This window comes from Telopea speciosissima, chromosome 10 (assembly GCF_018873765.1).
Source record: "Telopea speciosissima isolate NSW1024214 ecotype Mountain lineage chromosome 10, Tspe_v1, whole genome shotgun sequence".
NCBI classification, from domain to species: Eukaryota; Viridiplantae; Streptophyta; class Magnoliopsida; order Proteales; family Proteaceae; genus Telopea; species Telopea speciosissima.
Window position 1 is genome coordinate 60,231,767 of NC_057925.1, and position 227,463 is coordinate 60,459,229.

Here is a 227,463-nt window from a genome sequence, read left to right on the forward strand (position 1 = left end):
TTACCACATCTAGTGTTATTGAGGATGAGGTGTTGATGGTGGGTTGTAACCCGGAATTTCATCAAAATTGGGTTCTTGACATCGGTGCTACTCATCATATGTGCCCACATATATCTTGGTTTAGCACATATGAGCCGTGTGAAGGAAATTCGGTGAAAATGGGAAATAAGTCAACTAGTAGAACATTTGGTGTTGGCTCGGTACGTTTGAGGATGTTTGATGGGATGATCCGAACACTTGAAAATGTTCGACATGTTACAGATATGTCAAAAAGTTTAATTTCTTTGCCTACTTTGGAGTTGGAAGGTTGTAAATTTTCAGGTGGAGATGGAGTCCTTAAATTTTCTAAAGGGGCTTTTGTGATTATGAAGGGAGTCCGGGTTGGGTTGTTGTATAAGTTATTGGGAAAAACCGTGGTTGATGATATTACAAACATGGCAATTGGCAAAGGTGATGTTGCTCATAGGTTGTGGCATCGGAGACTTGGTCATATGAGTGAGAAGGGCATGGAGATATTGATGAAGAAGAAACTTATCTCAATGCTAAATTTTTCGGAAAAGGAATTTTGTGAGCATTGTGTCTATGGTAAAAAACATAGACGAACTTTCAAGGCCGGAAAACATACAAGCAAAGATATACTTGAGTACATTCACTCGGATGTTTGGGGGCCATCACCGGTTACATCTTTTAGTGGTGCCAAGTACTTTGTTACGTTCATTGATGACTTCTCAAGGAAAGTATGGGTGATAATGCTTAAGTCGAAAGGTGATGTATTTATGGCATTCAAGAATTTTAAGGCCGAGGTGGAGAAGACAACCGGAAAATGCATCAAGGTATTAAGGACAGACAACGGAAGGGAATATACCTCTAATAATGAATTTGATAAATTTTGCAAGGATGAAGGAATTGTTCGACATTTCACCGTAGTATGTACTCCTCAACAAAATGGGGTGGTGGAATGCATGAATAGAACATTGATGGAAAGAGCTCGGGCTATGTTGAGCAATGCAAACTTAGAGCAAGAGTTGTGGGCGGAAGCCGTATCAACGGCATGCTATCTTGTAAATAGGTCTCCTTCAATGACTTTGGGTGGTAAGACACCAAATGAGGTATGGTTCGGAACTCCTTGTGATTATTCAGATTTGAAAGTATTTGATTGTGATGCTTATGCTTTGATTCCTAGTTGTCATAAAACTAAACTTGATCCAAAATCCAAAAAATGCATTTTTGTAGGATCTGGAAAAAATGTAAAGGGGTATCGGTTGTGGGATCCTAATGCCCACAAGATCATCATAAGTCGTGATGTGCATTTTGATGAATCCTCTATGTTGATGAAAGGATTGGAAAAGAAGATTGTCAATTAAAAGTCTCTTGTCGAAGATACCCAAGAAATTCATATTCAACCTTCAAACTCTTCTTCAAATGAGGGTGCTCATAATGAAGATGTTCTTATGGATTTTGGTGATCAAGGTGTACAATCGGGAGTTCAAGATAAAGCACCGGTTGATGTTGAAGAAGTTGTGCAACCTATTGTAAGAAGGTCTTCAAGAGAAATTCGCTTACTGGAACGGTTCAAGGATTATGTTGATCCAAATACTCTTAATGCATTGATTGCATTGGATGAAGAACCAAGCTCCTTTGTAGATGCCATTAATGGAGGTGATGCAAAGAATTGGAAAGATGCTATGGAAGAGGAAATGCAAGCTCTTAAAAAGAACAAGACATGGGATTTGGTAGAGTTACCAAAAGGTAGAAAGGCAATTGGTTGTAAATGGGTCTACAAGCTCAAGAAAGGGGTAGATGGCATTGCGAAAAGGTATAGGGCAAGGCTTGTTGCTCAAGGTTTTGCACAAAAGGAAGGGATTGATTTCTTTGAAATATTTGCTCCGGTTGTAAAGTTGGTAACTATCCGATTAGTGCTTGGACTTGTTGCCATGCATGATTTAGAGCTTGAGCAAATGAATGTGAAGACGGCCTTCTTACATGGTGATCTTCTTGAAGAAGTGTTTATGAGGCAGCCGGAGGGCTTTATAAAAAAAGACAAGGGAAAGCTTGTGTGCAAGTTGAAGAAGTCCTTATATGGACTAAAGCAAGCTTCAAGACAATGGTATAGGACAGTCGACTTTTTTATTTTGGGTCCTGGTTATCAAAGGAGTGAGTATGACCATTGCATGTACATGAAATTCTTAGATGATGGTGTTTTTTTAATTTTCGTTTTATATGTGGATGATATGCTTTTGGTATCCAAGGATAAAACTAAAATTGAAGAGCTCAAGGGATGTTTGAGCAAGAGGTTTGAAATGAAGGATTTTGGACCAGCCAAGCAAATTCTTGGACTTGAGATTCAAAGAGATAGAAGGAATGGAATTTTGTCACTTTCACAAAAGACATTTGTGGAAAGGGTTCTTGACAAGTTTGGTATGAGTAAAGCAAAGGCGGTTAGAACTCCATTGGCATTACATTTCAAGTTCTCTTCCGAAGATTGTCCAAAAATGGAAGAGGAGAAGGAGCGCATGGCTAAGTTTCCTTATGCAAGTGTTGTTGGAAGTTTGATGTTTTGGATGGTGTGTACTAGACCGGATATTGCTCATCCGGTTGGTGTGTTAAGTAGATTCATGGCTAATCCCGGAAAGGTGCATTGGGAGGCGGCAAAGTGGGTGCTTCAGTACTTGAGAGGCACAAGTGATTACTCTATTACTTTTAGTAAAGCATTGGTACCAATTCAAGGTTTTGTGGATGCAAGTTATGCCGATGATCGTGATAGAGGAAGATCTACTACAGGTTATGTTTTCAGATTTGGTAATGGACCAATAAGTTGGATGTCTAAGCTTCAAGCAACGGTAGCATTATCAACTACCGAGGCCGAATACATGGCTGCAACGGAAGCTTGCAAGGAAGCGGTTTGGCTTCAAGGTTTAATGGGTGAGATTGGTATTGAGTCAAAACCCATGGATTTATTTTGTGATAACATGAGTGCTATTCATTTAGCTAAAAATCCCGTTCATCACAAGAGGACAAAACATATACTTGTTCAATACCACTACATTCGAGATGTCATTGAAGATGGAAGGATCCAATTGTTGAAAGTAGGAACCAAGGAGAATGTAGCGGGTATGCTTACCAAAACAGTTCAAGGAGAGAAGTTGGATTGGAGTTTATCCTCTCTTGGGTTCAAGAAGGAAGGCTTGACAGGTCGGTGATTATGCATCAAGGTGGAGATTGTTGAGTCGGTGATGCATATCACCGTATTTTTTATTTTGTTTTTATTTTTTTGTTTGTTTTGTGTGGGCCTCATCTCTTTGTCTCACATGGCTTTTATGTGAGGAATTGAAAAGAGAAAAGAGAAGGCATGTGAAAGGTCTTGGATGGTTAAAAAGAAAAAAGGGGAGGAGAAATAGGTGGAAGTGGAAAGGTCTTTTGAGAAGGTTTTTTGTGGAAGACAGAAACAAGAACGTGCTTTGTATGGCTCTCTTCTTCTTCTACGGTGTTGTTTTTCTGTCCAAGTTTGGTGTTGGAAGGATTTTTCCAACGGTTCTCTTGTGGGAAGGTTTGCAATCAAGGTTGTGATTGTGGGAAGATTGGTGATTGGGTTTTGAAGGTGGGTTCTTCACAGTGTATTGAGGTAACCTTGTAACAACCCAAATCTTGTACTATTTTGATTCTAAATAGTGGATTCTTTCTGCCCTTCCCGTGGATGTAGCCCATAATGGTGAACCACGTAATTCCTTGTGTTTTTTATTTTGCCTTTGCATTTGTGCTTGTGATTCTTTATTTATTTTTCTATCTTATTTACACAAGATCTTGGTTTCTTTTTCGTGTATTTGAGGGTGGTTGATTTTATCAGTCGATCCTTGGAGGGTCTCTTAATCGCTAGAGTATTTGGTAACGACGAGATATTAGCATCCAATCTGTAATTAACTAGCAATATTCAGTTTAAGCCCTACTTTTTTTAATAATTCAATTAAAGGTCCGACAAATTATATTATTATTTTGTACATACAGCTTTGCCTCAGCGCCTCTGCCGTTGATCCCATAGATCTCCAATTAAAATATGTAATCATACCCCTCTTTATAATCTTATCATTTAGATTCTTAAATGGTTTCCCCAAAAACCCAAAAAAAAAAAGATTCTTACATGGTTTCCTCTATTATAAGAGATCCCCCATAAAATAAGAAAAGCGGCGGCCCTCTCCAAAATCCAAATAAAAACAAAAAAAAATGTATTATGAAATATTCTTCTTCTCTTTTCAAGTGTTTTATGAAATTTAGTTCATAAATTTTTCATATGATGGAGAGAATGGATCACCTACACGTAGATGAACATACACCTCTGAGCCAATGACATGTTTATTTTATTTTCATAAATGCCCATCTTCCCCTTATAAATGACAAAAATAAGACAAGTAATTACCTCTCACATGTACATGCACCTATACGTGCAGAGGAACCAATCTATATGATGGAACGGTTTTTATTAAAGATAAATCTGTTCAAAAATGAATTTTGTATTAAAATTAGATGGCAAAAGCATCTATTACAACCATGGTTCCTAATCCTGGGATCAATCTCAAGATCGATCAGGACTAATACCAATCTGGATCAATCAGAATTGGCTTGGATCGGTCAAAAAGACCAAAACTCGATTTTTACTGAATCGTTTCCTGCATCGGCCACTATCATTTAAAATAATATTAAAAAATTAACAAAATTGAAAAAAAATAGAAAAAAAGAAAATCTCAAAAATGACCATAAATATCGACCTATTCATATGAATGAGCACTAAGTCCAGCAATAACAACTTAGATCTATTCATATGAATGAGCACAAAGTCAAGCCATAACAACTGGTTCGATCGATTTCGTGACAAGCTCAGGCCACATCAAACCCATGGATGCAACACCAACACCACTCTTTGTTGGAGTATATTCATCAAACCCGGATCATTTTGGAATAAATAAATTTAATTTTATCATTGCATGAATTTCATTTACGGGCTTCGTATTCGAGAAAGCACTATCTATATTCATCTAAAAACTAAATGGACACGAATTCGGATATTACAATTTTCGATTAGATAATGTACACATTCTTTAAATTTGAATGTTGCAGATCCATTGCCGGAGAAAAGAAGCCTCAGCATATATGTACCAAGGGATGAGGAATTCTCTGATGTCAAGACACTAACATTCTATTGTGAGACAATAAGTGCTGCATTGGATGCTTTGCTCCCTCAGATCAGAGCTACTCTCACAGACAGCAATCTTGGATTCCCTTCCTTCCTCGCCATTGATTCCCTCTTCATTCAAGGGATGGAGTTACCCCAAGTTGAAAATCAAGGGTTCTTCAGGACTTGCCAAGGCTATAAAACATGGAGATACGATCCTGCGCTTTAAGATCCCTGAACTGTATGAAAGTAAGAACTAAGAACGAACCTCTCTCTCTCTCTCTAAGAGATCATTTACCTTTGCAGGAGACCACTTTTCTTGGTTAAGAGAGGAGGAATTTGCTCGTCAAACACTTGCTGGTGTCAACCCCTATAGCTTTCAGCTAGTCACAGTATGATAAATGAAAATCACCTACATAAGACATGAGAGTTTAAGAGATACATAAACATCAAAGATATCTTACGATTAATAACACAATTTTGCAGGAATGGCCATTGAAGAGTGAGCTCGATCCTAAGATCTATGGCCCACTGGAGTCGGCAATTACGACTGCAATTGTTGATCAAGGAATTGGACATCAAATGACCATCAATGAGGTAGCACAACTGCAATAGAATAGGAGATTGGGTTTAGCATCTACTAATTTCTAACTTATGTTTGCAGGCCATAAATGGGAAGAAATTGTTCATGTTAGATTATCATGATTTGCTATTACCTTACGTAAAGAAAGTAAGAGATATAGAAGGCACAACGCTATATGGGTCTCGCACACTATTCTTTCTCAACCCTGATGGCACACTAAAACCCCTTGCTATTGAGCTCACTCGACCACCCATAGATGACAAGCCACAGTGCAAACAAGTGTTCTTACCTAGTACTGATACCATTGATGTTTGATTATGGAGACTAGCAAAATCTCATGTGTGTGCCCATGAATCAGGTTATCATGAGCTTGTCAGCCACTGGTAAAACCTTCAATGCCCAACAAAGGTTTATCCTTTGGGACTTTAATTTGGCATTATGGAATTAATCTAGCAAACTTTGATGTTGCTCTGTTTCTTTTATGTAGGCTGAGGACTCATTGTTGTGCAGAGCCATACATAATTGCAGCTAATCTGCAACTAAGTGCAATGCATCCAATCTACAGATTGTTGCATCCTCATTTTCGATACACAATGAAGATCAATTCCCTTGCTCGGCTGGCCCTCATCAAAGGAAATGGGATAATTGAGAGTTCCTTCTCACTATGCAAGTATTCAATGGAGCTTAGTTCTGTTGCCTATGACAAATTCTGGCGTTTTGACATGGAGGGTCTACCAGCAGACCTCATCAGGAGGTAATGCATTTATGGTATAAAATGTTGACAAAGTAAATATAGTAATAGGTCACTACAGTGAAATTTTTAAGTATAACATCGTAGTGTCGTAACTAAGTCATGAATTCTATGGATCATTGATACAGATTCCAAACGCAAAATTAAGAGCTCTAATGGGAGATATCAGAAATACAAAAACTGTTTCAAGTAGAGCTACAATGGAATCCTTAAAGTCACTCAGCAACTTCTCAAGAAGGTTCTAAACAGTGTCATATTTCAATTGCTAACAGGGTAATGGCAGTCAAGGACCCAACAGCTGAGCATGGTGTGAAGCTGGCCATCAAGAACTACCCCTTTGCAGATGATGGTCTCCTCATTTGGACAGCCACAAAGCAATGGGTTAGTGACTATGTCAACCACTATTACCCAGATCCTTGCCTAGTTGAATCTGATCAAGAGCTGCAGGCGTGGTGGACTTAGGTTAGAACCCAAGGCCATGGAGACAAGAAGGATGAACCATGGTGGCCAGTCCTTAAAACACAAGAAAATCTTACTGAAATCTTGACAACCATTATCTGGGTTGCCTCATGCCAGCATTCTGCTGTAAACTTTGGTCAGTATGCATATGGTGGTTACTTTCCAAACCGACCCACAATTGCTAGAACCAACATGCCCACTGAAGACCCTTCAGAACAAGACCTCAAGAAATTCATAGAGAACCCTGGATTAGCACTCCTGCAATCCTTCCCTTCACAGATTCAGGCTACAACTGTTATGACTGTCTTGGATGTGTAGTCAACACACTCGATTGATGAAGAGTATCTTGGAAGAAAGATAGAGGCATCACGGGCTGATAGTCCAGCTACCAAGGATGCATTTGAGAAGTTCAATGAAAGAATGAAGGAGATTGAAGCAGTTATCGATGCCAGAAACACAGATTTGAAGCTGAAGAATAGAACTGGAGCTGGCATTGTCCATATCAGCTCCTGAAACCATTCTCTGATTCTGGATTGACCGGGATGGGAATACCTAACAGTATCTCTATTTAGAAGTGAAACATGATCGTTTTCAAATGCATCTTTATTACTTTATCTGAATAATGAAATTCAGATGGCTGCAAACGTTAGTGATGATTGTTAAATCATGCTACACCATAGCCAATGGAATACAATCCAAATATTTTCTACTGCCCATCTATCTTCCTTAAATTATCAGTTGCTATGATTAATAAAGCTGCAGCAATGGGAAATGAACAATCTCTTTTATTACTTTTGCTTAACTGTACATTTCAGCTTAAAATTATCCATACACCAAGCTATAATAAGCACAATCCACTAGAAAACTACCAAAAGAGACAAAAGGTCAAAATACCAGAATGGTCATCAACATATGTAGTTACTTGTACAACCTGAATGAGCATCAGTTACAAAATGTAGTAGAACAAGGTGCCTTTTCTTTACCCACCCAGTATACCAGAAAGTCCAGACTAATTTTCTGGGGAAATTCTAAATATCACCATGAAATGCCACCATGCCTTTTCTATTTCTTTTGGAGTGAGTTAGTTTGACAAAGCCAATTTCAAAACCAGTTTCCATCAACTTAATACATGATGAATAGTCTGACACCAATATCATATCAGATGAAATGCAAGGTGGTTCTGAAGATGGCACCGTATACAAATAACTACAATGTATGATCACATGAAATCAATCAAAGCCTCTTTTCCCCCTTTTCTTAACTCCCATGTGGGTTGGTTGCATAATTTCAAAACCTGATTTGATCAGAACTTCAGAAGAAAGAAACATAACCATGAAGAGGCCAACTTATACTATAACACCAATTCATGATCATTTATACATATATGTACAAGTAGCAATTCATGATACATGTATGCTTAAAAAGAATGAAACAGGAACAAATAAATCCCTGGCAAAACTATCCTGAAAAGAATAAAGAAATGATTTTTGCTCTTTCATGGTATTACTATCATATACAGGGCACCTATACCATGACTCATGCATGCCTACATAGACAGAGGTGGCAATGAGTATGCACGTATGGACACATACTTGCAGAAGATATACCTCCAAAATTGCCTCTCTAAAATGACTGCTCAGGAGCCATGGTGCCCTCAAGAATGAAGTTTTCAGGTCTCAAAAGGTACGACTCATTTAAGGGCGGCGTACCCAAGTTTTCCAATGGAGAAAACTGTTGCAATCCAATCCCGTGGGAATCCTTTCATAGTTGAATCATGTTGTGGATCTTGGATTAGAATCATTGCACATGCACTCTGTTACAGGATACTTTGTCACATCCCTCCCGGCCTTGCTTGTTCTGATCTCCGGCTGCCCCAGAGAATCATGGTGAAGATCCCTTATAATCCTATTAAACTCAGATTCCGGTAGAGAAGAATTTAAGAAGTAAGGAAGCATCTGTCTTTTGTTCGGGGTTATATACTTCTTGTGCCCTGCATAGGCCCTATGGCCCTGTTTCAACAACAGTTGTATAGTCGTTAGCAATGCAAAGTTGCAGAAAAAGGTGCCAATCTACGTAGCCTTTCAGTAGCATCTACCAGTCATTACAAAAAGCAAGCATTCAATATTATTTAGTAATACTTGCTCATATTCTAGTGGAAATTGAAACTTGGAAAACTAAGAAGTAAAAGAGAATGCATGTTAACTCAGACTCGATACCCAGGTCAATTAGGCAAATTGATTTTGGTCAAGAGTTGTTTGATTTCATTATGTACTAAGCTCCTCTACGCAGCAAGACTACAACTAGCAAAACTGGATCCAATGCCCAAACTAGTAACAGTGCTAGCAACATAATACCTGTATAGCATGCCCCATATTCCCACCATGAGATGGCATGAAGACATCACTGTTCTCAGAAACTATATAATCAATAGCAGCTAGAAGAGAGGCTCTGTTTGCAAATGGCTCCAATTCTCCAGGCAAAGCAAGGTCATTCTTGTTATAGAAATGAGGAAATTCTCTGATTAAAGGTAGTAAAGCTTCTCTTCCCCCCAATGGAAGGCCTCCTGCCCAATATATCGTTGCATTTCTTGGAGCTTCAAGTGCTTTAAGCAGCCTAAACATGAAACAAGAGGATCTTCAGGTTGAAAGAAACAATGCAAATATTATAACTTCAAAAGTAAAGGTTTTCAAACCCTACCTGGTAACTTCCAAGGCATTCAGAGGGCAAAGCCCTGCAAGCTTGCGATCATGGTAAGTCATGTTCGATCTTGCTGTAAGGAGCTCTGGCCTTAATTTTCTCTCATTGCGAATTATCTCATCATACTCACGGCTCAACCCAGGAAGACACCCAGTCCTCACCCAAACATCTTTCTCCATGCGTAGATGAAGAGCAAGGTATGGTCCCTCACTCCGCATTCTGTCTGCTAGCTTGTTACCAAGCTCTAGAATAGGAGGGGCAAACCTCAATGCATGAAATGCCACCTAAAACAATACAATAATCAAATAAGAGAATGCACAATAAACCAGAGAAAGAAACAACAACTCACGATAAAATGGTAAATACATCTAGTTGGGTGCTCAATTGATTCATATCAGACTTTAGTTACTTGACATCAAAATTTTGGGCAAAACCTCTTCCTTTCCATCATAAGAAATGGGAAGGGAAGGGGCAAAAAGATTGAAGAAATGAGTTGCATCAAACCTTACCTTGCACCGGAGCTTCTGAAGATCAGAGGGAAGATCCTTTGAGAGCCTAGAATCCAAACCCCGCAAGAGCAACACGTTGTCCCTGTTAAGCTGCAAAAGATGAGGGTTTTCAGATACTAAAAAGAGTTTTTCAGTTTATGGGAATTTTAAACTCCTCTCGGAATGGTTATTGTGAAAATTTGAAACTGCCAACAGTTACAGAATCAGGGAACTCGGAGGATATAATCACTAATGATCCAAATCAATTAGTCCCAAATATTAAAACTGATAACGGAAGCTTAAAAGGGAACTACAAATTAAAAAAAAAAAATTTTAAAATGTAGTTAGCTTAACGTTATCCCCTCCCCTCCTTTGTTTGAGAATTAGTAAAAATAAGAGGGTGTTCAAATGATTCTTCTTCTGAAACTAATTGTGTCTCTTACCCGCTTGAGGTAGCGTTGGCGAATCCAACGCGGGGAGACATGAAGAGGGGTCCGCTTCTCCTCCACTGGCCTCGACATCAGATGCGTCGATGGCAACGATGAAACTATCCGTACATCATGGGCAAGAACTCTTTTGAAGTGATCCAGATCGAAAATATCAGAAAATTCGCTGCACCCACCAAAAATTTCAAGAGAAAATTCAATTAATTTGTCCAGTTAGTGTGAAAAAGACTGAAATCAGCATCACCCACCGACATTAAAAGTATTGAACCAAAAATAGAAGCTTTAAAGTTCTAATTTTTCTTTTCCATTTTTGTTCTTGTTTCGTTCAATTAATCTTTTGCAGTGTATCACTGAGTCTTTTACCTTTCATCTCCCCAAATAACGTTCACTTGCAAGATAGGAACAACCAAAGCAGCTCCAAGAATACGAGAAATAACAACTGCATCAACGATCTGGTTCCTCTGCTGGTTCATCCCACCAGAAACCACAACCATTAGATATTTGGTTCGATCCTTCAGAATCTCAGAGGTGGACCGTCGATACTCTGTGCTGAAATACAAGCAGGGACGATAACCCAACCCGTCCGGTTGCTTCCAGAACTCCGCTTCCTCACCTTCCTCACTTTCCTCCCCATCTCTAGATTCAAAGGACAATGGCATAACAGAGTTTCCCTTCACAGTCGACGCCTGAGTTTGACCATCCAATGAACATGGCCTCGGCCAAAAAGGAAGTAAAGGATCGAAGTTGAATCCCACCTCCAACATTCCAAGCAAAGCAAAGAGAAAGAGCAAGAAAGCCCAGAACTTTGGGTTCCTTGAGTTGTTGCTGAAGAAATTGCTTGCATTCTTCTTTGAAGACTTCTTGGTCGGCGAAAGGAGTAGAGAGTGAAGAGAAGAAGCTGAAAGAGAGCTGACAATTTGAGATGGTACAGAAATGTAAGAGAGCTTGTGTGATTGGTTCTTCGACTTGGCCATGAGAGAAAGAGAGAGACCTCAACAAGGGAACTGAATCAGAGAGAACTTAAAAACTAAAAAGAGAGTGAGAACAGAGAACGTTGCAGGCGGCGGGAATGCGAAGGAGAAAGACTGATCAATGCGCAGGTTCCGCGTTATGGCGAGATAATGGATGCGATTACTATAGACGGTCTTCGAATTAAAATAAGGGAAAAAGGTTAAACGTTGCTGCTCTTATTGTTAAATATATTTTCTTCTCATAATCGAATCCCCTATTTAACTATATTTTCAACAAAGCCCCTGTTACACTTTTTCCCGTAATAAATGTAACTTTCACATGGTCACATATAATAGGAACTTGGGGGAACCACTCATCGAATGAATGGCCAGGGAATACCTCAAAAGAGTAAGGGTAGCTTCGTCATCTTACAGAGAAATGATGGGTGATTGATGGAACTTATTCCCATACCAAATTGGATACGTGTCGGGAATCGGGATACACGTTACAGCCCAGCTGTCACAGCGAATGGGCCAAAGCTGTGAGAGAGAGAAAAAGAAGAACTTGAAGCCAGAACCATGTGACCTCTGCCAGTCTGCCACCACTACACTTCTCTTTTCAGCTGACACGTGGATACATAGCCCCCATCTCCCAATAATCTTTACCTTGTTCCTTTCAGTTGCCAGTTGGCTTCCGCTTCGTATATGCCGGACCTAATGTGGCTCACCTTTCATCTTTCTCCACGTGTACTAAACCTTCCTGCCACGCATGATTTTAATGCACGGTATCGGATCGAATATCGGTCATTTTCAAAATCGATATGATATTGTATTAGTATCATCCAGGATCGGCCATATCAAACAATTTTACCCCTGGATTTCCTTAAAAAATGGGCTTTCTTGAGTTAGTTTACCATTTGTTCGTACTATTCCACTGATACGATATCTGTCAGGTATCGATATCAATTACCTTCAAAATCATACAATATCAGGTGATTCGATACTGATACCTCAAACCATGCTGTCATGTATACTCTGCCAGAGAAGAAATTACTTGAATCTTTTAATCCAGTAATTGAACCATTTTGAGGGTTGAGTAAGTAATGAACGAAATTTAAAATATTTTTTAACTAACTTTGTTTTGTGCAAGAAAGATCTATAAAATTGTTGTGGTCAAAGCTTTTGCTTTCTAAATTGTTCACACACCGTTGTAATTGTTTTCTTCTCTGTCATTATGCCTATTGAAGTATAACGTTTCGCTACTTAATCATCTACAATTATGTGATAATAGCAACCACTATTCTTATTACTTAGGAATTATTGTTTTTAATTGTTCATTTTTGTGTGTTTTCTATTAATTTAAATACGATCGTAATGTTAATTAAAAAAAAAATGTTATCACTCAAATAAGATCGAGTACTTATAACTTAATAATTAAGAATTAAGTTAGTGAAATTCAACCACACAGTTAAATTATGGTATGATAGGTGGCTTCACAATCATAGTATCGAGGATCTTCTTCATCCCCTACATATTCCTCGAAACCTTTTTGCTACAGTGGCTGATTTATGGGATCAAGGAAACTGGGAGTTGCCGGCGGTCCAAGACCCTCTCATCCAAAGCATCTTCAATGCCATTCTTGGAAGTGGAATCACCTGTCACAACGGGCATGATCTGAGATTTTGGGCGCATTCTACTACAGGAACATTCTCGGTCAAGTCAGCTTGGAATACTCTGCGCATCAAGGTGGTTGCTCCTACATGGGCATCGAGTGTATGGAACCAAGGACTACATCCACGCTCTGTAGTGTTTGGTTGGAGACTCGCACATGGAGCGCTACCTATAGACCACATGGTGTGCCGCAAATCAGTCCCGTTCGTTTCCAGATGTGAACTTTGCCATTCGAACTGCGAATCGATAAATCATTTATTCCTAGACTGTGCCTTCTCACGGCAAGTTTGGGTTGGGGTACTATATGCTTTTAATCATAACTGGAGGGGGTTCCCTTCTATTGAATTATTTTTTTCTTGGTGGCGTAGAAAGGCTAAAGTGCTAAAGTTGTACCTCTCTCGAAGGTATGGGGTCCCCTTCTAATTATCTGTTGCCAAAGTATTTGGGGGGAGCGCAATAATCGTAGATATGACAATCGAAGCAGAACCCCTGCCGCAGTGGTTAAATTATGTTTTAAGGATGTTGGGGACTACACAAGGGTGAAAGGGCTTCAGGTGAAATCTGTCTAGGATTTAACTCTTGCTCGATTGATGAAGGTTAGAATAGCAATACCACCGCCTAAAAGAATAATAGAAGTTAAGTGGAAACAACCATAGCAGGGCTGGTTGAAATTGAATATTGATGGCTCTTCTCTGGGTAATCCAAGAGCAACAGGTGATGGAGGGATTTTTCGAGATCATTTGGGAACAGTAATAAGATGCTTTTCAGAATACCAGGGAGTGGGTTCAAACCATGTGGCTAAGCTGGAGGCGTTCTTTGCTGGAATAAGGCATGCTAGGGAGATTGGAGTAGGAAAACTATGGATTGAGTGCGACTCGGAGGCGGTGGTCACAGCCATTCTCACTTGCAAGATTCCGTGGAATCTCATGCACAAGTGGAGGAACACCTCCAATTTTATGAGATCTATTCAGTGGCGTATCACACATTGCTTTAGAGAAGCAAATTCGACTGCAGATGCCCTAGCTAATCATGCGGTGAAAAGGAAGATTAATTTATGTTGGTCTACCCCTCCTAACTTCTTAAAGCGGACGATCTACTGGGAAGCGCTAGATCGGCCTTTCTATAGATCTACATAATTTGTTGTTATGGTCTAACGTTTTCTAAGGTCTGGACCGAAGGAAACAAGTTAGAATTGTTTGTTGTTTTTAAGGTTGTAATCATTTGACCATTGTAATTTTATTTTCCTTTAATTCTATCAATACAAATTACTGATCTTTAGCCCAAAAAAAAAATTTAGTGAAACTCAACCTATTAACAATGATTAAATCAAATTAGGTGCAACCCAATATATTTGATCATAGAGATCGAAACTAACACTATAAACAATGCTTGCTAAATCCTTTGCACAATATCGATTGGATGGACAATCCTTGAGGTATCCATTAGCATATATCTTCATGTTTCAACTTAGTAATAATTTACTATATAATCCTAATAAAAATACTTTCTTATGCTATTAATTGAACCAGGGGAGAGGGTTTTCATAGCAAGTGATGTAGAGGATTACATCAATGAAGTGTGAGGGAATGGTTTCCTACATAAGAAGGCAGCAAAGTCATTTTATATAAAGAAGAGAGATATAGAGAGAGGAGGTGATAACATATCCTCTTGGTTCAGACGTCAAACACATTTCCAGGTACTTATTAGTATCAAATCGCCTATTTTGATTGATCAGTTGTGTCTAAACAAGAGATGGCAAAATGGTCCCAAAAAAGAACCCTATCGATATTTTGAGTCGGCAAAATAACTCAATTCAGCTCAATATGATTGATTTTGTGTCGATATCGATTGCGATCGATACCAATTCCAATATCAATACCAATGCCATACACTAAAGGATTTGGATCTTCTCCAACTACTTGGGTGTCCAATTTCTTTCCAACAACCCATCCACCAACTGGGAGGCATTAAATACACATCCCAACACTTAATCAACATTGAAATTTTAGCAAACACTGTTTGAACCTGTCTTCAAGAAAATGTGTTTTAAGTTTAAGATTCTTCATGAGAAAAATTATTCAGGAATCGACCGATACGGATCCGTACAATTGGATCAGATCGATCTCAGCCCATACCGATTTCATCCGACCAAAATCAATCGATCCGATCCGATCCGATCCAATCTGATCGGATACCTCAAACCATGATTCAAAGATGAAAAGGTTACCAAGAATGAAAGTACCAATTGCCAGCCACTCATTTAGCAATTACAGCTTCTTCTCTTGGGATATATGTTAGAGCTTCAAGGGTGTAGTCTGGCCATGATGACTTGGTGGTATTCTAGTTGCTGTGGTCCACTGGTCCATTTCCCTATCCTATATACTTTACGATCCTAATTTAAGTGGGCTTAGTGGCTTAGCTTATTAGTTTAAGCAAATTGTCGGGCACTAAGATGTTATTACTGTCTCTTTTTCTTTTTTTTTTAAATCTGTGGGACCCACTTTATTTTGATGAAAAGAAAAGTCAACTTGATGTCTTCATCTTGCCGCTCAGGATTGGTATCTTCTCAGCCCCAAACATTTGATTAAAACATTGATTGGGCCCATAGGCCGGGAATTATCTGTGACCCAGGCCAACCGGGCAGCTATTAAATTTGTCCGAAGAAGTAGCGTCTACAATACGCCATTCTCCGCGTCGCACAGAGCTGGCAATGACCACGAAACTCGTAAATGTCCAGCTATTACTGACCTCTTTGACCAATCAGAAAGCTTCATAGTGGTTCGAAACTCGAAGTTCAAAAGTTACAAAAAGTTTTTTTTTCTCATATCCCCAAGAGTTTCGTAAATTTCAAGAAACCACCCTTTATTTAGTAAAACTACTACGCTTAAACTTGCCCAGTGACTTTGAATGACGGTAATAACGCGCCCTTGGGCTCGGAATGCGGTTCAATCTCGGGTTCGGGGCAGGTTTTGTTTGACCAAGTCTCATACAAGGCTTTCACTTCAATGAAAATTTATTACGAAAAAAAACATCCCTTTCCACCCCCCGCACGAGAAACATGCATGGAATCACTAAAAAGATTTCATAGAGTTTTGCTAACTTCGAATATATTATCACATCGATTTCAGGCATTAAACACATGGGTTAACATGGATTAACGCATCGGTATTGGGGATCGGCTGTATCGGTTGATTTGTATTAGTATTAGTCATGAGTCCATGACTAATACCGTCAGTCCGATACATAGAGGTAGTGACTGATATATGGGCATGCTATTCAAGGGGGACAGGATGGTCATTTCACCCATCTCCATGTTTCTGGGTGCAACTTGCGCCATCGGCACATAAAACATTCTACCTAATCTAATATGTGATAGGATTGTGATGTTTTTTTTTTTTTTGGGATAATGAATAAGATTGTGATGTCATAAAACCTTTTCAAGCCTTCTCATATAACGAGTCATGGGACTCATATTTACTTTCTCGATCTTTAGACAACATATGTGTTCTTTTTATTAAATGAATCCATCTCCCACCTTCTCATTGGTGTAGTTTCTTATTTAAGTGCCTTATAAATTTTACAAAGTTAATTAGGGCAAATTCCTCCAAAAAGAGGAAGGACATGGTTTCATTTTTCAAATATCAAACCCTAACTTGTTAAGGTCTTGACTATTAAATATTATGAAATGCGAGCTGTATATAGTACTATTTTAACCCATCTCATGTACTCATCTTTACTACTATGTCAAAGAGAGTTAAAACAAAACTAGGAATATTGTTTTGCTTTCACCACAAAGTTTGGAATGTGTACTGTTGCCGTTAGAATCTGATTTGCCACGTAAGTGGAGAGACCTACACGGCTACACACCACAGATAAATGTATTGCAATAGAGAAGATCTGAGCTAGCTCTAATGTGAATGCTCTGATGCTAAAGTGAGTAATCCAAATAACAAAACAGTAAAGAGAAGGAAATTGAGTGAGTAGTTAGGTGAAAGTGATAAATGGGAATAGGTGCCCTATTATATATCTTGTATAGTAGTACGCTTATATATATAGGATGTATGGCGGTAAGATTGGATATCATGTCAACGACATAAAGTAAATATCCCCAATGGAAGGTCATTTGTCACAACGGCAGTTATATGACCGAAAAACTTATGCTTAGATGGATGACAACAATATACAATTTAATCTTTCATTTTGTTCGGACCTCAAGCCACGTGTTGAACATCCATAGTTGAGTTGTTTTTATGCATAACAATTACAACTAATATGTGGCTAATTGCTCATCAAAAACATGTGGCTAATTAAAGTGGATTCTAAATTTCATTGAAAAGTAGGCATTGTTTCGCTATTGAATGTGTTAAATTTGAATTAAATTTCGAAGGGCCTAGTTTCTCTCCACCCAAGGTGAGAGAGAATCTCTTCGTTTACCTCATCTAACCGACTAATTGGATTGGGAAGTGATGTAGAAAAGTCACTTACAGGGCTTATTATAGTAGAAATAAACCTTGGGATGAGTTATGCATGTATTGGGCATTTGATTCTATGTGTTTATTTTGTAATTGGTCAATTTAATATCCTAAAATGTGGGTAGAAAGTACGAATACGAGATTTACTTCAATAATTTAGTTAGAGTCATATGCTGAGTTTTGTTTTCTTTATTATTTCACTTTTCTAGTCAATTTAGAATACCTTATTAGTTAAAGGTTAAATTAGATCTTTTATTTTTAGTGTTTAAGTCTATTTTTGAGTGTTTTTTTTTATAAATTTGTAAGGGAGGCCAACATTGTACACAAATTTGATTAATGAAATTTGTGAAAATCTTAAAACAAGATAGGGGAGAGGTCTAGGGCTAGACGCCCATTCCCTTCCCCCATCCTCTTCCATTGGCTCTCGACTCCAAACCTAATTATGTTCAATTCAACCTCAAGAGACTAACAAGATTGCTGTAATTTCTTTTATTAGATTCTTTCATCGATTCTTGAAGATTATCAATTGCTGCCAAGGTGTATTCTCATTAGTTGAACCATCAAGAGCATTCCTCACATCAATCCAGGAGACTAGGGTTTTCCAAACCCAAGTGCTGCTCGATCTCAGTTTCTCTCTCTTATTCTGATCGGTTTCTTCTATTGGGAAATTCAACTTCAATTACAGTTTCAACAAGTTATTAATTTATGAATTATATCTCTTGTGGTTATCAAATTGAGATCTCATCATTCTCCTTCAACAAAGTTGAGATCATTGTTCTCTTTCTTGTTCTCTGGAGGTGTTCTTTTAGATCCTGCATGAGGATATATTACACCTATTCTGGTTCTAGTCTTACATTAGAAAGGGTATTTTAGTTTGTAAACAATAGGATGTGGTAATTAATGATGAGCCTAAATTACAATCATAACATCACAGCATCATTGGTGAAGGGATCACCGATGCGAGAAGATTTAATCCAACTTGAAAAATAGACTATAATCCAAATTCGATTTGCATTTGTATCCATATCCGATCAAGGGATTTTACAATTTTTTTTTTTCTTTGGGGGGAGGGGGGGATAATGAAAGATTTTACATCTCAACTTGATTGTACATGGTATATTTTCATATCCTGCATTGAATTGAGATGTAGTGACAAAGCCATGCATTATATGGAGCAGGTAAGATCCTAGATCCGATTTGTACAGCTTGGTAACCGGGTAAAAGTATGAAGGTCCGTATCTTATTTGGAAGTGGATCTGGATCATTGAGATATGGAGCTTTGACATCCATCATTCCATCCAGTCAAATGTGGATGCTAGAGAAATTAAACTAACCCGAATACCCGGTCCGGCACTGCAATCCTGATTCCAGCATTCAATCAAACCCAGGAAAGAATGAAAGATCTCTTTATAAGGGACCCCGACGTGTGGTGGGTCCTACTTACATAATAAGTAGGTTTAATATGTGGATGGAACTTTAGAAGTACGAATTGCATTATTGGAACTTTAGAAGTACTTTATTTTTTTATAAAAGCTTAATAGTTCTTCAATTATAATGCTTATTATTATAGTTTTTTTTTTTTCATTTTAAACCGGATCTGGAAGCTATGAGATAACTATGATTTCAATATATGGGATGATTGATCATCTCCCACGATTTTAAATTGGATAACTCTTACATCGGCTTCAAGGACAAGAATCTTGAATAATGGTAGCTGTTTTGTGGGGATTACGATCGTCTCCAAAGAGTCTAGCGCTAAGGGTGCTGTCAGGGGGCATCCGATGGTTGAGCTGTGCCGCACACATCTTGGCGTATATCTAGGGATATGTGTGGCACAGCCCAATGACTGGCAGTATTCTGGGCGTGCTGGGTTCCTTGGAGACGAGCTAAATTTGTTTTGTGGGAGCATGGAGAATAAAAAAAGAAAGGGGCGTTGTTCTCTGTGCCGCAGTGCAGGCTACGCCCAGGCACATGGGGGTAGGCGTAATGGCCATGCCCCCCTGCACAGGCTGCCCATGTGCCTGGGCACAGCCTGCGCTGTGGTATAGAAAACATTCTCCCAAAAAGAAACTAAATAAAATGTAAGGAGAGAATTCCCATGATGCTAGTGTGGGGAAGAATAAAAGTAGGAATTATCAAAGGGTGCAAGTTTGACCTAGCAAACTTGGGCTGCCCAGAGCCCAATAGGGCCTAGGCTGGGAATTCAGCACGCGGGCTGGGCCAACGCTTAGATTATGACTTAAAAAGTAAAAACAGATTAAATCGATTTACATAACTAGAAAACATACATAGAATGTTAGAACTAATCGGATTTTTAATTGAATCAAAACCAACGGTTTATCAGTTCAAAATCGAACTGAATTATTTAATAAACAATTTTTAATCTTTTTAAATCAAAATTGAATTATTATTAAATGATTTATTGATTCCAATTTAAACGGTTTGATTCGATTTAGATAAACAGTTTTGGCTTTGCAATTGATAACCTTAATCAAAGCTGGGTCACCAGCCCACAGGCCCACAGTGCTGTTGTCACATTCCAAATTTCACAAAACGGGCCCAATGGCCACTGTTCGTTCACGAAATAATACGCGTCTTAAGCAGTTATTCTATACCCCTATGCGTATGTTAGACCTTTGGCCCGTTAAAACCGGAAAACGTGCGCCATTTCTTCTTCCTTCGTTTATGATGGTGGTTAAGTTCTCTGAACTCTGAACTGCACACACCTGGACTACCGTTTTCTGTAATCTGAAACATAGAGACGTCGGAATTCCGAAGAGAAAAAGAGCCGGAGAATGCAGAGCCAGGATGAAATACGAAATCTTCCAATAGATATTGCTTTTGCTCGTCTCGGAGGTATCATTCAACTCGAACCCTAGTTTTCTTTTTACACTTTTCAATTGAGGAATGGCATTTTTTAGATTTTATTGATTTTTATTTTTAATGTAATTTTATCGTATTGAAGAATGGTTGGCCGATCGAAAGAGAATTCCTGCCGATTGGCGAAAACGACTTGCTACGGTAAGAGCTCGGATTTCGTCGGCTTTTAAATCTTTACCGAAGGATATTGATCCCTATTTCCAGACTCTTGATCCAGAAGGTGAGTCTAGAATTGAATCTTTCTATGAGCTTCCTTTGGTTTGTTCATTTGTGGAAGTTTGATCAAGGAATGATGCATTTGTTATTTTTTGTCATCATTAGCTAGTGTAGTTTGTTTATCGAATATATGAAATTGATTTCGTTGAGATGAAAGGTGGGTGCAAAACAAAAGAGATCAGGATTCATTGAATTAGATTGGGAATGGTTGCTTATTTGTTTGTGATGCATTAATACTTATACAACATACCTGTGGCAATGTACATTTGGAGTTATCAATATATTAGATTAGAAACAAGCATTTACACTTAAAATTCCAATTAAGTCTATAATGCAGGACAATTCCCAATAAAACTCTTTGTAAACATTACACTATTACAGTATTAATTACTTGGTACGGATTTCATCCATATTTTTTTATTGGAATGCAGTTTCATTACCAGTAGATGCTATCTAGGATTAAAATTGCTACTTTCCCCATTCTCTTCAAACAGGTCTTGTTGCATTGTCACATGAAATACATAATGTAACATATGTATTGCTTGTTAGTAGTTCTGTTCGGCTGAAAATGAGGAGAATTCACTTTATGAATTTGTTTGATTCTGATTTCTAGAGAATATGGGCAAGGTTTTAAATAGCCTTCCGTATCCGCCCATATATATATAATCAATTGAATGAACATGTCTCGTCATACTTTGTTCTCCTTTTTATACATGATTTATTTTATATATTACTTATTTATAGTGTTTTATGCTTCAAAACTGTATTTTGCATATTGCCTAGCCATTTCCATATGTTTATTGATCATTTCCATACGTAACTTGCATCTCTCCAATATGATACGTCTCTTAAAATCACCCTTTCGATATGATACCCGATGCCAACACTTTAAACCTTGAATATAGGATATGTTTGTAATGAAATTTGCTTTGTTTTTCATTTTAGAGAGCCTACATGATGCTGGTGTTTGGACTCTAGAAACAATAAACCGTTTTGAATGATAATGGAGGCAAATATTTTCCCAAATACACAATCTGAAATATAAAGAGCATATATGTTTTTTTCAACAGACGTTAGATATCATCACCTTAAGTAAATAAACACCTTTCATTTAATTCAACTACGTGCAGTGCTGCACGTGCCTTCCATTCAGAAAGTGTTACAAAAGGGTTGATCAATATCTTTGCTACTTTCCATTGCCAAATTTACAGTTATTATTGACATGAATACCTCTATGGACTTCTACGGTGGGACTTTAATGACTTCGTTTTCCTTGTTTATATTCTCTGTGTTTGTTCATTGTCTGTAAAATCCTATATGATGTTTTGACTGTTATTACGACAAAACTATGCCAATAAACTTTCTGATGTATATAGAATTACACAACAGTTGCTCAAAACGTTTGGTAGAATTGCCTTCATGGAAGAAAAAAAAAATTTTGATTGTCAAATGGTTATGAGTATTGATCGATAGGTGATTCTTTTTTATCATTATTGTCATTCTCTGATGGCATGCTTACTGGTTTCAGTTATTGGGTATATGGAGGCAAAACAAATATGTGACACTCTGCTGAAGTCTACTCCAGAAAGCCGGAATTTTTTTGGCCGGCTATCAGGTTCTGCTGTAAGACCTATTAAGTTGATCATGCTGCACTCTACCGTCCCAATATTAGCTCCTTTCCCACATCCCCCCCCCCCCTTCCATCATCTCTTCCTTCTCCTTTTGAATTTGATTCCCTTGTTTATCAATCTTCTGATAGGGTGATTGGGAAGCCATCGTCCGAGCTTTTGAGAAGGATCACATTTATCTGGGTGAAGCTGCTCAGATTATGGTACAGAATATTAACTATGAAATGTAAGTCCATTTTTTGAAGAATTGCATGCATGGTTCCGGTGCATGATGTAGGGTATCGAGGATATATGTTATCACATTGATTATTGATCAGTACACTGGATATTTTGAAGTCCATATAAAAAAAAGCAAGTGCAGAAGATTCAGCAACAACTTGCAGAACTAGAGCGCAAGGAAGCCGATATAAAAAGGAGTGCTGCTTTATCAGCAGCTAAATATGCAGAAGCCTGTCAAGAGCTTGGATTGCAGGTTGTGATGTTTAGGCTTTACATGAGGGAAACTTTTAATCAGGAACCATCTTGAGCTATAAGTATCCTTGTCTCACTCTGCAGGGCAAAAATGTGAGGTTGGAACTTCTGGAGACTGCGAAATCACTTCCAATTACATTCAGTAAGTTTTTGGAAGTCATAAATGGTGATGCTGTCTCACAGGCCATGGAATATTACTCAAATTTTGTCAGAGATTCTCACACAGAAAAGGAGGTAAAGATTGACAGTGGCCTAAGTTTTGAGTTTGTAAGGGAGGTTACTTGATGACTATGGTAGCTATCACACTGCCAAATAATAGTTCATTTTTTTGGAAGGGTCCTCCTAGGCTTCACTATGCATAGTGATGTGTAATGCTTCACTAACTACCATGTGGCTTCACCCATGTACTACCATATGGTATATTGTGAAGTGTAGTTTTTCTGTTTTTGAAATGAAAATTAGGTTGATATGGACGTGAATAAATAAATTCTGTTTATCCCTGTGACTGCAGAGAACTCCAGGTGTTGTGCTACCAAATTTGAGGGACATTCATGAAAACCCCCTATCTCTGACAATATCTGTAGGGCCTGAGGTCGTTGATTCTGTGAAAGATAATTCAAACTTGAACCCATCTTCTCTTGCCAGTGAAGAGCATGTACCAGTAGTGGATCTTGGAACAGATAATATTGATTGGGACATTTCTGTTGACAGCTCTCAGATTGATTGGGACATTAAGATGGAAGAAGAAACGGATGAAACTAGCAACGGATTGGGTCCATATGAGATGATAAATGCCAGTGATGCCTTACAGGATTCATTATCAAGTAACAATGTGGGATCTGATCAGCCTTTGTTAAGTAAAGTGGAAGACGACCTTGTCCCAGAGATTTCTGTGTCAGAGATATCTTGGGATATTAGTGTTGAAAACCCTCAAGTTGATGTGCTTGAAGATTCTGTTTTTCCAGACTCAGGCCTGGTAACTCACACGTCAGTTCTGGATGCATCAGTGCAAACCCGAGAAAGTACAGAAGAAAGAAGCCAGCTTCTGGAGACTGAGTACAGAAATAAGATTCTTGATGATCTGTTTGAGGTATTTGATTGTTCTGTTGTAGTCCTTTCTTTTTCTATGTACTGGTGTCAGTCACTGCCTAAAAGGGACTAATATGCCTCTTATTTGAGAATAAGATTCCAGTGTGATACTAAGTAGTTGAAGACAATCATGATACTTTATGGAACAATTTGATGATTTACCATGCATTGCATCTCAAAGCTCTATATACTCTCATGTTCCTATGATCAGGTTCTTGGCCTAATTCTGTATTATTATCCATGGATGGGAACACATTTTGAATTGATGTTAGAATTTTGTTTACAGATTAAAGCATTTCTAAATCAACGAGTCATGGAGCTGAGTGATGAAGAGACTTCATCTTTACAGCATCAAGTTCAAGCAGTTGCACCTTTTGTACTGCAACAATACACTTCTGATACCATCAAGAAAATGCTTTCAGAGATTTCCTTGGCAATTGCGATGCTTACAGACAGAAAAACACGGGATTTGATCATGATTCTCAACTCCAAAAGGTATGGTTTAGACAGACTTAGCTTTTTACCTACTTATTCCTGTTTATATGGTTTCTAGAATGATCTGAAGTTCCTTTTGCTATTTTCTCATCAAACTTCAATGTTTTTAGTCTTTTAAACTGGGATTTGCTTAAATTTTACATAGTTTCTACTTTACATTATGATACAGTGAAGGTGGAGTATCCCTTGCTTGATTTGATGAGTTACTTTCTAATATGTCCAACTGTATTAGGATAAAAACTAATCCAACTTTATTAGACGATACAACTTAACCAGTAATCTTATGTCAAAGAACATCCTTAAATGACATTGTAAATGTTTTGTTACATCAACCTTCTTCACTATTCTTTTGTCAAGCCCCCCCCCCCCCTCCCTTTTTCTTCATGAAATTCGTTTTCCTTGATCTTATCTTGTTCCTCATCATCTATCTGTATCTTGTGGTTGTTGTATTCCTTGAATTGCTACACAGAAGCCTATTTTCTCTTTTGGCCAAGAGTTATACGAAAACTATGCTAGTGGTAGATAGGCTATTAAAAAATGTACAAATCAGTTCCACGAGCGAAAGTTAAAATCCTCCCCAATGATCTCTGTACCAACCCTTCCAAATTCCTTTTCAGGAGAGAAAACCCAATATACCAAAATCATTGTTTCAAAAATCAGAATCGATCAGTCGAATTGGCTCGACATGGCCAATTCTTGGTGCAAAACCCTGAATCACTGGGTTTGCAGATCTGAGGGTCGATTCTAGGGTTTTTAGGACCGATTCGATCCCCGATTCCGTGTTTTGAATCCTTGACCAAAATGGAATGAATATTGAGAAATTATGAGAGTCTCTTTTTCTTTGTCTGGAAATTCTGCTTTTTTAATTACTGTATTATTTTTTTGGGGTCTCTCTTGGTGTATCTATTTTGCTTTACAAAATATTGTTCACCTGTTTTGGTGCTGTTTCTAGCTCAAGTTTCCTACTTGAATTTCAGATTCCTAGACAGACTAGTGAGCACATTGGAGGATAAGAAGCACCATGAAGTGAAATTGAAAGAGAGCTTGAAGGATTTGTCAGCAAGACGCATGGAGCTGCACAATGCATTATCTTCTTCATGGCCAAAGCAAGTGAGTTTTATGTCTTTTATTATTGACTTCTTTATGAAATGCTCTTTCTGGAAACTACGACTTGAGGGCTAAAAGCTTAAAAAATGTTATCCCATTCTAAAAAGAAAAAGACAAAAGAACGATGAGAAACCTCAAGGGTTGAGCACTCAGATCATTCATAAGCACAATAGTATGCATAAATGTGGGCACATTTCAGGCATGTAATCAGGTCTGGACATTTAGTTTTTCACTCTTTTCTTTCTATGGCATAATTCCCATGAATCAGTCCTTGCCAGGTATATATAATATATAAGAAGTCTTGCTCATCATATTGGTGATGGGACCTGACCCATTGAATAAGCATATATGCATAAGCTAGAATCCAATAGGAAAAGTGAACAAGAATATTCATATGCAATTTTGGTACTTTGGACCAGTCATTTTTGTTGTTTAATGTTTTCTGGTTGATTCTTTTCCTGTCATTCTGTTCATTTTCCCTCACCTTGTTTATTTATTAATTTACTTGAAAACCCGCTCAATGTAGTGGGCAAGCATGATGACAACATTTCAAAATGCTCTCTCTCAGTAGAAATGTTGAGAATGTGATCCCATGTTGCAGGAAGCAGCACTTGCAAAAACCAGGGAGCTGAAGAAACTGTGTGAGAGTACAATCTCATCCATGTTTGATGGGAGGCCTGTCAATATTATTGGAGAGATTAATGCCTTGTTAAGTAGTGGTATTAGCACATGAATTTGCTGTTTCACCACAGCAACTGATTGGAATTGAAAAGTTTTGTGATCTAATATTTTCAGATTGTACTAGCAGACTGTAGACATTACCGACATTTTAAAAGGAAAACTTTTTACTTACAAGATTTATTTAAGTAGTAACTATAAGTTCTGTTGCTAGTTTCTGGAGTTCTCTTTGGCCCCAAAAGTTTTGTTCTGGGGGTTCAATTCAAGCTATTTACTTTTTCTTCCCAGACTTCATAAGTGTTCGGATCTCTCCCATTTTATTTTGTTTTTATCACACACAAGGTGGCCGTGAGCGGCAATATAATCCATTCCAACTCATGTACTATTTGATATCTCCTTCCCCCCCCCCCCCCTCTCCAATTCCTGCCTGTGGTTTTATCCATCAAGGGTTTATAATCCAAGTTTTTTTGGTAATGGAGAAAGAGTTGTGTTGAGGTCTTGGGTCCCAAGATCTAGATTTTGGACACATAAGTGAACTGTCCCAAATTACAGATTGCTTAAGCCAAAGCTCAGCCAGTATCAAACGAACGCGGGGGCAACTTTTGCAACTCATCTGAAGCTCATTTAACTAAAGCCCCAAAAATAGCTGTAAAGAAGAAGTGGATTCCATGTAAAATAAATAGATGTATACATTTATAGTGAACATTTACATTAAGAGTCTAATTTGGTATTACATAGGAGCCCTAATGTTCTCCCTTTCATCTTTGAAGGAAGTTCTTGAACCAAATGGCCGATTGTTTTGGGTATCTCTTCAGCCCATCTTTGTAGTCTACATAGTCAAGACCATATCGAGTTGTAAAGCCATCAGCCCATGAGAAGTTATCCAACAATGACCACACGAAGTACCCCCTCACTTCTACACCCTCTCTATCAAAACATCAAATTTTAAGATTTTAGAACTTGAATGAAACTTGAAGAATAAGGAAAATTATACAAAGTGAGAGCTTAAAGATAAACTCACTTGATAGCTCTTTGAAGGAAACAAAGATGGCGAAGATGGTAGTCTATTCTCATATCGTCCTTCAAGGCTTCTTTCAGAGATAGTGTACTGTTATTAAACTCAGATACTCCTATAAAAGAAAGAACATGGCATGGTTAGAACTTAGAAATAACGATGTCTAGGGTCCTCAATAATGCAAGGTTTCTTAGTAGCTCTGATTTTCATCACCATGGTATTCCATATCAGTGTATTCAGTTCCTTGGTGTCTTCATATACTAGAGGAACTCTCTCCACTTAATTCTTTAGGGTTTGGGTTGGACCCTCCAATATGGTATCACAGCCTTCGTTTTTTCTCGAGTATGTAGTTTTACCAAAAGAAAGGAAAAAAAATGACGCTTACCATTCTCTGTAATGTAAATAACTGGATTTTTGTATCTTCTCTTTGTGTAAAGCAACACATCTCGTATTCCTCTTGGGTATACATGGAGCCAAGCTGAAGCTGCCTATAAATTTACATATATCATTATCTCTATCCACATTTCATCATATCTTCAATTTAATCAAAATAAAATCATGTAACTATTTGATTTATAATTCACTACACTCACCCTTGGACCAATGGGAATTCCATTTCTTTGCGCTGTAATGACAAAATGTATGTTTCATTTAGAACAATTTAATCTTGATCATAATTAATATTGAACTTGAATAGGAAATTAGGGTTGCATCTAAACTACTTACTCGTTTGATTTACTCGAGAATCAGTTGTGTAGCTAACGTTAAGCGGAACGGAGAAGGGAATACCGGCTGCATAATTAGCAGTATAATAATTCAATCCAAGGAAATCCATTGATCCCTTCACCAGTAGGGTTTCTTCTATAGTGAATTTCGGGAGCCGATTTCCCACAAGTACCCTCATGCTTTCAGGATAGTCTCCATAGGTTAATGGATGGATAAACCTGTAACACAAAAAACACAGGGAACCATTATAAATCTTCATATCTTCCTTCCTCATGTCCTTCATTGTGGGGCTGAAGAGTGCCCCATGTTTGGACAGGTTTATATGGGCCCTGGGATTTTATAGTAGACCTGGCCCAACTTAGCCCATGAATATGGAGTTAGATCTGGGCCTGGGCTTGACATGAACAATGAATTTAATAAGAGGAGATAATGTAGATAAGCTGAGAAGACTCACCATCCATACATGAAATCAATTGCTCGTTGGGCTGCCTCTCTGTTGGGCTTGGATTTGGAGAATGGTACCATCCAATGTAACACTAGTGTTATTCCAATTTTACCCTTTTGGGATGCCTGCATTACCCAATCATATTTTTAATAACCAAGCTTCAACAAGACAATAAGTTATGGATATAGTTTCAGGGACCAATTAAGTTTCTCTTCACCCACGGTGAAGGGAGAATATATCAAGCCACGACATCTTGCCTTTGGATTGTACGCGAGAAGATAGTAAAGCTAGGGTTTAGGACTGTTTCATCCTCACCTGGTACTTCTCTCTGTATACTTTTACGGCAGCGGCGTGAGCAAGAAGTTGGTGGTGCGCCACCACGTATGGCTCCGTTGCAGAATTTCCAATGCTGCAATTTTTGTTAACCCATTTAGAACAGCGGCCTGGTGCATTGGTGCCCAAGGCATAACCAGCTCTGCTGAAGGTCCATGGCTCATTCAAGGTGATCCAATGCTTTACACGATCACCAAATTCTTTGTAGCAAAGCTCTGCATAATCTCGAAAATCGTTCCTGCAAAATCCAATCAAAACGAGAGTTTCAATTTGATCCACCCAACTCATACTACCCCATAATTCTGCAACTCCCAATATCTCACCACTCCCCCTCGCATGTAGCTTTGGAATACATGACTCTAGTCACTCCACAGATAGACAATTTAGGAAGGATAACTAGGGAACGGCAAGGTTGTTCTATTTTGACCAAGTGGTCACGGGTTTGGGTCTGGAAACATCCTCTTTGCGAAATTAGGGGTAAGGTTGCTTGCATTATGACCTTTCCAAGACTCTGCAGTAGCAGGAGCTTCATGCACTGGGTACGTACTTTTTTTTATTGGAAGAGGGTGGGCCTTAGGCAACTTGGTTGCGGGTTCGTATAAGGAAACAACCTCTCCACAAAATGTGGGGTAAGGCTGTGTACATATGCCCCTCCCCTGACCCTGACCCTGCAATAGCGGGAGACTCATGCATTGGGTACATTATTTTTTTAACTAGGGGGCTTGGTCTCTCTCATACCATGTTGGAGGATTCAATCCAAAACTTTAAAGGCATTAAGTGGAGATAACTCCTCAAGGGCACGAAGACACCAAAGACTTGAACAAGCCGACGTGGGACTATAACTCTATAACTCTATAACTCCCAACATCTCAACACGGTCTGATTAACCATCCAGCTCATCAGATTATTCTCTGGTTGAACCAAGTCAGCTCATTAAATACTAAGAAAATTATATAAAATCACTTACATGATTTGTGGACTTAAGAAACCACCATACTCGTCTTCGAGAGCTTGTGGAAGATCCCAGTGAAAGAGTGTTATAAAGGGTTGGATACCTTCAAATAAATAAATGAGAGAAGTTTGAGCTACAGATCTAGCAATTACAAATATGGATTGAGTTCTCTGTCTAAGAGCATAGCGTCTAAGAGCATAGCATACGTTAGTGCTCTCTGGGTCTACTTCTCTCTTTCTACCACAAGGAATAAAGATATCATTTCATAGGAGAGGAGAGAGATAGACACAGGGAGGCACTAGTGTATGCTATGCTCCCGAACAGAAAACATTATTCCTTATAAATAATATATGTGTTTCATTTTTTTTAGAGAGAGAGAGAGAAAGAGAAAAATTGAATAATTACCATTAGATAGAAGCTCATTGATGAGGTTATTGTAATAACTGATGCCTTCTTTGTTTACTCCCCCACTTAACCTTCCACCTGAGAATCCAAATATTATTTAAAAAACTAGAACTGTGAACAGAGAGTCAAAAATAAACCACTCTGTGCCAAACAAATGCCATCATTACTTACCGGGTAGTATTCTAGACCATGAGATGGAGAATCTGTAGGCATCCATTCCCATTTCCTTAATTTTTTGTACGTCTACCTGTGTCCAATTCATTCACTTAAATGATTTTGTAGAAAATATTTTGTGAGAATTGTTCAAAAAGCCCCACAAAAAAAAATTTGTATAGAATTACAAAACTGAAAATTATTTTATTGAAATTCAACACAAATTATTTAAATTAATTTAAATTTCTAGATATTCTCCATACACAGATACCTCAAAAAAAAAAAAAAAAAAAAATTATTCTCCTCTTATCCATATTTCAATATATGCTTTGAAAATAAAAAAGAAAAGTCACTCTAGGCGTCACTATGCCTAATGAATATAATTTTTCATTATTAGTCGTTCTAATAAAAGACCCCACAAAGATCTCAATAGTCAAAATTTAGTTCAAAATAAGTAAGGAAAGTTGCTCAAATTAACTCTGATTCAAATTTTTAGTAGAATTAAAGACACGTAGAGAAAAACTGAAATTAATGGTCTCCATCATTGTTAGAAAGAGAGAATATAGAGTAAAAGAAAACCACTCCATGCCAAACAAATGGTAGTATTGTAGACCATGAGAAGGAGAATCTATACGCATCAATCCCTATTTTCTTGATATTTTTTTTGGTACTTCTACCTGTGTCCATTCATTTTATTAAAATTCAACAAGAATAATTTTAAATTTATTTTATTATTTATTTTTAAAGATGTTTTCTAAATAACTAAAAAAAAAAAAAGTTGCTGTACCTTTCTCAATGATTTGTTTGGATTCTTATCGTCATTCAACCTTGTGCAAATATGTTTCATTATCATATACAATAAAAAATAAATAAAAAGGAAAAAAAATAAAATACTTCTATCACTCTTGTTTCTATGTCCTTTTCCGTTGTACCTAAAACTTTTTGGGGACGAATTGAATCTCCTAATATGAAAATTTTTTATTCTATTAAAAACAACCAAAGACATAGTAAAATAAAATTTAAAAAAAAAAAACATTTTTTTTTTAGGTGGGGTGGGTCTTGGATGGAGTTGGCGAGATCCTAGATTAGATGAGGAATAAGAGATAATTCAAACTTGAAACCTCCTAGGACCTAGGCTATATTGCATGGATGTGACTCCTTGCTTCCTCACAAACCCCTTCTTGAGTTTTTGTATGTTCGAAAATACTCTCCCGATACCCATTCCTGCCCTCTTCGGCTCCTCGATTCCCATTCACTGGGTGGAGGGAAAATAGGTCAAAAATCTAAGGTCTGTGCCTTAATATGGGGTACCTTTTCATTTTTAATTATGTGGGTAAGAATCCGGTCAAAAAGAAGAGAAAAGGTTCGAGAAGACAAAATCATTAAGAGCAGGGCCATACCTTGACAAGATGATAGGAATCAACAGCCACATCTCCATTGCTACGGTCCTTTATCTTTTCTGTCAAAAAACAGCAATGAGCTTCTTGTAACAGATAAGATTGCAAGAGAAGAAGGTAAGGTATAAATAATGTGAACCTAAAGGGAAAAAGTCCATGCATGCTGAACAAATAAAGAAATTTTTCTTGTTTTTTAAATCATTTTAAAAAAATTTAGGGAAATTTTCATTTATTTCAATGTAAATTATTTTTCAAAATTTATTAAAATCCATACAAAATTATGTAAGCATTAAAAAATATAATTTCTCTTTTTAAATTTCAGGATGTAGTTGTCCCGAAAAGGTAGTGGAGGACTGCAACTCCATCATATGGTTGGATTCTTTCTCTAAATCTAACAGTCATAAAAATAATTTTTTAGGCTTACCCAATTAAAATTTAAAATGAAAAATGATGGAAAAATATGAAATAACATTTCTAAATAATAGTTTGGTCAAAGATTTCATATAGGGCCGTTCAAGCATGTATGGTCATGTTCCCTCTCGCCCATGGAGTTAGAAACATCATATATTGGACCTGAATCAAGAAAATGACAATAGAGAGAACTCAAAAGTTTTTAGGGCTCCACTTGTGATTCCCCACAATCTCGTTTGTATTTTTTCCATCTCCCAACCCCATCTTCTTATAGTTGGTTTAGGAGACTATTGGATATAAGGCCCATACGGAAATCACGGAAGCGCCCATCTTTTCCATTATTATTGTGGGTCTTGTCATCCGTTAATTGCGGATATGGATGAAGCCACATGGTCAAATCACCAACATCATAAACCTTCCAACCCTATTTAAAGCCTCGTAACTCTCATCCTCTCACATGCATGGCATACATAGTCATATATAAAAACTGTCGCCTAATAATTTTCCTTGAAGATAATGACATTTTTCATGTCAAACTAATGGATGCATAGAGGGAATGACTCACGATTCATATATAGGGGATCCACGTTGTCAGAGAAAGAGAGAGAGAGAGAGAAACCAGTACCACATGATCACCAACCAAATCAAGATTCAAGCCTCACCTCTAGAATTGTAGTCTTTCAAATCTTCCATCTAAGCTAACATGGGCCATATATGAATTCTTACTTCAGACTCACTTATTTATGATTATTCTCTTGGATATGTATGGGGATTTTTCTTTTTGGCTTTTGAGTTGAGTAGAGAGGTATTTATTCCTAATATTATTATTATTGGTCTCCAACCTCACAAATGCTTAGGGAAACAGTTCCCATACACTTCATTCCGTGTCTGGACTCTATTCAGCTTTAAACGACGACCAAAGGCTGTGAGAGAGAGAGAGAACATGGTGAGTCTCTATCACACTCTCATCAAAGTACGTAAAATCCAAAAAGGCTTGGATTGGTCCAAACTGACACGTTGTGCACGAAAACCACCGCAAATATAGGAATTCAGATCGTCTACGGCCGATCTGCCTTCTCGTAGCAGCCATAGCAGTACCCTAATGAGGCGCGGTGCAATGACTACCTTTACCTTACCCTTACACAAGCAGGGGTAAGGCAGTCATTGCGCCACACCTCATTAGGGTGCTGCTATGGTTGCTACGGGCAACAGGCCATAGACGATCTTGATCCCAAATACAGGGGGAGGTGGTCATTTCACATGTGGGACCCAGGTGGGATTTACCTGTGAAATGACTATCTTACCCCTGTTTTAACTGTCGTGTAACGATATTGCACTTGTGCAACTCCTGCCACGGCTGCACAAGATCTTTTTTCAAGAAACTTTCTCCTAAAAGAGAAATAGTTTTGACAATATAGGTAAAAAATTTTGTCCACAGTCGTGCCTGCAATTGTTGGATGGGGATGAGAAGTCGTATATTCACTAACTCATTAATATTCTCTTGATATGTAAAGTACTCTATCACATGTGCCCATCTATTTATAGTGAGATAACAATATAAAAATATTGTTGGAAAACTATCTCCTCCAATTCCCTAGTTCCTATAATTGGGGGCGAAGGATCCCACCTGGACAAAGTGTTCGGGCAGGGATAGGGTGGTTATTCCAACCCTCCTTTGTTAGAGAAACTAGGAAACTGGGCCGGGCAGAGAACTCGGGGGAAGCATTATAGTTCACACCATGCAAAATGAAATGTACGTGGAATTTCAGTAAAGACATAAATTAAGGTACACGCAACGCGGCCTCTTATCGTGTATGGGCCCACGATGTCAATTGCCTGCCTACGTAGAAGGGTTCTTTCTTTCTAGGGCTCATTACTCCTCTCCTATCTCATACCCTACGAGATCGACTCGTAAAGAAGATTTAGATCAGAAAATTAATTTGCACTTACTTTACTTCACAGCTAAGTAAGTGCTTCTATCTCTCCATCACCATTTCCCTAATTTTTTATTACTTCTAAACAAGAAGAACACAAACTAACAGAGTTTCTCAAATCTCCAAATCAATCCCTTCAGAGTTTCTCTTCAAAAACAAAAACAAAAAAGCCAAAATCCAAAAGCCAGAGAGAGAGAGAGAGAGAGAGAGGAACCTGGATGTGTGTGAGTGAAAGTGTCCCAAACACTTGGGCCTCTACCTCCTTCTCTTGCTGCTCCTTCAAACTAATAACATAAGAAGACTTCAATGAGGAAAGAATTTGGGAATTTAGGAAGAGATGGATAAACAAAATCATATATATATATATAGAAGAGATGAAAATATACCTGGTAAGAGGCTGATCCTGTACCGAAGACGAAACCCGCCGGAAAACTACTCCGGTTGATCACAGAGTTGTGGTTATTGGTAATAAAAGTAGTCTTGGAAGTTAGAGGAGAAGAGTTAAACAGTAGGCTTAGGAAGCCCCATAACAAGAGAGTTCCCATTTTGATTTTGATTATTAAAAAAAAACAGAGTTTTTGGACTTATAAGCTTCTCTATTCTATATAAAAATAATTTTCATTGTGAACAGTTTGGATAGGTTCACATAGACACAACGTGTTTAATCAGTTAAGCAGGTGGAAGTGGAACCTTCTTCCCCTATGCCCTCCTTCTCAAGTCTTTTGTTTTTATGGTAAACCTCCTTCTCAAGTATTGCCTTTAAAATAGAAAGTAGTGTAAAAGGAGTTATCAAAAAGAAGAAATCTTAGATAATTAAGAATATATAAGGTACTCAAATTAGAAAATGACACACTTGATTAGTCTAAGAAGATAGCTAGCGAGATCATGAACTCCCCCCACCAACCCCACCCCCCCCACCCTTAAGCTTTATATAAAAGGAACAAAAGGAATATAAAAAAGGGAGCATTTTCTGACGTCAGATTGGAATCAAATTCAATCTAACACCCAGAAGTAGTTTCTATTGCACATAGATGATGAGCTGATGATAGGCTTATGGTTTTGAGGGGAAACTTGTTTGGAAGTTTTCTTTACAGGGTTTGGGTGATTTATGATTTTTTTGAATTCTACTGTACTACTGTTGTTTCCTTCCTCTTTTTAATGAATGATGTTTCCTCTTCCAAGAACAATTCTTAATTACAGGCTTTTTTTTCCTTTTCCTTCTTTTTCCATCTCTGCAAATAAATTCAATCCCTGCATAATTACCACTGTAAATGGAGCTAGGTAGGTCTTTTAAAAAATTATATAGCTAATCAATTATATTTGAATCACTCTTTTTGATTGATACTATAGGCTTTTGATTGTAACTATGTGGATAGGATTTCTACCAAAAAATTAAAGAACACAATGTGGATGGGATTTCTTTATTGTTTTGGAGTAAGTAAGCATGTTTTGGGTTGTGGTTAGGCAGGTTATATCCCCTCCTATGTACTTTTTTGATTGACTTTAATAAAATTCTAGGGGCTGTCCCAGGGACATCCCAGATATTATTCGGGTTAAAAGGAGACTTAGCCACCCAACCATACATTTTTGGTCCATACCCGTCCTGCCCCAGTGCTTCCTCACACAAGCAGCGCGCAATTACCGCCCTACCCACTGCCTGAGTGCCCTACCCGAATGAGGTATGGCGGTCATTGCGCGACTGCCTATGTGAGGAAACACGATGGCAGGATGGGCAGCACGCAATAGAGGATGATAGTTTCAATTACAAACTACACCATGCGATATTTATTGCCTTTGTGTAATAAAAATTGACTTCATAAATATTGGATATTTTCACCTGTATTTTCCCATTTCATATTTTTGTCCAATTTTTCTAACAGTGCATTTCAGTAACCAAAACTATCACATTGAAATGATTGAATAAGTAGATCATTCTCCCATTTATGTTTTTTTATAGAAATTAACTTATTTCCTCTAAAAATATAAATGAAATATAAATATAATTTATATTTTTAGAGGAAATAAGTTTTTTGGGAAGAAAAAAAAATTAAAATTTCACTTTTTAACCAAATGGGGCCTAACTGAATCCTTGAGTTGGGTTTCTTATGCTGAACAAACTCCTTAGATTTTGGAACATTTTTTTATCCACTACTTTAATCTTTTTTTATTTTGAGTATCAATTAAGGGTAAAGGGAATTCTTAGTGAGCATGCAAGAAGAAATTAAGTCAATATTTGATGGAGAAAACGGTGCCGACATAACCCTAAAAAGCATCTTTTTCAATGTTGACGACATGATTCATGTGGATCACCTAATTCCAACCTAATTAATAATTTTGAAAATTCAAATATTCAAACACTTTCAACAGTTATCCACCACTCTAGAAGTTACATAGATCTGCTTGGAATGAAGCAACCAGCTTAACTGTTAGTTCATAAAGATAAGTACTCTTATCCATTAAGAAAGAATCGATTAGGCTTTCAGCAACACCAACAACAAAAAAAACACACACTATTAGCTTACTTTTACGCTTTCAGCTAAACAGTATTAAGGAAAAAGTCATCTCTTTTCAATTTTTTAAAGGCAAACCTTTTTTCACGCAATTAGAGGGGTAGAGAGAGAGAGAGAGAGAGAGAGATGATCCAAATGAAGGGACAAATGCTCTGCTGATGTCTTCTTCGGATTCCTGCTGACAAAACTGTGAGAATTGGTACCAGTCATGTCCGGGCCCCTTTGCCCTTTAAAGTCCATCTCCCATGTGAGGCTCAGGGTGAGTGTGATGCCGGGTCAATATTGATTGCTATCGAGAAGCATTTATCTGGGTGGCATGATTACTGGCATCTCCGCCTTTCATGGGGATGGAGATGTCATCCCTCTCTGTTTGGGCGCAGGGTGCGGACTTCAAGAACATTAGGAACAAAATAGAATTATTCCAATCTAAAAGCTTAAACTAGTTGATAGAGAAACCAAGTGATACATAAAGTCACTCAAGCTCCTATAATCAGTCAATGTGGGTTTGTTCCCAATATTCCTTCTTATGTAAGGGTATCAATCGGTTCGATTTTGATTTGATTCAAGATACATCATGTGGAAAGCGAAACTGAATATGAAAAGTTAGTACACCATCACTCCAATAAAACTTTGAAACATGCATATGAAATATGAGAGAGCAAGCAACTTTCAGCAAATGCCGGTTTTTACTCTCAGTAGCATCATTCTACCAGGGAGTATATGTACAACTAGTTTGATGTATCATAGCATTATCATTGAACACTGTTCGATTGTTGGCTTATCCGGACCCATTATCATTGAACACTGTTCGATTTGTTCCTTTGATTCCTTGCAATCTTCCATTCTTGTTCTGTTCTTCGCAAGGAAACCAATGTCGTAGAGACTCAAGTGGAATATCCAGATTCTTGAACAACATCTACTGTGTGAGTTATATTCTCAGTTTCTAGATGATCTCATATGCAAACTTCTCTGATTCAATCAAATCAGATTCAACTTGCACGGATAGAAGACAAGAGAAATTATATAAAATCGAATTTTCCTTTCCCCACCCCCTTTTCCCTGAAGCACTGCAGTCTTAAGGATGAGAACTTTACAATACACACATTTAACCATATGTGGAAAAACAATTTGATGATTCTGTATTAGATTCAACTTCATAGGGGAGAAAAAGAGAAAATAATAAAGTGTCATCCAACGTCAAATTAGGGTTCAAATGAAAGCATGGCTTATAAAGGGAGAGCTTCCGAAGCGGGTGTCAGTAGACAGGAAAGATCTCTCTGAAGCTTCAACATGGCTTGTCAAGGGAGAGCTTCTAAAGCGGGTGTCAGTAGACCGGAAAGATCTCTCTGAAGCTTCAACCTCATTACCATCAGCTAAACTTATTTCCCCTGTGCTCATCGATTGATCCAAGGAGACCAAAGAATCCACAATTTCAGACATTGGTGGTCGGAATTCTGGGTCAGGCTGTTGTGTCAAGTCATATGCACAGACATACATATTTAAATGTTACAAATCCAAATAATTAACATCTAACATCTATCAGATTCAACCACACTATCTCAACTATGAATGTTCTTTTAAGAAATGACCTTACCCGAATACATAGGGAGATAATATCAGCAAGTCGAGAGAGATCCCTGGAAGAGAACGCTCTTTTAATTGTTGGATCAACCATCTCTTCCAAAGAATTGTTATCATGTAGGTGCAATGAAGCCCATTTGACTAGACATTGCTCCTCATTTGACCTGGAACTATAACAAAGATGGGGAAAGGCCCATTATCACAGGAAGTATATAAAATAAATAAGTACATAAACCACAAAAAAGATGAGCATGCATCACACCTGTTAAAAGGCTTCCTTCCTGTTAAAAGCTCCAAAAGCAAGACTCCAAAAGCATAGATGTCACTTTTCCTGTTATCCACTCTGGGTTGACCATGTTCTGGTGCAACATAAACAGTACAACTGATCGCCATTTCAGAAGCCTATTCAAAACATTGACAAAATTGTTAGGTTCACCCTCTGCCTGAAATCTAATCAACTTGATCACGAATGTATTTGTTGGATTGAAAAACTATCTACCTTAAGTTTAACAGTATTGCAAGTGAGAGGCCTCAGAATAGCCAGTCCACAGTCACAGAGATGAGGCATAAGGTCATCATCAAGCAAAATGTTGGCAGCCTTCAAATTGCAATGAGGACAAGGAGGGAAGCATGATGTATGTAAATAGCTGAACCCAAAAATAAAAATAAAACCATTACAATCTAGAAAATGGTAAGTTAAAGAATGCTACTTCCCCTCCTTCATGGCAAAGAGAATCGACATGACCACTGAAAATACTTTTTCCTGGCTGGCAAGTAAGATTTTGACAACCCACAAAACCAAAAAAATATTGTATACCTACATGTATAGATTTCAAAGGATAGAATTCTTACTCCAATGCCTGAGCTATACCAAGGGAAATCCTGACACGGAGGCTCCAAGAAAGAGGCATGTAGGTGTCAGAGTGTAGGACATTATCTAGTGACAAGTTTCTGACGTACTCATAGACAAGAAGGTGTTGTCCATGCTCCACACAATAGCCCAGAAGCCTTATAATGTTTGGGTGCCTTAGACGGGCCGCCTTCCAAATTACATCAAGGAATTGTTCTTCTTCATGGAGAGACAGTGGCACTGTCTTGATGCTCTTCACAGCCAAAATCTGTGGAAAAACCAGCAATCCGTAACACTCATTCATGGTTCAAGCTATGAATATTCTCCTAAATTTTAACAATAGAATTGTAAGTTCAGGCATCAAAATCATACTTGGCCATCAGGGAATTTAGCTTTATAAACAGAACCCAGTGAGCCTTCCCCAAGAATGTTCTCTTCATGGAAGCTATTAGTAGCGGATTGAATCTCTGCCATGGTGTAACGTTTTGCGATTGGCAGGTTTCTGGTATTTCCGGAGAAACTTATTCTACCCACACCTTCAGTTCTGTTATGGTGAACAGAGAGTATGCGCCATGAATTAATCATAGGAGGAGATCCACTACCCGAATTCTGTGAATTCACTTCCGGGGCATCAGAAGCACGATGTACTGCAAAAATGCCAAAATAAGGCAACTAATAAATCATTATAGTATAATGTAACAAATAAATAAATGATTGACTTGAATCATTTTTCTGGGCCTTTCAATTAGTTTAATGTTTAGAATCTATATGGCAAGAGTGTAACTATCTTATACCCTCTCATTGTGCCAAAAAGGTTCTGAATACTGATGTCCAGAAAATGAAACTTACACACCACTAAATAACATAAAATTGGAAGAAGAAAATTCAAAAGATAAGAACAAACAGAGAAAATAATAATAATTCAAATAATTGATTATTATTTTTGTTTTTATTTATGACAATCAGTCTGAAACCTCAAAATTTCTGTAATAACAGAGACTTTTGACACATTTGATCATCCACAAGAATAATTTCTTTCTGTAAATTTTAACAAGCATTATAAAACTAGTGCCGAATCGGTGGACTGCTCGCCTCCTGCTTCTTCTCTGTTTTCTGCACGCTAGGCTTGAACCCTATTATGGTTAAAGAGGAAGTCCCCGCCCATACTTCACTTTTCAACTCATAAATTGTTTCCATGAAGGTAGTCTATATGAGATATATAAAATGAGGGCTGATGTTCTCTGTGCCACAGCGCAGCCTGCACCCAGACACATGGGCCTGCCATTCAGGGGGGCAGGGCGGTCATTTCTCCCACCCCCATGTGCCAGGGCACAGCCTGCACCCCCGGCACAGAGAATATTTGGCCATAAAATGATTCACCAAGGACATTTACCTGCTGTTGTACTTAATGGAAGAGTGTGCAATGAGCTATCATCTCTCTTTAAGTTTTCAAGCTTGCACGAACGGGATCGGTTGATGTGAACGGCAACGATGAGAGCTGCACAAGTTGCCAGCAGAGTCCCTCCACCAACCATACAAGCAATTCCTCCAAGACCAAATCTTTTATGCTTATGTCTGTCTCCTCTAACATGAGGATAGTTCTCAGTGGCAGTTGATTGAGTTGTCGGGGGACCGTTGATATTCTGGTCAGTAGACAAATTGTCCCAAGGGAAAATCCATGGAGGATAGTTAGCTCCATTATGGAACATATTTTCCGCAATCCTGACAAGAAGTAAAGAAATAAGTAATAATTGGATGCTTTGGTCTTGTAGTAAATGAACATAAATACAACAAACCAGAATTTACAAAATCTTACCACAGGTTTGGTATAAGTTGAAATTCCTTTGGTATAACACCACTAAAGTGGTTATTTTGGATATTACTGAAATCCAATAGAGTCAAATCAGAACTGATATGATGATAATTTAATAGATGTTCTAAGATGCACTAAGAGTTATCGCAATTGAACCTACAGGTCAGAAAGTGGAAGATTGGCCAGGAAGATAACAGATCCTGAGAAATTGTTGTTCTGTAAGAACCTGTGAACCAGCCATGACGTTAATGCAATAAAACATTAAAGACATACATACAACACATCCTGAACAAAAGTAATGTATGCCTCTCCATGTATCACTTACAGCTTCGTAAGATTTGTCAAATCTCCAAATGAACTAGGGAGATCCCCAGTGAAATTATTGTATGATAGATCCCTGAAATGAAAAACTCAAAGAATCACTATTAAATCAATAAGCATCATTAAAATCATTGGTTTACTATGTTCAGCAACCCCGCACCCAAATTTATTTTTTTTAAATGCCATAGCAACGAAAAAGCCAGTGCATATAAATTAAATTCCCAAATAGTTCCAAATTTTTTACATTGAGATGCCAAATCACATGACCAATGCTACATAAATATTTTGGCCAAAGAAGTTTCTATATGTTAAATTTTATATCTTAATGTTCTCAGTCCATGTATTAGTAATTTTCTTACATCAAATCACCCACTTTACATTACAGAAAACCTAGAGTAAATATGGCAAGCAATGTAAAGATATTTTTTACCAACAAAACTCCAACAGCACCCAAATACAGTTTTGATAAGGATCACAGCCGGGCCAACATCAATTTCATCTACGAACCAAAGTTAAAGATATGATATACCGGCAAGGAAAATTGAGTAGCACATTGGTATATCAAAGTAGACACCGATCCAAATGCCTTAGTTCATTCCTACTTCATTTACAAGTCAAGTTAGTGCTATAATGGTTTGATAAAAAATAAAAAAAATAAACAGATCATCCCAGTGCACTATGCTCCTACTACTGCAAGATCTCGGAGGGGCAGATGTATGCAGCCTTACCCCCACTTCGTGAAGAGGCTGTTGCCATAATGGCTTGATGATACAGTTTTTTTTTTTTTTCTGATTTTTTTTTTTTTTTTTAATCTCCACATACTTATCAAAGTAGTAGTCCAAATGAAACCATACATTTGTCTGACACTCTGCAGATCAGTAAATACATTTCCTATTGGGCCACTTAAGGAATTATGGCTGAGATTCCTGCATTCACAGAGAGAGCATAAAAGAATTACAAAAAATTAAAATGAAAACAGACGACCAAACAGTCATTATAAAAATTAAAAAGAAAACCAGATGACATAACACTCAGAAACCAAAATCTGTAAATGGAGTCACTGGACAAGTGACTTACAGATGACGCAAACGTTTCATAGAATTTAGGGAGTAAGGTATAGACTGGCTGAAATTGTTGCACGCCAAATTGCTGCATTAACAAAAGCAGGAGAATTCATTTTGACTAAAATTAGTAAATGGATGAGTAATAATAGTTTTAATCAAATAAGGAATACAACCAATGAAAAAGGTATCTTACAAATATGTTGCATTGGGAGGTATGGAGGAGGGGATTTCTCCCTGAATATTGTTTCCACTGACATCCCTAAATAAGAAATCCCAGAGAATAAAGGCAACTGAATTAGTTTCAAGTAAACAATTTCTACTATTGACACTCGTCCACAAATGTAACAGGCAAATTTCGCCAACATATGAATAAGTTTGAAGTAAATGATTTTTATTATTAATACACTTCCACTAATACAATAGACAAATTTGGGCACGATGACTCGGAAAATACTTACAATTCCTGCAAACTTAGAAGATTGGAGAGCTGGTCCCCGAGATTCCCACCAAGCCGCAACCCATGAAGATGACTGCTTGTAAAGGACAGATAACAGCTTAGTTCTGAAAAACTCGCAAATCAACTGAATGGTAAACATAGTCGAGGTAAATTACATGAATATTACGGATGAACCAGAGCATGAGATTCCTATCCATGATTCTTCACAAGGGTCTCCACCATCCCGTTTCCAACCCTTCAGCTGTGCTGGGTAATTCAGGGCCCTGTACAAGTCCTTAAGAGCTGCAGCTGCAGAAGCAGGAAAGAAGAGTTAAGCTTCAGAATTTGATTATGCAGAACCCAATTCAATCACTAACCTCCGCTAGACTGCTTACTATCTATTTGTTTTTGCCAAACATGAGTGTTTGGAAAACGTTGAAAAGCCGAATGTCTGAACCCAACATAGTTGGTTAGGCCTCACCGCCTTAGGGTCTGTTTTCGAAATTGAAATGGTAGCCATTGCGGAGACTGAGAGAAATCAGAGTATCAGACTAAGCTCCCGAGTTTGGTTTTCTGTCAATAGCTTCAACATCTAGGTCGTCAAAGAGGGACCGGACCAACAGTCAACAATCCTTTTCTGTGATCACCATTCACAAGATAGACGAAGCACCTAGACCCGGCTAGGATTGTTAGCTTGCTTTCGTACGTTTAGAAAAGGAACCGGGTGGTTAAACATATCGGCCGACTCGTATCATATATCGGACATAACGATACGAAATCAAAAGATACAGAGAGGAGCTTTTCCCTCTAGAATTATCCAAAATTACGAATGCAAATCTGAAAACAGATCTCTGGAAGAGGAGTAGGATTAAGAACAGGCTAGTGAGAGGATGAAAAACACAATCTAATGGCGAGAAAATCAAATTCAGAAATTTGCAAGAAAGTAAAATAACGTCAAATAAAGAAGACGAGAAGATTAAAAAGAAACATATACCGTCCACTGGATCCGTTTTTGCAGAAATCGGTGAAAGCAGAAGCGTCGAGAGTAGATAGGCACTGAGAGTAAACCATAGATTCAGTCTTGCCATTTCTGCGAGAATTAGAAATCACGAATAGCAAATGTATGACTCGTTTACCTGCAAAAACATAGTATAGCAGATTGTTAGAACAGGATCCAATTACTGAAGGAATCAAAAAGAGATATGGAAAGCAAAAGAAGATCACGAGAAACAGTCCCCAAGAATTACATCAATTTCTGATTGTAACAACGTCATCTACAGATTAATTTGAAACTAATAGAAAGAAATTTCAAAGAATGCAGATTTCACAGACAAGTTAATGGAGAAACAGAATTGGAGAACTCCTAACTGCAATCATGGCTGAGCTAGAACATCAAGAAAGAGAAGAAAAAAATAACTCTAGAAAAAGAACATAAAAGCTTACTTGCAATTCCGGCAAAGATAGAGTGAAAAGATTCAAGAATTGCAAGAAATTGGAAGGTTTTGGAAATCACGGGCGGGAGAGAGAGAGAGAGAGAGAGCGAGCGAGAGATGGAATTGGTTTCAGCTTCAACAGGTCAGTTCGTACTTCATAGAGTGAGACTCGTAAGAAGGTTACAGCAGGGCGGGAAAGTGTAAGCCACGTCAGCTACGACCGTTTTAGTTTCCAAGTTTCTAACAACCTATTCTATTAAGCACGTGAGGTGAACGTGACTGTTCACAAGAATGCATCTTCCGTAGCCTCAAGGGTGTCAAATGGTCCGGTTCGATTCACCCGAATAATTTTTAGAACCTCAAACCAAAATTGTATCGGTTTGATTTGATTCGTATTCGGTTTCATATATTTGATCTAAGTCGGTTTTTGTACTGTTTAATTTGGTTCGGATTCAATTTAGTTTAATTCGGTTTCATTCGTTTGATTCAATTCAAATCGATGGTTTTAGCTCTAATTAAAAACCGAACTGAATTCCATTTTTCAAAATCAAAACCAAAACAATTTTTTGGTTCAGCGTTAAATAGTCATTTCCATATCCGGCTTTAATTTGACACCCATATCTAGGGATGTCAAAACTGAAAATCGGATCGACTGAACAAAACAAAATCAATCAGACCACATCAAAATTTTTTCGGTTCAGTGTTAATTTGGGTTTGTTTTTAGAAACTGCTGAAATATCACAATTGATTAAAAAAATAAACAAATAAAATTCCAATACTTTTTACACTTTCTTTTTATATATGAAAAATCAAGACCAGGTTGATAATCGAACGATTAAAAAACCATTAAAAGAAATCGATAACAAACCAAAACTGACCAGACCAATATCAGTTCGATTTGGCTTTTATAGACCAAACTCGTTTTCAACCCAATCAAACCGAACCAATGTATAAAAAAATCGATCAAACCGACTGTATGATTCCCCTTGCCAGCCATTTCAGAACATATTACTTTCCGATGTACTAAATGCCCTTACCTAAGCATTTGAATTGATCTACAATCTTTTTAACGAAAACTCCATTTTCAATTTTTCGCAAATTTTTAAAAACCGAACCTTTCGTTTTAAAATGAAAAAATTTTAAACCAAGCCAGACCAGACCGGCAGTCGAACTAGATAAATTGGAACCACCCATTTTTTTCAATTTAATCCACGTGTAGAACTATATTATTTGGAAACTAGGATATAAGAACTGTTCTATGGGAGATTTACCAAACGCTGCCTCAATGTCTTCACCATGCTCCGATAGTTCATTTTGTGAGGGAAAATGATGTACATCGACAACAGTCCCCTCCCCTTACAGAGGGTGAGACTCAGTGCAACAGTAAGGTTGCTCTATTGCAACCTGGTGATCACCAATTCAAACAAGGAAACAGCCTCTCCACAAAAAGTGGAGGTAAGGCTATGTATATATGCCCCTCCTCAGACCTTGTGGGAGCCATGTGCATTGGGTACCGACTTTACAAATTATCAAAATTACACTCTTTTCACACTCTCTCCTCCATGGCATTCTCTGACCTGACCATATGGGCCTCCTGTATATGAATTGTGATGCACTCCCTACCAATACACGCGAGCGCCCTGCTCTGCACATTACAAAACATATTCTGTTATTGAATCAACTCTTCTAAGCATAGCATCAGTTGTGTTTTGTCCAGTGCCACTGGCACATGAATTGGGTGGTCTCAACTATATGACAACACTTTTTTTTTAGGGGGGGGGGGGGGGGAACTGGGGAGGGGGAAGGTGACAGCTAGGAGACTCGAACTCAAGACCTCCTGGCGCTAGGCCGCAGCTGTTGTTAACTACATGACAACACTTGTTACCAAAAAAAATACTTATATGACAACACTGCAAGTTTGCTTCAATCATTCACTCTACTCAGGAGTCAAACATTAAGCAGCTGGTGTGGGAATAAACACCCTAGGGGCTCAATTACAACACAGATCAGCATTTGAGTACGTTCTACCAATGAATGAATATTTTTGCAAACCCACTGGATTTGGTTCATAAGAGCACCTTTTGATGGCTTTCTCCATCTCATGGTGGTGGATGATTTATCTGCTATGATCTACTAAGAGCAAGTTTTGACAGTGGGACATTCCAAAAAACCATAAAGGATGACCATGGTAGTAGTACTGTGAAAAGTTAAAACAGCAACCCACAAGATTTGAGTGTTCCACAATTTAAGTTAATACTGGGAATACCATCCAATATAAAGTCTAAATGATATTGTTTCAAACCACCATAGCCTCCGACATCATCGTTAGTTCAGTAATAAAAAGACAAGGGTCCTCTTTCCCGATACTACAAACACAGCCACTAGATTTAAACTCAGAATATTCACTAGTGAATTTTAAGAGTCAGTAGTAGCACAAAATAGAAATATCACATTCCATGCAAACCTGGAGAATGGTCAGAAGTAATCCAAAAATTCTAAGCATAGTGTCTGCTGCAGAATCTCTAGAGGGACCAGTGCATCTGGTTATTGGAAGAGCCACATCCTCTGGTGCTTCCTAGACCAAAGTATTGACGGTTCCCCTGTGGAGCTAACTCAGGCTCATCAGAGAACTGACTATTCACAGATTGTGAGAGTTGTCCCATGCCCAGATCACGTGGCATTTGTTGTGAACGACTATTACTGGCTGCATTGCCCTTGAAACTCCAAGTGTTTCTTGTTAAATTACTTGCTATAGCACCATGTGGTGCCATTGATTGAACCACTGGAGCTCCTTCCGCATCTTTAAAGTTGTCCACTTCAAGACCGGATGCTTGGTTTCTGGAGCCCCACGGCTGAGTTGACAGAAGAGAGAGAGCACAGCTGGAGTCAGAGACTCTTGCAAAGCATTCATCTGGAGGAATTCCAGCATTGGTGAAGGCTGTTCCACCTGCTGAAACTTGCATATACGTGTGGGACATATGAGAGAAGGCATTAGCTGGTCGACTTTCTGAGTTCCCTTGCCATTGATGGGGAAATAACTTCCCCATACCCATGGGCTGGTTGCCAGATACCCGATCACCATCTCTTGCCGTCGTCCATACTTCCCTCGTAGGTAGCCTTGAGTGCGTTGTAAAATCCATGAGAAAGCCTCCAACTCTACCGCTGGCTTCTGTCAATTAATTAACAAAAGTGTGAAAACCATCAAACAGAGATAAAGTTGTAACTGGAAATGACTGGGAAAAAATGATTATATTATGTGGCAGTGTTAGTATTGCCCTCCTAAAGAAGTATACTGATCTCGTCTGACCATGGAGAGACGACGACAACCGCCCACAGCGTGAAGCTAATAAAGAGCTAGGTGGTGGCTTTCTCCGACGCTCATTATGCCCTGCCAAACGTCTACGACAACTCCGCTTTACTTGGTCAAATTCAGGTAGCTGATGAAACCTGTACACGAATTAGCAGAGAGGTTAATCTTAGCAAGGCATATAACCTTTTATGAATGATGGGAGTAATCAAATGTGTTCTACAGTAAGAAAAATAAAATAACTGGCAACATGGAGTATAAACAAATGGGTCTTAAATGAAAATAGCAAGGTGCTATACCATATCAAGATTGCTAGTTGATCAGCTCATCACAGTGCAAATAAATGACAATTAAGATAACTCCAGATAACGCATCATACCAAGTATTACTAGTTGATCAGCTAATCAAATGGCACTTGAAGCAATGCTGACCAGAGTCCCTTAAATATGCAATCTAACAAGGTAGCATAGAAAGAATGTTTGAGTAGCCCTACTTCTATAATATTGAAAGAGATCCCTTAAAGCCATAAAAAGAAATACAAATCCACAATCCCAAATGCTGCAGGAAACCAAGTACTGAGAACTTTAACCAGGTTTATCATAGATATGTATAATATGACCTTATCCTGTCAATGTCATGTTAGCTTCACGTTTATTGTTGTGTTGGTCATGTTCAATTTGTTTTGTGTTCATGTCAGACTGGGTAGGCTGGTTGTGTTGGAAAGTACCGTTCCTTGTTACAGTTGGTTTCATTATGTCTCATTGAAAGAGTAGTATACTAGGCTATTGTTAAGCATTATACATACATAAACCAGCCAATCTTCAGGGAAAGACATTGAGTGAATTGAAATCTAACTTCAGAAGAATTGCTGGTACCCACCATGAATTTATCCTTGGTCCTGGTTGTAGCTAAGTGTTGCCATCTTTTTCCAACTATTCTCCTATAGTGCTATTGCATGTTCTACAGCATGTTTCACAGAACACAGACAAGGGGTCTAATTCTTTTCTTCTGTTATTAGGTTTTCTCAATTATACTACATAGTCTTCAAACAAATGATAGGGTTCTTGAATACGGCATTGGAACTTCACAGATTTAACTTTTTATACTTTACCCGGCGGCCTCCATATGTTGTCCTGAATCAGCCTAATTTTGATTTAATCTTTAAATCATGTTTTCCCCTACCTCTTGATAACAACAGAAGAAATGGTCCATTGAGCCTCATCAAACTTCCTTTCTAGAGTCGTGTGGTAATAAAAAATAAGTGCCTGCTAATTCACACAGAAAACAATTTGAAAATCCAAAACCCTTCCCAACTTGAAGTATTTTCCTCACATTAATGTAAACACAGGGATACAAGGAAGCAATGGGCCTTACCTCTTCATGTATGCATGATGCACTTACATCAAAATATGATCCTGCATGGAAGCTTAGATGTAATAGGTTGGGCTTTGGGTAGTTATGTTATAGGTTCTTGGGTTTCATTGTGACGGGCCTAATTTATAAGCCCATAAAGTGGGGGTAAAGTCATAACATGGAATTAATAGTTAAGCGATTGAGTTAAATTAGGATTTGATGAGGTTGGCTGAAATAAATCAACACCGACAGAAAACAGAATCGCAGTCATCCAAAACACAGCAGACAGTTTGACTAAATAGAACCTGATGATGGTGAAAATAAGATATCCTAAAGAACCTGTAGGGTTGTTGCTTAAGTGGTAAAAATATCAGAAGAAGTTAACGGTCAGATGATGAGAAACTGACATGAACAAAATTTAGTAAGTCACAACAGCAGCAAAACAGCAAGTAGAGAAAACTGATATATCTCACTAACCAACCATTTGATGAACACAAGGTTCATGTCGATGGTAGTAGGGATGGAGGAGAGTAACATAGTACACCATAACAGCGCTGGAGATTCTGACAGAATACGGAGGAACTCATAACAGTGTTAGGAAATTAAACAAGAAGAGGATTAGAAATCACCTAGGGATGCTCATGGTAAGAGAATGAGTTCTGGAATGCTTTCTGGAGAAGTGTCTGACAGTAAAGAAAACACAAAAAAAGAAGAAAAGGATATGACCAATAGGCTTAACCACCTATGGCCTGCGGGAAAGGCTTCACCACCAGTCCCAAACCAATGATTCGCCACCTTGGTTGCCACTTGCTTCACCATAAGGGCTGTAACTATTCACCACAGTGCACACATTCACATAGAGCATAGTTTTCTCAAACTCAAATCTGCGGGCCAGCTGCCCCTTCCTCCTTATTTATAATAATCAATGACCACAATACAAAATTAGTAACCCTTCTACTGTGTGGGGTTACTTCGCTGCCAAGATATTTAGGAACTTCTAGAAAGAAGATCCCTTGCTATTTCAAAATTAGAAACTTAATAAAATAAAAAGAGACTCTTGTGGCTACTAGTTTTAATGACTAAGAGCCTATTACAAGAATCGACTAAAGTAGCTAAGTAGCTACAACAGTAAAAAAGAAACTACGTAATTAGTAACTCCTAAAAGATCTTTGCAGCTCCAGAACGATCCCACGCAAGCTGGCTTCATGGGCCCGCACCAGGTCCACATGAACAGTACCACGTGAACAGTCTTCTTCCATGAACTGCATCAGGATACTTAATAGTTTTAGGAGTTCTGTTATGATCCTATTAAGTCAATTCAGTAAAAGTGATTAGGCATCCATTTATGGGTTGAAGAAATTTAAAAGGTTATATATAAATGTATAAACCCCCCCCCTGCTAATCAATTGGACATGATTTGAATAATAGAATTGAAGTTTTGAGGGCTCTTCTTCAGGCCTACTGCTTTCTTCTTCTTCTAGTTCTGGTTCTTTTATAGCTGGGTGATATCCCTCCATTAATCTTCTTCTATATTCCTCTTGATTCACTTGTTCTCTCTTTTATCCTCTCTTTTCATATTGATTTCATAATTTTGATCATCTCTTGCTGGTTATAGCAACTGATAACCTTACTTATCTGTTTCTGAGAGCTGATCATCAAAAATCGGCTATAAAATCTCAGTTCTTGTTTATAGCTTGAATATTAAGCAGGCTGGGCTTCAAATATTATCTGATCTCTGATTTGTAATATTCTCTCATTAGTTAATAGATCTGTTACAACTACATATTTGACACAAATTTCAACCAGATTTGGTCATGGATTTTGAGATAGTGATATTCTCTTATTTTCCTATCTATTCGTGTTGATATATGTTGTTGTTGCCCTTACTTAACAGCTCAAGCTTTTGGGATAAGAGGTTGTAACATACTATCAGAACAGGGAAGTCAAGTATTCGATCCCTAGTAAGTGCAATGGGGCTCCCTGACACATTCATCCTCAGTTGCACATGATGGTGTTTCTATATGGGTGTGTGTCACGTACAGGGTCATGTGTGTACAGGCTTGCACGTGCGGAGGGTTTTGATATATTGTTATTGCGCTTAACAGCTCAAGCTTTTGAGATAAGCCGTTGTAACAATTCTATCCACATACTGCTCTATCAATCTTGGACCGTTAGTATGGTTCAGCAGCCATGTTTTCTTCCAGATTTCATGTAGAACTCTGAACTACATTATTTGGTATCACAGCCAAACTTGAGCCAACCTAAAATCTTCATAATGGAGATTGAATCACATATCAATGACTTGGTACTTTGAATAAAGGATGACATTTACTCAATCGAAAAAAGGTATCCGAGACATGAGAGCTACTTTTGTGGGGTTTAAAGAGTATTATAGAAGGCCTCTGAAGAATTCAATCAAAAAGTTGAAGCTCTACAGCGATGAGCTGAAGATAAATTGACCAAGGAATCTCTTGAAAATGAAAATTTAAAGAGGAGAATACAATTGAAATTGAAGGTGAATTAAATGACAATCCGATCAAAGTTGAGGAGTCCCCCACATAGATCGAAAGCTTGGATTTCGTTCTCCCTCAACAATTCTTCAATAACAAGAATCCGACAGTCACTGATTATGTTCTTGAGAAGCAATGGAATGTTGAATCAAGGCAACCGATTATGGACGCCGATTGAGTCGTGGACATCCTCCCATACTTTAAAACTCAAGGATGAGTTTTTCCAACACTGTGCGAATTGAAAATGCAGTTGCATCAAACTATAATCTTGTATGAAGGCTTAAATATAAGTCTAGAAAGCCCACAAGTGGCAGGTGGCAGTCCAATGGGCTGAAATGAAGTTTTGGATTATTGGTTTACCCTTGTAATTTCTTGGATTTTATTATAACGGCCTAATTTATAAGCCCATAAATAGGGGGTAAAGTTAGTACACGGGATTTGTAGTTAAATTGAGTGCTTAAGTTAGATTACAATACTTTATAGGCTTAGGAGTTCTGTTTTGAGTCTATTAAGTACAGTCAGTATGAGTGATTTTTTTTTTTTTTGGCAAACCAGTATGAGTTATTAGAAGTCCTTTATGAGTATAAGTTTAAGAAGTTTAAAGGTTATCAATTGGGCATTATTTGAATAATAATAGAATTGGAATTTTTGAGCTGTTGAGCTCTGCAAACATGGACAAAGACTCTTCTTCGGGTCTATCGCGTTCTTCTGCTATTCTTCTTCTTCTAGCCCTAGTTCTTCTACTGCCAAGTGGTATCCCTCTATTACTCTTCTTTTATGTTCCTCTTGATTCTCTTATATTCTCTCTCTTATCTTCTGTTTTCATATTGATTCATAATTCCGCTTGTCTCTTACTGGTTATAGCAACTGAGATTCAAATCTGATATTCTGAACTCTATTTGATCTTACTTGATCTGTTCCAGAGAGCTGATCATCAAAATCTGCTATAAAATCTCAGTTCTTGTTTATAGCTTGAATATCAAGCAGGCTAGTTTCATCTATTATCTGATCTCTGACTTTTAAGATTTTTTCATTAGTGAATAGATCTGCAAAGAATTTCAACCAGATCTGCACGTTCGATTTTGAGGCATTGAATTTCTCTTACTTTTGTATCCATTCTATCCATGCACTGCTCTATCGATCCTAGACTCTAGTGTGGTTCAGCAGCTTGTGTTCTTCTAGATTTCATCTAGAACTCTGAACTGCATTAATGCACTACTTGGGAAGCAAGTGTGGGGTGAATATATCACTTTCTCATCCCTTTAGCTTTTGCTAAATTAGTTTCATATCATATCTTCCCTCTTTATAGTTTTGTTTTGGCTGTTATCTGGCCATTTTCACTTTTCAGGAGCTCATAAAGACCTGGATCTTCACCCCTTTTGCCAAAAAGCATTAAAGTTATTGTGAAGCATTCTTAAAATTATCATACAGTCAAACAGAGAGAAAAGGGGGGGGGGGGGAGTGGGGAGGGAACGCCAGGATTGTTAAAGACAGCACTAACTCTACACAGAACATGGCATTGTCCTATCAGTGTCAGTCATTAGGCATCAATGGGAGAGACATGCAAAGGGATAACAGATCCCGTCCTCAGGTTCAGTATTTCCAGCCCATCTAAGTTTTTTTACCTTACCAAAGTACCATCAAACTGAACTTCAATGGTTGCTTGTTAGAGATCCAACTAAAAGCCACAATGTACCACAGGGCATCCAATAGGCAACACTTATTACACTAAAGCTGAGCGTATTCCACAATCATTTGGGTTGCGATTTGCATCTGATCAGGGGCACATGACTTGTTACTGGAGGTATGCCCGGCCACCATCAACAGTTGGTGGAGTCATTTGGGTCCTTGCACTTGAAGATTATTTCATTCTGTAGAGAAGTTAATTTTTTAGTGCAATGCTGAGAGTGGCCAGCTAATGAGATAGCATACCAGCTAGCCAGGGAAGGGTTAATAAGGACCAGATGAAAATAAAGACAAAGATTCCAACCAAGTTTCTACACCCTCTCATTTAGTGCCTTATGCATCATGCTTCTATTATCCACCCTCCTGTAAGGGTCTCCTATGATGGATTTCTTCCTTTGAACCATAAAACAAATATTAAAAGCCCCGGCTGCCATGGTACATTGGAGGAGCGGGTTTAAGTCCGAAGGTAGCCAAATAATAGGACCTATTCAAGCCCACCCATCTAGGGACCCTGCAAAAGTTTGCACCAGGTTATAGCCTTTTTTGGTCCCCAAAGATGAAAAAGAACTCATTGATGCCTACAAGTGGAACTTTCAGGTTTAGTGAATAAAAAACTCAGTTTGGGATAGAGAATTGGGTAGTCCAACTGATAAGAAAGAATATACTAGTGCTGGCCTAACAGACAGCTAATGAAAGCAATAGTTGACTGGAAAAATTAGGATATCATAGGTCAAATACATTGGATTGATAAATGATCTTGCAAACTAAGATTTAAACAGATTTAAGGTTTAAAAGTGGATGGAGAGACTGATATACTTGTAGTATCGTATTCTTTTAGATCAAACGGCAGTAACAACCTTAGGAAATCTTTCGGTTGAAAAAAATTTTGGAAATCAGAAGACAAACCCAGGCAATTGCTCACACTCAGAAAATTGAAATCATTAAACCTTCAGAATAGAGAGGCATTTTTCCACAGGGCCAAATTACCAAACAAAAACATTCCATCTGTCATAATGAAGTAAAAAGAGTTTATATAAACTCAGGCTCCTAATATTAACCCAAAAGTAAGTCCCAACAAAAGGTGACATCCATTGCATTTTGGTCTAATGTTCTAACATTAGATTCCTGCGATCTTGGCTCCTAGGTAGGCAACTGAGGAAATCTTTCTATTGATAACGAAACTCAAGTAAAATGAACAAACTTCCAATCCCGAAATAAGAATCAAGCACAAGGTGACAGGAATAGCATCCAACTCAATTTAGACTTTGAAATAAAATATGAACAACCCAAAAATGCATGTGGATATAAAATGACAATTCAAAACCAACACAAAACAACATTAGAATTGGCAAGACTCAAGCCACCACCAAGCCAAAAGACTAAAAACGCCCCTGTAGACCAAATGAAGAGAAATTTAAAAAAAAAATCAGCAATTATCTGACCCAATTAATGCAACCACACCATAAAACTTGTCCTTCTTCAACCCTATGTGGGTCCCATCACCGAAGGAACTTCTACATGAGCCCTAAAAGGTCCAACACCAACCCACTTTTAGTAGACTGGACTCAAAAAGAAATCCTCTTGGACTTTTTCCTCCACATCCCTAAGGTTGTGTTCTTTCACAAAGAAAAATAATTATTTATTCACTCTAAAGTTTTGTGACGTAATGGCTATTCAGGTGGGAAATCAATAATAATTTATTCCCCTAACTTGATTTTGTGTTCCTACAAATATGTGCACTGGATGCAGTGAGAAAGGGTAACTTTTTTTAAATTTGCTTGTTTCCCCTCTCACCTCTCCCTCGTTTTGTGACCAAACATATAAGTGGCTTAGCTTTCTCTCACTTTACTCTTCCCAACGCCTGTAAGAAAGCAATCAAACGAAGTATAAAGGAGGTAAAAAGAAGTAAACTTAGAAACAACCGAGTCACACAACATTGGAGAGTCACCAATGGGACTTTGACAAACATTCTCAACTATAAGTCAACACAGTTGGTAGATTGTCATTCATTAATTCATCCATTCATTCAGAGGTAGAGAAAGAGAGAAGGTTGGCATAGCCTTTTTATTCCCCTCACACAAATCCTATTTCGTAACTCTAGAAATAGAAACTTGATTTGAATGAAATGAAAACTAGAAACTTTCAAAGTCCACATAATCTTTTTGATAAAAATAGAAATAACTTTCTATTTGAAAAAAAAAAAAAGAAGAAGAAGAAAGAAAGTTTGGACAGCAAGACTCCACAGCAGGTAATGTGCCACTAGAAAATTCCCCAAGTACACAGTGTAGAAAATCCTACCATGTTTCTAAGTAAGATGATCTCATTTCAAGTGGTGTGGCCAAACACAGCCTTGATAAATCCTAAACTACTGAAATTTTGACATGGACCGACAACCTTTCAGCAATTTAGCAACAACTCGCTCAAATGATGTCAAATTTGTGCACCCTAAGGATTTTTTGTTGGCAGATAGGATAAGTTTAACAATGATACCAAAGTGCCAAGGCAATTACTGACTAAGAGACATCATCACAAGTAGATGGCATTTTGATACCCAAAGCTTTGGATTTGAGAGTAACCACCACAAACCCTTGTCATCCTAGTCATTCATAGTTACTTGAAGTAAACTAAACCAAACTAAGCCTAATCCCAACTAAATGGAGTCAGCATGTACAGTTACTTGAAGTCATTCTTGAAATTAAATCCTTAAAGAGTAATTTTCCCCTTCCTGAAACCAAAAGTTACCTACAAAGACTCATAGCAATGAACTGGGTAACATAAAAATCAAATTTGTAAGAATATGTAATATATAAACATAGAATCGTAGCAATAAACATAAAAATCGAATTTGTCAGAACAAAGACAAAGTAACAACAAAGACAAGATTAATGAAAGACCACCATTTAATAACATTAGGTATTTCCCCTTCTACAACAGTAAAAACAAAGACAAAAGTTTCAGAATAGTGAAAGACCACTAATTTTAAGATAATTTACTTCCCTCTATAACAGTAACAACGCCACCCACAAAATTCGCTTAGACAGTAAGTGCTATTACTACAACAGTAGAATGTCGGTACAGCAAAGTCAAGGCAGCCATCAACTGAATTTAGAAAAAAAAAAAAAGGAGGCCACTCATCACTGACCTTATTGGAACAACAGAGGTAGGAAATTAGAAAAATGATCTAAAAGATAAGTTCCTTCAGAGTCTTAAGAATCAACAAGCACATATCGACAGCACGAGCACCAAACATCCAAATTTGAACTTGCAATCAATTCCCAAAATCAATAACATAGAATTTTTTGGTGAAATCAATCAATAACATAGAAACATACAAAGGCAAGATACCATCAGCCAAAGCCTAATAACACTAAGAAACAGCTAACTTAGAGCCTTAAAACACAAGAAAGCTACAAAATAGGCAAACGGTATAAGCAGCAAAAATAATGACTGTACGAAGCAAACGCAACAAACAGAAACAACCCCCCCCCCCGGCCCCCAAGGCCTCCACTAAATCAAGCCCGACAAAAGCATTCTAGAGTAGCTCAAGACGAGCTAACCAATTGAGAAAACAAACTAACTCGAACACGAAAATCAGACCAGAAGCATACAAGTAGAAGTCTACAACTCCAACCATGGCAGAAATAATCAAACAATCAAAAGAATACCTTATTCATCCTAACATTCCACAAAGTAGAACATGATCACAAGGGGGGAGAGAGAGAAGGGGGGAAAAAAAAAAAAAAAGAAGAAAACCTAACTGACCTGCTACACTGCTGACAGAACCTCTGCTCCAAACCTCCAACGATGACTTTAGGAGACTTGGAGTGCATCCCACAAACTTTGTGCCTGGAATAATAAGCCTTGGCACCGCTCAGATCCACCTTACACCCCTCAACCTGGCACCTAGGAGGCTGCCCACCTTGCACAACCCCTCTCCCCTTCTTCGTCGGCGCTGCCATCGGCTGCTGAGGAACCGATACCGATGATGACGACGACCCACAACCTGATTTGGCAGGAATTCCAATACCCACATCTTCAAAGTAGATTTTCTTGCCGAATGTTAACCCATTGATAGAATCGGACGAACCAGAAGCCCCAGACAAAGCTACAGAGCTAGTACTCATCTCCATGTGATGTGGGTCTGTCTCTCTCTCTCTCTCTCTCTCTCTCTCTCTCTCTCTCTCTCTCTCTACTCTAAGCTCCTCCTATCCATGTCCGTAAAAGTTGGGTGGGGGCAATAGATAACAAGAGGTATGGATGATGGCTTAAAGATTTAAAAAGGTCTCTGATGGTGAAAAAGGGGACGGTGGGTGTTGCTGGTTACAGCTCCCCGTCTTCTGTGCTTCTGCTGCTGTTGCGGAACTATAAAGCCGACAACTGCCATTTGGCTCATGCCAGCTTGGGTATTAGTACACTCTCAGAGACTCAAAAAAATTTAGAAGAAAGTGAGAGAGTGAATGAGTGCGTGCGTGTGTAATTGTGTATGTTAGTTCCTGTCTTGAGAAATGAGAGAAACAGAGAGAGAAAGAAACCTTGGAGTTGGGTTCAGCACTGTAGAGCTTTTGAAATCTTCTGTTACGGTCATCAAAGTGGGTATCACAGTGTGAACTCATCAACATTTCTCGAGAAAATAAAAGGAAAAGGCAAAGGCACTAAGAGAGAGAGAGAGGAGAGTTATGAGTTTAGTACAGTAGACGGTGAGGGTCTGTGAGAGAATTGGTGTTTTAGTGAAAAAGGGCAAAAAAAGAAGAAAGAATGACTCAAACCACTTTTTGCTTTCCAATTCCATAAATAAGTTCGTTCTTGTTCTGTACCCAAAAAGAAAGAAGAAGACGAAATCTTTGTGTTTTTTAAAAAGAATATGCTTTTTAAATTAAAAAAAATTGAGTTCTTTTGTCCAATTGTTGATATTTTAATTGGGGTGTACAAAATTCAATGGGCACGCTGAAGTGAGTCCTTGGGAAAGATTGACGGCTTCAACATAGCTGAAAAGCCTTTCCTTTTTAAGTACTATTTTTAGGTTCCAAAAATGAATTGGTGGGTTTGGTTTTATATAGCCTTTTTTTAAAGTTTTTAGTACAAAGATGAATTGATGGGCCATATTTGTTAAAAAAGATCAATTTTGCTCTCAAATTTGTGTGGAAATGATCCAAAGATGGAGGATCCAGTGGAAAGGAAGAAGTAATGAAGCTAATGCCTACTTTGTCAAGAAGGTATATATTGAATAGATTTAGATATGGATTGATGTGGTCTTCAGTATGAAACTGTTGATGGAGACACACACTATAAAATCTAAATCAGCATTTAGAATTGGAAGATGGTTTCATATGCCATGGATCATGGATGGGTACCTTTTTCTTTTTTTTTTTCTAGCCTTTTGACTTTTATATTGTTACATAAAAAAATATTTTTTAATATTCTTATGAATAATTTAGGGGTATCAATCGATCGGTTCAATTTCATCCAATTTTGATTGGGTTGAATCAGCTTTTTGACATGTACGAAGTCAAATTTTTTACATGTATTAAGTCAAATTGAAGCCGAATCGTTAAGTTGAAGTTCGATTTCAAACATTTTCAGACTATAATTTAACACCTCTACTTACAAATATTAAGTTTTTGTTCACACAAGGTGAAGAGATAATATTTTCATCAATGGTAATGTGATACTATGATTGGACTTTAGGTTCATTGTTAACTCCCAACTCCTATTATTCATGGTCCGAAATATCCTTCTTTAATTCAATTAGAGGGTCAAATGGGTAGATGAAGAGATTCTCTATTCACCATGGGCGGAGAGAAATTGAGTCCTCTTGGCTATAAAGTTTGGAATCCGATCAGACAAATCGACTTATCGAACTCTAATTCCTTCTTTTTCGAAGCAGAGTGTAGCAGATCGGTGGAATGGAGACTATCTGATTTGAGAGGGGGGGCACTGTTGCATTAACTAGCATGCTCATGTTGTCTGAGGGTAGCAGACGTGAGAAAATTGGTTGCGGTGTGGTTGGCCAGACTTATCGAAGATGCTCCCTCAAACTTTGGTGTCATAGATGTGATCGTAAATGAATCCATTATAGGGTGAAAATGGGAGCAGGACCGGCGACGAAAGGCAACGGTGGGGGTTGGTGGTCCGACGAAGAGTGGAGGAGAGAGAGAGATGAAGAGTAGTCCCAGTGTCACTAATACATTTAGTTTTTAATTCTAATTTTTTATAATAAAACTTTTCATGCACAATCAACATTAAATATAGTCAGATTGGCATAATTACCCATTTGAAATGATATAAACATCTTTTGCCCCCTATTTGATTGAGTTGATAGGAGAATCACTATTGTACAAATGCTTTCCCCATTTTTAATCATAGCCAAACTAATTTCATGACCAATTCTAAAAAATGCACCAGAAGCATAGAATTGACTTGATTCAGGCGATTCAACTCAGAAACAGAATCAGTTGAGACTGGTTTGGATCTCGATTCCCAATTTTATTTTTTTTTCATCGTTGTTCCTTCTTATTATTAGTTAATTAAATCATATGTTAATGGAAATTTCCCATTCACCCACGACAAATGAGGTATTTCTTCATCAGAAGGTTTAATGGGGGTGATGAGGATTATAACGAGGGTAAGGGCATTTTCAAACTTTCATCCTCAAGGATTGAGTATTAATAATTGTCAAATTCCTTTACCCACGATGGAGGAAAACTTTCTTCTTTTAATCTTGACTAAACATTGACGAAAATCCATAATTAAGAGAGTCAACCTATAATATTGTATTTGTTAACTCTTAAACCCCAAAAACTTACGGAATGAATCTTTGTTTAAATTAGCTGGCTAACATCTTTGGTAGGTTCCTTACAATAGCTTCGTGTGATAGAAGATAATATTTTGGATATATTAAGAACAACTACCTAACACAATTGATGGAGTGTGGTGTGGTGTATAAAAGCCCATTCAACTAGGAGGTCTTAGGTTCTTAGGTCTAAAATATATTTTGAAAAGAAAAAAATAAAAAACAGGGGAAAAAATTGGGTTCTAGTCTTCTAGACAACAAGGGCTCTCAAGGCTAGGAGTGTCAATTCCAAACCCACACCGATAGGCCTGATCGAGCCTAATAACAAAAAACCAAAACCAGCCCAACCCAGCCCATTTATTAAATGTGTTGGGTTCAAACCCAACTTAATTAACATTTGATCATTCTCGGTGCAAGGATGCTACCCAACGGGCGGCCGACATGTTTAAAACACGTTTAGAGTTTGTTTACACAGCCCGTTTAAAGTTAAACATGTCAATAGCTAGGGTTTATGGCCCATTTAACCCAATTATTAGAAGCCCGGTTGAAGCCCAAAAACCGACCAACTGTTTATAAACCGTACCATATCTGTCATATGCAAGCCCGAGTCTCGACTGCATATTCGGGCGGGCACGATGTAAGGCCAAAATATGGTGAAGACCGGATAGGCCAGACTGGGTCCGACCGACTGACACCCCTATTAGTCATGAGTCATGGCTCCCACCGGTGTAGATGCCACGCAGCATGAGATAGCTCCCACTCCCTTCCAAAAAGGCCATCATTGAACAATTCGATTTCTCATCCCTTCATGGGTGGGAAAAACTGCAGGTGTCCTAGCGATCCCAGCCTCTCCCTTTCATAGATGATTGGACTATAAAGCTGATGGGGTTAAAAGTGGAAAGGGACAAATGAGAAGATGTGACGTTGGGCCCCACTGAGGCTTCGCGGGTGGATGATAAGCATCTCGGCACTTGGATGGAGTAGTGACGTGTCATACGTTGGCGATGTAAAATTGCAGAACTGCTCTGATGTGGGGGCCGTAGGGGTCATTCAATAAAGAGACACCTGTCTGAGTCTGAGTATATGCCATTTACGTACAATAATAATCCACTGTCCACAACACTACAAGAGACCAAACATCGTTGTGGACCCTCTTCCCTCTCCATTATTACTTTCTGTGGCCAGTGATTTGGCACGTACATGCGCAGGTGTTCTCATGTTTTGAACTGTAGATAAAGAATCCAAGCTATCATTTTCGTGGAATCTTCAGTTAATCATGTTAGTTGGGTTTTTTTTTTTTTTTTTTTTTTTGGGTGGTGGGGGGATCCGACTCGTCTCCAGGGAGCCCAGCACCCAGGAAGTACCCAAGGGCATCCAAGGGTTGGGTTGTTCCACACATATCTCGGTGCATGCTTAGGGATGTGTGCGGTACAGCCCAACAGCTGGATGCACCCTAAGCGTGCTGAGCTCCCTGGAGAGGAGCTCAATTCGAACCTTGGGTAGGGTAACATTAGTTGAATTCTAAACAAGGTTCAAGTAAGCGGAATCAGCAATAGGATTGACCTCAACTGACTTTGATTTTGATTCAATTGGATTGGTCAAAATTGATTGGGGATTGATTAGAATCAACTTGAAACATAGGAATCCAATATGAATTGACTGATATTTGAATAAATAAGAATTGGGATCAGAGTCGGTTTGATTCTGATTAAAATCGGTTAATTTGGCGGATCTGATTCCAAATTTTAAAACCCTAGTTCTAATATGACATCAACCATTCAAAGTTTAATGTTGAGCAAAGTTTGGTACCATGAAATAAGGGTGTTAATAGAAGGTAGCTAACATAGCAATTTTTTAGAGAAACCCTAGGTCCATCGCTTTGCATCTGCAACCCCTCCTTGCCACCTCCCGTTCATGGTTGCCAAGCCAAGATGTAACCCTTCCGCCTCAGTGGCGTGAAATCCCTCCACCGCAGTGGCGTGTTCGCTTCCGCCGTAGTGGCGTGCTTCCCTCTTTCCCTCTTTTCCTCATCCCCTCTCTTTCCTTCCCTGTAGTTTTCTCGATCTTCTTCTTTCTTAGTCATGTGCTGTAGATCTCATAACTGATTTTTGTATTACTTCAGTTCTGTTGTCCCCAAACCTTCGATTTAGTGCACCGTTCCTTACCGCCCTCTTCCCACTTTGGCTCCCATCTCCCTCCATCTACACTTGAAGCTCTTCATCTCCGCTTTGAGGTTTATTGGGGTTTCTTGCTGTTGTTGGCAAACAACCTTCCTTTTGGCGATGGGGATGGCTCAGTCCTGCAAGGCTAAGTTTAAAGAAAGAAATGGACTGCTCGATCTGGTCTCTTGTGGGGTGTTGATGAATGGTGGGCCTACTCTGTGGGCGATGCTGATCTGTGAGATCTCGAAGTCTCAAACCCGCGAGCAGAAGGAGAAGGCAATGGTACAACAGGGGTTCATACCCACTGTCGCTGCCGGCAGCTATACCCTTACCCCTTTGAAGCCCCCTGTTTCTGTGTGGATTGTTGGGTTTCTTTGCCATTACCGGCATTCAACCTCTTTTGTTGTGTCCCAAATACAGGTTTTGATCTTTGTTTTCTTTTTTGCAGGTTACGCCAGTTCTGGCATTGGTGTCGCCATGGAAATGGTCAGCTCCGTTACCCCTCTCGCCATTCAGATCTTGTGGCCCTGTCATCTTTCACCGAAGCTCCTCTCGGCGCGGCAGCGTGCTGGCTCGCGTGGGTATGATGGTGCTGATCTTTTCGACACTTATGGGGTCCTTTGTATTGGCACGAAAGTGCATGCGCGTAACAGTTGCTGTGTTGACAACACTTTATCTGGGGCAATGGCTTTCACCCATCCCCTTTTTCGGATGACTCAGTCTATAGCATGCGAGACCGGGTCGCTTTCCGCTCCGTCGGTTTGGGTTCTGTATACCCAAACCTTCTGTTGGTCATGCTACTTATCTTTTTTTAGTATCTTTGTATGTATTCTATTTTTCTATTTGCGTTGGGCGCGCGTGAATGAATAGCCCTGTTATCTACCAAAAATAAATAAAAATAAGGGTGTTAATTGCTTTAGTTTCAATTTGATTCAAGATATAATATGTCTAAATTAAAACTAAACCGAAATTGAATCAATTCCGTTTTATTCAATTCCTATTCGGTTTCATTTAATTCGCACTTGATAATTTGGTTTAACTTATTAGGTTTTATTTGATTTACTTCTTTGGTTCGTATGAGACTTGAAAATATTTCATACCGATCTTCAAGAAACAATTCATGAAAGAAAACAAAAAACAAGTAGAAATGCAAAACTATAGAAGATATGTGAGGAGAGTTCATGGTCAAAGACAGACAAAAGTAACAAAGTGAAAACTAAAATCTTAGAATTCATGTTCTAGCCTTTTAAGGTTTAGTATGATTTTGATTCTGCTCGGTTCATATTTGATTTATATGGGTCACACTTCATTCAATTCGGTTCATTTCAAACAAGTAATTTTTAGCCTGAAACCAATTGATACCTGTAAGTACCGTGGTCCTCGGGACGAGAGTTCCTCAGCCTTTTGGCGACAAGGATTGACTTCAATGAATAACGGCGTATCGTTCCGATATATCATCATGGGGATTAGGATTATGCTTTATAAAGAAATGGAGTCGCCACCTAGGATTAGGGCCTAGGACCCAATGGGTGTAGCCCCATCCGAGGTTAACGGAAAGGGCTACGTGATTCCATATGGTCTGATCAGACATTCATGGTAAGTAGTCAGGTTACGAGGGGGGAAGATGTTAGGCACCCACCTCGTCCGGATAAACCGGTCTTTCTACTAGATGCTGATTTTCGAATATTCTCCCTTGATAATATATCTTATACTAACATGTAAGGCTAAGTTATGATGCACTAATCTTGACAAAGAAAGAAAAAATCATTTATTATGTACACTAAACGAGTTGCTTTAATTGTCTACATTATGCCAAAAATAATGAGAGGGAAAGAGATAGATACCTGTCTAGAAATGCAAGAAATAAATGAAAGCGTACCGAGGGCGAAATATGTGATGTCCCACGGCTCAGGTGGAGACGGACGATCACCTTGTCTCTCTCTTGTCAGACAGAATGAGGCTATACGAGATGAGTTTTGTCACTCAGACTTCGGGCAGAGTAATGGCTATATAAGAGATTCTCGTTATCTATATACAGACAGAATAACGGTTGTGAAGGGGGTTTTTCGTTATTCGTACACTGACAGGATAACAATACCTAAGAGCATAATCACTCTATGTTTGGATGGGTAACCGAAGGATCTACCCAGGTCGAAGAACTCCACTCACTCACATACTCATGAGGAAAAGACGGGAGAAAAGATGGTGAAAAGGGGGCAAAACAAGCCCTAGAGGGTCTCCTTACCCGAGAAAAGCTTGAGAAATGAGGAGGGGGGACCCTCACCCTTGGTCGGATAAGCCCTCCACGGCGCCGTGGGTGACATCAGCAGGATGATGTCACACCCCTTCATGGCATCGTAGAAATCAAGTACACGTCCCCACGATGCCGTGGGAAGGAGCCCACGGCGCCGTGGGGGCGCAATACCACTTTTCCTTAGCGGGACCGCCGTGGTGGGGGAGGGTGAGCAGTACCTCCTTCAGCGTTTAGTAAAAGGGTCTGATAAGCCATTTTAGGGATGTTTAGGGTGATTTGGTTCAGATGTAGGGACAAGAGTCCTTTTTGAGAGAGATACCGATGTTTGTCCGTGTCCTGTTGTCATCATCGTCGGGGGGTGACAAAATTCAGTGTCTACAACACCCATACCATGGAAGGATTTTTTGAGTTTATTTTTAATGGATGAGAAATTCTCTTAAAAATAAAGGCGAATATAGGTATTCTAACTACATGCTTCATAATATATGAGGATCTTCTCTTTGATTCTTTGACAATCCAAGATTTTCATATATAATTGATTTTATTTTATAAATAAATTTAAGTTTGAAGCATTATTTTGACACTATACAAGGCTTGATGAAATTTTAAATTAATCTATCACAAGTTCACAACAAATCCAATATTGGATGTTACATAACTATATTAGTATGGAATGGCTTTTGATGTTGAAAGCTCATGTCTTCTATCTTTATTTTTTATTTTAAATATAAATCGTATAAATTTATCGTTTGAAGATATTTTGGGCATTTCGTAGTATGAGAAGACTAACTACTCCATTTACATGGTTTATTACACACATATTCCTCTCCCCAATTCAATAGTTGCATGCCCTAATTATTTATTTGTAAAATCTCTTGTCATTTATAAACTATTTTTCTTTTGAGAAGGAAAAGGAGGAAATTACTAATTGTCAGTTTGTCACTTCTCAATAATTATTCTTTTGCCATTAACTTAAAAAGTACCTTACCCTGTATTGTTAATAGTTTAATTATTTTAATATAGAATTAGGGTGTGGTTTCTAGGTAGGTGTGTCCATAATATAATCATGAAAACACAATACCAACTGCATGGTAAGTCGAATGAGTCTAAGTTTTTTTTTTTGGACAGAATCAAAAAATTTTTGGTTCAAACAGAATCCTTCAAATATTCAAATGGTTAAATAAAGCTTTGTAAATCCAAAGAAAACTTTTCATAACGAAAGTACGAATGAACCAATAAACTATCGGTTCTAAATTGGGGCATGGGACGGGGCATCATACAAGAGGGGCAAGGGAGTCATTTTAAAGGGTGGAAGAAAGAGTTAGACACAACAAACATTAGCTTATGGTATACCGGTGATGTATCCAACGCTTTTCCTTATTCTAAATACACTTATAGATGTGTCATTTAGACAGTCCCTTCATATTTAGTCATTTACACATGCCACTAATGTCTGAACTTGTAATTCACCATATGCCCAAATAAAAACAATTTACATTCTAGGGCAACTAGATTTGGCTGATAATGTCCTTACCCAAAAAAAAACCGAAAACAGATTGGGCTGGTAATGCATATCTTTTATTCTAAATTAAAATTGTTTTCATTTTGGATTTTTCCAGCTAGACATTTACTAAGCATGAGGTTGAGGTGCATATTGAAATCATTTATTTTTCATCACAAAATAAGCATTTGTAGAACTTATCCTTGTTCAATTTCATTTAATATGAGATTGCCTATAAATAACCTAATATTATCATTTACATAGCATGGAAGTCTATGGATGTAGGTTATGTAAGACGATATTGAGCCATGGGAGGAAACCAATAAAAAGGTAAACATACGTTGACTACGAATTATTGATTATGTATTATAGTTTTTAAATTGATTATGTATTATAGTTTTTACCGATTAAGTTCAATTTTAGTGATCGTATTGTATTTGTCAATGTGTTTTATTTTAGGAGTATTTCTTGAAAAAAACCAAAAGAGAATTGATAGCTAATCTCTACCAACAGATGGTTGCTTGTTTGTTTGTTTTTTCCCCTCCCCATTCTGTTAAATTTTTAGTTTAAAATCAACTTAGAGCGAACATTAAGGGGAAAAAAAAAAAAAAGCCTTGAAATCTAATAGATTCCATTGGTGGGAAATTTTTTTTCTCTATTATCATTGGTATTTTATAAATGGAAAAAAGTTCCCCCCGTGGGACGCAGGGCCATGCCCATGCACAGTAGACGGTGGAATGACCGCCATGCCCCCCATGGCGAAAATTTCGTCCCCTATTGTGCCATTGCATGCGGCGTGGCCCTTGCGTCTCACGTAGAAAACAACGTCCCTTTATTAATATAAGCAATTGATAAAATTTTGAGAAAGGAAAATAAACAAAGGACCAAGTTTCCCTCCACCCACGGTAAATGAAATCCCATTCACCAAGGGGCGGAAGAGGATGGGAATGAGTATCGATAGCATATTTTAGTACATACTAAAACCCTAGGAGAGTTTATGAACCCTAGGATGGTGGGTGAACCATACTCTATGGATGGAGGAAAACTTCGTCCATATATAAACAAATGTTATACACTTAACAAATAAAAGAGAACTGAATTTGTGATTGTAAGCACCGAGTATGTTGAAGACCACATGCCATGTGTATCATGATTGTTGATATTTAAAATGGATTGAAGTTAAGAAAGATTATAACCAAATTTTGGTTAGAATAACAACACAACGTATAACTTTTCACTCAAAAATTGGTGATAGTTTTTTAATGACGAAACAAAGAGCATACGAGATATATAATCTTATAAAACTACAAATCTTTGAGACCATTATCTGGTTCCTCCCATAAAACACTCTTGCTTATTTTTATAGTTATTGATTTTGAATTCCAAATTCCTTTGAGTTATTGGTGTTCTCTAGTCATCGATGTATAGTTAGCAATTTTCATTGCAATACAAAATAGCAGCATTCATAAGATCATTTTATTTTGTACCAATTTTTTTTATATGTGTTTGATAAATATTTCACAAAATCTGGTTGGTGCCCACTCAAAGCACATCAAAATAATGAATTTGAAGTATGTTGGACCTTCTTACCCAAAAAAGAAGTATATTGGTGTTGCGTGTGGAAACCTCCGATGCTTGGTTCGTCCACGGATGAGTCTGCAAAGACCAAGTGATGAGCACAAGAGAATCGATGTGGCTCCGGCCTAGGACTCTCCGATGCTAAAGTTAGATCACCCAGTGCAACATCGTAACAGTTAGTAAAAGTGAGATGAGCAATAAAGTTCCGTACCTTAGTATTTATAGAGGGAGATGAGGCGATTGGAGGAGTCCTAGTATGGTAAGAGTCCTTGTTTGGTAAGGCTCTTCCCCTCGGAGCGGAGTGGAGTAGAGAGTTTCTTTCGGGGTCGGGCTCTTGTTAAGGTAAGAGTCCTAATGGGAGCGTGATTCGGTATCGTGATGAGATCATGACTCGATTCTTATCCCGTGATTCTCGGGTGATGCTGATGTGGCACCGTGATCTCCGGTGGGGAGTTATGGTAGCCTTTGTGGAGAGCTCGGCTTAGGAGCTCGGCCTCGGCCTATAAGACCTGAGGGTCATTATTAGTTGTGTGAGCTTGGCCGCGCTATGGTGCTCCAATCGAGGCCGACCTGCGTAGGCTCGGACCATGGGGTCGGGGGGCGTGCAGCTCAGCCGTGATGGGGGATCTTTGGGTAGGTACTGAGCTGCCGTGTCGTGCGGCCAGAGATCAGCCGAAGAGTTGGGCCTACTAGGTCGGCCTCGTCGGACCCGTACGAGTTCGGCTCAGCGTCCTGTTGACTTGGATGTGTCCGACGAGCTCGGCCAAGCAGTAAGGTTTGTCGAAGATCGGGTCGGCCCGGTCTTCCGCTGAGCTCGGTTCTGTTCTTGGAATGACCTCAGCTCGGCCATGTGGCAGCTTCTGATTGGTGGGTTGTTTTATGCCTTATCAATTGGACACTTTTATGGTCTAAAAATCATGGTGGAAATGTAATTAGTATTAACAATAAATAATTTTAACAAATGGGGATGATCTTATCTTGGCCCCGTCGGATATAGATTTTACAGGATGCCGATGTAAATCTCATATGAAGCTCATTTAGAAGGACCTTAGCAGAGTATGGTTGAGAGACAACATATAACGGAAATCAAAGAAAAAGTGGGAGATTGATTTATCTAAAGTGAACATAAGATAAGTTATAACTCGATCATGGACTTACGGTATTGTCTATTGAGGGATCTATGCTTGCCTATTCTATGATTGCCTATTATTATGAAGATATTGGATCGGGAAGAAGATGATATCGCAACAATAGCTGAAATTGCTCGTCTTCGGGCAACATTTCTTGTTGGGTAATTGTATTACAATTCCTTACAAATAATTGAAACAACACGAATTGCAATACAATAGATTAAGCAGTAGAAACTAGGCTTGACCTTTGGCTGAAATGAGAAGACCAAAGCTTGAATTTGATGTAGAACCACACCCGCAACAACTTGAACAAGCTTGAGGTTGAGTCACACTTGTGGTGCGGCCTTTAAGGTAATTGATGCCTTCTACTGCCAAGGAGTGTTCTGCACCACTACCCCAAGAAAAAACAACCTCCAACTAGGAGATGAAGCAGTCTTTTTAGTCTCTTGAAGGAGCCAAGAGCTTCAACACAGCAACACTCTAACACACTTAGAAGAAAAGAGAGAGAGAGAGAGAATAATACTCCTAGTGATTGCTAAGTATGGGCATGAACATGTATCCAAAGATGTCTCTTACAAAGCAATTGGTTGGGTTTATATAGGCCCAAGACCAATCCTTGCATTCCCTTGGAATTCTCAAGAATAACCATCCACTTATGACCAAATTGAAGAATAAGATTTATGGGCATGAATATGGACATGAATTGGAGGTTAATTCCAAATTCATGGTCATTCCCCACTAAGGGTCATGAATGACCTTAAAATTCATTCATTCTCCACTAAGACCATAAAGGCCTTAAAACCCCATAAAATGGTCATTCTCCACTAAGGACCATAAAGGCCTTAATACCCATAAAGGGAGAGACATCACCTATGGCCATGAATTGAGAAATCAATCTCATTCAATATCCTTGACCCACATTCCCACTCATGATAGTGACCATGAATAGACTTTAGGGTACCCATAGAATGTTACAACATTTGGAATTACTTCTTTGATCACATGGGTCCCACACCATAACAAAGCAATCAAAAAATTTTGAAACTTAAAATAAAATAAAATATATTTTAAATCTAACAATCCCCCACAAGTTTCAAAACGACCACGAGACACACATCTTTGTGTGAATTAGACACTATAGGACACATCGTTGTAGGTGTCTTTGGACTTGAACCTACACTAGGTCTAATGAACCGCGCTACAGAGTAGAGGTGGAGTCAGACTCCTTGAACCTTTTCTCATTGGTGTAGCTGACCGTCCCATCAACCATATCCCATAGGTCGACTCTTATGCTACCCATCATAAAATCACTTTGGACTTTTGAACCGACCATATCCCTTATCTTGAACTCGTGAATGTTTTAGAGAACTCGCCTATAAGTTCTCATCGGCGGCGGCCACACCCCCTACATTCACTTAGGTTAGTCCCTTGTGTGCACCACAACTGACACACCCCCACATTTCCTGGGATTAGACTAATTAAGAGCTTTACCGCTCAACCTCTTTCTTTGTGGTAGTACTACTTTCACCATCTACAGCTTGGAATGAATATTTATACAAGTAGTAGTACAAAACCGATCAACCAGTGATTTCGTTTGTACCCCTTGAACCTAATTCAGGCATTTAGCCTCTTCACATAGGTAGGGTGTCCATCACATGACCTATGGATTAGGCATTAACCCTATTCCTGTAGATGCATTACACAAGTTCTTGACAGACATAGGCTTTGTGAACATGTCAGCTTCGTTACTTTCTGACTTCACATAATCGATAGCTATCATTCCTTCATCTATGTACTGTCTCACAAGGTTGTGTCTGAGGCGTATGTGCCTCCTCTTACCATTGTATATCCGGTTCTTGGCTAGATGTATAACCGCTTGGTTATCACAATGTAGTGATACCGATGGCACCGGTTTTTGCCACAATGGAATACCCGTCATTAAATTTCTAAGTCATTCGGCTTCCGTTCCTGCCTTTTCCAAGGCTATGAACTCAGCTTCCATGGTAGAGCCTGTCCCACAAGATTGCTTTGTGGACTTCCATGAGATTGCACCGCCTGCTAGTGTAAACACATATCCACTAGTAACTAAGGACTCGTTTGTATCCGAAATCCAATTTGCATCACAATACCCTTCCAAAACTATTGGTTTACCACTATAGTGTAAACTATAGTTTATAGTGCTTTTAGGTACCTTAATAACCTATCAAGCTGGCTCCAATGTTCCTTACTTGGATTGTGAGTATGTTGACTCAACTTTCCTACCGCAAGGGCAATATCGGAGACGTGCACAATTCATTAGATATGTGACCGAACCAATAATTTGAGCATATCTTTTTTGATTTACTGGTTCACCTAGGTTCTTTTTCAAGTGACACCCCATATCAAAAGGTGTTTTAACCGCTGAAACTTCAGGGTACCCATACCTTTTAAGTATATTTTCTGCATATCGGGCTTGGGATAATGAAATATGATTTTCTTGCTTGGTGATTTTGATCCCAAGGATCATATCAGCCTCTCCTAAGTCTTTTGTGTCTAAACTAGACATCAAAAGTTTCTTAGCTTGATTAATCATTTCCAAGTTTGTTCCTATTATGAGCATATCATCTACATATAGTAGTATGAATACACCCCTACCACCATGAAACCTGCTATATAAGCATCTTTCAGCGTCATTTACAACGAATCCATTTGAAATTAGAACCTTGTCCAATTTTTCATGCCATTGCTTCGGTGCTTGCTTCAATCCATATAAGGATTTCCGAAGTTTGCAAACCTTTCGCTCTTGGCCAATTACAACACAACCTTCTGGTTGCTTTATGTAAATTTCCTCCTCTAAGTCCCCATTAAGAAATGCCGTTTTCACATCCATTTGATGGATGATCAGGTTATATATTGACGTCATTGCCAACATAACCCTTATCATGGCAATTCTAGACACCGGGGCAAATGTGTCAAAGTAATCAATATTAGGCTTTTGCCTAAAACCTTTGACAACAAGTCTGGCCTTGAAACGATCAAGTGACCCATCACTTTTTAATTTATTTCGAAATATCCACTTGGTTTCCAAAGTTTTGGAGCCGAATGGTAAATCCACCAATTCCCAAGTGTTATTCGCCAAGATTGAATCTAGTTCACTCTTGATTGCCTCTTTCCAAAAGACGGCATCCAGTGATGTAATAGCTTCTTTGTATGTAAGAGGATCCTTGTCTACTAAATAGACAAGCCACTCATCATCTGTATATTTGGGTCTTTTGAGTCGCTTGCTCATCCTAGGCCGACTTTCGTCATCATTACTCAATTCTTGATTGGTAACCCTTTCATTTGACTCCATTTCCCCATTAGTCAATTGACTATCCTTACTTATAGGTAATATGAACTTAAAGGGAAATAAATTTTCAAAAAACTCAACGTCTCTTGATTCTATGATGCTATTTGGTTCAATAACATCATCCATAGTTTTGATCACCATGAACCGGTATGCCGTACTATTTGTAGCATAGCCCAAAAACACACAATCACATGTTTTTTGTCCCAATTTTCTTTTCTTGGAATCCGGTAACAACACCTTAGCCAAACAATCCCAAACCCGTAGATGTTTTAGACTTGGTTTCCTACCAAACCATTTCTCAAATGGAACCATACCAGTCTTGCTATGTGGGATTCTATTTGATAGATAACATGCTGATAGCATGGCTTCCCCCCACATATCAAGTGGTACACCTGAACTCAATAACATAGAGTTCATCATCTCTTTAAGAGACCTATTTTTCCTTTCGGCAACCCCATTTGATTCCGGTTGGTATGGAGCGGTTGTTTCATGGATAATTCCATTTTCCTCACAAAACTTATCAAGGTTAAAGTACTCAGCCCCTCTATCAGTTCTAAGTCTCTTAACCTTCTTACCAAGTTGATTTTCAACTTTCATTTTGTAAGATATGAACGCCTTTCTGGCCTCATCCTTTGATTTGAGTAAATACACCATGGTATATCTAGAGTGGTCATCTATGAAAGTTATGACATAGTTGTTTCCTCCCCTAGACTCATATGACTTGTAGTCACATAAGTCACTATGGATTAATTCCAAGAGATTACTCTTCCTATCCATAGTCTTGTGAGTTTTTTTGGTTAACTTTGCCTCTACACAAGTTATGCACTTGTTTACAGGGGATTCCACCTTATCGGTGATCATGCCTAACTTACATAGTTTGGTGATATATTTCACACTACTATGACCCAACCTACCATGCCACAAATCAAAAAAGTTAGAAGAGACAATCATGTAAGCAGAAGAAGTACTAGTTTTTTTAATTATAATATTTTCAACACTTAGTACAAACAACCCCTCACTAAGGTGTCCCTTTCCCACAAAAACATTGTTTTTAGTGATAACCGCCTTATCACTTTCAAAAGCCAATTTCATTCCTACTTTATTAAGCAAAGGAACTGAAATTAAATTGCGCCTAATATCCGGCACATGAAGAACATTGGTGAGAACCATAGTCTTCCCTGAAGTGAGTTTCAAAGTCACTTTTCCTTTTCCCATAACAGGAGCACTTTGGGAATTCCCCATAAATACCTTTTCATCATCTGTATTCATGGAATAAGAGAAAAACATCTTCAGATCACCACAAATATGTCTTGTGGCACCGGTATCCAATACCCAATCTTTTGATTTTTCAATCAAATTTGATTCCGTGACCATAGCAATAAAGACGTTGTCTTCAACTAGGTTCACCTTTTCAGAATTTTTCTTCCTGAACCGACAATCTTTTTTGAAGTGTCCTAGCTTACCACACACAAAACAAGTAAGTTTCTTCTTCTTGAAAGAAGGCTCATCATTGTCTTGACGATTCTTCCTTTTCTTGTTTTGTTTGTTGGTCTCTACCAAGTTCGCTATTAGACGTCTTTCCCCAAGGTCTTTTTCATCCTTGTCCTTGTGCCGGTTCTTCTCCTCAATTTTGATCCTTACAATCAATTGGTCTAGAGTCAACTCCGTCTTCTTATGTTTCATAGACGCCTTAAATGCATCCCAAGAAGATGGAAGCTTTTCAATCAAGGCACCGGTCACAAATTCTTCCGATAGAACCATCTTTTACTTTGCTAGCTTTCCAACCAAAATTTGAAATTGATCAATTTGGCTTGAGACGGTGTCACTATTTTTCATAGCAAAGCTTAGAAAGTTAGCCACCAAGTACTTCCTTGAACCAGCATCCTCAAGAGAGTACTTTTTTACCAACGCATTCCAAATCGAGCATGCATACTCCAAAGAACTATACACATGGTATAGGTCATTTGATAATGCATTCAAAATTCGATTCTTGCACTGGTAATCCGCTTGAATCCAAGCCACCCTTTTGCCCTCCTTTTCAGGATCATTATTTTTTTCCGGCATGGGTTCAGTCAAGGCAAATACCACCCCAATTTGGGCTAATGCAAACAACATCATTTGCCTCCATCGTTTGAAGTTTTGACCTCCAAACTGTTCGATCTTGTCAAATTCAGAGATAATCCTCATCTTACCCAAATTCGGGATAAGCTCCGTCACCGACGGGATAACATTGGTGGGAATTGAGTCAACGGTAGAAAAAAGAGGAATCTCCTTACCATTGCGGCTAATAGGAACTCCGCCTTCTTGGTTGTTGATTGCTCCTTCAATACTTGTGTTTGAAGGATTTCCTTCATTGGCAGCTCCATCAGCGGTGTTGTTGTTCGAAGCATCACCCTTGTTGCTTACGTCTCCAAGATCAGCCATGAGATCTTATAATATCAATTACCTTAAACTTGTTGGGTAATTGTATTACAATTCCTTACAAATAACTGAACCATTGCAATACAATAGATTAAGCAGTAGAAACTAGGCTTGACCTTTGGCTGAAATGAGAAGACCAAAGCTTGATTTTGATGTAGAACCACACCCGCAACAACTTGAACAAGCTTGAGGTTGAGTCACACTTATGGTGCTGCCTTTAAGGTAATTGATGCCTCCTACTGCCAAGGAGTGTTCTGCACCACTATCCCAAGAAAAAACAACCTCCAACTAGAAGATGAAGCAGTCCTTCTAGTCCCTTGAAGGAGCCAAGAGCTTCAACACAGCAACCCTCTAACACACTTAGAAGAAAAGAGAGAGAGAGAGAGAATAAAACTCCTAGTGATTGCTAAGTATGGGCATGAACATGTATCCAAAGATGTCTCTTACAAAGCAATTGGTTGGGTTTATATAGGCCCAAGACCAATCCTTGCATTCCCTTGGAATTCTCAAGAATAACCATCCACTTATGACCAAATTGAATAATAAGATTTATGGGCATGAATATGGACATGAATTGGAGGTTAATTCTAAATTCATGGTCATTCCCCACTAAGGGTCATGAATGACCTTAAAATTCATTCATTCTCCACTAAGACCATAAAGGCCTTAAAACCCCATAAAATGGTCATTCTCCACTAAGGACCATAAAGGCCTTAATACCCATAAAGGGAGAGACATCACCTATGGCCATGAATTGAGAAATCAATCTCATTCAATATCCTTGACCCACATTCCCACTCATGATAGTGACCATGAATAGACTTTAGGGTACCTATAGAATGTTACAACATTTGGAATTACTTCTTTGATCACATGGGTCCCACACCATAACAAAGCAATCAAAAAATTTTGAAACTTAAAATAAAATAAAATATATTTTAAATCTAACATTTCTAAAAGAGGTTCTTGTGGAGCAAAATCTTGACCATCCAAATATCACAGAAGTTTGTTGGAGGTTTACAGCTTTGGCATATGCTTCTATGAAAGATACTACTGTGATGTGCCATATGTTGATCTTAGTTTTACTGAAGTCTCATATGCAGTGGTTTGACAGAATTTACGATCATAAATTCCTAGTTTTCTCAAGATCATCGACTAATGTCATGTGAGTAAAAAATGTTGAGATACAAATGCAAAAAAAGCACCTTGACATGGATGAAGTGGTAAGATTCTTAAAAGCAATTGATATGAGTAAGGGAGGAGGCATGATACCTAAAGACCAAGTTCATGGTTGTTTTTATTTTAACAGTGCTCATTGTCCTTGACCCTCCTCTCTTTTTTTCATCCTTTATACATATGTTGGGAAGTTAGCAATGGGGGCAATGGAGCAGTTCTCTTGACTGCAGACTGACTATTCATTAAAGAGTATAAGTTCCTCTAGTAGGTGAACAAATGATCATTGAAATGGTTGATATAATTGCAGTCTATTGAATGTTCCTCCTAGTTTATTTTTCCAAAAAAATATATATATATATGAAATTAATATATGGGCAAGAGAACGCTAACAAGTTGTGTAGCCCCTGCACCAGCACGGGAGCCAATGAGAGTGTGCAAAAGGCATTGATTTGAATGAGATTTTCGATCTCATTGGGGGCTGAGCGATCTTTTCCACGCTCTTGTGTTTGGCTGTAGAGCTACATGATCAATTAGCGTTCTTTTTCCCTTAATATATACTTGAGCAAAACTTGAGTTTATGCTTTAAAACTATTTTTTTCCACATATATTTTCAAAAATGTAAAACAAATAAGTGTCTTTTGTAAGGGTCAATATTAGACACGTATAATATGTGTTTTTCGTATAATTTATTATTGAATCAACATTGCTTTAAATACAAAAAACTATTGCCACAAGAGTGTTACTTTTCCAAACCTCAAAAGAATGTATCCTGCCATGTGAATAGAAGATATTTCCATTCTATCTGTTTTATATAGAGGAAATTGTTTATATTAACCACGAGCCAAATTTCAAAGTCTAATTCAATCAAATACTTCCTTGTATTGGTACCCATTCCAGATATGTTATTGAATGTGTATATACTCTAAACATTACCATGCACTCTCTCATCTTTGAGCGTGAACGAACAATTTAGATAGAAAAAATCATAAAAATGGATGACTCAGATATGCCTTGTGACTTTAAAAACGTTATAAACATTTGTTAAGTAATAAATACACAAAAGCTTTTCTACCAAAAAAAAAAAAAGACCCAAAAAATGTCACTCCTCCTACCCTCTCAAATAATTAAAATAAAAGAATAATAAAAACAGAAACTACAAAAATAATAAAAGAACACTTTTCCTCTTTTGGTGGCATTTTAACTTTTTCAAATTTCATTATTATTAAAAAACAAGGAAAAATTATACTGCTACCCCCTGAGGTTTATATTAAATACAGTGTGATCCCTTATGTTTTAAAATATATATCCTAACCTCCTGAGTTTAGGGTATTTGTTACCCTCAGTCCCATTCCGTGAGAGCATTACCCTTAATTGCTGACATGTTGGTCATTGATGCTTTAAAATGACAAATATACCCTTAATGAGGTGTGAGGTTACCATTTTGCCCATAGGGCAACCCAAACTTCACACCCCCTTCCTCAGGCCATCTTCAAGCCCCTCACCGCTGAGCAGCAAAGCCAACACCACCGACTGTTTAAGGTTCTTGCAGTGGCCTCTCATCATCATCGACGTCTCCATCATGGTTGTGTCACTCGCTGGTTTCACCGGAGCTTGCTACCGCAACATCGTACTTCTCTGGTTTTACCTCTTCACCATGTTTTTCATCATCGCCGCCCTCATCAGTTTCATCATCTTTGCCTATAGCGTAACCAATAAAGGCTTCGGCAGATCCGTTTCGCAACGCTCCTACCTCGACTACTACCTCTCCGACTACTCCGGTTGGCTCAAAGACCAGGTTGTGCAGAACACCTACTGGTCCAAGATCAGCTCCTATGTTAGAGACTCCCATAACTGCTCCTAGATGGGCTTGCATATTAATGGGGTGACTGAGACTGCTGACATGTTCTACTACCTCCGAAAGCTCAACTTTATAAGGGCTTCATAACCACTTTCTCAGAGAGAACAGTTACTAAAGAGATGCTCAGAAGTCACTGGAATTAATTAAAGACATTTTTACAAAAGCAACCAATATATGAAATCCACCAATTAATTACTGCAACTCCCATAGGAAAGAGGGTTACAAGAAGCAAGCAAAAGTAACTATTCTTCCAATAAATGTTCTCCATTAATCTTCCTTTCTTCCCAGTTTCAATTTTCATCCTTAATTTTCAGTTGGGTTTCTTGCTTTTAATGTGAAGTAGCTTTTTAGCTTTTTGGACATTAGAGATAAAACGGGGTTTTTCAAGATTTGGGTAGAATTCATCTTTGAAAGCAAACCATATTAAGAACCCAGAAGAAGATGAGAAGCTCAAATTAAATGAGGAAAACACTCTTATCGTTATCTGTTATAGAGATTGACCCATTCTCTCCCCAATTTTGCAATTTCCCCCCTTTCTGAACCCATACAAGATGTCTATGTCTTGATATCTGCCTCAGGTTCACTCTTGTCTTTGCTTCAAACTTGGCTGAATGGTTGGACCCGTTTCCACTAAAATAAACAAAGCACTTACTTGTAAGCTAAAATTTCTTCAAATTCAGCTACACCCAGGAAAACCCTAGCCGGGTGAGTCTGTAAAGCACCATCCTTTCTCTTCTAGTGCACGCAGAGATTGATTGAAATTGTCGATCGTATGCACTTGGAGTGAGCCTCTGAACCATTTTCAAGAAGTGGAACGAAGGTTGCAGCGGTGGTGGGGCAGTGGTCGAAGAGGAAGAAGAAAGAAGAAGAGGAAGAAAGAGTGATGGGTCCCATTTTTTTATGTTGGAAAAATAAAAAAATTAATAAAGGGTTATTTTAATTGAAGGGCAAAATTGTTATTTAAATTTTATACTTAACACTGTCCACTTAAAGAGATCAAGTGTATATTTTGAAAATACAGGGGTCGCATTGTATTTAATCCAAACCTCAAGGGATGACAGTGTAAATGTCCCAAAAAAAACAAACCCCTCTTAGTCCAGCACTTCAGCCTCATTAGTTACAGGAGTGTCGGCAACTTTTGATCTCCTCACCCTTTGTAAAATTCTATTGAAACTAAAATTGAGAAATAACTGCAAAGCTACATATACATCTCAAATGCGCCCCCCCCCCCCCCCCTCTCGAATTTTTATCACCTGCGGTTCTCCTGTCTGGTACGGTTCTCTAGTGCTTCTTATAAAAGGGGGGGTGGACCCCACCCGGATAGTGTGTTCGGTCAGGAGGTGGAATGGTCATTTCAACCCCCCTATGAGAGGAACCGTACAACCGTACCGGTCAATGAACCTCAGGGGATAAAGGTCCCCCCGGTGAATTTAGAAGTGGATTAATATTTATGATAAATTATATTCTATTTTAAATTTGATGTATTATGGCCCTATCAAACAACAATTTGGATCATCTACTGCCGATCAGCTGCCCGGCAGGACCGTGCTGCCCAGACATGGTGTTGCGTACAATGATCGCCTTACCCCTACCCAAACACCTTGCCTGAGTGAGGGTAAGGTGATCATTGCACGCAACACTGTATCTGAGCAGCATAGTCCTACCGGGGAGCTCGACAGTAGAGGATCTGGATCCATCAAACAAGGGGTTCTTTTGCTGTGAAGGTTTGCCCAAAGAACTAATAGAGCATACACTGAATACAAACCAGGTAAAAAACGAAAATGGAACTGGAAGAACCGAAACCAAACCATGTCAGTTCGGTTTTAGTTTGAAAACAGTCAACACACATGCTCCTATTAGGGATCTTTATCACCTCCAGTTTGCTGACCGGCCCAGTTCCCCAGTTCCTCTAACAAAGGGGGGCTGAAATGACCTCTCTACCCATGCCCAAACACCCTGCCCGGGTGGGGTCCACCATCCCCCTATTAGAGGAACTGGGGAACTGGGCCGGTCAGCAAACTGGAGGTGATAATTTTCCCTCCTATTAGTTTTGGTTTCGACATGTTGTATCCTTTGCCGAACTGAAAAATTGAAATCGAACCAATTGACACTGTTGTTGGGATGGACTTCCTAGTTAAAAAGTACAAAAAATAAAATTACGGAGAGAGTTCTCTGAGCTAGTGATGTGGAGAATCCATCAATCAAGGAATGGGTTAAAGTTTGTCAATATGAGACCGCAGGAGAGAGATAGAGATAGAGATAGGAGCTTGAGGGTGTCAAAATGGAACCAAAATTGATTGTCGGAATCGGAACCGATCATTTACGATTGAATCGAACCGCACCGTATAAAAATGACGTGATTCTAATTTTATAGATTCTATTACCAATTCGGTTTGATTCAAAATCGAAAAACCGTCGGTTAACCAAATAGAAACCAGATAAAAAATCGAGATTATGAATATTCTTATTTGTTTAAGAATGGGGTTAAGCACTCTAAAATATTAGGATTCCTCACTGAGAATTTTTTGAATTTCAGTTTGAGAGCCAAATTCATGAAGGGACGAAAGGTTTTAGTACGAGCATGTCTTAGTGGACTTTGTTAATGAATTGAGTGGGGGTATGGATTGGTGATGTCCTCAAGTTGGCTTCTTTGGCGGTACTTTGCGGCCTTGAGTAATTACTTAAAATTATCATTGCAACTAGCTTGGCTAAGTGAACTTTGCCTGAAGTTAGAAGTGTATGAAACAATATAATTTCTCCCACATAATAAGGATATGGAAAACAAAATTAAAGGGTACAAAGGTGAAACCGATATTACAAAGCGCATGTAAACCAAATAACGCAAACTGATTAGAAACCGCTAAAATCGCACCACGCTAAAATCGCACCATATATAAAACGACATTGTATAATCAAAATGTGTACCGAATTGTAATTGCACCATATACTCAAAACCGCACCGTTTGACAGCTTTAAGGAGTTGCATGGTCGCGTGGTTCCTATTGTGCTGCTTGCGAGGGATACAATCGTACAATAATACCTTTTTCTCTCTCTCTCTCTCTCTCCCCCAAGAAATGACCTCTTTGCCTCCCTATTTTAAGTTGGGAATCATTCCATCACCCCTCATTGGCTCTCCTTGCCCATATACCCTTGGTGGATATAGGGTATCTAAAACCAAAGAATGGAAATTGACCCGGTCTCACATGCCATTGACTGGATCATCCAGACTAGGGGTTGAGTCACAACCATTTTCCTAAATAAAAAGCTATAGACACAGCTAAAATTAAGCGCATGCACATACGTGCTAATAAAGGGGGCCTCATACATGCCGAATGGTCCAATGTCACATTGCACATGTGTGCCGACACGCTGCTACAACCTACTTTCAAACAGATTTGCCAGATCGACTAAAGTCTGCTGGATCGACGAGTGGAGCTTCGAATGACGGCAAGAAGACCACCAGAATCGCTGCCACAACCTACTTTCAAACAGATCTGTAAGGATCTGCTGGATCGGAGAGTGGAGCTTTGTCCGACACCAGTTGTAGCCTAATTAACCCAATTATAACATGTTTAAATACCATTTCTGACCTATTTAAGAACCATTTATAGCCCAATTAGTCAATTAGTCCATTTATATCGTGATTATCCCAATTACCTTGAGCCCGACTGATCGAATAGAAACTTCTCCATACCCTAATACCCTATCATACGAAACCTGATTACCTAAATGGACAAAAATGGTGTTGGATCTTAAATTTGTGGGGTTTGATTAAGCCGATTCAAAATTGACCGGCCCAATCGATTGACACCCCTACTTTTTTTTGGTTGAAGACACCCTTACTTTCAACAGTAGAATAAACAGATTATGTGTAGCCAACATGGAGAAATCCCAAATTAATATTAAGGTTTTTTTTTTTGGGTTGAACATAATATTAAGTAGACTCTGTCATAATCAGGGCTTAAAAATGTGGAATCGGTAATCGAATCGGTCGGAATAGGTTAAAATAGGTCAGAAATCGTCAGAAATCAGATGGAATCAACCGGATTAGTCAATTCTAATTCTGATACGAATTGGTTGATTCAACCAATCCGATTCCCATTTTTTGAAACCCTTGTCGTAATCCCACTAAATCTTCTTTTTTCTTTTTTCCAAACATGCCAACATTCCTATTGGAATCGGTCTGCCATATTAAATCTCAAGAAATTTCAAATCATAAGGGAGGGTGCTCTGCGATCCGTCAAAATTCACTTCTTCCTGTTGAAAGGAGGAGAAAGGGAAATGGCGGCAAAGCAAATGGAAGAGATACAGAAGAAATTGGCAATGCTTAATTACCCAAGAGCAAATGTTCCAGCACAGTCCCTCCTCTTCGCTGGCATGGAGAGATACGCCCTTCTCGAGTGGCTTTTCTTCAGGTTCCCTCTCTTTGATTTTTACGAATTTATTCGTTTTCGTTTAAAATGTATTCTGAAGATTTTATGGGTTTTCACTACGATGATTCATGAAATATACTCTGAAGATTAGAGAGCCCACTAAATGCAAATTCTTGATTATTTTGGTAAATTGTAACTCGTGGAGACATGCATTTGTCGATTGATTGATATGAGATCAGTCCATCTGCTACTTTCTTGTATTGTACTAGTATGCATAAGAACCCCAACAATACTTGGTGCAGAATTTTCTTTTTTGGTTGTGGGGTGGGATTGTATGAGCGGCAGGATTAGTATTTCTAGCAACTATCCAGGAATAAATAGTCTTGCAGAAGAATTAACAGTTTCAAATCAAGCTGTAAAGTTGTCATGGTTGATAACTGAAGTCATCATTATCCAACCACCTGATCAACTGTGCATTGCATCTCCTTCAACCCCAAACTGGTTGTATGAGTCCATCTCTGCTTCTCCCATTACTGTGATCGATTCTCTTCTAGATGCAACAGGTAGCCATTAAGGTTTCTTAAGGCTCATTGTATCTCCTTCCATAATTTCCTGCACAAAAACTGTAACTTGTATTCCCTTTTATAAAGCTTGTGGTTGGAGGATAAAATTTCAATTACATGCCTTTCTTTTTGAAGCAGAATTGATTAAATCCAATTGCCTTTAACATAATTTAATTCAGATAGTCTCGTATCAATTCATCTCAATACCTAAACTGATCTCCCCATTCTCCTCTCCCCCCACCCCCACCCCCACCCCTGCCCCCGCCCCAAAAAGAAAATGAAAAAAAATAAGAGAAACAATTTCATGTACTCCATGTGGAACTCTGCTGATTTCAGCTGCCAGCTGCAGGTATTCTTGCTTAGACTTGCTGGGGACGTTCAACTTTTTGTGATGTGGTTTTGTGTGTGACTTCTGGGTGTAGTTATGTTTCTAAGAGTGTGGATACTTCAACTGTTAAATGTTAGGATATCTGGACTCGGCACACTATAAATCTGCCAACTATCTTTATATGGTCACACATGAAGATTAAATACAACTTTGAAGTAAGTAATAATGTTTATGACTGGTTAAGACTCAATTCTTTGTATGAATAATGAAGTTGAGTTCGTTATTTGTATCCAAGAATAAAAACACTTGTTAACAGACTTATGCAATAGTGATTTGTGAACATGCAATGTCATATTCCTAAAACTTCTACCCTAGTGATATTCTTGAGTTGAAACATTCCCTTATTTACAAAACTCAAGTTTCTCCAACAAGGTCCTATAGGTGAGCCAGTGGTGTTGAAAGGACTTCAACTTGGGGAGGGAGGTGTTTCATATTCTACTTAAATTGTGAAGAAACCTTTGGATGAAACCCATCTCCATTTCTTAATCTTCTTAAGGTCAACAAGAACTCTTATTATTATTATTATTATTATTTACGTTTTTCAATATGTTGTGCCATTCATCTTAGAATTCATAAACTTACTTCGCCTTGTTCTTGTGGGGGTGGGAGGCGTTTCATACTTTGCAGACTGATGCCTAATCTGTCTGGAAGTTTCAGCCATAATTGCCATTAAACTTCCCGTTAAATTTCTAGGCTAACCATTGCAACAGTTTGGAATGTCATTGTTGTTCATGTTTCTGCAGGCTCTTGGGTGATAAGTCACCTTTTTCCCAACAAAACTCTCAAGGCGATGGCATGGATCGTGATGAAGAAACCGGGCGGATCCAGTGTAAGTTTCACTATCTTTCATTTTGATTTCTGAATAGTTCGAAGGAGAAGGCAATCTAGTCATTCTCATGAACGATTTAGGATTTACATGTAAAGGTGTTCATCCCATATGTAACCAAGCCACCAAGGAATTAAATTTTGATAAATCGAAATATTTTGGCAAATCTTTGTCATTTAGGCAGAATCAAGTGAAAAATGAAATCATATATCATTATAAAAGTATGAATTCCACTCTGAGTTTCTTTGGTTTAGTTTTTTTTTTTTTTTTTTTTCGAGAGAGAGAGAGAGAGAGGGACTTCTTTCACCTATGACTCTCTCTCTCTCTCTCTCCTTCTTCTTCCCAAGAGGTATGTCGACATCTTTACAATATGAAGAGTTTCCATACTCTCTTTCTCTCCCCCCATTTATGTTTTAGGTTTTACCTAGAAAGTAGATGAGTTCCCTTCTCAAAGAAGAATCTCTCTCCCTTCTTTGTTCCATTGACATTTAGTGAAGAGTTAAGAAGACGGGGAAGGAGGATACATGTTTCTCTCTCAAATCTGGCACATCTATAATCACCCAAAATTATTCACTGATGAATTGTATATGGGGAGCGTGGTATTTTCACTGTGGGAATGAAGAATTGAAGGAGGTGCCACCCACCATCACACCGTTAGCCAGAGGCATGACACATTGGTTTCTTCAACAATTGCTCTGTTTCAGTCTTTACGGCCATCCAAAGAGACCATTCAAATTTCTATGTATGCTGCAATGCCATTGGCATGGTGATTCCTTACCTTTGATGTTGGATTTCAGGCTTCTTGATCATACATGTTGATCCATTAGAGAAGTAGGAAACTTTTTTTTTGGTGAATAAAAAAATTAATTACCAAAGAAAGCCTGAGGTGGGCAAGAGAGAAATACAAGGGAAAGCGGGGGGGGGGGGGGGGAAACAAGCCACAATCCCATTAGGGAGGGGGCTGTAAAATGGTACAATCAAGGTCCCAGGCACTAACAATATGCCTATTCCTGGGAGAGTCCAACAAAGGCTTGTGGGGGAGGAAGCTCGATTTCGTAGAAACGTCAAAGGAGATGGACTTCCAAATCCAGTCGAAGGATCTAGAGTTGGTAGACCATCTCCGGAGGTTTCTCTCCATCCAAATATGGTAAAGTGTAGCTCTAAAAACTAGCTTCCCTATGGCATCGCATATACAGCCTCCTGGGAAGGATCTGATCATCCAAAGCCACTCTCTAACAAAGGGGAGGGGGCGTCTGCTGCGGGGCCAAATGAACGAAAGGGCTTTTTTCCCAGCAGGTTTGGGCGAAGGGGCAAGCAAAGAAAAGGTGGTCAATGTCTTCAGAACCAGACCAGCACAAGGTACAGGTTGGGGGGGCAGGGATTTTGCAGTGGATGAGAAAGGCTTGGGTGGGAAGGCATTGGTTGAGGGTTCGCCAAACTAAGAAGCTATGGCGAGGGATGTGGCCTTTGAACCAAACCAATTTGTGCCAGGGGACAGTGGGGGCTTGAGGACGGACAAAATTCCAAGCAGAGCTGAAGCTAAAGAGGCCAGTGGATGAAGGGAGCCAAGTAATTTTGTCAGCAGTGGAGGGGGAGGGGGGGGGGGGAAGGGGAGGAGTGAAGGCCAGATCGAGGAGAGGATGGGGATAGGGGGGGACCAAGAGCCAAGGGAGATGATAGAAGAGAGGGGCGGGTCCTTAGGGATACCGGAGGAATAGATAGCTCTGGGACCAAAATGGTTGTAGAGGACTCCAAGCGGGTGCCAAGGATCAAGCCAAATGGAAGTAGAGGAGCCATCAGCAATGCAGAAGGAGATGGCGTGCAGGTGGAGAATCTTGCGCCAGATGTAGGAGGAATGGGGGTGGATGGGAGCGGTCCAGATGGAGTTATTTTTGAGAAGGTGGGAGTAAACCCATTGGACCCAAATGGAATCATGCTTGGAAGAGATTTTCCAGATTAGCTTTAGGATGCCAGCAATATTGGAATCCTGAATACGCCTAATCCCTAGGCCTCCCTCAGCTTTGGGGAGGCAGACAGAGTTCCAACTGATAGGGTGAAGGAATTTGGAAGTTTCCTTTCCTTTCCAGAGGAAAGCGCAGAAGAGTCTTTCCATAGCTAAGGAGGTGGCTTTTGGAATGGCAAAAACTCCACACCAGTAGATGTAAGAGGATTGGAGGACTGATCTGATGCATTCAAGTCTGCCCGCATAGGAGAGGAGCTTGGCTTTCCAAAGTTGGAGACGCTTGCGGATATTGTCAAGCATGGGGGTGTAGTGATGGTTGGAGAGCCTGGCAGGGATGAGAGGGAGGCCAAGGTATTTGACTGGGAGGGTGCCAAGGGAGAAGCCAGTCAAATGGAGCAGTAATGTTATTCAAACCAATTCTCTCTCTCTTTTTGTGGTTGTGTGTGGGTGTTAGGGAATGTTATCATAAAAGCTTTACACAAAATCCATTCGTCACCACTGTTTGTGAAAGAGAATGTTGTTGATGTAGATCGAAGCATGAAGAAGACCAAGACAGAGTCTAACAAAAAAAAAAAAAAAGACCCTGGACTGAGAGAGTCCCCTATCCCCCTTCCATATCCCCATCTTCTTCTTCCGTATCCTTCAACTTAAGGCTCTATCCAAGGTCATACTTGGTAGACCTAGACTTCATGTCCTTTTGCACAACTTCTCCTATGGTCATTTTAGGCCTACCCCTACCTCGTTTAGCTCTTTCAATCAAGATCATATCACTCCTCCTTACTGAGGTGTCCCTAGGCCTTCGTTGGACATGACCATACCACCTCAAACATCTCTCTCAGAGCTTGTCATTGATCGGTGCAACTCCCAAGTCAGCTCTAATACGTTCATTCCTTACTGTATCCTTCATAGTTTTTCCGCACATTCATATTAACATTCTCATCTCAGCTACACATAGCTTCTCAATATGACACTTCTTAACTGCCCAACATTCTGCCCATACATCATAGCTGGTCAGACAACCGTCCTATAGAATTTTCCTTTAAGCTTTAAAGGAATATGTCGGTCACACAGCACTCCGGACGCGCCTCTCTACTTCATCCATCCCACTTTAATTCTATGTGAAACATCATTCTTTGTGTCACCTTCTTTATTTATAATTGACCCCAGGTATCTAAAATAGTCACTTTGTGGTATCTCTCTTTCCTCAATTCGCACCATGTCAGTATCCATCATAGTATGACTAAAATTACACCTCATATACTCCGCCTTTGACCTACTAATCTTAAAGCCTCTTGATTCCAAGGTTGATCTCCATAGCTCTAACTTGGCGTTAATCCCTGCTTTTGTCTCATTCACCAAAACGATGTCATCGGCGAAGAGCATACACAACGGTACCTCGTCTTGAATGCTCTTGGTTAGGTCATCCATGATAAGAGTAAATAGATAAGGGCTTAAGGCTGATCCCTGATGTAGCCCAATTGTAATTGGGAATTCCTTGCCCTGACTTCCCACAAATCTCACACTAGTCACCACGTCCTCATACATATCTTTAATTACATCTACATATTTACTCGACATTCCTCTCGTCATTAGAACATGCCAGATTAAATCTCTAGGGACTCAATCGTAGGCGTCAATAAAGACCATATGGAGATCCGTCTTGCTATCTCTATATCTTTCCATGAGCCTCCTCAATAGGTAGATAGCTTCTGTCGTGGATCTACCTGACATAAATCCAAATTGGTTAATTTAAATTAAAAATAAAATTCAGTTATTCAATTTTGTTCTCCCTTATTTTATTGATCCTGCTGCAATCGATCTCCCACTGGTTTTTCCCTGGTTTGAGGTCGAGTTTGCATTAGTTGTCATGAGTTCATGACAAGTTTTACATGAAAAAAACATTAGATTTAGCGACTCCAATGCTTTACAGATTTACAGAAGATCATAGGAGTATGCTCTGTTATTTAACGGATTTCCAAAATAGGGTTCATTGTTCATCCTCTCTATCTCTCTGTGTGTCTTTCTCTGGGTTCATCATTCATCCCCCCTGTCTGTTCTGTTATTTTTTTCTTGTGGGCCTCTTGTGTGCATTGCTGTTTGGATTTTATGGTGCTCTCTTTCTGTCCATGATCAGTGATATTGATTGAAGAAGTGAAAGCAAGATCCATGTCTACCATTTTCATTGTAACCATGTCAGAGGTTAGACTGTTGGAGCACAGGTAGTATCATACACCGGGTTCAGTACCTAATCTGAGTCTATATCGGTAATAGATTTTGGAACATTCTGGTATTGGACACCGGTGCCTGAATAAATACTTGGGAATTAAGATGGTTCAACTCACCCAAGTTTTGAAGAATTAAATATAAGACCAGTTGGGTCATCTGTCAATATTGGTTTGGAAGGGTTTTAGGGTACTGCCCTGGACCTGTACAATGGTTTGATATTTGATGGATATGGGTGCAATTCTATGTTTGGTCTTCAGTAGTAGATTTTGGGAATTGAGATAGGTTCTCAAGTTTTTGTAAATTAGTAGCTGTGTTCATTCAATTGTCATGGAGTTCTCTGTCTTCAAAGAAAGGTGATGTGTGCGATACATTACCTCTAACTAGATATAGTAACATGGGGGTGATTGAATGCCTGCCACTACCATTCTCATTGTGTTGGATATGGAGTAGGCTTTTATAGTTACAGAGAATAAATAGGTTTAGATATGATAAACTGGTGACAGGTTTGGATTGACATCATGTTTTATAAATATCTACCCGACTGGTTGTTATACCCATGTTGCCTATTTTTCTGGTCTTCTGCAATAGGCCTTTTAAGTGGTCAACCTACCTTAATTACTTTATTACCCATTATAAAAGGGGGGAAAACTAAAAGATTTCCTCTACATTTTTACTAGGTAATCATAATAAAAAAGAATAAAGAAAGAGGTGAAAGTTTTTATTCACCGTGGGTGATGAGAATCTAGCAATTGGGGTGTTGTTATTTATTCTGCCCCCTATTGTACGAAGTCCAAAATGCCCTTGACACTGTTCTGGAAGCCCCACCCCACTACCAAAAATCGTGGAATAAGTATTAATAAGTGAATGGGGATATTAAAGTGAGATGGAAAAACTATTTCTACAGCTTACTAACTGAAAATAATACAATTAATAGTGTTTTAGAACGTTGCAATAACCATCAAGAAACCATAAGTCATAGATATATATGAGAAATTAGGATGTCTGAAGTAAAGGAAGCTTTAAAGAAGATAAAAAATAGGTAAAGCAATAGGTGTTGATGGTATTCCAATAGAGTTGTGGAAGAGCATAGGAGTCTGTGGAATAACGTGGCTAACTAAGTTGTTAAATAAGATTATGAGCATTAAAAAAATGCCAGATGAATGGAGGAGAAGCATTATGGTTCTGATTTATAAAAATAAAGGTGATATTCAAAGTTGTAATGACTATAGAGGAATAAAATTTTCATACACTCATACTATGAAATTATGGGAGAGAGTAATTGAAAACCCACCTGAGACAAAGCTTATGATAGAGTCCTCAGAGAGTTAATTTATTTAGTGGTTTATAATTTAATGTTTTTTCATTTCTAATGCTTATTTAGGTTTTTTGACTTGAATTATATGTATTCTAGTACTAAAGATTGTATGAGATAGGCCATATCACTGTATATATACAAAGTAGACTACCAAACATAGGTCAAAAGTCAAACTACCATTTTGAGTTAGTTTTAAAAAACTTTAAGTGTTCCATTAGGTTTATAGGGCCTAACATAGGTTATCCTGCAATTTTCAGGACCTGATTAGGTCATATGGCCACCAAAACTAGGGGCGGGAAGAAAAAAAATACACCAACTTGACCGAGATCTCAGATCTCGGCCGAGACGACTCGATTTCGGGTCTGACCGAAACCAGGTCCGAAACCAAGACCTCGAATCTTGGTTATGGACCCATTTTCTTTTTGTGGTTGAATACTTAGATGAGCTATCGGGTCCAAGAAATCCTGCACTTTACAGTTTTACCTCCATTTTATCTCATTATATAGTAGTCTTTTTTGTTCTCTTCTTTTTCATTTGTAAATATTTGAGTCATTGTTGTTTCCCATCTTCCTAGAATTTCTAATTGGTGAATCCTTTCCTCTGTTCATTGGAAGAGCAGATGGGAGGAGAAAATATGGGGTGAACCCGTGAATTCTTGTCTGTACTATAAAAATACTTCATATGTCATCTGGACCATCCATTCAGTGAGCCTGTATGATCAGTTTAATTGGATGATTTTTATCATCTAAAACATATGCTTTCTCTATAGTAATGTTCATTTAAAAGAATGCAAGTGATTCAGACATTCAGTTATGGATCTTCTATATTGGGCACTGGGACCGGTGTATATTGATAAGATTGTTTAACATGTAAAAGGTATACACCTCAACTATAATATGATTAACAATTTTGGGACTTATGACTGCTTGCTAGAATTTGTAAAGCTTTATGTCAGTGTCATGGTTAAGCGTTTTTGTCAACCTTTCCTATTTCTATGTGTATTGGCTCTGTGGTGTTCATCATTTTTTTTAAATTTTTTGGTTTTCTCTTGTCCCAGCTTATCCAAAATTTACTCATTTAAATGGCTAAATATTTGGATGGGATATGGCTTTTTCAAGTTGTGTTGAGAATTGTTTTTTATTTTTATTTTTTAAAACAGAAAGAATTTTCAATGCCTTTTATATTAAGTATCTATCCACCACTTGAACCTCCAGCCAGTTGAAAGAACCACTTGAACTGTTGTGCGTGCTTCTTTCCATTTTATCTTATTGCTTTTGACTCCTTGTTGCAGATTTGGCGGAGATTGTGAAGTTTTTGGGTATTACAACTACTATAGATACTGAAGCTATCCAAGTGAGTTGTCAAGTTTCTTCTGCCATTCCTTCGTTATGGATATCGCTGCATGATGTTTTCATCCCTACTCTAAATTATTTTGTGCATAAATGATGTTCTCATCTCAAAACACAATAAAATTTAGTACTCTTCAAATTTTCAAACTTCATTGAAGTAAGTTAGAATTTGTCAAGAGCTTATTCTAGGACAAGAGATTTCATTTGAATTTAGGGAAAAAAAAAAATTAAAGTGTGAATTATAACTGAGGGTACCCAGTGTTAAAGAAAACTACGTTTAACGTACCTAACATTTTAAAAATTACGTTTGGGGTACTCAAGCAGAAACAGTGTTTAGGAGGTGTTTAGATATGACGATGTAATTACCAAAATGCCCGAAGTTTCTATATCTTTAAAAAGATTCCTATTGGAAGGATATGGTTTAACATCACGTTTTTTTACATTTTTTTAGCCTTTGATTTGGATAATGACCATTCATATAGCATTTTAAATCATGGAAAACATCATTTTATAATATGTTCTAAGATCATACCATCAATAGCTTTCGAAAAAATTTTAATGCGAAGGATGGGATTCAACCCTAATGTTTTAACATTTTTAAATGTTTGATTTAAATCTTGATCGTCCAATTTACATTTTAAATTATGACAAACACACTAGTACAATCCAGTCTAAGATCAAACTGTCATAAAATTCAAAAGGACTCTAATGGAATGATACAATTCAACCATTATTTTAGCATTTTTAAAGAATGTGGTACTAGAGGTGGGGGTACAAAATGTTGTCCGAGTGGTGACGGACAATGACAACTACTTTAAAAAGGCTGGGGAAAAGATTGATGTACTACAATAGGTACCACCCATTTTGGACACCATGTGCAGCCCATTACATTGACCTCACGCTAAAGGATATAGGGAAGAGATCCTTGGTATAGGGTATGGTCGAGAGGGCAAGACAAGTGAAGACATTTGTGTTCAACCATAGACGTGTTTCACAGATGTTGAGGAACAAGTGCGGTGGAGATTTGATGAGGCCTGACATTACTCGGTTCGCCACCAACTACATTACCTTGAAGAACTTTGAGACGAAGATGGTTTGTCTAAGCTCAATGCTTGTTTAAGAGGATTGGTTTTGTTAGAGGGAGTCGGGTTCGTCACAATTAGGGTAACACAGACGACCTGATGCAGATCCATCACCAAATAGGGCTCGTTTCATTAGAAATAAGTTTAGCGTTGGGTTACATACATGTTGGGCCTTTGATCCCATGGGTTTCTAATGTAATAGGCCACTTTTCTGGGCCTAAAATAGGGGTACATAGGTTGCATACGGGATTAGCCCAATACTTAGTTTTTATTGTGTGTTTTTAATTGAGCCGGTTTAGATTGGTTGCATCCAATTGGTTCAATTGGTCTAATTTAAGTGAAGTGATCCTATTGGCTAAGAGGTTCTTATATCCTATTGGCTACTGGGGAATCTTCTTTATTTTAAGTAGTTTAAGTTGTTTTAAGTCATTAGGACTCTATTTTGAGTCTATTTGAGTTTCCTAGTCAGTTGAAGTTGCCTAATAGGTTAGGGATAAGGTTAGGCCATTCCTTTTTAGTGTCTAAGTCTATTTTTTGAGTCTTCTATATAAGTTTGTAAGGGAGGCCAGCATTGTACACGAATTTGATTAATAAAAATTAGCTTTATGCTTGCTGCCTTTGTTGCTGCCTTTGCTCCATCGTGAGTGTGCCTTGTGAGTAATATCAAGGTTGAAGGGATTGGTGGATCTCCAATCGACTCCTTGCATTGTGAAGATCGGGAGGGTTGCTACTTATCTCCTTGCATTGTGAAGATCGGGAGACCCCATTGTTCATCTTCAAAGTTGTTGCCATTGAAGACCTGTAACAAGTAAGAAATTCTGCAACTATTCTTCTTCCTTCTAAAATGTCACATACAAGGTGATTTTCGTGAGAATTATGCCCAGCCAAATCTAACCATTAGAATCTGCTAAAAATTTGATCAAGTCTTTCTCAAACCCTATGAGAGACTCGATTCAAATTTCAGCACCATCCACCCAGCCGATTGTCTGAAATTACAGTTTTACCCCTCTCTCCTACTTCTACTAGGAAACCTCCATAACTCCAAATCTGTCCATCAGTTTCAAACCAAACTTTCAGCATACATCCCTTACATCATTGTTGACACTCGATCCAAGTTTCAGCCCCAAACTCCCACTTTATCCTCTCCATTCCTTCACTCCATTAAAACCCAAAACCTGCAACACAATTCTATCCAGAACTATAGAATTTTAAAACCTTCCCAAATCCTATTATTTTTATACCATATTGACCCCCTAGACCTGCCCATTAATACCCTATAAACCCCTTTCCCAATATCCAACCCTAACCCTAGGAATTGACCAAAATCCTAGTGTTGTCCATTCGAACCAGCAACCCCTTTTGTTATTTGATCCTGTTGTTTGGCTCCTAGTAGGCCTCCTACCTATCTAGGACTACATTACGACCATATAGAATGACCAATTTTGGCAGGACATGAAGAAGGTTGTTCGTATACTAGAGCCAATGGTAAAGGTTTTGAGGATGGTCGACTTTAAGAAGAAGCCTACCTTACTGCACCTGTTTGTAGCCATTGAGATGATGATGGACTCAGTGCAAGCAGCAATAACACGTGGTGGCATGTCGTACTTGAAGATAGTTGAGGATCGTTGGGAGAATTACATAATGCATCCATTTCATAGGACAAGTGAGTTTTATAATTTTATTTTATGCTACTTAAATCAATTTATGTTCCATTAACATCTTCATAAGCATTGATAAGTTCTTTATATCATTCCCAACATATTATCTCAATCCCAAGTATCAATACAAGTTTCGACTTGAGATGGACCAATCACTGATAGATGCAGTGGAAGATGTGGTAGCCAAGTTGGAGCCAAATCCAACTATATAGTCCATTTGCGAGGTGAGACTTGTAGTTTCTTAAGTATTTATAAGGAATGTAATTATTCAATTTCGTATTGATCCGAACATTACCAATGTTTGAAATGAGTATAGATAAAGAATTTCAGGGATGCACTTGGGATTTTCGTTCGTGCAACCATAAAGTCTAGTCGAGAAACCACATCTTCTGGTAGGTCCACTGCATTACTGTCTCCATTCAAGTTATATATGTATGTACCAAGTACAACCACTCAAAATGAATAATCTTAATGCTCTAATGTAGCTGAATGGTGGGTGCTATGTGGTAGTGATGCACCTAAATTGAGGAAGATATAAATTAAGATACTTTCCCAGGCATGTTTCGCCTTTGGATGTGCGTGCAACTAGAGTACATTCTCATTTATCTACTCCAAGAGGCGGGACCGATTGGATCATGCACGGTTGAAGAAGTTGGTGTATGTGGATTATAACATGATATTGAAGATGCAACACATACACATGGACATTGAAAATGATAAAGATCCAATCGAGCTTAACAAGATTTTTTAGGTGGAGTCAGATGATGAGGAGGATTCCTTGTACAAGTGGGTGAGGGATTGAGGTGACCCTATCATGGATCGGCCTAAGGGTAGGACCCGAGATTGCTAGTCAAATGAGTGTTGATGTCGACAAGTTTATGTCATCTGAAGAGGGCCGAGTTCATTTATGGACATCCTGACCTTTTTACTCCTGGGCCAGCCTTCTCTGCAGTGTCAAGCGTGGCCTGGTAGTATGTTCCTTGAGTAGCATTCCTAGGATGCTATTATAGAAGAACTTCAAAACGAAATCACCAAGTTTCCCTTTCCAACCACCCCAAACTTCCTTTGTAGTTCTTTGTGAGGTATCTTGAGTCCTGTATATCAGAGGATCCTGCTGAAGAATCTCAATGGGATCATCATCTGGTACTGGTACTCATGGTGGGGGTGCCCTCACACTCTGTGATCTTTTGAAAGGCAAATTCCCCTGCCTTTGCTTCTTCCTCCTCTCCCTGCAGGTCCCGCCTTTGGTGCAACTGCTCTAGAGCCAGAGGTACCAGCTCCTTTCCCCATCTTTGCAACCTTAACCCTCTCCATCTGATGTGAGACTCGACTCTCGGCCCTAGCCTGTTGGAACTGCCTCCACTCAGCCTATGTCTCGAAACCATCAGGCCCATAATCACTGTCAAAGTCATCAGAGGCAGCCCCTTCTTCTGGGAGTCCGGATCCTCTAGACGTGCCACGTGTATTGTTATACCCTAGTGTAACAGAACAAAAAGCTATTGCGTTTTTTACTGTATTTTTGCATTTTGTTTTTATTTTCTCTTCTCCTCCTCTTCTTCTTCCGTTGAATCGGGGAATCATGCGCACCAATCTGCAACCTACTTTTGCAAAAGGCAGCCATTACGTGCTCGCTTCGGTTGCATAAATTGTCCCTCTCCGCCACCGTTGTAACCTCCCCCGTCCCCCTGCCTCGTGTTCAATCCCCCTACCCTGAAGGTTGCAACCCCACCCTACCTCCCCAGTTTTCCTGCAACCCGCCATCGCTCTGTTTTTCCTTCAACCCTATTCCCCACCTGCAACTCCCCCTCCCTCCCCACCCCCTCTGTTTTTCCCGCAACCCCAACCCCACCGTTATGTCAGTTTTTTTTTAAAATTTTTTTAAGCCATTATTTACTTTATTATTACCCTTATTTATCTCAAATTTCTATCCGTTTCTCTTCCTTTACTGTGTCTATGATCTTCTTCAATCCGTTTCTCTTCCTTTTTTAAACTTTTCTTCTTCTTCTTCTTCTTCTTCTCTCTCTTCACTTGTCAGATCCCCCACCTCTGTTCTCACTCTCCCCCTTTCTTCCATCGGTCAGGCTTCAAGTCAACCCAAAAATCTCTCCGCAATTGGGTGGGGTTAAGGTTGTAGATATTGCAGGCTGGGGCTTTTATTTGGGTCAGGGTTGCGAATAGTGAGGTAGGGCAAGAGTTGCAGAGCAGGGTGGGTCAGGGGTTGCGTACAGGGAGATGGGGCGAGAGTTGGAGATGTCTGGGGTAGTCGTTCATATTCAACAAACCACCTGCAAAAAACAAATAAGTTTAATGTCCGGGGTTTTACCAAGTATCAGCGACGAACCTACTCATGTTAACAACGGAGATATCCAGTGATCGTGGCTTACAGGCTTCTCATGGATGCCGAGCTGAGCCCAAGTTATCACCTCCAGCAATTCTTCAACGGTTCCGTACCCACCTATCCGTCAGTGCCGATGAAGAAGGGGAGATTGAGATTGAGATTTGAGACTGAAATAGGTTTGTGGTTGAGAGGAGAGGAAACGAACAACGCAAAGCAGAGGAAGAAGATCTACAGTTAACTAATTTGATAGAATAAGAAAAAAAAGAGACAACGTCCTAACTTCTCTTCGTTCTCTCTGTTAAATTAGGTTTTCAACCATACAAGTGTGACACTCTAATGGTGTGTCCATGGTAATTCCTCTGGACGGTATATCCAGAGGATGCGGACTCTCTGCTGGTGGGTGTCTCTCTAACACTGCCTTGTCAAGCTCATCTCTTGCCTTTTGCATTTCGGACTTCTTTGTCTTTCTCCCTTCAAGAACTTAAACATGGCCTATTGTACCTGATAAGGAACCTTAGTACATTTTGTCACATTCCCGTAGCCACTAGCCAGATGCAACTTTTTTTTTTGGATAGGTACTAGATGCAACTTCAGTCTAGCCAAATGCCACTTCAGTCTTGTGGCCCCTCCTGAATTTAGTATCTTGTGACAATAGTTACACTGAGACCTTTTCTTGTCATTTCCTATAGGCACTCCGTGCCTCCATGCTATTTCTTCAGATCCACCCTCAGCCATGTGCAATCTTTTTACTTTTTTACACTGGTACATAAAAAAAATGCATTCATTTTTATCTACTCTATGTCATTTCAAACTCCAAAAGCAATCATATAGCTATTTTCAAAATTTTCCTCTAACTCTAATATTGTTTCTTAATTAAAAATAAATTTATAATTTTTTAGAAATAATAATAACATAATTTATCAAAAAAAATAATGGCTTGAGACATGAATCATCATTTTCAGTTGTAAATACAGCAACAATACTTCCATCAATTTTGAATATTTTTAAAACTAAAACAGAAAATTTTCTCTATTTTCTTAATTTAAACTTTAAAATCCAAAAATTAAAATAATTAATTTTCAGATAGAAAAAAAGAAACTCCTTGAGGCCATAGATCGATCAATGGTGTCCAACATATACAAAATTGACCTCTAAACACTAAGTATTAACCTTATATTTTTCATAATTTTGTTGCAAGATAATCAATTTTTTACCTGAAAATTTAGAATTTATTTTAAAAACAGAAAATGAAATCCAGCTCCGTGAAGTCATAGATCGGGCTACAATACAACAACAACAACTCTGCCTTATCCCAACTAAATGAGGTCGGCTACATGGATCCTTGCCCTTGAATCAGCTCTATTCGAGGTCATACTTGATGCAAGGCCTAAGCTATGCATGTCTTTCCTCACCATTCCTCCTAAGGTCATTTTAGGTCTACCCCTGGCTCTTTTAGTTCCTTCAATCTGAATCAAATCATTCCTCCGTGCTGGAACATCCAAAGGCCTCCGTTGAGCATGGCCATGCCACCTCAAACAACTTTCTTGTAGCTTATCATGTATCGGAGCTACTCCCAAATCAGCTATAATATGATCATTCCTTACTTTATCCTTCCTGGTTTTGCCACTCATCCATCTCAACATCCTCATCTCTGTTACATTGAGTTTATCTATATGATGCTTCTTAACCTGCCAACGTTCCACACAATTTATCATAGTCAGTCATAATGATTGTCCTATAAAATTTTCCTTCAATTTTAAACAAATACGTCCATCACAACACTTCGGATGCACCTCTCCACTTCATCCATCCTATTTTAATTCTCTGTGAAACATCATCCTTTATATTACCTTCTTTGTTTGTGATGGAGCCCATATACCTAATTTGATTACTTTGCGGAATCTCCCTTCTCATCAATTTTCACCACCTCATTATCTGTCCTAGCATAATTAAAGTTACACACACCATATGCACCGTCTTCGTTCTATTTATCTTAAAATCTTTTGATTCTAAGGTTGATCTCCATAACTCCAACTTAGTGTTAATTCTTGTTTTTGTCTCATCTACCAAAACAATATCAGCGTAAAACTCGTACACCAAGGAACCTCATCTTGAATGTCTCTGGTTAAATCATCCATGATAAGCACAATTGTAATTGGGAATTCAGTAACTTGACCCCTCACAGTTCTTACACTAGTCACCACACCATCATACATATCTTTAATTATGTCCACGTATTTACTTGAAACACTTCCCTTCTCTAGTACTTGCTAGATTAACTCTCTACGGATTCTATAATAGATCGGGCTACAGTGTATAACATATAAAAGTAGAATGCCAACCACCTAGTATTAATCCTATTTTTTTTTTCCATGACTTTGTTTTTGGGAAAGTGAATACCTCCAACTTTGGATCTTGCCCAAATCTTCCAACGTAGCAAATCATCACTTCCATTGCATTCCTCTACTGCCCAAGCACTGGTTCCAAGCTTGTACAGTGGTGATTTGGCCAAAAGAGCAAGAAATTTGGAGTTTTCAAGCTATTCTGTTGAAATCAGGCAAAACTCACAATACAGGTCGAAATTTCAAAATTTCATCCCATTTTGTGCAGAAACTTGCATTTATATCTAAGGTTTACCAAGTTTCGACCGAAATTTTGGAGAAGCTGTTCATAAAACCAAAATTCGGTCGAAACTTGGTAAACCTTGTGTTTCGCATGCCATTTGGTTTCAATACCTGGAGAAACCGAAATTTCCCCCCGAAATATCGTGAAACCTCGAACCATGATCTGTGTGTGTGTGGGGGGGGGGGGAGTGTTGTGTGTTGATATACATTGTAACATTCCAATACACCCCTATTGGGACCCAGCGAAAGCAGGACTTTCACCAGCCACCAAGTTACAGATCTTCTATTGCTACAAGGTTTATATCTTTGGGTGGATGGATTACATGGTGTGTCTTCTGTTTGATTAATAAAACTACCATACCTGCACAGATTTGAGAATTCTAAGTTGCTTTTAATGTTTGAGTTAATCTTAAGCTGATGGATAATTACTACAGGGACGAGGCAGCTATGAAGATCGTGCTGAAATGCTTCGCCTTATTGTAGATCTTGTGGAGGCAAGTTGTTATGCTGATAATCATGAATGGAGGTTGAGATGATTTACTTGGTTTACATGTCCTTGAAATTTAATTATCTTAAAAGAAGTGGTAACTTTATATTGTGTGCAATTATGTATTTGTCCAGTGTGGATGAGCAAGTGGCAAAAGACATACAACTCATAGATTCCATTGCTGAGAGACAAGCTCAAATTTTCTCTGAAGAATGCAAGCTGTTTCCTGCTGATGTTCAGATTCAATCCACATTTCCGCTGTAATCATGTTTTCATCTTTATTTTGCATCGTGAATCCAGTTTTGAAATTGTATGCTATTTTCTGACAGTCAAACTAGGGTTGTTGAAGTCTGGAATTGCCAAGTTGCAACTGTTGACTGGTGCCCTGGTTATTATGATTTGCTGCACTTAGTTTGTTCTAAGTTGCTCCAAACTAATCAACTTCTGCTGCCAGAATGCCTGCAATGAAATTATTTTACATACGATGGTGAGGAATGAAGTAATTTGGATAACAGTAGTGGCATCCCTCTTAATATGTGTGTGTAGTTCAGGTGTCTAGTGGTTTGACCGTAAGCTACAAAATATGGATTAATTGTCTAAAATTTTCATGCTAATTAAATAGTTTTAACGTTAGTTTCAAAAACTTACATTCTGCTGCCTCACATTTCCTTTGGGTGAATGCCAAATTGGTATGGTAACATGTCATTGAAACCTGGTACAAATAGTGAGTTAATTAAGATAGATGGGAGGGAATTGGAGACAGTGGAAATGCCCAAGTGTGAACTAATTATTGACCTGTACAACACCTTAAATGGATTTTTTTCTTCTTTTCCTTCTTCCTTCTTAGAAAAAACTTTTCGTAATTAGGATGGTTTTTAAAGTTGCTTAGTTTTGTTTACATACAATCTGAGTTTTGTTAGTGAAAAAGGTCTGCTGTTTTGGATACAGGTGAGTAATCTCTCTAACTCTGCCCTAACTCATAGCAGCAATAACCCCTGTTTCTTTAATTAAATTTCATTTGCAGGCCGGATGTTTCTGAATTGGAATTAAAGCTTTCAGAAGAGTCAAAAAAGCTGTTGAATCTTCAGCAGATGGTTGATGATTTAGCTTCAAAGGTTTGTTCCAAGTCTGTGGCCCACATATGTTTGAAAAATAGATTTTTGGGTTTTTTTTTTTGATAAAGAATATTTTGGGGTTATTGATTGTTTATTGAAGTTGTATTACATCTTTGTTAGTTTGACCTAAACATGATCTATTGATATTTTAACATCCATTTGGACCCTTATATTTTGTCCTATATGAGCTTATATCCATAACAGTTCTGTACTCCACTATCCTCATTCAGTCTTCACATTCTACATCAAAGTTCAAGGTTTTGAAATCTGGCTCAAAACCGAAATATTTCGCGAAGCCTCGAAATTTTGATGATACTTGGTAGGTTTCAGTTCTGATTTCGATTGATGGTTTTGAGGCCCAAATGGCTAAATTAGGACCCAAAACTTCTAGGAAACCCTATTTTAGGCACTCCAAATATAGTGGAACCCTTGGATTATAAAAAAACACATCCAAAATGGTAGTTTGGCTTCGGGCCCTAGGTTGGTGGTGTATGTTGTATGCTGTATACATTCTCTAATATGACCTATTGTGCATAAAATTTAGTACTAGAAAACACATAATTCAATTAAAAAAACTAAAAATGCATCAGTATTGAATAACATAAAATTAGAAACCATTTCAGAAGTAACAAATGTTATAAATGGTTCGTTACTGACTTTCTGAAGAGTGAAGAATACAAGCAAGTCAAATTGGATCCCTGTGTCCTAGATTCCTAGTGCCACATCAAATTCTGGACAGGATCATAATCACTAACAGATTGTTGTTGCTGCTGCCGAAGAAAGTTATCCTTTGACTGTACCACAAATGCTGGCCATCTCATAGTATGCCGGAATAAACACTCGGAGTCCTCCACAACAGCCTTATAAATGACATCATCAACAAATTGGTGGTACCCTAACCTAGGGTATAGATCTCCGAACTGTGAATAACTCGATCGAGAGCCACTGTAGTTGAAATATGGAGCCGGCATCTTATGGTTGGGGGGCCAAGAATGAGAAGATGTCCACAAATGATGACCCACCATGTGACTGACGCTTAAACTCAGAGGGTAATGATGAAGAAGAGCTATACTACCCATAGCTACCATACCCACCATACCCAATGTAGTCGGAACCGGTGCTCTCTGTGGCATAGGGTGGTGTACGTTGTTGCCCATGCATACTATCCTCCAGACTCAGGCATCCAGGAGTGTCAGTCAAGCCCGTAACATTGATGTCCATGTTATCGTCCTCCTTATCACGTCTGAATCGGTAGCACAGGCCTCTCGAGTTACCTACACGTGTGGGGGCACATGCACCGTGGTCAGCATCTTGTGTGGCATGATCGAACTAACTCTCGCCTATGAATCAGATGGGCTCTGGCTCTAGCTCCGGCTCTAGCAACATGTAATCATTTTCAAGCCATAAGAAGGTATCTCCTACTGAACAATAGGACAATGCCTACTTCCAGTTGGCGTTCAATAGTTTGGTTAGGTAGGACCACCCAGTTGATTGCCTAACAAAATAGTTGTTTAGCGAATGACTCAACCTATGCATTCGGTACGTAGTCATACTCCTCATGGAGGGATGCAAATCTATCATCCCCATCATCATCGCCACCATCAGACGGGACGGTGTGCGAGTGTGACCACTAGAATAAGCAATGCCCTCATCATCATTCCCCTCCAGGCTAAGACTCAAAAGGTCAGGGTGTGTATAAGTGAACTCGGCCCTCTCAAGACGCCATAAACTCGTCAACATCAGCACCCATCTGATTAGCAATGTTGGGGTCGGGCCTTCTCCCACGCCAATCCATAACAGAGTCACCTCGATCCCTCATCCTCTTGTATAAGGGATCCTTCTCATCACCTGATTCAACTTGAAAATTTTTTCTAAGCTCGATGGGGTCTTTATCATTTTTCATGCCCATGTGTATGTGTTGCATCTTCAGTTTCATGTTATAGTGCACATACACCTACTTCTCCAACCGTGTGTGACCTAATCGGTTTCGCCTCTAAGAGTGGATAAGTGAGAATATGCACCAATTGCGGTTGCATCCGGAGGCGGAACATGTTTGAGAGAGCACAATTTCCAACCTGTAAGTATTAACCCTATTTCTTTTAAAAAAATTGTTGCAAGAAAATCAATTTTTTGTAGAAACATTAAATAATATTTCAAAAACAGAAAATTAAATCGAGTTCCGTGAAGTTGTAGATCGGCCTACGATGTCTAACATATAAAAAAGTGAAGGCAACCACTAAATATTTACCATATTTTTTGTAAAATTTTATTTTTGGGAAAAGTGATATACCTTCAACTTTTGTATGGGAGTGATTTGGCAAAGAAACACAAAAACCCGGTTTTCTAGCCCTTTGGAGTCGAAACCAGCGAAATGCTCTTCGACCCTTTTTGTTTGAAACTTTACATTTTATACTATAGCTTTGTATTGTTTTGGTGGAAATGATACCGAAAACGAAATAGTGTCGAAACTCAAAATTTCAATCTAAATCTTGCATAATTTAGGTATCACACTTGGTTTCGTTTTGACATGTGTTGAAACCAAAATATGTCATGAAATTTTGGCAAACCCACTGAAATTTTGAACATTGTTCTAGACAAAAAACTATCCTCCTCCTCTCCAAAGTTTAAATCTTTTGTAGTACATGGCATGTTATGTTTACCTTGTGCCTCCATGCTTTTGCAACTTGAAAGTTTATTTTATTTTTAAATTTACGGTGTTAGGATAAGTATGTTTTACTCTATTTTGTTACTGTTTAATTATTTCTTCTGTTTCTAACTGTCACTTGTTCTGGTCCTGGCTTTTGTGTTCAGTATGCTTACAACCCAGATGAGGATTATGTAGAGGTTGAAGCAAAACTGAGGGAGCATTTGGAATCTTTTCTCGAGACTGCAAGATCCTTCAATCTGATCTACACCAAGGTGGTGATGGATTTCTGTACTTTTCCAATTGCTATTGTGCACATAGTATGAGATGAATAAATCCAATTTTAAGATAGAGATTCCTGAGGGCGGGCCTTGGTGCAACGGTTAAGGTTGCTCCATTGTGACCAAGAGGTCACGGGTTCGAGTCTGGAAACAGCCTCTCTGCGAAAGTAGGGGTAAGGCTGCGTACATTATGACCCTCCCCAGACCCCGCAGTGGCGGGAGCCTCGTGCACTGGGTACGCCCTTTCTTTTTTAAGATGGAGATTCCATTGGTTTCCCTATGTGAGTATTCTTTGCTATAATGGGCTCACGAGCAGATCCCTTGATATGATTCGGTGGTCTTGGTGTCAAATAACCACAACCAATTTTAAAATGCAATATTGTTAATAATAAAATTATGTTTGTGAAGGTAACAATTTGTATTTCTTGCCCCCTCTTCTTTCTTGAATTTTCTGCTTGGATACCAGAGGGACACTTAGTCCCTCTTGAAACCTTCTTTCTACAGAAAAGTTTCCTTAAATGCTGTTAAAAGTATCATGATTAGTTAAACTCATCCAAAGACTTGGATTTTATTCATTTCTCTGCCAGTGTTTTTTATTTTTTGAGGGGGTGCTACTTCTGTGTCACTATATTGAGAACTTTTTTTTTATTTATTTCTTATTGATGCCCTAGAAGTTTTCAGAATTTTGATAATTCACGTCTGTATAAATGTCATGCATCTATAGGAAATTCGTCCATGGACCCATATGATGGAAGTACCACAGTTGCATGGCTTTGGGCCAGCTGCCAATCGCTTGTTGGAGGCTTATAAAACGCTTTTGAAGGTACCTCTGTCAATAACATTCAATTTATTCATGGCTTCTGATGGAACATCACGTTTTCCCCCTGAACTTGAAATGGATCAGATTTAATATTATTTCTATTTCCAATCCTAAGCATGGAAGTTTTTGGTTAAACAACACCATCATAAACCTGGTTTTTTCAAGTTTGAAGATGGTTTTGATGGTGATGATTCATTGTTTATTAATGAACCTGATTAAAGTATTTAAACAAAAGAAAGAACAAAGAGCACATTGTTCATGTGGAAATGGTTGTTAAACAACTCATCCTTTCCAAAAGAAGCCATTCTCAAAATTTGCAGCGCAACCTCTTTATGAGCTTTCCTCTGATGTTAACCTCCACTTTCTGAAGTGTCAATTTATCAGCAAGTCTGCAGAACTGTGTTTCATAAACCAGTGTTCAATCTGGTTCTTAGTGCTCATCTCTTGAAAAACATAAAGCTCTTGTAAATTTTTCATTGTGTTTCATAAACCAGTGTTCAATCTGGTTCTTAGTGCTCATCTCTTGAAAAACATAAAGCTCTTGTAAATTTTTCATTGTTTTTTTTTGCTTAATTCTTTGTGGTTGAATTATTGTCCTCTGTCCTTTTTTCCCCGCGTCAAATTCTTTTTGTTTCTAGTCTTCTATGAGGTGTGTAAACTCCATAGTTCATGTTCTCATCTGGGATTTTCTTTGACTTAATATTTTCCTTCGGCTTCGTTTGGTTGTAAGGGAATTAAAGGGGAGGGAGGTGAAATTTTCATACTTAAAAAAGAATACTTTTATAATCATTAGTCCATGTGACTATATCACTAACTCCAAATCATTTCATAATTGGTTATTAAATTTCACTTTACTTTTCATCCAATTCCCTTTTAGTTTAAAAAGTAAAATAAAAATTACATGTAAATACTAACTATGATAAGAAATTTAAGTAGTTTATACAATCACATGGGGTAATGATTACAAAAGTTTTTTTATTTTTTATTTTTAAGTATGAAAATTTACCTTCCCGTTCTTATAATTTCTCTTGCAACCAAATGTAACCTTTGGGGCAATGCATCCCAAGAATTCTATTGAACCAAGTGTAACTGCTTCTGGATCTAATGACAGTTTCTGTGGAACTTGAGGAATCTCAAAGATTCACGTGCTGCTGTTGCCGTTGGATTGGCTGAATCTGCAGCAGATGAACCCTCTTCTGTCACAAGAATAACTGTTGAGTGTGAATCAGCATTGACATTTTTGAATCGTGATCTTGGGATCCTTTCTGCTTCTGTCGCTCGAGAACGAGGTGAAGAGATACAATAAGATGATGTCCTCAGAATGTGTGTACATACTGTCTAACTCTCTTCAGGACATGTTTTAGTTTGTAAATGGAATTTTCTGCTTTATTATCTTTGATTATGATTGGAATGAGCCTTAATTGCTGGTTTAATTAGAGAATTGTACTCGACGGAAACTCTGTTTAAAGCCATGTTTAATTAGTTGTCAACTTGACGCCATTGATAAATACTTACATTTTTTTCTCACATTTTCCTCTAATCAATTTTGGTCCATTCATTGATGAAGTATATCTAAAATTTATATGAAGTAAGAAGGGATTTGTGGTAAAGTGAAATTATGGAAGAGGGCTTCCAGAGGGCCATGAATTACCATAGCTGCAGAATTAAAAAATTTTTAGGGGATTCGTTATTACACAAACGGGTGGCGTTTTTTATCCCATATATTTTTATAAGGGTTAAATATGCGTACCCCCTAAAATGCACGCAATATTCCTTGTACCCCCTAAGGTTCTTACAAGTCCACACCAGGTGTTAAATGCTAAAAAATGATTGAACTATCCTTTCTTTTATCTTTTCTAAAATTTGAAAAGACCTAATTGCCCTGACCTACTTTTTAAAATTTGAAAAGACCAAAATGCCCTCATCTTCCCCAAATCATCATCTCCTTTTACATACCCAATACTACCACCACCACCACCACCACCATCACCATCACCCACCCACCATTAACACCATCACCACCGTGAAGCCCCACGTCCAACTCCTCCACCATCGCTCAATGAGCTCTCACGAGTTGATACCTGGCATTGCATCATCCTGCAGTTGTTATTGATTTCACTAAAAATACCTAGCTAACCCACTCTACCCGATTTCCAAAACCCACTCCCAAACCTGATTATTGAAACAGAGACCTTATTTCGAAAATCGAACTCCTCTCCTTCCCGCATGGCCAAGCTTCTCAATATGATTTTGGACTACCGGAAGGCGAAACTCTTTATTCTCCGCCACATGAGTCCACTTCTTTTTTGCAAAGAGTGATCCTGCAAAAAAGCTCACAATGCAAAGAGGCAATATGGCTTTCCCTGAAATTGGTTTTCCTCTCATTTTCTTTGTTTCTGTATCAATTTCCGGCAACAAACACATTGTTCCAATCGATCTCCGGAGTCCAAACACTATCTTCTTCTCCAGCTTCATTAGAAAATGGAGAAATTAAAGATAGAATGAAGCATATGATGAGCCTAAGGAGGGGTAACAAGCTTGGTTTTAAAGATGGGTTTCAAGCTTCAACGTAATTTAATGTGGGGGATTGAACATTTAGGGTAAAATCTTCGAACTCTCTCAACAACATCCCATCTTCAAAATAGGGTCTCTGTTTCAATAATCAGGTTTGGGAGTGGGTCTTGGAAATCGGGTTAAGTGAGTGGGTTAGCTAGGTATTTTTAGTGAAATCAATAACAACTGTAGGATGATGCAATGCCAGGTATCAACTTGTGAGAGCTCATTGAGCGATAGTGGAGGAGTTGGAGGTGGTGCTGGAGGTGGGGCTTCACGGTGGTGATGGTGTTAATGGTGGGTGGTGGTGGTGATGATAGTATTGTGTATGTAAAAGAAGATGATGATTTGGGGAAGATGAGGGCATTTTAGTCTTTTCAAATTTTAGAAAATAGGTTAGGGCAATTAGGTCTTTTCAAATTTTAGAAAAAATAGAAGAAATGGTAGTTTGATCATTTTTTGACATTTAACACTTGGTGTAGACTTAAATGGCTTTAGTGGGATAAAGTAGAGGTGGTACGTGGAATTTTCAGGGGTGGTACATGGACTTGTCAGAACCTTGAGGGGGTACAAAGAATATTGGGTGCATTTCAAGGTGGTACGTGTATTTAACCCTTTTTATAAAGGGGAAGTGTTTCCTGTTGGGGAGCATGGCCCCAACGTTCACATGGGGGCCAATGGGAGTACATGTGGAAGCATCAACAGGGGTGTTATTTCGCATTTCATGGTGGCGGGTAGCAAGTGATAGTGGTGATGGTGGAATGGTAGTGGTGTTATATTTTAACATGAAATTACTACTTTGTCTGTCAAATTAATCATGTACCCGTTAAAGAGTGAGAGTGAAATCAATCTCAATTTCAAAACTGAACAACTCCATTTTCAAAATTTCTATTCACTAAAAGATGTTGCAAAAATCAAATCAAACAATTTTTAAAATAGAAATCACCTCATGAAATTGAAATAGAAATCATACCAAGCCTAAGCTAGACCAAAACATATGGATCACACTCCTGATTTATATAAAATTTCCACTACCGATAATGATTGACCTATACGATACACATCATATTGTTTCTCATTAATCCATGATTTTAATCCCCGATGGAAATGGCCACCAAAATGAATTAATTCATTGTTTTTCAATCTCTTTATGGAAAAGCCAATTAACAAATAAGGGAAAAAATTCTGCCTGTGGCTCTTGCACCTACACAGAGGAGCATGAAAAATTACTGCCCCATCCGTCTTAAAATCAAAATCTCATTCATGTTGATGCTTTGGGCTCTCACTAACCCCCTATGATGGTGCTAGGGCTATGCGATGGCAGCGATTTCTTGCTCTAACAAATGTCTCATCTCTCTCTCTCTCTCTCGGATCTTTATCCCCTCAATTTGCCTGCCCCTCAATTTCTTCAATTCCATCTACTAGGGGGATAGAAATGACCATCTTACCCCTTGCCCGAACACACTACCTGGGGTGGGATCCACCTCCCTCTATTAGAGGGAATTGAGGAAATTGATAGGCAGACAAATTGAGGAGATATTTTTCCCCCTCTCTCCCTTCCCTTACATTTAGGGTCTCTCTTCCTTCCCTTACATATAAGGGGTTAATCGATCGGTTCAATCTGGCTTCGATCGAACTGAATCAATTTCAATTTGAAAATAGGTGAATTCAAAACCAAACCAATAAGGAAAGGTTGGGTTTCAATCGATTTTGGTTCTCTTATTGGTTTATTATTGATTCAATAGCAGATTTGGTCCACTTTTGATTTGATTTACCATGTTTTATATATACAAAAAGGATTATCATTGTTTGGTTACAAAGCATACGCTAGTGTCTCCTTATGTCCATCTCTCTCCTCCTCCCTTATGAAATTATATATCTACCCTCTATTGTTGAGGAGGAGAGACAGACAGGGAGGTGCTAGCGTATGTTACATAAACTGACAGCGTTTTTTTTTATGATTTTCGGGTTGGTATCTATTTCATATCAGTTTGAGGGTTCGGTTTATATCCAATTTTCCATATTGTGTGCGGTTTTGGTCGGTTTCAGTACGGTCTGGTTTCACAATATCACAATCCGAAACCAAACCAATAGGGCATCAATTCATTCGATTCGGGCTTTTCGATCGATTCGGACTGGTTCATCGGTCCGGAATAGGGTTTCGACACTCCTCCTTCAAGTCTTCTCGTCTCCGTTTATCTTTGTTGTTTCCAAAGATCACATACTTTCTCCATTAAATTCATACTCCTCTCCGTCTAATGTTACAGCCATCAATACAAACTGACACCTCTGGGTTTAGGGTATTGTGACGCTGTGTTCCATCTCCAACAGATTCAGAGAAACTGGGTTTTATGCGGGAGAGGGAGAGAGGTACAATTTTTTTTTATATTGTATTGTAAATGGTGAATCTTGTGTTTAGAATGTCTTAAATTTTGTGTGGTCTGCATGGTGTTGTTGAAATTCGTTTAATATGACTCTTTTTAACTGAGACCTTGGGAACTATTTTTCTGTTGTTGCAGAATCATCTTTAATTGTTTGAAATTATTTGGCCTGTTACCAAACACACCCTGAAGAATTTTTCTGGCCTGTGCTTTCCCACTCTCAAACCGGCTTAACCCAGTGAGAGGGGGAGGATTTTCATGTCGACGACAGTGTCCATGATTCTGTGTCTTTTTTTTCTTCTCTATGCAACTCTGTACAACCCTAGTTCAAAATCTTAATTATCTGCTATTGAAGCTAAACCTTTAGATTTATTTATTTCTTTCTTCAGAATTTCTGCTGTTCTTACTAAATCAAACTCTCCTGAATTTGATCGTTTTGGGTGAACTCTTCTCCCTGTCATTTGTTGCAAAATGGGATTTTTTCCAAATTTGATAAAAACATCATATAATATATCATTATTTCTCCCTCAAAATTTTAGAAGTAGAATTCAGAAGCTCTCCCTTCTCATCTCCTGTCTCCCTAAATCAAAGAAAACTTCCATTGTCCAAACAACGAATTCCCAGTCCACGGTTCCTTCTGGGTTTAGGGTTTTGCAGCATATTTTGGCCTTTTCTTCTCCAGAGATCCGAACCATAAAAATCCCAACTTCTCTTCATGGCCTCCTCGTTCCTTCAACTGGTGTTCACTGTTGGTTCAGTTCTCAGGCCTCTACCGTACCCAGGACTTCTGATGGCCTAACTGTCGCCGGTATTGTCGCTGGTCAATGGCCAATACTTGATGAGAACGAAGGAGATTGGAAGAGCCATGCAGCAGCCATCGCTCAATCAATTCAGCTAATTAAGAAGCGGTTACAGGTGCAACTGGAAGCTACCCTCATTTGCAAATTTTAAATTCTGTCAAGGAAGAACTCATATTATTTCTTCTGATGGATTCACCTTATTATTTGCTTAAGACCCAGAATTTAAATTTCATGAATTTTTTCCCCTTATGTCGTGATTGTATGGTAGCAGTGGAAGAAGATGGTAGTTAGGTTGGAAATGCTATCCGTGGAGCTGAATAAGGCTAACCTTTGGGATGATCCAGTTCATGCTGGAAAGATTAGCCGCGAGCATGGATCACTCATGGGAAAGATGAAAGAGGTGAATGGATTTGAGCGAGAATTGCTCGAGCACATTGATATGCTAAAGCTTGCACGAGAAGAGACCGATGGAGAGCTGGAATCGGTGGGCTCTCGCTCTTGCTTCTAGGCATGTATTCCATTTGCTTCTTATTATTTGCTAATATTCCTCTTTTATTTTAGAAGTTTGTGGAGGAATTACCTGAACTTGATTGAAAGAATTCCACAAAAGAACTAATTTATATCTGTGCTCTCAGCTATGTGGTTTGAACCAACTCATATTTGAAACAAGACATCCATTTTCCTGGAACATCAAAACTACTGTCAATCTTTGGATTTGATTTCACAAATTTATCTCATTGCCTCTGTTCCTCTGTTATTATTGTAAGACCAGCAAGACCTTATTATATTTCCACTCAAAGACCTATTGCTCGTTAGTAAAGCCTGTTTCCAAGTCAGATCACGCATGTGCTCGAGATTGATAGTGGTCACATAGAAAGCATTATTAGTCAATGCATCTAGAGTTCATTAGCCCTGATCTGATTGTTATTTGGCAAATCCTTTCTTAACCCAAGCCAAATATTGGCTTATTTTTTACGAGTGACATTCTTGTTTTGTAAGGATCTATTGGCTACTAGGGCAAGATTATGCAGAACCATTTGTGTTTGCTTTTAAATTCTAATAATTTAAAGTAATATTGATATGTTAAAGCATTACTGCTGATTACTTTTAGGTTATTTTGTACTTGATTTGAATTTTTTTTGTTCTGACTGAAATGTAAGAATTCTTTTTCTTCTTTGGTAGGAATGCCTGAGAGCTTTACTAACGATGAGGAGGAGTGTGAAGGAGAAAGAGCTTGAAGCTTTGTTAGCTGGGGAACAGGATTCTTGTTCTTGCTTCATAGAGGTGATGTTTAAAATTGTTGTTGAAATAGTCTTCTTGTGTTCATTAATTTCTTTGTTTTGTCGGGTATTTTCAAACATCATTTCTTACATAAAACATGGTCATATCCTTCTTAGCCTGTACTTTGGAGCACTGACATGGTGTAACAAATCATCATTAAGTGGAGCAAGTTGGAAAATATCTGACAGTCATTTATGCCAGTGAAATTCTGATATGCATGAACTCTTCCAAGTTTGGTTTAATTAAATTTGATGCCACACTATATTTTAATATTGTTATCGGTACCTGATGCAGGTTCAAGCAGGAGCTGGGGGTACAGAAAGCATGGACTGGGCTGCCATGGTCATGAGCATGTATAAATTGTGGGCTCAACGCCACAGATACGGAGTCACTGTTGTGGATGAGATGCCCGGTGAGATTGCAGGAATTAAGGTTCAATTCCAGACCTCCTATCTCGACCGTTCTTAATTTTGTTTGAACATCTGAGAGTATGCTTTTAACAGAATACTCTGTCTATGATCACCGAATAGAAGCATTGATTTGATTGTGAAAGCAAATATATGTAAGAAGGATGTCAATAACAAGAGAAAACCCTTAGAGGTTGACCATACTGATATTTCCAGGGAAAGAAAAACAAAACAAATGAGATTGTTCAAGCTGGGTGTTTAGGAAACAACAAATCCTACTGTGTAAGAAAAACTTTCATTGACTGTTTTCATTCTATTTGAATATCCAGGGCGAAGCATGTCAGCATATGCTGCTTAACCAAAAGTCATAATGCTAAAATGATCCTGACCCTCTAATCTATGACTTAACCTTTTTCTCCTTCCTTTTGGACTTCCCCCATTTTTTTGGGACTCGCTCGAGAGTTTAATTTGGCTAGATGTTTTGGTTCATTTGAAGATATCATTTTTGTGGCAGTACAGTTTCTTGGTCAGGTACATCATATAGTCTCAGACTGAAACTGGTTGCCTGTTGCGTTTGACTTCCTTATTTCTTTCAGGCCTTCCACTAGTACTCTCAACAACTCATCTCTGCCAGTACCACTTTTGGTCCAGATGCTAATCATCATAATTATTCTAAATTAATTTTTTTATACATACTTCTTGTAAATTAATATTGGGAAAAAGATCTCTGTCTGGGAGGGTAGCCTACGCCAGCACTCTTATGAGCCTAACTCTCTCCTCCCCATGTGAAAAGACACCTCTGCCCCCTTATTTTAAGGAGGAGAGAGATAGACACATGGGAGTGCTGGCGTAGGCTACACTCTCGTACAGAAAACTGCTTCCCATTAATATTATATGTATTTAGAATTTCTGAAGGACAAACTATGGTGGAAGTTATCTAAATCCTAAGTCGGTCTCATTTTCAGCGTGCAACGATCAAGGTTGATGGTGAATATGCATTTGGTTATGCCAAAGCAGAAGTTGGGGTACACAGATTGGTGCGAATTTCACCTTTTGACAGTGGAAAGCGCCGGCATACTTCTTTTGCTGCTGTAGCTGTAATTCCCATCTTGGCTGATACTGTATCTTATTTTCAAATTAATGAATCTGATCTCCGCATTGAGCGGTTCCGTGCCGGAGGAGCTGGTGGCCAGCATGTTAACACAACCGAAAGTGCAGTCAGAATAGTTCACATTCCTACTGGAGTTACTGCCACCTGTCAAAATGAAAGGTAGACAAGAACCATTTCTCATTTGCATGTATACTGATCATAGAACTGAAAGATCAAATTGCTTCTCATGTAAATGGAGAACATATGCACCTGTTCTCCATCTTTTTACCTCTTGAGTACAGAATTTGATTTAGTGTGAAAGCAGGTCACAACATCAGAATAAGGCTATGGCAATGTCTGTGCTTCAGTCTCGGTTAAACCAGCTCGAGATGGCCCGTCAAGCGCAGTTGAATGCTCAGCATACACAGTCCCTCACTGAAATTAGTTGGGGCAACCAGATACGGACTTATGTTCTCCATGTATGCGTCTTTATAGTAATTCCCTTCATAGAATGCTTTGCCACTAATTTAACTTATTACTCACTAACTGCTCCTTTGTGTAGCCCTATCGCATGGTCAAGGATCTTCGAACAAATTATGAGGTCTCTGATCCTGATTCTGTTCTTGAAGGTGATCTTGATGGATTCATCTTGAGCTTCCTATCTGCTTCTTTGGATAAAAATGAGGATAACCGATAAAGAGGTCCGAATTCTCAATAGTATTCCTTTTGGGAAGTCCACCCATGGTAGATGCTTAAATTTTGGTATTTAGCACTCAATACCAATGGTGGGGGTATTAGATGCTTATTAGAGTTGGCCATATTGGCAGTCCCAAGATTGTTCCTCTCCATTGGATCTTGGCAATGTGAGTAATATACAGGCATTTGTATGAAATTAGGAATTCCATAAACTTCTCAATTGGTGGAAGAATTTACTCAAACAGAACCAGTACTTCTTGTTTCTAGCTTCTATTAGTCTTCAATCCTCACTTCAGCAAAAGGTATTAAATTTGATATGTTTTTTTATTATTTAATTATTACCACAGTAATTTTTTCTGGTTTCTGATATGTTATGAATTCTGTAACAAACTTGTGCATATGATTGCATTTGATATTTAATCCTTCTGAACTGTAACTTCTTCCCTTAAGACTCATGCCACATTTAAGATGATATATATATTTTGGGTTAAAGAATGCCACCCGGTGTTGTGCAAGGTGTGGACACTGCGCCTAGACACAACTGGGCGTGAAATGACCGTCCAGCCCCCCCCATGACGCCTGGAATTTCCGCCTTTCCAGGGGGTCTGGCGGTCATTCACACCCAGCTGTGTCTAGGCGCAGGGTCTATGCCTTGTACAGCACCGGTTAACGTTCTTTATCCCAGATATTTAAATGGAGGAACATTGTCTTCAATACACAAATTAAGTACATTTTATCAGTCTCTACTTCTCATGGTTTTCATTTGTGAGCCTCCAGGCAGTTCAAAGATACTTTTTCGATAGAAATAAGGGGAAAGCTTTTCTACACCGGTGATTGAAGGGTCAGCGACCAATAAGGTCATTAAACATCCTATAATCGTTTGTAATACCCTCTCCTGCTCATCCGAAGGCTGTAGTCAAGGTATTTTCCCATGACCGTAGCTGAAGGAAAACTTGGTCCTAGAAATAATACAATAATTTTCAATTGGGTTGCTGTTCTCTATGTCGCAGCGTAGCCTGTGCTCAAGCACATGAGGGTGGGCGCAATGACCACCCTGCCCTCTGCACAGGTTGCCCATGTGCCTGGGCGCAAGCTGCATTGCGGCACAGAGAATATTCTCCCTTTTCAATTATTGAGAAAGAACATCATTAATCGCGACTGGCAGAGGGCATGCTAGCACGCTCGATCTCTATCTCTGTCCTCATATGAATGACCTCTGTGCCTCCTTGTTTACAAAGCTGTTGCATCAGTACTCCTCAGGGGCTCTCTCTGTCCGTATGCTCCACTGGTTGTTGAGAGATCCCACATGGAGCCATAAGTATATAATAAAAAAGAGAATAAGGTGAGGGATCTCCATGCTAGTGGCACAGCCTGTGTTTCCGAAGAAAGAGAAAAAAATTGGGTAAATCGAGTTCGTACTGTTGGATGAAGCATCTTCCACGTGTTGAGTTCTCTAGCCCGAACCGCCAAACATCACAAGATGAAGGACTTGCAGAGGATACCTCTATGTGAGAGAGACTTCTCATTCTCACTGTCTCACACTGCTAAAATAGAGAACATTTTGCCAAGAGAATATTAAGTAGTGTCCATCGCTATCCCTCTAAATTGTCTGTTTATTTTTTCCAAACAGGTCAGGTCAACATTCCTATTGGAATTGGTCTGCCACTCCCCCATCTCGCTCCAGTGGTTATCCCTTGCGTACTCTAATGCTACTTTTACTGCCTTCGTTGTCCTTGAGGGGCTTGTGAAGCTGTCGGCATGGAAACCAATAAAGGTTGTACTCAATGCACAAGGCTTCCGCGTTTAGCAGGGTCTGAGGAAGGTCAAACCAATACGGCGCAACAAAAAATTGCTTTCCTTAAGACTTAAGAGGTCTCTGTAATGTGCGATTGTTGTGCTGGTGAGAAGGAACAAATAAGCAAAAGCCAAAGCAGTTATACTTACCAAACACCAACCTCGGTAGATTTTTTAGTATGGAAAGCGATTTCACAATGTTTCCCATCATCCACCCATTCAAAATTTAAAGGTAGTTAGAGAATAAAAGGAGGGGCTTTTGCTTGCTCTTAAAGCCAAAACCCATGAAAAGCACATTGTGACCATGGACTGGGCAGGGCTGTGATTGTGATTTTCAGGCCCAAGATCGGGCTCAGGCTGGCCCGTGCCTGAGTTAAGACCTCAATTTAAACCCAACCCAACCTCAATTCCCTCTGACACCGTGAGTAGTGTCGGGCATTGGAAGGGGTATTTAGGAAATTTTATAAGGGGTTGTTACAGTAATATGGAGAGGGAGGGGGCATGTAGTTTTGGGGGTCGTTATCGTTTAAACCAATTCATAGACCATTTTACCCTCAATAGATAGAGACACCACTGATTCGTATCGCTATCATATTGGTATCAATTTTTTAAGATAGTGATACAAATAGACCGATATGCCAATACGATACCGATACTTAATAGCATGGCACATATCATCATTTAAGTGGGGAAAAAACATATTATTATAACAATGTCAAAAAAGAGTTTCCACCAACACCGGACCTACTAGCTCTTATAAATGGATCTAGATCTCGCTGAGCTGCTCGGCAGGACCGTGCTGCCAAGACACAACGAGATGCACAATTATCACCTTAGCCCTGCTCTAGTGCCTTGTCCGAGTGGGGGTAAGGCAGTCATTGCACGCCTCGCTGTGTCTTGACAGCACGGTCCTATCGGGCAGCTCGGCAGTAGAGGATTCAAATGCCATATAAACCCGGTTCATCCCTGTGGTTCACAAATCCCCCTAATTCAGATCCGACATGGAATATCCAACAACACAAGGATATTCCTGTAATTTAAGTAGCAGCATAATTCCAAATTTCAAATTTGTTTGAACTTTCAAAATTTAAGGATTAGGGCAAGCATATGCACAAGAGTATCCAACCATTGGATCTAGATCGATGTGAATGATTTCATAAGGTGATTGGAAGGATCCAACGGTCTTGACTTACTATTGTCTCAAATCTACACCCTCTCTTCTATCCTTGTGTGTTACACAACATCAAACACCCTTGACTGAGTGAATGTTAATATTTCCCCACAGACCTCATCAATAAGATCATGTCGGATTTGAAATTTGAACATGGCCCCTCATTTTATTTTTTATTTATTATCAAGAACTCAATGGTTTGGCATATAATAAATTATAAATGTTTATGGGAAAAGAATTGCCACGTCAATGTGTAGATGTATTAATATACGCTCTCTCATCTCTCATCCGTGAACCTTACATTTTCTCTCCTTAATAAAAAAACCCACTGTTTGGATGTTTCGAATTTCCACCTCCTCATTGTTGGGAAACTGTATTTTGGCGTGCATTAATCCCTCTCCCAATGTTTATACTTTGGGTGAGAGATGGCTGTTTGGTCGTGTAAGGCCAATGTGAGTATGCACAAGTACTTCAACATGGATGGGATTTTGTTTTTTCAAGAGGGGCTGCCAGTAGTTCTGTGCACTCCTGTTTAGCTACAAGCAATGTTCATTTTCCCTTATACCCCTCTCACATGGGCATGCAAAATTGGCTCAACTACTGGCATAATAGGCAAGAGATCGATGCTTGGTCACGTAGCTTCTCCATTAGGGGCAATGAGAACTCACAAGGACAGCAACAGAGATGGGATTTTTAATTTAAGAGGGGCTAGGCGGTAGTTTTGCGCACTGCTATGTAGCCACATGACCAAGCAACAACGTTCTTTTGCCCTTATACCCCTTTCACATGGGTATGCAAAAAAGACCATCCCACCCTTGCTGGTTGATACCTATGCACACCTTGCCATTGGCCCAGCCGCTAGCATAATGGTCACGTGACCAAGCAACGTTCTTTGTCCCATACTTTATCACCATCAATACTAATATTGATATGGATTGATCGTATCAAGTCATATTGGATCATTGTGCCCCTCAAAAACATTGATAAAGATTTTTTTTTACCATTTTGCCCTCCCCTATTTCAGTACCACCAATATGATATCAATCAAGTATCAGTATCGGCCATAGATCAACTTATTCGATCTTTATACCTAAAACCATGTGTACTTATCCACGGATGAAAAAGCATTAAAATTCTCTCTCTCATTGAACGAAGTTCTTAAACTACCCCTACCTTCTCATCACATTGTCATTACTCCTTCACCCCCACCCCCCCCCCCCACCCCTCTCGGTGGACTAGAAAACGGATCCGGATCCTCTACTACTGAGCTGCCCCATATTGCCGTACTGCATAGACACAATAAGGTGGAAAATGATCGCCTTACCCCTGCCTGAGCGCCTTGCCTAAGTGGGGGTAAGGCGGTCATTTCCTGCCTTCTTGTGTCTGCATAGCACGACAGGACAGGGCATAGCTCAGCAGTAGAGGATCCAAAAACCTAGAAAACCTCTCCCCTTGGTAGAATATACATAAAATACATACATATACATGATATATACGTAAGGTAGAGTCAAATATCTTGACGAAATTCCTGATTTATATGTGAAATTTCATTTCAGTCCCTAATGGAAATTAATAGTCATTATTTTTCAGTCTTTCTATTAAAAGGCCAATAAACAAATATCTCATCGCCTCTCTCTCGCTCTCTCTCCCCTTACAGTCTTCTCTTCTCCGTTTCTTTGCTATGTGGGTAGCTCTTGAAACCCAGATGGTAGAGAGCAACCTCTTCAACTCTAACGTATTTCTGAATAGTTTTTCGCTTATCTGATCTGGGTTCTTATTGTTCGTTCGAAAGATCATACTTTCTCCATTAAATCCGTACTCCTTTCCATCTACTGTTACAGCCATCAATACAAACTGACATCTCTTGGTTTGGGGTATTGGGAGGCTGTATCCTTTCTCCAACAGATTCAGAGAAACTGGATTTTATGCGGGAGATGAAGAGAGTTGCAGTTTCTATAAGGTCCGCTTATTTTCTCAGTTCTTACTCATTTTTCATTCATTTCCACATTAGAGAGGAAGTTTTATTTTTATTTTATTTATTCCTTTCGTCTATCTGTGATAGTTATCGTTTCGCCAACGGGTATTTGGGTTTCTGAAGCTAATTGTTTTGTGTCCAGCGGGCAGTTTTAGTTCTTATCCATTTTATTTGTTCAATGATTTTTCCCCTTTTTATACAACTATTGAAAGTGAAATTAGTTATAAAGGATGGATTTGTAGTCATTTTGCTGCTAAAGTTTATATCTTTCTCTGTTTTTGGTATGCATTTCGATTCAGTGGGCTTTTAGGAGATTTTTTGCAAGGTTTCTTTTCTTCTTTGGAAGAAAGGGGGTGATGGTTTTCTGCAACAATGAGTGTTATTATTGTTATTTTTTCTACTTGCCGTCCTCCTCTTCTCCTTTTGTTGTCCCTATTGGGGTTTTCAAGCCATATTGAAGATCTTAGATGTTTCCGGGAAACGCTTAGATTATGGATTGCTTTCCCTTCCTAACTATTTTCTCGCCCTACTTCTGAATCTAAAACAAAGTTGTAGCCTTTTTTCCTTTACAATGAAATTTTCCATGTTTTATTTTGAGAATGATTCTGGTTAGTTCATTTAGATAGTTCTTAAGATATTGTCTAGTTCCTCAAAGATGAATTTTATCTAGTGATACCATGTGGTGGTTTTCAACTTCCAACTGATTGCTTCCTCCCTGCTTTTTTCCGTCTTTTCTCTCCTAATTTCTGCTGCAGGATATAGATATGATCCTACATCCCCCACTAGCTGTAATGTAAATGGTGAATCTTGTGATCAGGGTGTCTTATATTTTGTATGGTCTGCATGGTGTTATTGAAATTCGTTTAATATATGACTCCTTTTTACTGAGACCTTGGGAACCATTTTTTTTTTGTTGCAGAAATCATCTTTAATTGTTTGAGCTTTTCTTTTGGAGCATTAGAGGATTATGGGTAGAGGCAGAGGGAAGGGGAAGAAGTTGACTGTTGTTACTAGTCATGAGGATCCTGGTAGTGGTGGGGAGGAATCACTTCCTGCTTACAAGAGAAGGGGAAGGCCCCAAAAACCACTGAAGGATGAGATAGATGAAGAAGACATTGAGAAGATAGAAGAGGAGGATGGGCAGAATGCCAAATCAGGTACCACAAATAAAGAGATGAAAAGTCCATTAGCAGCAGAGAATGGAAAGAAGAGGAAGAGGCATTCACAGGCAAAAGAAAATATAGATTCTGTCAAAGAGGAGGACGGTACCGGGACTAGATCAAGTACTGATAACCCGGTCAAGTCCAATGGTTTTAGACAAAATGGGAATAGGCGTAAGAGCAAGCCCCGAAGAGCTGCTGAAGCTGGCGTTGAGTGTTAGTGATATTCGGATTAGCCATTGAATGAGTTTCTTCCTTTTTTTCTTTCTAGATAACTCATGGATCTAAGAATCAATTGTTGTTGGTTCGCCTCTGGTTCTTTATTTTTCATTTTCTTTTGGCCTTGTCGTTTCCTTTTCTTTCCTTCATTTGTAAGTTTTGATTTGCAGTTCCTTGTTGATGAATGATTTTGTTTGGGAGGTATGGAACAGGCTATATTGCTTCATAATCTTTAATTAAGGTTTTACTGTTGGATATTTTCATAAGTCTTGCTATATATATCTATTTGATGTTGCATGCCCTTCTACTAACATCATTGAATTTTGTTTGAATTTTATTTTAAAAACATACAGCTGGCTCTATGACATCTCTACATTTCCATTACTCTGCTATGAATTTTATGGTGTGTGTGGTTATCACATCTTCTTTTTTTTTTTTTTGGCTAAACGATCAGAGAAGAAATATATTAATTGTAAAAATAAGATACATGAGAGAACTACAGGAAATACCTGAACAATTTACAAAAGAGAAGGGCTACCCTGAGTCTCCACGTTCAGCATGGCCATCAGAAGAGTAAGAGGGCAGACACCTAACCAAACCTAAAGACCCTCCTTCAGCATTGCCATCAAAGGGTCACAAGAGAGGCAAAAGTTGAAATTATGTAAATCTGTCTCTAGGCCGATCAGAAGCATCCCAGTCCAAGTCTGACTGTATAAACACAGGAGGAGATCTCCATCCTAATGAATTCTGAGATGTAGCACCTCTCTTTTTTCCTTAGTCTTTGATTGATTGGGTTGAACTTATGCTTTTAGTACCGGTCCATACTTACATCTTGTTCATAATACTAGTGGTGTTTAATTTACTCCATGATCTATTTGTAGTTTCCAATTGTCTAACAACCTTTTGTCTTGAATTCTGTTGGTAAAGCTAAAGCTTGGGTATTAACATGATCAACTCCAAAAATATCCTGGCCACTTGCAACTTCATAATTTCTATTTTGGTTGCGTTCTCTCAGTTACCCTGATGTATTTCGCAAGAGTATCTTACTTATGTATTCACTTCTTTGATACAGTACTTAACAGTGCAGTTTCTTAGGCTTGGGAAGCATAAATAAGATGAGCAATCCTGTTAAAAGAGTTTCTAGATGCTGAAATTGGCTGCGTAGCATGTGTTGGGGTTTATGCCCTTCAAAGTATTTAGAGATACATCTTTGAGGGTATCCAGAGTAGCGTACTTCAATAAATTACCTTTCTTATCTATCAATTTATTGATCTATCTATTTGTCCTTATAAGGCTTCTCCAAGACTTGCTACATTGCACTGGTTGTTGATGCTGCAAAAATTTGTCTCTTTCTTCTCAGTTTTGATGCTAGATCCAAATCTAATTCTCATCTGCTATCTCACTTTGACCTTTTCTCATCCTAGAACATTGACTTAAATATAACATCCTCTTTCTTCTCTTGACAAGAGGAGCAACTGCTGACTTCCTAACTCAGTGTGGTCTAGAATTTTGTTTCTCTATGAAGACAACCCATCATTATAAAAAAAAACAAAAAGAAGAAGAAGCTGAAATTAGCTTTCAAATTCTTCCCCAAAAATATCTGTCCAACCTAGAAAACCTTGCATCCGCACTTCATATTAAATTCTTTAGACTTTTATTTTCTGCTGTTATAGAATTTGGAAACATTTGCATAAGAGAGAAATTCACATGGAAACAAAACTGAATGTTTCATAGATTTTAGTTGAAATCAGAAAGGAGTGTTGGTGGACCTCTTGCTTGTACATTTTGTTGGTATCTCGGTTAAGTTTCTTGTTTGTCCTTTTATCCTAATACCATCTGACTATGCCCAAAATAAAGAGTTAGATAATGCTGTTCTTTGGCTCCATTCTACAGATTTTGAGTTATTATTGGGTAAGAAAGATGTTTATGGTTATATGTTAGAGTATTGGGTTTGAAGAAAATAGTTGAGTTTTATGAAGGCATGCCCTTTGCATGATCTCCTTGACCCACTAAAATCACCACTAGTAGATCCTACTTGCTGTTAAATTTACGTTTCGTTCAACTCAATGTAGTAACTATACTTTACCTTTATGAAAACAGCTTCTTCATTTCTTCTTCTTCTTCTTTTTTCTGTTTGGTGGGGGGGCGCATGTTATGTTGATTATGATTAGAAAATTTTTATGGTTATCAAAATAATTCATTTAAGCAACATTTGTACTATAGTAGACCAGATGTGTAATGTGAGGCTGCTCAAAATTATGAAGGAGATGAGGAGTAGGTTGTTTACAAGTGTATGGTTCCTACCAAGAGCTTCAAGTATATTACAACTCACAAAGCATTCATGTTGTTAAGTCTACAACTACAATAAACTGTTTTGAAAATGACTGATCTGTCTGATCTCTTGGCTGAAAACATGAAATAAAGGTCTATCAATTATTTAGAATCAGTTGTACGAGGCAAGTCATATGTATGGGAGTGCCGTCAAGTTCTGTTGATGCTGACCTAGTTCTTATTATGATTAATGAAGTAAAAAAGAATAGTAGGAGCTTGCTCTAGCACACTAAACAGATGAAAAGGAGGACGAGGAGGGTAGGAGGCTGCTTAATCATATCTCTAGTTACTCCCATCTCCTTTGTTCAGTTCATATCTCCCTAATCACAATCTAATCTGCTTTTAGTTTTGCTGCTTCTTCATATGCATATTATTCCATTTTACCATTTTTTTTTCCTGATTCATTTCTTCAATGTTGTATAGAGATTGTGGTGCTAAACTGAACTAATCATTCTTTGGGGTTTTTGTTTAAATGTTTATTTTATCATTTTTTATAGTTCAAAAAACTATAAATTTGTTAAATTTCAATTATTACTGTTTTTTCTTTGTGATTGGCTACTGCAGTATTAATGGTATCTCCTTTTGATGCTTGTGTCCAGTGGATATATTGACTTGTCTTAATACTGTTATGTACTGTAAGTGTGGTTTTTTTTTTCTTCATAAAATTGCAAAAGAAATAAAAATAAAGATTTAAAGGCATTGGGCACATTATTTGAAAAGAGTAGTCTTTCTTCTCTGATTCTGCATGGGTAGGGGACTAGAAAATGCTTTACATGCGACCAATTGTTTGAAGCTCTTCCCAACTTCTGTGAGTGATTGCTCTGTCTGTAAACTTCATTATACATTTTGGTATTCCTCAACTTGCATTTGGCATTCAAACAGGTTATAGTAGCCTGGGGCACAGTTGGCTACAATTCTGCTTCAAGGAAATGTTTCCCCACTGAGTGTTTTTGGGTGTTTCTGTTCTAGGGGAGTACTTCGCAATAATAGTTCATTAGATAACAGTGGCGTAAAAAGTATTTTTGAATGACAAAAGAAGCAGAAATGGGTTTGAAAGGAAGAATTCAAGGTCCTTGTAAAGTCCAACTAAGATCAGAGTAGAAACACGAAATCCTTAGAAACTGTGTTCCAATTGTAGGCAACGGCAGATCCATTGACTCGTGGCTCAATTATTGGATCCCTGATTGCCCCCCTTCAGCTGCTTCTTATCCTCTTTCAAGAGAGGCTCCTTCTCTAGTCTACGACTTCCATTGATATTGCCACCAACTCTTGGAATTTTGATATGGTCATCAATTGGTGGTCACCAGACATTGCTTTCAGAATCCTCTCAATTCCGGTCCCTAATTTTTCTCAAGAGGATAAATTCGTATGGCGGCCACTTCAAATGGACTCTTTTTGGTTGCATCTGCATATGGTATCTCAATTAATGGTTTTGTTCAAAGCTCTCGGCCAATATGGTTAAGACTTTGGCATACCCCAACGGTTCCAAAGATCCAACATCTAATTTGGAAAATCCTTCACAACAAAGTGCCTCTAGATGATCTTATTAGAAGAGGCTTCAACATTAATCCTGTTTGCATTCTATGCCAGCAGAATTTCCAATCTTCCAATCATCTATTTCTTCAATGCCCATCCACTCAACAGGTGTGGTAAGAGGCAGGGATGACCTTATTTGCAGATCAAAGCTTTGAAAAGGTAATCATCGATGTCATTAATGGGTTGAAAAAGCACAGCAGGGAGAGCAATCTACTAACTGCCTTTTTCTGCAACATCATTTGGTATATCTGGCTTGGGTATTGGGACCTTATTTTCAACAATCAAACTTTCAAATCAAGGGAGATCATTCTTTGAGCCATTTCCGGTGCCAGAGATCACATTCCACAAACTCAGTCTTCCAGCCTTAGAGCTCAGAGACTCGTTAAGTGGATACCCCCACCAGCTCAATATGTTAGGTTTAATGTAAATGGAGCTAGCAAAGGCAACCCAGGAGGGGCTGGAATCAGAAGTATTTGCAGGAACTCTGGGGAATCATTCATCCGCAGTTTTGCAATTGGTATTGGTTGGAACTTTGCATTGATTGTTGAAGCCCTGGCAGTTCCCAAAGCACTCTTGATGGCCATCTCATTGAATATCAAGAAGACAATTCGGTTGCAGACTGCCTGGCATCTCTTAGTGACTCAACCCAAGATGGCCTTGCTTGGTTTCAATCCTTTCCCTCTCCCCCCCTCCCCCTCTCTCCCTCCCCCCCCAATGCACCTTTCTGGAACTTTGTTCCAAAGATAATAAAGTGACTTTATCCAAAAACTTGAACCTTAGAATTCACTGAGGTAACAACACAAGCGCATCTACTACTCATCAGTAAGCTTGAAAGTTTTACCCATGTTGTTACATTAAAAAGATGGGGCATTCATTTTTTTTTTTTTTTTTGGTGAACTTTGTTTAGCTTATCCTAACTACCCTGCATGCAGTATCTATCCAATCCTTTTCTCAATAAGACAAGTAAAATATATGATTCTGCCTATTGGATCCTCAATTTAGAAATCATAGGTTTTTGCAACCAACTTTGGAGAGAATTTCTGAAGTACTTGAGATGGTAAGAAGCGATGACACTAAAGTGAGAGCTTGTCCACACATGGTTGTTTCTGGGCATGGCCTTTGGACCCGTTCAGTTAATGGCCTAAACAACACAACACCCCCCCCCCCCCACCCAAATGGGCGTTGAACCCGAGTGCCACCTAAATTATTATGGGATGTAATCACCATGCCGAACGCCATACTAGCATTGTTGCTCCCTTAGCCAAAACCAAGGGTTAGACACCCTTACACAGTTTCCTTTGGAGTAAACACAGTGAGAACAGAAGTCACCAAAGATCTTCAAGAACAAGTCAAACAGCTCATCACAATTATACCTTTCAGCTCCATATAATCAAAATATGGTATGCTTCACCAAAAGATTAAGTCTAAAAGAGGAAAAACCGAGGGGGGGGAGGGGTGGTGGGGGGGGGGGGGGGGGAATAGCAATTCCTCAAAAAAAGAGCATCAAACTAAACCCCCATTACAAGTTCAAAACAGATGCTCCAGATATTCGATTCCCAAGTGCTTCAATAACTACACAAAAAAAAGTAATTAAACCCTAACAGGAGCTGAGACGGTTTGAAGAAACAAACTAACGCAACCTCCTTGCTTCTCTTTCAGACTCGAGCAGAGTGAGAATATCTCCCTCCCTGACAGGTCCCTTCACATTCCTCATAATGAGCCGGTACTGATCATCCACAAACTTGACCCTCACCTGGGTCACCTGACCCCTGGACCCTGTTCGACCAATCACCTTCTCCACGACTGCAAGCTTCACCTGATTATCCATCCTGTATGGTCGGCAGACAAAGAAAGTGACAAGGAACTTAAAATACAGTTGTTTCAGAAGTACAGCAATACCATAAAAATTACATTAAAAATCAAAAGCCCACCAACAAGTAACTCAAATGAATACAACAAACTGCATTCACTGGCATACAACTTATAAAACTAGTGGTCTAGTAGTCTCAAAAAGAAATGATTAACAGACCCTAGCTAAGGCGAGACAGTAACTTCAACAAACACTAAACTAGTGAAATTCTAAATTATCATAATCCAAAGTTGTTTCAGAAGTACATCAATACCTTAAAAATTACATTAAAAATCAAAAGCCCATCAACAAGTAACTCAAATGAATACAACAAACTGCATTCACTGGCATACAACTTAAAACAATAGTGGTCTAGTAGTCTCAAAAAGAAATGATCATCTTTCTCAGGTGCAAAGTGTTGGAAGAATACAATCAAGAAAAGCAACTGAAGCACAGAAAAAATATTATCCAGAATACATGGCCTAGGCAGCACCCAACCCCTGTTGCATGGGTTTTTAGCTGGAGTTTAAAGGTTAATATACAAAACAAGTCAAGCGAAAGAACTAAGTACAAACTAAAGACCACCCTAACCCATCCTGCGCTGAAACCAGCCTCTTATGTACAACTTCCAGTTCATTACAAAACAAGACTGACCCAATCTTCTCAATCACCCAGTCTTATACTGTTCTTCACGTGCACCACATTTTCTTGATTATCATTTACTCATTGGAGACCATCCAGGTGAGATTATCCCACCTGAAATCAAAACCATCTACCACTGCTGTCGGTGTACGACATAACAATTCCCTCCCCTTATATTTTTTTCCCATTACTACCCCTCTTTTCCCCCTTATTTCTGTCCTATCCTTTTTTTTAACTTTGCTTCCAAGACTACTCTCACTCAATAAATCAAAACCCTTATATATACTTGACTACCAAGCTGTCCCTCAAACATTCTGATTTATTAAAGGATTGCCATCATTCTTAAATATTTGGTTATTGCACACTTGGGTGGGTCCATAAATGAACCCAGACAGGGTTTTTGAACCCAGGTTCTGCATTAGTCCGGCCACCAGAAAGATGACATGCTGAGCTCTGACAAATAGATCATTCCAAAGATGATTAGTTTGTGGTCCACTTGCTGAAAACTAGGGTTAGGCTTTCGAAGATGACCATTCCTTAGATTCTTTGTTCATCATATGACAAGAACGTCAATTTCCTTGCTACTAGAACAACTTCTTGGGCGGTCGTCCGTTGTTAAGGCCACTCAGTGATTCAATTTGCAGCAGTGTTCAGTCGGATGAAAGTCACATTTTACCCCCTTCTATTCTATTCTCCCCATCTACCATCATGTCAGTCATAATTTCAGCCCAACCTTAGACCATCAAAAGATGGAGACGTCGCTGCAATTGTAGGGATGCTGTTGCTGTCGCCTCTCACAATGAGTTGCAGAAAACAAGGGAGGGGGAGAGAGATCCTTTTAAAAATAAAAATAAAAATAAAAAAAATCTAATGTCCCTTTGGTTTCCCCCTAAATTTCAGATTGTTGTACTGGAATCGGCTGATTCCATCCAATCTGTACCCAAGGTTCGAGAACTCGCGAGATCTCGCCGAGTTTCTCGGATTTTTGAAATCTCGAGATGAGATTGCTTGCGAGTCTCAAAAGTGCAATATCTCAGCGAGATCTCGATTGGATCTCGGTTTCAACCCATTATTTTAACCCACCTACCGCTTAAATACCTTACCTAATTGGACAAAACTCGACATATCTCGGTGAGATCTCGGGTCCAGATCTTGGGTTGACCCAAAGTTGAGGCTTCGAGTTGAAAAAAAAAAATGCACCAACTCGGCGAGATCTCGGCTCGTCTCGGTTTTTTCCAAGAGTCGAGTTGGCACCGAGACCCGAGTTTTAGTACCTTGTCTGTACCAGAATCAGATCCAAATCACCAGAGTCCGATTCCAGTACACCTGTTACTTAAACTTTGGCATGAGGGCTGTAGAGAACTCAGCCACTTCTGGAACAGCTACAAACCTAAACCTCACTCTGTGGTCCATACATGTTCAATGACCATTAAAAAAATATGAAAAATGGTCAAAGTAACTGTTTATGCTTAAACAATTGCATGGGTAGGATGCGATCTTGCCAATTGTACGGTGGAGGGCACCATATTCTCAAGATCTGTCGATTGCAGTAGCTACTGCAATCATATTGCTTCTCAGGTTGGGGATTTTTAATAGGACCCTTTATCCCTATCAGTGAGTTGTGTCCACACAGAGCATGATACAGGTCTCCCCAGCCAATTTCAACGTTTTCTATTCTTTTCTCCTCACTGATTTGTTGGTGAAAAATGTTTCTATAATTATAAATTCATGTCAACTGGTTTGGCTTAACTTAACTTCCAAAGCTGCTTTACACATAGTTATTAAGTTCGGCTATGGCAAAAGGGTAGGGATCGTGCAAGTATTAAATGGCTCTGGACTTCAATAATAATTTTAAAAGTTGGCGTAAAAAAATGGAATAATAAAGCACCAATTTAATAAGTGTTTAATATGGTTCCTGTTTGAAAAATACGAGAGCAAAAAATACAGGCATTATATCAATATGCAGCAGATATGCACTTCATTTAACAAACACATTAGTAGCATCTAAATGCAAATATATCAAAAGGAATACTGGGTATACAAGCAATCTCAGTATACAGGCAACAATCTCATTATACAAACAATAATCTTACTATAAAAACAATAATCTCGGTATACAAGCAATAATCTCAGTATACAAACAATATATCAGTATATAAGCAATAATCGCAGTATAAAATAATCTGAGTAAGAAAAAACAAAAATCCAATCAGTTTGTATCCCAAAGGCCAAATAATTGAAACCAAACAGAAGCCGCACAACGGGAAACTGAAAAGGACAATGTGGGGTGAGGGGGGGGGGGGGAGAATAGACATGTGGGGGCGGGAGGGGATATGTGTGGTGGTGGAACCTTAACAGTTCACACTGACTCTTACTTATTTCTTTCTTATGACAGTTCTTCCTTCTCTTCTACTCAGGCGAGAGAGAGAGAAAGAGTCCAGATGTTCCCTTGTTTCTCGCAATAGAGAGAAAGAGAGTCTAACCTGACTGAGCGAGGCTGCAAGGGCGTCCGACAAAGGAGGCGAGTGCGAGCTGCGGGGCGGGACTCGGAAGGAGAAGAAGGCGCTAGGGTTTACAGCAGAGACAACACGAAGGTATAAGGGGTAATGAATTCTGAACATGGTGTATACTATATGGGGATTTATATCTAGACAGGATCAAAAGGGTCGTGTTGGTCAAGGGTGAACCGGCCTTGGGTGGAGTCTATGGTGGACCAAACCGAATCCGGCCCAATAAAAATCTTCGATTTCGGTCCGATTTAGTTTCACTTTGTTCAAAGTCCTTTTATTATTTTTTGAGTAAATTACTCCCCCCTCCCCTCGATTATGCTCTAATGACAAACCCCACCCCGCCCCTGGGTATTGAGTAATGACTCTCCCCTCCCCTGTATTAACAAGATTCTATCAACCATACCCATTCCGTTAAAAATGACTGTTAAGTGATGAGATCACCCTACAAATATTCATTTAAACCCCAAAATACCCTTATGTTTGTGATATTTCAATTATACCCCTAACCATATCAAAATCCTAAAAACCTCATTTCTCTAGTTTAACTAACGATCACCATCACCACCGCCACCACCACTTCCGTAGCCATGGTCACCACCGCCACCACCATTTCCTTAGCCACGGTCACTACCATGGCTGTATCCACCACCGCCGCCCTCATGACGTCCATAACCACTGCCGCCTTCACCTCTATAGCCTCTGCCACCACCGCTGCAATAACCACCTCCACCACGGCCTGCACCCCTGGTCTGGGCTTGATTGACGGTAATAATCCTATCATCAAGGTCCTATCCGTTCATCCCTTCAATAGTATCCCTCATCGATTGCTCATCGCGGAAAGTAACGAAGCCAAACCCTCTGGATCTCCCAGTCTCACGATTGCTGATGATCGTTTCCGGTGATCAATTAAAGAATAGAGAGATTGGTAGTACAGGAAAATTCAGACCTAACTGAGATTTTAGATATTGAAGCGAGATCTTGAAGAAAGAATAGCGACAGTAGATGTGGAATGTGATTCTGGAGCAAGGATGAGGCCTTTGAGCAGTTTAGGAATTGGTCTAATTTTGGTGTTCGGTTGTCTGCTCTTAGCTCTTGTTGCAGAGCTCTACTATTTGTTATGGTGGAAAAAGAGGGTCACCAACAGAGAGATTGAAGATGATTACAACAGTCCTACAAGAGAGCTATTTTATACGTTTTGCTGGAAAAAAACAAACCACCGTTGTCGAGTTCCACAACCTTGAACCCTCAGGAACTCTGCACCTCTGTGAGAATTACAAGAGCCCATGGTCATAAAACAGAGAATTAACTTATCCTTCATTTTGGGCCACATAAGGATTTGTTACTGAAACCCTTTGAAGATGATGCCATGGATTTGGAACTCTTGATGCGGCAGAATCTCTGTGGACCTCCACGATTCCTCTTCACCATTAAAGAAGATTTGAAGGAAGATTTGGAGTCCGATGATGGGAAATCCATAAGTGAAAAAAGCCGAAAAGGGTCAAGAAGTAGGAGCTTGAGTGATATCCTCCCCAGTGTGGAGACCCCATTTTTAACTCCTATGCCTTCTCCACCATTTACTCCACCACTGACTCCTATAGACTCGTATAACCACCATGGATTGACTGAAAGCCCTCTCTTTTGGTTCCTTTCTATGGAAAATACTTCATTTTGAATTGATTTACAGGGAACACACATACAAGTGACAGCTATGTGGGGCACAAGACGACTAAGGTGGTGAAGGAGGCAACCACATACATTAAAAATTGCTTAGGCGCAGGAACAGATGATGCATTCATATTCTGTGGCTCGGGCACCACTGCAACAATCAAACGTCTTCAAGAGGTTATGGGAATCATAGTGATTTCAACCATGAGAGAAAGGATACTCAAGAGCCTAAAGAGAGAAGAGAGATGGGTGGTCTTTGTTGGGCCATATGAGCACTACTCCAACCTCCTCTCATGGCGTAACAGCTTATCAGAGGTGATTGAGATCGGTCTTGACGATGATGAATTGGTAGACATACGAGCTCTAAGTCGCCAACTTGAGTTTTATAAGGGTTCCAATCTCTGCCGAGCTTTTTTCACACCTAAATATGGAAACTGGTATAGCTTTCGGAGATGCATTAGGAAGAAGAAGAAGAAGAGTGGGGTGGCGGTGGTGCAGAGTGGTGGGGGCGGGTGGGGTTACAGGAGGAAGAAGAAAGAAGTGAGGTAGAGATGGGGGTATTATTGTCTTTTTATTTGCATTTTTAACACCGTTGGTCAAAATGGATAAGGTTGATAGAATCTTGTTAATACAGGGGAGGGGAGAGTCATTATTCAATACCCAGGGGAGGGGTTTGTCATTAGAGCATAATCTAGGGGAGGGGGGAGTAATTTACTCTTTTTTTGGGGGGGGGGGGTAGTAAAATAAAATAGGGAAATTTACACATACCACCCCTGAAGTTTGACGAAAGGATATTTTCACCCCCCGGTTTTGGAAAATTCTGCGCACCCCCCTGAGGTTTGCAAACGGTAACAAATAAGCCCATTTCGTCAGTTCATGACTAACACTGTTAAAAATTATACTTGAACTAACGGAATTGTCCTTCTAAGAAGAACCCAAACAAAAAACAAAACCTGCAACTCATCTTCCCCAATCGAATTTGTATCAATTCCTTTAATTGGGCTTTTACTGTTCTCTCCTCATCCGTCAATCCCAAATCGAATTCAATCACCTCATTTTCCATGTTTAAAGATTCAAACTCCATGGATAATTATCTACTGTTTATTTTTCCTGCTATAATCCAAAATGAAATACAGGAAGCTAAAGCATTATACAGAATTCACACCCAAAACAAGAACATAACTGACTGCTATCTTGATCTAGAGACACAGCCACGAGCCCCATCGGATCTTCGCAAGCAAAACCTTTCAGAAGAGAGGCTTGAGGAGGAGGGGGGAAAAGATGCAAACTTCTAGGGATTATACTTTAAGTAGTGACTAGGGTTTCATCCGAGAGATTAAAAAAGAGGAGAGACATGCAGAGCGCGAGAGAGAGACAGAGACAGAGAAATGAAGAGAATTATAGAAGGAAACCGTAGAATCTCAAAACCCCAGTACCTGGATTCCATCGTTTTTCATTCTCTGCCCCTTCTTCTGATTACAAGAAAAGAGATTCTTTTTACTGAGTAAACATTGAGAGTAGTTGCAGCAGAGACTAGAAAGAAGGGAGAAGGGTCGGGACTGTGACCATGAGAGAGAATGAAAGAAAGTTGAGAGACGACACAGGGAGCGAGTTGCGATGATGAACTCTAGGGCAATGATCCAGTATTTGACGAAAGCAATTGATTTGAGTTTGAGTTACTGAAAATCGCATAAGAAAGCAGATATTTTCCTAACTAGGGTTCCCAATCCTTGATCCGACCGACGGAGATAGGGTCTGTGAAAGAGATTTGTGGGTTTCCCTTGCAAATGAGGGGAAAATCAAAAGCTTGTTGAAAAGAGAAGACTAAAATGAACAGAAAGAGAGAGATGAACAACAAAGGGAAAGAGTTTTAGCAGTCGGTGGAATGAGTTTCTTCAGCTCCCTTCATTAGAGCTTCTCTTAACGCTATGGACAAAGTCGATTTCCTCCTCTCAAAGAAAAGATAAGATGGAATAACAGAATCTCCATATGAACACAATCAAGACGATGGGTCGAGTTCATACCTGTCTTTCCTTCCTCTTCATAAATCAATAATATCCAACGAAGAGAAGATTTTTAGGATACCTGCAACTCATCTTCTCCAATCGATTTGGGGAAGATGAGTTGCAGGTTTTGTTTTTGGGTTTTTTTTTTTTTTGGGTTCTTCTTAGAAGGGCAATTTCGTCAGTTCAAGTCTAATTTTTAACAGTGTTAATCATGAATTGACGTAATGGGCTTATTTGTTACCGTTTGCAAACCTCAGGGGGGTACGCAGAATTTTCCAAAACTGGAGGATGAAAATATCCTTTCATCAAACCTCAGGGGTGGTATGTGTAAATTTCCCAACAAAATATCATTAACCTGTAATAGAGCATATATCAAAACTATCCAAAAGGTCTTTAGAGCATGTTCGTAAAATCGGATCGGTATCAGTCGAGACCGATCCCAAGATTAGACCGCTGTGTCGAGGTTGTATTGAATCGTTTCCTAGATCGGTCAATCCGATACTTGTCTTTTTTTTGGGTTTTAGAATCCATGTCTTTAAGGATTTTTTTTTTTTTTGGGTAGATCTTTAAGGAAATATTTCATTCTATATAAACTTGATTGATTTGTTTAAGCTAGTTAGGGTTTCAAAACCCAGATTTTCATTTTTAGCTGATGTAAGACGATTTTGACCGATCCCAACATTAGGAACCTTGATTTTAGTGGGATTTTGTTCATTAGCACATATATCCCACAGAAATGTAAACATATCCCACGGCCATTGCTCCTTCCCTTGGGCTAGTAGCTCAAATGGTTAACGTTGGTAATACCCCTAAAAAAACCCTCTTCGTGTCGAAATCTCCTTTCCCAACCGCTTGCCATCTCCAGTTAACAATACCCGATGAACAAGCGGTTAGGAGAGGAGATTTCGACACGAAAACGAGCACATCGACTCCCAACTTCCCAAGTAATAATGTATAAGCAGAATCGAATCGCAGCGGTGTACTATATACTAGGGTTGCAACAGGGTTGGGTTGGGTTGGTCCGGGATTTTTAATAACATCAGCCCAATCTTGAGTCCCCTGAGCTAGGCCTAGGCCCAGCCGACCCTAACATAGGATTTGAAAAATCTAACATTAACATGCCCATAGGGCCGGGCATACTAACCCTTATTGGCCTTGATAATGAACAACCTTAGGCATGAAGAGTACTAATCTAGACCTTCTGAACAAGATAAGCCATTAGATTTGTTGGTTGATTAGAACTCGCTAACTCAAATAAATAATTTGCTAGTTACAAACCAAAAACATATTGGCATTCAAAGTCTGTAAAAAAGATATATGCACCTCATGCCCACCCTTAGAATAAAAAATACGAATAAAATATCATAAGCTTTGAAATATCATATCATAATTCAACAAACATATTTTATATTTAAATTAAAAGCTATTGGACAGTGGACACCCATGTTATAGCTCCTTGTCCATCCTAGCCTTTAGTATACATAGCACATTTGAAAGATGAAATATGAATTTCTGGTCTAACTCTTTCAAGGAGGGGGAAGGGAGATGCAAGGGCTGGGCCAGGCCGGGAAGGAGGAGAAGAAGAAGAAGACAAGTTTGAGCTAGGCTTAGCGCAAGGCCTCAACCCTGGCCTAGTCCGACCTTGTTTCAAGGCCAAAAATTCCCAGCTCTGAGCCGCCCTCAGGGCCATGATATCTCAGTCCAGACTGTGTTTGGGCTCAGGGCGGGCTCGGGTTGATAAGGCCAAACTTGCACCCCTACGGCGTATACACAACCCAAAGCAAAAGAGAACCTCTCATGGTCATAGATTTCCAAGGGAAGTTTAGGATATCATACCCATAGAACAATGTGTGTACCAATAACCTGAGAAGGTTGGAATCATGGTGTCCAATGATGACGGGGGAAGAAACCTGATAGCTACTGACCAAGGGTTGTGATGAGGCATAAAACACCCCTCCTATCAGAGGCTGCCACATGGCCGACCCGACCTTAGTCCGAGAACCGAGTTGGGCCGAGCAGTTGTCCGGGCCGACCCCATCTCCGATAAGTCACCTGACAAAGCCAGACTCTAGCGAGCTAGCCAGTGGCTGAGGCCGAGCTCATACGGGTCAGCAATGGACTCCTGGCCGAGCTTGCGGCAGAGACCAACCTCTCGGGCCGACCTCCCTTGCCGACCTCCTCTGCCGACCCCCTGGGCCGACCTCCGAGGCCGAGCCCTCCTCCACTGAAGCTGCCACAGCACCCCACCGGGAATCTCCGGGCCACGTCAGCGCATCTCGAGAATCGCGGGATAGGGATTGAGCCACGATCCCAGTGCAACACGGAATCGCACTCTACATGGACTCTTACCTTAATAAGAGTCCGACCCCAAATATAGCTCTCCGCTCCACTCTACGCGAGACAGCCTTCCGAAAGAAGGACTCCTACCATACTAGGACTCTCCCAACCGCCTCATCTCCTCCTCACTCTATAAATACCCAGGTATGGAGCACCATTCCTCATCTCACTTTTTGACTAGCAGTTACGCTGTTGCATTGGAGACCTGACTTGAGCATCGGAGAGTCCTAGGCTGGAGCCACACTGGCCCTCTTGTGCTCATTGCTTGGTTTTTGCAGGCTCATCCGCGGGCGAACCAAGCACCGAAGGTTTTCACACGCAACAGGTTGCATTAAAGAACCTTGTTATAGTATTATCGATGGAAAAACTTACATATAATACCCTAAGCCTATATCGGTGATTTGCAGAGGTTGTTGTAGCTTCCAAAGATACGAGATTTACGTGGAAGATAAAGAAGTCACAACCCCATTAGTTTGCCGAAGAAGCTAAGGCGCCAAGGGTCCTGTAATCGATCTTGAAGTTCAAGTTCAAGATAAATCGTTGGTTCGTTAGAGGCAGCCACTACAAAATCCAAAGATGTTGAGAGGTCCATATCCGCGTGGTCGACTTGAACGTACAAGTAGGGCTGCAAGTTTGGTCCTGTCGGCCCGAACCCACCCTAGCCCCCCTAAGGCCAAACAGGGCCTAGGTTGAGATATCTTGGCCCTGACCAGGGCTAGAAATTCTAACATTGAGTTAGGGTTGGGTCGGGCCAAGGTTGAGGCCTTGGGTGGAGCCCGGCCCGGTCCTGTTTTAAATTATACTATAAAATATATATTGATATAATGTACATAATATAAATTTTAAATGCCACCCACATTTTGTTGTATAATATATTATATATGAAGATAATAAGTGATATAATATATCTTATTATAGTGTTATTTTACATAAAATTGATAATTTTATCCCTAGTTGAGTCCAACCCATGCATCTCCTCTTCCCTTTACCCATGATCAGGGCCAATCAGGGTCAGCCTGGCCCGACCCAGAGGGTAGGTCAGGGTTGAATTTTTCAGGCCCTGAGTTAGGGTCAAGTCGGGCTTGGGCCCAGCTAAGTGAACTTAGGGTTGGACTAGGATTTTATAAAGCCTGGCCCAACTCGATCCTATTGAAGCCCTACGTACAAGAGTGATCCATGATAGCGACAACTTGAAACTGACCAAATTATCTTTGAAGGAATCTGTTGAGGCGAAAAGAATAGGTTATACCGTATGAACATAGAAGGATAAGGAAGAGGAGTCAACATTGCAACGTCGTGAACTTCTCAAACAAAGGAGGAACAGCAACCCAAGGGTCCGAGGCAACAACAGAAGAGGAGGAGGAGGAAGAGGAAGGGGAATGGGAGGGTCTCAAGATTAGCCATTACTTCATTTTCTTCTTTCAGAATCTTTAGTATTTGGGAGTCCTTCACCCTTTTTTTTTTTGGGAAAAATTGCCTAGATCTACTAGATAATAAAAAGATTTACAAAATTGGTAGATGTAAATTATGTTTTACAGTCACAAGTTACGTTGAAAAGATTTACCAAATTCCCTTATAAGGAGAAAAACTAAATGAATATCCTAAACTACCCCTAGTGTCCTTCTCTTTCAATTTTTTCCTTTATTTAATCTTATACTTTTTAGTTTTTTATTGATCCTACCCTTCGTTCTTTTTCTCCTTCCTCCGGTGAACATTTCTGTAACCACTCCCTCCTTCCTCCCCTACAACTCCGCACCACCACTGCCATCCACCTCCTCCCTCCCTCCTGTTCTTGACCCTTTTCTCTTCCCTGCAACCCCACCCCTGCCCAGTCCTGTGAAACCATTTCTTGCTTTCTATGGAGATCTGTTTCTCCTTCCTTACTGATGAGGGTGCAAGTCTGTCTAAGATGATAGGTTGCAAATACTGCATATTGACCTACATGTTTTTTCGGGAAAAAAAACTATATTTTTAACCTAACTTTCTTTAGTTCTTCCCGACATGTGCCCCTCACAATGCCCTATGAAAAAACAATAGAATAAATTGATCAATGCTGAATTACCCTACCTGGAAAAAAAACAAAAGAAAAAAAAAAAGAAGATAAACAGAAACTTTGGAAAAGTAATAAAGTCCTTCTTAAAAGCTCATAAAGAGAGGGTTTTGGATATTTCCAAGCAAATTGGGAAAATTCAGAACGGATTGGAGATTGGATGCGAAACCGACAGGAAACGTCTAGATTAGAAGAATAATTTCAATAAATCTAAGCATGCGTTGATGGATGATGGCGAAAGGTTCACTCAGGCGAGGCAGAACATAAGAACATTACGATTTTGAGTGTGAGAGAGGGATGAAGGGGTGGATGGAAGTGGCCGTGGAGGTGGTAGTGGTAGTGCAGGCCGATTTGCAGGGAGGAGGGTGGGGTGGGGGTTGCAGGGGAAGGCGGAGGGAGAAGGGGGTGTTCTTCCGTCGGAGGCGGAGGACAAAGAAGAAGGAGAAGAAGAAATAAAAAAAAAAAATAAAAAAATAGAAAAGTTAAATGAAAATACAGAGGGAAGAAAGAAACATGCTAGGGGTATTTTAGATTATTCCTCAAGCTTCTGTTACTAATATGGGGATTTGAAAAATATTTTCAACATCACTATTTATGATTGTAAAACATAATTAACATCTACCGTTTTTGCAAATCTTTTTTATATTTAGTAGATCTAGGCAATTTTCCCTTCTTTTTTTTGTTTATTATTTTACACCGCTGGTATATCCAAGCTAGCACCCATTGTGCTTATCTCTCTCTCTTCTCCCTTTGAAATGACTCTGTTGCCTCTCAGTATGATGCCCCATCTTGCGTTCCCATTGATGCCCCCGCTAGACTTGACATGTGATTAAATCATCATATCTTCCCTATAATTGTAATTTTATGTTTTGGCTTGCTTAAAAGTAAAAGGGAAAATTTCACGTACCTCCCTGATGTATGGCTTATGTACACTTTCATCTATGAGGTTTAAAAAATTTCACGTACCTCCCCAGCTTTCCAATTAAGTAATAAAAACACCCAATCCGTTAACTGTAGACGTTAAATGTTAAAATTATATTTTAATTGACCAAAATGCCCTCATATCCCCCAAATCATTTTAAGGGTTGAAAAAAAAAAAATGTAACTCATCTTCTCCAAATTGTTTCCCCAAAACCTAAAACTCATTTTCCTCAAACCTGCACATCATTTTCTTTTCTCTTTCCATTTATGAAACCTAATCTAATAAAAAAAAAAAAATCTAATTAAAACTCTCAACCCAATTTCTTCATCTAATCCCAAAACCAAATCCATCTTCCATTTCTGAAACATCGACCCTCTCTCAAAAACCATCTTTGCCAAAATCGCCATCATCTCCACTAATCCCTATTTCTCTTGTTATCGCTAGTCTTTTTCATATTTTATTTTTTATTAATATTATAGTCATTCTAAAAACCTTCATCCCACCATCACGCGAATCTAACGGATTAGGTGTTTTTGTTGTTAAGTTTGAAAAATAGGGGAGGTACGTGAAATTTTCCCCCCAAAAAAAAAGGAGGGGGAAAAATTGGCGGCTTTAGTTATTTCGCGTGTTCGCGGTTCTATTGTTTCGGAAATCTCTGCAACTTCACTGTTTGCGTATTTGCAGATCACATGTAAGTACAAGGTAGACCTTCTTCTCTCTCTCTCGGTTTCACGCTCTCACCTTTGATAGTCTGTACCTGGAAGGTTAAATCTCTCTCTCTCTCTCATAGGTTATTGGTTTGGAGTACTCATTGTTTTGTGTCTCTTTAGAAGTGAACCTTATGCGACAACTATTAACTGCTTTCTCCATATGCTTGGCTACTCTTCTTAGCTGTATATACACAGACATAGTAAATCAATTTAGCTTTGGGTTTTAGGATCTCATCATTAATACGCTTCATGATATAATTTTTCTTCATATCTTCCGACTCTGAGTGGAATATCTCATCGCCGGAAGGTTTACTTATATGTACAATGTTCAATTGATGCAGAATCAGTTGATTTCTTAATATACGATGCTGGACAAAAGTAAGTTCGACGTGCATCTGCAATTGTGGGCACTTAGAATTCCATCCCAACTCTGCAAGCATGTTCTTGGCATACTGAAAGGGTACTTAATGTCGTAGTTTTATTCAGTTCTGTGAATAAATCTGTGTGCATTCAGCTTATTATTTTGTCCATTAATTTGATGAGGTTGTGGTGGCCTTCCTTTTGCCAGATATTTGCTTGATAAGCCCCGTGTCAAACCCATCACTGAAGATCCATCATGTGAGAAAAGCCGCTATATGATATTATCTGAAAGGATTCAAAATTCTGGTAAGAAGCATAGAGCATTTACTTATCTTTTAGTCAAGTACAAGAGTTATAAAAGCGAAGAGTCCTGAATCCTGATATACTTTACATCTACTAGTTACCCAAAAAAGAAACAAAAAGTTCCAGGGTTATTAATGTTAATCACAAGAGCCCTCTTAAATGCTAAAATTAACAAACAGTACGTAGAGGCTTTATCCTTCCCAAACCAAGTGTCTGCCTGTTGGTTTATATGTGTCATAACAAATTCAAAATATGTGGTTATGTATGGGAAGTAGAAGAAAGACAAACATTAAACAGCAGGTATGCTGGATGATAAATAACCAATTCAGGGCCGTGTCAATGGCTGCATTATTGGCCTGACCAGGTCCTTGGATGCTTTGACAGGAGGTTCAAGCTGGGCTCAGAACTCCAAGGACTGATTCAGAACCATGGGCATTTTTATTTCTTTATTTCTTCCTTTATTTATTTATTTTTGATAGGTCTGAAATTTAGAATTACCATTTCTGTTTGGGGTTTGAATTGGGTGGTACTTATCAGTCAGAAGCTGGGTTAACTAGGGCACAGACTGCATAATGTTACTGATTGGCTGTGGTTGCCAGGTCCAACCTTGCCACTGCACAATTTGTTGACAACATTGTATCGGCATTGTTTAAATCTTTGTGATTTACTCTTCAATTCCATCACCTGATTTGGATGCCACGCAATCAAGATTGAAACAGGCAATTTATGGTCAAAACCATTTAATTGCACCATTCAGTGATTTGATTCATCAAAATCCACCAGGTCCAAGAGTTCTCGAGCATTGATACTTTATTTATTTTTTCCCTCCTGTTTATGAGATTAAATTTAGCATCCAAGGCACTAACGATGATAGAGGACATCTGTTTCAACCTTCAGTTAGTGGTTCAGACTGATGTCTTTGCTGAGCACATGTCAGAGTGGTTGGGCTTTTGATGCTTATAGGTGCTTTAATCAATGTCTTGATGAATCTCACTTTGCATTTTTCCTAAACTTTTACTTATGTAATTCTATATATTGGTCAATGTCATTCAATCATTAATGTTGCTTTGAAATATTTGTATACATAGTTGTCATGGCACCTAGGCGACCCAAGGTATTGGAGGGGGTCCAGATGCAAGGCGTCCAAGGCGCCTAGGCATCGCCTCGCCTAGGTGACGTCTTGACAACTATGAATTGTATAAGATATTCTGCAATGCTTTATCTTGCAATTCTGAGTACCCTTTTTGTTATGATTTCACCAAATGGAATGTGGAAAGCAGACTTATCTGAGATTCCAGATCAAACGCTTGATGCCTTGAAGAAGTTATGCAAAATTGAAGTTGTGCCCTATTCATTGATGCTTGGGTATTCTTATTGGAGTGCAGGTCAGTTGCAGTTTAATTTGGGATGATATGCAAAATGCTTGTTTTTTCTTTAGCCATTTATTCCTTAAATTTTAGGATAATTTGGTACAGAATATTGGACCATATAGTCCACAATCATGTTCGTCTTGGTTGGTTTAGTTCATTGTCATGTTAACAAGCAAGTTTGAAAATTTGATCTAACTGATTTGCTAACTAGGTTGAAAGTTTTAGATTCATGTCTGTGGAGACACGAGTCAACCTGGAACTTAATTGAATTTTTTATTTTTGCTTAACATTTAGAGAATTGTATAAGTTGGATAAAATATCAGAAATGAATAAATTGCATCTGAATTGTGGAATAAGAGCTTTTCTTCTTAAATTGTTCAAATTTTTTTTTTCCGTCCTTGGAACTATAAATCCAGCCTTTTCTTTTCCTTTCAATCTGATATGGCCATATGGGGCACTTTTGAGTCTTGACTTCAAGTTTTCCATGCTTTAATGATTCTGATTGATGAGATAACAAATGGCGATCATGTGGTTAATAGAAGATGGATTATGCTACATACGCCCTTTTGATCTGCAGAGTCCACTTCCTTAACTCATGGAGGAGACTCCCTTTTTCAAATCATATGCATGAGAATAGAAGTCCTTTCATAATTGGGCATTGAAGGGTGAGGTCCAACATTTTGAGGTGCATCAAAGGGCGTTTTCCCAAGCTTATTAAACATGAAAACTCAGAGATACAGAAGTAATTTGTCCAACAACTATACACAAATTCTTGTTTAAATGGTATTCTTGTACTGAAAACCTGGAAAAATATTTCTGAGGTTGATATCACTAATTGCTAACAATAAAGATCTGGTTGTTAAGGTTTTAGCTATTATAGGTTTAGCTATTATAGGGTAGCATTGATTACTGCTGGACTCTGATTGCATAGATTTACTGGTTTTTTTCCTGTTCTTTATTACTTCTGTTAGTCAACTAAAATTCAACTTATTGCATTTTTTAGATTAAATTAACTTTAATATATTGGTGTACAGAGGTATTATGTGTCCATAACCTTTACATTCTTACATTGAGAAAATTTCTGAATGATGATAATCAAATTGCCCTCCAGCCTTTTATGTTTTCTGTTAGAAAGTTTTAACTTACAAATTTTTTTTTTTTTCTAGATCTTATCCTAAAGCAGATATTGCCTAATGGAGTGGAGGTTCCTTCATCTTTTGAAACAATAGTTAAGTATCCCTTCTTCCTCTCTCTCTCCCTCTATGTGTGTGTGTGGGTAGGTAGGTGGTTGTGTTTGCTCCATTTTAGTCTTTCAATTAGTAAACAGCTTAATTCCTGATCTGCTCTTTATTTGGTTCATTTATGGCAGTATGACACCCTTACTGATAGTAGGTTTTCAGTTGACGGTTTGATAGATAATTTTTTCTACCAATGAACTGACAGTATTTCTTATTCTTTCAGGTCATATTGCTCATATAAATATAACTGAAGAACTACTTCCCTTCAAGGATGTTATTGCAAAGGTCATTTATGATGTATGTTGGTTTGGTGTTATTTTAAGCATTTGTGCTTCTTTACTTAGTGATTAAAGTATTAAACATGCATGTAAAATCTTCTGTAATGGTTCACAATCTCTCCCTCTTACACTTTTCTTCCATACTTTTGAGTTTTGACTGGTCTGAAAAGAAGGAAAAATAGTATTAAGATGCTTAGAGCCATACCAAATCAAAAAGCAGCACAGAAGTTTCACAGAGCAAATTTGTTAGCAGAACAACAATGCACAAATGTTTTGCCAGTTACTAAGAATATGGTTTATATCTCATCTTTGAATTATTTATGATGAGATTCCAGATACTACAAGCGAGTTCCTACTTCCATTGACTATCATCTCCAAGACTCCAACCATGCCCTTATACTGAGATGTGACCCAAAAAATGCTGTTTCCTTCCAAAGTCCTAGTTCTCTTGTCGTTGGTATAAAGCAGAGCTGCATGATATTTAAGGCACTTGGTAGACTGCCAAGTTAGCCATCATTAGGACTTAAGAACCCACAAAGAGGGAATATGCCGAGTAACAAGTGAAGAGCTAGTCCGGGTAATCGCCTTGTGAGCTTTTTGGTTGTTGGCGAAACAGTAAATAAAGGGGAATTCCTCTCGAAGAGAATTACTGAATCCATTTGTCTGTACGCAAACTAACTCTATTCCCCCTTCCAAACTTGTACCTTATGCTTTCTTAGTATATGGGGATCTGTTTCATGATACAACTCCATATTCCTATAAAGGAGTGTCCAGGCCTGGGCCACTGTCCCAATCATTCTTTTTCATACTTTGCTACTGTGACCTGTTTCTCTAGACAATTGGAAGCACCAAAGCCACTCAATTAGAGAAGATTTGTTGCGAGTATCCAGATCCAAGCTTCTCAAGCATTTTCATTTATGTACTCCTGTCTGATTCATCTAGTGGAACTTGGTTTCATGTTCATGGCCATACCTCAAGAATCTCATTGAAAATTTACTGCAACTTGTTACACTGAGGTAGGAATAGTAAACACGGGCTAGTAATACAGGACGGTTGCAATAGATGCTTCAGTTAGAACTAATAAGTAATAACTACTTTCCCTCCCTTGGATGAATATTTTTTGGAAATGGAGATATATTTTTTCCATCCTCACCACCATAGGTGGCTCTGAAACTGTAGTATCACAAATATTTCAAGGGTCACTGAACTCAACCTACCCATTTTATGAATATGACCTATAGAAAATGATTCAGTCTTTGACTCTTTGTAGTTTGTAAATTTATATGGAGACCTGATACAGCTTTGAAGCATTAAAAATCCATCTCAAAAACCTGAGTTTTTGGTGTAACGCCTTACAGTCAACATGCTGTCGTCAGCAAAGTTGAGGTGGGAAACATCCAGTTGCTCATTATCCATATTGAGGATGGTGGAGAAAGACTTTGATTATAGTGGATTTGATATTGAATTTGCCCCTGTTCCTCTTGTAATTGATGGAGGTCGTGATCAAGGAAACACTGAAGGGGGTGATGATTCTAATCAAGACTTGGTAACCACCGAGCCTACCAATGATGATCATGATGATAATCAGAATGTGTTGGCTATTCCAGCACCTCCCACTCTTGATCCTACACCTTTGAGAAGGTCCACTCGGATCTCTCAGCTTTCAACTAGGCTTAGAAACTTTATTACCTACAACACCAAGTTTCCGATTCAAGCCTACTTGTGTTATGAACAGCTTGGGTCAGAATTTATTGGCATTCTCTCTGCCATTGATGCTCACAAAGAGCCTAATACTTTTCTCGAAGCTAGAGGAGACCCCACATGGATGGCAGCCATCAATGAAGAGCTTGATGCTCTTAATAAAAATCACACCTGGGATGTTGTTTACGTACCTGAAGGAAAACATTCTGTAGGGTGCCGATGGATCTATAAGATCAAATACAAGAATGATGGAACCATTGATCGCCATAAAGCGCGGTTAGTTGCAAAAGGATACACTCAAACCTATGGAGAGGACTACAAGGAGACCTTTGCTCCAGTCCTCTAAATGATTACTGTTTGTGTTCTAATGTCTATAGCTGTTAACTATGGATGGCCTTTGTTTTAGATGGCCGTTAAGAACGCGTTCTTGCATGATGATCTTGAGGAAGAGGTTTACATGGGTATCCCTCCTGGACATCCACAAGAAAACCAAACCAGTGTGGTGTGCAAATTCAATAAAGCCATTTATTGGCTTAAACAATCTCCTCGTGCATGGTACGGGAAACTAAGTACAACCCTTATGAATTATGGTTTTAAAAAGGGTGAGTCCGATTCCTCGCTGTTTGTTACATGGTTCGAGAACTCGCGAGATCTCGCCGAGTTTCTCTGTTTCGTGAGATCCCGAGACGAGATGCCATACGCATTCTAAAATTACACATTCTCGACGAGATCTCGAGATCTCGAAGAGATCTCGGTATTGTCTTGGTACACATTTTTTCTAGTTTTTTTTTAGTTTTAAAAGTTCAATATCTCGCCGAGATCTTGGTATCGGGTTAGAACATGGTTTTTACCCATTTTAATTGCCCATTTGACCCATGTGCCCATTTTTATTAAAAGAGGGCAATGGACAGAACTCGGAAATGTCAATAGTTCTGTCCATACCTCTCTAAACAAAGGGGAAAACACTCAAACAACTCTCTCCCTCAAATTTCTTCCTCTTTCTTTCAAATCTTAGGTGGATTGCATTGTTTGAAGTGAGATTCAAGTGCTAAAGTGAAGATTCAACTCCAACAGTCCAAGAATCATCACCTATTTGTAGGATTCCAAAGTAAAACTCATATTTGGACTTGTTTTTTGGCAAATCTGGGCATGCCATTGCGTTTAAATGGCCTGAAATAGGCTGGATACCAAGTTTCTGACCCAAAATATGTGTAAAACCCACCGAGTTGGGGGTCCGAGTAAAAAAAAATAAAAATGCAACAACTCGCCGAGATCTCGACTCGACTCGGTTTCTGGCTTGGCCGAGATGCCACCGAGACCCGAGTCTTAGAAACTTGGTTTATTGAAGGGGTGGGGGGTTAAAGGAACGGTAGTAGTTCTTGTCTATGTAGATGATCTTGTTATTACAGGCAACAATAGCAACGAAATAGAGGCTTTGAAGCAGCATTTGAATGAAAGGTTTGCCATTAAGGATCTGGGACAAACTATGATACTTTCTTGGAATCGAGGTAGCCAGTTCAAGTAAAGGTCTATTTATTTCTCAAAGAAAATGTGTTGGATTTGCTAAAAGAAACAGGAAAGCTAGAAGCTAAACTTGCCGACACTCCTATGGACTACAACAGTAAGTTTGTGAATAATGACAGACCTCTTCAAGACAGTGGTCGGTTCCAAAGGTTGGTAGGTCGACTAATCTACTTGACGATCACCAGACCTGACATAACTTATGCCGTTAGTTATGTAAGTTAGTTCATGCACTTTCCTGCCGAAGGGCATATGGAGCTTGTAGATCGTATTCTCCGTTATCCAAAATCTTGTCCCGGTCAAGGTGTTTTGATGAAGAAGAATGGACACATTGAGATTGTAGGGTATACAGATGCAGATTGGGCTGGAAGTCTGATGGACAAGAAATCAACTACTGGTTTTTGCACATTCGTAGGAGGGAATATTGTTACTTGGAAAAGCAAGAAACAAAAGGTTGTTGCTCGGTCAAGTGCTGTGGCCGAGTACAGGGCCATGGCTTCGGCAACTAGCGAGCTTGTTTGGCTTCGTCTTCTTCTTCAGGAACTAGGCTTTGAGAATGCTTCGGGTATCTCGTCAAAATTGTTCTGTGACAATCAAGCGGCGATTCATATTGCCTCAAACCCAGTCTTTCATGAAAGGACAAAGCATATAGAGGTCAACTGTCACTTTATTCGAGAGAAAATTCAAGATAAGACAATTGAGACCCCGTATATTCGTAGTAGAGATCAACTCGCTGATGTATTCACCAAAGCCTTGCCAAAGGGAGTCTTTCAGGATCTGCTGTCCAAGTTGACCTCTAAAGACATCTTCGCTCCAACTTGGAGGGGGAGTATTAGCCAGATTCGATATCCAGAGATGTGCACGGTTGGAAGAATAAGATCTCCAGCTCATCCTTATACTAATATAGTAAGAGATCAAGCCATATTGAATGGCAATTGTAATTACCATGAACTAGAGTGTACCAAGCTGTATTCTTCTTTATTTAAAGAAAATGAATCCGCCCCCAGCAAAGTAAGTTGAGTGGGGGAGTAGGCCTCATGTGTGAAGGTTCGATCATGGCCTCACATGTGGAGTGCGAACCACGTTAAAATATTGCTCTCTTGTGGAGTACGAACCACGTTAAAATCTTCCTCTCTTTTTCTTTGTTTTTTTCTCGCTCTCTCTCTCTATATATCGTCTTCTGCATGCAAGTGAACACATTAGTTGTCACTGCCATTGGAAGAACCTGGATTATTAGCCTGTGATGCATTGGTAAAGCCTTTGGGTTGTTGTTTCTGCAGGACTGTGACTGAATCCTGCTTCCATCCCCCTCTCCTTGCATTATTTTGATGATGCTCTCTTGCTATGTGGACCATATTATCTATTCAAGTTTTTCCTTAAAAGATGTCTTCATGCTCATTTGTCCTCCTTTTTTTTCCATTCCTTTCTATTTTGTGTATGATGATTCATTCTACCTCTCTGACTTTGTTTAATAGAGGGGGGGGGGGGAGAAATGTATTTTCAACCTCTCATCAGTATTACATATTTCTGTAGCTTTGTGCTTTTAAGCAAATCTTACTGTAGTTTATTTTCTTTATTTCAGAAAAACCAGCCAAGAATCAAAACTGTTGTTAACAAAGTTGGAACGATCACAAATGAATTTCGAGTGCCAAAATTTGAAATTCTAGCGGGGAATGATGAAATGGTTACAGAAGTGAAGCAATATAGAGCAACGTTCAAGCTTGATTATGGCTTGGTTTATTGGAACTCGAGACTGGAACATGAACACATACGACTGGTCTCTCAGTTTCGGGCAGGAGAGATCATTTGTGACATGTTTGCTGGAGTTGGTCCTTTCGCAATTCCAGCTGCACAAAAAGGATGTATAGTGTATGCTAATGATTTAAACCCTGATAGTGCTCATTATCTAAAGATTAATGCGGCAATCAACAAAGTAGAGGACTATGTTTTTGCATACAATATGGATGCAAGGGCATTCATTTCTCGATTAATGTCAGTGCCTATGAGTGAGATTGGACAGGAACCTCAGAGTTCTATACTCAAGGCTTGTGGGGAATGTAACTTACCAACTGATGGCAAAGAATGTTCTGAGAATGGAAGGCTGATAGGTAATATTAGTCTTCACATATTTTAGTTGCTTTTCTGAAAACTGTAGGTTAACATTCATATCACTTGCAGTTGAGATGGAAGACATGACGGGTAATGATTCAGGGGATCAGAAAGCTCTTGGAGGCTTGTGTACGAACTTCGATGCTGTGAACGCTGCCAAAAGACGTGCAGAAAGTTGTGAGGAAGGTGTGTGGGGCAACAAGTATTGAAATAGTAATGACGTTAATAAGTGATCCATCCTGTTATCTCTAATTTGCGTTATTATGAAATTTTTGTTTATTTATTTTTTAAAGAAATCTAGGAGCTTGAACATTTATATTAGGTCCTTTTGATAGTTTAGCATTTTAATGTGAAAGTGCTCACTAGCTGTGAATCTTCCATTAGCCATGATATTATCTTTAAATAGAAATGGCTGATTCTGTTGTTTCATTTTCCTTTGCAGAAGACAAGAATGTGGATGGTCATAGTGCATCTGCTGTCTGTAGGAGAAATTTGATCACAAACAAAAGAATCAGAGGCTCTAGGTTATCCAATACTAAGACATGGGAACATGTCGATCATGTGATTATGAATTTACCTGCATCTGCCATACAGTTTCTTGGTAAGCCCATAGTCCCTCTGTGATCTCCTTTTGATGTGCTTTTATGGTGCTTGCTACCATTCTCTCCCTCCAACCTACACACTAAGGGGAAAGAAGGGAAAATTAACAAATATCGTTGTTCCAGACTTCTGTTTTCTTTTTAGTTTTAGTATTGAACTTCTTTCATTAATTCCTTCTAGAAATCATGTAGGAATAGCTGGTTGATCAGACTTGACCACCAATATGATCTTATAGGTGTTTGGGTTGGCAGGCAAGCAGTGGACCAGATTAGGGTTTAGACAAGTGTACAAATTCATGAATAGAAGGAAAATAGAAGAGACGGATACAGATATAGGCTGTAAAGTTGGACTGTTTAATAAAGGTAATAGACTGCAGTAATCTAAGCCGAAATTGAAACCCAATTGAGTTAATACCAACTCCACTCCATTTAGTGAGGGTTTGTCTTATTTAACATGCCCCATTGCCATCTCCAAGGCCATGGCTTGTCACCCTTACCTATGTTGGGGATGAATGTACCATCATGAGGAAGCAATCAAGCTAACAATCACATACAACATGAGGAATTTAACGTGGTTCAGCACGGAGGCCTACATCCACTCGGGAGAACCAGAGATTTTTTACTAAGCCAGAAAAAACTCTCCACACCACTCCACCTCACAATGTGATCTCCCCTTGCTTGTGTCTAGGGTTTTCACCACATAGACAATATATAGGAAACCCTAATCCCCACACAATTACATTTTACCCCGTACATGTAATGGACCCAAAACCCGACCCGATTACGAATACAACCCAATAATAATTATGTGGACCCGCAAAATACAAGACAAACCCAACCCCAATAATCTCCACCTTGGATTGAATTTTGCAGCCTACCTTGAAGAAGACTGGTGTTGCTTTTGATTCTGCAAACTCCGCCATTGTCTCTACCTGTGCGCCATACCCAACCGGCATGGTCCACACCCCCGCCCGGGGTGTCATTGGCTGTCCGCCATACCCAAACCAACATAGTTCACACCCCAACCGAGATGTCCCATACCGTTGCAACCTGATTGGAGAGATTATTGCTGCTCACCAACTCTGAAGCGAAAGACACTCATTTCTTTCTAGACCTGCATGTGTTCAAAACTGAACCATTTGCAGACTTTGTCATCTACCTATACCTCTTGCCTGAGTTCTAACAATAGCGCTACCTGTTTTAGCACTCCCTGTAAGTCTGTACAGATTCCCAATCACCTGTTCATGCATCACAACCATGGCCCCTTTAGAAACCCTAAGAACTCCACCTTTAGATGGGCATCAGAAACCTTTCGAATCTAGTGTTCCCAGGGAAATCAAAGTCTTCCTTAGATCCGGCACATGCCTCATCACAGTCAAAGTTCGCACAATCCCATCAAACATGCAAATCCGTACGGTCTCAATCCTGACAACCTTGCTTTTAGCATTATTTGCCATTTTGACCGGACTACTGTCACATGCATGATGTGTAGCAAACTGATCCCTAACTGAGCACATATGAGATGAACAACCAGAATCCAAAATCCAATTTGGAGTTTCCATACCTGATGAAGTAGTGAGAAAGATATCTCAATCACTCTGGGATCCTTCCACGATAGCTGCATTTGATGATTTATCTCCATTCTCCTCCTCTTTTTTGGCTCCACGTGCTTCGGACAATTCCTCTTTATATGACCTTCCTTCTTGTAATAATAATAGGTTATTTTGCAACCTTTCGACTTGGAGCAACCCTTGTACTTGCCAAACTCCTCTGGTCTCTCATTTTATCTACCTCTACCATGACCAACAACTGTAACCATAGATCGAGAACTTGCGAGATCTCGACCGAGAACTTGCGATATCTTGACCGAGATCTCGGTTTTCCAGGGGATCGAGACAAGATGACATGAATTGAAAAAGTGCAATAACTCGAGTGAGATCTCGAGAATCTCGACCCAAACTCCTTTATATGAGTGCCAAATCTCGAGATCTCGATGGGAAATCTTGGTATACAGACACTTATCTATGCAAACCTTGGTATACAAACACTTATTTATGTTTAATATCATTTTATTTCATTCAGAGCGATTTTGACAGAATTCACGCACACTAAATTAAGTTTCACCGGTACATAACTCGTTCAATATAAATCAGATTTAAGCAATCTTGGACTTGTTGGAAAGCTTTGTAACTGAGTATTTGTGTTTTCAATACCAAGGGGACTGGGGTTACCATTACTTAAACCTCCAGCTGAAGGATCCATTGGTCCACTGACCTCTGACATAGATCAAAGTAACACATTGGGTGTTGGTTGGATACCCGAACCAAGTGGGTAGACACGCTCTACCCAATCTTCTTCCTGAGAACAAACAGGTCACAACACCAAGGGGACTGGGGTTACCATTACTTAAACCTCCAGCTGAAGGATCCATTGGTCCACTGACCTCTGACATAGATCAAAGTAACACATTGGGAGTTGGTTGGATACCCGAACCAAGTGGGGAGACACGCTCTACCCAATCTTCTTCCTGAGAACAAACAGCTCACTTCCAGGCAACAGAAACATACACAATAAGCATAACAAATATTCAAGCAACTGATCATTTTTAACTTATAACAGAAACTACTATGGCTTACAGCCTTCACATCACCAGATTCAGAAGATATTATCAATCAACAAACATCACATGGCTTTGAGATGAACAAAATAACAAGTTAACAACTCACTTGCAGGTCAGGCCAGTAAAACAGCATAACAGCATATAGAAGTATAGAACATCGAATTATGGAGAAGCAAGGTAGGATACCAGACCAGTAAGGACCCTTGAAGGAGACCTCTTGGGTGACACTAAAGGTCCAAGGCACAGTTCCAAACAGCAACAGCTACAGGAGAAAACTGAAAAAGTATTCTAGGGCTGGCAGTAAAGCATCTCTGGCATCTATTCTTCAATTTGACCTCCACACTCTCAATCCTCACTTAAATAACTTTTGATGGTGCTCCTTGAGCTTTGATTCAGCAACTTGCATTGTAGTTTCTTCAAGCTTTCACATTGTGGACTCTTCCTTGGAACCCCTTGTAATTTCTAGGGTTCCAAAGAGAAGAGGAAGAGAACTTGTAGTTCAACTCTCAAAACCAGCAGTCCACTCTGACACCAAGTAAGATTATGGCCTTAACTGAGCAAGAGAGAAGATGGAGAGGTAGAAGAAGAGAATGAAAGGAGAGAGAAAGAGAGAAATATCAGGAGGAACGAGTTAGAGAATCCTCTCTCCTCAACACTACATTACCATTGACTTAAAAGGATTGGAAATTACAAAGCTGCCCTTACAAATGTTCCATCTTATTACCTATGACTATAGTTATACTTCCAACCATAATCCCAACATTCTTGTTATGTTGTTTTTCTTGAAATCTTGTTTTTCTATCTATTTGATTGCAATGTTGATTTTCATGTTTTTCCTTAACCATTGGAAGCTTATTTAGTGTCTCGCTATCTTGTCACTGTTTCTTGGACTTACTCTTGGTAATCTTTCCTACAGATGCTTTTAGGGGCCTTATCCAAAGGAAATACTGGAAGGGACCTTTGCCTTGGATTCACTGCTATTGCTTTATGCGGTCAAATGAAATTAAAGAGTTGATTGTCTCTGTAAGTTCCTATCTGGGAAAGCAATTGAATATTTTCTTGTGCTTCTGTTTCTCTGATCCTAGAATGCAGGTTGTGATTGATCACATAGGTATTCTACAATTGAGAGATAGAGATTAGAGTGAGCATTTAAAATAGGATATTTTGTTTTTTTTATGTTATGGACCAAAGCAAGGTTCTGAATTCTAAATTCTAAATTCTAATTATCTTTCTTATACTATTTTTTCCATGTGGATTTTTTTTATTTTTTATAATAAGAAGATTATATTACTAAAACAAAAGGTTTACAGAGTTAGGGTGTTCCATCCTATAAGAGTTAAGAGATATGGGAAGGGGAGTGGGACATATAGTTACACCATTTAAATTCTACACTAGTAAAGTTATCAGTTGCATCCGCAAGTTCAAAATAGTTGTCAATTAGATTCCAAGGTAAGCAGATAAAATCCGTAGGATGAAGGAGGTCACAAAGATCTTTGTTGAAACACCAAACTTGTTTGATCCTGATGTTTGCCTTCGTAGCACATTTAAAGGCTAAAGCCTTGTAGAATTCCAAAAAGCTCAGCTTCCTTTGCATAAGTTGTTGATAATCTACCTGCATCTGCTAGAACATCCTGACCAGCTATCAAAATGTAAAAAGTCCAACTTGTTATTCTAAGTTCTTGTTCATATATGCCTGCACAAATTAAACCAGGAAGCTGCATTTCAGGATTAGCATCTAGTGAGAGAAGATTTGGAGGATGTGTGCATTGTGATGATGCCAAATCAGATAATGATTTGGAAGGAGGATGAATATTCATATCAGAAATCCATTTCAAAACATCTCTTAGTACCAGCATAGGGTCAGCCTTGGATACCCCTAAAACAACTTTGTTCCTCACACTTCATATAAAATAACAATAATGAAAACTGAAAAAATCCAAATCAAAGATTGTTTGTCAAAGACATTAGAACAAAGGATGGAAGCACACAGATGAGTAAATGAGGGGCTGGAGAGATGCTCAATTTTCAATCCGATGAGGCCAAATGCTCAGATATGCTTAGTCCAATCACATGATAAGAAAAGATGCCAAATTGATTCATCATTAGAACCATAGAAAACACATGTAGGCTCGATGGGCATCCGTTTCAACATAGAAGCTCTGACAGGTAGTCCTGCATGTAAGGCACGCTAAATGAAAATTTTAAATCTTGGATGAATATTAATTTTCCAAAAAATTGCCACCATTTGGATATCATGGGGCAGGGATAATTAGTTGTGGCAATGAATTTGGCAGCAAGCTTGGTTGAGAACGATCCATTATTAGATAGGGAGCATCTCCATTGATCCTCAGATTCTGATATATTGATTCGAAGAATATCATTGAAGGTCAGATTAGAGAAACATGAAAGAAGATCTACAGAATTCCAGTTTGCATGTGGAATTGGTGAATATTGAAACATTATCTAATTAATCTGATGGATGAAACAGTTTGCTTGCAGAACTTGTGTAGGAGTAGTGGTTTACTACTTCTAAATTTTCAGGAATCAAACCAATCAATACTACCTGATGGTTTGAATCTATTGAAATAGTAAGAATATCACTCTGTTGAGTCTTTCTTTACTTGAGGAAGTGTGCTTGCTTGTGGCCTCTCGGACTTTCATTTGGTAGGTGTCTTTGGCTTTTGTCTCATCTGTATCTTACTGAAGCGCTTCTTGGCCTGGAACCATCTGTTTAGAGAGGGCCTCCTCTGGTTCATAGTAAGCTCCGGCATTTGTGGCCAGGTCAAGATATGTTAACTTGTGCACATTGCTCATTCATCCTTGAAGCTTCAAATACTTGATAGCAGTTAGTGGGACGCTGTCAACCTTCAATGTTTTCCCAATATGCTGTGATTATTTTTCATTCAGCTCAGGTTTAGTACTCCTCCTTTGAGTGTGGGATCTATTGGTTGATCTGTCAAGTCGAGGTCAACTCAAGAGCATTTCAATTGAGTGAGAAAGTATTTCTGTGGCTATGTCCCTTGAATTTCCATGCATGTGATCTGGTCAAAGTCATCCATACAACTGCTATATATTAAATGCATAGCAGAGCTGATAGATTTAATTTGGTTTTCTTCCCAACTTCTAGGGGTAATTCTTGAAGAGAAAAAAGGAAAAGTAGATGACACATACAGAAAACAAAAAAAAGAGCATAGAACCATATTCAAAACTGGATTCTGATTGTAGTTAAATTGTCGAATGGAGACAAATAGAGTGGTTAAGATTGATGAAATATGATTCAGGGTTTATACAGATTCTTAATATTTTAAAGAGAGAGAGATGAGAGATGCAAGACTGTTGGGAAAAGGCAGAGGAACGAGAATAGGTACAGCTTAGGATGAAGTCCATTCAAGTAGACCATCTGCCATTTTGTGGGAGTTTTTGATATGCTAATTGTGATGTAACCAATTCAAATTGAGGTGGTGCTTTTCTGTTCTCCCCTCCTGGTAAGTACCCTCTGTCGATTGGATCAAACACCAATCCCAGCAGTACAATCGATTGAAGATTGAGTTCAGATAGTTCCTTGTTAACAAACTAAAAAAAAAGAAGAGTGTAACAGTGAGAGAATAGAGATAGTAATGGCTTCCCACCAATGGATCAGAGGTCCACTGTCCAAGCTTCAACCCAAGACTGAATCGCACAACATACATGCAGAGCATCAAATTTAATTATCTTCAAATTGTATGGAGCCCTTGGCTCTACAAGGTTATATAGATTAAATAATTAAATCTATTCCTAATCTGACTATGAAATGCTAGTCTGATGCAGATACATCATCAAAAGAGGCTTATTTTAAGAGGAATAAGTATAGGGTTGGGTTATATACATGTTGGGCCTTTGATGCCATGGGTTTCCAATGTAATAGGTCACTTATGGACCTAAAGTGGGTTATGGGGTTGCATACAGGATTAGCTGTTTTAATTCCTTATTTTTATTTTTATGTAATTAGTGGTCATGTGACTATTTAATTGTTTTGTAAGTTGCGCTGGATTAGGACTCTACAAGTCCAGCCATGTTTTAGTATATTTCCTTCAGTATTTCAGTTTCCTGGTCAGTTTAGGTTATCTAATAGGTTAAGGATTGGTTTAGGCCTTTCCTTTTTAGTGGAGTCTATTTTTGAGTCTTTTATATAAGGTTGTAAGGGGGCAAGTATTGGAAACAAATTTTGATATTAATGAAAAGCTTTTTTGCTGCTCTTCTTCTCCTTTGAAGATTTGTCTTGTGTTTGATCAAGGCTGGCTGGATTGGTGTTTGATCCAATCGACACCTTGCGGTGTGAAGCCCAGGTGGTTCGTTCAAGCTCTCTTTGTTCTTCAACATTGTTCAAGTTCTGATTTTTCAAGGATTGTTCATTCAAACAAGCTGCTGTTCAAGTACTGCTTCAACAGTCAGTAAGTTTGAATCATCCCAAACCCTAGCCTTTCTTCTTCTAATCCTCTAAGCATACAAACCCTAGAATCCCCTCCATCTTTTAACCTTTTTCCCACACTCCTCTCACTGCCAGACCAATCCAGCCATAGAAACAGCCCCATAATTGGATCGAACTCTCCCCTCACCCTATTGGAAATTCGATCCAAGTTGCAGCCCCTTCTGACCAGCCAAACACTAATAACTCCACTCTTATCTCTTTCAAAAAACCCTAACCCTAGACTCCAAACCTGCTGCTGATTCTATTCAGCAGTCTTAGACTTGTTAAACCTTAACAAGACCTTCACTGGAAGACTTTCCCTACATCAACTTACCTTAACCCTACCATCAAACCCTAGACCTCCCTAAACCCTAACCTTAATTGGCCTATTTCACCTATTTTAACCCTAACCGATCCACCTTTGGAAGCAGATCCTGGTTCTTGGCTTCTAGTTGGATTACATCCAATCTAGAACTACATTACAGTCCTATTGCTAATAACTAAGCATTTTTTAAAAAGGAAACCTACAAACACAAGGTGAGGGAACTCAAAGCCATTAAACAACTTAAAATAAATACTAACTAATGAAGCCTAATCCTGTATGCCTACCTTCTACCCATATTTTAGGCCCATTAAAGTGACCCATTACAATGAAAACACATGGGGATCAAAGTCCCAACACATACAATGACCCATATTTATCTGCATCACTGGGTGGTACTTCTACTCTCTTTCTGATTCATCCATTGTGATTAATGATTGCCATGGGGCAAGTGGTCTCATCACCATGGCGTTATCAATAGTAATATCCAACTTTATTTCAGTATTCCTTGCACTTGAGCCAATACCAAGTTGGGATTTGGATTAGGGAAGCAAGAGAGAAAGGAAGGAGATGTTGGAGAAGGAAGAAGAAGACAAGGAGGAGAAGAAGAGTGTATTTCGGTGGAATGAGTTGTGTGGGAGCGAGAGCTCTCCACACCTATATTACTTCATTAATAGACTTTGAGATTATTACATACACCTCCCTAGGGAGGTAAAAGATAAGAAAGGTAAAAAATAGAAAATACACAATAGGGCAACTAGATATAAGACTAGTTCCCAAACTACCCTTATCACATGAGTTCTAACAACACTAACAGTTACATGTTTTGATTTCAACATAAGCTAATGACAACTTTCCTTATATTTATTATTGTGTTTTTGTTTATTGAGGTTGCTTTTGCTACCATGCAGGAGGCAGAGTCAACTTTGAATGCTAAGATAGAAGACCCCATATTTTATAGGGTTAGAGATGTTGCTCCAAACAAGGTACAAGCTGATATTAAAAGTCACATTATTTTATTCGAGATGAATAGCATTTCATTGTTATATTCATTCAATCGATTTACTGCAAATATAGAAAGCAGAACATTAAGGTATGGTACGTGGAGTATTTTCATGAACTGTTTGACTGGCTGGTTGTTCAACCAACCATTGGTGGGTTTTTTTTATTTTACCATGGAGGATCCCTCATGCCCCAAATGGGGTGTACCACTCTAGGACACAAACGAGGCTGAAAACAGTTTAACTGGCTGACTGTTCAGACAGAGTGATCATCAATGAACAAGTCGATTGCTCAATTACATAATTTTGGGTATTTCTGAACAAAAACAAGGGGCAGTCTAACTTGAATACAGGATTGCACGTGACTTGAACAAGAGAGTTTGGACTGAATAATTACTAGTTAAACTATCAGACTGCTGATACCAGGCAGGACCACCAGTGCAGTTTTTAAATAAGTTTGTTCTATTCCAGTAAGAGCCACTTGCGCTCTTGGAGCATATCTTTATGTATAGTCAAGCATCATGGCAATCATTGTGTATAAGTTTTTTCTTAGTAATTTCCATATCAAGGTCTGCCGAAGGTGCAAGGTAAAGGAAGGTTTGTGAAGTCATGTGTCTGTCATTGGATCTCTTCAGCCCCTGACTTGCTTACATTTCCTTGAACATTTGAGTCAGAGGTAGTGATTGGTAAGAGTTATAGAGCAGATCCTCTATAACACACCTTTGCACAGTTATTTTCACTGCTGGGTTACTCAATGTGAACAGAGAGAGCACCTAATGGTTGTTGTTATAGTTAAGCCCGAGAAGTTTGTTTTGGTATATTAACATTATACCCAAACATCTCTCTCTGCATACATTTTCACATGATTTGAAGTAGCTTTGACGATTGCTTCATACATGCTGCCAGGTTTCCTGACTGATTGCTTTTTCAGAAGTGTTGGTTCACTCTTCCTTTATCTAGCCTCCATCATCCACCCCCCCCCTGCCCCCGCCCCCGAAAAGAAAAGAAAAAGTTTGGATATATTTGCCTTTCGATTATCCCAACTATCAGCGTTAGCAGATTGCTGGTTTGTTATTTCCATCTAAAATCTCAACACCATTGAGTTCTCTTCCATATGTGGCTTGTGCTTCATATACTGCAGTCCTACACAGCTTCAACTGTTAATATCTTTTATATGTTGGTGCATTGAAAGGTTTTAGATCATGATTGTCATTTTACTATGGTATTCACCTTGTTGAAATTTCTTGATATTGCAGGCAATGTTTTGCTTGAGTTTTCGGCTTCCGGAAGAAACCTGTTTTAAGGAAGACACTGAAGTTACCCTACAGTCTACTGAAGGGGCAGCTATAATAACTGACATCTAATTGAAAAAGGTCATTGTTGTATGGTCAACCCCAACGGTAAAGGTTTGACCTTTCAATTTCTTTCCGCTTCTCTTTTTCTGGTTCCTCCTCCCCCTGCCCAGAGAGAGAGTTAAGCTTAGTTTGGAAAAATATGAAAATAACAAGAAATGCCGAAAACTGTCATCATTGGTAGCTTGCTTTAGTGTTTTTTGCCTTCTTCCTCTTCGAGCTTTCTTCATGGAGCCTGGGACTATAGGCGGTCTGTTTGCAAGCCGGCTGCCTGTTAGTTTGCATGCATTAGATCTTGTGGGCTGGAAAATATAGACCTTGGGCATTGGGAGCACATTAGAGTAGCCTGAATTAATATGTAATCTTAGACAAAGGTTGCTTTAGATGATCTGAGCTGATAATGTTATCAGGGTAGCTCACCAATTTTTTTGCCATGTGGTGGGATGATGTGACATTTCTGACCATTGGATAGATAAGGTGTGGGTTAGCCATGTGTCAAATTTCAGGACCTAATTACCAACAATTGCTTAGCTCAGTTGGTGAGCCGTGGTGCGCTTCATGCCCATGTTCACCAAGAGGTCTCGAGTTCAAGTCTCTTGGCTGGTATCTTATCCCCCCCCTTCTATCAACTATATATGTAAAGCTCCCAATTACCAAAAAAATAAATAAAAATTTCAGGACCTAATTTAATATCCTTCCATGTATTGGCATGTATCCTTGTATTTTTCAACTGTCCATGTATGCCAATGTACCTTCTTATAGTACTTTGATTTTTTCGAGTTCTATTTTGCCACTTGGTGAACTCTTAAGATGAAACTTGACACATAGGTTGGGGACCTTGAGGGCCACCTATCCACAAAATAAATAATGGGAGGCGAAAAGGGAGCAACATCTGCCATATGGCACAGCGGTGGGGGGGGGTTTGTTTCTAAATATCACTTTGGTAGGCCCCACCTTCCCTACTCATGTGCCAAATTTCAATCTAAAGGACTTCGAAATGTCTATGAAAAGAACAAAATTGGGTTTTTCAAGACAATAGTTGTATTTGGAACTAGTAGTAGAATAAAATGTATTTTTCTAAACCAAACTTATCTTTTTTTTTTGGTAACCAAAGTTATCAGTAGCTTATTAAACTACTACCTGATTTGTTTCAAAGTTGACCATGATTTTGACTTTGTTGCACCCCCTAGGCATCCCTAGCAGTTCTTTTATTATTATTATTATTATTTTTCTGGAGGCCACAATTGAGCCTGAAATTTAATTGGAAGTGTTTTGGTTTCTTTCCTAGTCCACGTGTGGATTAGGAGGTCAAGGTTTAATGGGTACACATTTTCCCTCTTTAGTTGTATCTACTTTGGAGAGTGAGGCCATGGGGAAAATGACGTTACTCCATAGATAATTCTGACCATTGGATTAGAGGACAGTTTAGATTGACCATTCGTCAAGTTTCAGATTCATTTGCTCTCGTTAACGACCACAAAGGCATACATAGAAGGCAGTTGAGAGAAACTGCTTGATGAACGATGATTGATGATGATCTGTCCGTAGTAGACCACCACATTTTGGATGCAAATTCGGTCAGCGCATCGACCTGATCTACTAGAAATTCAACCATCTATTCTCCCATGTAGTGGCATGTATCCCCATAAATGTTCATGATTGTTTATGGTATTTTGATCATTACTAACAATTATCCAATAGGCCTGGATTTCCAAAGTTTTGTTTATGCCACTTGATAAACTAAAATTTTTTTTTTGGGGGAGGGGCAGGGGAGAGGGAATTTGACATGTGAGAAGGGAACTCTTAAGGGTCTACCTGTCCACAAAATTGGGTCCCATTAAACATGTTATGTGGCCATTCTTCTGCCAATCAACTAAGCTTATTTAGAAAGAAAAATATAAATATTATAGGCAGGGGTTATTTGGTCTGGCATTTGCTTTTATGGCAGCTAGATGAGATTGTGAAGCATTTCAGTAACTTCGTTTAATAGAGGGACAACTATTTATAGGTAATCTTAGGAGGGGTTTATGAACCCTAGGATGGTGGGTGAACTGTTTTCTTTTTTAAATGTATTTTTTGGTACTCAAACCTATTGCGTTTTACTTATTAACAGGCTCAACAAACTAGAGACCCAATTTAGAGGCTCTTCACAAAACAAAGGAGACCCAGAAGAGAGCTAGATTGTGCCTCAAGGGCCATACATGGTCTAATCAGGATCAGAAATGACAAAGTTGGAGTGGACTAAACAACTAATCGGACTGCCATAGATTGGTTGGATTCATGGATCGGTCAAGGGTCTCCTTTGTTAGAAGGGGTTGCTCATCACAGAGAATGTAAAATGATGGGTTGTGATGGGATAAACCCAAGGTCTACAGCCAAGACTATAGAGCTTGACCAAATGTCAAAAATTGTAAGGTTTCTTGATAGAAAAGACATTACAATCAAAACGAAAGCCACGGGTCCAACCAATAATAAGCCATTGATTTGGAATCTTCAGTGATTGGGGGAGTAGTTCAACCTCTGAGTGAGAGATTGAGTTCATGACCACCGCTAGCAAAAACGTGTTTATAATGATGTTTTCGTTTTTTTATTGTTTTAAACTCGGTTTGTTGTGTTGTTTAGTTCCCAATAACATGGGGAAAAAAATGGCAAACGATCAGCAATCCGTTTTAAACACATTTAAAATATGTTCTCATTTTTTTCCGTTTATTTTAGGACCTCTGACTTGTTGAACACAATGGCTTACTTAATAAATCATATCTTTCTTTCTCAAACTCGGGTCGACCTGATTTTTTTCACCGATATAAAACTGACACAAAGGGCTAAATTTCTCACGAGATCACTTTCGACTTAGGTTCAATGCAAAGACACTGAAATTGAGCTACAAACTAATGTATCTAAGTGATGGCTTACAATTTTAATTATACATGCATCACTTTGGGAGTGTGTTGGCTATATTGACAACAATGAACACCCCCATAGCCAAGCCACATTGTTCTTCAGAACTTTTGGACATGTTTTTTTTGTTATGGTGTATGAATATGACATTTTTTGTTGGATAATATAAATACACATGTTATACCTTCTTTTCTTGGCTGTGTTGGAGTTATATTTAGGTAAGGGTGCCAATTTAGAACCGAAGCAAAAAAATGGGAATCAAATCTGGTTATTTAAAAACAAATTGAAATGAAAAAAAAATTTGGGTTCTTTTCTTTGTTTTGGAAGTTAAAATTTGATTTCAAACCGTTAGTTTGAACCAAACCTAAATCATATTAAACCCTAAAAAGCGAAAACACAAATTCTAAGATTTCAATTTTCACTTTTCTCTTATGCCTCCGTCATCGACTCTCAACGAGTCGACTATCCTCGTTTCTTTTCTAGTTGTTTGCTCATTTCCTTTTTCGTGCCTTGCTTCTTCAAAGCTGGTACGAGACATTCCCAAGTCTCATACGAATCAAAGAAGTGAACCAAATAAAATAAATCAAATTATTGAGACTATATACGAACCAAATGAGATCAAATACAGAAAACCGAATAGAATTGAATCAATTCGGTTCGACTTCGATTTGAGATTATGAAAATTATTTAGTTTTGGTGTGTACAATATCATCAACAGTACGGAAACTAAACTCAATCCGATACTATTGATACCTCTTATATTTAAGATATCCAAGATGGCTAGGGGTGTAAATGAATAGCCGAAATCTGTTTCCGTATTCGTGTCCGTATCCGTTTAGCACTATCCGAATCTGTCCGAAAGCTAAACGGATGCGGATATGAATAGACTATAGCTATCCGAAAAGCTATATTTACATGTAAACGGATAAAATATCCGATCCGTATCCGTTTAGCACTATCCGAATCCGTCCGATAGCTAATTGGATGCGGATGCGGATATAGCACTATCCGATCCGTTTACAGCCTTAAAGATGGCAAGGCCTCAATCGTAACACATAAAACACAATCGAACCATTTTCGGGTTTCTTGTTACCCGGGCTGGGCCGGTAGGCTTGGTCTAATTTTATTTTTTTTGGGTGAACGGCTTGGTCTAATTTTATTGACGAACATTGCTAGCAACTATAAATAACTGAATTAACCGACATAAGTCATGTTTCATGACTGTCCCTCTTCTCGAACTTCCTTCTCATCGGAGCTCTAAATCCAGAGCTAAACACACAGAGATTCTTCAGTCTTCACGTAAACAACAGCATTCCCCACTCTCTTTGCCTTTTGTTCTTCTTTAACCCTTCTTCTTTTCTTATTAGTTCAAGAAACAGAGAGATTATTCTCTTTTTAAGTTGGAGAAACACATTATTATAGAAGAAGTAATGGCAGGGTCAAGATTCTTCTGCAATCATCTCTTGATTCTTTTTCTGGTGTTAATGAACTTGGTTTTGAAGGGTGGAAGCGTTGGAGTGAACTGGGGAACGATGGCCTCTCACCAGCTTCCTCCAGAGAAGGTTGTTCAGATTCTGACTGAGAATGGGTTTGATAAGGTGAAGTTGTTTGAAGCCAATGACGAGATCTTGACAGCTTTGGCCGGGACAGGTATCGAAGTAATGGTGGCTATACCTAATATCATGTTGCAGGATATGAGTGGGGATCCTCAGGTTGCACGGAACTGGGTCGAAGAGAATATAACAGGATACACAAACATTGGAGGAGTCAATATCAGGTTGCGTAATTACACTTTCTTGATGTTTTAAACCCTGTTTCCTCTTTATATTGTTGCTTCCTTCTCGGTATTGTTCTTTGAGACTCTCTTTTTTTTTCTTTCTTCTTCTTCTTCTTCTTCTTCTTCGTTTTAATCCATTCTATCTTGAGCTTCTTTTCCTTTTCTACTTGATTTTGTATTTCTTCTTTGTAATGGGGTTTTCGTCTCTGTGTTCTCGTTCTGGTTTGCACTTCGGTTTCTCTTATGAAATGATGGGTTTCTTTGTTTTCAACGATAGCAATGCAGTTTCTGCAATTTTGCAGGTCTTTTCTTCAAATTCCTCTGTTTGTTGGGGTGTTCTCTGAAAATGGGTTTCAGCTCGTGAGTGTCCATTTTTTTGTGATCACTTCTGTTTCTGTTTTAATGCCACCTGAAAGAGGACATTTTTAACTAGGACGAGCCATCTTACCATTAGCATTGGTTTGCTCTTCTTTCAGTTCCTTAATCTTCCAGCCAGTCATTTTCTTCAGGGAACTGCTCTGCAAAGTTGGTGTTTGTTTTCAAAATTTTGATATTAATTGTTTCAATTTCAGTTCCTTGATCATGATACCTTCACAAAATCCCATCCTTCCCAACAAAAACCATTAAAATTTGCAGGTATGTTGCTGTGGGCAATGAACCCTTCCTCCAGACATACAATGGCACCTTCTCACAAGTCACCCTGCCTGCCTTGCAGAATGTTCAGAAAGCCTTAAATGAGGTTGGGCTTGGAAACCGTATCAAAGCAACTGTTCCATTCAATGCTGATATCTACAATTCCCCTGTTTCAAAGCCAGTCCCTTCTGCTGGTGACTTCAGGTCAGACATACGTGAACTTACAATTGAAATAGTTCAGTACCTCAATGAGAATGCTGCCCCTTTCACTGTTAATATCTACCCATTCCTTAGCCTCTATGGCAATGAATACTTCCCTGTGGACTATGCTTTCTTTGAGGGGTCAGACAACGGAATCAAAGACGGCAATGCCATCTACACCAATGTGTTTGATGCCAATCTCGACACACTTCATTGGGCCCTTAAGAAAGCTGGATACCCCAACATGCCAATCATAGTAGGAGAAGTTGGGTGGCCAACAGAAGGTGATAAGCATGCGAACCTCAATAATGCAAGGAGATTCACACAGGGACTACTTCACCATGTTCTGAGTGGTAATGGAACCCCAATGCGGAAAAGGAAGATTGACGTTTACCTCTTCAGCCTCATGGATGAGAATGCCAAAAGCATTGCACCTGGGAATTTTGAGAGGCACTGGGGTATCTTCGAGTTCGATGGGAAGCCAAAATATGAGTTGGATCTATCTGGTCACCAAGAGAACAAGGGTCTGATAGGAGCACACGATGTCAAATACTTACCGAGGAGGTGGTGTGTATTGGACCAGCAAGCAGATGACTTCTCTGAATTGCCTACCAGTATAGATTTTGCTTGCACCTTTTCTGATTGCACCTCATTGGGGTATGGGTCCTCCTGTAACCACCTAAGTGTCCATGGGAATGCTTCTTATGCATTCAACATGTTCTACCAGTTGAGGAACCAGAATAGTAGGGATTGTGAGTTCTCGGGTCTGGCAATAGTGACCTATGAGGATCCATCAAATGGACATTGCCAGTTTCCGATAATGATTGCATATAATTCTGCACTGGCATTGCAGATACATGCATTGGTCACCTTCATCTCACTATTTTGGGAAATTATGGTCTTATTTCTTGTATAACAGAGAGCTTCTTTATATTGCTTTTACGAAAAAAGGCTTTAGAATTTCTTACTGTTCATATCATGGTGTATTCTATCTCCAAGTGTGCATTGCTGTATGCCATCAATGATCAATCAAGTGCAAGATGAACTTAAGTGTGTATTATGAGGTTTCAATACTGTCAGAAGAACCTGTAGTCTAGATGCAGGCAAGCCTCAAAGTATAAAACTCAAACCAGTTAGTGTGGTGCCTTACTCGTCTCATTAACCCATGTTAATTATGTTCTGCACAAGTTTTTTCTACATCTGTACTGAAAAGAAAAGGACCTTCCTCTTTTCTGGAGAAAGGAAACAAGGAATATCCAGAAGAAATCAAATTTATCAGATGGGGTGGGGGGTTTAAACAAAAGCTAAAAAGATTTCTAGTTGACTGAATGTTGGATCTTTCCTTAGCTCAGCTAAGTGATTTGTGGCCTTATTGCAGTACCGAAGGATGTAAGAAATCTGATGCAGCCTTCTCTATCATGGACAATAGCACTCACTAATCTCAACTGGATTTGATGTCTTCTCTTGAATATTGTCGATACCACCTTCAAATCACCTTCAATCCACCATCCTAATCACCAAACTCTACCACTTCAGATATACAATTCTTAAGACCAATTATGAACAGAGCTCTGAAGAAGAGCCAGAACTTACCTAAAACAGATATAAAATTTATAAAATGTCAATCACAGGAACTTATAGTTATTATATCAATCAGAAAAAGGAAAAAACTTTAGCTGAACCATTAAATATGTGCAAGCTGAATAGTAACTAAACGAACAGTGCTTATTCTGACAGATGATGCTCTCTTCAAATTACCATCCAACGTCCAAAGCCAATATAGAAACTGAAATTTACCTTCTATAAAGGTGAAAAATGAATGAAAAGGCCAAACTTTTGTTTGAAAAAGCATTCTTTTCCTCTCGCGCCATATCTGTTGACAGGTTGAGAGCCATGGCACTGAAGCTTGGTATTTACTTAAGACTCCTCGTACTTCGAAGAATTAATGATCATGGAGTGGCATTTGCTTGGAAGAATAAGAAACAGATCCACTTTGGACTGTCTGGATGATTGGGACATTTAATTGACATGTTAGGAGGAAAGCAGAATAGACGGCTTCTTAAACTTGTAAACTCAATTAAAGGCTTGATTTCAATCTGCCTTCTTCTAAAAAATCCCACTTTAATTACTGATAAAAGAACTAATAAAGGTTTTTTTTGGGGGGTATTGACATACAATGACAACTAATATTTGTGATGTGTCTTTGCTGGTTTTGATATAGAATGCCCTGAGGTATAATAAAGTAGGGAAAATATGGTACTTCCCCTACTTTATTTATAGTCTTTGGGCATAAAATAATAGGCCCCCCACCCTCTTAATTAGAATCCAATTACAGGCATGGAGTGGACAAAGCCACAAGGTTCCAGAGTTCAGTATCGGGACCAGAATCAGTCACTGCCGATTCCAATTGGAATCAGAATCAGGGCCGGCTGATTCTACCGATCCAATTCCGATTCCTCAAACCCTGCAGAGCCAACCCTAGATATTTAAAGGCAATATGGGATCAGTGCAGGTCATAGAAAATACCTTCTCATGTCCATGGATTGGCTCATTGCTGATCACCCTCTTCATGTGTTTTCATCTTCATCTTTGGTTGAAGGCAACTGATTGAGTGATGTCCATTGGCAGCAACATCTAAAAGGAGTCCTGTCAGCAGCAGATATACTCAAGGAGAAAGCTCTATTCTGTTGACAAGACTGGGTCTCTTCATTTAGTAATTATTTATACAGTAAATATGTGCTGTTTAGAGATGTAAGAAGATCCTTATTAAAAATGAGGAATGCCATTTAGGAGCTTAGAGGCCAAAAACTACTTCAATCGACCCCTATTGGAGCAGGCTGATGTAGGGCCGGGTGTCCCAATGGCGCATGGCCTCTTTGCTCTTGAAAAGCACAATGGGACTACCATGCAGTCTACATATCCTCATTTAGACACATGATTGTAAAATATTGTCTTCATTCAGTTCTAACAGAACTTGGTTCAATCCTCTTTCTCCAAACAAAATTTTCATTGGCTGACCAAGAACAAGAGTCAAGAGATCACAGGAGCACACCTGAAGAACCTAAAGAACCAAAGAGGATCAGAGATGCCAAAGAAAAAAAAATGAAAGGATAAGAAAAAAATATCTCATCTGCTTGCAGGCTCGCACACACACATGCACACTCCCCCCCCCCCCCTCCCAAAAAAAATAAATAAATAAATAAAAGAAAAAGTGAAAATATGTAGTGAGCTTCTGCAACAAGTTCAAAACATGCAGGGAAGGAGATTTCAAAGTCCCTGTATCAGTTTAAGTGGTCATGAAAGAGCTGAGAAAATAATCATGGGTGTGTGAAGGCCAAGGTCTGGGGTGAGGTGAGGGCAGCAAAAGCAAAGCACCTTTATTAAGTAAGATCTAGTTTTAATTTTCTTAAAAAGGATAGTGGAGGGGGTAGGATTTGCAACTGACCAATGAGGGCATTCCAGAATAATCAGAGTCAGAAAAGTTTCCTATATTTTGAATTAACAGCAAGTTAGGCATTGATAATTTTCCCTTCTCCAATTCTGTAAAGACATGGCTATAATCATTTTGACCACAGGTTCACTACTTGATCATCAATCCCAATTTTTCAGGTGGCTCGACTGCATGATATATCAGGAGTAGGAATAGGCCCACCACTCCACCAGCTCATGATCTTAAAGATGCATGGGCATTTTTCTGGAAAATTTACTTAAAATTATTAAGGTAGCCAAATATGCATTGGCCGTTCCAGATTTGTGGTAGAGATCATGTTCAAGTGTAAATAACCAGCATGAAACATATATCCTGACAAAATTATTAACCCGAAATTTCCAAATTTCCGTTCGCTGAATAACAGTCTCCTCCAGCTCCAACCTAGCAAGCTGTAAAGCTGTAGTTATGCTTTTAAAATATTATTAACCCAAGAACTATCAGAACTGGTTCTATGTTTCAGCTCAAGTTCCACCTGATGACAGTGATTGGGCAGGATCAATATCCACTCCAGGAAGTCCAATTTCTACTGATGACATTGTTAAATGTTACCACACCGGAGATAAGTTTAACATTTTGGCTGGTCAGATGGAAAATATTTTCTATTTCTTATCCCTTGATACACCTGCTTCTGGTAGAGCAAATTTTATTACTGCAATGGCATTTATTGCGCAAGATATATATTTGATGGTAATATGAGATGGAACAACTTCAACATGCACAAGCTTTTATGAAGACACACATTTCAAGCCAAGGTGTTCTCTCATTCTCATTTCTTACAATTCTTTTTTTTTTATCTTCTTCTTTTTGTGGTGGTTTTATTCTGTATTCTATTACTATAAAGTACATAAATCCTATAATTACTTAATAAATTATGGTTCAAGATTATGGGATAAAGCAGAGGGGGGAAACAAGCGATGCAGATATCCTATTGTTTAGTCGCCAGAGTGGGTCTTTTGGGCTTTGACCTTACTTCTTTTTGTTGTTTTGCACCATCTCGTGTTCCTAGTTGCTTTTCTTCATGGTTATGAAGTTTTTCATTATCTATCCTAACAAAGAGAGAGATGCCTGGCACTAGATACAAATTCTAGTACAAACTTCAATCACCAAAAACATCCCCCTGTTAAAATGTGAGAATGTTGGAAATTAATATACTTTGGCAAAACAGAAAACCTTTCATTGTCAAGGACAGCAGTTGTTCAGACCAGACACCAAGCAAAACAGATTTACCAATTAAAAATCAGTGCATAACAGTCTGTCATAAATCAGGTTTGCCCCAATATTTGCTTACGTGCTCATGAAAAAAGTGGCTTCCAGTTTATGATTCATGTTAATCAATTATAGCATTTGTTCAGTATGTCTTAATTTGGCAATTACAGTAATGAAAATGGTAACAAGGCAATAACTAGAATGAAGAAACCATAACAACAGTAGATCCTTCTCAACTTGAATATGACTCCTTCTTAAACTTCTCCCATACCTCAAGACCTTTAGGGTGATGATTTACATAGTTGCTCATGAAATACTTATCAGCAGTAGCAAGGACAGTGCTCAGGGCCAAACTGCGCACTAGTCCTTCATCCTTTAGCCAATTGTACACTGAAAACCTAAACTTGACCCTCGGAATTGTATAACAAAGATATTGTGGGAACACCATCAAAGATGATATGGGATAGCGCAATTCATTTACAAGAAAATCAATCTTCATATCAAGCACATCCATACTCTGGTTTAGAACATTTGGAGCAATCTTGATCATCTGAGAAACATCTTTCTTATCCAAACCCGCTTTTAAAAAAAGGTTAAATCTTTCTTGAAGTTCTGCTCCTTTGCCTCGAAAAAGCTTGAGTGCTTTTTTCATCTCTTCTGAGTTGTCTCTAAAGCCCAGGTTTAATAGAAACTCAGTTTTCTTCATCAATGATCTTTGGCTCACTCCTGGGTTGGGCAATGGATCAATCCTTGATCCCAGGACCCACTTCCTCAAGTGTTCAGGGTCCTCCTTCAGAATTCCACGTACTCGCTTCTTGCCACAATTCAATTTAGCAAGGACAGTATTGGGTTTCTTCAAAGTAAAAGAACCAAGTAGTAGGGGGTGAGCATGCACCAACTGGAGGATTTCTTCCCCCTCCATTTCAATCTCAACTAGAAATGCCAACCCTGCTCTCAAATTTTTCAGAAAGGTTCCAACCTGGATTCGAGGAAACTGCTGAAAAACTGAGGATATTTCATTCATTTTCATTCCCAATTTCAGAATCAACCCAATAAGAGAAAAGGCCTTGTTGCCTGAAGCTTCAAATAAGAATTCTGGGCTCCTTGTGAACAAGTTCCCCAATTGTTCCTTGTATCCCATCTCACCAAAGAAGTGGAGGAGCCCAAGCATGTGGCTCCAGTTATAAGAATTTCTATCAGACAAACGCCCTTCAATCCAATCATGTTGAAAGCCCAAGCACTTCAAATCTTCTAATACATTAAAAAACTCACAGTTAGCATCCCCAATCAGTAGACGAGGACTGGAAGCCACAAACTTAATGACAGCAGATCGAGACAGGCCAGAATCTTCATATGCCTGAAGCTTTGACCTCAAAACCCCAGGTTTATACCGGAAAACTTCGAATACTTCCCTGTAAATATTTCCTATCTTATGTCGAGGAATTCCATAATTACAGAGAACATGATAATTCTCCACCAAATCATCATCATCACTCAGAAACATCAGATCTTGAGGAAGTAGAGGATTGAATTCAGAAGGTTTAAGACCCAAACTCTCAAAGAATGGTTCAAATTCATTAATAGGGTGGTAGCGTAAGAACCTGGTTAAGGATCGCCCAATTTCTTGTTCATTCTCGACCCTCTTTAAAAGCTTCTCGAGAAAAGTTGGGGAGTTCTTGCTCATATGCTCTGCATCGGTGAACAGCATACCCCGGGTACAGTGCAGATAGTCCAATAGAGCAGCTTGAGCTTCAGTTCTGCCAGAACGAGAGACTTTGGCAACAGTTTCACAATCAGGCATCGAACTCTCATCTTCAATTCTTGATCTTTCAGTCTGAAGAGCTCTACTGCCACCATTAGTTCGGGTATTTGCAGTGTGGATTGCCCCTGGACTAGAAAATAACGAAGGGAAAGATAATCTAGAGTAGTTTTCTGAAAGATTTGAAGAAACCCATTTGAGCAGAGATGGTGATTTGAATTTCCGTAAATGGGTCATGCCGAGTTCGAAGAAATTTCTACGGTACGAGTAAATGCAGAGACAAAGTATCAATGTCTATACAGCAACAGATTGGAGCAGTTTGGGTTGGTATTATTACCTTTGATTTTGCAGGTTTTAAGGCTTTGACCTCTAATCTCATTATTCTCCGAATTCCAACTGTTGGGTTTCTTCTTCAGCTGCTGCTGCTCCAAAGGCAGCCATTAGTGCAACCTCAGTTTGGGTTTTGCTCCAAGGAGCAAGGGTTTTGAACAACGAGAGGTAGTTCGACGGTACGTCAACATTTTGATCATATGCGAAAAGACGTTGTTGGTCATTAGCAATTCAGCATCATCATGCCCGACCCCTTTTTGATCGTTTTGATCTATGTTGATGCCCCTGTGTGCTTTCTAATTGGTTCCCCTCCGACCTGGCTTATGTCCGATTGTAGGGGGAGCTGGACAGTTCAACCCCATTAAACGACAACAAAAACAGGGATGAGGTGATCATTTCACTTGTGAGGCCCAGCCGCCATTGCTGGACAGGATCCTTTTCCCATTGGTGCAAACACACACAACCTTGATCTCTTGCCTTATTCTCTGTGTGCCATTAAATAAGAAACTAAGAATAGGGGAAAAGAAAGGAGGGGGAGGGGGGAATTTAAGATGAACATTAGGGCCGAGTTTCCCACACCCACAGTGGGTTTGGATGATTCCCAAATGGTATATAGGGGAACCTGAAGGCATTATTTTGGCATTCATAGATAAGGGGAAGAATTTATGACCATTGATTGTTTTTCCTACATCCATACAAAACACTCCTAAAAGGTAATAATGATAAAGGGTAAAACAACGATGCCTAGTCGTGTGGCACTTACACCGGACACAGACATGCACAAAATTACAGGCAACGATCTCTTACCCTAATGATAATAATTAGCAAAAAAGTGCCCTCGTGCAGATTCCTGTATATCCTCCTCACATAATAAATAATTGTATCCACACTGACATTTTCTCTCTATTCTAGCCTTAGCTGTGTAGGCCCGTATGGATATACTATTTTCCAACCCCTCATTGGTTGTAGTGTGTGAAATCCTTATTACACTGTCCTTCTAGGAAATCCTAAGGTTTCATAACATGCCACATTGTAGTTTTGTATCAATAGGAGGGCAGGGTGACAAATCGTAAAATAAGGGGTGCATTTATTGAGGAGATAGGCTGTGAGAGGGTGTGGATAAGAATCATATTGGCCGTGAGTGCTTTTTTCCCCCTAATTATTATTTGGGAAATAGAAGGCCAGGTTGTGTGGTGCTTGCACCTAAAGGTGTAAAAAAAAAACCCAGTTAGCCCGAACCCGTTCTGAGCCCAGATAGGGCTGGGCCGGGCCTATGTTTTATATAGGATCGGCCTGGGTTTAGTGTTTTCCTGGCCCTGGCAAGGCCGGGCCTAGGTTGAGGCCTCAACCCCGGCAGGGCCAGCCCAACCCTGTATTATATAATATATATTGATAGGTGCGACTTGGTGCAACGGTCAAAGTTCCTCCATTGTGATCAAGTGGTCACGGGTTTGAGTTTGGAAACAACCTCTATGCAAAAATTTTCGTTTGGGCTTTGTTAGTTCCACAACTCAATGGGCCAAGATATTCAAGGTCAATCAAGGCCAATCAGGGTTGGGCCGGACTTGGGAAAACCCTACCAGGTCGAGCTAGATTGAGGGTATGCTTGGCTCAGGCTGGGCTTGGGTTTAGGTTAAGGCTCCTAGGGTTGGGCTAGGGTTTAGGGCAAGCCCGGCCCGTTGACACCCCTACGGCCCTACCTGGCAACCAGCACCCAGACACGAGAAGGGTGAAATGGCCGCCCTACTCCCTGTGAAATGAAAAATTCCACCCCTGTTGGATGCCCCTACCTAAGGGTGTCAATTTGGGATCGGACCCGGGAACCGTCCCAATGCCGTCCCACTAAAACCCGGTACCGGACCGTCCCATTAGTAAATGGGACAGTACTAGTATCTGATTTTGGTACCGAATGATAAATGGGATGGGACGGTTCTGGGACAGGATTCCCAATGGTACCAGTACCGAAATACCAATTAGGTACCGGATGGTACCGAAACTACTAGTACCATTTAAAAAAAAAGAGTATATAAGATCTTTTTTTTTTTTTAAAAAAAAAAAGGATATAAGAATTACGACTCATTAAGGTTTCACTAATTGCCTTTTGAATACGAAGAGGAACAGCAGGTCAACAGCCGTAGCTTGAAGTCTCTCCTCACAGAACTTGCTACAGTGCTACTCCCTCGACCAACTACATCTACAAGGTTCTTCCTTTTTGCACAACGGGATTCTTCCATTTTGTAGGACTTCTCCAGATTTAAAAAAATGAGAAGCTTATTACATGTGATCTTAGGGAGTTTGAAGAAGTAAAACTATGATTTCATAATTTAATTTGCTTTATAAAAAACAGTAGACAACTTAAATTTCATGATAGTGAAAAAATTCTACAACACTAAAAAACCCATCTCGTTAGAAACAATTAAACTTCTTCTCCATTTTTCTACAGTGCCTAAAACCGTTTAAGAACCGGTACCGTCCTGTCCTGCTAGTAATCGGGACTGGGATCTAGGTTTGGTCCCGTTAACTAAATGGGACGGTATTAGGATTGGCACTTTTGGTACCGGTACTGGTACTGTCCCATCCCAAATACCGGGAACTGTCCCAATTGACACCCTTACCCTAACAAAGTTCTCATTGACCCCTTGTAGGTACCGCGGCCTTCGAAAGTGGGTTCCTCCACCTTGCGGGCTGGTTCCGAAGAACATCCTGGCTGTGCAAATATTTATTGCTCCACCTCACAATCCATAATAGGCGATGGATTCTTTCATTTTTTAATCAATCACTTCATTTAGTAGTTTTTGGTAGCTCTCATCATTAAGTACAGTTATGCAAACCACTAATAATGTGAAATGATCAAAGCACTCCCAAGTTTTTATCCTTTATGCTTCAGGCTTCTCTGGAGCCTTTACTTACCTGGCCTTTAAGGTTTTACTAAATGTTTGAATGTTTGTCTGAATGCCAGAGTTTTACATCCCATCTTTAGTATCCTTAATGTCTGAATTCGGAAGAGAACAGTTGCAATAGATTAAATAAGTTGCAAAAACTTCCATTGACTTCATTTTGATCACAGTCAGAAACAGGACTCAAATGCTCACTTTTATATAAAACTTTTCTGAATATACATAATACACTACGAGTTGTGAAGTCTTTACACCAAATTTAACTGTCATTCTAACTTTGTCAGATTGAAAATGATCAATACACTTGACTCAACTAAGTCTTATCCCTGTTACTTGCTTACAATCACCTGTTCCACCAATCTACTGTGTTGTAAACCATAGTAGCTGTTAACTCATAATCACAATGGCCTTCCTCACCATTCCAACAATCCAACCTGCCCAGTTCATCTTTGGCCTTCTCCTCTGTTCCGCCAGTCTTCTGTGTTGTAAACTATAGTAGCTATTAATTCATAATCACCATGGCCTTCCTCACCACTCCAACCTGCCCAGGTCATCGTCAGCCATCTCCTTGTTCTTCTACCACTTCAAGTTTTCACAATATACATTGGAATATTGGATTGTATGGAAAATTGTTTTCTTTTTTGCAGCTTTTGGCCATTCTACTCTTTAGCACTAAACATGCAAGCCAAAACTTCAAAACTTTAGAACACTGATTTCCCAACTTTAAACCTAACCAACTCATCCTTCTTCTCAAGCCAACTATATCCAGGCTTCTTAACAACACTTTTCTCCTTCATTAATCTTCTCACAGTCTCCACCCCTTCCCACTCTCCATCAGCAGCATAAATATTTGATAGGGTAACAAAACCTCCTGGCCTCTTCAATTCCATCGCCACAATCATCTCTGCCATCTGCTTTGCTAGATCGCTTCTCCCATGAATTCTACATCCATTGAGAAAGGCTCCGGCAATGGAATCATTAATTTCCATTGGAATTTCCTTCACCAGGTCATAAGCTTCTTCTAGCCTCCCTGAACGACACAGAAGATCAACAATGCAAGCATAATGCTCATTGCTGAATTCAGTACTGTACTTCTCTTTCATTGACCTAAAAATTTCCAACCCTTTCTCAACCAAACCACCATGGCCGCAGGCAGAAAGAAGGCAGGTAAAAGTGACTTGGTTTGCCTTCACACTTTCTTCCTGCATTATCTTGAACAGCTCGATCGAAGCATCAACCATACCATGTTTACCATAACACCCAATCATAGCATTCCATGATGCTACATTCTTTACTGCAATCCGGTCAAATACATTACATGCATCTTTCACACTCCCACATTTTGAGTACATGTCAATGAGGGCCGTACTGGTGAAGACATTGATATCAAGCCCAGTTCTGTAGATCAGACCATGTATTTGTCTTCCTCTATGTAACGACCCCATCAATCCAAACGCAGGGAGCAATCCAGAAATGGTTACTGGATTGGGTTTGAGTCCTGAAACCAGCATCTCTCTGAACAATTCTATAGCCTTTGTGCTTTCATGGTTCTGAGTAAAACCGGCAATCATTGCATTCCAAGTAACCAAGTCAGGAAATAATCCTGTTTCCTTCATTCTTGAGAATAGCACAAAAGCTCTATTGCAGTCTCCATTCTGAGCATAACCAGCTATCATGGCATTCCAAGTGAAGTGATTGGGTTCCAAGTTTTCCAACTTTATTTGCTCGAAAAGTATAGCTGATTGCTCAAGGTTCTTTCCAAAAGAATACCCGCAAATCATGGAAGTCCACGTAGCGACATCTCTTTGGGACATTCCGTCAAACAGTCGACGAGCAAAATCCATACCCCCGCATTTGCTGTACATATCTATCAGAGCATTCGTTACGGAAACATCAGATTCGAAACCCATTCTGTAAATCGCGCAATGAAACTCCTTTCCCTTATTAATATCCATCATACCAACACAAGCTTTCAAGGAGTAAGAAAACGTGAATCTGTTGGGAAAAATCCCGGCTTGCAGTAAACGGGAGAAGTACCGGATCGCATTTTCGCAATTCCCTTGAAATGCCGAAGCTGAGATCATCCAGTTCCAAGCAAAAACACTTGGTCTATGAATCTGTTCAAAGATTACCGTGGCAGATTCCACGTCCCCACAACCTGCGTATACTCCAACAAGCTTGGAGTTTAGAGACTCAACATTCGTGTCTGCACCAGAAGACAATAACAGGGCATGGATTTGCTTCCCTGGTTTCAAAGCCTTGGCTCTCATGCAACTCTGCAACAGAGATCCCATGTGACCCAAATCCAATCCCTTCATTCTTGGGTGACGGTAATGGCTCACTCATCCCTAACAGGGGAAGGCCTCGATTTGTTAATTAGTTGATTTTCAGCGACGACGACATGGCGCCTTCGTATCAGAGCTTCCTCCAAGCCTTCCATGGGCCGTTGGATTCGCTTTTAATAAAATCCCAGCCGTCCCAGACCCTTCTATATGTTCTGTTGATCCGGACCAAGATTTTGCCTTGGGATTGGTTTTCTTGTGTTGTGCAAGTCCGCAACGCAACGGCATTAGAGACTAGAGAGAAGGAAACACCGAAAGAGCCGAGCCATGTCGGAGCAGGTTAAAGAGGAGGAGAGGAGTAACAAGTATAAATATAGCATCATAGTCCCTACCTTCAACGAGCGTCTCAACATCGCCATCCTCGTCTATCTCATCTTCAAACATCTGAGGTTACCTTCTATTAATCATCGATATCGCGATCTTCAATTCAGATATAGCAATCTATCTAATTGTTAATGAGTTTATTGTAGGATGGATATGGAGTTTGTTTATTATTTTTGAGATGGTTTTTGAATCTTATTACAAAGGATCAATTATCTTCTCTGCAAAAGCAGTGGTAAGGCTGCCTACATTATGAGTTTATGATCCTCCCTAGACCCCTGCAGTGGCGGGAGCCTCGTACACTGGGTACATCCTTTCTTAAAGTTAGGAAATGTGAATAAACACCATAAGGAACCCCTGTATACTCCACTGAGCTATAGAAACCCTCATTTCAAATACTTGGGACTGATCACATATGGGTTCTGCCATCCCACTCTTAGAAGTGATCATATGCTCTCTGTCTGCTTGGCAATAAAAAATGGCCATTAAAATCATCAGTTACAACTTAACAAGCATAAAACATATACATAAATAGTGACTTTTTTTTCCCTCATCCTACCTTATTATACTTTTTCAAGGGAACAATTCTTTGAGCTGTCCGGTCTTATTAAGGTGGCCCATCTCATTGTGCCATGTGGAATGATGACATGGCAATTTTGAAATTGGATAGCTTGTGTATACCTTGCATTAGCCACATGTCAAATTTCAGAGTTTAATCCAAAACAAACACCCTCCTGTGTATTGGCATGCATCACTCCCACCACTACCATATACCCTTCCATAGTCCTGATTTTCAAACCTCCATCTAGCCACTTAGCAAACTCCGTTGGGGCTGAAATTTTACATGTTAAAAGGGGACATTGAGGTGTAACCTGTCCACAAAATTTGGCCCTCATCATATCTGCCATGTGGCAAATATTTGGGTGGTCCAAATATTGCCGCCTTGATATGTTTTGATAAGTTTTGCCCTTCTTACAATAATCTTGAATTAGAATTGTAGGTTGCCTTGGCATTTCTCAAATAATTAGTTGTAATTGACACGAAGAACCAAGGAGCAAGTACTAGGCTTCTAAATACACCAAGCATAAGATGATAAGAGGGAACAGTCTCTTTCTCGATTGTGGTAACACAGAGAAATCATCTTTAAGTACAATGTAAATTGAAGAGATTATTGCAGAGAGATTAAAATTCAAAAGTCTAGGGTTGTGGATGAAGATAGTGGGTGAAATGCCAAAAAAAAAAAGTAAAATTGTGAGGGGGAAAAAATATTTCTTGAGATCAGAATGCGCGATTCAATATGGAACCCTTCTTTGTATTGATCTTCATTATTTATAGAACCAATGCAGGGCAATCCATTTGGCTCCTGCCTCTTGGGGCTTGTGTTTTAAGTCATATGTTGAGATCTTGTGATTCAACTGATTCACATGATTCACTACTTGAACTTATCATTCTTTATGTATGCTGCGCAATTCAACACTAAATCAGTCCCTATGTAGTATGTACAAGGTGCTGGTATACCTTCTTTTTGGTTTGATTGGTTTGAAATCAGGGTACTTAAACTATGTTCTGTCTATGGCCTGCGCTCATGGATCAAAGGAAATAAGAATCAGAAGTGTTTTCAACCAACCCTCTCCCTCCCTTCCTAAAAAGAAGAGAACAAACAAAGTTTTGGTGTTTCAGGGATTAAGGAAGAAGAGAATTACGATCATCATACATTTGGATTCTATTTCAACAAACACTAACTGTAAGTATGTAACCATTGGTTCTAACAGGTCATGAGGTTTTGTTTATTTTCATTTACCAGGGTTGCAAATGTGCTTGTGCATCTCCATGTGACTTCCTAGTATTCTTTGTTATTTTTTTGGAGGGCAGAATGGGGAGAGTTCTGCCATGTGTATTTTTAGGCAGAACTGATGCTGAATGCATCCTTTGCTATGGACAATTGAGTAGTTCTCTATGTATCTGACATTGTGGCCCTTTTTGCTTGATATAGGGGTGTTTCAATTTCGAAATAATTGTTGTCGATGATGGGAGTCCTGATGGTACTCAAGAAGTCGTAAAACAGTTGCAGCAAGTGTATGGAAAAGATCGTATTGTGGGTATTTTAGTAATTTGAATTTCTTCTTTTCCTTCTGTGATCCATTTTTGGTGTGTTCAGGTTTCCAATTGACATCACTAATCTTTTCCTTGATAAATGCAGCTATTAAGAGCCAGACCAAAGAAACTTGGTTTAGGTTTGTGCCTTTTCTTTTCTGCTTTAACATTTACATTATGAATTAGGAAATTATGTATTCTCTTGATTCAATTTCAGGAACTGCTTACATTTATGGTCTGAAGCATGCATCGAGGAATTTTATTGTTATCATGGATGGTGATCTATCCCACCATGTAAGTTTGGTTATGAGTTTGATTCTGTAAAGTGTGCATGTGTGATTAAAAATAAATGTAAGGTGCTTATTGCGTATGTATAATCTAGGAACAGGGCAGCAGCCCTGGTGGCAAATGTGCTGGGGATGAGATCAACAACTTGATGGGTAGGCCAAATTTTGGCTATTTTATGATTCCTACATTTGATCTCTTGCATTCTATGGGATGGTCTGAAAAGTACGACAAGAAGTTGATAAGTCATACAAATGCAATCACTATTTATCAAGGAGGTGGTGGAAGATGGTTAGGATTACCAGAATGAGTTTGCAATGTGTCAACACATTTCACCTCCTCCTTGCAGCAATATGCATTTTTGGATGTTCTCATTGGCTACCATGCAAAGTACCTAGATTTCCTATTCAATTTTTTTGTATGCTTGACGCATCATTATATATTTTTTTCTGATATTTTATTTTGTATTTTGCTTGACAGCCTAAGTACTTGCCAAGCTTCATCAGGTAATAACTTCATTGTTGATGCATATTTTCCAGTTCTCCAGATTGAGATCACGTTTTGTTTCCTTAAAGTATTTTGAAGATAGTCTTGAAATTGTTGTGAAATATATCTCCAACTTGCTTTTGAAAAATTAGAATATGAAGATCTTGTTGTCTTTTGCAAACTTAAGATCAGTACGTTATTTCTTGGAGCATCTAGATCTTTTTTTTTTAGTAATTCTTGAGAAGTAAAACTTATAATAAAGGTAGAAGTGGACACCATGAAAGTAGAAGAAGTATAGCCTGGGTATTTTGCCATCATCCCCACCCCCCACCCCCAAAAAAAGCATGGAGTGTTGAATAAGACAGTTGAAAACATTTCAATGATGTTGTTTTCTGCCACTTGATTTTCATGAAGCAGATGGTGACTGGTGCAAGTATAGTTACGGGCACCAGGTATGTTAGTGGTGGTGGGGTGCATGGATGGAACCTTATGCGCAAACTGACGAGTAGGGGAGCCAATGCACTTGCTCAAACACTTCTACAGCCTGGTGTATCAGATCTGACAGGATCTTTCAGGTACATAACTTAAAAGTATGAGCTGTTCCTTGTCATGCTGTAATGTTAAAACTAACATTTCTTGGTTGGTTTAAAGGCTTTACCAAAAATCTGTCCTTGAAGATGTCATTATCTCTGTCGTTAGCAAAGGATATGTCTTTCAGATGGAAATGATTGTTCGGGCCACCCGAAAAGGGTACCATATTGAAGAGGTATGGTTTTGTTATTAACCTGCCATGCTTAGAGTTAGTTGATAAGTGTTCACATGGGATTGCGTCTTGATTTTCTAACTCAATCATGTCATGAAATTTAATAAAATTTGTTAAATTCATAAAATAAATGAAAAATATCAGGTGCTTCTATCCATCCAAAAAAGAAAATCTGGCACTTGTAGAAGGCATAGGTATTAAAATTGATTATTATGGTACTCTTAGAACCCCCCCCCTTTTTTTGGGTAATATATTCTTAGAACCCCATGACTTCACTAACAACCTATGGTGTCTCAAAACTTTTGCAAAAATAGTTGATTCTGCCCAAGCATTCTGATAAGCGAAGTCAATGTAACTTTAACTGGATGGGCCTTAAATTGCCTTGACTGCAACGAGTGTGGTTATTGGTTAGGGTTTGGCAATCAATGTCAAGTACTAAAATGGCACTTTGTTATCTTAAATAATCAGTGTTTTTGTTTTTCTTATTTGCATTTGATAATTTGGGAGGAGAGAAATAACCAAATGCTCAGGGTTGGGTGAGATATCATCAAGAGGTTATTGATACTATTATGATGCCAGGACTGCTAGATGGGTTGCAACAGTGGAGGCATTTAGAGGCATATCTATTGATTATTCTATGTCACTATAAGATGGTGGTTCTTGATCATCAATTTGAGAGAGATCCCTGATCAGATTCAGCACATTTGGGAGCCCTTTTCCCCAAATGTCATAAAGATGAACGTGAATGGTAGTTTGATGAGGAATCCTGGTCCATCTGGGAGATCACTCTTTCTAATGGGGCTGATTGGATAGTATTATTGAGGGGGATTCTAGGTCCTTGATGCAACGGTAAGGATGCTCCATTGTGACCAAGTGGTCATGGGTTCAAGTCTTTGGAAACAGCCTCTCCGCAAAGCGGGGGTTAAGGTTGCATACATTATGACCCTCCCCAGACCCCGCAGTGACGGGAGCCTCGTCCGCTGGGTACGCCCTTTTTTTAATTCTAAGTCCTTGATTGGCTGGATGCAATCCAGCATTGGTGTTGGTGGGCCTTGGAGATATGTCAATTGATTAGGAGAACTAGATCCTACTTGCTCAAGGGAATCTCTACTTGTCCTGGAGGCTGAATGCAGCTAATTACATTGCAAATGCTCTCACAAGGGTTTTACGGAAATTATCTGTATCTGAACAGTTATCTCATTGTATAGCATCTCTTGGAGGGTCCCCTAGGGGCTGGTCCTCTTGGGCAGTTGTTGTTCTTGTTGTATATAATGCTTTTGTATGTTTCCTCCCTTTTCTAACAGTCTTTTGGTTATCTATCTCCCCCCCCCCCCCCACACACACACACACATAAAAAACTGAACTAAGCAACAACATTTTATAGGCACTTTAAGCAACCTTCATACTCTAGTTGTTACCATGTTAGGAGATGAAGTATTGTACAGGTTGCAAGGGTTACTTTTTCAAGTCAATCACTGTTTAAAATTGCCAAAACACTCGCCAGTCTGCATGTCCAGCAGGGAGGTCATGTTATCAGAATTCAGAAGTAGCATACCTTCCTGTTTGTTGTATATGCTGATTTACTTGTATTCTGATCTTTCCATTGTTCACCTTGTAGGTGGTCAAGCCTTTGATTCTTGCTGTTAATAAAAAACCGGTTTTATGGTTGTCAAATAGGTACCCATAACTTTTGTTGATAGAGTATTTGGGAGTTCAAAGCTTTGAGGTTCTGAAATCCTTGAATATTTAAAAGGCCTTACCTATCTGCTGTTCACTACCTAAAATTTGGGGCGGAGATGATTCAGTCGTAAATTCTCTCTTTCTGCATGATAGCCACTTCTAACTCTTGGTTCAGTACTATTTTTTGGATGAAATTGTTCCAGTAGTCTTTGACAAGAGTGATTAGACTTTTCAAATCTCCCACCCCCCAACCAAAATTAACAAACTCTCTTAGCTGGTATATGGATTCATTCATTTTTTTTTATCATGTGATAACCCATTTAATTGTATATTTCTGATATTGAACTAGATGACTTGATTATGTATCTTTTGAATCCATTGATGGAGGTCTACTAGAAATGTTTTCACTCTCTTGGATGTGCCGAAACATTTACTGGTTTTCTGCATAATCAATTCAATCTTGTAGCCTGCTTAGCTGTCTATGTCATTTGATTTATGTAACTATTCTTTTTCATTTACTTGCCAAGATTGAAGCATTGGAAAGTGTTTTATCTGTCTGTTTTATGCCAAATGGGAAACAAGCAAGGATGAGATCCACAAGAAAAGATTTGGGATCCAATGGTAACAGTTCCTTGCATTGACCAATTGGAAAGAGATGATAGATCTGAAGCAATTCTTCTGTAATATTTTCTCATATATGAGAAAGGATTGTCCAATACTTCAGTTAGCCATACTCTTCCAAAAATGATCTCTGTTATAGTGATTGTAATAATATTATACCACAATTATGACTCATATCTTCTAACAAACTTGAAACTGCTAAAGCATGGGGGTGGAGAGAGAGAAGCAGCTGTTTCGTCTCTCATTGATTTTCATTAATCAATCTGTAAAATATTCAGTACTAAAGCTGCATTTGTTCGGCTGTAAAATATTTTACAGCTCCATTTGGTTACAAGGTAAAATAGAGGGAAGGGAAGTGAAATTTTCAAACCTAAAAAAAGAAACTTTTATAATAAGTATCCCACATGATTATATCACTAAATCCAAATCATTCCATATTTAGTTATCAAAAATTCTGTTTTACTTTGCATCGAAATCCCTTGAATTTGAAATTACCTAAAAATTACATATAAAAAAGCATCATTACTAAATATGGTAAGAATTTAAGTAGTTTATACAATCATGTTGGATAATGATTTCCACAGTTTCCTTTTTAGGTTTAAAAATTTTCTCTACTCTCTCTTTAATTTTCCTCGCAACCCAATGGAGTCATAATAGAATTTGTTGAAAAGCAATACAAAATTGGACAAGGATTAGAAAGGGAAAATGTTTTACTGAAATACAATATGAAATTTTAAAAGAAAAATCCATTTCAAAATTCAGGTGTATTGTTTTTTTCCAAAATAGTGATGATATCATGATCATTGCTACTCTTGAGCTTGGCTCCCATGGACGACTCCACCTTGCATCGTATGGTTGGATTTTTTTCCCTCACTCAATCATGTTAATATGTGTTTATTGTCAAGTACAATCAACCAAAAAAATAAATAAATAGAAGAAACAAAATTTATAAGATAATTATTTTGTGTAAAATATATCTGGTGAAATAATTGCAGCTTCTTCCGCTCATAGTAATGGATGAGACTATCAACCTTATCATTAGAGGATATGAGGGTAACGATGACCTAAGAGTCCAATCACAAGGTCATTTCACCTGTGGAGAAGGAACTTCCTTCTCTGCGGGTGAAGGAAATCTCTGTGAAGTGGGGGTAAGGCTAGGTCTATTATGGCCCTCCCCAGACCCCACAATGGCGGGAGCCTCATGCATTGGGTATGCCCTTTTGTAAATCTTAGAGGTCATGGTCAAGCTTTTGTAAGGAAAATCAAAAGCTAGAGTGACAAAGTGGGGTGTGACATGCTCGCCCTCGAAGAGCGAAACTATCCCGTTTAGAGGAATTAGCTACATCGTAGGTGAGTTTACTTGATCCATAATCACTATGGTTGTGTGGATTCATTGGATAGTGATGTATCGAGTTTTCTTGTAAGACATGAGGATTGCAGGTTCATGACATATATTGTAATTGAGTTTGGGATTCCGAACCCTCGTGGTATGATTGTGAAAGAGCAATAGAATAGGATCTAACCTAGCTGGCCCAATCTAGTGCCCATACACTATAGTGGGCCCCATTAGGCACATAACAAAACAGGCTGATGATGAATTGCTAACCTCAGTGCTCTCAATGCAGAGAAGGTAGCAGAACTAAATGTGTTACCAGCTAATCTCAAAAAGATTACAGAAAGAGATGCCTCGGGGTCTTTGTTTACTGAGGATATCACATTGAATCTCAGGTCTCTGCACAACAAATACACCCATTTGGAGTGTCATAGATGTTTTTCTTTCAGAAAGTTGACAGAAAACAGATCATTGACAGCCTGAAATTCTTTTCTCTCAAAGGCCTTCCATTTTCGTAGGAAAATTCCTGGTTGAAATAAAGTCTCATCTCAGTTGTAACTTTCCAAAAACCATATACAAATAATGCACATTCAATGCCTTAGATACAAGTGCAGTTCAACAGACTTAGCTGTATTTTTTTCACTGTCCTTTAATGTTTATTGAATTTCAGTAAACAAACACTTTTTACTGTATGTTTTTTTGCTACATGAAGGGGGGGGGGGGAAGTAAATACATCACCCAGTAATGTTGGTGTAAGATCACCAAGTACACGAGTATCCTATGAGTTATGATTGTGCTGGATTGATTGAGATTTGCTACAGAACTTTGACTGACATTTTAATACACAATTTTAGACCCTGATTACAAACAAAAACATCAAAGAATGCAGTACCAGAAGCTAATTAACTTATTTCAGAGTGGAAGTGGGTACTCTCTGATCCTTCTCCTACAGTAGAGACCTGAATATCCTCAAGACTAATTGATTTTTCAGGGAACAAATCATCCAAGTTCTCAGTCTGAAAAAGGCTCTTGTTTGTTTTTTGCTGCTGTTCAAACATCATTTTGAGTTGTCTCCCTTGTTCTTCAATTCGCATTTGTAGATTTCTCTGACTCTAAGATTAAACCCGGGGGGGGGGGGGGGAAGTATTAAGGTCTCTTGAGAAAATGTATGCAAGGACAGAAAAGAATAGCCATGTAAGGGTGAAGTGGTGAACAGACCTCTAATTGTTCATGTAGACACCTCTGTACATCTAGTTGCACTCGCAGTGCCTCCGTGATTTGCATTCTGTGATGTGGAAGGTGATAAAATTATAATAAGTTAAAGTACTTGTGCACAGTCAGTGAATAATATACACATATTATATAACAACAACTCAGCCTTATCCCAACTAAATGGGGTCGGCTACATGGATCCTTGCCCTCCAATCAGCTCTATTTGAGGTCATACTTGTTACAAGGCCTAAGCTATGCATGTCTTTCCTCACCACTTCTCCTAAGGTCATTTCTGTTTCTATTGCAGGAAAATCTGAACAGAAAGCATGTTCAAATAATATATACATAGGGAGAAAGAACGCCATCCGGTCGCGCCAGACACGCCACCCCTGCGCCCTGACACGGGATGTGCGAAATGACCACCACACCCCTGGTCATTTCCGGGGTTCCAGTGGGTGTGGCGATCATTTCCCGTGCCCCTGTGTCAGGATGCAGGGGCGGCGTGCGCTGCACGACTGGGTGGCATTCTCTTTCTCATATACATATTATAAGCCAGTGAATAGTATAAACAACAAAGAATCTTATTGTAAATATCTTAGGCATCTGATCTACAGGGTAATGACTAACCTAGGAAAGAGATGATGCGATAAGAAACTTACGTTTTTGGATCAATCTGAGCTATGTTGTTCGAACATGCTTTCCGTTCAGATTTTCCTGCAATAGCAACAGAAAACAGACACACTTTTAAGGTTTTTCGTAACAATTTCCGGCCATAGAAGAAAAAAGAAGGGATTTCCACTGTTGTACTCAGATTTGTTACTTGCTAAATTTATACGAAATCCCTTATCTGAGAACATGATTGAATAAGTGGGCGGGCCTTGGTGCAATGGTAAGGTTGCCCCATTGTGACCAAGTGGTCACGGGTCCGAGTATGGAAACAGACTCTCTACGAAAGCAGGGTAAGGCTACGTACTTTATGACCCTCCCCAGACCCCGCAGTGGCGGGAGCCTCGTGCACTGGGTACGCCCCCTTATCTGAGAACATGACTGGATAATTTATTACTTGCTAAATTTATACAAAATCCCTTATCTGAGAACATGATTGAATAATTTTACATGCTACAAGAACATAATTGAATTATTTTTAACTGTCATACTCATGTGACTCAGACGAGTGTGACAGTTGAAATCCCTTCTAAGAATAACATAACCTGAGAACAGTCATACTCAGATAAGGGATTTCATTACAAACAGACACAAGGATTAAAAATGATCTTCTTGGAGATCGAAGAATTTCACATGAGTCTGGATAAGGTTGGCATTATCCTTCAATGGCATACTAACCTCCTGGGATTTCATGTTTTGGTGCCCTTTGCTGGATATTTGTTGTTTTTAAGCTCCATCTGGTTGGATGCATAATGTTGTAAAGGAATGCAAAACTTAAAAAAAGAATGGAAATTTTTGTAATCATTACCAACAATAATTTTGTAAGTAACTCTACAAATTACTGAATACAGTAATAAATGTATCTTTCTTCACTTCTCAACAAAATTACTTGATGTTAGTAGAGAAGTATGCAGAAAGTTTACTACAATTTTCCAGTGTACTGTCTAAAGTGTAGCTAATTTTATTGTGCTATTAGTTTGTTTCCTTTTAAATATTTTACATTACATTTCATCATTTAACATATATATTCAGAACTATCCTGTGAAATGACCTAATATCTCCACAGGATCCACACCAAAAGAAAATTCAAAAGGTTCCCAATGAATTCAGCTAAACCTAAAGAAAAATTGCTCACTGGAATGTTCCTTAACCCCATCTCACTTGGAAAAAAATGGAACAGAAAAGAAAAGGTAAATAAAGATCCAAAGACTTGATTCAAGAAGATAAAAACTGTAGGCTCGTTATAAGATCTGGATATTGCAAGGTTAATCAAGTAGCAAGGATTCATCTAGTAACAAATCAAGTGCCACCAATTTATCTAGTAACACAATTAGTGTTCGAATTTGGCTACTGGCTATCTGACAGAGTGACCCCAAGAACCGCAGAAAGAAAAGATGACACTCAAATCAGCATGTGTAAACAAACCCAAAAACAAAAAATCCAGAATGAGTTTTCAGAGGTTCATTATCACACAAATAGAAAGAGAAGAAAAGAAATTGAAAATATAAAAGAAAGAGAATATCAGATCAAATTGTTTTGCTCAATAAACTAGGGAGAATCTAGTCCATTCTCCTATTAGAAAACTCACAAGAGCAAACTCAACATTAGCATATAAAGCAGATCACCAAGAGGTATCGTACTTCCATCAGACAACAAGCAAATATATCTAAAACAACGAAATCCTCTCTGTAGTAACAGATTAGCTGATGATAACAACTTTACCTTCTGCAGATTCTGGCATGTATTTGGCAATTCGATATTTCTGCAAGGCAAATGCAAAGGTTCACTCGTGTCCTTAGAAATTAATCACAATGAAGTCAAATGTCCAAAGTAGTGCACTTTCCAGAAAGAAGAGGAGGAGAAAGCCAACCTGCAAATGGCTTTTCACATGGAATATGGTCAATCCTTCCGAGTCCATCAACCTCAGGATTCCCTTTGGTGTTGCCTCTACATTCAACAAGAAATATTATGTCATTCAATAGATCCTTTCTTGACTAGAGTAATTTTTATCATATTACATACTCTCTGCACCCCCAAGACGGTTCACAGATTCAACAAACCGCTCATGAAGATCTGGAGTCCATCTAATCCGTGTTTTGCTTGAGGCAGCTCCTCCAGATGAAACAGAACTGCCAGAAGTAACAGAAACACCCCCTGAAGAAGGTTCTGGAGACTGCTTGTCTGGCTGATGATGAAGGCACGGTTGTGCTAGTGGAAGGGTGAATGAATTACAACCAACCTAGAAATATGAAAAAGCCCAACCACAATCAAATTAATTTAAACCACATATATATCTTGAATGACTGGAAAGAAAAATTTTGTTGGAGAATTGGAGAAAGGGGGAAAGAAAACAACTCACTCTAGGATTCTGACTTCTCACAAAAGGGACCGAGAGGCGCTTATTTTCTAAGGTGTCTTCTTCACCTGCCAATTTATTTTGCAGAAGTGGACGGAGGTCACTCCCTGGCAAATTTTTACAAGAGATTCTGTTGGAATCGGCACAAAACCTAGATTTCTGATTGCTATGCAACGGAAGCTTCACTACGGATTGCAAGGTATCCCTTGATTGAAGGTCAATATCATCTTGCTTTGCTGAGTTAATAGAGAGGGGATCCTCAGAAGACTGTAATGATGGAATTGCTAGATCATAATTCTTGTGAAGCTGGGTGCACCAGGGGTGTTTGCCAACTTGATACTGGTACTGTGGATAACCCATGGAGTCTTCAGTTGTATAGAAAGTAGAAGTTGTTGATTCGAATTGACTTGAAATTGTAACACCAGAATTCATTGTCCTGTGGTTTGGCTGCAGAGATCCTCCTCCCATAGCTGATGATGGAGATTGGGAACAAACTCCCATGTTCCAAGACTGCCGAGAACCAAAACTCTCATAGGAGCAATCAGATAATTCAAAAGTATAATCATTCAAACATCCATTGTTTGGATCTTGGCACTCAATTTTTTGAGTATTCATTTACAGGTATATATCTATGAGAAGAAAAAAACTATAAAACACTGGCCAAACTACTTCACTAGCGCCCAGAACTGATTTTTTATCGTCTTCTATCTTGATTGACAGCAGAGCAATACCAAAGTTTATTTGGTTTTTGATGAATTCCCTCAGATGAAGAGCCACACACACAACAAGAAAAATCAGAAAAAAAGATGAAGCAGGAGGAGGGATAAGCAACATCCATTGAATTCAGAGGGTTTATTGGAGAAATTGTATTTTCATATTCTACAAGACTTCCACCATAAGATACCAATGTAATTGCATAATCCCATCAACCTTTTATATTATTCCTAAGATGGATAGAGATGAACAACACCTTGACCCATAGCCAAAATATAAGGATGGGGGGGGAGGAGAGGGGGAAAGAGACAAAACCCTATAGAATATATAACAAATAAACAAATAATTGTCCATTCTATCAAGATAAAATTAGAATGTTTACTGTGGGTAGTTGAATCTTAACTACAAAAGGGAGGTCGGTTTTTCAATCCAGAACTTAAACGATTCCTAAAGCGAAGTCTTTTTACTTTTATCATCAGAAATTTGGAATTTTCTGCTATGGGTATCAGAAGCTTAATAATATAATGTGTGAGAGATACTGGCATAAATTCACAACTCCAACCAGCCCGTCAATTATTCCTACAATGGATAAGGATGAAAAGCAATTTAGCCAAAAACACAAATACATTGTGAGAGGAAATGAAAAGCAAACCCATTTCTCCTTTGCAATAAAAAGGAAAAGATTATGGCTTTTGTCTGCATTCAATTCCACAAAGTTGAGTGCTTCTAAATGCAAATTTAACAATGAAAAACCAGATCATATAAGATTAGTGAATTGGAAAACCACAAATAGAAGCTAGGAATTTGTAACCAAGAAAAAGAAAATAAAGCAAACCAAATTTATAAACAAAGACAGAAGGTGAGAGTTGAAGAAATGTAAGCATACCAATATGGAGAAATATTACCATCTTCCACCTCCCACCCACACACACACACACACATATATATATATAGAGAGAGAGAGAGAGAGAGAGAGAATGAGGGTTACCTTGCATTTCTATGTGGGTCTTTCTGATTTTCACTGATTGACATATCGGACGGAAGGAAACCATGATTTCTGCTTTGGAATCTTTATCTGATGATCAGGAAAGTATCACTGTGATTCTAATAGTAAATGTATTGTCATAGATATTATTCTCAGTGAGGGCTCGATCAGAATCAAATGTGATTAATGTTGAAATTTGGAAGGAAAAGGTCGATTCCTTTGGGGGTTTGATGAGAAACGAATAAAACAGGTGGACTAAGGACCACAGAAAGTGAAAAAGGCACAGAAATTTTGTTCACTCACTCTTTCCTCTCTGTATGTAAAGCTCTCATTATCAAACTCTATCTCCAGCAACTGCGGATCTTTGGAATGTTTGAGAAATCTGTACTTAAACCGTTAGCACTTCATTATTTATACAAATAATAAACTAACCAAGAGGGAAAACAACGACTACTCTTGGATTCTCTTTGATTTTAAAGAGAATTTAGAAAGTGTAGTGAGTGTTAGAACCAAAGCTACATATATAGCTCAGTGTCCATTAACAAACAAAAACAAATAATAAAGAAATGACAGTTTCTTGGTTGACCTTACCATCCAAACTATGTGCTTCATTTTGTTGGATAAGTTGTCCTTAAAACAACCCAAAACCCATGATCAGTCTGATGAGCTTCAATCCATCAGCTAAAGAAGCCTCAAATTAGGCTAGGTGATTAGAAAAAAGGACCCAAAAAAATTCTGAGCAATCTCATAATCTTCAATTCATGCCTAAATATGTCAATTTTTAAGAAAATTAAGAAAGTCAAAACAATAAAATATGAAGTCTTAGCAGTGTTATTTTTTTTTTTTAATTTTTTTTTTAATATCTTTATGTGGAAAGGAAGCATAAGTATCAGAGTCTAGAGTGTAGAATCCAATATATGCTTTCTCACATGACGTGTCATGAGACTCATACTGACACTATACTCATGTGAATGATACCATTATTCAAAGCCTCACTGGTGTGACATACTTCTTTCTTACACTAATATTGTGAGAAACATTCTCAATATTTTTATATATCTACCCACAATATTAAAGGATCATGATCATTCACAAAAAAAAAAAAAATAAAAGTCATGATCTTATATATATATACCCATAGAATCATAATTGACCATGATCTTCTAGATTTTGGAATTTCAAGATGTAATATTATTTAGGTAATAAACAAAAGAGCAAAGTTTTCCTTGAAGGTTCACCACACCATCCTAAGGTTCACAAACCCCTATAGGGTTTTATTATGTTCTCCAAAATACCCTCTTGATACCCTCCCACACGTATCTAAAGCCCACAATGAATGGATTCTCATTAACCGTTGCTAAAGGAATACTCGGTCCATAAACAAAAGTTCAAACCCAAGATTATTATAAAACTCTTACGAATTTGAATGGACTATTAAAAACGAAAAATGAAAAGTGAAAATTTGAGTCGATGATAAAAGGAGAAAGTTTTCCTTCATCCAGTGAATGAAATCAAAGATTATAATTATTCCCCCTATTATACCAAGTTGTCCTTGCCCGTTAGGTGTCTCATCCAATGACAATAAAGATATGGAATCTCTTCACCATGGATTAAGAGAAACTCAATCTAGAATAAAATTATCACTCAAAAGCCATGTTGGGCCTTGGGATAATCAACATGGACCGGTACCATAAATTGTACCAATCCTTGCATGACATGTGTCAATGGTACAAGAACCCAAATCCATCAATTCATATGACAACTAAGTTAGATTTTCCTACTTAAACTTAACTTAGATGATGATACTAGCTATCAACTCTTACAAAATCCTCCTTTTATATGAAGGATTAAAGCTGAGATGGATTGAAAGACCAAAAAAGCCCAGGCCCATGAAACCTTTTAATAGTACAAGTGTACAACCACCCAATTGCATGTATGGGTCATTGTCTCTGTATGAAAAGCATCACTCCACTAATGGTCTCTCCTCCATGACCAGAACCTCCTTACCTCCATATCTCATGATAGATCCTCCAAGGACCTACTTTATATATTTGTAGGATTTCAATAGTCTAGTAGACTATATTCCTACCATTCTTTCTAAAGATTTATCTTCAATAGCCTTTTTTTTTTTCTTCCTTCCCTCAAGGAAGAACAATTCCTAATAGCCTCTTAAGTAGCCATCACCTCTTTAAATTATGGGAATATTTATCAGTTACTAAATTATAGTTACAAAGGGTATAACCATTATAAACATTCCAAGCATGTGTTGTCGATCTGAGAGAGGTTGAAGAAGCACATCTCATGACTTTACTTTGTTTTTAGAAGCTCATGGGTATATTCCTTTTGGTAATGCACCACCACCAACCATTACTTTGACAAAAAAAAAAAAGGTTTCTTCTCTTGTTTAATTTAAAATCATGTCGATTCATTTACCCCGTAGAATCGATCTATTCGACTCAGAATCGTCCAACACCAATCCTGATTAACCTCGAGTCCGACCAACTCAGGTCGAGTTTGATAGATTTCGGGATGATTCAAATTGAGATTGATAGGGAACAATTCTATACCCAATTGGACTTTTAACTTCGAGTATAATCTTCCCTTGAGACATTAATATAAATTATAAAAAAAAAAAAAAATAGTGTTATTGAGATTTAATGGGCCTTTCCCTACCCAAACAAATTTGGGCCTTTCTCTTGTTACTCCCCACTCTTCCAACAACAACAACAAGCTGGAATAGCTCAGTTGGTTAGAGCGTGTGGCTGTTAACCACAAGGTCGGAGGTTCAAGCCCTCCTTCTAGCGATGAATAATATTAATAATAATACTTGTCTTTAACAACTTTTCAATCTTCTAGGGGATCCTAAAAAGGTTTTTGTCCTTTTCGTCTCCTTCTCCACCACGTGAACAATAAAGTGATGAAGTCGATGTGAGACCAACAACGCGATAATGCTACCTTGGGGATTTATTATTAGTATTATTATTAAGACCTAAAATCCATCTTGATTAGATAATTATTGATTTTGTGTGGTATGGTGTTAGTGTATAAAAAAAAATCATTTATAAGGCCTACTTTCTTATCTAGAGTATTTTTCCATTAAAACAAGCATTCAATATAAGATAAGAATGAGTTGTAAAAAAAAAAGTATTTTTTTCTTAGGAAAGAGAACGCCAACTGGTCGTGCAGCGCATGCAGCCCTTGCACTCTAGCACAGGTATGCACGAAATGACCGTCACACCCCTTGGAACCCCAAAAATGATCAGCAGTGCGGCGGTCATTTCGCCTGCCCTTGTGTCAAGGTGCAGGGGCGGCATGTTTGGCACGATTAGGTGGCGTTCTTTCTCCCTTTTTTTCTTAGTAAAAAATTTATTAGAACCCTAAACTGCTAAACATGCACTCAAATTTGTTTATCAACATGGAAAAAAAATTATAAATTAAGGGAAGGGACAAAGCCAGATCTAGAAAAACATACTTATCAAAATACATAAATCAATCTTGATTACAAATACATAACAAAGAAAATGTTGAAACACACCAAGGAGATCTAAACGGCCATCAAAGCAGGCTTCTTGTTCTAAAAATATAACTTTGGAGAAAGAGAACCTCCGAAGTAAATTAAGGCTCTAAAATCCTACCCTACTAGTTTTAAGATTATGACACATTTAGAAATTTCTCTCCCAACCTTACTAACAGAGAACAAAATTTTCCTTCATCCATAGTGAAGGAAGGATCCTTCTTCACTGGTGATCTGACTTTATCATTGAACATTGGATTCATCATTAACTCCCAAATCCTATTGTTCATGGTAACAAATAGGGTTTAAATATTCATAATGAAGGAAAGAAAGTTTCTATTCCAAACACACCCCCTCCCAAAAAAAAAAAAAATGGTAAGCTCATGTAAGTGCCCAAGAACATATGGTAGCTATAATACTAATGGCTAGGCAGTAGGGAGAATGGGCAATTAGGCAGGGCCCATTACATAATGGGCCCCAACGATGTTGTAGGCCGAGGTAGTGAGTTTTTGCAAGTGGCCCATGATGGAATCGAGCTTGGGCATTTATAAGCCCACGGGATAGACCATCAGGTAGGTCAGAACCTTATATCTTTACTGGTTCAACTTAACCCATCCATATTCTTTAGGCCTTGCATTCTAATCTTCGTTCTATCTTCTGCATATTCTACCTTGGTGCCATGGACCAATTCATTGATGATAAGGCAATAAACCCATTAGTGAGGAATGTGCACAGCACTGTATAGAGTGCTACTTAAGGGTGTCAATCGGGCGGTTCGGTTTTTTGGTTTTGGTATAGATTTTAGGGAAACCGAAACTGAACCAAGAAGGGCTTTTCGGTTGCGGTTTGGGTTGGACTCGAGTTCGGTTCGGTTTGGAACATGGGTATAAGCTGGTTTTGGGTAAGGACTAGGTAGAGGTTTTAGGGTTTGGTTTTAGAATTCGGTTCGGTTCGGGTTCGGTCCTATCGGATGTGCCAATTGGTGGCCCGTCGGTTTAGCCCGAACCAAGACAAACCGAATTGTGTTCTAACCCATAAACCAAAGGCGAGCCACTAAGGCCTCGGTTCAGTTTGGATCAGGTTCAATCTGGCCGGGCCGAAACGGTTTTACCGATTCATTTAGGTTTTAACACCCTTAGTGCTACTAGTGTTCATGATCAATGGGCTTGGGCCTTAGTTCAATTGCCTAACCAAAGCTTGCACTTACCTATTTTCGTGAGTGATCTACACGGTACCTGCTTATATTGACATCTTATATGCCAAACCAATCGAGAGGAGTAAAACAATATATTTAATGAGAATAGAGATTGTAAGAGGAAAATATATATTGACGGCATATACTCCCATATCCCTTTCCATAATCTTTGTTTTCATTTCTTTTCTTAGAAAAATTGTTGTCTAGGAATCTGGATCTTCTGCCATACTGCAACACATCCTGCGGCACAACAAAGGATTTTTATTGGTTATTTATCCATTCTCGTCAACAATTGCTCCTCTCTCTCTCTCTCTCTCTTCCCTGGGGTTCTAACCATTCTAAGTTTCTATTGATCAGACTGACGATTTGTAGTTTTTTTTCCTTTTGGCAAAAGTTTTTCTTCACCGGTAAAAAAGGTTAAAAAGGAAGAACTCATTCTCCATTGGTGATGTAACCTTATGAGTGGATTTTGAACTCATCATTAATTCCCACCCTATATTGTTCATGATCACAAATACTCTTCTTTAGCTCAATTAAAGGGTTTTAGATGTCAATGGTGAAAAGATTATTCCTGGATAAAGAAAAACTCAATATCTATATAGAGTTATAGACTTGATAAACATACTTAAAAGAACCCTTCATGACCCGGTCTAGGTTTTTCAGAACCATCATATTGATTTTGAAATACCATGGTGGTGGTGGTGGAGTCCATGCAAATTATATAGAAGTTAGGATGTAACACGCCACCCACGTACCGCAAGCTAGTGCCCTAAAACTTAAACATCTTCTCGAAGCCAAGGTCTATGTAAATTTTGTGTGTGATATAGAAAACACATAAAATATAAAAGGGAAAGTTTTCATACACGGCTTACACAGCCGTGTATGTGAGAGGGTCTCTCACAAAGAGTTGGAAAAATCATAAATCCCCATCCATTAATTAATGGCTTGAAACTCCCACCCTCTCACATACACGGTTTACACGAAAGTATATGAAAATTCTTCCCAAATATAAAGATAACTTCAAATAGATGAATGAAAAAAAACCTGCGCACCACAAGCTAGCGTCAACTGTGTCTCTCTCTTTCTCTCTCTTCCTCCCTTTGAATTGACCCCCTGCCCCTGCTGTATGATTCTCTATCCTGTGCCCCCATTAGTGTTGCCCAATATGGGATAAGATGGGAGGGGAGGGGTGCTTGGTGGCACAAAACCACAAACGTGAAACATGAGTCGATCCTGAGAACTCCTAGGGCATGCACTCTACTAGCAAACCACCAACCAATTGTCCAATAGTTGTTCACAATCGATCCGCCCTGATATAACCTAATTCCAATCAATCCGTATCAAGATCGTATATTCACAGAGGAATACATACAAACCATGTTGCAACTTTTTTTTTCTTTCCCCATGGATGAAGGTGATGACATTAATGTTTATTTATATGAGCATGACTACTCATTAGTGCTGTCTTTGGTTTACATTCTAAGACAATTTCGCATTCTCGGATGATAAAAATAACCAGAATGTCAATCTATCCAACGGCCTAGGTATGTCAACCTATCCAACGGTGGAAATGATCACCACGTTGAATAAGTAGGCAGCTATAAAATAATCTCTCCTTTCCTGTGGCGAACTCGGATTCAGCCATTCAGGAATCAGGAGAGGAAATATTTAATCGTCTTCTCGGACGTTCTTCGCATCTTCGGTTCGTGGTCTCGGTAATCGTGATTATTGCAGAGTAATCTGCAATTATTATTGAAGGTAAGAAGTATAAAGACCCAAATTTCGTCGCAATTTTCACGGTACGAACCCTAGACATTTCTTCTCTGATTTTCTGTGTGTAAATGTGTTCTTTTTAATTGTTTGAGTTTCTTAATTTTTAGGATTTCTTCTTTTTTTACCTTCTTTAGGAAACACTTGCATAATCCCATGGCCGAAGAACTACCCTGCAAGTCAACGGAAGGAGAAATCTGCGTTTTGCCTGCTTGAGAGACACAACAACTGCAAGATTCAAGAGCTCTTCCATTGTAGAGGATGCAATTGTCTGTCTCTGGTTAGGGTTTATTATTTTTGAGAGATGAAAGCTTCGATGGCGTTGTATTGCTTTCTATGATCATCGCATATCATATTAAAGAAAAGAAAAAGGGGTTCTTTGTGCTTGTTTGTTCCATTTCTTTGTTTGATGTGTTGTGGAATCGTTGTAGCGGCGGGCTTGGCTCGAACTGAATGAATTATTTTCCGATATATTTGAACCATCGGAACTCAGTAGTGTGTAATTAACATTTATTTTATTTTTTTTTCATTTTTTAGTTTGTGCTTTTATTATTCATTCCCCTCCCCTCCCCTCCCCCCCTCTAAAATCCTTCGCTCTTGAAACTAGAAATAGAAGGGGAGATTCCTGGGCTGCCATCATTAATCAATCATCCCCAATAAAAACATATATTAATAACACAAAAAAATTTGTAAGCAAAAGGGTTTAATGGGGAGCCCGGGATCTAAAGGGAAGTACCTTGGTGTTACGGAACCAATATCTTTGGGTGGTCCCACTGAATTCGATGTGATCAAGACCCGCGAGCTTGATAAGGTTGGTATTTGATGGAAGCCATGTTCCTTTCAATCCTCTTGTTATTGTTAACTTTTAGTACTGGTGATGTGGTCCGTAAATCTTAGCTGAGAGTTTGTATATTCAGTTCCTTGCGGATGTTGGCTTGTATGAAAGTCAGGAAGAGGCTGTCTCTAGGGAAGAAGTGCTTGGGCGATTGGACCAGGTGGGTTTGATCATTGATGTGTCAATTTTTGGTGTTGTGGTCTTTATATCTTTGTGATTGTAATGCTGTTGATATTGCTTGATTATTGAAAACTTGAACAGATTGTTAAGAAATGGATAAAAGCAGTTAGCCGAGCTAAGGGTTTCAATGAGCAGCTGGTCCAGGAAGCGAATGCCAAAATATTCACATTTGGTTCATATCGGCTTGGGGTATGGATATTATCTTTGCTTTTATGAGTTTGTAATTGAATCAGCGGTTTCTGCTTGTGAGACCAAAAACATGTTTGGAAGGAATTGTTAAGAGGTCAGGGGAAGCAGGAAAATTGTTTTCCAAGATTTTAAAAATAATCATTGAATTTTTATGTGATAGTTGAATTTTCGGTTTACGTGTTTATGTCTTTCTGTACAAATGCCATGCTGGAGAGACAAAAATGGTGCACATTGTTGAGCTCCTGCTGTCAGTAAGCCACCGTATCAGTTTGGTGAGATTGTTTTTAATTTTTATCATATTCACCTGCTTCCAACGTACCGCTGTTTCAGTTTGACCAGTGAACTGTATCGATTGAAACGCTACCTCATATCACTAGCTGAACATATCCTTTTGTAGATGGCATTTCAACTAATAGAATCCAGATTAACCTAGAAATAGGTTTCAGATTCTGCCCAACAAGTAGGATCACAGGACACAAACAACACAAGCTTGGTTGAAATATAATGGCTCTTGACCAGAGAATTAGATCTCTCTGAATTCTGGTCGAGTGTAGGAGACAAGTAATCGAAAAAATCCCCAAAATTTTGAATAAATCCAGTAGCTAGATTAAAAGATATGGCATTGTCTAACTGTGGAGAAGGAATCCCACCTACTCTAGCCTTAGCATCCCACCAAGATTTCTCTACTGCATTTCACATTAGAGCAGTTTTGAATCCACATAATCATGCTCTGTCCCTCACAGAACTCCCAAGCTCAAGGCTAAATTGTTTCTCAAATCGTTGGAAATGGGATGATCCCTATTACAACTTAAGTTTTCTTCAAAATAGATACTATTCTGGAGCTTTAACAAAATAAAAACTAACTACTTAATCCCGTATAGGGACTTAAATCCCTAATATGTGGGCTTTTAGGATTGGCCCATTGCGATAGAAAATCCAAAAATAGTCAGCTCATGAACCATATAACCCATTCGACACTCAAAATTAAACATATTAGTCCATTCTAGGACCAGTTTGATGGCCTGGTTTGTTGCTGGTCTTCTTGTTCTTTTGAACTGCATCACCAACTGTAGGCTTACTGTCATGGTTGGTTTCTTGGGCTTATGCTTCCATACTTTCAGCTTCCCCTGCCCCCTCTTCCTCCCCCTTGGCTGCAGTCCCCTAAAACTATGGTGACCGTCATTAATCCCAGAGTTCTTATTTCGTAAATTCATTATTTGGATAGAAGGTGCATATTATACTAACACTAGGGTAGTAAAACATAAAGCAATAAACTATTACTGGCAAGAAGAGTCGCTTTCTATGTCAACTAGATAGGGATAGAGTTCTGGAGTTAACTTTTTAAAGTTTGATGTTGTTTCTAGTGTCGTTGCATTTCTTAATATTTTCCTTTGTGAGTTTATGATCTTTATGTTCTTTAGTTGTCTTCAGCAATATGGTTTTGTTTATGGACATTTATGTTGGAATTGGGGATTTGTCTAATGAATTTAGATAATACTGATTTGATTTCATGCTTTGACTTTTAGATTTCATTTTTAATATTTAGCTGAGTATTTTCTTATATTACCATTTATATTATCAACGTTATGCTGGGGCATTCCCCGCCAGAATAACCGACACGCTACACTATGACCAGGGTGTAGTGAAAAGCAAGCAAGGGTTAGCTAAGGTGTCCCTTGTAAGCGACGCGCCCTGTCGGCATGCAAATGCGATGACAAGTAGGCAAGGGTTCTTGCACCGAGGATGAGTGCGGGTAAAGAAGTTATTCCAAAAGCGTAGGATTAGATTAACATCTTGTAATAATTGATCTTTAACTAGGAAGAGTCTAGAATTTATAGGTGTTATGAGGAGAAGAAGGATTAACATAGCTTGTATTCAAGAGACTAGATGGAAGGTTAAAAAAGCTAAGGAGTTGGATGACTTAAACTTTGGTATATGGGGGATAAAAGTAATAGAAGTGGAGTGGGCATGGTAGTGGATAAAGATTAAAGAATGATGTGGGGGATGTTAAAAGATTTGGAGATAGGATTATATCCTGTTGAATAATGTAAACCAGAATACCGTGGGGGGTATTCTGGTCTTTTGGGGAGTTTATTTTATGTTTTAAGTCTGTTTTATTACTGCCTAGCTAAGTCGGCTATGGCAGGGGTATTTTAGTCCTGTAATCTTATTGTTAAACATTATAAATAAAGGTGCCTGGGTGATCACATTCAATCATTCAAGCTTTCCCAATTCTGGTTCTGATATTCTAGTTCTGAACATGGTATCAAAGCTAGGGTTTGAAGCCCTTCTCGATTTCCAAAACCCTTCCCCCCTTCCATCGATTCCCCTATTCTATCCCCTTCATCGATTTCTTCTCTCTCTCTTCTTCCTCTTTCTTTGGTCCCCTCAACCCTTCAAGGGCAGCACCCATGAGGTGATCCAACTATGGTTCGAGTGCTGCCCTCCATCCCACCTCAATTTTAAAACCTAATTTCAGATCAATAGCTGCTGCAATTTTCCATCTCTGCGATTCAGGATTGCTTCAACTCTTGTGAAAATTGATCTCATAACAGTTGGGAGATCGATTGTGTTTTTTTTCGGAGCATCACTGCAGGCCTACAGACAGCATCTATCCTATCTGAATTTTCATTGATTGAAGACCTCAAAGCTGCAATCTATTTCCCCTTCTTATCGATCTCAACTGTCAGGGTTTTGAAAAACCCTGACACCTTATCGATTTGGTTCTTCTAGGCTGCTGTTTGGGAAGATTTTTTGAGGGATTATTCCCTGATTACATTGCTGCAATCGACCCTGTTTCTACACCAAATTACTGCTTCTGTTTTCTGTCCAATTCAAGATTGATTTCTGCAGAATTTTGGAAAAATCAGTTTTTTTTCTCAAGGATCGAAATCTGCCTTGCTGACTTATGGGTGACTCAGAGGTTACTTTGGCTGCTTCTGGAAGAGATCAGACCAGGAATGATTTCCTGCCCTATGCTGCTGTCATCAAACTCGATGGTACCAATTATCTGATTTGGGCCAGATCATTATCCCTGACTGTGGCTAGCAGGGGACTCACTGGCCACCTTATTGGTACCACCAAACAACCCACTGAAGAAGGGGCTGCCCGCACTAAATGGGCTGCCAATGATGCAGTGGTGATGTCTTTTGTTCTAAATTCCATGACCACTGACCTCTCTAGTCAGTACCTTCTCCTTGACACTGCTACTCAGATATAGACTGCTGTCAAGGGTACTTGTGGTCGTTCAGGGAGTGGTGCTCAGGTTTATGAGATCAGGAAAACTCTTCAAAACACTACTCAGAAGGAGATGACAGTCACTAAGTACTATGCTGCCCTCAAGTGCTTATGGCAGCAACTCGGATCACTATGCTCGATTCCAGCCCACCATCGCTGCAGATATTACGCCTACCATACCTATGTAGATCAGTTTCGGGTATATGACTTTCTGGCTGGACTTAATGAGGATTATGACCCTATTCGGGTACAGGTTCTTGGTCGGGTTCCTTTCCCTTCTTTGGAGGAAACCTTTTCATATGTACACAGTGAAGAGACAAGGAGGGCTGCTATGATGATTACTCCCAAGGTTGACAGGTCAGCTTTACAGACTGCTGGTTCCATCACTACTAACACTTCTACTGATAATGTTGCTGCTACTGCTACTACTAAAGAGCCTGTGAAGTGTGATCATTGCCACAAACCATATCACACTAAGGCTCAGTGTTGGAAACTTCATGGGAAGCCTGCAGATTTTGAGAGCAAACATGGTCATGCCAAATCTAAAAACAAGGCCAATCACACTGAAAGTGTAGCTCCAGCTCCCACTACTGACATCGGTTTTTCCCGGGACGAACTTCAAGCTCTCTGCCGTCTGTTGCACACATCTACTGCCCCCACTACATCTGCTGCCAATTTAGGTTCCTTCTTTGTCCGTACAGGTATTTCCTTTGCTGGTCATTGTACATCAGTAGTTTCCACTCCTTGGATTATAGACTCTGGAGCTACTGATCACATGACGGGTTCCTCCAATCTTTTTAACACATACTTTCCTGCTTCTGGTAAGGACAAAGTGAAAATTGCTGATGGGTCCCTCTCCTCCATCTCTGGGAAGGGATCCATTGGCTGTTCCCCTTCTCTGACATTATCTTCTGTGTTACATATACCCAAGTTCACCACTAATCTTCTCTCCATTAGCAGTATCACCAAAGCTTTAAACTGTAAAGTGATTTTCTTTCCTACTCATTGTGTTTTTCAGGAACTGGACTCGGGGAAGACGATTGGATTGGGTAAAGTGCATGGCGGATTGTACCTGCTTGATGGAGATCCTGCATCTACACAGGCTATACCTTCTAGACTTTGTTCCCCAGCATCTTTCTCTTCTGAATTACACATATGACACTCTAGACTAGGACATCCACCTTTAGGTACCTTATCTATTTTATTTCCAGCATTAGGTAAATCTTGTAATAAAGAAGACTTTTTTTGTGAGCCTTGTGTCATGGCCAAACAGACACGTTCAAATTATCCCATTTCTAATAAAAGATCATCTTCTTTATTTCATGTTGTTCATTCTGATGTGTGGGGTCCTAGTGGAAAAGTTTCACTTTCGGGTCATCGGTGGTATGTCACCTTTATTGATTGCCATTCTAGGTTTACTTGGGTCTATCTTATGCACAATAAAAGTGAGGTTTTCTCATATTTTCAGCACTTTCACCAGCTGGTTAAAACTCAATTTCAGTCCACTATTCAAATTTTAAGGAGTGTTAATGGGCGAGAGTATATGGAAGGTCAGTTCCAAAAATACCTGGCTGCCCATGGGATCCTCCATCAGACCAGCTGTGTTGATACTCCAGCCCAAAATGGTGTGGTTGAGAGAAAGAGCCGCCACCTCTTAGAGGTAGCTCGTGCCCTTTTGTTTGCCCGGAATGTCCCTTTTATTTATTGGGGGGATTCTGTCCTCACTGCTGCCTATTTAATTAATAGGCTGCCTAGTAGGGTCCTCAACTCTCGACCCCCTGTTGAGCTATTACTTGGCTCTTCCTCCTTTGTTGTTCCACCCAAAGTGTTTAGCTGCGTTTGCTATGCCAGGGATACCAGGTCCCCGGGCAAATTTGATCCCCGTAGTCTTCGGTGCATTTTCTTAGGGTACTTAGCTACCCAGAAGGGGTATAAGTGCTATCACCCTCCATCCTGCCGGACTTTTGTCAGCATGGATGTCGTGTTTCATGAGCATGTCTCCTACTATATGTCCCCACCTCTTCAGGGGGAGAGTGTTAGCGAAGATGTGTTGACTGTAGACTCTCCACCTCCTCTCCAGCCTGTTTATCTTGAGTCTGTTCAGCCTACTCCTCCCCCCGAGTCAGAGGGAGAGGTTCCTGTACAGGGGGAGCAACCCACTCCTGTACAAGGGGAGCAGCCCACTCTAGCCCAGACTCCTGTCCAGCCCACTCCAGCCCAGACTCCTGTCCAGAGGACCATTAGTGAATTTCAGAGGAAGATTGATCCTAGCAATATAAAGACCTATGGAAGGAAACATAAGCAGGTTCAATCAACCGTTGCTCCCGTACCCATCCAATTACCAAACCTGGATCCAGAACCTGCCTCTCCACCCGGTAATATTTCTTCTCCTGAGTTGCCTATTGCCCTTCGCAAAGGTGTCAGGACTTGCACTCAGCATCCTATATCTCATGTTGTTTCTTATGACTCCCTTTCCCCATCATTTCGTGCTTTTATTTCTTCCCTTTCTTCTGTTCGTGTTCCTAATAATTGGCAGGAAGCTCTATCAGATGGAAAGTGGAAGGCAGTCATGATGGAAGAAATGGAGGCTTTGAAGAAAAATAACACATGGGAGCTTGTGGTTCTTCCACCTGGGAAGAAAACCGTTGGATGTAAGTGGGTGTTTGTGGTGAAACAGAAGGTGGATGGCACCGTGGATAGATATAAGGCATGACTCGTGGCCAAGGGTTTTACTTAGACATACAGCATTGATTACCAGGAGACCTTTGCACCTGTTGCAAAGTTGAATATAGTTCGGGTATTGTTGTCATGTGCAGTTAACCTTGGTTGGGATTTGCAACAGCTAGATGTTAAAAATGCCTTCCTAAATGGGGCACTGGAGGAAGAGGTATACATGGACATTCCACCTGGTTTTTCTTGTGATAGAAATAAAGGAGAAGTGTGCAGGCTGAAGCGTGCATTGTATGGGCTGAAACAGTCACCCTGGGCTTTGTTTGGTCGATTCCACAAAGCAATGATTTTTGTGGGCTATAAGCAGAGTAATGCTGATCACACACTCTTTATTAAGAGGGTTGGTGAGAAACTCACTGTTCTTATAGTCTACGTTGATGACATAGTAGTTACTGGCAATGATGGTGATGAGATCAGACAGTTGAAGACCTTCCTTGGCCAGGAATTTGAGATTAAAGATCTAGGTAAATTAAGATACTTTCTTGGGATTGAAGTGACCAGATCTTCAAAAGGCATATTTCTCTCCCAAAGAAAGTATGTCCTAGACTTGTTGGCTGAAACAGGTTTGCTAGGTTGCCACCCTTCGGATACTCCTATGGATCCTACTGTTCAGCTCAAGGAAAATGATGGTAAGTCTGTTGATAAAGGCCGGTATCAAAGACTTGTAGGGAAGTTGATCTACCTTTCACACACTCGTCCAGACGTTGCTGTTGTTGTGAGTGCAGTGAGTCAATTTATGCATGATCCCTACGCTTCTCATATGGAGGCTATTCTTCGTATTCTACACTATTTGAAGTCGGCTCCTGGAAAAGGCATCATTTTGTCTTCACATGGTCACCTACGGATAGAAGCATACACCGATGCTGATTGGGCTGGTTCTGCAGATCGGGAGTCTATTTCTGGGTATTGCTCCTTTGTAGGTGAAAATCTTGTCATGTGGCGTAGCAAGAAACAAAATGTAGTTGCTCGTTCTAGTGTTGAAGCTGAATTTCGAGCTATGGCACAAGGAATTTGTGAGTTACTCTGGCTTAAAGGGCTGCTACAAGATCTGGGTATTCCTATTCGCCTTCCTATGATGTTGTACTGTGATAACAAGGCTGCAATCAGCATAGCACACAGCCCGGTACATCATGACCGTACCAAGCATGTTGAGGTGGATAGGCATTTTATCAAGGAGAAATTAGAAGATGGGCAGATTTGTATTCCCTTTGTGACTTCTTCGGATCAGCTTGCTGATATCTTCACCAAGGGACTGCCTGGAAAGTTATTTCATCCTAATCTAGTCAAGTTGGGCATGATCGACATCTTTGCTCCAACTTGAGGGGGAGTGTTGAATAATGTAAACCAGAATACCGTGGGGGGTATTCTGGTCTTTTGGGGAGTTTATTTTATGTTTTAAGTCTGTTTTATTACTGCCTAGCTAAGTCGGCTATGGCAGGGGTATTTTAGTCCTGTTATCTTATTGTTAAACATTATAAATAAAGGTGCCTGGGTGATCACATTCGATCATTCAAGCTTTCCCAAGTCTGGTTCTGATATTCTAGTTCTGAACATATCCATCAAGCTTTGTGTTGGAGAAAGAGGATGCCAATATAATTAGCGCTTATGCACCCCAAATAGGATTGGATGAAAGTAATAAGTTACAATTTTGGGAACACATGCAGTTGCTTCTGTCTCTGTATCATGTTTTTGACAATATGATGCAACTTATTATGGGTTCTGTAAGGCTTTGCATTGGTGGTTAGCTCAGTTAATGTTACACGAGACAAACTGGCATTGACTTGATCAGGAGTTTGCTTTCTTATGTGCAACTTGTGTGATGGTTTATATGTAGTTTGATGTGATACTGAAAATCATTTGTAATAAGAAACAATCTCATTGCTGTAATGCTTTTCTCTTTTGACATTTATATTTGGTCATTTGGTATTTCTTATCATAGTGAACTCTCTGTCTATGAATTTAGGTGCATGGCCCTGGTGCAGATATAGACACACTGTGTGTGGGTCCAAGACATGCAACAAGAGAAGTGAGATCAGCTCTTGGCTCATGTTGATGTATTGATTTGATTTGAAGTATGCACCGAATTTTTCTTCTTCTTTTTTCTTTTATGGGCTTATTTACTCTTTAGAATTGAAGTGCAGGAGGATTTCTTCATTGAACTTCATAAGATGCTGGCTGAGATGCCTGAAGTAACAGAATTGCACCCTGTGCCTGATGCTCATGTCCCCGTGATGAAGTTCAAATTTATCGGGGTTTCTATAGACCTTCTTTATGCAAAGCTCTCACTTTGGGTCATTCCCGAGGTAAATTTCACAATTTCCTAAGGCTGCATTTGTTTCATTATAAAATATTTTACGGTAAAATAATAATTGTTGATAAATTTTATTTAATTTTTTTGTCATTTGGCATCTCTTTCATTGGACATGACTAATAAGCATATTTGAACATGATTGAGTGAGTGAAATAATCCACGTATGGGTGCTAAGAGTACCAATAGTCAAGATACTATCACTATTTTGGTAAAACATCATCTTGAATTTTGAAATGAATGTTGTTTTTCAACTTTTTATATTGCAACATTTTCCCCTTTTCTAATCCTTGTACAATTTTGTATTGGTTCTTAACAAACCCAGTAAAATATGGTACGGTGAAATAAACACAGCCTAAGCAGTGATTATTTGTAGTATTCATTATATGTGAGATAATTTGTTTAATTGTGGAGTTCATGCTGCAGTGAATGACTAAGTGGATGCTTTCCTTTGGTGGTCTGAAGAACCTTAGTTTGATAAATTTATACAGATGAACAACAGCATTTGGGTTTATCAAGTGGTGATTATTTTTATTATCCTCCATTGCTGGGAGAATTCTTGAAATTAAGGAGTTTGTACTGTAGTCATTGACATATCTATTGATTGTTTCCCTTGGGAATGTGTAGAGTTTTAGTATCTGCTTGAGCTTGACAGTTTATTACAAATGTAAAATAGCCTTTGGGTTCAAAATGTGCATTTTTTTGTAATCTCTGAAGGTCCATAGCGGAAAAAGTTGGTTCTTCTTGGGTGATCTTTGTTACTTCGGCATGCATATTTTGATCCTAACTGTTGTCAGAGGGCTCCATTATAAAGAATTATTAGTTCATTTGGATGGTCTAATCTGATTGTTTTTTTTTTTTTTTTATGTATGGTATGGTATATCAAGGGTTAGTTATCTAGGGAAAGGGAACGATCCGATCTGGATCGGCCAATTCGGTCAATCCAACTGACTCCATTTAAAAACCCATTTGCCAAACATGATTATCACGGGCCCAACAGGCAGTAGCATGATGGACATGTGTCCTCATCATGTGAAAAAAGAGAGAAGGGGAACAGAATCCAGCCAGAGGAGGGAGGAGGAGAAGAAAAAGCATGGATGGGGATGTTGCAGTGGGAGCGGGAGGGGAAGGGGCACTGGGCAGAGGGCATAGCTGCGGCAAAGGGACAGGAATAGGGGTGTGGGAGGGGGTGAGAGAAGATTCCCACTCTCGAAAGTCTTCCGTCCATTTTGTTTTTGGTTTTTTTAAAATGCTGATCTGACAGCCAATTCTATGACCAATCCCAATTTGTCCGATTTTGGCTGATACAGGCCAATCCAGATCAGAATCAGCCGGAACTGTTCGGATCCCAATTCTGTATTTTTTAAACCTTGAATTCCCCTGAAAAGGCCGATTCCAACTCTGGAAAGTCTTCCGTCCATTTTGTTTTTGTTTTTGTTTTTGTTTTAATGCCGATGTGATGGCCAAATCTATGACCAATCCCAATTTGTCTGATTTTGGCCGATCCTGGCCAATCTGGATCAGAATCAGCCGGAACCATCCAGATCCTGATTCCGTGTTTTTTAAACCTGGAGTTCCACTGAAAAAGCCCAAGTTTGGCTCCCTAATTGGTGTATCACTGACAGTGGTCCTGCAGCTTTTGTCTTGTCGATACAGCACATTGTGACAAGTACCTTTGTGTGATCTTTGAGTTGTGCTCTGCGCTAATAGCCCAAATATTAACTGAGACATGCTGCCGTTAGCAGTTATCTTAATCTTGAATGAGGCTATAAACTTCGTTTGACATTCGTGATGTCCTCTTTTAACACCAGCATAATCAAAATATATTCAAGAAATAGATCTAAGTTTCCTAACGAAGTCCCATTTGACAAACAATTGGTTGACCGTCTCTTATGCCTATTACAAATGAGAGACATTGCGGAGAAGGTAAACCATTAATGAAGCATTTTGGTAGTATTCATCTTCTTGTCTTCTTGTGGGCTGTTTCTCACCTGAAGAATTGAATTTCCTTGGTGTTTTTTTTTTTGTTGTTAAGAAAAGAAATACATGCATGCAATTCTCTTGGACGGAGTTCAATTAAGATTTTGATGAGTAACTACAATCATGGTCAAGGACCAGATCTTTTTATCTCTAGGAAGATCAAGAAGAGGCCTGGCTTCCAACTCATTCCCATGACTCCATATGGAAATCTAAGTCCTGAGAAAGGCCCTGGTGAGCTGAAGGGGAAAAAAATCAAACAATAGGATTAATGGTTTTATCCTTTCTCTCTTGACATTGAGGAAAGATTTTGTTCTGTTTCTTTGGTTTCTCTGGATTACGATCCTACTTAGATTTTTACTCAATTTTACGGACCAAAACTCTCTTTCTCTCTCAATTATATGGTGGACTGAAAATGGGGGCCATTATGCCAGGTCCTTCAACTTACAGAGAAACATTCCTTTTTGCTATATTCTGAGTGTGCTGCTAGGGCTTTTCTAGTGGAGCTTCTTGATTTGGCCTTTGTGTAACCTGGGGTGGTATTTCCTTTTCTTGTCACCTAATGTTCTTTCTATTGGATGAGTGGATATGTTTGATACAAATCTTTAGTGCTACTCTTCACCCACTCCTCATCATCCCAAGTCCCATCCATCTGAAGAATGACCATCTTGTAGATCTGTGTTGGAAGTGAATTTGTTAAATCTGTTACTCAAAATGTTCTTCTGTTGCAGGACTTGGATATTTCACAAGATCTGATATTGCAGAATGCAGATGAGCAGACAGTTCGTAGTCTCAATGGATGCAGAGTTACTGATCAAATTTTACGTTTAGTGCCAAATATTCAGGTTTTGCAAGTGCTTTCTAATTTTACTTGTATGATTATGTTGATATCAACTTGTTCTCTTATTTGTTTTGGTGTCTGATGTAGAATTTCCGTACAACTTTGAGATGCATGAGGTTTTGGGCAAAAAGACGGGGTGTTTATTCAAATGTGAGGCAGTTTCTTTTTATAATTAGACAGGGTTATACTGTACTTTTTCCTTTTCTCTCTCATTGGTTAGGTGTTTATGTTATGTCATACTCTTTTTAATTTTTATGTCTGTGATGACCAGGTTGCTGGGTTTCTTGGTGGTATAAACTGGGCATTACTGGTTGCTCGAATCTGCCAGCTATACCCAAATGCACTACCAAGTATGTTGGTATCTCGGTTCTTCCGGGTGTATACCCAATGGCGATGGCCAAATCCTGTCATGCTATGTGCCATTGACGAAGGTTCGCTGGGACTACCTGTTTGGGATCCAAGAAAGTATCCCCGAGACAGACTTCATATGATGCCCATAATTACTCCTGCTTACCCTGGCATGAACTCTAGCTATAATGTCTCATCAAGTACGTTGCGTGTAATGACAGAGGAGTTCCAGAGGGGAAATGAAATTTGTGAGGTGTGCATTAAGTGTTAAATCGTAAATCTTCCTAGCTACTTTGTGGTAGTAATTTGTTTCATGATTTTATCTGCCATTTAGTTTATACTTTGTTTCCCACCAATTATTCTAATTATTGCATGGTCTGTTTCAAGTTCTCGGCACCTATCCTTATTGAGGGTCGTAAATGACGAGAAATACAATGGCACTTGACTTGGATGATTTGTATTAGACAATACAGGGATGTCTGTTAAGTCATGCTAAAGTCTTAATAATATAATTATCAATGTCGAGAGGTTTCTGTATGCCTCAACATGAATTATTCTAGCATGGCCATCCAAGAGCTGACCATACTTGGTTATTATTTCTGCAGGCCATGGAGCAAAGCAAGGCTGACTGGAATACTCTCTTTGAGCCTTACCCTTTCTTCGAAGTGTATAAAAATTATTTGCAGATTGATATCGCTGCTGAAAATGATGATGACCTGAGAAAATGGAAAGGTTGGGTAGAATCTCGACTTCGCCAGCTTACTTTGAAGGTAAAAGACTTAACTTACCATTTCATTTTCTTCTCCTTTTCTTATGTTTCTGTTCTGATTTTTTTCTGTTTATTTTTACTTCAGATTGAGAGACACACATTTGGTATGCTTCAATGCCACCCGCACCCAAGGGATTTTTCAGACAAATCCAGGCCATTCCATTGTTGTTACTTCATGGGCCTACAACGGAAACAAGGTATTCCTGCAAGTGAAGGCAAACAATTTGATATAAGGGCAACTGTAGAGGAATTCAAACACTCTGTTGGCATGTATGCATTATGGAAACCAGGAATGGAGATCCATGTATCTCATATAAGGCACAGGAACATTCCTCTTTTTGTGTTTCCTGGTGGAGTTCGGCCTTCCCGCCCTATGAAAGTAATGAGGGAGGGTAGGTTTGTCAAGAAATCGAAATCTGATTCTGCTGACAAATCATGTGAAAGCACAGCAGGTGCTGTGGATGCAGTAGATGACAAGAAGAGAAAATTGGATGATGATAATAGCCCAAGAAATGCAAAGTGTTCGTCTACGATTACTTCTGCGAGTGGGAGAGAAGTTGAGGTGTCTGGATGTCATAGCCCTCACTCTGTTAAGCCTTCTGCTGCCACTACTACTACTTCATGCTCCATAGGAAGCTGCATGGATGCAGACACTCCAGAGGGAGGAAGACACGAACGACTTGAAGCTGATTCATGCTGCAATTCATTAAATGCAGTATGTGTTACTCCAATACCTTCTCATAATGGAAGCGAAGCTGAGGGATCTGTAGGACGCCGCCCACCTGTGAGACCCTTATCTAGTGGTGGTTTATCATGCCCTAAAGAGGCAGAGAAGCTTGCCATTGAGAACATTTCTGGTCCAGCAGTTGCCCACCCGGGTCTTCCAGAAGTGCTTGATGAGCATGAAGATGAATTTAGTTCGATGGATGGAGCGAACACTCTTGGAGGGGGTACAAAGGGCAGCATTGCTGAGTCTTTAACAACAAAGGCAGCAGTAGCAGTGAATGAAGTAGGTTCAACAACAAGCTCTTTCCAGAAGGGAAGCTTAGAGGAACTTGAGGTCTGTTTTCCTGACTTGTCCTTTTTCCCCTATACTTGTAGATCTCTAATTGAATCATGATATTATGACCAGTTGGCTATGATTAAAGAATTTCCAGCACTGGGCTGTAGAAAATACACAAGACAAACAAGAGATGGATCTGCATCTTACTCTTTTCCCTGGTTGAAGCTCAATTTTGAAAAAAAAAAGAAAAGAAAGGAGATGCCAGTTGCCTGTTTTCTGAAGTATGTCACCATCAGAGCTTGGGAGTGTCAAATAATTGCGTGCCTGAGCCCTTTCTCTCATCCTTTTTCCCCTCCATTTTTGTTATTAATATTAAGGCCCATGTACAAAGAAGAGCTTGTGGGTGGGATTGTTGGTCTGAGGAGATACAGACACAGCGTGAATGGGTGATGGGTTAGTAGAGTTTTTCCCAAAGAGGATGGAACGTGTTGGCATTGAGGGAAAGAGAGTCATAGAAAGGGATTGCCTTCTGATAAGAGATGAAATCTTTTCATGAGCAGTTTCCTAAACAAGTGGAAGATGTCATTTTGTTAAAAAGAGACTCAAAATTATATAACCAACAAAGCAATAAATACAGTATAATGTGGTATTTTTACTTGGCTACAGAACATTTAGTGTCTAATTGACCATCTGGGCAACACTTAGTGAGACAATTGTGACTAGGGCTATCAGGATGAGCTGAAAGTGGCGTTTCACTTGGCCATCAGTGCAACACTTGACCAGCAAAAGGACACACAACACAATAAATTTAGAAACAGTTGAAATGTGTTTTGATCTGGTTGAAGAGCAGGAATGCTGATGGCTTTGGTTTTTGTTTTCTTCCCCCACCCCAACCCTGCGAAGCCTGCTGCGTTGGCCAGTCCATTTTTTAATACATTGCCTACTTCTACATCGATGACGCAGCGAAAGCCTCTCATCAGGTACTCCAGTTATTTAGTTGTCTCTGCAATGTGGATTCCAGAAATGATTAAGCCATTTCTCATTAGATATTCCATGATTCCTTTGGTTGGTTTATGTATTTGTTTGCAGGTTGAGCTTGACTTCTACGGCGAATGCTACGGCTAAAAGCTCGTGAAGACATTGTGAGTGAAGTGAAAGCTGGGGAATTCCCAAGTTCTATTTCTCCACCACAACACGCATGTGGAGGATTCTCTTGCTGAATTAAATTGCAGGGGTCGGTACGGATGCTGTAGATTGATGATGTAATATTAAACTTACAAAAGCAAGTTGGTGCATAATGGATGATTGAGTGGTAATTCAAATCTGTTGTAATGTGTGCTTACTCGCTGCAAAAACTATGCTTTGTAAATTTAGGCACATAGCAGCTGTTCATGTTGTGAATTTTATTTTCAAGGCAAGGTGGTTTTGTGCCTAATGGGGGCCCAATATGGTTATGGGCACTAGTCATTTTTGAAAGGTTGACCAAAGCCCTACCCTTTGCCAAGGAGAGCCTCCATCGTAAGGAACTCTGCTCATCTCTTTTGCTTTCGTTGTTTCTTCCGTGTTAATTTCCATTAGTTTCATTGTTCATCCTGTCTTTAGATCTTTTCAAGAGGAACTAATGGAAGTAAACAAGGCTCTACATGAACTCGCATATTAAGCACAGCACCAAACTACTTAATCAAATTCAGGGATCCCATTACATATTTTTAAGTCGCTCCTCGACTTTAGCTTATTTGATGAGCATATACTAGAAGACCTTAAATGACAAACAAACCAGCAATGTTGAAGGATTTCTTGAGAATTTGTGAGATTCAAGCATACAACATTAAAAAAAAATAAAAAATGCATTAGTTCTTAATTAAGGGGACAGTTTCCCCTGATTCTTTCAATGAAGTTGTCTGTCATCAGAAATGAAAGAAATAAAAAAAAAAAAGGATTATATTTCTCATTTCCAGACTGTAACAAGGCCTCAAAATGTTCAACCTCCATCCTCTACTTGGCACACAAATTTAAAACTCACAAAAATAGATATCTAAATTACCAACTCACACAACAAATAAATTATGAAGAAAAGAAAACAGGAGTTGTGAGACATTACCTATTGGATGTAGAAAAAGAGAATTGTTTTAAGTTTCAACAACTGAAAAGATAAGGGTGTGGGGGCACAGAAACTTCAGTAATTCCTTCTAGCATCAGTACAACCTTCCTCATAGTAGGTCTCAGTGATGGCTCTTCTTGAATGCACCAAATTGCTACCTTCAATAGCCTCTCTAGCCTTCCCATATTATTCATTGCTTCAATATCATTCTCCACCAGAGCATCTAGCCTTCCTTCTCGATAGCAATCATAAGCCCAATCGGTCAGAATTGCTCTCTCATCACCACCCATTTCCAGTTCAACACATTTCCTACAACAAATGATCTCCAATAGCATGACACCAAAGCTGTACACATCTACCTTAACTGTGATAGGCATGTGCCTGAACCACTCAGGAGCAACATAGCCTTTGGTCCCTCTAATGGCTGTGTTAGTTCGACTCTGATCAGTCATCAAGAGCTTGGCCAATCCAAAGTCAGAAATCCTTGCTGTATAGCAGTCGTCCAGAAGTATGTTTTGAGGCTTTATATCGCAGTGGATTATCTGGATACTGCACTCTTCATGCAAATACGTAAGCCCTCTTGCAATGCCAAATGCAATCTGGGTTCGTTGGTTCCAATCTGGCCTTGAAGTCCCAAAAAGGAAGCTTGCTAAACTGCCATTGCTCATGAACTCATAGACCAAGAGCCTGTGCTGTTGTTCCTCACAGAATCCAACCAATTTGACCAGATTCTTATGATGGGTCTGGCCAATCGTTCTCAATTCAGTCTTAAACCCCTTATCTCCATCTTGTACCACTTTGTTAAGCTTTTTTACAGCTACAAGTTTAGAATCCAAACCTAAGAACGCTTTATAGACAACACCAAAAGCTCCCCTTCCCAGCTCATTCTTGAATCCATCTGTAGCTTCCTCCAGGTCTTTGTAAGTAAAAGAATGTAGATTTGTTTCAAAAGAACTTGGTTTTTGTACCTTTTCTTTTACTTTCTTGTGGTACATCAAGACCACCATAAAAATTGCAGCTAGAAAAATTAAATTGAAAAATATTGAGCTACCTAATAGCACAGCTGCAACAACACTGAACAAACATCGATCTTTCTTCTCTACATTAGGATTTGAACACCCAGGATTATCATCTACTGGAACCGAAGGAGGATTAGGATTTCTGTAGGTATTATTACCAGCTGAGACTTTGAGGAAAGCCTTCACATTTACACCACTCTTGTGTCTCCCATTTCTAACTGGTAGGCTCTTCTTCAAACAGTTCCCATCTCTGAAGTTGGCAATTGCACATTGACAATCATACAAGCAAGCCTTTTGGCATTCTGATTCAGTATAAAGTGCCCTCTTTTGATAGACCCCTGAAGAAGGCCAATCTGTGTCAAGCAACTCCTCCATTCTATAAAGAATCTCAGGGGATCGTCCTGATCCATTATCGTAGCATCCTTGTAAATTGAAGTCAGGTTTGCAGCCACTCAATTTATTATTTGGATCAACAAACGTATATTTAGTTGGACATTCACAAACAGGTCGATTTTGCACAATCCTGCAAATGCTGTTATAGCCGCAAATCCCTTCGCCCACATCCTGACTATTAAAAAAACATATGTCATCAGGAATAGACCAGACGATGGACCAACTTTCATTCCCATTGCTGCTGGAAGTCATCTTTGGACGAGCATATTGCGTGAAAACACCATTAAAATCAATGGTTGCTCTGTGGTAATGGGTTTTGATCGAAGGTATGCTCCCAACTGTGAGGTCCCATGATGTGATTCCATAACGGCATTGAATAGAAATGATGGCTGTACTCTCATCGAACAGAACTCGATAACCAGAACCAGAAGTGTTGCTTGCATAATAAGCATCATAGGCGTAGTTGGTTGGTAATGCTACAGTATTCAGAACGAGATTACCATCAGTAAGCACGCGGAGTTGGAACCTTCCTCTGAAGTAGTTGGTTGATTGTCGAGAAGAAAGCATGCTACCCGGTTCTAAAATCTGGGAAGGGAGGATGGTGTCACTTGGGTTTTTGAAGCTCTCCCATCTATGAACAGAGTTTCTTCTATCCACAAGCACAAAGTTACCAGTGTCAAGCATTGCAGCATAGGTGACGACACCAAGAATGGATTGAGCCCTCCATATCTCTTCTCCTTGAGGGTTATTGAGCTGGAGGTTACCATCAATGGTAAACTGAAGTTTTGATCCTCTAGGTGCTGGTGTATCTCCATTTGCATACCAAATTATAGTTTTGTCAGGTATTTTGTCATACCAGATGGCAAGCAAGAAGGCATCATCCGTATTGTTGATAGATTGGAACCCAAACGCAAATTCACCTGAAGGAGAAAGCCATGAAGTGGTTCTACTTCTACCCCCAGCAGAGAGAGATTCGCCCAAGCTCACATTACTGTAAATTTGAGCGAACGCAGAAAAGGGGTAATGAGGAAGAAGAAGAAGAAAGAAGAAGAAGAAAATAAGATCAAGATTGTCAGCCATTGCATGAGGTGTTTGGTTAAAACTAGCAAAAGCGAAACATGAAGAAGGGAAGCAATTAGTGGTTCAGCCATTGCTTGTATGAGCTTAAATGTAAGTAATTAAGCCAGAATCATACGTTAGCGTGTGAATTGGAAATTGGAATACATGCGTCGTTCAAGGTCAAAAAGGATTCACCTAGTCGTTCATAGTATGAATCAATCAGGATTCACGCAGTGAGAGATACGCCATCGTGTGTGTGTGTGTGTGTCTCATGTGTCTCTGAAAAGGGAAAAGAAAAAAAGAAAAAAGAAAAATCGCCGTCTTCCTCAGATTTCTCTGCGGTTGGACGTTGGAATCAGATATGTTGCAGGGTTTTAAGAACTGGAATCGGATAGGTGAATCGGTCGTGGACGATCTCGGTTTACACCGATGCGACACGTCCGATTCACATAAAAAAACTTTAGAAATTCTATGTTTTTGGATCTGAGAACCGATTCCGAACGGATTGGTATTCTGTTTCCGGCGTGGGGATGAAAGTAGAACAACAAGAATTATTATCCCTAATTAACTTACATTCATCGTCGATTCGCTTTTCCATTAATATTTTCTTTATCCTCTCTCGATGCATTCCCATTCCACTGCTCCGTAAGCATCTAACCTCTCGCATTCTGGACGACTTCTCTTTGTCGATCTGGACCTTTGAAATTTTGCAGATCTCTCTCTGTAACATTTGATTTTTTGGCAGTTGCAGACCAATTTAGCTAGATTTTGTGGTCTTGTAGTTTGATATTTAAGATCCAAAAGCGATTCCATCGATGCCGGTGCCGTTAATCCGGCTGATTAAGTACGTTCTCAAGGCTAAGCATCTTCTTCCCACTCCTCTCTTGTTAGTCATCAGAAAAGACCATTACTGATGAGAATGATTTCACTTTGTTTTTTTTTCAGTTTCCAGAAATGGATGCCTTATTACTTCTGTGTTTGGATGGTTTGAGGTACGTCAAGAGTTATCACCAGTTGGACCTGAAAGAGGAGGAGGATTTGGTGAAGGATTATCACTTGCATGGACTCGGGGCAATCAACACACTTTGAGGTATTTGCTTGAGCCTCGTATGACCATGGATAGAGTTGTTTGGAGGACAAGGATCTATGTAGCTGACTCCTTGTAGGAGAATGTTTATGGGATGTTGCTTTGACAACCATAGTATTTTTATTTTCTCTTTTTTTTTTTTTTTTTTATTTCTCTTACTTCTATTGCTGTCATGGCCTCTTCGGATTGATGTAGCCGACCCCATCTAGTTGGGATAAAACTATGCTTCTTGTTGTTGTTCTAGGTAAGTGCTCTCCTAACAAGTTTGCCTCTGTAATAGACACTGCATCGAGTGCAACTCCAAGGCTCGGTATAGGGTAAGAGTGTCAATCGGTTTGGTTTTGGCTTTTGTTTTTGTTCAATTTAAGATAAACATGTGAAAATCGAAACTGAATTGGAGCATGTGTACGTTTCAAAATTTGAACCGAATCTACACGGTTCAGTTTCATATTCAATTTTGATCCGATTTGTATTTGTGTTGGGGCCTATTTTAGGTGTGTTTGGGTAAACTTTTTAAAATTTTACAACAAAAGAACCCCTTGTTTGTTAAAGACATAATCCATTAAACTTTTTTCTAAACATTAAAATGGAATAAAAATTATCATCCACGTTAATTAAAACATAAAAAAACATATGATTTATTTGGTTTGAAAAACGGGTAATTTGGTTTAGCTTGCCTGTTTCAATCATGAAACCTAAATCGAACCGATGAATGATATTAGTTTTTTCTTTTTAAAAAAAAAAACAAAACCGAACCAATTTAATTCGATTTGGTTCTAAATTGACACCCTGTTTACATCCTAAAATTACCAACGGACCGGTAATGAAAGACCGATCAGCTTTGAGTCGTAGAGGATCGGTCAATGAGGCAAACTCCTCATGTGGAGAAGACGTGGAGGGTCAAAACGGTTATGACCGAGAAGCGCCCATGATTAACACTACCTCCAATGTGAAAGCCACTCCAGCAGGATGTGATGCTCAAACGATTTTACAACCGTCAAAGAAGTTGCAATTAAGGAACACCTCATGGAGGCTCCATCTTCACAAGTATAAAAATCTTGCAGAAGAGGAAGGGAGATCAATCAGCAAACCTGCAATTTAAATTATCTTTTATTTTTCACTACATTTTACCTTTTGTTAATGTAATCTTATTCCTAACCATCACGGACATCTTCTTTGTTGAGTTCGAGTTCTTCTTTTGATTTTTTGTATCAGTAGTATGTCCTCTGTGTATGCCAATATTGAGATTAATAGAAATTCTTGATTTCTTATTTCATTTCTATCACTGTGATTACCTTTTTTTTTTTTTTTTTTTTGGGTTAAATACACGTACCCTTAAAATGCACCCAATATGAAGGAGTTGGAGAAGGAATAGGCAAGGGAGGGGGACTCGATGGTGGAATTGGTAAAGATGGAGGAGTTGGAGGTGGTGCGGGAGGTGGGGCTTCAAGGTGGTGATGGTGTTAATGGTGGGTGGCGGTGGTGGTGGTATTGGGTATCTACATTATAAAAGAAGATGATGATTTGGGAAGATGAGGGCATTTTGGTCTTTTCAAATATTAGAAAAGATAGAATAAATGTTAGTTTGGTCATTTTTTAGCATTTAACATTTGGTTTAGACTTAAATGGCTTTAGGGGGTAAAGTAGGGGTGGTACATGGAATTTTTAGGGGGTGCGTGTGGACTTGTCAGAACCTTAGGGGGTATGAGGAATAGTATAGTCTTCTCCTCCATTGAGTCTTCTAAAATGTGACACGCCCACGCTCTCCATTATTCCTGTTAGTCACGATAGACCGATTGTTTGAACGACTGCAAAATTAGCCAAACACGCAATATAAGGATTTAATCTCACATCGATAGGAAAGTGTGTGGTATGCTACGCTTATAATTCTAGGAAAGGTCTCTCCATCATGAAGTTCATGCATTTTACCTTTTCTTACGTTCCAGAGTCATCTCTTCCAACACTTTTTAGTCACCTTGGCTTACACGGTACGTTCTATTTATGACCCTTTTTCATCTATTGTTGTGATTTGTGAATTTGACTTTCAAGACCGAGTCCTTAAGTCCACACAACTAGGGATGTAAACGGATCGGATTCGGCTCGGAGAGTGCTATATCCGCATCCGCATCCGATTAGCTTTCGGACAGATTCGGATAATGCTAAACGAATATGGACACAGATACGGATCGGATATTTTATCTGTTTACATGTAAATATAGCTTTTTGGATAGTTATAGCCTATCCATAATCGCATCCGTTTAGTTTTCAAACGGATTCGGATAGTGCTAAACAGATACGAACACGAATATGGAAATGGATTTCGGTTATTCATTTAAACCCTTACACACAACACATCTTGATTTTATAGTCAAGCAATTTTGAAGTAATAAATGAAAAAATTTAGAACTTTTTAGTTTTCCTTCTTCCTCCATGGCGTGAGCTGCACGTCTTGCCGTGCTGTTCTGACACAAGGTGGCATGCATTGACCACCTTATCTCGGTTCTAACGCCTTGCCCAAACAGGAGTAAGGTGGTCAATGCGCACCACCTTGTGTCTCCGCAGCATAGGCAAGACAGAGTAGCGCGTAGAAGATCTGTGTTGACACGATTACATATGATTTTAATTTATTGCATGAAATTTTCCTTCACTTCACCAGTGGAGTAGTACAAGCTCTGAGATCAGTTTTTAATTGTTTCCCTTCCTTCCCTAGTTAAGCAAACAGCTTATGCAATGGTGGTTCGCAATCTTGGTGTGTTAAAAATCTGAACAAAAAGGAGAGGACAGAAAGAAGGCCTGAGTCGAACGAAATCGTCTCGCCAAGATGCGATTTGCACCCTCCTAATCCGCCGCAAAGGGTTGCAGCAAACCTGCCTCCCAAGATAAATCAGGCGGACTGTTACTGGTTGCAGAGACAGTAACACTGTGAAGCTATCAGAGATTTTTTTATTTTTTTTCCCTGGACTGAGAGAATTCGTGGCCCATTTATAGGCCCACAAGGCCTGTTCGGATGGGTCACACCCATTGGCTCATATGGCTTGACCTGACAGGTCATGACTATTGGGCTGGGCTCCCTTGGCTGTTCGTGTGGGCTGCAACTCTTGGGGACAATGTTAAACCAAGGGTTGCACTCCCTCTTTGATCAGCCACCGATCCAACGGTCGGATCGATCCTAAGCACCCTTTGATCAAACACCGCCGATCCCGAAAAGATTAAGGCGACATACTGCGAAGTGCAAAGTGCGCCATCAAAGCGCCACATTGCGCCTCACGCACACGCACGCGCATGGCAGACGCGCCGGACGGGTACCGTCCTCGCCGCAAGTGCACCGTACAATCTCTTCTAACATTACATGTGATAATAATAACTACTTACTACTAACACATATAAATCCAATGAGCTTTCCTTTCATAGCCGATGTGGGACTAAAAGTCCACATCAATATTTTGAAAAATTCCAACGGTCTTCTTTTCTCCCTCTTTCTTCTTCTTCTTACTCTTCAACCTTTTTCTGTGTTCTCTCAAAGTTACAGTAATGTGAGCTTGGGCGAATCTCTCTCTGCCGGTGGTAACACCTCTTCATGGCTTTCTCCTTCAGGTGAATTTGCGTTTGGGTTCCATTCTATCAACAATAGGGATGATGCCTTCTTGCTTGCCATCTGGTATGACAAAATACCTGAGAAGACTATAGTTTGGTATGCAAATGGAGATAAACCAGCACCTAAAGGATCAAAACTTCAGCTTACCATTAATGGTGGCCTAGAGCTTAACAACCCTCAAGGAGAAGAGATATGGAGAGCTCAATCCATTCTTGGTGTCGTCACCTATGCTGCAATGCTTGACACTGGCAACTTTGTGCTTGTGGATAGCAACTCTGTCCATATATGGGAGAGCTTTAAAAATCCAAGTGACACCATTCTCCCTACCCAGATATTAGAACTGGGTAGCATGCTTTCTTCTCGACAACCAACCAATTACTCCAAAGGAAGGGTCCAGCTCCGCCTGCTTACTGATGGTAATCTTGTTATGAATACTGTAGCATTACCATCAAACTACGCCTATGCTGCTTATTATGTAAGCAACACTTTTGGTTCTGGTTATCAAGTTGTCTTCAATGAGAGTACAGCTACCATTCATATTCAAAGCCAAAATGGAAGCATATTATTGGACCTCACAGTTGGGAGCATACCCTCAACCAAAACCCATTACCACAGAGCAACCATTGATTTTAATGGTGTATTCACCCAATATGCTCGACCAAAGTCCTCTTCGAGCAGCAATGGCTATGAAAGTTGGTCCATCGGCTGGTCAATTCCTGATGACGTTTGTTCTTTTAATAGTCAGGATGTGGGCGAAGGGATTTGTGGCTATAACAGCATTTGCAGGATTGTGCAAAATCGACCTGTTTGTGGATGCCCAAATCAATATACGTTGGTTGATCCGAACAATACATCGAGTGGCTGCAAACCTGACTTCATACTACAAGGATGCAATGGAAATGGAACAGGAACCCCTGAGATTTTGTATAGGATGGATGAGTTGCTTGACACAGCTTGGCCGAATTCAGCTGACTATCAAAGGCGGGCACCTTATACTGAAGCAGATTGCAAAAACTCTTGTTTGTATGATTGTCAATGTGCAATTGCCACTTTCAGAGATGGGAACTGTTGGAAGAAGAGCTTACAGGTTAGAAATGGGAGACAGAGGAGTGATGTAATTGTGAAGGCTTTCCTCAAAGTCTCAGCAGATAAAAATACCCCGAGAAATCCTCATCCAGCTCCTTCAGTTCCAGTAGATCATAATATTCCTGGGTCAAATCCTAATGGAGAGGAGAAAGATAAAGGTTTGTTCAGTGTTGTTGCAGCTGTGTTGTTAGGTAGCTCAATATTTTTCAATTTAATTTTTCTAGCTGCAATTTTTATGGGGGTTCTGGTTTACTATAAGAAACTAAAAGAAAAGGTACAAAAACCAAGTTCTTTTGAAACAAATCTGCATTCTTTTACTTACAAAGACCTGGAGGATGCTACAGATGGATTCAAGGAAGAGCTGGGAAGGGGAGCTTTTGGTGTTGTCTATAAAGGGGTCTTAGGTTTGGATTCTAAACTTGTAGCTGTAAAAAAGCTAGACAAAGTGGTACAAGAGGGAGACAAGGAGTTTAAGACTGAGTTGAGTGTGATTGGCCAGACCCATCATAAGAACTTGGTCAAATTGGTTGGATTTTGTGAGGAAGGACAGCACAGGCTCTTGGTCTATGAGTTCATGAGCAATGGTACTTTAGCAGGCTTCCTTTTTGGATCATCAAGGCCAGATTGGAACCAACGAACCCAGATTGCATTTGGTATTGCAAGAGGGCTTATGTATTTACATGAAGAGTGCAGTGTCCAGATCATCCACTGCGATATAAAGCCTCAAAACATACTTCTGGACGACTGTTATACAGCAAGGATTTCTGACTTTGGATTGGCCAAGCTCTTGATGACTGATAAGAGTCGAACTAACACGGCCATTAGAGGGACCAAAGGCTATATTGCACCTGAGTGGTTCAGGCACTTGCCTATCACAGTTAAGGTAGATGTGTATAGCTTTGGTGTCATGCTATTGGAGATCATTTGTTGTCGGAAAAGTGTTGAACTGGAAATGGGTGGTGACGAGAGAGCGATTCTGACCGATTGGGCTTATTATTGCTATCAAGAAGGAAGGTTAGATGCTCTGGTGGAGAATGATATTGAAGCAATGAATAATATGGGAAGGCTAGAGAGGCTATTTAAGGTAGCAATTTGGTGTATTCAAGAAGAGCCATCACTAAGACCTACTATGAGGAAGGTTGTACAGATGCTAGAAGGAATTACTGAAGTTTCTGAGCCCCCACACCCTTATCTTTTCAGTTGTTGAAACTTAAAACAATTCTCTTTTTCTTCATCCAAGTAGTGTCTCACAACTCCTCTTTCTGTGCTTAATCATTTATGTAGCATTTATTGTGTTAGTTTGTAATTTAAATATTTATTTGTAATCAAGTTTATCTTAGTTTAAGACTACAACCCAATATATTCCATATCTTCTGTGAATTTTATGTGTGTCCCAAGGAGAGGATTGAGCTTGGCATTTTGAAGGCTTCTTACTGTGTAGAAGTGAGAAATAGAATCAATTTTGTTTTCAATTTCTTGTATTTCTAATGACACAGATAACTTCATTGAAAGAATCAGGGGAAATTAACTATCAATAGGAGTACCATCCTTTTTCCAATTTGTGTTCATGAGAATCTCAAACCTTGAAGGCTCCACACCTTCAGGATTCTCCTTCCACTGAAGCTACATACAGAGAAAAATTAGTATAACAGTTTACATGTCTTTCAGCATTATCAATTGTATGTATTTGTGTATAAGAAACCTACCTTTAATTTAATTCATAAAGCAGTGCAAAACTTCTCCGATTAGTAGTATGATTCATTTTTTGTTTAGATCTTTCCACTGATCCAGTGGAACACAAGAATTATGTGTCTGAGTCATCTCCTCCTCACTACCACATTAAAGGCCGTCCGATGTAGAGCCATTTTTTGGAAGACTCATTTCTTCCTTAGAGGATGAATTTCATATTTCCCCTACAAGACAATATGATATATTAAGCTACAGCTTGAATGGCCAAATGGGTTGTCACTTTACCTGAATTTTAGTCCATTACACTTCCTTGTAGTGATCTGGCACTTTCCACCAGTCAGGATGATTACAAGGTATATTCTCCTCTTTCCTCACCAAAGTTCCTATCAAAGTAGACCACTAGATTACCTGTGACCACCAAAGTTAAAGTTGAAGCTGTTCAAAGTAAATTTAACAGTCAATTAACCACCTTTCTATACATTGCATGGTAATTAATAATAAAAGCCCACTTGAAAATTAATGGCATCTCATCTCTTCAACAATTTTTAGTCACCTTGACTTAAACGGTAGGTGAGGTCATGTTCTTTTAATGGTAACAATGAAGAACTTAATTTCTTGCTCTCCATTCCCATATTCCTGATGACCTTGACAGCATTAATAATTTTGATATTCTAGTATTGTGACTTTGACTTGATATAACTCAATACTGTATCCTCATGAAGTCCACACAAAAAATCTTGGTTTCTAAGAGAATTAGGCATATATACAGTAACAATTATTTCTATAATGTTAGCTACAGCTTAGATTAGTGATCTTATGAGTAATAATACTTTCTGTATACTATTATGAACAACAAAGTTCAGGTTTGACATTGGTGATCATATTTAGATTGTCACAAGGACACACTTCCATTCCATAACACAGGCAGGTTGGCACATATGACAGAGTTCCACAGTCATCTCAGTGGTCAAATTTCGATCTCAAACAAGTATAGGGGAAAACCCCCCCATAAAAGTAATAAAATTACAAAAAATACCATTATCTAGATTCCATTAATAGTTCTTGTAACTCGGTTGACTAAACTTTTAACCACTTCTCATGCTTCTTAATTAGCTGGAATTTGAGCAGTATGATTGGTGTGGGTCCTCTATGCCATGTGGCAAGGAGGTCCTCCATCATATGGCCCACCCTACATGCCATGTGGCAGGGAAGTGTGAACTCATGACACGCCAAGTGTAACTAAAATAAGTAATTATCTTCTCAAGACGAACTAATGGAAGTAGACAAGGCTCTATATTAAGCACAGGAACAAAGCTCTAAATCAAATTCAGGGATCCAATGGCATATTTTTAAGCCTCCTCTGGACTTATTTGATGATCTTATACTTTCAGATGAAGACCTTAATTAATGGCAATCAAACTAGAAATATGGAAGCATTTCTTGAGACTTGTGAGATTCAACCATACAACATTTTTTGAAAAAAATTGCATTAGTTAGTTTCCCCTGTTTCCTCTGATTCTTTCAATGAGGCTACCTGTGTCATGAGAAACAAAAGAAATTGAAAGAATAACTTCTACACTGCATGAATCCCTTAAAATGTTAAAGCTCAATCCTCTCCTTGGGATACAAAGTTAAAACTCACAAAAAGTATGGTATATATTGGGTAGTAGTCTCAAAACTAAGATAAACTTGGTTACAAAATAGATATCTAAATAACAAAGTCATACAATAAATGCTACATAAATGATTAAGCAAAGAAAATTAGAAAAAGGAATCGTGAGACATTAATTATTGGATAGAGAAGAGAATTGTTTTAAGTTTCAACAACTGAGATGAAAAGATAAGGGTGTGGGGGCACAGAAACTTCAACAATTCCTTCTAGCATCTGTACAACCTTCCTCATAGTGGGTCTTAGTGATGGCTCTTCTTGAATACACCAAATTGCTACCTTCAATAGCTTCTCTAGCCTTCCCATATCATTCTCCACCAGAGCATCTAGCCTTGCTTCTCGATAGCAATCATAAGCCCAATCGGTCAGAATTGCTCTCTCATCACCATCCATTTCCAGTTCAACACTTTTCCGACAACAAATGATTTCCAATAACATGACACCAAAGCTATACACATCTACCTTCACTGTGCTAGGCATGTTCCTGAACCATTTAGGTGCAACATAGCCTTTGGTCCCTCTAATGGCTGTGCGAGTTCAACTCTGATCATTCATCAAAAGCTTGGCCAATCCAAAGTCAGAAATCCTTGCTGTATAAGAGTCATCAAGAAGTATGTTTTGAGGCTTTATATCGCAGTGGATGATCGGGATATTGCAATCTTCATGCAAAGACGAAAGCCCTCTTGCAACATCGAATGCAATCTGGGTTTGTTGGTCCCAATCTGACCTTCTTGACGATCCAAAAAGGAAGTTTGCTAAACTGCCATTGCACATGAACTCATAGACCAGTAGCCTGTGCTGTTTTTCCTCACAGATTCCAACCAATTTGACCAGATTCTTATGATGGGTCTGGCCAATCACGCTCAATTCAGTATTAAACTCCTTATCTCTCTCTTGTACCACTCTGTCTAGCTTTTTTACAGCTATAAGTTTAGAATCCAAACCCAAGACCCCTTTATAGACAACACCAAAAGCTCCCCTTCTCAGCTCTTCCTTGAATCCATCTTTAGCTTCCTGCAGATCTTTGTATGTAAAAAGAATGTAGATTTGTTTCAAAAGAACTGCTTGGTTTTTTTCCGTACTTTTTCTTTTAGTTTCTTATAGTACATCAAAACCCCAGCAGCTAGAAAAATTAAATTGAAAATTATTGAGATACCTAATAGCACAGCTGCGACAACACTGAACAAATGATTATCATCTACTGGAACTGGAGGAGGATGAGGATTTCTCTGGGTATTATTACCTGCTGAGACTTTGAGGAAAGACTTCAAATTCATACCACTCTTCAGTCTCCCATTTCTAACCGTTAGGAAACAACTGCTTGGTTTTAAGGTGCTAGCATACGGTATACGGCTTGCATACCAGCCTTTTCCCATTTAATAGTTAGTGTTTTGTCATGTCTAACAGAATGAGTTTGACACTGTTGGAGAGTCCAAGCACTAGTAAAATTAAGGCAAAACTGGTACAGATTTCTAAAGCTTATCAAGTTGCACCAAATCAATAAAAGAGAGAGAGAAGAGAGAGAGAGAGAGAGAGAGAGAGAGAGAGAGAGAGAGATTCAATTTCTCATTTCTACACTGAAAGAAGCCCTCAAAATGTTCAAATTCAATCCTCTACTTGGGACACAAAGTTGAAACTTACAAAAATTACAAACTAATACAATAAGTGCCAATACAATAAATGCTACATAAATGATGAAGCACAACGAAATTAAGAGGAGTTGTGAGACATTACTTGGATGAAGAAAAAGAGATTCTTTTAAGTTTCAACAGCTGAGATGAAAAGATAAGGGTGTGGGGGAACAGAAACTTCAACAATTCCTTCCAGCATCTGTACAACCTTCTTCATAGTGGGTCTTAGTGACGGCTCGTCTTGGATACACCAAATTGCTATCTTCAATAGCCTCTCTAGCTTTCCTATATCATTCATTGCTTCCATATCATTCTCCACCAGAGCATCTAGCCTTCCTTCTTGATAGCAATCATCGGCCCAATCAGTCAGAATTGCTCTCTCATCACCACCCATTTCCAGTTCAACATTTTTCCGACAACAGATGATCTCCATTAACATGACACCAAAGCTATACACATCTACCTTAACTGTGATAGGCATGTGCCTGAACCACTCAGGTGCAACATAGCCTTTGGTCCCTCTAATGGCTGTGCGAGTTCGACTCTGATCAGTCATCAAAAGCTTGGCCAATCCAAAGTCAGAAATCCTTGCAGTATAGGAGTCATCGAGAAGTGTGTTTTGAGGCTTTATATCACAGTGGATGACCGGGATGCTGCACTCTTCATGCAAGTACATAAGCCCTCTTGCAATACCGTATGCAATCTGGGTTCGTTGGTACCAATCTGGGCTTGACGATCCAAAAAGGAAGCTGGCTAAACTGCCATTACTCATGAACTCATAGACCAGGAGCCTGTGCTGTCCTTCCTCACAGAATCCAACCAATTTGACCAGATTCTTATGATGGGTCTGGCCAATCGCTCTCAATTCAGTCTTAAACTCCTTATCTCCCTCTTGTACCACTCTGCCTAGCTTTTTTACAGCTACAAGTTTAGAATCCAAGACCCCTTTATAGACAACACCAAAAGCTCCCCTGCCCAGCTCTTCCTTGAATCCATCTGTTGCTTCCGTCAGGTCTTTGTAAGAAAAAGAATGTAGATTTGTCTCAAAAGAACTTGGTTTTTGTACCTTCTCTTTTAGTTTCTTGTGATACATCAAGACCACCATAAAAATTGCAGATAGAAAAAGAAAATTGACAAATATTGAGCTACCTAATAGCACAGCTGCAGCAACACTGAACAAACCTTGATCTTTCTCCTTTACATCATGATTTGAGTTTGACCGAGGATTATCATCTACTGGAACTGGAGGAGGATTACCTGATGAGACTTTAAGATAGGCCTTCACAATGAGATCACTCTTCTGTCTCCCATTTCTAAAGGGTAGGCTCTTCTTCCAACATTTCGAGTCTAATAAAGTTGACATTGCACATTGACAATCATACAAGCAAGCATCTTGGCATTCTGCTTCAGAATAAGGTGTCAGCCTTTGATAGTCAGCTGAACCAGGCCAATCTGTGTCAAGCAACTCGTTCATTCTATACAAAATGTCAGGAGATCCTGATTGATTTTCATGGCATCCTTGTAGTATGAAGTCAGGTTTGCAGCCACTCAATGTATTGTTTGGATCATCCAACGTATATTGATCTGGGCATTTACAAACAGGTCGATTTTGCACAATCCTGCAAATGCTGTTAAAGCCGCAAATCCCTTCGCCTATTTCCTGATGAGAGCAAATGTCATCAGGAATACACCAGACGATGGACCAACTTTCATAGTCATTGCTGCTTGAAGAGGACTTTGGTCGAGCATATTGCGTGAAAACACCATTAAAATCAATGGTTGCTCTATGGTAATGAGTTTTGGTCGATGGTATGCTCCTAACTGTAAGGTTCGATACTATGCTTCCATATAGGCTTTGAATATAAATGATAGCTGTACTCCCATTGAAGACAACTTGATAACCAGAACTACCAGTGTTGCTTACATAATAAGGATCAAAGGAGCTGTTTGTTGGTAAAAATACAGTATTCAGAACAAGATTACCATCAGCAAGCGGGCGGAGCTGGAACCTTCCTCTGGAGTAGTTGGTTGGTTGTCGAGAAGAAAGCGTGCTGCCCAGTTCTAATATCTGGGAAGGGAGGATGGTGTCACTTGGGTTTTTAAAGCTCTCCCATATATGATCAGAGCTTCTATCCACAAGCACAAAGTTGCCAGTGTCAAGCATTGCAGCATAGGTGACGACACCAAGAATGGATTGAGCCCTCCATATCTCTTCTCCTTGAGGGTTGTTGAGCTTGAGGTCACCATTAATGGTAAGCTGAACTTTTGATCCTCTAGGTACTGGTTTATCTCCATTTGCATACCAAACTATAGTCTTCTCAGGTATTTTCTCATACCAGATGGCAAGCAAGAAGGCATCATCCGTATTTTTGATAGCTTGGAATCCAAACGCAAATTCACCTGAAGGAGAAAGCCATGAAGAGGTGCTACTGCCAGCAGAGAGAGATTCGCCCAAGCTCACATTACTGTTAGTTTGTGCAGACGTAGAAAAGGGAAGAAGAGGAAGAAGAAGAAGCAAGAGGGAGAAACCATGACAAGGATTGTCAACCATTGAATGAGGTGTTTGGGACTTTGGGTAAGAGAAATATGAAGGCAATTAAAAAATGAGGAAGTTTATAAATATAAGAATCACATGTAAGCACCACAGTTCAGAATCACAAATGACTTGGTAAATCATATGTAAGCACCACAGTTCAGAATCACAAATGACTTGGTAATTCATAGTTGCTTCGAATTCCAATCCAACTTCTCTCTATTCTAGTTTTCTTGGTACAATTTCAAACGCGTTAGGTGAGATAGACTTCCTTCCAGATGGATATCGCAATCAGTGAAAAGGTAATTTACGACTCAATCAACTATCGGAAAATTAATAGGCGACTTGAAGAAGATTAATTGCAATCTTTCTTTCTTTGTTTGTTTCTTTCTTTTTCAATAATAGACATCCTAAGATACAGATTGTCTATGGCCCAGCTGCCCGTAGCAGCCTGTGCGGCATGGACTGGGCTGCGAGTGCAATGACTGTCTTACCCCCTGCCCAGTGCCTTGCCCGAGCGGGGGTAAGGGGTCATTGCGCGTGGGGCCCTGTCACGTCACACAAGCTGCTGCGGGCAGTTGGGCCGTAGGAGATCTGGATGCCGATTGGAGTTGAGAGCTCGACACGTAGAAGATGCTAAATCCAATAGTGCTGAGGTCAATTGACCCATTTTTTTTTTTGTTCTTTCTTCGCAAGCTCGGGCACTGTTGAATTTAGCATCTTCCACTTTACGAGCTCTCAGTCCCAAACTGCACTGCAGGCCCAACTTGGTACTTTTCAAACTTGTCAATAAAAAACTTGGTTCTCTCTCAGTTGTTGATGTTTACCCTTATTTTGGGCCTTTGGCCCATGGGTTTTACTTTTCAAAACTAGGAATATGAGAACGGAGATTAACAAAGTTCTTAATTATCACAATAAGAAAGCATGGACTCACCACAGAAGTGCAGAACATATATTGTGTGTAAGTCAAGGTGGTTAAAAATTGTCTTGAAGAGAAAGAAAGGAACCCGAGTTCAAATCCCGGTGGAACCTTTTTGAAAAAACTGGATGGGCTTAAGAAGATGACTGGAGAAGCGAGTTTTTCGGAGGGTGCTGGGAAGACGACGCAGGGCTTTGCAGGAGGCTCGCCGGACCTAGGAGGTTTTCTAGGGTTCCCGCGGCTACAAGCACAGCCCACGACTGGGTGTGCTCCACCACTGTCTTATGCGGCGGCGACGAAG

The 227,463-nt window shown here is 39.1% G+C and overlaps 19 protein-coding genes, 4 long non-coding RNA genes, 1 other non-coding gene and 1 pseudogene across 33 annotated transcripts; 13 read left to right on the top strand and 12 right to left on the bottom strand.

Annotated features, from left to right (window-relative positions):
• Window positions 1–5,096: 5,096 nt before the first annotated feature.
• LOC122641653 lies at window positions 5,097–7,529 on the top strand (annotated as a pseudogene).
• A 755-nt stretch (window positions 7,530–8,284) lies between these two features.
• LOC122641654 (O-fucosyltransferase 20-like) lies at window positions 8,285–11,632 on the bottom strand. The gene is made up of 6 exons (XM_043834941.1): window positions 10,952–11,632; window positions 10,586–10,754; window positions 10,164–10,253; window positions 9,655–9,938; window positions 9,312–9,570; window positions 8,285–8,966 (listed from the first exon to the last, which is right to left on the bottom strand). The coding sequence occupies exons 1-6, from the start codon at window positions 11,560–11,562 to the stop codon at window positions 8,730–8,732; spliced, it is 1,650 nt and encodes a 549-aa protein (XP_043690876.1). The 5' UTR covers window positions 11,563–11,632; the 3' UTR covers window positions 8,285–8,729.
• An 8,729-nt stretch (window positions 11,633–20,361) lies between these two features.
• On the top strand, window positions 20,362–26,433 carry LOC122642028 (CDK5RAP3-like protein). Its single transcript, XM_043835414.1, has 10 exons — window positions 20,362–20,537; window positions 20,647–20,781; window positions 22,306–22,400; window positions 22,537–22,631; window positions 22,742–22,877; window positions 22,961–23,110; window positions 23,388–23,966; window positions 24,252–24,460; window positions 25,438–25,570; window positions 26,169–26,433. Exons 1-10 carry the CDS (start codon window positions 20,477–20,479, stop codon window positions 26,298–26,300), a joined length of 1,725 nt encoding a protein of 574 aa, XP_043691349.1. The 5' UTR covers window positions 20,362–20,476; the 3' UTR covers window positions 26,301–26,433.
• Window positions 26,434–26,916: 483 nt separating this feature from the next.
• LOC122642029 (beta-glucosidase 12-like) lies at window positions 26,917–34,276 on the bottom strand. Of its 2 annotated transcripts, none has more exons than XM_043835416.1 (11): window positions 34,231–34,276; window positions 31,675–31,733; window positions 30,122–30,199; window positions 29,732–29,819; window positions 28,747–29,002; window positions 28,441–28,556; window positions 27,987–28,204; window positions 27,854–27,885; window positions 27,646–27,748; window positions 27,267–27,375; window positions 26,917–27,172 (listed from the first exon to the last, which is right to left on the bottom strand). In XM_043835416.1, coding segments are annotated over exons 4-11 (1,005 nt in total). In that variant the 5' UTR covers window positions 29,734–29,819; window positions 30,122–30,199; window positions 31,675–31,733; window positions 34,231–34,276; the 3' UTR covers window positions 26,917–27,003. The 2 variants fall into 2 exon arrangements, with proteins under 2 accessions (XP_043691351.1, XP_043691350.1); XM_043835415.1 differs by lacking the exon at window positions 34,231–34,276 and adding an exon at window positions 30,293–30,368 and having other exon boundaries at window positions 27,267–27,372; window positions 27,643–27,748.
• A 3,322-nt stretch (window positions 34,277–37,598) lies between these two features.
• Window positions 37,599–43,740, bottom strand: LOC122642027 (protein STRUBBELIG-RECEPTOR FAMILY 2). Of its 3 annotated transcripts, XM_043835413.1 has the most exons (17): window positions 43,586–43,739; window positions 42,768–42,900; window positions 42,614–42,685; window positions 42,349–42,414; window positions 42,169–42,240; window positions 41,946–42,017; window positions 41,096–41,167; window positions 40,931–40,996; window positions 40,774–40,839; window positions 40,351–40,679; window positions 39,330–39,604; window positions 38,960–39,225; window positions 38,607–38,754; window positions 38,370–38,509; window positions 38,121–38,277; window positions 37,817–37,990; window positions 37,689–37,747 (listed from the first exon to the last, which is right to left on the bottom strand). In XM_043835413.1, exons 1-17 carry the CDS (start codon window positions 43,677–43,679, stop codon window positions 37,736–37,738), a joined length of 2,214 nt encoding a protein of 737 aa, XP_043691348.1. In that variant the 5' UTR covers window positions 43,680–43,739; the 3' UTR covers window positions 37,689–37,735. The 3 variants fall into 3 exon arrangements, with proteins under 3 accessions (XP_043691347.1, XP_043691346.1, XP_043691348.1); XM_043835412.1 differs by having other exon boundaries at window positions 37,599–37,990; window positions 38,121–38,271; window positions 43,586–43,740; XM_043835411.1 differs by having other exon boundaries at window positions 37,601–37,990.
• Window positions 43,741–46,258: 2,518 nt separating this feature from the next.
• Window positions 46,259–57,503, bottom strand: LOC122643010 (squamosa promoter-binding-like protein 14). 2 transcript variants are annotated; one of them, XM_043836640.1, is made up of 4 exons: window positions 57,068–57,503; window positions 56,643–57,023; window positions 47,332–47,471; window positions 46,259–47,190 (listed from the first exon to the last, which is right to left on the bottom strand). In XM_043836640.1, the coding sequence occupies exons 2-4, from the start codon at window positions 57,008–57,010 to the stop codon at window positions 46,547–46,549; spliced, it is 1,152 nt and encodes a 383-aa protein (XP_043692575.1). In that variant the 5' UTR covers window positions 57,011–57,023; window positions 57,068–57,503; the 3' UTR covers window positions 46,259–46,546. The 2 variants fall into 2 exon arrangements, with proteins under 2 accessions (XP_043692575.1, XP_043692574.1); XM_043836639.1 differs by having other exon boundaries at window positions 46,259–47,193; window positions 57,066–57,502.
• Window positions 57,504–67,197: 9,694 nt separating this feature from the next.
• Window positions 67,198–104,485, top strand: LOC122641968 (AUGMIN subunit 7-like). Its single transcript, XM_043835325.1, has 12 exons — window positions 67,198–67,203; window positions 67,391–67,395; window positions 71,021–71,031; window positions 81,303–81,493; window positions 83,146–83,231; window positions 90,024–90,085; window positions 98,218–98,309; window positions 98,405–98,530; window positions 99,295–99,385; window positions 102,197–102,304; window positions 103,035–103,133; window positions 104,242–104,485. Exons 4-12 carry the CDS (start codon window positions 81,360–81,362, stop codon window positions 104,434–104,436), a joined length of 993 nt encoding a protein of 330 aa, XP_043691260.1. The 5' UTR covers window positions 67,198–67,203; window positions 67,391–67,395; window positions 71,021–71,031; window positions 81,303–81,359; the 3' UTR covers window positions 104,437–104,485.
• Window positions 102,099–108,042, bottom strand: LOC122641971. Its single transcript, XR_006329993.1, has 2 exons — window positions 107,905–108,042; window positions 102,099–102,179 (listed from the first exon to the last, which is right to left on the bottom strand). It is a non-coding gene; the product is annotated as an uncharacterized LOC122641971 (long non-coding RNA).
• On the bottom strand, window positions 103,303–103,522 carry LOC122641972. The gene is made up of 2 exons (XR_006329994.1): window positions 103,382–103,522; window positions 103,303–103,341 (listed from the first exon to the last, which is right to left on the bottom strand). It is a non-coding gene; the product is annotated as an uncharacterized LOC122641972 (long non-coding RNA).
• LOC122641969 lies at window positions 107,929–118,917 on the top strand. 2 transcript variants are annotated; one of them, XR_006329992.1, is made up of 4 exons: window positions 107,929–108,053; window positions 112,975–112,981; window positions 117,254–117,263; window positions 118,198–118,917. XR_006329992.1 is itself a non-coding variant. In XM_043835326.1 (2 exons), the coding sequence occupies exon 2, from the start codon at window positions 118,246–118,248 to the stop codon at window positions 118,657–118,659; it is 414 nt and encodes a 137-aa protein (XP_043691261.1). In that variant the 5' UTR covers window positions 116,912–117,263; window positions 118,198–118,245; the 3' UTR covers window positions 118,660–118,917. The 2 variants fall into 2 exon arrangements, 1 of the variants encoding a protein (XP_043691261.1); XM_043835326.1 differs by lacking the exons at window positions 107,929–108,053; window positions 112,975–112,981 and having other exon boundaries at window positions 116,912–117,263.
• LOC122641967 (peptide chain release factor PrfB2, chloroplastic) lies at window positions 108,204–115,065 on the top strand. Of its 2 annotated transcripts, XM_043835323.1 has the most exons (8): window positions 108,431–108,979; window positions 109,136–109,348; window positions 110,047–110,148; window positions 110,440–110,577; window positions 111,518–111,822; window positions 111,968–112,121; window positions 112,205–112,433; window positions 115,055–115,065. In XM_043835323.1, exons 1-7 carry the CDS (start codon window positions 108,536–108,538, stop codon window positions 112,337–112,339), a joined length of 1,491 nt encoding a protein of 496 aa, XP_043691258.1. In that variant the 5' UTR covers window positions 108,431–108,535; the 3' UTR covers window positions 112,340–112,433; window positions 115,055–115,065. The 2 variants fall into 2 exon arrangements, with proteins under 2 accessions (XP_043691259.1, XP_043691258.1); XM_043835324.1 differs by lacking the exons at window positions 112,205–112,433; window positions 115,055–115,065 and having other exon boundaries at window positions 108,204–108,979; window positions 111,940–112,024.
• Window positions 118,918–124,115: 5,198 nt separating the features above from the next.
• LOC122641970 (40S ribosomal protein S28-like) lies at window positions 124,116–127,554 on the bottom strand. The gene is made up of 2 exons (XM_043835327.1): window positions 127,499–127,554; window positions 124,116–124,353 (listed from the first exon to the last, which is right to left on the bottom strand). Exon 2 carries the CDS (start codon window positions 124,350–124,352, stop codon window positions 124,155–124,157), a length of 198 nt encoding a protein of 65 aa, XP_043691262.1. The 5' UTR covers window position 124,353; window positions 127,499–127,554; the 3' UTR covers window positions 124,116–124,154.
• Window positions 127,555–137,550: 9,996 nt separating this feature from the next.
• Window positions 137,551–156,693, top strand: LOC122643974 (tRNA (guanine(37)-N1)-methyltransferase 2-like). 2 transcript variants are annotated; one of them, XM_043837560.1, is made up of 12 exons: window positions 137,551–137,675; window positions 137,784–137,881; window positions 139,159–139,263; window positions 140,415–140,477; window positions 140,710–140,783; window positions 145,569–146,094; window positions 146,165–146,281; window positions 146,538–146,696; window positions 150,231–150,337; window positions 154,995–155,069; window positions 156,341–156,490; window positions 156,657–156,693. In XM_043837560.1, the coding sequence occupies exons 1-11, from the start codon at window positions 137,581–137,583 to the stop codon at window positions 156,446–156,448; spliced, it is 1,527 nt and encodes a 508-aa protein (XP_043693495.1). In that variant the 5' UTR covers window positions 137,551–137,580; the 3' UTR covers window positions 156,449–156,490; window positions 156,657–156,693. The 2 variants fall into 2 exon arrangements, with proteins under 2 accessions (XP_043693495.1, XP_043693496.1); XM_043837561.1 differs by having other exon boundaries at window positions 146,186–146,281.
• Window positions 156,694–160,736: 4,043 nt separating this feature from the next.
• Window positions 160,737–162,877, top strand: LOC122643976 (glucan endo-1,3-beta-glucosidase 8-like). The gene is made up of 2 exons (XM_043837562.1): window positions 160,737–161,111; window positions 161,748–162,877. Exons 1-2 carry the CDS (start codon window positions 160,765–160,767, stop codon window positions 162,859–162,861), a joined length of 1,461 nt encoding a protein of 486 aa, XP_043693497.1. The 5' UTR covers window positions 160,737–160,764; the 3' UTR covers window positions 162,862–162,877.
• A 3,494-nt stretch (window positions 162,878–166,371) lies between these two features.
• LOC122641408 (transcription termination factor MTEF18, mitochondrial-like) lies at window positions 166,372–168,881 on the bottom strand. 2 transcript variants are annotated; one of them, XM_043834634.1, is made up of 2 exons: window positions 168,740–168,881; window positions 166,372–168,624 (listed from the first exon to the last, which is right to left on the bottom strand). In XM_043834634.1, exons 1-2 carry the CDS (start codon window positions 168,777–168,779, stop codon window positions 166,874–166,876), a joined length of 1,791 nt encoding a protein of 596 aa, XP_043690569.1. In that variant the 5' UTR covers window positions 168,780–168,881; the 3' UTR covers window positions 166,372–166,873. The 2 variants fall into 2 exon arrangements, with proteins under 2 accessions (XP_043690569.1, XP_043690570.1); XM_043834635.1 differs by having other exon boundaries at window positions 166,372–168,878.
• A 3,204-nt stretch (window positions 168,882–172,085) lies between these two features.
• On the bottom strand, window positions 172,086–174,028 carry LOC122641574 (pentatricopeptide repeat-containing protein At5g59600-like). The gene has a single exon (XM_043834851.1). It carries the CDS (start codon window positions 173,943–173,945, stop codon window positions 172,329–172,331), a length of 1,617 nt encoding a protein of 538 aa, XP_043690786.1. The 5' UTR covers window positions 173,946–174,028; the 3' UTR covers window positions 172,086–172,328.
• A 314-nt stretch (window positions 174,029–174,342) lies between these two features.
• On the top strand, window positions 174,343–176,678 carry LOC122642982. The gene is made up of 3 exons (XR_006330138.1): window positions 174,343–174,358; window positions 176,284–176,385; window positions 176,491–176,678. It is a non-coding gene; the product is annotated as an uncharacterized LOC122642982 (long non-coding RNA).
• An 894-nt stretch (window positions 176,679–177,572) lies between these two features.
• LOC122642981 (dolichol-phosphate mannosyltransferase subunit 1-like) lies at window positions 177,573–179,718 on the top strand. Its single transcript, XM_043836608.1, has 3 exons — window positions 177,573–177,730; window positions 177,807–177,921; window positions 179,596–179,718. The coding sequence occupies exons 1-3, from the start codon at window positions 177,573–177,575 to the stop codon at window positions 179,641–179,643; spliced, it is 321 nt and encodes a 106-aa protein (XP_043692543.1). The 3' UTR covers window positions 179,644–179,718.
• Window positions 179,719–182,307: 2,589 nt separating this feature from the next.
• Window positions 182,308–187,314, bottom strand: LOC122644248 (myb family transcription factor PHL5-like). Its single transcript, XM_043837885.1, has 7 exons — window positions 185,790–187,314; window positions 185,453–185,669; window positions 185,301–185,377; window positions 185,153–185,192; window positions 183,424–183,478; window positions 182,771–182,837; window positions 182,308–182,664 (listed from the first exon to the last, which is right to left on the bottom strand). Exons 1-7 carry the CDS (start codon window positions 186,399–186,401, stop codon window positions 182,455–182,457), a joined length of 1,278 nt encoding a protein of 425 aa, XP_043693820.1. The 5' UTR covers window positions 186,402–187,314; the 3' UTR covers window positions 182,308–182,454.
• Window positions 187,315–190,215: 2,901 nt separating this feature from the next.
• TRNAN-GUU lies at window positions 190,216–190,289 on the top strand. Its single transcript has one exon. It is a non-coding gene; the product is annotated as a tRNA-Asn (tRNA).
• Window positions 190,290–193,962: 3,673 nt separating this feature from the next.
• On the top strand, window positions 193,963–194,457 carry LOC122642946. Its single transcript, XR_006330133.1, has 2 exons — window positions 193,963–193,993; window positions 194,102–194,457. It is a non-coding gene; the product is annotated as an uncharacterized LOC122642946 (long non-coding RNA).
• A 142-nt stretch (window positions 194,458–194,599) lies between these two features.
• LOC122643911 (nuclear poly(A) polymerase 1-like) lies at window positions 194,600–209,761 on the top strand. The gene is made up of 12 exons (XM_043837483.1): window positions 194,600–194,775; window positions 194,882–194,959; window positions 195,061–195,168; window positions 203,099–203,161; window positions 203,277–203,438; window positions 206,152–206,265; window positions 206,349–206,411; window positions 206,533–206,862; window positions 207,215–207,379; window positions 207,464–208,438; window positions 209,285–209,361; window positions 209,471–209,761. The coding sequence occupies exons 1-12, from the start codon at window positions 194,671–194,673 to the stop codon at window positions 209,514–209,516; spliced, it is 2,286 nt and encodes a 761-aa protein (XP_043693418.1). The 5' UTR covers window positions 194,600–194,670; the 3' UTR covers window positions 209,517–209,761.
• A 692-nt stretch (window positions 209,762–210,453) lies between these two features.
• On the bottom strand, window positions 210,454–212,974 carry LOC122643839 (G-type lectin S-receptor-like serine/threonine-protein kinase LECRK2). The gene has a single exon (XM_043837413.1). The coding sequence runs from the start codon at window positions 212,972–212,974 to the stop codon at window positions 210,518–210,520; it is 2,457 nt and encodes an 818-aa protein (XP_043693348.1). The 3' UTR covers window positions 210,454–210,517.
• A 4,530-nt stretch (window positions 212,975–217,504) lies between these two features.
• Window positions 217,505–219,979, top strand: LOC122642120 (G-type lectin S-receptor-like serine/threonine-protein kinase LECRK2; the record flags this gene model as incomplete). The annotated part of the gene is made up of 1 exon (XM_043835538.1): window positions 217,505–219,979. A coding segment is annotated over one exon (2,424 nt), but the record flags the coding sequence as incomplete, so codon positions are not given.
• A 2,232-nt stretch (window positions 219,980–222,211) lies between these two features.
• Window positions 222,212–226,263, bottom strand: LOC122642118 (G-type lectin S-receptor-like serine/threonine-protein kinase LECRK3). Of its 2 annotated transcripts, none has more exons than XM_043835536.1 (2): window positions 224,000–226,263; window positions 222,212–222,385 (listed from the first exon to the last, which is right to left on the bottom strand). In XM_043835536.1, the coding sequence occupies exons 1-2, from the start codon at window positions 226,259–226,261 to the stop codon at window positions 222,224–222,226; spliced, it is 2,424 nt and encodes an 807-aa protein (XP_043691471.1). In that variant the 5' UTR covers window positions 226,262–226,263; the 3' UTR covers window positions 222,212–222,223. The 2 variants fall into 2 exon arrangements, with proteins under 2 accessions (XP_043691471.1, XP_043691472.1); XM_043835537.1 differs by having other exon boundaries at window positions 222,212–222,377; window positions 223,992–226,263.
• Window positions 226,264–227,463: the final 1,200 nt, after the last annotated feature.

Excerpts from the sequence above, each read along its gene's own strand:
- LOC122642028 (XM_043835414.1), top strand. The coding sequence starts at position 20,477 with ATGCAGAGCCAGGATGAAATACGAAATCTTCCAATAGATATTGCTTTT. Across the intron at positions 20,538-20,646 it reads TGCTTTTGCTCGTCTCGGAG|AATGGTTGGCCGATCGAAAG; the intron begins GTATCATTCAAC and ends ATCGTATTGAAG. Across the intron at positions 25,571-26,168 it reads CTTCTTCATGGCCAAAGCAA|GAAGCAGCACTTGCAAAAAC; the intron begins GTGAGTTTTATG and ends CCCATGTTGCAG.
- LOC122641969 (XM_043835326.1), top strand. The coding sequence starts at position 118,246 with ATGGGTAGAGGCAGAGGGAAGGGGAAGAAGTTGACTGTTGTTACTAGT.
- LOC122641654 (XM_043834941.1), bottom strand. The coding sequence starts at position 11,562 with ATGGCCAAGTCGAAGAACCAATCACACAAGCTCTCTTACATTTCTGTA. Across the intron at positions 9,939-10,163 it reads TTCAGAAGCTCCGGTGCAAG|GTGGCATTTCATGCATTGAG; the intron begins GTAAGGTTTGAT and ends GTATTGTTTTAG. Across the intron at positions 9,571-9,654 it reads AATGCCTTGGAAGTTACCAG|GCTGCTTAAAGCACTTGAAG; the intron begins GTAGGGTTTGAA and ends TTTCATGTTTAG.
- LOC122641408 (XM_043834634.1), bottom strand. The coding sequence starts at position 168,779 with ATGAGATTAGAGGTCAAAGCCTTAAAACCTGCAAAATCAA. Across the intron at positions 168,625-168,739 it reads CTTAAAACCTGCAAAATCAA|GGAAATTCAAATCACCATCT; the intron begins AGGTAATAATAC and ends TGACCCATTTAC.
- LOC122641967 (XM_043835323.1), top strand. The coding sequence starts at position 108,536 with ATGGGATTTTTTCCAAATTTGATAAAAACATCATATAATATATCATTA. Across the intron at positions 108,980-109,135 it reads TAATTAAGAAGCGGTTACAG|TGGAAGAAGATGGTAGTTAG; the intron begins GTGCAACTGGAA and ends GTATGGTAGCAG. Across the intron at positions 110,149-110,439 it reads CTTGTTCTTGCTTCATAGAG|GTTCAAGCAGGAGCTGGGGG; the intron begins GTGATGTTTAAA and ends TACCTGATGCAG.
- LOC122644248 (XM_043837885.1), bottom strand. The coding sequence starts at position 186,401 with ATGAATACTCAAAAAATTGAGTGCCAAGATCCAAACAATGGATGTTTG. Across the intron at positions 185,670-185,789 it reads TGAGAAGTCAGAATCCTAGA|GTTGGTTGTAATTCATTCAC; the intron begins GTGAGTTGTTTT and ends TCATATTTCTAG. Across the intron at positions 185,193-185,300 it reads ATGTGAAAAGCCATTTGCAG|AAATATCGAATTGCCAAATA; the intron begins GTTGGCTTTCTC and ends TTTGCCTTGCAG.
- LOC122642029 (XM_043835415.1), bottom strand. The coding sequence starts at position 30,344 with ATGGGAATGGATGCCTACAGATTCTCCATCTCATGGTCTAGAATACTA. Across the intron at positions 28,205-28,440 it reads ATTGATTTCATGTATGGATG|GTTTATCCATCCATTAACCT; the intron begins GTGAGTCTTCTC and ends TTTGTGTTACAG. Across the intron at positions 27,373-27,642 it reads TTACATTACAGAGAATGGTA|TATCTGAGTTTAATAACAGT; the intron begins AGCGTCATTTTT and ends CTTTTATAGGAG.
- LOC122642981 (XM_043836608.1), top strand. The coding sequence starts at position 177,573 with ATGGTGACTGGTGCAAGTATAGTTACGGGCACCAGGTATGTTAGTGGT. Across the intron at positions 177,731-177,806 it reads GATCTGACAGGATCTTTCAG|GCTTTACCAAAAATCTGTCC; the intron begins GTACATAACTTA and ends GTTGGTTTAAAG. Across the intron at positions 177,922-179,595 it reads AAGGGTACCATATTGAAGAG|GTACCCATAACTTTTGTTGA; the intron begins GTATGGTTTTGT and ends GTTGTCAAATAG.
- LOC122643839 (XM_043837413.1), bottom strand. The coding sequence starts at position 212,974 with ATGGCTGACAATCTTGATCTTATTTTCTTCTTCTTCTTTCTTCTTCTT.
- LOC122643974 (XM_043837560.1), top strand. The coding sequence starts at position 137,581 with ATGCTGGACAAAAGTAAGTTCGACGTGCATCTGCAATTGTGGGCACTT. Across the intron at positions 140,784-145,568 it reads TTGCAAAGGTCATTTATGAT|AAAAACCAGCCAAGAATCAA; the intron begins GTATGTTGGTTT and ends TCTTTATTTCAG. Across the intron at positions 146,697-150,230 it reads ATCTGCCATACAGTTTCTTG|ATGCTTTTAGGGGCCTTATC; the intron begins GTAAGCCCATAG and ends TCTTTCCTACAG.
- LOC122643010 (XM_043836639.1), bottom strand. The coding sequence starts at position 57,010 with ATGGAGATGAGTACTAGCTCTGTAGCTTTGTCTGGGGCTTCTGGTTCG. Across the intron at positions 47,472-56,642 it reads TTCTGTCAGCAGTGTAGCAG|GTTTCATCAGCTACCTGAAT; the intron begins GTCAGTTAGGTT and ends ATTCGTGTACAG. Across the intron at positions 47,194-47,331 it reads GTTGTCGTCGTCTCTCCATG|AAGCCAGCGGTAGAGTTGGA; the intron begins GTCAGACGAGAT and ends ATTAATTGACAG.
- LOC122641968 (XM_043835325.1), top strand. The coding sequence starts at position 81,360 with ATGGCGGCAAAGCAAATGGAAGAGATACAGAAGAAATTGGCAATGCTT. Across the intron at positions 83,232-90,023 it reads AGAAACCGGGCGGATCCAGT|ATTTGGCGGAGATTGTGAAG; the intron begins GTAAGTTTCACT and ends TCCTTGTTGCAG. Across the intron at positions 99,386-102,196 it reads TTGATGATTTAGCTTCAAAG|TATGCTTACAACCCAGATGA; the intron begins GTTTGTTCCAAG and ends TTTTGTGTTCAG.
- LOC122642027 (XM_043835411.1), bottom strand. The coding sequence starts at position 43,679 with ATGGCAAGACTGAATCTATGGTTTACTCTCAGTGCCTATCTACTCTCG. Across the intron at positions 42,241-42,348 it reads CCTCCCAATGCAACATATTT|CAATTTGGCGTGCAACAATT; the intron begins GTAAGATACCTT and ends TTGTTAATGCAG. Across the intron at positions 37,991-38,120 it reads TTATCTCCCTATGTATTCGG|CCTGACCCAGAATTCCGACC; the intron begins GTAAGGTCATTT and ends TTGACACAACAG.
- LOC122643911 (XM_043837483.1), top strand. The coding sequence starts at position 194,671 with ATGGGGAGCCCGGGATCTAAAGGGAAGTACCTTGGTGTTACGGAACCA. Across the intron at positions 194,960-195,060 it reads TGCTTGGGCGATTGGACCAG|ATTGTTAAGAAATGGATAAA; the intron begins GTGGGTTTGATC and ends AAACTTGAACAG. Across the intron at positions 195,169-203,098 it reads TTGGTTCATATCGGCTTGGG|GTGCATGGCCCTGGTGCAGA; the intron begins GTATGGATATTA and ends CTATGAATTTAG.
- LOC122642118 (XM_043835536.1), bottom strand. The coding sequence starts at position 226,261 with ATGGTTGACAATCCTTGTCATGGTTTCTCCCTCTTGCTTCTTCTTCTT. Across the intron at positions 222,386-223,999 it reads ATATGGAAGCAATGAATGAT|ATGGGAAGGCTAGAGAAGCT; the intron begins ATAGGAAAGCTA and ends GTGGAGAATGAT.
- LOC122641574 (XM_043834851.1), bottom strand. The coding sequence starts at position 173,945 with ATGAAGGGATTGGATTTGGGTCACATGGGATCTCTGTTGCAGAGTTGC.
- LOC122641970 (XM_043835327.1), bottom strand. The coding sequence starts at position 124,352 with ATGGATAATCAGGTGAAGCTTGCAGTCGTGGAGAAGGTGATTGGTCGA.
- LOC122643976 (XM_043837562.1), top strand. The coding sequence starts at position 160,765 with ATGGCAGGGTCAAGATTCTTCTGCAATCATCTCTTGATTCTTTTTCTG. Across the intron at positions 161,112-161,747 it reads ATTGGAGGAGTCAATATCAG|GTATGTTGCTGTGGGCAATG; the intron begins GTTGCGTAATTA and ends TAAAATTTGCAG.